This window comes from Bufo bufo, chromosome 2, assembly GCF_905171765.1.
Source record: "Bufo bufo chromosome 2, aBufBuf1.1, whole genome shotgun sequence".
NCBI lineage: Eukaryota > Metazoa > Chordata > Amphibia > Anura > Bufonidae > Bufo > Bufo bufo.
The window spans coordinates 40,445,341-40,708,402 of NC_053390.1; the positions used below are offsets into that span (position 1 = coordinate 40,445,341).

The 263,062-nt window shown below is 44.7% G+C and overlaps 3 protein-coding genes and 1 long non-coding RNA gene across 10 annotated transcripts; 2 read left to right on the forward strand and 2 right to left on the reverse strand.

The window, feature by feature from the left end:
• The first annotated feature begins 19,046 nt into the window (after positions 1-19,046).
• On the forward strand, positions 19,047-68,320 carry UGT3A1 (UDP glycosyltransferase family 3 member A1). The gene is made up of 7 exons (XM_040420973.1): positions 19,047-19,190; positions 46,223-46,324; positions 48,134-48,248; positions 59,101-59,635; positions 63,895-64,126; positions 65,777-65,996; positions 67,957-68,320. The coding sequence occupies exons 1-7, from the start codon at positions 19,097-19,099 to the stop codon at positions 68,231-68,233; spliced, it is 1,575 nt and encodes a 524-aa protein (XP_040276907.1). The 5' UTR covers positions 19,047-19,096; the 3' UTR covers positions 68,234-68,320.
• A 33,679-nt stretch (positions 68,321-101,999) lies between these two features.
• CAPSL (calcyphosine like) lies at positions 102,000-128,371 on the forward strand. 4 transcript variants are annotated; one of them, XM_040420976.1, is made up of 7 exons: positions 102,054-102,097; positions 103,368-103,421; positions 112,759-112,895; positions 113,974-114,151; positions 118,626-118,835; positions 122,948-123,051; positions 127,427-128,371. In XM_040420976.1, exons 3-6 carry the CDS (start codon positions 112,759-112,761, stop codon positions 123,047-123,049), a joined length of 627 nt encoding a protein of 208 aa, XP_040276910.1. In that variant the 5' UTR covers positions 102,054-102,097; positions 103,368-103,421; the 3' UTR covers positions 123,050-123,051; positions 127,427-128,371. The 4 variants fall into 4 exon arrangements, with proteins under 4 accessions (XP_040276908.1, XP_040276909.1, XP_040276910.1 ...); XM_040420974.1 differs by lacking the exon at positions 103,368-103,421 and having other exon boundaries at positions 102,000-102,097; XM_040420977.1 differs by lacking the exon at positions 103,368-103,421 and having other exon boundaries at positions 102,057-102,193.
• Positions 128,372-135,952: 7,581 nt separating this feature from the next.
• IL7R (interleukin 7 receptor) lies at positions 135,953-215,139 on the reverse strand. 4 transcript variants are annotated; one of them, XM_040420980.1, is made up of 9 exons: positions 215,041-215,139; positions 196,409-196,535; positions 194,695-194,819; positions 176,894-177,051; positions 170,163-170,204; positions 158,339-158,501; positions 142,970-143,066; positions 139,143-139,218; positions 135,953-136,595 (listed from the first exon to the last, which is right to left on the reverse strand). In XM_040420980.1, the coding sequence occupies exons 1-9, from the start codon at positions 215,123-215,125 to the stop codon at positions 136,143-136,145; spliced, it is 1,326 nt and encodes a 441-aa protein (XP_040276914.1). In that variant the 5' UTR covers positions 215,126-215,139; the 3' UTR covers positions 135,953-136,142. The 4 variants fall into 4 exon arrangements, with proteins under 4 accessions (XP_040276914.1, XP_040276912.1, XP_040276913.1 ...); XM_040420978.1 differs by having other exon boundaries at positions 142,970-143,129; XM_040420979.1 differs by lacking the exon at positions 170,163-170,204 and having other exon boundaries at positions 142,970-143,129.
• Positions 215,140-252,969: 37,830 nt separating this feature from the next.
• On the reverse strand, positions 252,970-254,320 carry LOC120991301. Its single transcript, XR_005776618.1, has 4 exons — positions 253,567-254,320; positions 253,357-253,484; positions 253,146-253,273; positions 252,970-253,062 (listed from the first exon to the last, which is right to left on the reverse strand). It is a non-coding gene; the product is annotated as an uncharacterized LOC120991301 (long non-coding RNA).
• Positions 254,321-263,062: the final 8,742 nt, after the last annotated feature.

The window sequence follows — 263,062 nt, forward strand, 5'->3', positions numbered from 1 at the left end:
TATAAGGTACTACGGTATGCTGCGCTCTGCGTTACCCCATGTTATAGAGGAGTACTCGCGTTGTTTCCTATTACAGAGCGGCCCATTCCTGTGGAGTACAGTGATCTCCACTGGATCTTCTACCTTGTTGGGGCTCGTAGCTGGTGAGCATCGGCCGCTGCAGCAGTTTTCGGTCATCGCTGGATGTCCTCCGCCACACAGAATCCTTCTGGGGTCAACGGCATTTATCGTCGTTGGACGTCCTCCCTGACGGGTCAGGGACAGGACCACTGAGCGCCACACCCCTGCCTGGTAGGTGAATTTTCAGCTGATTTGCTCTGGCATCGGACAGGGTCCCGTAGTTCCTTCTGGGTCCGTGTGCTCTCGGTATTCCCTTATATTCTCTGCTTAGTTGTACTACATGACAGAGGGGCAGTCCCCTTGGACCTTGCCGTCATCTGCACCTGTCAGGTACTTTCTCCCCCCTGGGAGTTTTCAGTATGCCGGTCGCAGCTGGTTTCTACATTTCTGTGTAGTCTCACCTGGCTTTTTCATGGCGACTTCTGCATTCCTTATGCATATGGATGTCTGTCAATTTAGTGGTACATCCCGAACTGCTGTACTTGCCCTCTCTGGGACAATGTATACAGTTTGCTAGTCACTATTCTTGGAATGGCTAGTTGTCCATGGCCAATGTCCCTTCCCCTATGGAAGTTTCATTTCGCCTTTCCTGGATATTCTGGCTTGTGTTGTCTTCTGGTGGTTCAGCTCCTGGTTCCTTGTGAGCCCATACAGGGTACTCCTTTCTGGAGTCCCTGTCCCCGTTCATTTGACCACTCAGGTTCTGCATGACAATCGTTTTTTTTTTTTTTTGTTTTTTTTTGGGGGGGGGGGGCCTCGGTTGATTGTTCCCTTTATGGGTTCTAAAAGCCTTGTGGTCCTCTTGGGATTCGGGTCTCTTTTCCCATCCTCCCACGTCAAGTACCTGGTATTGAGTGGTTTGGTGCTACGGTTTGCAATTCCGCCGTATGGTCTCCTTCGGGAAGGACCTCCTCCTGTTGTAGAACCTTTCCTCCTTAGGCTGTTGGGAGGTCTCTCCTTCTACTCCCATGTCTCTCAGTCCAGTGTGTCCCTGCTGAGATTTCCTGGGCCTGTATCTGGTTCCTTTTTCCCCTGATACTTCATATGCCCAGAGTTTCCTCTGGGCTTACGCTTCACAGTGATATCTTGTTTTCAGAGGCTCGAGCCTCGTCTCCTGTTTTTGGGAAGCAGGTCTTACCATTCTCTTTTCCTGGCCTTTACCTACAACCCCCTCCTTCTCCAAGGGTTGGCGGTTTCCTGTAGCAGCCTTGGGTTTTCACCTTTTCAATAGGGTGCTTAACTTCATCACCTGCCTTGCGGTGAGGGGAGACCTGCTCCCTTCACATGTGAGCCTTGCTATGGCTTCCCTCACTCGTTTGGCTTCCAGTGCTTCCCTGTTTCGTTTCTCCCCTGGCCTGTCAGGGGTTGGCCACAGGTTTTTTCGCTCTTTGGGTCTGAGACAATTTAGAGTGTTAGGTAGTTCCAACACGCGGTGCTGTCCTAATTTTTTCTCCAGCCCTTGGCTGAGCTCGGTGTTCCCTTTTGCCTTCTTGCATTTGGGATTTTCTTCCAGGCATTTGTCCTGGGGTGCTGGCAGTCTTCACTGCTTCTTCCTTATTATGGAACCTCTTGCCCATTCCGTGTTTTTTCCTGTTGGGTCACATGGTTCTCCTGCACCTGTATGCCCAACCGGTGGCATGGCTGTTCTTTTCCCACCCTCGGGGACTGCTTTGGGACATCCCATGGTGCTGTGTCCCCCAATGCCATGCACGAGAAAATTGGATTTTTTGTACTCACCGTGAAATCCTTTTCTCGTAGTAGGCATTGGGGGACACAGATCCCACCCTATGTTTTTACTTCCCCTTCTCCTGGATGGTCTCTTGATCTTTCCCGGTTCGGGAGTTGTTGGTTCCTTGCTTTTCTTCTCTCTCCCCTGCTTTTGGTACAAACTGAATAGCCTTGTGCCTGTGGAGAGGGTATAGCCCACCTGGGAGGAGCCAACACTTTTTGTGTCTAGTGCCTCCTAGTGGTAGTTGGACGTATACCCATGGTGCTGGGTCCCCCAATGCCTACTACGAGAAAAGGATTTTACGGTGAGTACAAAAAAAAACTAATTTTTCGCTTTAGTGTCTCCCGCCTTACCTACATCTAAGTGGTACCTAAGGCCTCAGACAACCTGCAGCCTCATCAATTCTCCAGGTCCCTGCTAGTGGCGGGCACAAGTGTAACTCACAGACCACCCCCCCCCCCCTTCCCCCCTTCCCCCCTTAGCGGACTAATGAAGAATAGAAGAGCACAATGGGCGTTCCCAGTTCTATGTGGTTAAGGAGAAACATGAGTGAAATTTAGAACGGATTTCTTGCAGGAGTTTTGCAATATATTTCCCCCACACTATAAGACATTCTAAATTAATGCTACACATTGTGCTATAGAAATGAAACACTGGGCACCTTCACAGTAACTGCACACTATTTATGACAATCGTTTTAGAGTCACAAAAATCTATGTCAACGATAAACTATAAAAAAAAAAATGTAACTAAGTTTTTGCAGTCAATGGGATTTTTAACTGATTGTTCTGTTCTAAATTAACTTCCAATGTTTTATCAGCTGTCAATCGACGCTCCAAGATTTCTCCTTTAACTCTGATTAGGGATGATAAAATCGACTACGGATGAAACATCCGAAGTCGATTTACTCATCCCTACCTGCTTCCTCTGCTGGCCCCTTCCTCACCTTCTTGGTTCCGGCAGTCTTCTCGCCTGCTTCCTCTGCTGGCTCCTTCCTTACCTTCTTGGTTCCGGCAGTGTTCTCGCCTGCTTCCTCTGCTGGCCCCTTCCTCACCTTCTTGGTTCCGGCAGTCTTCTCGCCTGCTTCCTCTGCTGGCTCCTTCCTCACCTTCTTGGTTCCGGCAGTCTTCTCGCCTGGCCCTGTCAATCATGATTGCTACCTGAAGTGAAATGTGTCTATCATTACATTCAGCTTTCTCCTAATTTACAGGCCTCTCTAGTTTTTAATCCTCTTGTTCGACCTGCCTAAGGAGAAGTGCAGCTTACAATGTGTCTTGTGCATGACTTTTCAACCCCCCCACCACCAAAAATTTTTCTAGCTAATATATATTTTTTGTCAACCTTATGAACATATCATGGTATATAGTCTGCTTCTGGCACACCACATAAAGTCACCCATCGCTAGTAGACTGGCTGCCAACTTGTGGTGACTGTAGAGCACACATGGCGGGTGTCGGCTGCATAAGACAGCAGGCCCCTGCCGGCAATGACTGGGATCGGAGATGACTCTGATTCCGCTCATTTAACCCCTCACATACTACTGTTGGGTTAGGGCTCATGCACACGGCCGTTGGTTGACTGTTCCGTGCATTGGGGACCACCATTTGTGGTCCTCCATGTACGGCAACATCTGTGCGGATTCTGCAGATGGATCCAGACGCATTCAACTTGAATGGGTCAGTGATCCGTCTTCAACACAAAAAAAAATAGAACATGTTCTATTTTTTTGCAGTGTGGAGGCACAGAAAGAAACCCCATAGAAGCACTCCGTAGTGCTCCCGTGGGGCCCTGTGCCGATCGCGGTAATTAAAGCTCTTAGATGCCGTGATCAAGTGAGATCACGGCATCTAAATGGTCAAAAACTGTGGACAGTGAGGATGCCGGTATAAATATAGTTGAAATCACCTCCCTTTCCGTATAATAAAAAAATTATCTAAATAATAAAAAATATAAACATCATGGGTATCACCGCAACCGAACACGCCTGTACTATTAAAATATTTTTACAATACAGCGAATGGCATAACTGAAAAAGGGTCAAAATGGCCAATTTGCCATTTTTCCATTGCTTCTCTTACCCCAAAAAATGTTAATTAAAAATGTGATAAAGTCACGCATACTACTAAATGGTATCAATAAAAACTACAGTCCTGTCCTGCAAAAAATAACCCCCACACAGCTCAGTAGATATAACTATAAAAAAAGTTATGGGGGGGGTCATTGGAGGCGTCTATGTCCCTTGCTGTACGACTTAATAGACGCCAGAGGGAAAGATCTAAGGTTCCTCAGTCTCAGTACGTAATATCGTATAAGGTGGCGGCCTCTTCTGACACTTTGAGGGGAGAGACCCTTGAGTTCATGCCCAGTGACGAGTCTATGCAGTTGCGGGGGAGCTATCCCTGGACCTGTGGATAAGAACTTAGGCATCAGAAGGGACTCTGCTTTTTCTGTGGGAAACGAGGACATTTTGTTAACGTATGTCCTTATGTTCAGTGTCAAGGTGAAAACAAAAAAAAAAAATGTGTTTAATTCTCATCTCACTCTGTGCTGGTGTGTGTGGGGAATCTGAGAATTTACTTTTGTCATTTAATGGTAGTACCCGATTTCTCCTGTCTGCCGAGGTGGCGCTAGACTCCAAAACTGTGGGAATTGAGGTGTTTATTGACAGTGGGGAAGGGGTTAACCTAGTTGATGGTCAGTTTGTTCGTATGCATGGTTTGACAGCAAGTGTATTAGACAAAAATATTTTGGTGTTTGCAATTGATTCTGTTCCACTCACTCAAAAATGTTTATCACAAATTGTGCAGGACATTCGTTTAAAAGTGGGTGATTTTCATCAAGAATCCATCTCGTGTTTTGTGCTAGAGGGTCTGCCTGCTCCATTGGTGTTATGTTTACCATGGTTAAGTACAGTGCCATCTTAAGAGCATTATAGGCCCCCGGGCAATACAGTGCACTGGGGCCCTGTCTACACAATCACGCACTAGAATAAAAATGCAAATTATCAATAAGGCGATATTTATTGGGCATTTCCTCTTGTGGATTTTCCCCAGCAGTAGGATCAGGTAATGATACCATTGGTATTTCTGCTGGAATTGGAGTGCATGTAGATGTGGATGCTACATCTGGAGGAGCAGAACTACTGGCTGACGTTGCACCTGGATTGAGCCAAGATGTTAGTTTTGGAAGTTTGCACATTTTCTCTTTCTCCTCTGCAGCCTTTTTCCTCTTCTGTGCTCCACTCAAAACATTACGTTTCATTTCTGCACTAAAGGTTATTTTCACCAACACGTAATAAACTTTATTTTTCCTCACCTTTTTTACACTTCCTCGAACGAGTGGCAACTCTAAGATTGCTATATAAGGGGGACACATAAGATATTACAGTCAAAACTTGAGGGGCACTAATAACTTAAAGTGGATGTAAACCCAAACATTTTTTTTTTTTGTGATGTCACAATGTAGAGTACCCAGGCAGTACACACGCCACTCCAACATTAATACCCACCAGCACCAGCAGTACCCACACCAGCATTACCCACCAGCACCAGAGTGTGTGTACATTTATATATATATCTATATTTATTTCGTTTTTTTAGTTGTATGATTAAAGTGGATGTAAACCCCCAAGTATGCAGTATAGCACCCTATAGTATACAGCACCACACAGTATGCAGTATAGCACCCTATAGTATACAGCACCACACAGTATGCAGTATAGCACCCTATAGTATACAGCACCACACAGTATGCAGTATAGCACCCTATAGTATACAGCACCACACAGTATGCAGTATAGCACCCTATAGTATACAGCACCACACAGTATGCAGTATAGCACCCTATAGTATACAGCACCACACAGTATGCAGTATAGCACCCTATAGTATACAGCACTACACAGTATGCAGTATAGCACCCTATAGTATACAGCACCACACAGTATGCAGTATAGCACCCTATAGTATACAGCACCACACAGTATGCAGTATAGCACCCTATAGTATACAGCACCACACAGTATGCAGTATAGCACCCTATAGTATACAGCACCACACACTTATGCAGTATAGCACCCTATAGTATACAGCACCACACAGTATGCAGTATAGCACCCTATAGTATACAGCACCACACAGTATGCAGTATAGCACCCTATAGTATACAGCACCACACAGTATGCAGTATAGCACCCTATAGTATACAGCACCACACAGTATGCAGTATAGCACCCTATAGTATACAGCACCACACAGTATGCAGTATAGCACCCTATAGTATACAGCACCACACAGTATGCAGTATAGCACCCTATAGTATACAGCACCACACAGTATGCAGTATAGCACCCTATAGTATACAGCACCACACAGTATGCAGTTTAGCACCCTATAGTATACAGCACCACACAGTATGCAGTATAGCACCCTATAGTATACAGCACCTCACAGTATGCAGTATAGCACCCTATAGTATACAGCACCACACAGTATGCAGTATAGCACCCTATAGTATACAGCACCACACAGTATGCAGTATAGCACCCTATAGTATACAGCACCACACAGTATGCAGTATAGCACCCTATAGTATACAGCACCACACAGTATGCAGTATAGCACCCTATAGTATACAGCACCACACACTTATGCAGTATAGCACCCTATAGTATACAGCACCACACAGTATGCAGTATAGCACCCTATAGTATACAGCACCACACAGTATGCAGTTTAGCACCCCACACTATACAGTACCCCACAGTATATAGTAGAGCAGTATAGACCCCCACACTATACAGCACCTCACTGTATACAGCACCCCAAACTATACACGATACAGCCCCCCACACTATACAGTACAGCACTCTACACTATACCGCACCCACAGTATACAGCCCCCCACACTATACAGTACAGCAGTATAGCACTCCCCCCACTATACAGCCCCCCCCCCCCACTATACAGGCCCCCCACACTATACAGGCCCCCCACACTATACAGCCCACCACACAGTATACAGGCCACCCCCCCCCCCCCCCACACAGTATACAGCCCACCACACAATATACAGCCCATTACACAATATATAGCCCACCACACAATATACAGCCCACCACACAGTATACAGGCCCCCACACAGTATACAGCCCCCCACACAGTACACAGCACCCCACTATACAGTAGTTTACAGTATATTAAAATAACAACCCCATGTCACCTTTTTCTGATGTAATCTTTACACAGAAAAGCTCCACAGTTAACTTCTGCAACACTCCTGATAGGACCTGTGATGACTTCATAGCCATGTGACCAGTAATTGCTAGGTTACTGGTCACATGGTAATGATGTCATTAAGGTCCTAGATCAAAACTCATTAAGGTCCTAGAATTAAGATCATTAACACAGTACGATCATGATGCCTGTGTAGCCGACAGCCTGACACCCGGGGCAGTAGCTAGCAGGGCTCAAGAGGCAGCTGCCTTGGGCCCCCCCAGGAGCAACTGGCTCCAGGGCAGCTGCCCCTTTTGCCCCTTGGTAAAGACGGCCCTGGCGGCAACGCTGCTAAATGACGGTTGGGAAGTTGGCTGGTGGGTTCACTGGGCAGGCGGGCCCCCAGGCAAGTGGGGCCCCCGGGCAACTGCCCAGCGTGCCCATTCGAAAAGACGGCCCTGGTTAAGTAAACATAATCCTACCATCGATTGGCAAGCGAGACAGATTCTTGATTGGAGTGTTTATTGCATAGACCACTGTCTTAGCACATCAATTTCTGTTGTAACCACTAAAGTTGTACCTTAGTTTATTTCTGATTTTGCTGATGTATTCTCTGAAAGTGGAGACCAGGAGTTACCCCCACATCGAGAGTATGATTGCCCTATCAACCTTATTCCTGGAGCTAAGTTGCCCAAATCTCGGTTATATAATCTTTCTGAACCCAAAAGAGCAGCAATGCGAAAGTATATCACCGAGAGCAGGGCCGGCGTCATAACCCGGCATCCCCGGGCAAGTGCCGGGGCCCAATGCTCCTGGGGGGGCCCACTGAGCTGCTATGAGCACTTCCATCAATACAGATGGGAGCTCTCACTGCTGTCATTTCACATACGCAGTACCCCTCTGGTGGGCCCTCTGAGCTGCAGAGACTCAGGACACGCCCCCTCTACACAGGACACGCCCCCTCTACACAGGACAGTGTACAGGTGCTGCCTGAGGAGACTGGAGAGAGACGGCACGGCTGGAGCTGGAGCAGAGAAGTGTGGAGACAGTCTGTAAGTGAGTCTGCACTGTGACTGTCTCTTCTCTGTGGGACAGAAGGAAAGGGGGGGGGGACACTGCTGCTTCATTCTATTTAGTTGTGTTACTGTTTTATTAAGCTGATTGTCTCCATGACACCTGCCCCCCCCCCCATATCCTGTCCTATCTCATCCTCATGGAGCCCCTGCTGTCTCCTTTCCTCCCTCATGTATCCAGGGCTCCTGTCCCACCCTCCTATCTCCTATTGCTGCCCTGCACAGACCTCCTGCCACTACTTGTATGAATCCCCCTCAGAGCCCCTTCAACCTACTTGCTGTGTCCACCCCTCCTGTCCATCCAGGGCCCCGGGCCCCTGTCTCACTCCTCTGCCTCTCATTATGGTGGCATCTGAACCGCATTCACCATAAGGACCTTCTAACGTCACAGGGTCATGTGACTGTGCCCCCCACCCCGTACTGTGCCCCCCACCCTGTGCAGTGCCCATAGTCATTCCCTGTACTGTGCCCTCTTATACCCTTTTATCCGGTCACTGTATGGTGGTTTTATCCTTGTATGGCGGTGTTATCACTATATGGCGGTGTTATCACTATATGGCGGTGGTATCCAATAACTGGATGGCCATAACTGTATCCCTTTCTGCCCACACCACTTTTTTTAGACCTGGCATGAGCGAGAAAAGATACAGATTGCGGTGTTAAGGACCTTTGCGCCACATCTGTGTCAGAAATACGCCTAATATAGACGTATTTCTATATAATAAATGACCCCCTAATCGTATGATTATTCGGGGGTGGGGCTAATATCTTTATATTATATAGATTCTAGTGTATTATACTGTGCCCTGTATTTTCCAGTAGAAAATGATCCTTGGGAAACACAGTCCTCATCCCTGACCACCAGGACCAGGTAGCGCTCTGTCAGTACATGGCGGCCTCCCCTCTCCGCCACGCTGCTCCGCTGTGTACTGGGGCTTATTCTGACACTAGGGCTGGGTTCACATCACATTTTTGCCATCCATTTAATGCATACTGAAAATGTATGCGTTAACAGATGCCTCAGACTGATGCCGTACAGTGGCGTCCGTTCACCATACAGTTCCATGGTAAAAAAACATATACGTTAACGTCTGCATTTTTTACTTGACTCTGCAGGATACAAAAACGTGGAGTGCTGCACATTTGTATACATCAAACCGATAGGAAAAACGTAATGTGAACACACATTGGGGGGGAGGGGGGCGTACTAAATTTTGCTGTGGGGCCCAGTCAGTTCTAGCTCCATCACTGCACATCTCCTTCTCTCCTCCAGGCCTGGCTCACTGCTGCAGCGGGCCGGAGGAGAGAAGGAGCGCAGGGAGCTGCGGTTAGTGAATGACAGGACCACCAGCTCCCCTGCAATGATAGGTATGTGAGGGGGCCACTGGGGGGTCATTCATCACATTGTGAGGGTCCCTTACACAGTATAATGACTCCCAGTGCCCCCCATTTAGTATAATGATCCCCATTGACCCTCCATTTAGCATAATGACCACCAGATCCCCCATTAAATATAATAACCCCTCGTGCCCCCTCCATACAGTATAACCCCCAGTGTGGGGGGCGACTGGGGGTCATTATTCTGAATGGAGGGTCACTGTGGGGTCATTATACTGTGAGGGCCCTTTACATAGTATAATGACCCCCAGTGTCCCCCATTTAGTATAATGATCACCAATGACCCTCCATTCAGTATAATGACCCCCAGAGCCCCCTCCATACAGTATTCCCCCCGTGTGGGGGCTACTGGGGGTCATTCAGGGCCGGCTCCAGGTTCATGTGGGGAGCTGGGAGCTGCGGTTAGTGAATGACAGGACCACCAGCTCCCCTGCAATGATAGGTATGTGAGGGGGCCACTGGGGGGTCATTCATCACACTGTGAGGGTCCCTTACACAGTATAATGACTCCCAGTGCCCCCCATTTAGTATAATGATCCCCATTGACCCTCCATTTAGCATAATGACCACCAGAGCCCCCATTAAATATAATAACCCCTCGTGCCCCCTCTATACAGTATAACCCCCAGTGTGGGGGCGACTGGGGGTCATTATTCTGAATGGAGGGTCACTGTGGGGTCATTATACTGTGAGGGCCCTTTACATAGTATAATGACCCCCAGTGTCCCCCATTTAGTAATGATCACCAATGACCCTCCATTCAGTATAAATACCCCCAGAGCCCCCTCCATACAGTATTCCCCCAGTGTGGGGGCTACTGGGGGTCATTATTCTAAATGGGGGCGACTGGGGGTTATTATTCTGAATGCAGGGCCACAGGTGGTCATTATACAGTGGGGGGGAATTGGGGGTTCATTATACTGTGTGAAGGGCCACTAGTAGTCATTATACTGTATAGGGGCCAATGTGGGTCATTATACCGTGTAGGAGCCACAGGGGGACATGTCAATGTAAAAAAAATGCCTCATGGGGGCCCACTGGGATTTATCGCCCAAGGGCCCACATGAACCTGGAGCCGGCCCTGACCGAGAGTTTGCCTAAGGAACATATTAGACCGTCCAAATCCCCAGTTGATGCAGGGTTTTTATTTGTTAAGAAAAAGGACGGAACTCGCCATGCCTGGATTTTCGTAAGCTTAATCATATCACTGTCCGTGACCCTTACCCCCTTCCTTTGGTCCCAGATTTGTTCAATCAGTTTGTCGGTGCCAAGGTTTTCTCCAAGATGGATTTGAGGGGGGCATATATTCTGGTAAGGATCAAGGAGGGGGACGAATGGAAGACTGCCTTTAATACCCCCGAGGGTCATTTTGAAAATATAGTCATGCCTTTTGGGTTAACCAATGCCCCTGCGGTTTTTCAACATTTCATTAATGACATCTTTCATCATCTGGTGGGCAGGTTTGTTGTGGTGTATCTGGATGACATTCTGATTTATTCTCCTGACATGGAGACGCATCAGGATCACGTGAGACAAGTGCTACAGATCCTAAGAGAGAATAAATTGTATGCTAAGATGGAGAAATGTGTATTTGCAGTTCCGGAAGTACAATTCCTGGGTTACCTACTCTCATCTTCAGGTTTTCGTATGGATCCTGAAAAGGTCGGTGCTGGACTGGGATAGACCTGAAAATCTAAAAGCGCTTATGCGATTTTTGGGGTTCACCAACTACTACCGTAAATTTATTTTAAACTACTCGACTGTAGTTAAACCTTTAACGGACATGACTAAGAAAGGTTCGGATGTCTCAGTTTGGTCTGATGCGGCATTACAAGGGGGAAGGGGGGTTTATTCGGAAGATCCTGGTCCTATCTTGTCTGAAGGGGTAGTATTTTCCACCCTATATCCCGACCTTGAGGCAGAGCTGTTGGAGGCCCAGGGAGATGCACCGGATTCTTGTCCTCCGGGGAAGTTGTTTGTTCCTTCTGAATTACGGCACAAGGTGTTTGAGGAACATCACTGTACAGTTCTTACAGGACACCCTGGGAGCAGATCCACGGTTGATCTCATCTCTCGTAGATTCTGGTGGCCGGGGTTGCGTAAATGTGTGGAGGGCTATGTGTCAGCCTGTAGTACTTGTTCAGTTGCTAAGGTGACACATACTCTGCCTTTTAGGATCTCTACTTCCGTTGTCCATCCCGTCCAGACCTTGGACTCATTTGTACATGGACTTTATCACAGATTTGCCGAATTCCTCAGGAAAAACTGTGATTCTGGTAGTTGTGAATCGATTCAGTAAGATGTCGCACTTTATCGCATTACCAGGGCTACCTAATGCTAGAACTCTCGCACAAGTGTTTGTTGACAACATCGTGAAGCTACATGGTATTCCCTCTGATGTGGTGTCTGATCGGGGGACTCAGTTTGTTTCCAGATTCTGGAAGGCGTTCTGCACTCGCTTGGGGGTACAATTGTCCTTCTCTTTGGCCTTTCACCCTCAGTCGAACGGACAGACTGAACGCACTAACCAGAATCTGGAGACGTATCTGAGATGTTTTGTCTCAGAGAATCAGGAGGAGTGGTCTTCTTTTTTGTCTTTGTCTGAGTTCGCCATAAATAACCGTAGGCAGGAAAGGAGTCCACTGATAAGTCAACGTTTTTTGGGCCTATGGGTTCCATCCACATTTTCTGCTTCTGAGACTTCTGGTATACCTGAAGAGGAAAGATTTTCCTCTTCTTTGACATCTATTTGGCGGAAAATTCAAGAAGTATAAACAAATGGCTGACAAGAGACGTGTGAGTGGTCCAGACCTGAGAGTGGGTGATTCTGTGTGGCTGTCCACAAGAAACATTAAGTTTAAGGTACCTTCTTGAAAGTTGGGCCCAAGGTTTATTGGTCCATATAAGATCTCTGCCATTATTAACCCGATAGCCTTTCGTCTTGACCTTCCGCAGGCTTTAAAGATTCATAATGTTTTCCACAAATCATTACTGAAGAGATATGTAAAACCTGCTGAACCGGAAGAGTTGGTGTGTGGACCTTTCCTGTGTTCCTGCTCATCCATTTTCTATAAGTTAAGTTGTACTGCTCCTTGTATTTGGTTGTTCCCTTCTGCTGGTTGTTACTAGGCCTCAGGGAGACGCTGGTTCATTCACCTGGGAAGGAACCAGTTGTCTCTTTCCCTGTCACTACCTTTTAGAGAATTTCAGGGCTCCTAGGGTTTAGGTTCTGGCGTATGTATATTACCACCTTCGGGGTCTATACATGCTGATAGGAATCAGGGCCATGTTTAGGGGTTTCCTAGGAGGTGACCGTTCCCCTCTCCCTAGCCTTGAGGCCTAGTTCTTTGTCTTTCCCCTTTCTGTTGTTATTCTGGTGTCCCTCCCCTTTATTCGTGACATCTTTACAATAGAATTCATATATTATTTAAAAACCTGTATTTCTTACATCCTGGACCTCGCTGGAGCCATTTCCACCAAATGATCGTGGTATCATGGCAAGGCAATGCGACTTGTGCCACCATGTAGCCAGGTCTGAAGGCACAGTCTGTACATTCATACAGTGGACCTTTTAGATTACAAATGTCCTCTGATGGCACAGTTTTATGTATGGGTAATTTGGCTATGGCTACGTCCACGTTAGGGGGGTACCAAACAGTCAATTCTTTCGAGTTCTATACCACAGGTCTCCTCTCTTGAGAGGGCAACATAAATGTCCTTTTGGACCTCGCTAGAGCCATTTCCACCAAATGATGATGGTATCATGGGACGACAATCTAACTTGTGCCACCATGTAGCCAGGTCTGAAGGCACAGTCTGGATGTCCATACTTTGGACCTTCTAGGTTAGAAACATCCTCTAAAGACACAGTTTTCTGTATGTATAACTTGGATATAGCTACTTCCAGTTTGAAGGGTACCAACCAGTAAAGTCTTTCGAGTTTGATATATTAATGTCCTCCTTGTAAGAAATTAAAACATCTTTTGATGGCACTTGGACATATCTACATTTACCTTGTTGGGTACCAACAAGTCGAGTCTTTCAAGCTCAATACCACAGGGCTTCTCTCTCTTGAGAGGGCTGCATCAATGTTCTCTTGGACCTTGCTGGAGCCATTTCCACAAAGCTACAGTGGTATCATTGCAGGACAATCCAACTTGTGCCACCAGGTAGCCAAGTCTGAAGGCACAGTCTGCACAGCCATACAGTGGACCTTTTAGATTACAAACGTCCATTGATGGCACATTTTACCAAATAAGTAACTTGGATATAGCTACTTACACTTTGAGGGATCTCAACCAGTCAAGTTTTTTGAGCTTGATACCACAGGGCTCCTCTCTTGAGAGGGCTGTCCTCTTGGACCTCACTGGAGCCATTTCCACCAGACAACAGTAGTATCATGGGAAGGCAACTTATGCCACCATCTAGCCAGGCCTGAAAGCACAGTTTGCACATCTATACATTGGACCATGGGCGTAACTACCATAGCGGCAGACCATTCGACTGCCATGGGGCCCAAGGCAAGAGGGGGCCCAGTCTTAGTTGGGATTATCTCCTCTTCTACCGGAGGCGAAAGGTTTGCGGCCCCGTCCTCCTGGACAGAAACACAACTGATCGTTTGATCAGATGTGTTTCTGCCCGCAGCACAGCACGATGGAGCATTACAGCTCCTGCTCCCGCACTGTAGCAGGAGCAGGACGGGTGCCCCGCTGTCAGTGACAGCGGGGGAGCCGGGGAGAAGGCAGAAGCAGTGCATCAGCGCTTCTGCCTTCTCCTCAGATAGTACAAGAAAATTTAGACTAGCACATTCACGGTCACAGGTGCATATCCATAAAGCAAGCATACACAGAACTAATAAAAGCATGGCTGCACAACATTTTTTACATGCAAACAATGGAACTGAGAAATGGGGATCATTCTAAATAAAATTAAAGTGGTATTATACCTACTATGAATGAAAAAATAGAAGCTCTTTGCGCACATTTTTGATCAAACGTGTGTCGAGCTACCAGGCGTCAAGGTGGCCTCCGCAGATGGGTACCTAACACTAACAGAACTGCCTCTCTTGGACTTACCTAAGCCTACAATATTCATGGCAGTGTAGGAACCAACTACATTTATACTCTGCTCAGAAGCCTCAGGCAGATGGGCGTTGCTTAGTCTAAACGAGGCCGCTACCCTCAATATATACTATAAGAAAATTTAGCACATTCATGATCACCTTGATGCCTGGTAGATGGGCCCGACACACGTTTGATCAAAAATGTGTGCAAAGAGCTATTTTTTCATTTATAGTAAGTATAATACCACTTTAATTTTATTTCGAATGATCCCCATTTCTCAGTTCTATTGTTTGCATGTGAAATGTTGCGCAGCCATGCTTTTATTAGTTCTCCTCAGATAGGTGAGCGGCGCGCTGAGCAGGATGGACCCAGCTTGGGGGCAGAGGAGTGCACTCCTCTGCCCCCAAGCTGGGTCCATCCTGCTCAGCGCAGGGTCAGGAGACATGTCAGGAGGTACATTTAACACTAAGACACACTGGGAATATATAGGCCAGAGAGGAGGGGAATCAATTATTTAACTATCACAATGACCTGTGTTGGGGGAGGTTCTGGCGCAGTCTCGTCCATGATGTGTGGATGCCTCCTTCAGCGCCTCCCCGTCGCCTAAACCAAGGGACGTCATTGGAGCACGTCCGGACGGCAGCCACATAGCGCATGCGTCAGCCGCGTCACCTCCAACCATGTGATCACAAGCTAATCACCTGCTCTTGACATAACCATCACATGATCTCAAAGGTCCTTCAGTCACTGTTCTAAATATCCTCAAATGAGTCATCTTAGGACCTTGTGCAATCCTAATATAGTGAGACCGTGTGATCACCGGCTAGTCAGATAATCATGGCATTGACGTCACGTGATCATTTCAAAGGTCCTTCAGTCCCAATTCTCAAAGCCCTAAGGTAAATCATCCTTTGACCTTATACAATCTTCAATAAAGTATCGCCAGACATGCCCCATAGATCAAAACATCACATAACTAAAAAGAAAAATTCATAATAAAAATAATGAAAAAATATTTTGAAAAAAGTGCATACAAAAGCTTCTATCTCTTTAACCCTTTACTCTTACTCCCCCTTTGTTCTTATCTTTCTCTTTTTCTTCTCTCTTTTATTTACTCTTTTTTATTTGAAGACCCTCATAATACAAAGGACAAAGTGCATACGTGCATGGAGTATAAAAACCACAATTCATCAACCATTTTGAAAAAAATTGTGCCCACCTCAATCATAATTGAAAGTGGCATCAATGTGAAACAAAATATTTAACTAATTCAAGTAACCCCGCCCGCCAGTGACCGGCGGCAGAGATACCGACCGCCGTAAAAACACAGGCGATGCAAGCGGCGCTACACAGTAAAACAAAATTACCTAAAAATAAGAGGATCCGCTGTCCATGCAACCAGCAAAGTGGGGAACCACTACACAATTCCCCAGTCCGCCGGCGCAGGGACAGACAGACCCTACATCATTATGTGATTAAGTGTTACCTTGGGATAATGTAATGAGGTGGCATGCAGTAATGCATTCACAGACGTGGGCTTCCTGTGTACGTCCGTCATGATCATACCCCCTCTATCCTTCTTGATCATTATATTCAAAAAGTCCACCTCCAATGGACTGTACTTCCAGGTTAATTTGATGTTACGATCATTGGAATGGAGGCCCACTAAAAAGTCATCAAACTGCGACGTGGAGCCCTGATGAAAAACACGTCGTCGATATACCTCGACCAGAGCAGAGCAGCGTCAAAACCCACCGAATTCTGGACGACCTCTCCCTCCCACAGCCCCAGGAACAAATTAGCATATGAGGGCGCACACGGAGCCCCCATAGCAGTTCCCCGGAGCTGTAGGAAGAAGCGATCCTTAAAAAGAAAATAGTTATGGGTTAACAAAAATTCTAATAGTACCAGGATCAGTTCAATAAGCTCGTCGTCCAGATTCGTCATGGAAAGGAAAAATCTCGACGCTCTCAAACCCTGGTCGTGGCATATCGACGTATACAGGGACTCCACGTCGCAGGTGACCAAAAGCATGTCATTCTCCAAGTGTAATCCATTCAATCGCCTTAGCATATCTGACGTATCTTGACCAAATGATGGCAGAGTCTCCACACAGCCCTTTAAATAAAAGTCAATGAACTTACCAATATTGGCACACAATCCACCAATCCCCGAGACGATGGGTCGTCCCGAAGGATTGGCAGAATTTTTGTGTACCTTTGGCAACAAATACAGTGTAGGGCTGACCGGAGACTCCACCATCAATCCCTCCATCATTTTGGGGCTAATAATGTTTTTTTCCACTGCCTCATGCAGCAGTATTTGTAGTTCTACCTTGAACTTGGCCGAAGGGTTCCCATCCAGACGCCTATAACAAGATCTGTCCTTAAGTGGCCTGAACGCCTCCTGCTCATATAACTGCACCGGCCAGATCACCACGTTACCCCCCTTATCCGCTTGCTTTATTACCACATTTTTGAGAGATTTTAATTCCCTCAATGCTTTTCTTTGTGATGAAGTCAAGTTATCTCTGTTTTTACTCGATATAATTTTCTTAAAATCTTGCTTCACCAATTTAGTAAAAATGTCCACCACTGGACATAGGGACCTAGGGGGGAACGTCTGTGATCTCCCGTCGTCATCTGAGAATGACCCTCCTGCTCATCTAAAAGGGACATCAGATCTTGCATCGCTTGTTTTTCAGTTAGTCATAAATACTGATTTATCCTCACTCCTGCTGAAGTGTTTCTTCAAGATCAACTTACGTGAAAAAAGCTCAAGATCCTTGACTGCCTCAAAAAAAATCAAATTTCCCAGTAGGGGAAAAGGACAAACCCTTTTTGTAAAACCTGTCTTTGGGGAACACTCAAGGTAATATCAGAAATATTTATTACCTTCAATTCTTGGATCTCTTGTCCATGTCGTTGATGCTCCCATTTGTTCTCTTCTGAGATGGGGTGCGCAGATAGTACTTGTCTCTGTCTATATCTGGTCCTCGCCCAGATTTTTGGCGCTCCCCTAAAAAAGGTTGTCCACATTCTTCTTCAGAAGTGATAGAGTTGCTTGATCTAGATCGTCTTCTATCCCAAGTTCTCTGCCACCTGAAAACTTTATTCTGTTGGTAATCTCTCAGATCCCGCTGAAATTTAGTGGCCTTAATTGTTTGGATCTCTTTCTCACACTTCACCAGATCCTGCTCTACCACCTTATCAGATGCCTCCAACTCTTCCTTGGTCAATGCTTGTTGAATCTTATCTTTCAAGCAATCAATCTCTTTCTCAATAATTTCAAGAGATTTGATGTGATATATTACTATTATTGCTATCCATTATTAACTTGATTGTCACCCGACTCTTCATCATTTTGTGAACCGCGGCTGCTCAAGGTGCGATTTTCCTCCAATGCGATTCTCCGCATTGTTGAGCCCATTTTTTTTTAGAGGCTCGTTTTTCTATATCCGATCCCTTTTGACTACAAGTGATATTTATTGTTTGATGTGATTCAATAAAATTATAAATTTTTATATAAACAGTATCCTCATTTCTGGTGTTTGCTTTATGTTTTTTTTTCTGAGGATTGATGTATTGCAAAATGTTTGTTGGAGGTGACAGGTTCCCTAATACACTGCAAGATATTCAGGTCAATTACTGGGAACAAGTCTTCATAGGGACGCTTATTCCTGATATCTGGCCGGTATAACCGTGCCGCACATCTCTCGGTGTAATCAGGGATGTGCTACTGATATTCAACGTAACTAAATGAAGGAGGAATGACTGTGATAGCGATCATTCCTCCCCAGTTACTTCACATTGGCCTGTGTAATAGGCCGATGCAAATGGGCGGCGATCAACATTTTTTTTTTTTTTTGCGGCCCCTTTGAAATGGAGCGAAGTGACGATGCGGCCCTCAGATGAAAAAAAGTTGTGCACCCCTGATCTAAAGGAAGAACTTTTAGCAAATGAAGCAGTGGAAAAATGGCCTGGTTTGATCCTTACTATGGGGCCCTTACTTCTCCATGTACACCACTGCATTGGACCTTCTAGATTGGAAACTTCTTCTGATGGCACGGTATTCCTGTGAGTAATTTTGGGAGGTACCAACCAACCAAGTCTTTCGAGCTTGATACATGGGTCAAGCAGGCACCGGAGTTGGGAGAGCGTTGTCATTTTTTCGGTACAAAAGGGAAGTGAGGGTATTTTTAACCCAATCCTGCACCATGACAAATTAGGAAATCAAGTAGCTGGCCCGAACCCCAGCTGGAGGACACCCATGATCCACAGCTGCTCCCCGGCTCTAACTCGTTCTGTGAGATGTCTAACTTTCGGCTTCTCAGCCAGATTTCACTAGTTTTAGCTGCTTTTGCCTATGATAATGTCTTGGGCTCAGCACTGAGTGTATGGCATACTGTCAGAAGGGGCGTGGCTAAGCCCTGGACACTCCCACACAAAGCCTGACTTTGGCCTCTCTCCCTGACTCTGCAGCTCGCAGATCATTTCAAGAATGGCTGGGGGTAAGGGGCAGGCAATTTTCCTGTTGTTTTTCTTACAATTTCCACTCCTGCAGACGGCCAAGATCTTGACAGTATGCTTAATCGGTAAGTCACGGCTGCGCCTTAAAGATCTGCTACATGTCTGTGAATTGTTAAAGTTTTTCATAGTCACTGCTTACATTTGAGGACAACCAAGATAATGCAAAGTCCACCTCACAGGTAACTTCACTGGCAGTGGAGCAGATTGTAGACAGAACTGTGCTAGTTTGTTACAATGTATCAGTCTGGAGTCCGGGCTGTTTAGCTCACAGAGCATTGTCTAGACTGGATACAACTGTGCTAGTTTGTTACAATGTATCAGTCTGGGGTCCAGGCTGTTTAGCTCACAGAGCATTGTCTAGACTGGATACAACTGTGCTAGTTTGTTACAATGTATCAGTCTGGAGTCCGGGCTGTTTAGCTCACAGAGCATTGTCTAGACCGGATGCAACTGTGCTAGTTTGTTACAATGTATCAGTCTGGAGTCCGGGCTGTTTAGCTCACAGAGCATTGTCTAGACTGGATACAACTGTGCTAGTTTGTTACAATGTATCAGTCTGGAGTCCGGGCTGTTTAGCTCACAGAGAATTGTCTAGTCTGGATACAACTGTGCTAGTTTGTTACAATGTATCAGTCTGGAGTCCGGGCTGTTTAGCTCACAGAGCATTGTCTAGTCTGGATACAATTGTATACACTGAGAGCAGGACTAGCTATGGACAGGTTTACTGTCTCTGAATAAAAACAAAAGTTGTATTCACTGTCAGCAAGCAGAGACTTTGAAAGAAAAGTCTTTTAGAAAGTTGTATAACTTTTCATTATACAGCGATTAAGCCTCATTTACACATGTCTGGAAAATCCCATTAATAACACAGCCACTTATAGGATTTGCAGTTGTCAGGGTTGTCAGCAGCTTCCACATCTCAACGCTGCCACTATATGCTTACAACTTACTAAAGTCCAAATAAAACAACCCTGTGTCACGCACATAGAGGTTTTCATCTGCAGTCACGCATCTCGGACGGGGTGTGAATGATACCGCCACCTCCCCACTGCACAGTCCTCCTACTAGTCCAGTGTCACTGACTTACAGGAGTAGTATTGGACAGCAGTCATTATAGCAGTAGTACGGAACAGTAGTATTTCCAGGAGTAGTAGGGGGCAGTAGTATTTACAAGAGTAGTAGGGGGAAGTAGTATTTACAAGAGTAGTAGGGGGAAGTAGTATTTTTAGGAGTACATTGAAACTGCGAATGGCTCATTAAATCTGTTATACTTAAATTCAGATACTATAGGTAGTTCAGTATTAAGGGAGGATGAGGGTAGAGAGTAGCATGCTTCAGTAGTATTTACAGGAGTGGCATGCTTCAGTAGTATTTACAGGAGTAGCATGCTTCAGTAGTATTTACAGGAGTAGCATGCTTCAGTAGTATTTACAGGAGTAGCATGCTTCAGTAGTATTTACAGGGGTAGCATGCTTCAGTAGTCTTTACAGGAGTAGCATGCTTCAGTAGTATACACAGGAGTAGCATGCTTCAGTAGTATTTACAGGAGTAGTATGCTTCAGTAGTATGTACAGGAGTAGCATGCTTCAGTAGTATTTACAGGAGTAGTATGCTTCAGTAGTATTTACAGGAGTAGCATGCTTCAGTAGTCTTTACAGGAGTAGCATGCTTCAGTAGTATGTACAGGAATAGTATGCTTCAGTAGTAGTTACAGGAGTAGCATGCTTCAGTAGTAGTTACAGGAGTAGCATGCTTCAGTAGTATTTACTGGAGTAGCATGCTTTGGTAGTATTTACAGGAGTAGCATGCTTCGGTAGTATTTACAGGAGTAGTATGCTTCAGTAGTATGTACAGGAGTAGCATGCTTCAGTAGTATTTACAGGAGTAGTATGCTTCAGTAGTATTTACAGGAGTAGCATGCTTCAGTAGTATGTACAGGAGTAGCATGCTTCAGTAGTATGTACAGGAGTAGTATGCTTCAGTAGTATTTACAGGAGTAGCATGCTTCAGTAGTATGTACAGGAGTAGCATGCTTCAGTAGTATGTACAGGAGTAGCATGCTTCAGTAGTATTTACAGGAGTAGCATGCTTCAGTAGTATTTACAGGGGTAGGAGGGGCAGTAGTATTTACAGGAGTAGCATGCTTCAGTAGTATTTACAGGAGTAGTATGCTTCAGTAGTATTTACAGGAGTAGTATGCTTCAGTAGTATTTACAGGAGTAGCATGCTTCAGTAGTATGTACAGGAGTAGCATGCTTCAGTAGTATTTACAGGGGTAGTAGGGGCAGTAGTATTTACAGGAGTAGCATGCTTCAGTAGTATTTACAGGAGTAGTATGCTTCAGTAGTATTTACAGGAGTAGTATGCTTCAGTAGTATTTACAGGAGTAGTATTCTTCAGTAGTATTTATAGGAGTAGTATGCTTCAGTAGTATTTATAGGAGTAGCAAGCTTCAGTAGTATTTACAAGAGTAGCATGCTTCAATAGTATTTACAGGAGTAGTATGCTTCAGTAGTATTTACAGGAGTAGCATGCTTCAGTAGTATGTACAGGAGTAGCATGCTTCGGTAGTATGTACAGGAGTAGTATGCTTCAGTAGTATTTACAGGAGTAGCATGCTTCAGAAGTATTTACAGGGGTAGTAGGGGCAGTAGTATTTACAGGAGTAGCATGCTTCAGTAGTATTTACAGGAGTAGTATGCTTCAGTAGTATTTACAGGAGTAGTATGCTTCAGTAGTATTTACAGGGGTAGTAGGGGCAGTAGTATTTACAGGAGTAGCATGCTTCAGTAGTATTTACAGGAGTAGCATGCTTCAGTAGTATTTACAGGAGTAGCATGCTTCAGTAGTATTTACAGGAGTAGCATGCTTCAGTAATATTTACAGGGGTAGTAGGGCAGTAGTATTTACAGGAGTAGCATGCTTCAGTAGTATTTACAGGAGTAGCATGCTTCAGTAGTATTTACAGGAGTAGCATGCTTCAGTAGTATTTACAGGAGTAGTATGATTCAGTAGTATTTACAGGAGTAGTATGCTTCAGTAGTATTTACAGGAGTAGCATGCTTCAGTAGTATTTACAGGAGTAGTATGCTTCAGTAGTATTTACAGGAGTAGTATGCTTCAGTAGTATTTACAGGAGTAGCATGCTTCAGTAGTATTTACAGGGGTAGTAGGGGCAGTAGTATTTACAGGAGTAGTATGCTTCAGTAGTATTTACAGGAGTAGTATGCTTCAGTAGTATTTACAGGAGTAGCATGCTTCAGTAGTATTTACAGGAGTAGTATGATTCAGTAGTATTTACAGGAGTAGCATGGTTCAGTAGTATTTACAGGAGTAGCATGCTTCAGTAGTATTTACAGGAGTAGCATGCTTCAGTAGTATTTACAGGAGTAGTATGCTTCAGTAGTATTTACAGGAGTAGTATGCTTCAGTAGTATTTACAGGAGTAGTATGCTTCAGTAGTATGTACAGGAGTAGCATGCTTCAGTAGTATTTACAGGAGTAGTATGCTTCAGTAGTATTTACAGGAGTAGCATGCTTCAGTAGTATTTACAGGAGTAGCATGCTTCGGTAGTATGTATAGGAGTAGTATGCTTCAGTAGTATTTACAGGAGTAGCATGCTTCAGTAGTATTTACAGGGGTAGTAGGGGCAGTAGTATTTACAGGAGTAGCATGCTTCAGTAGTATTTACAGGAGTAGTATGCTTCAGTAGTATTTACAGGAGTAGTATGCTTCAGTAGTATTTACAGGGGTAGTAGGGGCAGTAGTATTTACAGGAGTAGCATGCTTCAGTAGTATTTACAGGAGTAGCATGCTTCAGTAGTATTTACAGGAGTAGCATGCTTCAGTAATATTTACAGGGGTAGTAGGGCAGTAGTATTTACAGGAGTAGCATGCTTCAGTAGTATTTACAGGAGTAGCATGCTTCAGTAGTATTTACAGGAGTAGCATGCTTCAGTAGTATTTACAGGAGTAGTATGATTCAGTAGTATTTACAGGAGTAGTATGCTTCAGTAGTATTTACAGGAGTAGCATGCTTCAGTAGTATTTACAGGAGTAGTATGCTTCAGTAGTATTTACAGGAGTAGTATGCTTCAGTAGTATTTACAGGAGTAGCATGCTTCAGTAGTATTTACAGGGGTAGTAGGGGCAGTAGTATTTACAGGAGTAGTATGATTCAGTAGTATTTACAGGAGTAGCATGCTTCAGTAGTATTTACAGGAGTAGCATGCTTCAGTAGTATTTACAGGAGTAGCATGCTTCAGTAGTATTTACAGGAGTGGCATGCTTCAGTAGTATTTACAGGAGTAGCATGCTTCAGTAGTATTTACAGGAGTAGCATGCTTCAGTAGTATTTACAGGAGTAGTATGCTTCAGTAGTATTTACAGGGGTAGCATTCTTCAGTAGTATTTACAGGAGTAGCATGCTTCAGTAGTATTTACAGGGGTAGTAGGGGCAGTAGTATTTACAGGAGTAGCATGCTTCAGTAGTATTTACAGGAGTAGCATGCTTCAGTAGTATTTACAGGAGTAGCATGCTTCAGTAGTATTTACAGGAGTGGCATGCTTCAGTAGTATTTACAGGAGTAGCATGCTTCAGTAGTATTTAAAGGAGTGGTGTGCTTCAGTAGTATTTACAGGAGTGGCGTGCTTCAGTAGTATTTACAGGAGTAGCATGCTTCAGTAGTATTTACAGGAGTAGTATGCTTCAGTAGTATTTACAGGGGTAGCATTCTTCAGTAGTATTTACAGGAGTAGTATGCTTCAGTAGTATTTACAGGGGTAGTAGCGGCAGTAGTATTTACAGGAGTAGCATGCTTCAGTAGTATTTACAGGAGTAGCATGCTTCAGTAGTATTTACAGGAGCAGTATGCTTCAGTAGTATTTGCAGGGGTAGCATTCTTCAGTAGTATTTACAGGAGTAGTATGCTTCAGTAGTATTTACATGGGTAGTAGGGGCAGTAGTATTTACAGGAGTAGCATGCTTCAGTAGTATTTACAGGAGTAGCATGCTTCAGTAGTATTTACAGGAGTAGCATGCTTCAGTAGTATTTACAGGGGTAGTAGGGGCAGTAGTATTTACAGGAGTAGCATGCTTCAGTAGTATTTACAGGAGTAGCATGCTTCAGTAGTATTTACAGGAGTAGCATGCTTCAGTAGTATTTACAGGAGTAGCATGCTTCAGTAGTATTTACAGGAGTAGCATGCTTCAGTAGTATTTACAGGAGTAGCATGCTTCAGTAGTATTTACAGGAGTGGCATGCTTCAGTAGTATTTACAGGAGTAGCATGCTTCAGTAGTATTTACAGGAGTGGCGTGCTTCAGTAGTATTTACAGGAGTAGCATGCTTCAGTAGTATTTACAGGAGTAGTATGCTTCAGTAGTATTTACAGGAGTAGTATGCTTCAGTAGTATTTACAGGAGTAGTATGCTTCAGTAGTATTTACAGGGGTAGCATTCTTCAGTAGTATTTACAGTAGTATGCTTCAGTAGTATTTACAGGGGTAGTAGGGGCAGTAGTATTTACAGGAGTAGCATGCTTCAGTGGTATTTACAGGAGCAGTATGCTTCAGTAGTATTTACAGGGGTAGCATTCTTCAGTAGTATTTACAGGAGTAGTATGCTTCAGTAGTATTTACAGGGGTAGTAGGGGCAGTAGTATTTACAGGAGTAGCATGCTTCAGTAGTATTTACAGGAGAAGCATGCTTCAGTAGTATTTACAGGAGTAGCATGCTTCAGTAGTATTTACAGGAGTAGTATGCTTCAGTATTATTTACAGGGGTAGCATTCTTCAGTAGTATTTACAGGAGTAGCATGCTTCAGTAGTATTTACAGGAGTAGCATGCTTCAGTAGTATTTACAGGAGTAGCATGCTTCAGTAGTATTTACAAGGGTAGTAGGGGCAGTAGTATTTACAGGAGTAGCATGCTTCAGTAGTATTTACAGGAGTAGTATGCTTCAGTAGTATTTACAGGAGTAGCATGCTTCAGTAGTATTTACAGGAGTAGCATGCTTCAGTAGTATTTACAGGAGTAGCATGCTTCAGTAGTATTTACAGGAGTAGTATGCTTCAGTAGTATTTACAGGAGTAGCATGCTTCAGTAGTATTTACAGGAGTAGTATGCTTCAGTAGTATTTACAGGAGTAGTATGCTTTAGTAGTATTTACAGGAGTAGTATGCTTCAGTAGTATTTACAGGAGTAGGATGCTTCAGTAGTATTTACAGGAGTAGCATGCTTCAGTAGTATTTACAGGGGTAGTAGGGGCAGTAGTATTTACAGGAGTAGCATGCTTCAGTAGTATTTACAGGAGTAGCATGCTTCAGTAGTATTTACAGGAGTAGCATGCTTCAGTAGAATTTACAGGAGTAGCATGCTTCAGTAGTATTTACAGGAGTAGCATGCTTCAGTAGTATTTACAGGAGTAGCATGCTTCAGTAGTATTTACAGGAGTAGCATGCTTCAGTAGTATTTACAGGAGTAGCATGCTTCAGTAGTATTTACAGGAGTAGCATGCTTCAGTAGTATTTACAGGAGTAGCATGCTTCAGTAGTATTTACAGGAGTAGCATGCTTCAGTAGTATTTACAGGGGTAGTAGGGGCAGTAGTATTTACAGGAGTAGCATGCTTCAGTAGTATTTACAGGAGAAGCATGCTTCAGTAGTATTTACAGGAGTAGCATGCTTCAGTAGTATTTACAGGAGTAGTATGCTTCAGTAGTATTTACAGGGGTAGCATTCTTCAGTAGTATTTACAGGAGTAGCATGCTTCAGTAGTATTTACAGGGGTAGTAGGGGCAGTAGTATTTACAGGAGTAGCATGCTTCAGTAGTATTTACAGGAGTAGCATGCTTCAGTAGTATTTACAGGAGTAGCATGCTTCAGTAGTATTTACAGGAGTAGTATGCTTCAGTAGTATTTACAGGAGTAGCATGCTTCAGTAGTATTTACAGGAGTAGTATGCTTCAGTAGTATTTACAGGAGTAGTATGCTTCAGTAGTATTTACAGGAGTAGTATGCTTCAGTAGTATTTACAGGAGTAGTATGCTTCAGTAGTATTTACAGGAGTAGCATGCTTCAGTAGTATTTACAGGAGTAGCATGCTTCAGTAGTATTTACAGGGGTAGTAGGGGCAGTAGTATTTACAGGAGTAGCATGCTTCAGTAGTATTTACAGGAGTAGCATGCTTCAGTAGTATTTACAGGAGTAGCATGCTTCAGTAGTATTTACAGGAGTAGCATGCTTCAGTAGAATTTACAGGAGTAGCATGCTTCAGTAGTATTTACAGGAGTAGCATGCTTCAGTAGTATTTACAGGAGTAGCATGCTTCAGTAGTATTTACAGGAGTAGCATGCTTCAGTAGTATTTACAGGAGTAGCATGCTTCAGTAGTATTTACAGGAGTAGTATGCTCCAGTAGTATTTACAGGAGTAGCATGCTTCAGTAGTATTTACAGGAGTAGTATGCTTCAGTAGTATTTACAGGAGTAGTATGCTTCAGTAGTATTTACAGGAGTAGTATGCTTCAGTAGTATTTACAGGAGTAGCATGCTTCAGTAGTATTTACAGGAGTGGTATGCTTCAGTAGTATTTACAGGAGTGGCATGCTTCAGTAGTATTTACAGGAGTGGCATGCTTCAGTAGTATTTACAGGAGTGGCATGCTTCAGTAGTATTTACAGGAGTAGCATGCTTCAGTAGTATTTACAGGAGTAGTATGCTTCAGTAGTATTTACAGGAGTAGTATGCTTCAGTAGTATTTACAGGGGTAGTAGGGGCAGTAGTATTTACAGGAGTAGCATGCTTCAGTAGTATTTACAGGAGCAGTATGCTTCAGTAGTATTTACAGGAGTAGTATGCTTCAGTAGTATTTACAGGAGTAGTATGCTTCAGTAGTATTTACAGGGGTAGTAGGGGCAGTAGTATTTACAGGAGTAGCATGCTTCAGTAGTATTTACAGGAGCAGTATGCTTCAGTAGTATTTACAGGGGTAGCATTCTTTAGTAGTATTTACAGGAGTAGCATGCTTCAGTAGTATTTACAGGGGTAGTAGGGGCAGTAGTATTTACAGGAGTAGCATGCTTCAGTAGTATTTACAGGAGTAGCATGGTTCAGTAGTATTTACAGGAGTAGCATGCTTCAGTAGTATTTACAGGAGTGGCATGCTTCAGTAGTATTTACAGGAGTAGCATGCTTCAGTAGTATTTACAGGAGTAGCATGCTTCAGTAGTATTTACAGGAGTAGCATGCTTCAGTAGTATTTACAGGAGCAGTATGCTTCAGTAGTATTTATAGGGGTAGCATTCTTTAGTAGTATTTACAGGAGTAGCATGCTTCAGTAGTATTTACAGGGGTAGTAGGGGCAGTAGTATTTACAGGAGTAGCATGCTTCAGTAGTATTTACAGGAGTAGCATGGTTCAGTAGTATTTACAGGAGTAGCATGCTTCAGTAGTATTTACAGGAGTGGCATGCTTCAGTAGTATTTACAGGAGTAGCATGCTTCAGTAGTATTTACAGGAGTAGCATGCTTCAGTAGTATTTACAGGAGTAGCATGCTTCAGTAGTATTTACAGGAGTGGCATGCTTCAGTAGTATTTACAGGAGTAGCATGCTTCAGTAGTATTTACAGGAGTAGCATGCTTCAGTAGTATTTACAGGAGTAGTATGCTTCAGTAGTATTTATAGGGGTAGCATTCTTTAGTAGTATTTACAGGAGTAGCATGCTTCAGTAGTATTTACAGGGGTAGTAGGGGCAGTAGTATTTACAGGAGTAGCATGCTTCAGTAGTATTTACAGGAGTAGCATGGTTCAGTAGTATTTACAGGAGTAGCATGCTTCAGTAGTATTTACAGGAGTGGCATGCTTCAGTAGTATTTACAGGAGTAGCATGCTTCAGTAGTATTTACAGGGGTAGCATTCTTCAGTAGTATTTACAGGAGTAGCATGCTTCAGTAGTATTTACAGGGGTAGTAGGGGCAGTAGTATTTACAGGAGTAGCATGCTTCAGTAGTATTTACAGGAGTAGCATGCTTCAGTAGTATTTACAGGAGTAGCATGCTTCAGTAGTATTTACAGGAGTGGCATGCTTCAGTAGTATTTACAGGAGTAGCATGCTTCAGTAGTATTTACAGGAGTGGCGTGCTTCAGTAGTATTTACAGGAGTGGCATGCTTCAGTAGTATTTACAGTAGTATGCTTCAGTAGTATTTACAGGGGTAGCATTCTTCAGTAGTATTTACTGGAGTAGTATGCTTCAGTAGTATTTACAGGGGTAGTAGGGGCAGTAGTATTTACAGGAGTGGCATGCTTCAGTAGTATTTACAGGAGTAGCGTGCTTCAGTAGTATTTACAGGAGTGGTGTGCTTCAGTAGTATTTACAGGAGTAGTATGCTTCAGTAGTATTTACAGGAGTAGTATGCTTCAGTAGTATTTACAGGGGTAGCATTCTTCAGTAGTATTTACAGGAGTAGTATGCTTCAGTAGTATTTACAGGGGTAGTAGGGGCAGTAGTATTTACAGGAGTAGCATGCTTCAGTAGTATTTACAGGAGCAGTATGCTTCAGTAGTATTTACAGGGGTAGCATTCTTCAGTAGTATTTACAGGAGTAGTATGCTTCAGTAGTATTTACAGGGGTAGTAGGGGCAGTAGTATTTACAGGAGTAGCATGCTTTTAGTAGTATTTACAGGAGTAGCATGCTTCAGTAGTATTTACCGGGGTAGTCGGGGCAGTAGTATTTACAGGAGTAGTATGCTTCAGTAGTATTTACAGGAGCAGTATGCTTCAGTAGTATTTACAGGGGTAGCATTCTTCAGTAGTATTTACAGGAGTAGTATGCTTCAGTAGTATTTACAGGGGTAGTAGGGGCAGTAGTATTTACAGGAGTAGCATGCTTCAGTAGTATTTACAGGAGTAGCATGCTTCAGTAGTATTTACAGGAGTAGCATGCTTCAGTAGTATTTACAGGAGTAGCATGCTTCAGTAGTATTTACAGGAGTAGCATGCTTCAGTAGTATTTACAGGAGTAGCATGCTTCAGTAGTATTTACAGGGGTAGTAGGGGCAGTAGTATTTACAGGAGTAGCATGCTTCAGTAGTATTTACAGGAGTAGTATGCTTCAGTAGTATTTACAGGAGTAGCATGCTTCAGTAGTATTTACAGGAGTAGCATGCTTCAGTAGTATTTACAGGAGTAGCATGCTTCAGTAGTATTTACAGGAGTGGTATGCTTCAGTAGTATTTACAGGAGTGGCATGCTTCAGTAGTATTTACAGGAGTGGCATGCTTCAGTAGTATTTACAGGAGTAGCATGCTTCAGTAGTATTTACAGGGGTAGCATGCTTCAGTAGTATTTACAGGAGTGGCATGCTTCAGTAGTATTTACAGGAGTGGCATGCTTCAGTAGTATTTACAGGAGTAGCATGCTTCAGTAGTATTTACAGGGGTAGCATGCTTCAGTAGTATTTACAGGGGTAGCATTCTTCAGTAGTATTTACAGGAGTAGTATGCTTCAGTAGTATTTACAGGGGTAGTAGGGGCAGTAGTATTTACAGGAGTAGCATGCTTCAGTAGTATTTACAGGAGTAGCATGCTTCAGTAGTATTTACAGGAGTAGCATGCTTCAGTAGTATTTACAGGAGTAGCATGCTTCAGTAGTATTTACAGGAGTAGCATGCTTCAGTAGTATTTACAGGAGTAGCATGCTTCAGTAGTATTTACAGGAGTAGTATGCTTCAGTAGTATTTACAGGAGTAGCATGCTTCAGTAGTATTTACAGGAGTAGCATGCTTCAGTAGTATTTACAGGAGTAGCATGCTTCAGTAGTATTTACAGGAGTAGCATGCTTCAGTAGTATTTACAGGAGTGGTATGCTTCAGTAGTATTTACAGGAGTGGCATGCTTCAGTAGTATTTACAGGAGTAGCATGCTTCAGTAGTATTTACAGGAGTGGTATGCTTCAGTAGTATTTACAGGAGTGGCATGCTTCAGTAGTATTTACAGGAGTGGCATGCTTCAGTAGTATTTACAGGAGTAGCATGCTTCAGTAGTATTTACAGGGGTAGCATGCTTCAGTAGTATTTACAGGGGTAGCATTCTTCAGTAGTATTTACAGGAGTAGTATGCTTCAGTAGTATTTACAGGGGTAGTAGGGGCAGTAGTATTTACAGGAGTAGCATGCTTCAGTAGTATTTACAGGAGTAGCATGCTTCAGTAGTATTAACAGGAGTAGCATGCTTCAGTAGTATTTACAGGAGTAGCATGCTTCAGTAGTATTTACAGGAGTAGTATGCTTCAGTAGTATTTACAGGAGTAGCATGCTTCAGTAGTATTTACAGGAGTAGCATGCTTCAGTAGTATTTACAGGAGTAGCATGCTTCAGTAGTATTTACAGGGGTAGTAGGGGCAGTAGTATTTACAGGAGTAGCATGCTTCAGTAGTATTTACAGGAGTAGCATGCTTCAGTAGTATTTACAGGAGTAGCATGCTTCAGTAGTATTTACAGGAGTAGTATGCTTCAGTAGTATTTACAGGAGTAGTATGCTTCAGTAGTATTTACAGGAGTAGTATGCTTCAGTAGTATTTACAGGAGTAGCATGCTTCAGTAGTATTTACAGGAGTAGCATGCTTCAGTAGTATTTACAGGGGTAGTAGGGGCAGTAGTATTTACAGGAGTAGCATGCTTCAGTAGTATTTACAGGAGTAGCATGCTTCAGTAGTATTTACAGGAGTAGCATGCTTCAGTAGTATTTACAGGAGTAGCATGCTTCAGTAGAATTTACAGGAGTAGCATGCTTCAGTAGTATTTACAGGAGTAGCATGCTTCAGTAGTATTTACAGGAGTAGCATGCTTCAGTAGTATTTACAGGAGTAGCATGCTTCAGTAGTATTTACAGGAGTAGCATGCTTCAGTAGTATTTACAGGAGTAGTATGCTCCAGTAGTATTTACAGGAGTAGCATGCTTCAGTAGTATTTACAGGAGTAGTATGCTTCAGTAGTATTTACAGGAGTAGTATGCTTCAGTAGTATTTACAGGAGTAGCATGCTTCAGTAGTATTTACAGGAGTGGTATGCTTCAGTAGTATTTACAGGAGTGGCATGCTTCAGTAGTATTTACAGGAGTGGCATGCTTCAGTAGTATTTACAGGAGTAGCATGCTTCAGTAGTATTTACAGGAGTAGTATGCTTCAGTAGTATTTACAGGAGTAGTATGCTTCAGTAGTATTTACAGGGGTAGCATTCTTCAGTAGTATTTACAGGAGTAGTATGCTTCAGTAGTATTTACAGGGGTAGTAGGGGCAGTAGTATTTACAGGAGTAGCATGCTTCAGTAGTATTTACAGGAGCAGTATGCTTCAGTAGTATTTACAGGAGTAGTATGCTTCAGTAGTATTTACAGGAGTAGTATGCTTCAGTAGTATTTACAGGGGTAGTAGGGGCAGTAGTATTTACAGGAGTAGCATGCTTCAGTAGTATTTACAGGAGCAGTATGCTTCAGTAGTATTTACAGGAGCAGTATGCTTCAGTAGTATTTACAGGGGTAGCATTCTTCAGTAGTATTTACAGGAGTAGTATGCTTCAGTAGTATTTACAGGGGTAGTAGGGGCAGTAGTATTTACAGGAGTAGCATGCTTCAGTAGTATTTACAGGAGCAGTATGCTTCAGTAGTATTTACAGGAGCAGTATGCTTCAGTAGTATTTACAGGGGTAGCATTCTTCAGTAGTATTTACAGGAGTAGTATGCTTCAGTAGTATTTACAGGGGTAGTAGGGGCAGTAGTATTTACAGGAGTAGCATGCTTCAGTAGTATTTACAGGAGTAGCATGCTTCAGTAGTATTTACAGGAGTAGCATGCTTCAGTAGTATTTACAGGAGTAGTATGCTTCAGTAGTATTTATAGGGGTAGCATTCTTTAGTAGTATTTACAGGAGTAGCATGCTTCAGTAGTATTTACAGGGGTAGTAGGGGCAGTAGTATTTACAGGAGTAGCATGCTTCAGTAGTATTTACAGGAGTAGCATGGTTCAGTAGTATTTACAGGAGTAGCATGCTTCAGTAGTATTTACAGGAGTGGCATGCTTCAGTAGTATTTACAGGAGTAGCATGCTTCAGTAGTATTTACAGGAGTAGCATGCTTCAGTAGTATTTACAGGAGTAGTATGCTTCAGTAGTATTTATAGGGGTAGCATTCTTTAGTAGAATTTACAGGAGTAGCATGCTTCAGTAGTATTTACAGGGGTAGTAGGGGCAGTAGTATTTACAGGAGTAGCATGCTTCAGTAGTATTTACAGGAGTAGCATGGTTCAGTAGTATTTACAGGAGTAGCATGCTTCAGTAGTATTTACAGGAGTGGCATGCTTCAGTAGTATTTACAGGAGTAGCATGCTTCAGTAGTATTTACAGGAGTAGCATGCTTCAGTAGTATTTACAGGAGTAGCATGCTTCAGTAGTATTTACAGGGGTAGCATTCTTCAGTAGTATTTACAGGAGTAGCATGCTTCAGTAGTATTTACAGGGGTAGCATTCTTCAATAGTATTTACAGGAGTAGCATGCTTCAGTAGTATTTACAGGAGTAGCATGCTTCAGTAGTATTTACAGGAGTAGCATGCTTCAGTAGTATTTACAGGAGTGGCATGCTTCAGTAGTATTTACAGGAGTAGCATGCTTCAGTAGTATTTACAGGAGTGGCGTGCTTCAGTAGTATTTACAGGAGTGGCATGCTTCAGTAGTATTTACAGTAGTATGCTTCAGTAGTATTTACAGGGGTAGCATTCTTCAGTAGTATTTACAGGAGTAGTATGCTTCAGTAGTATTTACAGGGGTAGTAGGGGCAGTAGTATTTACAGGAGTGGCATGCTTCAGTAGTATTTACAGGAGTAGCGTGCTTCAGTAGTATTTACAGGAGTGGTGTGCTTCAGTAGTATTTACAGGAGTAGTATGCTTCAGTAGTATTTACAGGAGTAGTATGCTTCAGTAGTATTTACAGGGGTAGCATTCTTCAGTAGTATTTACAGGAGTAGTATGCTTCAGTAGTATTTACAGGGGTAGTAGGGGCAGTAGTATTTACAGGAGTAGCATGCTTCAGTAGTATTTACAGGAGCAGTATGCTTCAGTAGTATTTACAGGGGTAGCATTCTTCAGTAGTATTTACAGGAGTAGTATGCTTCAGTAGTATTTACAGGGGTAGTAGGGGCAGTAGTATTTACAGGAGTAGCATGCTTTTAGTAGTATTTACAGGAGTAGCATGCTTCAGTAGTATTTACCGGGGTAGTCGGGGCAGTAGTATTTACAGGAGTAGTATGCTTCAGTAGTATTTACAGGAGCAGTATGCTTCAGTAGTATTTACAGGGGTAGCATTCTTCAGTAGTATTTACAGGAGTAGTATGCTTCAGTAGTATTTACAGGGGTAGTAGGGGCAGTAGTATTTACAGGAGTAGCATGCTTCAGTAGTATTTACAGGAGTAGCATGCTTCAGTAGTATTTACAGGAGTAGCATGCTTCAGTAGTATTTACAGGAGTAGCATGCTTCAGTAGTATTTACAGGAGTAGCATGCTTCAGTAGTATTTACAGGAGTAGCATGCTTCAGTAGTATTTACAGGGGTAGTAGGGGCAGTAGTATTTACAGGAGTAGCATGCTTCAGTAGTATTTACAGGAGTAGTATGCTTCAGTAGTATTTACAGGAGTAGCATGCTTCAGTAGTATTTACAGGAGTAGCATGCTTCAGTAGTATTTACAGGAGTAGCATGCTTCAGTAGTATTTACAGGAGTGGTATGCTTCAGTAGTATTTACAGGAGTGGCATGCTTCAGTAGTATTTACAGGAGTGGCATGCTTCAGTAGTATTTACAGGAGTAGCATGCTTCAGTAGTATTTACAGGGGTAGCATGCTTCAGTAGTATTTACAGGAGTGGCATGCTTCAGTAGTATTTACAGGAGTGGCATGCTTCAGTAGTATTTACAGGAGTAGCATGCTTCAGTAGTATTTACAGGGGTAGCATGCTTCAGTAGTATTTACAGGGGTAGCATTCTTCAGTAGTATTTACAGGAGTAGTATGCTTCAGTAGTATTTACAGGGGTAGTAGGGGCAGTAGTATTTACAGGAGTAGCATGCTTCAGTAGTATTTACAGGAGTAGCATGCTTCAGTAGTATTTACAGGAGTAGCATGCTTCAGTAGTATTTACAGGAGTAGCATGCTTCAGTAGTATTTACAGGGGTAGTAGGGGCAGTAGTATTTACAGGAGTAGCATGCTTCAGTAGTATTTACAGGAGTAGTATGCTTCAGTAGTATTTACAGGAGTAGCATGCTTCAGTAGTATTTACAGGAGTAGCATGCTTCAGTAGTATTTACAGGAGTAGCATGCTTCAGTAGTATTTACAGGAGTAGCATGCTTCAGTAGTATTTACAGGAGTGGTATGCTTCAGTAGTATTTACAGGAGTGGCATGCTTCAGTAGTATTTACAGGAGTGGTATGCTTCAGTAGTATTTACAGGAGTGGCATGCTTCAGTAGTATTTACAGGAGTGGCATGCTTCAGTAGTATTTACAGGAGTAGCATGCTTCAGTAGTATTTACAGGGGTAGCATGCTTCAGTAGTATTTACAGGGGTAGCATTCTTCAGTAGTATTTACAGGAGTAGTATGCTTCAGTAGTATTTACAGGGGTAGTAGGGGCAGTAGTATTTACAGGAGTAGCATGCTTCAGTAGTATTTACAGGAGTAGCATGCTTCAGTAGTATTTACAGGAGTAGCATGCTTCAGTAGTATTTACAGGAGTAGCATGCTTCAGTAGTATTTACAGGAGTAGCATGCTTCAGTAGTATTTACAGGAGTAGTATGCTTCAGTAGTATTTACAGGAGTAGCATGCTTCAGTAGTATTTACAGGAGTAGCATGCTTCAGTAGTATTTACAGGAGTAGCATGCTTCAGTAGTATTTACAGGAGTGGTATGCTTCAGTAGTATTTACAGGAGTGGCATGCTTCAGTAGTATTTACAGGGGTAGTAGGGGCAGTAGTATTTACAGGAGTAGCATGCTTCAGTAGTATTTACAGGAGTAGCATGCTTCAGTAGTATTTACAGGAGTGGCATGCTTCAGTAGTATTTACAGGAGTGGCATGCTTCAGTAGTATTTACAGGAGTAGCATGATTCAGTAGTATTTACAGGAGTAGCATGCTTCAGTAGTATTTTTTTTAAACTCGTTTTATTGAATGAATCATCAGAAAAGTTCAAAGAACATCAGCTTACATGAAGTTCAATAAGACATTCAAATACATAAACAGTACCATAGACATAGCGATGTCAGCAAAGGTGAAGAGACAATTCACATATGTAAAACATGTACAGAGCAATCAGATTTGACAGGACACATATTTGTAATGAGTACATAATCATCTATCTTAATATTGCGTAAAGATTATCCGAAAATCTAGGGGCTGAATACATAGTTTGCATAGATGAACACCAGGGTCCCCATACTTTTATTAAACTTCTGAGCACAACCCCGATTCTTGAATACAATATTCTCATAGGATACTACATTGTTCACAAGTACTTTCCATTGGTTAAGGGAAGGTCGTCTATCACCCATCCAGCGAATCGCAATAGCTTTCCGTGCTAGAAACAATGTTTCTCTCACGAGTATTCCAACATGATGAGGGTATACCTCTTTATCAAGTATACCAAACAGGCACACTTGTGGTGCTAATGCTATCGAAGGTTGTACAAGTATAGAAAGAAAGCTTGTGACGTCAGACCAAAAGGTTTGTATATACGGGCATTCCCATATAAGGTGCCAGAAAGTTGCCCCCTCCGGGTCGCATCTATGACATCTAGAATGTGTCATTTTGCCTATTTTTTGCAGCCGGACGGGTGATAGATAACATATACATATAATACATAGCTGTATGAATTTATTATTGATAGATGGGGAAACCAATACCGGAGATTCCAATAGATCATTAATTTCTTCATTTGTGATACCGGGTATTAGAGTCTCCCATTTGGATAGTACCAGGAGAGGGGCCTTATGCATTTTGGTACTCAGCAAGTGAGTGTAGAGGGTAGAGATAAATCCCTTGGGGCCCTGGGAGCGTATGACACCGATCAGTGGGTAGTCAGAGATTGATATTGTGATATCCCTAAGGCCTCATGCACACGACCGTTGTGTGCATCCGTGGCCGTTGTTCCGTTTTCCGTGATTTTCTGCGGACCCATTGACTTTCAGAAAATGCACCGTTGTTCATCCGCGGCCGTGATCCGTGTTTCCTGTCCGTCCAAAAAATATAAACTGTCCTATTTTTTTTGACGGACAACGGTTCACGGACCCATTCAAGTCAATGGGTCCGTGAAAAAACACGGATGCAACAAGATTGGCATCCGCGTCCGTGATCCGTGGCCATAGCTTTTTCAGAGCTGAGTTTTCACATTGTAAAAACTCAAATCCGACAGCATATTCTAACACAGAGGCGTTCCCATGGTGATGGGGACGCTTCAAGTTAGAATATACTAAGAACTTTGTACATGACTGCCCCCTGCTGCCTGGCAGCACCCGATCTCTTACAGGGGGCTGTGATCCGCACAATTAACCCCTCAGGTGCCGCACCTCAGAGGTTAATTGTGCGTATCATAGCCCCCTGTAAGAGATCAGGTGCTGCCAGGCAGGAGGTGGCACCCCCCCTCCCTCCCCAGTTTTAAATTCATTGGTGGCCAGTGTGCCCCCCCTCCCTCCCCTGTATTACTGTACATTCATTGGTGGCCAGTGCGGACTCCCCTCCCTCCCTCCACTGTATTTAACTCATTGGTTGCCAGTGCGGCCCCCCTCCCTCCCTCCCCAGTATTATATTCATTGGTGGCCAGTGCGACCTACCCTCTCCCCCCCACCTAATTAAAATCATCTTCCCCCATCATTGGTGGCCAGTGCGGGCTCCCCTCTTCCCCCCCTCACTAATTAAAATCACCCCCCCCCATCATTAGTGGCCAGTGCGGCCTCCCCTCTCCCCCCTCTCCCCCCCTCCCTAATTAAAATCACCCCCCCATCATTGTTGGCCAATGCAGCCTCCCCTCTCCCCCCCCTAATTAAAATCACCTTCCCCCATCATTGGTGGCAGCGGAGAATTCCGATCGGAGTCCCAGTTTAATCGCTGGGGCTCCGATCGATAACCATGGCAACCAGGACGCTACTGCAGTCCTGGTTGCCATGGTTACTTAGCAATTTTTAGAAGCATTATACTTACCTGCGATGTCTGTGACCCACCGGGCGCTCCTCCTACTGGTAAGTGACAGGTCTGAGCTATAGGCAATGCGCCGCACAGACCTTTCACTTACCAGTAGGAGGAGCGCCCGGCCGGTCACAGACAGCGAAGGTAAGTATAATGCTTCTAAAATTGCTAAGTAACCATGGCAACCAGGACTGCAGTAGCATCCTGGTTGCCATGGTTACCGATCGGAGCCCCACTGGGACTCCGATCGGAACTCTCCGCTGACACCAATGATGTTGGAAGGTGATTTTAATTAGTGGGGGGGGAGAGGGGAGGCCGCACTGGCCACCAATGAATATAATACTGGGTAGGGAGGAAGGGGGGCCGCACTGGCCACCAATGAGTTAAATACTGGGTAGGGAGGGAGGGGGGCCGCACTGGCCACCAATGAGTTAAATACAGGGGAGGGAGGGAGGGGGGCCACACTGGCCACCAATGAGTTAAATACAGGGGAGGGAGGGGGGCCGCACTGGCCACCAATGAGTTAAATACAGGGGAGGAAGGGGGGCCGCACTGGCCACCAATGAGTTAAATACAGGGGAGGGAGGGAGGGGCTGCCCCTTCCTGCCTGGCAGCACCTGATCTCTTACAGGGGGCTATGTTACGCACAATTAACCCCTCAGGTGCGGCACCTGAGGGGTTAATTGTGCTGATCACAGCCCCCTGTAGGAGATCGGGTAGTCAGGCAGCAGGGGGCAGTCATGTACACATTCTTAGTATATTCTAACTTGAAGCGTCCCCATCACTATGGGAACGCCTCTGTGTTAGAATATACTGTCGGATATGAGTTTCACGATCTAACTCAAATCCGATGGTATATTCTAACATAGAGGCGTTCCCATGGTGATGGGGACGCTTCAAGTTAAAATATACCATCGTATTGGAGAAAACTCCGATCCTATCGTATATTAACTCCTGACTTTACATTGAAAGTCAATGGGAGACGGATCCGTTTGCAATTGCACCATATTGTGTCAACGTCAAACGGATCTGTCCCCATTGACTTGCATTGTAAGTCAGGACGGATCCGTTTGGCTCCGCATGGCCAGGCAGACACCAAAACAACTTTTTCTTCATGTCCGTGGATCCTCCAAAAATCAAGGAAGACATTCGGAAGAAAAAACGGACACGGATCACTGAAAAATTGAACCCGTTTTTGTGGACCGCAAAAAAAAACGGTCGTGTGCATGAGGCCTAAAATGAATGCTCATAGCATGTCGTAATTAAAGATACTTAAAAAATGTGGTTCTAGGTAGGTTATGACGTTCTTTCAATTGTTCAAAAGTGTTGAATACATTGCTGGAATATAGGTCGCCCAGGACAACAATCCCATGATCCCTCCAGAACTGTTTGTCAATCCCAGTATGAAGAGAGGGGAACATAGGGTTTTCCCATAAAGGTATATTAGGGGCCAATTCCATATAAGAATGCATCTTCTTGCCAGTTTCCCACACCTGATTGGCTAATTTGTGTACGGGCAAGAGTGCTCGGCTAAAGAGTTTTGGTTGTTCCAGCACTGGCCACAACGATGAGATATCCAAGAATGCAGCCAGCGGCCTTTCTGCTCTAACTAAAACATTCCCCGAGGAGATCCATGACCGTAGGTGTCTCAACTGTCCCGACAAATAATATAAATATAAGTCAGGCAAGGACATACCTCCATTCCCTCTAGGGCGGCACAATACGTCAATGGATAACTTAGGCCTATTATTGCCCCATATAAAAGGAGACATTAGTGACTTATAACGCTGGAATATCTTTTTGGGAACAATGAAGGGTGCATGCTCTAACACATATAACCATTTAGGTAGAATGATTAACTTAATCAAGTTTATTTGACCCGGGACGGATAATGGGAGACCACCCCACACCCTAAATTTGTCTGCACTATAGTTCAGGAGAGGCCGTATGTTGAGAGTGTGGAAAGAAGCCGCGTCTTTGGTGATATGGATCCCCAAATACTTAAATTCAGATACTATAGGTAGTTCAGTATTAAGGGAGGATGAGGGTAGAGAGTATAACGGAAATAGAACAGATTGAGACCAATTTATCCTAAGACCGGAAAATTGACTAAACGTTTCAATAAGATAAGTAGCGCGAGGCAGTGTAGACTCCACCTCTGACATAAACAGTACCATGTCGTCCGCGTATAGTCCCACTCTATCCTCTTGATCACCTATAAATATCCCTTTGAATTGGTCATCAGATCTAATACGAATAGCTAAAGGTTCAATCGCTAAAGCAAATAATAGTGGCGACAACGGGCATCCCTGCCTGGTACCGTGGCCCAGATCAAAGTTCGCTGAGCACATACCATTCACCAGAATACCAGCCGAAGGTTGTTTATATAAAATTGATATCCAGCTAATAAATGCAGGACCTATTCCAAAGCATTCCAGGGCGGCCAGTAAGTATGGCCATTCCACTGAGTCAAAGGCCTTGGCTGTATCTAGGGATGCCAGGGCCCACTGACTCTTCCACTGAAGGCCTATTTGGGTGACAACCTGCACTCTACGAATATTATCTGTTGTGGACCTACCAGGCAAGAATCCAGATTGATCCGGGTGAATAAGATTCAAAATAACCCCATTCAACCACCGTGCCAATATCTTAGCTAAAATCTTGTAGTCTAGATTTAATAGTGATATGGGCCTATATGACCCACAATCAACTGGATCCTTGCCTGGTTTGAGGAGTATTACAATGGTAGCTTCGTATAATGAAGGCAGTAGGGTACCTTTCGAAAAGGAGTCATGATACATTTGCAATAAGGGAGGAGCCAATAGATCAGCATATCTAGAATATACTTCTAGGGGTAGCCTATCCGGGCCAGGGGATTTCCCATTTGCCAAGGATTTAATAGCCTCTAATATCTCCTGATCCGTTATTGGGCTCTCCAGAGATTGAGCCATCTCTTGCGATAGCTTGGGGTATTCCATCTCCAGCAGGTAATTATTAAATGCCTCCCTACTCGGGCCTCATACAGGTCTTGATAAAACTCCCGGAACCGGTGAGCTATGGCCTCCGGTTCCACTACTATGATGCCCTCTCCGTTTCGAATACGCAGGATGGCGGGAGAGGCCTGATTCTGGTGAACGATATGTGCCAGCAACTTACCAGACTGGTTGCCTAGTTCAAAGTAAGATTGTTTGGTAAAAAAACATTTTGCGCTGGGCTTTTTCCTGTAATAAAGTGAGGTATCGTCTCCCAATTTGTAACCACCTCTCCCTATTCTGGGATGATGGATCCGCAACATACAGCCTCGCCATCGCAGCACATTCCTCTGCTAGGTCTTTTTCTTGTTTAGCAGAATTGCGCTTAATAAAGGAAATAGAAGATCTCAAGCATCCTCTCAGATAGGCCTTCAGCATCTCCCACACCACAGACCCATCATCATAAGCAGCGTGGTCAGACAAAAACACAGATAATTGGTCCGGGATACGGTCCGAAGGCGGGAACAGTGTAAGCCAGAAGGGGTGTACCCTCATGGAACGCCCCGTGCCCCTTACATTCGTCAATAGGGATAGTAGGATAGGGTTATGGTCCGACACCCCCCTGGTACCAAACTCCACCTGATAAGAGAGTGAACACACTGTGGATCCACCAAAGATATAGTCAATGCGGGATAAGGAGTTATGGCTAGCTGACTGACCTGAGGAAGCCCGTTCATCAGGGTGTTTATGGCGCCATAAGTCCACCCAACCCACTTCCGTCATCAATATGGACAATGGTGATTCCACTGAAGCACTTCCTTGTGGTTGCTCCTCACCATGAAACCTATCCAGTAGGGGATGTAGGGTCATGTTAAAATTTCCCATACATATAACCCGCACTGAGGGGAAAGTGGCCGCGAAACATATCGCCTGTTGTATTACCTGGAGGGAGGAAGGAGGAGGGACATAAATCCCCAGTATAACATATAGTATGCAATTAATATATGCTGCCACAAAAATATAACTTCCCGCATTGTCTATCTGTAGCTTCTCCACCTCCCATCTTAGGGACTTGTGAACCATAAGAGAAACTCCCCTGGCCAGGTTAGAGTAGCATGAGTGGCGAGTCCATTGGACCCAAGGCTTGCATAACCTCCTAGTCTTGTCAGGAAGTAAGTGGGTCTCTTGTAGGCACAAGATATGAGGGTTGAACTGACCGATCACTGAGAACACCATGCAGACAAAAAAAGGGGGGTCAGTCAGCACATCCCAAAGCGCAGGGGCACGTTGCTATGGCCGAGAACAAGGCTGTTAAACAAAACAAGCAATGCAACAGCTCACTGCAAACCAAATAAAGTACAAAATTGCATCATAATAGCAAATGCTGAACTAATAAGTTAGAGATGCTTGGCAAATCGTTTTGTACAAAATTATTTGAGCCCGTCTGCCGCACGTCAAGGCAATCTCTAGTTAGACGGGTTCCTAACACTAAATATACCTGTTATGTGCCATAGAGGCTATCATATCATTCAGAAAGTGCAGGTCCCACTTACATGCTGGATCCGCCTGAATTTCTGTCATTTTGGGTGCCAAAATGGCCTCCATTATCCAGGGAAAGCAGTTACCAGTATGCACGCCGGGCCCACTCCACACCACCCCCGGCGCCACATGGTCACCAGGGACTGCAATGAGAGTCCACACACTATCTCTCTCCTGGTGCCAGATGGCCTCAGTGAGTGAGGGGGAGCGGGCCAAGCTATAGACTAACACTAATTAAAATCAACCTGTGGGACCCGTCTAACTAGAGATCGCCTTGACGTGCGGCAGACGGGCTCAAATAATTTTGTACAAAACGATTTGCCAAGTATCTCTAACTTATTAGTTCAGTATTTGCTATTCTGATGGAATTTTGTATTTTATTTGGTTTGCAGTGAGCTGTTGCATTGCTTGTTTTGTTTAACAACTGAGGACACCATGGTACGCTTCCTAATACTCCCAAGGCCCCTGACATTCCAGGACATTAACCTTATGTCTGCCATTTTGTAACGTCATGAAATATGCATATCGCTCCCTACACTCTGTTACATACGGCCCCCTCCGATCATACATCCTTGTACCTTTTACATAATATGATAGTACATAGGTAGGCATGCAATGGTATTTAAGAACTAAGAAAAACCAAACATTTAACGGTGGTTCATTAAAGGTCATTGAAAGAACAGATCTAGCACCGGGTATCCGGGGCATCACATTTATGCAACGGGATACCCAGCAGTAGGTCATGCGTGGCACATAAGAGTACGGGGTGTGCTCATGGTTAACTTGACTCTTCGCACTGAAACTGACTTAAGTAGCCCACTGAAAACTCGTGGCCTAACTTTGTGGTATGTAAATACACCTATCTGAGGGAAAAACCCTTTCACCCTTATACCGGCAATTACATTTCTGCCCTTTCATAGCAGTAAGTCTGCGGATTGCCATCGGTTGCTCTTATCATAGATGGTGCTCGACATCAACTAATGCGGGGTAACAACATTATGCGACAATGCAGTTCTATGAGGTGCATACCATGTACCAAGCGAGGAAGATCAGATGGTAAAGGACAAAACATGGGTGGCATCACACTGTGAGGTAGGTAAGGCCCACATTTGGCATAACATATTTCAGTCCCTTGCGAACAACGGGGCGAAAAAAGGAGAAAAAGAGGGGGGGCCCCCTTGACAGGTGAGGCTTGCAGTAGATACTCATCTCGGGGGTCTCGCTGGACGCGGCTTACCCTCCAGCCAGGCCGCAGCTTCTGCAGGAGTGTTGAAGAACTTAATGGACTCTCCGTCCACTACCCATAGCCTGGCTGGGTAGGCCATGGAGTATGGAAGGTTCAAGTCCCGGAGACGTCTCTTAATCACTGTGAATGTCGCTCTGCGCTTTTGAAGCTCAGCGGAGAAATCCAGAAAAGAGCATGATATTCGCATTTTCAAAGCGTAGCTCTTGCTTGCGACGAGCCAGCTGTAGAATAAGGTCTCGATCTGCAGACGTTAGTAGTCACGCCAATAATGGCCGCGGTGGTGCTCCAGGAGGCAACGGTTTGGCCGGTACCCGGTGCGCCCTCTCAATAATAAAGGCAGAGGAGAATGTGGCATCAGGGAAGGTGGCTCGTAGCCATGTTGACACAAAATCACACGGGTTATTACCCTCTGCACGTTCAGGCAGTCCCACTGTACGCAGGTTGTTGCGGCGTGTGCGATTTTCGTAATCGTCGCACTTCTGCTGCCAATAATCCACATTCTTTTCCAGATCAACCAAGCGAGCTGGTAGTGGGTTCAACTGGTCTTCCACCGTAGACACACGGTTTTCCACCTCCGTAATGCGGTCACGCATGTTTTGCATGTCGTGTCTCAGGAGACCGATATCAATCTTCACCTCCTCCATCTTCCCTGGAAGAGAGGAGCGGCAGGTAGCTATTGCCTGAAGTAGCTGGTCGGTCACTTGTTTAAGGGAGGGCTCGGTGTCTGGTGTGTTATCCTCGCTAGGAGCAGGAGAGATACTCCTGGAGGTCGCGGCATGCACACGCGGCCCAGAACCAGCGCCATCTTGGGAGTCAGATCGGGCAAACTCTCTGAGTTTCTCAGCCGCCGACAGCGCCTTGTTACGTGTCATCCCGGTTCTGCGGGAACGTCCCGGTCTTCTCTCCTCCGTGGATGGTATGATTGCGGTGGGTACGTTCAGGATAACTGCAAAGTTAGGGCTACAGTGACGGAGCTCGGTTAAACACGACCGTCCATCTTGCGCTCAGGCCACGCCCCCCCCTTCAGTAGTATTTACAGGAGTAGCATGCTTCAGTAGTATTAACAGGGGTAGCATGCTTTAGTAGTATTTACAGGAGTAGCATGCTTCAGTAGTATTTACAGGAGTAGCATGCTTCAGTAGTAGTTACAGGAGTAGCATGCTTCAGTAGTATTTACAGGAGGAGCATGCTTCAGTAGTATTTACAGGAGTAGTATGCTTCAGTAGTATTTACAGGGGTGGCATGCTTCAGTAGTATTTACAGGAGTAGCATGCTTCAGTAGTATTTACAGGAGTAGCATGCTTCAGTAGTATTTACAGGAGTAGCATGCTTCAGTAGTATTTACAGGGGTAGCATGCTTCAGTAGTATTTACAGGAGTAGCATGCTTCAGTAGTATTTACAGGAGTAGCATGCTTCAGTAGTATATACAGGAGTAGCATGCTTCAGTAGTATTTACAGGAGTAGCATGCTTCAGTAGTATTTACAGGAGTAGCATGCTTCAGTAGTTTTAACAGGAGTAGCATGCTTCAGTAGTATTTACAGGAGCAGTATGCTTCAGTAGTATTTACAGGAGTAGCATGCTTCAGTAGTATTTACAGGAGTAGCATGCTTCAGTAGTATTTACAGAAGTAGCATGCTTCAGTAGTATTTACAGGAGTAGCATGCTTCAGTAGTATTTACAGGAGTAGCATGCTTCAGTAGTATTTACAGGAGTAGCATGCTTAAGTAGTATTTACAGGAGTAGCATGCTTCAGTAGTATTTACAGGGGTAGCATGCTTCAGTAGTATTTACAGGGGTAGCATGCTTCAGTAGTATTTACAGGAGTAGCATGCTTCAGTAGTATTTACAGGAGCAGTATGCTTCAGTAGTATTTACAGGAGTAGCATGCTTCAGTAGTATTTACAGGAGTAGCATGCTTCAGTAGTATTTACAGGAGTAGCATGCTTCAGTAGTTTCAACAGGAGTAGCATGCTTCAGTAGTATTTACAGGGGTGGCATGCTTCAGTAGTATTTACAGGAGTAGCATGCTTCAGTAGTATTTACAGGGGTAGCATGCTTCAGTAGTATTTACAGGGGTAGCATGCTTCAGTAGTATTTACAGGAGTAGCATGCTTCAGTAGTATTTACAGGAGTAGCATGCTTCAGTAGTATTTACAGGAGTAGCATGCTTCAGTAGTATTTACAGGAGTAGCATGATTCAGTAGTATTTACAGGAGTAGCATGCTTCAGTAGTATTTACAGGGGTAGCATGCTTCAGTAGTATTTACAGGGGTAGCATGCTTCAGTAGTATTTACAGGGGTAGCATGCTTCAGTAGTATTTACAGGAGTAGCATGCTTCAGTAGTATTTACAGGAGTAGCCTGCTTCAGTAGTATTTACAGGAGTAGCATGCTTCAGTAGTATTTACAGGGGTAGTAGGGGCAGTAGTATTTACAGGAGTAGCATGCTTCAGTAGTATTTACAGGGGTAGCATGCTTCAGTAGTATTTACAGGGGTAGTAGGGGCAGTAGTATTTACAGGAGTAGTATAGGACAGCTTCTGGTGTATATAGACCAGTCCACGAGCTTTCCCTGTAATATCACATCTCTTAGTTTTGTCTGTTTCTGGAAAAGCTGAGTGGCAAGCAGTATGGCTGCCATTATAAGTCCTACTAGGAGGTCGTCCAGCCACCCCAGACTCCAAAATATCAAATCTGCAGTGAATTCATCTGCTACATCACTAGGGGTGAAAGAGAGTGACGACAACCCTGTAGCCGCTGTAAATGATGGCCACATTGGTTGTCATGTGTGTCCCTGAAATTCAGCATCATAGCTTCAACAGGTATCAGCCCTGGTTCACCCAGTAACATGCATGCTCGGCCTCCTGCATGCATGTGTGGGCTCCCTATAGGTGAACCCGTTATCTGACACATATGTCCTGTATGATTTTGGCTGGGGCAGCACCTCGGCTTCTTACAGTGCTTGAATGATGGCTGCAGTGCAAAAGACTGACCCAAGGCGGTGTACTGCCTCATACCGCATCATACTGCAGCTCTTACATCAACTAAAAGTGCCACAAATAATGACGTGCAGCCCCAGTATTATACATATTATAGATATTACAGAGGGCTTATTTTATTTTAATTTAGGTGGAAGTCATTATCTGCTGATGGATAAGATCTCTCATATACTGCACAACAACGGCCATGACGTCAGAATGCTACTACAAGTTGGAGATGGCATGCTCCCAGGTCAGATTATCCATCTATCTCATCTATTATATTTATCTATCTATCTACACTGAGCAAAAATATGAACGCAACACTTTCGGTTTTGCTCCCATTTTGCATGAGCTGAACTCAAAGATCTGAAACATTTTCTACGTACACAAAAGACCCATTACTCTCAAATATTGTTCACAAATCTGTCTAAATCTGTTAGACTGCCCACAATAAAAGGCCACTCTGAAATGTGCACAGTTTTGCCTTACTGGGGGGAGGTCAGAAAGCCAGTCAGTATCTGGTGTGGCCACCATTTGCCTCACGCAGTGCAACACATCTCCGTGGCATAGAGTTGATCAGGTTGTTGATTGTGGCCTGTGGGATGTTGGTCCACTCGTCTTCCTCTGTGCGAAGTTGCAGAATATTGGCAGGAACTGGAACACGCTGTCGTATACGCCGATCCAGAGCATCCCAAACATGCTCAATGGGTGACATGTCCGGTGAGTATGCTGGCCATGAAAGAACTGGGATGTTTTCAGCTTTCAGGAATTGTGTACAGATCCTTGGGGCCGTGCATTATCATGCTGCAACATGAGGTGATGGTCGAGGATGAATGGCACAACAATGGGCCTCAGGATCTCGTCACAGTATCTCTGCGCATTCAAAATGCCATCAATATTGTCTATAACATACGCATGCCCATACTGTAACCCCACCGCCACCATGGGCCACTCGATCCACAACATTACCGGCAGCAAACCGCTCACCCACACGATGCCACACACACTGTCTGCCATCTGCCCTGAACAGTGAAAACTGGGACTCATCCGTGAACAGAACGCCTCTCCAACGTGCCAGACGCCATCGAATGTGAGCATTTGCCCACTCAAGTCGGTTACGACGACGAACTGCAGTCAGGTCCAGACCCCGATGAGGACGAGGAGCATGAAGATGAGCTTCCCTGAGACGGTTTCTGACAGTTTGTGCAGTAATTCTTTGGTTATGCAAACCGACTGTTGCTGCAGCTGTCCGGGTGGCTGGTCTCAGACGATCATGGAGGTGAACATGCTGGATGTGGAGGTCCTGGGCTGGTGTGGTTACACGTGGTCTGTGGTTGTGAGGCCGTTTGGATGTACTGCCAAATTCTCTGGAACTCCTTTGGAGACGGCTTATGGTAGAAAAATGAACATTCATTGCACGGGCAACAGCTCTGGTAGACATTCCTGTAGTCAGCATGCCAACTGCACGCTCCCTCAAACACTGCGACATCTGTGGCATTGTGCTGTGTGATCAAACTGCACATTTCAGAGTGGCCTGTTATTGTGGGCAGTCTAAGGCACACCTGTACAATATTCATGCTGCGGTGGGATGGATTATCTTGGCAAAGGAGAAGTGTTCACTAACAGATTCAGACAGATTTGTGAACAATATTTGAGAGTAATGGGTCTTTTGTGTATGTAGAAAATGGTTCAGATCTTTGTGTTCAGCTCATGCAAAATGGGAGCAAAACCAAAAGTGTTGTGTTTATATATTTGCTCAGTCTATCTATCTCCTATCTATCTATCTATCTATCTATGCTAAATGCTACCATTTGTGCCCGGAAGTTTCCCGGCATTGTCTGCCGGAGTGTAGTGCTGCAGGTGTGAATGCAGCCTTACACAGGACAGGATGGGTCCTCCACTATGTTGCCGCTCTCCACTCTGGACAAAATGCTGATCGTTAACAGTGGACCCGCTTTTTCGTATTGCTTGAGGGATCTATTCACGTGCGGGGTCCTTTATGACATTGTGAATTATTTTATATTTGATGTTTTTAGATCACAATATATTCACATTTCAGATGACCAGCTCCAACTCAGCTCCTACCCTGTCTCTACGTACTCGCTGGACGAGGAGTATCGACAGCACTATAAAGACCTTTTCAAAGAAAATCAGAAGGAATTTCTTATGGGCCGGTGAGTCTGTAGTAAGGATGTGTCTGTGATGAAGATCCGGTTTATTTCCTATGACCTGATCACTTCTTTAAGGGGCCGTCCAGTTTAGAAAACCCATTGTCGTACAGAGTACTCTATTAGTAGGAGAATATATAACCCGTAGAGGACCCGCGCCGTGCATGTACGGCGCGGTAATCGGGCGGGTGCAGGAGATGCGCCTGCCCGACCCGCAGCAGGGGTTCGGCAGTCACTGTTAGCCGGACCCCTGCTGCATGTGTCGGCATCGGCGCATTAACTCTTCATGTGCCGCTGACCGCGGGACACATGCTATGTCCTCACGGGAATCGGCGCTGCCATCAGGTCCCCGTGCTGCTGTGACGGGGACCCGATGGCATGGAAGGCAGCCCCATGCCTTCCTTAGGCATCGGAGCTGCCTTCCGGGGGAGAGCCTGTGAGATCCAGCCCCCTGGATCTCACAGACAGGAAGCTGTATGAGTAATACACACTGTATTACACTTACAGCCAATGCATTCCAATACAGAAGTATTGAAATGCATTGAAAAGGGGATAATGCACTGTAAAGGGGATCAGACCCCCAAAAGTTGAAGTCCCAAAGTGGGACAAAAAATTAACTGAAAAAAAAGTTGAAAAAATAAAGTTTTCCCCCCCAAAAATTAAAAGTTTCAAGTAAAAAAAAAAATACGTAAAAAAAATTGTAAAAAATAGGGAAAAAAAGAAAAGTAGACATATTAGGTATCACCGCGTCTGTATCGACCGGCTCTATCAACATATCACATGACCTAACCCCTCAGATGAACACTGTCAAAAAAATTAAATAAAAACTGTGCTAAATAAACCGTTTTTTTGTCACTTTACATCACTAAAAGTACACCAAATTTCTTTTTTAAAAATAGGGAAAAAGTAGACATATTATGTGATGCCGCGTCTGTAATAACCTGCTCTATAAATATCACATGACCTAATAGCAAGCGATCAAAAAGTCATATGCACCCTATAATAGTACCAATCAAACCGTCATCTAATCCCGAAAAAAATTAGCCCCTACACAAGACAGTCGCCCAAAAAATAAATAAAACTACGGCTTTCAGAATGTGGAGACACTAAATTATTTTTTTTTTAAATGCTTTGTTATGTAAAACTGAAATAAACAACCCAAAAAAGTTGTCATATTTGGTATTGTCGCATCTGTAACAACCTGCTCTATAAAAATACCACATGATCTAACCTGTCAGATGAATGTTGTAAATAACAAAAAATAAAAACGGTGCCAAAATAGCTATTTCTTGTTACCTTGCCTCACAAAAAGTGTAATATAGAGCAACCAAAAATCATATGTACCCTAATATAGTACCAACAAAACTGCCACCTTATCCCGTAGTTTCTAAAATGGGGTAACTTTTTGGGAGTTTCTACTCTAGGGGTGCATCAGGGGGGCTTCAAATGTGACATGGCAGCCTAAAATTATCCCAGTGAAATCTGCTTTCCAAAAACCATATGGCGTTTCTTTCCTTCTGCGCAATGCCATGTGCCCGTACAGCAGTTTATGACCACATATGGGGTGTTTCTGTAAACTACAGAATCAGGGCCATAAATATTGAGTTTTGTTTGGCTGTTAACCCTTGCTTTGTAACTGGAAAAAATTGAAATTTTGAAATGTTATCTCTATTTTCCATTAATTCTTAGGGTTAACAAAGTTTGTAAAATCAGTTTTGAATACCTTGAGGGGCGTAGTTTCTAAAATGGGGTAATTTTTAGGTGGTTTCTATTATGTAAGTCTCACAAAGTGACTTCAGACCTGAACTGGTCCTTAAAAAGTGGGTTTTGGAAATTTTCTGAAAAATTTCAAGATTTGCTTCTAAACTTCTAAGCCTTATAACGTCCCCAAAAAATAAAATGGCATTCACAAAATGATCCAAACATAAAGTAGACATATGGGGAATGTAAAGTAGTAACTATTTTTAGAGGTATTACTATCTATTATAAAAGTAGAGAAATTGAAATTTGCAAATTTTTCCAAATTTTTGGTAAATTTGGCATTTTTTTTATAAAAAAAAAAAATTTCACTCAATTTTACCACGGTCATGAAGTACAATATGTGACGAGAAAACAATCTCAGAATGGCCTGGATAAGTAAAAGCGTTTTAAAGTTATCACCACATAAAGTGACACTGGTCAGATTTGCAAAAAATGGCCTGGTCCTGAAGGTGAAAAATGGCAGGGTCCTGAAGGGGTTAAAGGGATTATCCCATGAGTAATGTAAAAAATTAAAATCATACCTAATCTAGTACATGACAATCAGGGTACAGCCCTGTACCTCACATGGATCCAGAGATCTCCCTGTTCATTGCTGCAATTGATCTGCTAGATTTATTTCAAGCTGGCAGCTCGAGGGGGGCCCTGTCCTTTTTCAGGGGGCATGTCCTGCTGCAGCTAGGGGCAGTTAAAGGATGGAACTGAGCATGTGCTTACCTCTCAATGAGCAGGACAGAGAAATTAGAAAAAGAGCAAACAGGAGGTGGCGCTATACAGAAAGATTTTAGTGAATAACTTAGTAGCTATAATACATTTTTAATTACACGCAATTACAAAAATATTCAGATCCAGGTGCTGGTTTGAAAACTGTAGAATATTTATGGGACAACCCATTTAAAAGCTCCTGCTGCCCCATGCTTGGATTTAGACAATAGAGGCGATTTATGGTAACTTTTGTGACTATATATATTTTTTAAATAGCATTCACCGCTTTTGCGAGACAAAACATTTTCTGGAATGTTGGAATGTGTCCAAAAAAGAGGAAATGACCTTCCTGTTGTATGCAGATTTACAATACATTCTCCACGTCTTCTCCTAGAAGAGAGGAGGTGTGATGCCGGGGGAGTCTTGGTGCTTGGTGTATCACAGAATCTGTATCTATATATGTTTGTCATGCGTTGCCCCGACAAAAAGTAATCATTACAAACAGTAATCTATATATAATAGTATTGCTCTACTTAATACAGGAGTATTACATAGAGTGACTACAGAATAAAACCACCATAGAGTGACTACAGAATAATACCACCATAGAGTGATTACAAAATAATACCACCATAGAGTGACTACGGAATAATACCTCCATAGAGTGACTACGGAATAATACCACCATAGAGTGACTACAGAATAAAACCACCATAGAGTGACTACAGAATAAAACCACCATAGTGATTACAAAATAATACCACCATAGAGTGACTACAGAATAATACCACCATAGAGTGATTACAAAATAATACCACCATAGAGTGACTACGGAATAATACCACCATAGAGTGACTACAGAATAAAACCACCATAGAGTGACTACAGAATAAAACTACCATACTGTGATTACAAAATAATACCACTATAGAAGGACTATGGAATAAAACCACCATAGAGTGACTACAGAATAATACCACCATACAGTGAATACAGAATAATACCACCATACCATACAGTGATTATAAAATAATACCACCATAGTAACTACAGAAAAATACCACCATACAGTGATTACAGAATAATACCACCATACCATACAGTGATTATAAAATAATACCACCATAGTAACTACAGAATAATACCACCATACAGTAATTACAAAAGGCTAGTTTCATGCTAAATTCTACTGGCAGGCTGTTCCCGCTGGAAGACATTGGGCCAGATTTATCATTAGCTCAAGTCAGAATAATGGAGTGAAAAAGTCGCAAATTTTTGCGCAATTGCTAAAACTGCGCAAAAATGTGCGACTTTTTTCTGCTCTGCTCTATGCTCTCCAGTTTTCTGAAAGTGGGCGTGTTTTTTTATGTAAACGAATCTCTAGACAGATTTACTATCGCGACTATTTAAAAAGTCTTTTGTAAAGCTGCTTACTGACGGATGAACTGCTACCGTCAAACCACATTTATTACAGTCTTAAAGGGCCGATCATAAATCTGACTTTAGCCATATGTGAAAGTGGAGTAAGCTGTCAGAGTAATGATAAATCTGGCCCATTGTATCCGACAAAGCTGGATACTACCTGAATCTGCCAGAGCCCATTGACTATAATGGAACTCGTCGGGGATCTGGCCTGTTTCAGGCATTTGTGCCTCAATTATTCTGAACAAAAATTGCTGCTTACAGCTGTATTTGTCCGGCTGAATCCCAGAACTAATGCCAGATCCGTACCGAGTCCCATTCTAGTCAATGAGGCCTGGCGGTGCTCCTGTCTTTTCTGGCTGTGCCGGATACAATGGGCCAGATTTATCATTACCCCGACAGCTCACTCCACTTTCACATATGGCTAAAGTCAGTTTTAGCCAAGTCAGATTTATGATTGGCCCTTTAAGACTGTAATAAATGTGGTTTGACGGTAGCAGTTTATCCGTCAGTAAGCAGCTTTACAAAAGTCGCACATCTTTACGAAAAAGTCGCACGTTTTATGAAAAAGTCGCATGTTCTATTAAAAAGTCTCATAAGATAAGCATGGTCCTCACTGGAGTGAAATTGCGCATTTTTTTGCGACTTTTTTGCGACTTTTTAAATAGTCCCAATAGTAATCTGTCTAGAGATTAATTTACATAAGTAAACACGCCCACTTTCTGAAAACTGGCGAGCATAGTGCAGAGCAGTAAAAAGTCGCCGCTAGTGTGAAAGTAGCTTAATACTACCATACAGTGACTACAGAAGAATATCCAATCATACTATTATACAGTGACTGGTTAATACACTGACAAATAAATACCATATCACCACCAAAAATACTAACAAGCAGTAATACTCCCATACAGGGGCTAAGGCCAAATATTAGCGCCACTTAGTGAATGATTAACTACCATATAGTGAAATATTACTACCACCATACCGTGACTGATTAATACCAGCATACACTGACAAATAAGTAATAATATCATATTTATAACCAGTAGTACTACCAAACAGTAATATTTTCATACAGTAACTAATGCTAATATTAAAAATGATACATATTAGCACTCACAAACAATATTCTACGGTTTTCAAATCAACACCTGGACCTGAATTATTTTGTAATTGCATGTAATAAAAAATTTAGTGTAGACACTGATTTCAATACAGTGCATCTGTATAGCGCCACCTGCATTTTTTTTTTTCTTATTTCTTTGACCGGCTCATTAAGAAGGCCGCACATGCTCAGTTTTATCTTTCAACTGCCTCCTGAGCTATGAGCATGGATACACCTCCTGAGCTGTGATAGGGAGAGCATGGACACACCTCCTGAGCTGCAGCAGAAAGGACACTCCCCCTGAGCTGCAGTTTGATATTAATCTAGCAGAGCAATGAATGGGGAGATCTCTGGATCCATGTGAGGTACAGGGCTGGTTCTAGCTTTATTAGAAAGACTAGCAGAAGGATAAAAAACAGCCCTGGAAAAAGTTGCACACCAGCCCCACAGCATTGCATCATTATTTACTTGTTTATAATAGGAGAAAACATTCATTTTAAAACACGTGTGTAAACACGAATATGAACTTTGCCCCACGATAGCTCTTTTGTAGAACCCCCATTGTTCATATTATCACAGTGTTTTCCCAACCATGATGCCTCCAACTGTTGCAAAACTACAACTCTCAGCATGCTCAGACAGTGTTTTACCACGCCCTTTGACCCGCCCCTTTTTTGTTGGCCACCTATTTAATGATTGCTGCATGCAACATTTTACTTGACCAGCTATTTTAGATATTCTACGGCAGTCCTGTTACAATCCCCCCTCCCCCCAATGAGCCTTTCGACCAAATAATAAAAATATTTATAAAATCTCACCCATATGTTGCAAAAAATAAATAAAAATCTGCAATGTAAAATCGATAATAATGATCAACTACAAACAAACATATTTCACATGAGAACTTACAATTACTTGGCTTGGCCCTTGGGGATCTCGGACGCCACTTCCACACTTTGGCCGGGGGCTCGGCGGAGCTGATGTGTTTTATCCTAATGAGAAAGATTTCATAATAAGGATTTGGAGAAGGAGCAGAGGGATAGCAGAGCAGGGAGAGGCTGGTGCTGCTACTAGGGGGTCATGCCGTGGGGGAGTAATAAAGCCCACTATAATGCCCCCCCCAGTAGTAATAATTCTCCTTAGGCCTCATGCACACAACCGTTGTGTGCATCCGTGGCCGTTTGCCGTTTGCCGTTTTTTTTTGTGGACCCATTGACTTTCAATGGGTCCGTGGAAAAATTGGAAAATGCACCGTTTTGCAGCCGCATCCGTGATCCGTGTTTCCTGTCCGTCAAAAAAATATGACCTGTCCTATTTTTTTGACGGACAACGGTTCACGGACCCATTCAAGTCAATGGGTCCGTGAAAGAACACGGATGCACACAAGATTGGCATCCGCGATCCGTGGCTGTAGGTGAATTTCATACAGACGGATCCGAAGATCCGTCTGCATAAAAGCTTTACGATACAGATGTCTATGCTACGGCAGGGGAGGGAGAGGTGTGTCCCCTCCTGTTCCTCTGATAGGCTGCCAGCACTAGGCCGGTGCAGACGGCGCAATGACATCATCGCGCCGCCTGAACCGTATAGCGAGGGACACAGGCCGGAAGAGGCCTGCATCGCATCGCTGGAGGTAAGTATAAGTGTTTTTTTTTTTATATAAGTAAAAGTGCCCCGTCCCTTAAAATTGTGAAAACTCATATCCGACAGTATATTCTAACACAGAGGCGTTCCCATAGTGATGGGGACGCTTCTAGTTAGAATATACTACGAACTGTGTACATGACTGCCCCCTGCTGCCTGGCAGCACCCGATCTCTTACAGGGGGCTGTGATCCGCACAATTAACCCCTCAGGTGCTGCACCTGAGGGGTTAATTGTGCATATCATAGCCCCTATAAGAGATCAGGGGCTGCCAGGCAGCAGGGGGCAGACCCCCCTCCCTCCCCAGTTTTAATTTCATTGGTGGCCAGTGCAGCCCCCCCCCGGCCCCCCCTCCCTCCCTCTATTGTATTATTTTCATTGGTGGCACAGTGTGCGGCCCCCCCCGGCCCCCACTCCCTCTATTGTATTATTTTCATTGGTGGCCAGTGTGCGGCCCGCCCCCGGCCCCCCTCCCTCTCTCTATTGTATTATTTTCATTGGTGGCACAGTGTGCGGCCCCCCCGGCCCCCCCCCCCTCCATCCCTCTATTGTATTATTTTCATTGGTGGCACAGTGTGCGGCCTCCCCTTACTTAGCAATATTAGAAGCATCATACTTACCTGCTGCGCTGTCTGTGACCGGCCGGGAGCTCCTCCTACTGGTAAGTGACAGATCATTAAGCAATGCGCCGCACAGACCTGTCACTTACCAGTAGGAGGAGCTCCCGGCCGGTCACAGACAGCGCAGCAGGTAAGTATGATGCTTCTAATATTGCTAAGTAACCATGGCAACCACGACTGCAGTAGCGTCCTGGTTGCCATGGTTACCGATCGGAGCCCCAGCGATTAAACTGGGACTCCGATCGGAACTCTCCGCTGCCACCAATGATCGGGGGAGAGGGGAGGCCGCACACTGTGCCACCAATGAAAATAATACAATAGAGGGAGGGAGGGGGGCCGGGGGGCCGCACACTGTGCCACCAATGAAAATAATACAATAGAGGGAGGGAGGGGGGCCGGGGGGGGGGCCGCACACTGTGCCACCAATGAAATTAATACAATAGAGGGAGGGAGGGAGGGAGGGAGGGGGGGCCGAGGGGGGTCTGCCCCCTGCTGCCTGGCAGCCCCTGATCTCTTACAGGGGACTATGATATGCACAATTAACCCCCCTCAGGTGCAGCACCTGAGGGGTTAATTGTGCGGATCACAGCCCCCTGTAAGAGATCGGGTGCTGCCAGGCAGCAGGGGGCAGTCATGTACATAGTTCTTAGTATATTCTAACTTGAAGCGTCCCCATCACCATAGGAACGCCTCTGTGTTAGAATATACTGTCGGATCTGAGTTTCACGATCTAACTCATATCCAACAGTATGTTCTAACATAGAGGCTTTCCCATGGTGATGGGGACGCTTCAAGTTAAAATATACCATCGGATTGGAGAAAACTCAGATCCGATGGTATATTAACTCCTGACTTTACATTGAAAGTCAATGGGGGACGGATCCGTTTGCAATTGCACCATATTGTGTCAATGTCAAACGGATCCGTCCACATTGACTTGCATTGTAAGTCAGGACGGATCCGTTTGCCTCCGCACGGCCAGGTGGACACCAAAATGACTTTTTCATGTCCGTGGATCCTCCAAAAATCAAGGAAGACCCACGGCCAAAAAAACGGTTGCGGACCGTGAAAAAATACTGTTGTGTGCATTAGGCCTTATAATGTGCAAAACATACCCCTTTGTAATGCCCCCAGTTGAGCTAATGTTCCCATAATGTGCCAATATAAAATACCCCTTCTAAGTGCCCCCGTAGATGACCCCATAGTGCCCCCCCATTCCACATAGTAGCCACCATAATGTGTCCCAGTATAAAATGCCCCTATACAGAGCCCCCTATATAAAATACCCCTTCTTTTTAGCCTCAGTAGATGCCCCTATAGTGCCACCCAATAATCTGCCAGTAATAAGTGCCCCAATAGATGCCTCCCAATCATGTGCCAGTAAGATGTGCCCCCATAGATGCCCCCCAATCATGTGCCAGTAATAAGAGCCCCCCACCATCATGTGCCAGCAGCCAGAGCCCCCCCATATCATGTGCTAGTAGCCAGAGTCCCCCCCTATCATGTGCCAGTAGTCCCCATTATGTGCCAGTAGTCCCCCTTATGTGCCAGTAGTCCCCCTTATGTGCCAGTAGCCCCCTTATGGGCCAGTAGCCGCCCCTTATCATGTGCCAGTAGCCGCCCCTTATCATGTGCCAGTAGCCCTCTTATCATGTGCCAGTAGCCCCCTTATGTGCCAGTAGCCCCCTTATCATGTGCCAGTAGCCCCCCATGTGCCAGTAGCCCCCCTTATGTGCCAGTAGCCCCCCTTATCATGTGCCAGTAGCCCCCCCTTATGTGCCAGTAGCCGTCCTTATGTGCCAGTAGTGGTCCTTATGTGCCAGTAGCCCCCACTTATCATGTTCCAGTAGCCCCCCCATTATGATTATGGGGATGAACGCTTCCACAATGGAAGCGCTCATCTCCTGCTGTGCCCTGCCGCCGTCCGCCCCCACTTGTCACCAGGGCCGCAGCCTTGCGGCACTCAGGCCTGCCGGCCTCCAGCGGGGGTCAGTGTTAAGGGGTGGAGGTCACAGTTTTGGGGGCAGGGTGCTGTAGATGTCACTGTTAAAGTGGATAGTGTTGATATCTTTTAACGACACACACAAACATTAAGTGAAATTGATTAAATATACCCGAGCGAAGCCGTATCCTTCTGCCAGGGCCAAACTGGCCTGCCGGGATACCGGGAAATTTCCCGTTAGGCCGGCAGGCCTGAGTGCCGCAAGACTGCGGCCCTGGTGACAAGTGGGGGCGGACAGCGGCAGGGCACAGCAGGAGATGAGCGCTTCCATTGTGGAAGCGTTCATCCCCATAGTCATCTGTATCGCCGTCCTCAGGACGGCGATACAGATGTCTATGCTACGGCAGGGGAGGGAGAGGTGTGTCCCCTCCTGTTCCTCTGATAGGCTGCCAGCACTAGGCCGGTGCAGACGGCGCAATGACATCATCGCGCCGCCTGAACCGTATAGCGAGGGACACAGGCCGGAAGAGGCCTGCATCGCATCGCTGGAGGTAAGTATAAGTGTTTTTTTTTTATATAGGTAAAAGTGCCCCGTCCCTTAAAATTGGACCTCCACAGCAGCCCACCCCCTTAACTTTGACCTTTACAGCAGCCTTCCCCTTTAACAGTGACTTTCACAGCATATCACCCCCTTGACAGCAGTGGCGTTGCCGGGGGGGCCAGAGGGGGCCATGGCCCCCCCCCTACATCACGCTGTGCCCCCCCAACTGAGCGGCTGCAGCCGGGCACATCAGGGAGATGAGCGCTTCCATTGCGCTCATCTCCATAGACATCTGCCTGTGCTGCGGCAGGGGAGGGAGAGGCGTGTCCCTTCCCCTTCCTCTGATAGGCTGCCGGCCTAGTGCCTGCAGCCTATCAGAGGCCGGCGCAGGCGGTGCGATGACGTCATCGCGCCGCCTGAGCCATACAGCGCGGGACACAGGCCGGAAGAGGCCTGCATCGCATTGCTGACATGGAGGTAAGTATAAGTGTTTTTTTTTTTTTTTTTTAAATTGTTTTACAGGCACATTAGGGGGGCTCTTGTTACTGGCACATTGGGGGGGCTTATTACTGGCACATGATGGGGGGGCTTATTACTGGCACATGATGGGGGGCTTATTACTGGCACATGATGGGGGGCTTATTACAGGCACATTAGGGGGGCTCTTGTTACTGGCACATTGGGGGGGCTCTTGTTACTGGCACATGATGGGGGGGCTTATTACTGGCACATGATGGGGGGGCTTATTACTGGCACATGATGGGGGGGCTTATTACTGGCACATGAGACCTGTCCCTAGGTTGTATATGATATTGTGGTTCAGTACAATTCATGCCAATGGAGCTGAGCTGCAATATCAGACACAACCTACGGACACCTTTGAAGGGCCTGTTCAAAACGAAAAGAACATGGATGCTTTCTTCCAGAAACAGCGTCGCAGCTGTCCAAAGGGCATGTGTGGTATTGCATCTAAGCTAATACAGAATTGAATGTGACTGAGCTGCTGTACCACACACAACCAGTCGATAGGTGTGGCGCCGTTTTTGGAAGAAAGCAGCCATCTTTGTTACTCCGGGCCACCTGAATACTGCATCTCATACGGTCTTGTTTCTCTGTCTACAGAAGCAATCTACACATCTTCTTGAAATTCCTCAATGAGCTCTCCTATCAGTGTAATATAACTCTGCATCAATCTGATATACTCAACTTCTTAAAGGAGGAAAAGTATGACCTAGCAGTCGTCGAAGGCTTCAACCCTTGTTCTTTCCTGGCCATGGAGAAGCTGGGAGTTCCTTACATCGCTTTCTTCCCTGGGATCTTCATGAATGCCGGCAAGGTCGGGATAGAAGGTCCTCTGTCCTACGTACCATTATTTAACTCCCACCTCACTGACCGCATGGATTTCTTTGGACGTTTGAAGAACACCTTCATGTACCTGGGATCATACGTAGTAGAGAGGCAAATGGATGCGTTGTTTGAGAAGGTCATTGATGAGCACTTTCCTGTGGGCTCCAGACCATCCATTGCTGACCTGCATAAAAAGGCTGAGCTCTGGATCTACAACATAGACTTCAGCATTGAGTTCCCTCGACCACTTTTACCAAATATTCAGTACATTGGAGGACTATTGGCCAGGCCTGCAAAGCCGGTAACTCAAGTGAGTATAATGTCCATATTTCTTTATAGCGGTCGGAGATCAGTTTTTTCTGATTCCGAGCTCCCACTCGAGGGGGCTTACTAATGTGATATGAAGTTGTGTCTGATACTGTATAAGGGGAATAGGGTCTGATACGATATAATGGGGGAGAGGGTCTGATACTGTATAAGTGGGATAGGGTCTGATACTGTATAAGTGGGATAGGGTCTGATACTGTATAAGGGGTATAGGGTCTGATACTTTGTAAGCGGTATATGGTCTGATACTGTATAAGCGGTATATGGTCTGATACTGTATAAGCGGTATATGGTCTGATACTGTATAAGCGGTATATGGTCTGATACTGTATAAGGGGAATAGGGCCTGATACTGTATAAGCGGTATAAAGCCTGATACTGTATAAGGAGTATAGGGTCTGATACTGTATAAGGGGTATAGGGTCTGATACTGTATAATGGGTATAGGGTCTGATACTGTATAAGGGGTATAGGGCCTGATACTGTATAATGGGTATAGGGTCTGATACTGTATAAGCGCTATAGGGTCTGATACTGTATAAGGAGAATAGGGTCTGATACTGTATAAGCGGTATAGGGTATGATACTGTATAAGCGGTATAAAGTCTGATACTGTATAAGGGGAATAGGGTCTGATACTGTATAAGCAGTATAGGGTCTGATACTGTATAAGCGGTATAAAGCCTGATACTGTATAAGGAGTATAGGGCGTGATACTGTATAAGGGGTATAGGGTCTGATACTGTATAATGGGTATATGGTCTGATACTGTATAAGCGCTATAGGGTCTGATTCTGTATAAGGAGAATAGGGTCTGATACTGTATAAGGAGAATAGGGTCTGATACTGTATAAGCAGTATAGGGTCTGATACTGTATAAGCGGTTTAAAGCCTGATACTGTATAAGGAGTATAGGGCCTGATACTGTATAAGGGGTATAGGGCCTGATACTGTATAATGGGTATAGGGTCTGATACTGTATAAGCGCTATAGGGTCTGATACTGTATAAGGAGAATAGGGTCTGATGCTGTATAAGTAGAATAGGGTCTAATACTGTATAAGCGGTATAGGGTATGATACTGTATAAGTGGTATAAAGCCTGATACTGTATAAGGCGTATAGGGTCTGATACTGTATAAGGCGTATAGGGTATGATGCTTCATAAGTGGTATAAAGACTGTCAGTGTATAAAGGGTATAGAGTCTGATTGTCACATTCGGGTGTGGGAGGGAAACACCACACTGAACATAGGAGGGAAAGGGGTGAGGGAATAAGACCTGGAAACTAGGGAAAGGAGATGGACACCTCCTAGTAAAACCCTAATCAAAGTCCTGACTGACTACCAGTATTAACAGACCCCAGAGGTAGCTGAGTTCATACACAGGAATACCTAATGTCCTAACTCACCCTATAGGACCCTGGTACTAATGTCAGGACTGAGACAACCTGTTCCTTCAAAAGGAAGGATGAACAGGAGTCTCCCTCAGGCCTTAATACAAATGACAGGGAAATGCAACACGCAAAATAACCCAAACAAAATACAAAAGGGAAAGAAAAAAACTTAACTTCAAGTGGCTATGGCAGCACCAGGAACTCAGCCGAGATCCACACACCAGCTATCCACAACTCAAACAGAAGCTATAGACCGCATAGCATAGTGGGAGAAACAACAATAAATAGAGAAGGTTAAATTATCATAATAGCCACACTGTCACGGCTGAGAGTGGGGGAAACCCTCAACCGTACGATGTTATAGGAATAAGGAAGCTGCTAGGCCAGGACAACAGAATCAGGGAGCAGGTCACCTCCTAAAGCGTCCCTAACTCTGACCCTGACTCCTAACCGTATGAGCCAACCCAGATGGTAGGAGGGCTCATACTCAGGAACCTCAGGTCCCTACTAGCCCTCAGGAAATCCCTGGATTAGGAGCAGGGTAAGACGACCTGTTCCTCCTAGACACGGATGAACAGGAGTCTAAACTGGCCAAGCTGCAAGGAAAGGGAAACATATACAACATATGGATATGGCAGATGAGTGAAACCACTTCCACACCTACCTGCCACAGACACACTGACTGGAACCCGTGCTCAAATGCTGATGTCCACACCAAACACAAAGGGAGACAGCACACACACATCTAAACACACAGGAACCAGATCCATAGCTTCAATAAGGTGAGACTCCACACAAACATAAGCATAACATCAATACATTAGTTTTTGTCTGACCACAAGGGTGGCCCTCACTGGATAGATGGCATCAGGATACCAGGAGGATGACTCCAGCATAACATGCCTGGAGTACCCCTCAGCTACAGGCTTCCAGCAGAGGCTAAATAGCCCAAGTAGCCACACCCACACAGACATACTAGGAAAGGAATTAACCCTTCCAACACCAAAGAAGGTAATTGTCACTTAAAGGGGAAATGCACACATAATTTAAATCTCGTGCACACCAAACATACAAAGTGCACACCTACCAAGATAGGTTGCCAGGTGCAACCGCATGCACTTGACAGCAAGCTGCCTAGGAACCAGCTCAGGCTGCTATACTGCCAAATAACATCATATTGCCAGCGGCAACCACACGTGAGGCATCATACTAACAGCCCTCACCTGTGATTGACCACAAGACTAGACCGCGGGCAACTGCATGCGTGGAAAGAAGGTGTGGCAAGGCAAGGACCAGAAACAACACAGATGTCATTTGATCCAAACAGAAAACATGTCAGATCAAATCACGTGTTGCCAGTCTCACCGATCTCCTGCCACCTGTCGCGGGTGATACTGTATAAGGGGTATAGGGTCTGATACTGTATATGGAATATAGGGTCTGATATTTTATAAGCGGTATAGGGTATGATGCTGCATAAGTGGTATAGAGACTGTCATTGTATAAGCGGTATAGGGCTGATACTGTATAAGGGGAATAGGGTCTGATACTGTATAATGAGTGCAGGGTCTTATACTGTATAAGGGGTATAGGGTTTTATACTGTACAAGGGGTATAGGGTCTTATACTGTATAAGGGGTATAGGGTCTGATACTGTATAATGAGTGCAGGGTCTTATACTGTATAAGGGGTATAGGGTCTGATACTGTATAATGAGTGTAGGGTCTTATACTGTATAAGGTGTATAGGGTCTTATACTGTATAAGGTGTATAGGGTCTTATACTGTATAAGGGGTATAGGGTCTTATACTGTATAAGGGGTATAGGGTCTGATACTGTATAAGGGGTATAGGGTCTTATACTGTATAAGGGGTATAGGGTCTGATACTGTATAAGGGGTACAAGGGCTGATACTGTATAAGGCGTATAGGGTCTGACACTATAAGGGGTATAGGGTCTGATACTGTATAAGCGGTATAGGGTCTTATACTGTATAAGGGGTATAGGGATTGATACTGCATAAGGGGTATAGGGTCTGATACTGCATAAGGGGTATAGGGTCTGATACTGTATAAGGGGAATAGGGTATGATGCTGTATAAGTGGGATAGTGTCTGATACTGTATAAGTGGGATAGGGTCTGATACTGTATAAGGCGTATAGGGCCTGACACTGTATAAAGGGGTATAGGGTCTGATGCTATATAAGGGATATAGGTACTAACTGAATAAGGGGGATATGGTCTCATACTGTATACATGGAATTGGGTCTGACACTGTATAAGGGGTACAGGGCCTGATACTGTATAAAGGGGATAGGGTCTGATACTGTATTCGGATATACGGTCTGGCACTATATAGAAAGTGTATAAGTGGTACTACTGCTTACAATATATACTGTACAGGGCATTGGGTCTCACACTGTATACAGGGCTACTATATGAGTTGTGGCTGACACTTTATAAGGGGCAGTCTGGCCACCACTATACAGGAGGCACTATGACTGGCACTGTATGTGGGGTCTCTGTGGTGGGGAGAGTAACACACATCTCAGCTCATTTTGAAAATGAAGACATAATTTATCCTGTTGAGACAAAGGTCCATCATGCCTAACCTACAATCCTAAAATGTGGATCTAGAAGATGGCAAAACACCCCATACTAGGCGGATCCCAATTGCCTCATATTAGGGGGAAAATTCCTTCCCAATTCCAACTACGGCAATCAGAATTCACTCCATGATGCATCCCATTATTTTACTTGCCTTGGCAGCAGCTACCTGGCATTGGTCACTCACTAATAAGTTTACTGTCTAATATGCTGTTATTATTTTACTGTTTTGTACTCTGCAGGAACTAGAAGACTTTATAGCAGAATCGGGAGAGTCTGGCTTTATAGTGGTGACACTGGGGTCAATGATTTCTTCACTGCCTCTAGTGGAATTTCTGAAGGCGATGAATGATGGATTTGCTAAGATCCCTCAGAAAGTCATTTGGAGATATGACAAGTCACGCTGGCCGAAAGAACTGAACCTCTCCCATAATGTCAGGATCATGGACTGGTTGTCCCAGAACGATTTGTTGGGTAAGAACCGTTCAGATCTGAAATATAAAGTGATCTGCTGCAGATAGTTGTCATTGTGTGGCGGAATATACGCTTTACAGCGTTTCCGATCTACACTTATGGGTAAGGATCAGTGTGTATAGATCCGAAACACATAGACACTTTGCTGTCCTGTTTTTCCGTTTTTATTATGCTTTCATAAAGATCTCTGTTTATTGGATGCTATATTTCCATTTAGTCCATTATTGGCATTGTATAGCAGTATTATTTGAGTACTGTATTGAGGTGTTAGTTGAATACCACATAGTGGGTGGACATGTAATGGACGCTGTGACACCAGATTTTCTTCTGCTAAGTGCCTGGAAATGGACCGGGCAGAGATAGGAATTTGTAATGAAGAGGCCCCCTGTGTGTGGATGGTGGACAACAAAATTCTCGGAGCTGCTTGTGCTTCTCAGTGGATCAAACGATCCTCACTAAGGGTGGTCTGTCTGGACTGTCAGGAGCCTGTACATCATGTGTGCATATCGTCAAGTACCCACTGCATTTTGCCACCTACAGTATGTACGTGAGAAAAATCTCTGATAAGTGTGAGTGGCAATCTTTTGTACAAGCAATGGAAGATTGAACTCGCTATAATCATTCCCCTAGTGACACCAGTTGCATGTAGAATTCCAGTGGAAGAGATGCAATGGCTATGCCTTTAGGTAATTTATTGAATTTACTTCGAGAAATAATTAGTGTTGAGCGAATCTGGTGAGGATTGCTGTATCCGAAAAAAGATTCCTTTGAAAACTTTCTTAGCAATACAGCCTCCGTCCTACCTTAAAATGTATGGACTCCGAGGAGGTCTTTGCATACTTGCGGCAAATATTGCGAGACTTGCTTTGTTTCACGTCTATGACGTGCCACTTAGTTTATTCGCATAAATGAAGCAGAGAGCCGAGTTCAGCTTCCTCTCTCCAGCTGTGTAATGCATGTCTGACAAACAGGAAAAGACTGAAGGACATAGGATGTGAACTCACAAAGGAGGACAAGTTACAGGGTTAGGGTTAATAACATGGAAATTACAGCATAGATAACTTCATAAACCAAATATAACATTGACCACTAGAAGGCAGCAAAGTACACTAAGTAGATACTAGATATAACACTACAATTAATATGAATTAGTTGAAGTACACACCGACAGCACACCGCTTCCAACACCTAACAGCTAGGTCAAAAAGTACTAGATGGTGGGCAGTTTTGGCCTTCAACAACTATTTCCAAAAATTATATTTCTTTTGTAACTATTTTGCTTGTTTTGTGCTGATTTTCAGTGATGTTTTCTTCTCATTCATGTCTAAAACTAAATCCAGAGCTCGTTGGTTTTCCGTGACCAGAGGGCAGTGCATTGTGGGAGCCCAGATTACACAGTTATAGCTAAACTATTATCTATAACAGTCTGACAACGAGATGGAGCTAAACCGCTGTCTGTTACCAGGGGCAACCAGTAGAATTTTGAAAGCAGTAAGCACTGCACAGAAATGGAGGAGACGACATGAAATAACTGGAAATTCAAGTTTTCTTATCTCCAATTTGCAAAATGTTGAAAGAAACCTAAATACTGTATAACTGAGTTTTTCATGGCATCAAATATTAATGTCTGTTACGTATTTTTCATTGTAGGCCACCCCAAAGCGCGCCTTCTGGTGACACATGGAGGAATGAATAGTCTGATGGAAGCCGTGTACCACGGAGTTCCCGTGGTGGGGATCCCACTTTTTGGAGACCAATATGAAAATATGGTCCGCATTAAAGCAAAGGACATGGGAACATTTATTCCACCAGATCTAATGGAGGCCGAGAACTTTGCAAACACCATGCGAGAAATAATAGAGAATAGCCGGTAGGTTGGATTATTGCTTTAACCCCTTACAGACCCCTGTTGTAACTGTATGGTGCAGACGGGAGTCATCAGAAGGCAACGCTATTGCCCTGCTCTCATCACATGGGCATCGCTACTGGGGTATTCCCATGTCAGAATTTTCGGCAAATTAATAGTAGGCCCTAAGGAAAAGGGGAGGGGCTTTTTGGCACACAAGAGAAAAAAAGACTAGGTAGGTGCGCATGTTACCGGTAGTTTATGGAATATATGGCAGCCGCACAGTAGCCTCTCACAACAGTGCTGTTCTTACAGTGTCCCACCCCTCACAACAGTGCCAGTCTCACACCTCAGCCACACAGTGCCCCCTCACAACACTGCCAGTCACATAGTACCCCTCACAACAGTGCCATCCACACAGTGCCCTTCACAACAGTGCCAGCCACATAGTGCCGCTCACAACAGTGCCATCCACACAGTGCCCCTCACAACTGTTTCATCCACACAGTGCCCCTCACAACAGTGCCAGCCACACAGTGCCCCATACCCTAGTGCCAGTCCCATAGTACCCTATGCAACAGTGCCAGCCACACAGTGCCCCTCACAACAGTGCCGTTCACAGCTTCCCTCCCACAACTGTGCCAGTCACACAGTGCCCCTCACAACAGTGCCAGTCACATAGTACCAGACACAACAGTGCCAGCCACACAGTGCACCTTACAACAGTTGTAGCCACACAGTGCCCGCTGACAACAGTGCTAGTCACACAGTGCCGCTCACTACAGTGCTGGTCACACAGTGCCCCTCACAACAGTGCCAGCCACACAGTGCAAACCACAACAGTGCCAGCCACACAGTGCACCCCAGAACAGTGCCAGCCAGTGCACCATTACAACAGTGCCAGCCACACAGTGCACCCCGCAACAGTGCCAGCCACACAGTGCCCACTCACAGCAGTGCCGGCCACACAGTGCCCCCTCACAACATTGCCCCCTCACAACAGTGCCAGTCACATAGTACCCCACACAACAGTGCCAGCCACACAGTGCCCCCTCACAACAGTGCCGACCATACAGTGCTCCCTCACAACAGTGCCAGACATACAGTGCCCCCTCACAACAGTGCTAGTCACAGAGTACCCCACACAATAGTGCCAGCCACACAGTGCCCCCTCACAATAGTGCCAGTCACACATACCCTCTCACAACAGGGTCAGTCACACAGGCTCCCTCACAATGGTGCCAGCCACATAGTGCCCCCTCACAGCAGTGCCAATCATACAGGCTCCCTCACAACAGTGCCAGCCACATAGTGTCCCCTCACAGTTGTGCCAGATACAGAGTGGACCATCACAACACTGCCATCCACATATTGCGCTTCCCACAGCTGTGCTGGCCACACAGTGCCCCCACAACAGCACTAGCCATACAGTGGTCCCCTTTAACAGTACCAGTCAAACAGTCCTCTCACAGCAATGCTAGCCAGACAGTGTCCACGACAACAGTGCCAGCCATACAGTGTCCCCACAACAGTGCCAGCCAAACAGTGACCTCTCCAACAAAGCTCACCACACAATGCCCCCACAACAGTGCTAGCCATACAGTGGGCTTCTGTAACAGTACCAGTCATAGAGTGAACCCATAACAGCGGCAGCCACACAATGGGCTTCTATAACAGTACCAGTCATACAGTGCCCCCACAACAATGCTAGTCACACAAGACAGGAAAGTTAGAAGTGAGCAGCCACTAGAGGGCGCTGTCATGTAGCCCTGCACTGATCTATGGTGGTGGGCCTCTGCAAGTGGTCCCTGTGCTACAGGTTGTGCACCTCTGCCCCAAAGGAAAGAAAATTGCATCTGCAAAAAATCATGGCAGTTGCATACGATTCCCGGTAAAGCTTCGTTTTGACCAAATGTCGCAGAGGAGCCTTAATGTTAGAGGGGTGACATTATTTTGGACAAATAACTTTCTTTTTTTCATACAGCTACAAGACGTCAGCAGCGAAGCAGAGCACCATCCTGCGCTCACGTCCATTCCCCCCCGACCAGCAGTTAGTACGATGGGTGGAGCACATCATCCAGTCCGGCGGAGGCGGCCATCTTAGGCCCTATTCTTACCAACAGCCCTGGTATCAGCAGCACCTCCTGGACGTCATCGTATTTATCTCAGCCTGTGTCGCTGCGATCATCTACCTCATCGTGAAGGTCATCAGAGTCCTCATCTCCTGCATATCTCCTAACAGAAAGCAAAAGCAAAACTGATATTTTATAAAAATAGAATTTTTGCATATTTTGTGTAATTTCTTTTAATTGGTTTTATTTTTTCTTAATAAAAATTAGTCACAAAAACTGTAATTTCCCTTTTGTAAATGGCCCGGTTGGATGAAATCCAGCTTTGACTATTTGGGTCAATGTTCTACGAAAAAAAGAAGGAGAATTTTGAGTGAAGTTTTCGTTGCCATTTACCGTCACGTACATTTCCTGCCGCAGTTGTTCCCATCTCACTAAACCATTGTCTCCGCCTCAGTCACTGCTTCACAGGATGATAACTGCGAACAATAACGAGGAGTAAAGTATGTCACCGGGTATTTATTCCGTCCCCCGCTGTTCCGGGGTGCGACACTCATTATAAAACTCTAATTAGAGTTAATCAGAGCAGCGGGCACCATCTCGTTTGGATTTCCATGGCATGAGCATGAATAATGAAGATAAAAGCTGGAAAAATTCTCAGACAATGAACCCCACACAACCTTCTAGACAAAAAAAAAACCATACAGAATGCAAAAAACATGGATGATACAAAGTGTAACGTGCGGTTTGATGTGCGGAATGAATCACAGCGGAATAATTCGGCTTTACATACGGAGTGGTATTTACTGCCGGACTGATTTTTATGTTTTGTTGTGCTTTTTGTATGTTTTTTAAACTGTAATACCACATGTGACCTCCAGGTGGTGCTGACACAACGGTTATAAAAACTAGACCGTTTTAGCCTAGTGAACCCTAAGGCCCTATTTACACGACCGCATGGCCGCCGTGCCCGTGTTGCAGACTGCTAGTTGCGGGTCAGAAAAACATGAGCATCGGCCATGTGAACTCCTCATCGCAGTCCGGACCCACTGACTTGAACGAGTCCGTGATCCACAACATACGGCAAAAGACAGGACTTGTTCTATCTTTTGCGGTGCGGAGGGACGGGGATGGAAGCCCACAGAAACACATGTCCGCACCGTAAAAGATAGAACATGTCCTATATTTTACTGTCCAACTTGTTGTAAAGACTTGGATAGCGCAGTAACTACTGACTGCGGCATCTGACCTAAGTGTTCTGATGAAAGTGGCAGGGCACCCTCTGTAAGCCCTATGGCACTCTGGGTCAAATACAATGGTAGAACTTAAAAAAATCTAATTTAAATAAAGTTTATAGAAAAAAAAAACTGCTTCACACATGAAAACTGGTTTAGCTGCCCATAACAACCAATCAGATTCCACCTTTCATTTTTCAGAGCTCATATGGAAAATGAAAGGTGGTATCTGATTGGTTGCTATGGGCAACTAAGTCAGTTTTGTTTTGCAGCAGTTCTAAATATTCCAAACATAGGTTTTTTTTCGGGGGGGGGGGGCAACACTACCTGCTGTAATTTAGCAGGGAATTAGGAGATGCAGTTTTGGTGTGGTTTGGGGGTCCAGTGGCTTTTTTTTTTTAAACGCAGCAGGCTCTAGGTACGGCCTGTAGATTTCTCAAAAATGTCTGGAAAAAAACATGAAAAATATGTAAATACACAGCGCCCTATGTAAGTTAATTCCAGATAAAGATGTACAATGGCACACATCACATTAAAAAGAAAAAATACACAACAAAAATATTAACCCCTTCAGGACCCTGCCATTTTTCACCTTAAGGACATAGAAACATAGAATGTGTCGGCAGATAAGAACCATTTGGCCCATCTAGTCTGCCCAATATACTGAATACTATGGATAGCCCCTGGCCCTATCTTATATGAAGGATGGCCTTATGCCTATCCCATATATGCTTAAACTCCTTCACTGTATTTGCAGCTACCACTTCTGCAGGAAGGCTATTCCATGCATCCACTACTCTCTCAGTAAAGTAATACTTCCTGCTATTACTTTTAAACCTTTGCCCCTCTAATTTAAAGCTATGTCCTCTTGTAGCAGTTTTTCTTCTTTTAAATATTCTCTCCTCTTTTACCTTGTTGATTCCCTTTATGTATTTAGCAGTTTCTCTCATCTCCCCTCTGTCTCGTCTTTCTTCCAAGCTATACATGTTAACCCCTTCAGGACACAGCCTTATTTCACCTTAAGGACCAGGCCATTTTTTGCAAATCTGACCAGTGTCACTTTATGTGGTGATAACTTTAAGACGCTTTTACTTAGCCAGGCCATTCTGAGATTGTTTTTTCGTCACATATTGTACTTCATGACACTGGTAAAATTGAGTAAAAAAAATCATTTTTATTTATAAAAAAAATACCAAATTTACCAAAATTTTGGAAAAATGTGCAAATTTCTAACTTTCAATTTCTCTACTTCTACAATACATAGTAATAACTCCCAAAATAGTTATTAATTGACATACCCCATATGTCTACTTCATGTTTGGATCATTTTGTGAATACCATTTTATTTTTGGGGGACGTTAGAAGGCTTAGAAGTTTACAAGCAAATCTTGAAATGTTTTAGAAAATTTCTAAAACCCACTTTTTCAGGACCAGTTCAGGTCCGAAGTCACTTTGTGAGGCTTACATAATAGAAACCACCCAAAAATGACCCCATTCTATAAACTACACCCCTCAAGGTATTCAAAACTGATTTTACAAACTTTGTTAACCCTTTAGGTGTTCCACAGGAATTAATGGAAAATAGAGATACAATTTCAAAATTTAACTTTTTTGGCAGATTTTCCATTTTAATAATTTTCTTCCAGTTACAAAGCAAGGGTTAACAGCCAAACAAAACTCAATATTTATGGCCCTGATTCTGTAGTTTACAGAAACACCCCATATGTGGTCGTAAACCGCTGTACGGGCACACGGCAGGGTTGCAGAAGGAAAGGAATGCCATATGGTTTTTGGAAGGCAGGTTTTGCTGGACTGGATTTTTTGACACCATGTCCCATTTGAAGCCCCCCGATGCACCCCTAGAGTAGAAACTCCAAAAAAGTGACCCCATCTAAGAAACTACACCCCTCAAGGTATTCAAAACTGATTTTACAAACTTTGTTAACCCTTAAGGTGTTCCACAAGAATTAATGGAAAATAGAGATACAATTTCAAAATTGCACTTTTTTGGCAGATTTTCCATTTTAATATTTTTTCTTTTACAAAGCAAGGGTTAACAGCCAAACAAAACTCAATATTTATGGCCCTGATTCTGTAGTTTACAGAAACACCCCATATGTGGTCGTAAACTACTGTACGGGCACACGGCAGGGTGCAGAAGGAAAGGAATGCCATACTGTTTTTGGAAGGCAGATTTTGCTGGACTGTTTTTTTTGACACCATGTCCCATTTGAAGCCCCCCTGATGCACCCCTAGAGTAGAAACTCCATAGAAGTGACCCCATCTAAGAAACTACACCCCTCAAGGTATTCAAAACAGATTTTACAAACGTTGTTAGTAGGGGTGCACCGAAATTCCGGCAGCCGAAAATATCGGCCGAAAATGCACCTAATCCACTTCGGCCGATATTGTTACATATCGGCCGAAAATATGGGGTGTGGGATTTGTCACCCACCATCTGCGGGCGGGCGCCGGGCGGGCGGTTTACTTTGTCACTGCATCTTTATTTTACCTTACAATCGTGAGGCTCCAGTAACTAACAACTCTGCAGGCAGAGCGGAGGCCGGCGTAACGTCACTTACTCACGTGACGCGCCTGCTCCGCCTCCTTCATTCATAAAGTGGGCGGAGCAGGTGCGTCACGTGAGTAAGTGACGTTACGCCGCCCTCCGCTCTGCCTGCAGAGTTGTTACTGGAGCGTCACGATTGTAAGGTAAAATAAAGATGCAGTGAGTGATGCTGTGAGCAGCAGGGCCGGGGCTGTTATGGGTAGGGGGATCGGTCTATGGCACTGCTATGGGGAGGGGGGATCTGTGCACTGTTATGGGGAAAGGGATCTGTGCACTGTTATGGGGAAAGGGATCTGTGCACTGTTATGCCCATAACAGTGCACATATCCCCTTTCCATAACAGTGCACAGATCCCCCTCTCCATAACAGCGCCACCCACAGATCCCCCTCTCCATAACAGCGCCACCCACAGATCCCCCTCTCCATAACAGCGCCACCCACAGATCCCCCTCTCCATAACAGCGCCACCCACAGATCCCCCTCTCCATAACAGCGCCACCCACAGATCCCCCTCTCCATAACAGCGCCACCCACAGATCCCCCTCTCCATAACAGCGCCACCCACAGATCCCCCTCTCCATAACAGCGCCACCCAAAGATCCCCCTCTCCATAACAGCGCCACCCACAGATCCCCCTCTCCATAACAGCGCCACCCACAGATGAATTTCATTCATGAAAAAGAATTATTAATAAAATCATTAAAAAAAAAGTATTTTAAAAGTATTTGGACAAAAAGGCAGTTTCGGTTTCGGTTTTCGGTCAAGGGCATCCTGAATTTTCAGTTTCGGTTTCGGACCAGAATTTTCATTTCGGTGCACCCCTAGTTGTTAGCCCTTTAGGTGTTCCACAAGAGTTATTGGCAAATGGAGATGAAATTTCAGAATTTAAATTTTTTGGCAAATTTTCCATTTTAATCAATTTTTCCCAGTAACAAAGCAAGGGTTAACAGCCAAACAAAACTCAATATTTATGGCCCTGATTCTGTATTTTACAGAAACCCCCCATATGTGGTCGTAAACTGCTGTACGGGCACACGGCAGGGCGCAGAAGGAAAGAAATGCCATATGGTTTTTGGAAGGAAGATTTTGCTGGACTTTTTTTTTTGACACCATGTCCCATTTGAAGCCCCCCTGATGCACCCCTAGAGTAGAAACTCCAAAAAAGTGACCCCATTTTAGAAACTACGGGATAAGGTGGCAGTATTGTTGGTACTAGATTAGGGTACATACAGTACAGACCAAAAGTTTGGACACACCTTCTCATTCAAAGAGTTTTCTTTATTTTCATGACTATGAAGGCATCAAAACTATGAATTAACACATGTGGAATTATATACATAACAAACAAGTGTGAAACAACTGAAAATATGTCATATTCTAGGTTCTTTAAAGTAGCCACCCTTTGCTTTGATTACTGCTTTACACACTCTTGGCAGGTAGTCCCCTGAAATGGTCTTCCAACAGTCTTGAAGGAGTTCCCAGAGATGCTTAGCATTTGTTGGCCCTTTTGCCTTCACTCTGCGGTCCAGCTCACCCCAAACCATCTCGATTGGGTTCAGGTCCGGTGACTGTGGAGGCCAGGTCATCTGGCGCAGCACCCCATCACTCTCCTTCATGGTCAAATAGCCCTTACTTTCAAAGTTTTCCCAATTTTTTGGCTGACTGACTGACCTTCATTTCTTAAAGTAATGATGGCCACTAGTTTTTCTTTACTTAGCTGCTTTTTTCTTGCCATAATACAAATTCTAACAGTCTATTCAGTAGGACTATCAGCTGTGTATCCACCTGATTTCTCCTCAACGCAACTGATGGTCCCAACCCCATTTATAAGGCAAGAAATCCCACTTATTAAACCTGACAGGGCACACCTGTGAAGTGAAAACCATTTCAGGGGACTACCTCTTGGAGCTCATCAAGAGAATGCCAAGAGTGTGCAAAGCAGTAATCAAAGCAAAAGGTGGCTACTTTGAAGAACCTAGAATATGACATATTTTCAGTTGTTTCACACTTGTTTGTTATGTATATAATTCCACATGTGTTAATTCATAGTTTTGATGCCTTCAGTATGAATCTACAATTTTCATAGTCATGAAAATAAAGAAAACTCTTTGAATGAGAAGGTGTGTCCAAACTTTTGGTCTGTACTGTATGATTTTTTGTTGCTCTATATTACACTTTTTGTGAGGCAAGGTAACAAGAAATAGCTGTTTTGGCACCGTTTTTATTTTTTGTTATTTACAACATTCGTCTGACAGGTTAGATCATGTGATATTTTTATAGACCAGGTTGTCACGGATGCGGTGATACCTAATCTGTATACTTTTTATTTTATTTATGTAAGTTTTACACAATGATTTCTTTTTTTAAACAAAAAAAATCATGTTTTAGTGTTTCCATAGTCTGAGAGCCATAATTTTTCAGTTTTTGGGCAATTACCTTGGGTAGGGTATGATTTTTGCGGGATGAGATGATGGTTTTATTGGCACTATTTTGGGGTGGGTGTGACTTTTTGATCGCTTGATATTACACTTTTTGTGATGTAAGGTGACAAAAAATGGTTTATTTAGCACCGTTTTTATTTAAAAAATTTTATGGTGTTCATCTGAGGGGTTAGATCATGTAATATTTTTATAGAGCCGGTCGATACGGACGCGGCGATACCTAATATGTATACTTTTTATTTATTTATGTAAGTTTTAGACAATAATATCATTTTTGAAACAAAAAAAAAATCATGTTTTAGTGTCTCCTTATTCTGAGAGCCATAGTTTTTTCAGTTTTTGGGTGATTATCTTAGGTAGGGTCTAAACTTTTGCAGGATGAGGTTACGGTTAGATTGGTACTATTTTGGTGGGCAAATGCCTTTTTGATCGCTTGCTGTTGTACTTTTTGTGATGTAAGGTGACAAAAAAATGGTTTATTTAGCACAGTTTTTATTTTTTATTGTGTTCATCTGAGGGGTTAGGTTATGTGATATGTTTATAGAGCCAGTCAATACGGACGCGGCGATACCTTATATGTATATATATTTTTTTCCTATATTTTACAAAAATTTTTTAACTTTATTTGGGGAAAATGAAGTTTTTTGTTTTTTTTTACTTGAAACTTTTATTTTTGGGGGGGAAAACTTTATTTTTTAACCGTTTTTTTTCACTTTATTTTTTGTCCCACTTTTGGACTTGAACTTTTGGGGGTCTAATCCTTTACAATGCATTCCAATACTTCTGTATTGGAATGCATTAGCTGTATGAGTAATACTGTGTGTATTACTCATACAGCTTCCGGCCTGTGAGATCCAAGGGGCTGGATCTCACAGGCTCGTCACCGGAAGGCAGCGCGATGCCTTCCTTAGGCATCGCGCTGCCTTCCATGCCATCGGGTCCCCCCTACAGCCGCATGGGGACCCGATGGCACCGCCACGCCAGCAGCCGCAAACCGCAGGTAAAGCCGCAAACCGCAGGTCTGAATTGACCTGCGGTTTGCAGCGATCGCCGACACGGGGGGATCACGGGACCCCCCCGTGCATTTAGCCAAGGTGCCTGCTCAATGATTTGAGCAGGCACCGGCTTCCGATCACCGCCCGCCGGGCGGCGGTGATCGGAAATACACAGGACGTACCCGTACGCCCTGTGTCCTGAACAGGTTAATCTTTCCTGGTAAGTTTTGTCCTGCAATCCATGTACCAGTTTAGTAGCTCTTCTCTGAACTCTCTCCAAAGTATCTACAGTGGGATGCGAAAGTTTGGGCAACCTTGTTAATCGTCATGATTTTCCTGTATAAATCGTTGGTTGTTACGATAAAAAATGTCAGTTAAATATATCATATAGGAGACACACACAGTGATATCTGAGAAGTAAAATGAAGTTTATTGGATTTACAGAAAGTGTGCTATAATTGTTTAAACAAAATTAGGCAGGTGCATAAATTTGGGCACTGTTGTCATTTTATTGATTCCAAAACTTTTAGAACTAATTATTGGAACTCAAATTGGCTTGGTAAGCTCAGTGACCCCTGACCTACATACACAGGTGAATCCAATTAGGAGAAAGAGTATTTAAGGGAGTCAATTGTAAGTTTCCCTCCTCTTTAAATTTTCTCTGAAGAGTAGCAACATGGGGGTCTCAAAACAACTCTCAAATGACCTGAAGACAAAGATTGTTCCCCATCATGGTTTAGGGGAAGGATACAGAAAGCTGTCTCAGAGATTTCCGCTTCTGTTTCCACAGTTAGGAACATATTGAGGAAATGGAAGACCACAGGCTCAGTTCAAGTTAAGGCTCGAAGTGGCAGACCAAGAAAAATCTCGGATAGACAGAAGCGACGAATGGTGAGAACAGTCAGAGTCAACCCACAGACCAGCACCAAAGACCTACAACATCATCTTGCTGCAGATGGAGTCACTGTGCATTGTTCAACCATTCGGCGCACTTTACACAAGGAGATGCTGGATGCGAGAGTGATGCAGAGGAAGCCTTTTCTCCACTTGAGGTGGGCTAAAGCACATTTGGACAAGCCAGCTTCATTTTGGAATAAGGTGCTGTGGACTGATGAAACTAAACTGGAGTTATTTGGCCATAACAAGGGGCGTTATGCATGGAGGGAAAAGAACACAGCATTCCAAGAAAAACACCTGCTACCTACAGTACAATATGGTGGTGGTTCCATCATGCTGTGGGGCTGTGTGGCCAGTGCAGGGACTGGGAATCTTATCAAAGTTGAGGGACGCATGGATTCCACTCAGTATCAGCAGATTCTGGAGACCAATGTCCAGGAATCAGTGACAAAGCTGAAGCTGCGCCGGGGCTGGATCTTTCAACAAGACAATGACCCTAAACATTGCTCAAAATCCACTAAGGCATTTATGCAGAGGAACAAGTACAACGTTCTGGAATGGCCATCTCAGTCCCCAGACCTGAATATAATTGAAAATCTGTGGTGTGACTTAAAGAGAGCTGTCCATGCTCGGAAGCCATCAAACCTGAATGAACTAAAGATGTTTTGTAAAGAGGAATGGTCCAAAATACCTTCAACCAGAATCCAGACTTTCATTGGAACCTACAGGAAGCGTTTAGAGGCTGAAATTTCTGCAAAAGGAGGATCTACTAAATATTGATTTCATTTCTTTTTTGTGGTGCCCAAATTTATGCACCTGCCTAATTTTGTTTAAACAAGTATAGCACACTTTCTGTAAATCCAATAAACTTCATTTCACTTCTCAGATATCACTGTGTGTGTCTCCTATATGATATATTTAACTGACATTTGTTATCGTAACAACCAACGATTTATACAGGAAAATCATGACAATTTACAAGGTTGCCCAAACTTTCGCATCCCACTGTATATCCTTCTGGAGATATGGGGCCAGATTTATCATTAGCTCAAGTCAGAATAATGGAGTGAAAAAGTCGCAAAAAAAGTGAGCAAACGCTAAAACTGCGCACAAATTTGCGACTTTTTTCTGCTCTGCACTATGCTCGCCAGTTTTCTGAAAGTGGGCGTGTTTTCTTATGTAAATGAATCTCTAGACAGATTTACTATTGGGACTATTTAAAATGTCGCAAAAAAAAGTGCAATTTCACTCCAGTGAGGACCATGCTTATCTTATGAGACTTTTTAATAAAACATGCGACTTTTTTGTAAAGACGTGCGACTTCTGTAAAGCTGCTTACTGACGGATAAACTACTACCATCAAACCACATTTATTACCGTCTTAAAGGGCCGATCATAAATCTTACTTGGCTAAAACTGACTTTAGCCATATGTGAAAGTGGAGTGAGCTGTCAGAGTCATGATAAATGTGGCCCATGGTCTCCAGTACTGACCAGGCCATTTTTTGCAAATCTGAAGTGTCACTTTATGTGGTGATAACTTTAAAACGCTTTTACTTATCCAGGCCATTCTGAGATTGTTTTTTCGTCACGTATTGTACTTCATGACAGTGGTAAAATTTAGTTTAAAAAAAGTATTTTTATTTATAAAAAAATTCCAAATTTACAAAAAATTTGGAAAAATTATCAAATTTTCTAATTTCAATTTCTCTACTTTTATAATAGATAGTAATATCTCCAAAAATAGTTATTACTTTACATTCCCATTATGTCTACTTCATGTTTGGATCATTTTGTGAATACCATTTTATTTTTGGGGGATGTTAGATGGCTTAGAGCAGTGGTTCTCAACCTTTCTAAAGCCGTGACCCCTTAATACAGTTCCTCATGTTGTGGTGACCCCCAACCATTACATTTTTTTCCTTGCTACGTCATAACTAATTTTGCTACTGTTATGATGACCCACCAAAAACACGCACAGACACCAATACACCAAATGTTAATTCAAATACACAAGTATTCATTCATAACCACAGAACTTTAGCATAAATACAAAATATTTGTAAACCAAATAAATAACTTAAAAATAAATAATAAACAACAAATACCCCCTAAAAAATAAATCTGTGGTGCGCACAGTACCCCTCAAATAAATAACTCAGTGGTGCTCACAGTACCCCCCCCAAAAAATAAAATAAATCAGTGGTGCTCAGGGTACCCCTCAAATAAATAAATCAGTGGTGCTTCAAGCCCCCCCCCCCAAATAAATAAATCAGAAGTGCTCAGGGTCCCCCAAATAAATAAATCAGCGGGGCTTCAGGTCTCCCCCAAATAAATAAATCAGCGGTGCTCAGGGTCCCCCAAATAAATAAATCAGCGGTGCTTCAGGTCCCCCCCCAAATAAATAAATCAATGGTGCTCAGGGTCCCCCAAATAAATAAATCAGCGGTGCTTCATGTCCCCCCAAATAAATTAAGCCTTGCTCAGCCAAATAATTAAAATAAAATTAGCCAGGCTCAGCCAGGCTCAATTAAATCATTGGTGGCAGTGGTGCTCAGCGGCGGTGTCATTAACGAAAAAACTCGGACCTCAGCAGACAGGCGGCCCGACTTACCCGTCCAGACGTCAGGCTCCTTCAAGCACAGGCAGTGATAGGACATCACTTCCTGTGCGCGAGGATAAGGGGCCGCTGCCGTTGTGCGGGGGCGACCCACAATAGGAAGCCTCAGGCGACCCCCCGGAAAGGGCCGATCGACCCCCAAAGGGGTCGCGACCCCTAGGTTGAGAACCGCTGGCTTAGAGGTTTAGAAGCAAATCTTGAAATTTTTCCGAAAATTTCTAAAACCTACTTTTTCAGGACCAGTTCAGGTCCGAAGTCACTTTGTGAGGCTTACATAATAGAAACCATGCAAAAATGACCCCATTTTACAAACTACACCCCTCAAGGTATTCAAAACTGATTTTACAAACGTTGTTAACCCTTTAGGTGTTCCACAAGAATTAATGGAAAATAGAGATGAAATTTAAGAATTGCACTTTTTTGGCAGATTTTCCGTTTGAATCCATTTTTTCCAGTTACAAAGCAAGGGTTAACAGCCAAACAAAACTCAATATTTATGGCCCTGATTCTGTAGTTTACAGAAACACCCCATATGTGGTCGTAAACCGCTGTACGGGCACACTGCATTGCGCAGAAGGAAAGGAACGCCATACGGTTTTTGGAAGGCAGATTTTGCTGGACTGGTTTTTTGACACCATGTCCCATTTGAAGCCCTCCTGATGCACCCCTAGAGTAGAAACTCTAAAAAAGTGACCCCATTTTGGAAACTACGGAATAAGATGGCAGTTTTGTTGGTGCTGTTTTGGCACTGTTTTTATTTTTTGTTATTTACAACATTCATCTGACAGGTTAGATCATGTGGTATATTTATAGAGCAGGTTGTTACGGACGCGACAATGCAAAATATGACTACTTTTTTTGGTTGTTGGTTTCAGTTTTACATAACCGAGCATTTTTGAAAAAAAATTATTTTTTAGTGTCTCCACATTCTGAAAGCCGTAGTTTTATTTATTTTTTGGGCGACTGTCTTGTGTAGGGGCTAATTTTTTTTGGGATGAGGTGATGGTTTGATTGGTGCTATTATAGGGTGCACTTTTTGTGATGTAAGGTGACAATAAAATGGCTTTTTTCACACCGTTTTTTTTTTTTTTTTTATGGTATTCACCTGAGGGGTTAGGTCATGTGATAATTTTTTAGAGCAGGTTATTATAGACGCAGTGATACCTAATATGTCAACTTTTTTTTATTTATGTAAGTTTTACACAATGATTTCATTTTTGAAACCCAAAAAATCATGTTTTAGGGTCTCCATAGTCTGAGAGCCATAGTTTTTTCAGTTTTTGGGCGATTATCTTAGGTAGGGTATGATTTTTGCGGGATGAGATGATGGTTTTATTGGCACTATTTTGGGGTGGGTGTGACTTTTTGATCGCTTGATATTACACTTTTTGTGATGTAAGGTGACAAAAAATGGTTTATTTAGCACCGTTTTTATTTAAAAAATTTTATGGTGTTCATCTGAGGAGTTAGATCATGTAATATTTTTATAGAGCCGGTCGATACGGACGCGGCGATACCTAATATGTATACTTTTTATTTATTTATGTAAGTTTTAGACAATAATATCATTTTTGAAACAAAAAAAAAATCATGTTTTAGTGTCTCCTTATTCTGAGAGCCATAGTTTTTTCAGTTTTTGGGCGATTATCTTAGGTAGGGTCTAAACTTTTGCAGGATGAGGTTACGGTTAGATTGGTACTATTTTGGTGGGCAAATGCCTTTTTGATCGCTTGCTGTTGTACTTTTTGTGATGTAAGGTGACAAAAAAATGGTTTATTTAGCACAGTTTTTATTTTTTATTGTGTTCATCTGAGGGGTTAGGTTATGTGATATGTTTATAGAGCCAGTCAATACGGACGCGGCGATACCTTATATGTATATATATTTTTTTCCTATATTTTACAAATTTTTTTTAACTTTATTTGGGGAAAATGAAGTTTTTTGTTTTTTTTACTTGAAACTTTTATTTTTTGGGGGGAAAACTTTATTTTTTAACCGTTTTTTTTCACTTTATTTTTTGTCCCACTTTTGGACTTGAACTTTTGGGGGTCTAATCCTTTACAATGCATTCCAATACTTCTGTATTGGAATGCATTAGCTGTATGAGTAATACTGTGTGTATTACTCATACAGCTTCCGGCCTGTGAGATCCAAGGGGCTGGATCTCACAGGCTCGTCACCGGAAGGCAGCGCGATGCCTTCCTTAGGCATCGCGCTGCCTTCCATGCCATCGGGTCCCCCCTACAGCCGCATGGGGACCCGATGGCACCGCCACGCCAGCAGCCGCAAACCGCAGGTAAAGCCGCAAACCGCAGGTCTGAATTGACCTGCAGTTTGCAGCGATCGCCGACACGGGGGGATCACGGGACCCCCCCGTGCATTTAGCCAAGGTGCCTGCTCAATGATTTGAGCAGGCACCGGCTTCCGATCACCGCCCGCCGGGCGGCGGTGATCGGAAATACACAGGACGTACCCGTACGCCCTGTGTCCTGAACAGGTTAATCTTTCCTGGTAAGTTTTGTCCTGCAATCCATGTACCAGTTTAGTAGCTCTTCTCTGAACTCTCTCCAAAGTATCTACAGTGGGATGCGAAAGTTTGGGCAACCTTGTTAATCGTCATGATTTTCCTGTATAAATCGTTGGTTGTTACGATAAAAAATGTCAGTTAAATATATCATATAGGAGACACACACAGTGATATCTGAGAAGTGAAATGAAGTTTATTGGATTTACAGAAAGTGTGCTATAATTGTTTAAACAAAATTAGGCAGGTGCATAAATTTGGGCACTGTTGTCATTTTATTGATTCCAAAACTTTTAGAACTAATTATTGGAACTCAAATTGGCTTGGTAAGCTCAGTGACCCTTGACCTACATACACAGGTGAATCCAATTAGGAGAAAGAGTATTTAAGGGGGTCAATTGTAAGTTTCCCTCCTCTTTAAATTTTCTCTGAAGAGTAGCAACATGGGGGTCTCAAAACAACTCTCAAATGACCTGAAGACAAAGATTGTTCCCCATCATGGTTTAGGGGAAGGATACAGAAAGCTGTCTCAGAGATTTCCGCTTCTGTTTCCACAGTTAGGAACATATTGAGGAAATGGAAGACCACAGGCTCAGTACAAGTTAAGGCTCGAAGTGGCAGACCAAGAAAAATCTCGGATAGACAGAAGCGACGAATGGTGAGAACAGTCAGAGTCAACCCACAGACCAGCACCAAAGACCTACAACATCATCTTGCTGCAGATGGAGTCACTGTGCATCGTTCAACCATTCGGCGCACTTTACACAAGGAGATGCTGGATGCGAGAGTGATGCAGAGGAAGCCTTTTCTCCACTTGAGGTGGGCTAAAGCACATTTGGACAAGCCAGCTTCATTTTGGAATAAGGTGCTGTGGACTGATGAAACTAAACTGGAGTTATTTGGCCATAACAAGGGGCGTTATGCATGGAGGGAAAAGAACACAGCATTCCAAGAAAAACACCTGCTACCTACAGTACAATATGGTGGTGGTTCCATCATGCTGTGGGGCTGTGTGGCCAGTGCAGGGACTGGGAATCTTATCAAAGTTGAGGGACGCATGGATTCCACTCAGTATCAGCAGATTCTGGAGACCAATGTCCAGGAATCAGTGACAAAGCTGAAGCTGCGCCGGGGCTGGATCTTTCAACAAGACAATGACCCTAAACATTGCTCAAAATCCACTAAGGCATTTATGCAGAGGAACAAGTACAACGTTCTGGAATGGCCATCTCAGTCCCCAGACCTGAATATAATTGAAAATCTGTGGTGTGACTTAACCACCTCAGCCCCCAGTGCTTAAACACCCTGAAAGACCAGGCCACTTTTTACACTTCTGACCTACACTACTTTCACCATTTATTGCTCGGTCATGCAACTTACCACCCAAATGAATTTTACCTCCTTTTCTTCTCACTAATAGAGCTTTCATTTGGTGGTATTTCATTGCTGCTGACATTTTTACTTTTTTTGTTATTAATCGAAATTTAACGATTTTTTTGCAAAAAAATGACATTTTTCACTTTCAGTTGTAAAATTTTGCAAAATAAATGACATCCATATATAAATTTTGCTCTAAATTTATTGTTCTACATGTCTTTGATAAAAAAAAAATGTTTGGGTAAAAAAAAAATGGTTTGGGTAAAAGTTATAGCGTTTACAAACTATGGTACAAAAATGTGAATTTCCGCTTTTTGAAGCAGCTCTGACTTTCTGAGCACCTGTCATGTTTCCTGAGGTTCTACAATGCCCAGACAGTACAAACACCCCACAAATGACCCCATTTCGGAAAGTACACACCCTAAGGTATTCGCTGATGGGCATAGTGAGTTCATAGAACTTTTTATTTTTTGTCACAAGTTAGCGGAAAATGATGATTTTTTATTTTTATTTTTTTTTTCTTACAAAGTCTCATATTCCACTAACTTGTGACAAAAAATAAAAACTTCCATGAACTCACTATGCCCATCACGAAATACCTTGGGGTCTCTTCTTTCCAAAATGGGGTCACTTGTGGGGTAGTTATACTGCCCTGGCATTCTAGGGGCCCAAATGTGTGGTAAGGAGTTTGAAATCAAATTCTGTAAAAACTGACCAGTGAAATCCGAAAGGTGCTCTTTGGAATGTGGGCCCCTTTGCCCACCTAGGCTGCAAAAAAGTGTCACACATCTGGTATCTCCGTATTCAGTAGAAGTTGGGGAATGTGTTTTGGGGTGTCATTTTACATATACCCATGCTGGGTGAGATAAATATCTTGGTCAAATGCCAACTTTGTATAAAAAAATGGGAAAAGTTGTCTTTTGCCAAGATATTTCTCTCACCCAGCATGGGTATATGTAAAATGACACCCCAAAACACATTCCCCAACTTCTCCTGAATACGGAGATACCAGATGTGTGACACTTTTTTGCAGCCTAGGTGGGCAAAGGGGCCCATATTCCAAAGAGCACCTTTCGGATTTCACTCGTCATTTTTTACAGAATTTGATTTCAAACTCCTTACCACACATTTGGGCCCCTAGAATGCCAGGGCAGTATAACTACCCCACAAGTGACCCCATTTTGGAAAGAAGAGACCCCAAGGTATTCGCTGATGGGCATAGTGAGTTCATGGAAGTTTTTATTTTTTGTCACAAGTTAGTGGAATATGAGACTTTGTATGAAAAAAAAAAAAAAAAAAAAAAATCATCATTTTCCACTAACTTGTGACAAAAAATAAAAAATTCTAGGAACTCGCCATGCCCCTCACGGAATACCTTGGGGTGTCTTCTTTCCAAAATGGGGTCACTTGTGGGGTAGTTATACTGCCCTGGCATTTTCCAGGGGCCCTAATGTGTGGTAAGTAGGTAAATGACCAGTGAAATCCGAAAGGTGCTCTTTGGAATATGGGCCCCTTTGCCCACCTAGGCTGCAAAAAAGTGTCACACATCTGGTATCTCCGTACTCGGGAGAAGTTGGGGAATGTGTTTTGGGGTGTCTTTTTACATATACCCATGCTGGGTGAGAGAAATATCTTGGCAAAAGACAACTTTTCCCATTTTTTTATACAAAGTTGGCATTTGACCAAGATATTTCTCTCACCCAGCATGGGTATATGTAAAATGACACCCCAAAACACATTCCCCACCTTCTCCTGAGTACGGAGATACCAGATGTGTGACACTTTTTTGCAGCCTAGGTGGGCAAAGGGGCCCATATTCCAAAGAGCACCTTTCGGATTTCACTCGTCATTTTTTACAGAATTTGATTTCAAACTCCTTACCACACATTTGGGCCCCTAAAATACCAGGGCATTATACCTACCCCACAAGTGACCCCATTTTGGAAAGAATAGACCCCAAGGTATTCGCTGATGGGCATAGTGAGTTCATGGAAGTTTTTATTTTTTGTCACAAGTTAGTGGATTATGAGACTTTGTATGAAAAAAAAAAAAAAAAAAAAATCATCATTTTCCACTAACTTGTGACAAAAAATAAAAAATTCTAGGAACTCGCCATGCCCCTCACGGAATACCTTGGGGTGTCTTCTTTCCAAAATGGGGTCACTTGTGGGGTAGTTATACTGCCCTGGCATTTTCCAGGGGCCCTAATGTGTGGTAAGTAGGTAAATGACCAGTGAAATCAGAAAGGTGCTCTTTGGAATATGGGCCCCTTTGCCCACCTAGGCTGCAAAAAAGTGTCACACATGTGGTATCTCCGTACTCGGGAGAAGTTGGGGAATGTGTTTTGGGGTGTCTTTTTACATATACCCATGCTGGGTGAGAGAAATATCTTGGCAAAAGACAACTTTTCCCATTTTTTTATACAAAGTTGGCATTTGACCAAGATATTTATCTCACCCAGCATGGGTATATGTAAAATGACACCCCAAAACACATTCCCCAACTTCTCCTGAGTACGGCGATACCAGATGTGTGACACTTTTTTGCAGCCTAGATGCGCAAAGGGGCCCAAATTCCTTTTAGGAGGGCATTTTTAGACATTTGGATACCAGACTTCTTCTCACGCTTTGGGGCCCCTAGAATGCCAGGGCAGTATAAATACCCCACATGTGACCCCATTTTGGAAAGAAGACACCCCAAGGTATTTAATGAGGGGCATGGCGAGTTCATAGAAATTTTTTTTTTTTGGCACAAGTTAGCGGAAATTGATATTTTTTATTTTTTTCTCACAAAGTCTCCCGTTCCGCTAACTTGGGACAAAAATTTCAATCTTTCATGGACTCAATATGCCCCTCACTGAATACCTGGGGGTGTCTTCTTTCCGAAATGGGGTCACATGTGGGGTATTTATACTGCCCTGGCATTCTAGGGGCCCTAAAGCGTGAGAAGAAGTCTGGAATATAAATGTCTAAAAAATTTTACGCATTTGGATTCCGTGAGGGGTATGGTGAGTTCATGTCAAATTTTATTTTTTGTCACAAGTTAGTGGAATATGAGACTTTGTAAGAAAAAAAAATAATAATTCCGCTAACTTGGGCCAAAAAAATGTCTGAATGGAGCCTTACAGGGGGGTGATCAATGACAGGGGGGTGATCAATGACAGGGGGGGTGATCAATGACAGGGGGGGTGATCAATGACAGGGGGGGTGATCAATGACAGGGGGGGTGATCAATGACAGGGGTGGTGATCAATGACAGGGGGGTGATCAGGGAGTCTATATGGGGTGATAACCACAGTCATTGATCACGCCCGTGTAAGGCTTCATTCAGACGTCCGGATGCGTTTTGCGGATCCGATCCATCTATCAGTGGATCCGTAAAAATCATGCGGACGTCTGAATGGAGCTTTACAGGGGGGTGATCAATGACAGGGGGGTAATCAATGACAGGGGGGTGATCAGGGAGTCTATATGGGGTGATCACCACAGTCATTGATCATGCCCCTGTAAGGCTTCATTCAGACGTCCGGATGCGTTTTGCGGATCCGATCCATCTATCAGTGGATCCGTAAAAATCATGCGGACATCTGAATGGAGCTTTACAGGGGGGTGATCAATGACAGGGGGGTAATCAATGACAGGGGGGTGATCAGGGAGTCTATATGGGGTGATCACCACAGTCATTGATCATGCCCCTGTAAGGCTTCATTCAGACGTCCGGATGCGTTTTGCGGATCCGATCCATCTATCAGTGGATCCGTAAAAATCATGCGGACGTCTGAATGGAGCTTTACAGGGGGGTAATCAATGACAGGGGGGTGATCAATGACAGGGGGGTGATCAGGGAGTCTATATGGGGTGATAACCACAGTCATTGATCATGCCCCTGTAAGGCTTCATTCAGACGTCCGGATGCGTTTTGCGGATCCGATCCATCTATCAGTGGATCCGTAAAAATCATGCGGACATCTGAATGGAGCTTTACAGGGGGGTGATCAGGGAGTCTATATGGGGTGATCACCACAGTCATTGATCATGCCCCTGTAAGGCTTCATTCAGACGTCCGGATGCGTTTTGCGGATCCGATCCATCTATCAGTGGATCCGTAAAAATCATGCGGACGTCTGAATGGAGCTTTACAGGGGGGTAATCAATGACAGGGGGGTGATCAATGACAGGGGGGTGATCAGGGAGTCTATATGGGGTGATAACCACAGTCATTGATCATGCCCCTGTAAGGCTTCATTCAGACGTCCGGATGCGTTTTGCGGATCCGATCCATCTATCAGTGGATCCGTAAAAATCATGCGGACATCTGAATGGAGCTTTACAGGGGGGTGATCAGGGAGTCTATATGGGGTGATCACCACAGTCATTGATCATGCCCCTGTAAGGCTTCATTCAGACGTCCGGATGCGTTTTGCGGATCCGATCCATCTATCAGTGGATCCGTAAAAATCATGCGGACGTCTGAATGGAGCTTTACAGGGGGGTAATCAATGACAGGGGGGTGATCAATGACAGGGGGGTGATCAGGGAGTCTATATGGGGTGATCACCACAGTCATTGATCATGCCCCTGTAAGGCTTCATTCAGACGTCCGGATGCGTTTTGCGGATCCGATCCATCTATCAGTGGATCCGTAAAAATCATGCGGACATCTGAATGGAGCTTTACAGGGGGTTGATCAATGACAGGGGGGTAATCAATGACAGGGGGGTGATCAGGGAGTCTATATGGGGTGATCAGGGGTGATCAGGGGCTAATAAGGGGTTAATAAGTGACGGGGGGGGGGTGTAGTGTAGTGTAGTGGTGCTTGGTGGGACTTTACTGAGCTACCTGTGTCCTCTGGTGGTCGATCCAAACAAATGGGACCACCAGAGGACCAGGTAGCAGGTATATTAGACGCTGTTATCAAAACAGCGTCTAATATACCTGTTAGGGGTTAAAAAAAACACATCTCCAGCCTGCCAGCGAACGATCGCCGCTGGCAGGCTGGAGATCAACTCTCTTACCTTCCGTTCCTGTGAGCGCGCGCGCCTGTGTGCGCGCGTTCACAGGAAATCTCGCGTCTCGCGAGAGGACGCGTATATGCGTCCAGGAGGAATGAATCAACCACCTCCAGGACGCGTCTGTGCGTACAGCGGTCCGGAGGTGGTTAAAGAGAGCTGTCCATGCTCGGAAGCCATCAAACCTGAATGAACTAAAGATGTTTTGTAAAGAGGAATGGTCCAAAATACCTTCAACCAGAATCCAGACTTTCATTGGAACCTACAGGAAGCGTTTAGAGGCTGAAATTTCTGCAAAAGGAGGATCTACTAAATATTGATTTCATTTCTTTTTTGTGGTGCCCAAATTTATGCACCTGACTAATTTTGTTTAAACAAGTATAGCACACTTTCTGTAAATCCAATAAACTTCATTTCACTTCTCAGATATCACTGTGTGTGTCTCCTATATGATATATTTAACTGACATTTGTTATCGTAACAACCAACGATTTATACAGGAAAATCATGACAATTTACAAGGTTGCCCAAACTTTCGCATCCCACTGTATATCCTTCTGGAGATATGGGGCCAGATTTATCATTAGCTCAAGTCAGAATAATGGAGTGAAAAAGTCGCAAAAAAAGTGAGCAAACGCTAAAACTGCGCACAAATTTGCGACTTTTTTCTGCTCTGCACTATGCTCGCCAGTTTTCTGAAAGTGGGCGTGTTTTCTTATGTAAATGAATCTCTAGACAGATTTACTATTGGGACTATTTAAAATGTCGCAAAAAAAAGTGCAATTTCACTCCAGTGAGGACCATGCTTATCTTATGAGACTTTTTAATAAAACATGCGACTTTTTTGTAAAGACGTGCGACTTCTGTAAAGCTGCTTACTGACGGATAAACTACTACCATCAAACCACATTTATTACCGTCTTAAAGGGCCGATCATAAATCTTACTTGGCTAAAACTGACTTTAGCCATATGTGAAAGTGGAGTGAGCTGTCAGAGTCATGATAAATGTGGCCCATGGTCTCCAGTACTGACCAGGCCATTTTTTGCAAATCTGAAGTGTCACTTTATGTGGTGATAACTTTAAAACGCTTTTACTTATCCAGGCCATTCTGAGATTGTTTTTTCGTCACGTATTGTACTTCATGACAGTGGTAAAATTTAGTTTAAAAAAAGTATTTTTATTTATAAAAAAATTCCAAATTTACAAAAAATTTGGAAAAATTATCAAATTTTCTAATTTCAATTTCTCTACTTTTATAATAGATAGTAATATCTCCAAAAATAGTTATTACTTTACATTCCCATTATGTCTACTTCATGTTTGGATCATTTTGTGAATACCATTTTATTTTTGGGGGATGTTAGATGGCTTAGAGCAGTGGTTCTCAACCTTTCTAAAGCCGTGACCCCTTAATACAGTTCCTCATGTTGTGGTGACCCCCAACCATTACATTTTTTTCCTTGCTACGTCATAACTAATTTTGCTACTGTTATGATGACCCACCAAAAACACGCACAGACACCAATACACCAAATGTTAATTCAAATACACAAGTATTCATTCATAACCACAGAACTTTAGCATAAATACAAAATATTTGTAAACCAAATAAATAACTTAAAAATAAATAATAAACAACAAATACCCCCTAAAAAATAAATCTGTGGTGCGCACAGTACCCCTCAAATAAATAACTCAGTGGTGCTCACAGTACCCCCCCCAAAAAATAAAATAAATCAGTGGTGCTCAGGGTACCCCTCAAATAAATAAATCAGTGGTGCTTCAAGTCCCCCCCCCCAAATAAATAAATCAGAAGTGCTCAGGGTCCCCCAAATAAATAAATCAGCGGGGCTTCAGGTCTCCCCCAAATAAATAAATCAGCGGTGCTCAGGGTCCCCCAAATAAATAAATCAGCGGTGCTTCAGGTCCCCCCCCAAATAAATAAATCAATGGTGCTCAGGGTCCCCCAAATAAATAAATCAGCGGTGCTTCATGTCCCCCCAAATAAATTAAGCCTTGCTCAGCCAAATAATTAAAATAAAATTAGCCAGGCTCAGCCAGGCTCAATTAAATCATTGGTGGCAGTGGTGCTCAGCGGCGGTGTCATTAACGAAAAAACTCGGACCTCAGCAGACAGGCGGCCCGACTTACCCGTCCAGACGTCAGGCTCCTTCAAGCACAGGCAGTGATAGGACATCACTTCCTGTGCGCGAGGATAAGGGGCCGCTGCCGTTGTGCGGGGGCGACCCACAATAGGAAGCCTCAGGCGACCCCCCGGAAAGGGCCGATCGACCCCCAAAGGGGTCGCGACCCCTAGGTTGAGAACCGCTGGCTTAGAGGTTTAGAAGCAAATCTTGAAATTTTTCCGAAAATTTCTAAAACCTACTTTTTCAGGACCAGTTCAGGTCCGAAGTCACTTTGTGAGGCTTACATAATAGAAACCATGCAAAAATGACCCCATTTTACAAACTACACCCCTCAAGGTATTCAAAACTGATTTTACAAACGTTGTTAACCCTTTAGGTGTTCCACAAGAATTAATGGAAAATAGAGATGAAATTTAAGAATTGCACTTTTTTGGCAGATTTTCCGTTTGAATCCATTTTTTCCAGTTACAAAGCAAGGGTTAACAGCCAAACAAAACTCAATATTTATGGCCCTGATTCTGTAGTTTACAGAAACACCCCATATGTGGTCGTAAACCGCTGTACGGGCACACTGCATTGCGCAGAAGGAAAGGAACGCCATACGGTTTTTGGAAGGCAGATTTTGCTGGACTGGTTTTTTGACACCATGTCCCATTTGAAGCCCTCCTGATGCACCCCTAGAGTAGAAACTCTAAAAAAGTGACCCCATTTTGGAAACTACGGAATAAGATGGCAGTTTTGTTGGTGCTGTTTTGGCACTGTTTTTATTTTTTGTTATTTACAACATTCATCTGACAGGTTAGATCATGTGGTATATTTATAGAGCAGGTTGTTACGGACGCGACAATGCAAAATATGACTACTTTTTTTGGTTGTTGGTTTCAGTTTTACATAACCGAGCATTTTTGAAAAAAAATTATTTTTTAGTGTCTCCACATTCTGAAAGCCGTAGTTTTATTTATTTTTTGGGCGACTGTCTTGTGTAGGGGCTAATTTTTTTTGGGATGAGGTGATGGTTTGATTGGTGCTATTATAGGGTGCACTTTTTGTGATGTAAGGTGACAATAAAATGGCTTTTTTCACACCGTTTTTTTTATTTTTTTTTTATGGTATTCACCTGAGGGGTTAGGTCATGTGATAATTTTTTAGAGCAGGTTATTATAGACGCAGTGATACCTAATATGTCAACTTTTTTTTATTTATGTAAGTTTTACACAATGATTTCATTTTTGAAACCCAAAAAATCATGTTTTAGGGTCTCCATAGTCTGAGAGCCATAGTTTTTTCAGTTTTTGGGCGATTATCTTAGGTAGGGTATGATTTTTGCGGGATGAGATGACGGTTTGATTGGCACTATTTTGGGGTGCGTATGACTTTTTGATCACTTGCTATTACACTTTTTGTCATGTAAGGTGACAAAAAATTGTTTTTTTTACACAGTTTTTATAAAAAAAAACATAAAATGGCATATAGCGGCTCACCCCTATCACGTTTGGATAGGGGCTCACCCTCTAGTCCTACCCTCAGGACCACAAAGAATGCAAAACGTATAGAAAGAGCGAGGGGGCACACACACCAGGGAGACACTAGATGGATGAATAATTGATATTTAATACTCTAAAAACAAACCCCTAAAATCACATAAAACGTACATCAAGTAACTACTAATAGCAGCCTATATTGCATGTACATATAATGCCACTAATACAATATAGATAGTATTAACAACTGTGCAGCTAGTGCAGTGATCAGTACACTACTGTGGGTACGATGTATTAAAGTTCGATGTGTTGAAGTTCATCCGAACAGTGTCCCAAATCATACGGTGCTGCACAGAGTGAACCAAGTAGTGGTAGTAGTATAAGAAATCCCGAAGATAGCCCCAACAGGTATATCGGATGAGGCAATGATAATGACTGTATGTCAATGTCCGGTATTCAAAAGTAAGTACAGAGATGCGTACGAGTAAAGCGCACAGGCACTGGCCTCCAGATTACTTACAGTGTCCAGCCGCTTCAGGTCTCCCGGTCTCACCCCTCCTTGCTGCCTGGCCGCAGCACGATTTCCCAGGTGGCCGAACACGGCCGTCTGTGGCGTCCCACGTGACCTGGTGATCTGGGGTTCCGGGCGGACGCTTAGATGACGTCAATGCTTTGCGGCGGTAATTTCAAATCTGGATATGGATCTCTTGCGCTTACAATTTAAAGTCCAGTTTCTTTGTTCTTTTCTTTATCTTTTCCTTGAATCCACGCTCACTCTGTATGCCAGACGCGCTTCAGGGTCTTACGCCCCTTCCTCAGTGGCCACCGAGTGAGTGGATTCTCACTCCTTATATATGGTATTGGCCCACCCACAATTGTACTTTGTTCAGCTTGTTCCAATATGCGGGATGGATTTAATTACTGCTGCATTTCTACTAACAATTAAAATGTCACATTCAAGTTAAAAACATGATACATAATAAATATTACTCCCCTTTAATAGATACAATGTTAAAACCATCTTAAAAATGTTCTTGGTCTAGGACTGCAATGTCTGAGCTGCATTATGAGGAAAACCGCATTGAAAACGCTTCAAAAACGCAACAGTGTGAATTGCGTCTTCATTGCGGTTTTTGTGTTTCTATGTTCTATGGAGTCAAGTGACCCCACCTAAAAGGATTGGACCAGGATTCTCAGCATAGCCTTCACATAAAAAGATAATCTTCATCAGGAATCATATATTGCAAGGGTGATTCATAGTTATATAGTTGTATATGTAGGGAGTCGGCACATGAAGGGTTAATGCACATGAAGGTTTAATAATGCACATGAAGGGTTAATAATTTCACCGATTTCACCGATGCCAGCGCATGCAGCAGGGATCCGGCTATCAGTGACTGCCGGACCCCTGCTGCGGATCGGGTGGGCGCAGCTCCTGCACCCGCCCGATCCCGGAAAGAAATGACGTAAATGTCCGTGGAAATATTCAGTATAAAATAAAGTTTTTAGTTGTACGTTACAAACCTCAGTACATCTATCTGCTCTCCCCACCAAGGTAACAACCCAAAGGATACATATGAAAAATCCACTTTCTTCTGTGTCTGTCCCACAAAAAAAACTTATACAAACTTCTTACCAATGTATATGTTACCCCCAGCGAAAGAAAAATCTGCCAGTGTCCGTCTCGTACAACCTGGTCAGCGTAAAAAAATAAAAAATAAAATCCAAACAATACATAGCTGCCACGATGCAGAGGTAAAAACAAAAAACGTAGGGGGTCATTAATGACTGGCATAGAAAATGATGAATGAGAAGGGCAAGCCGGCCCCTCCCCTTCCAGATATTACAGTCGTGGACAAAAGTTTTGAGAATGACACAAATATTAGTTTTCACAAAGTTTGCTGCTAAACTGCTTTTAGATCTTTGTTTCAGTTGTTTCTGTGATGTAGTGAAATATAATTACACGCACTTCATACGTTTCAAAGGCTTTTATCGACAATTACATGACATTTAAGAGAGTCAGTATTTGCAGTGTTGGCCCTTCTTTTTCAGGACCTCTGCAATTCGACTGGGCATGCTCTCAATCAACTTCTGGGCCAATTCCTGACTGATAGCAACCCATTCTTTCATAATCACTTCTTGGAGTTTGTCAGAATTAGTGGGTTTTTGTTTGTCCACCCGCCTCTTGAGGATTGACCACAAGTTCTCAATGGGATTAAGATCTGGGGAGTTTCCAGGCCATGGACCCAAAATGTCAACGTTTTGGTCCCCGAGCCACTTAGTTATCACTTTTGCCTTATGGCACGGTGCTCCATCGTGCTGGAAAATGCATTGTTCTTCACCAAACTGTTGTTGGATTGTTGGAAGAAGTTGCTGTTGGAGGGTGTTTTGGTACCATTCTTTATTCATGGCTGTGTTTTGGGGCAAAATTGTGAGTGAGCCCACTCCCTTGGATGAGAAGCAACCCCACACATGAATGGTCTCAGGATGCTTTACTGTTGGCATGACACAGGACTGATGGTAGCGCTCACCTTCTTCTCCGGACAAGCCTTTTTCCAGATGCCCCAAACAATCGGAAAGAGGCTTCATCAGAGAATCTCACTTTTCCCCAGTCCTCAGCAGTCCATTCACCATACTTTCTGCAGAAGATCAATCTGTCCCTGGTGTTTTTTTTGGAGAGAAGTGGCTTCTTTGCTGCCCTTCTTGACACCAGGCCATCTTCCAAAAGTCTTCGCCTCACTGTGCGTGCAGATGCGCTCACACCTGCCTGCTGCCATTCCTGAGCAAGCTCTGCACTGGTGGCACTCCGATCCCGCAGCTGAATCCTCTTTAGGAGACGATCCTGGCACTTGCTGGACTTTCTTGGACGCCCTGAAGCCTTCTTAACAAGAATTGAACCTCTTTCCTTGAAGTACTTGATGATCCTATAAATTGTTGATTGAGGTGCAATCTTAGTAGCCACAATATCCTTGCCTGTGAAGCCATTTTTATGCAACGCAATGATGGCTGCACGCGTTTCTTTGCAGGTCACCATGGTTAACAATGGAAGAACAATGATTTCAAGCATCACCCTCCTTTTAACATGTGAAATCTGCCATTTTAACCCAATCAGCCTGACATAATGATCTCCAGCCTTGTGCTCGTCAACATTCTCACCTGAGTTAACAAGACGATTACTGAAATGATCTCAGCAGGTCCTTTAATGACAGCAATGAAATGCAGTGGAAAGGTTTTTTTGGGGATTAAGTTAATTTTCATGGCAAAGAAGGACCATACAATTCATCTGATCACTCTTCATAACATTCTGGAGTATATGCAAATTGCTATTATAAAAACTTAAGCAGCAACTTTTCCAATTTCCAATATTTATGTAATTCTCAAAACTTTTGACCACGACTGTACACCACGCCCACTTTTTTAGACCTGGAGTGAGCGGGGAGAAGTCACAGATTCCTGCGCAAATAACCTTTGCGCTGCACTCTGCGCCAGAAATACTCCTAATATAGGCATATTTCTGATGAATGACCCCCCGGAGTGCAGACCTCCCAAGTGTCCCTATAGTGTCCCTATTTTTGACCCAAGTCCCTGCCTCCCTCTTTGCTCTTTAAATATCCCTCTTTTTTATCTAAGGTATAGATTTCCAATAATGCATTTACAATATTGATCCAGAAATAGTGATGGCCTTACTGTTCGCCCGGCGGTCAGTTCGCGGTGCACTTTGCGCATTCGCGATCCGCCGAACATGCGAGCTTATGGCGATCTCCGCGCACGCCATATTCTTTTACATTGTGCTGAACTCTGACCCATGACACATCCATCAGGTGGGACAGGACAGCCAATTGAGACGTTTCAGCACATGGACACACCCCCAACCTATAACAGAACCCGATCTGGCAGCCATTTTACATTATGTGTTTTGCCAGTGTAGGGAGAGGTTGCATTTTGGAGCAGGGACAGGTTGTTAGGAACTTAGGGACACCCAATGGTCTGACAATAGTGCCCAGATCAGCCCAAGGAGGTTGGTCCCCGCTGTTGCTGCCTACTCCGAGATCTCTATGGTCAGTGGTGGTGAAGGTGACGATGATGACGTGTCGATGGACGTCACGTGGGTGCCCACAACAGAGGAAGAGGAGGGGAGTTCAGAGGAAGAGACGGAGCAGCAGATAGGAAGGAGAAGGAGGAGAAGCAGGCAGAACTCGCAGTGCACAGGAGGCAAAAAGCAGACTGCAAATTTATCTGGAGCGAGCCATCCACCATGCACGGTCACATCTTGCTCTCCCAGGACGCCGGAACATGGCTCCGCAGTGTGAGCTTTTTTTTAACGTGTCCGCTGCTGACAATAGTGTTGCCATCTGCAGCCTGTGCTGTCAACGCATAAGTCGCGGTAAGCCCAACACTCGCCTAGGGACGACCGCCTTAATAAGGCACCTGGCCTCCCATCACCGAGCCCAGTGGGAGCAACGCCGTCAGAAACCACAAAGCCACACTCCCGGCGCTCCACGTCCTGCCTCTTCTCCTTCTCCTCTCATTTGTCCTCCACTCCACCTTCCACTGTGCCGTCGTCGCGTTCATCTGGCACAAGGCAGGCATCCGTGGCACAAATGTTCGAGCGTAATAAAATGATGACGACGGAAAATTGCTGACCGCTGGCAGGTCGGAACTGCTAGCCCGCCAACTACTGCCATATATACTGGTGGACTCGGAGACCTTTCGAAAATTTGTGGCCATTGGCACACAGCAATGGAAGGTCCCAGGAAGGAAATATTTCTCCCAGAAGGGCATCCCAGAGCTATATGGCCACATTCAGAGGCAAGTGAATATATCTCTGGCACACAGTGTCAGTGCCAAGATACATCTGACCACAGACACGTAGTCTAGCAAACACGGGCAAGGAAGGTACATAACTTTTACTGCCCACTGGGTGAACCTTCTGATGGCCATCAAGCATTTAACCCGTGGCACCCGTGTGGATTTGGTGTTACCGCCACGGATTGCATGCAGGCCGGCCTCCTCTTCTCCTCCTCCTACTCCATACTCCGTCTCCTCCTCAGCTGACTCCTCCTTTTCCACTGCTACCGCCTCTACCGCTGCGCCCCCCAAGCTCCCCAGAACCTATTCGACATGCCAGGTGAGACGTTCCCATGCTGTGCTGAGGCTGTTGTGCCTGGAAGTCAAGAGCCACACCGGTCCTGCACTGCTTTCAGCTCTGCAGTCACAGGCCGATCAGTGGCTACTCCCGCTCAATTTGACAGTTGGTAAAGTGGTGTGCGACAACGATGCCAATCTGCTGAGCGCGCTGAAACAGGGCAAAATGACACACGTGCCGTACATGGCACACGTCCTGAACTTAGTGGTGCAGCGATTCGTTGCCAAATCCCCCGGGGTCCAGAATATCTTGCGGCAGGACAGGAAAATCTCTGGCCATTTTAGCTCTTACACGGCCATGGCTCGCCTTGCTGACGTTCAGCGGCGACACCACTTGCCCGTCAGACATCTGATTTTTGACTGCCCGACTACACCTTGTATATGCTTGATAGGCTGCTCCAGCAGAAACATGCCATTAACGACTACCTGTACGAACTCTGCGGCAGGACAGGTTCTGGGGAGCTTGGTTTTTTTCACCGCGCCAGTGGCTGCTCATGCACGACGCATGCAGACTTCTGCGGCCATTTGATGAGATCACCAAACTGGTCAGTCGCAGCCAGGGTGCCATCAGTGACATCGTACCTCACACCTTCTTTCTGGAGCGTGCATTGTGTTGTGTCATTGATAAAGCCATCGAGGAGCAGGAGCTGGAAGATGAGGAAGTCGCAAAGCTTAATGAATTCCCAGGGTGGGCTACTCCATCTGAGACAAGTCAAAAACAGGAGTCTGAAGAGGAGTCAGAGGAGGATGGTGGCTGGGGGGAGGAGGTGGAGGAGGAGCAAAAAGAGCTGGCTTTAAACTTTTCGGGGATCCCTGGTGTTGTCCGTGGCTGGGGGGAGGATGACATTCTCCTAGGCGATGAGCAGGAGCCAGGGCGCTCCACCGCTTCCAAATAGTGCAAATGGGGGCCTTCATGCTCCAGTGTTTGAAGAGGGACCCCCGTATAAAAAGCATAAAGGTCAAGGACCTGTACTGGGTGGCAACGTACTTAGACCCCCGGTACAAACACAAAATGGCAGACATGTTACCAGCATCACAGAGGGCTGTCAGAATGCAGCATTTCCAGGCCTTGCTGCGAGAGATGCTGCCTTCTGCTGTTACGGGCACTGGCAGAGGAATTTCCACCCACAGCGAAACAGGTGCGGGTACCAATTCTACCTCGCCTGCAATAAGAGGGCGGTTTGAAGATGTGTTGGTCACTTCGGATATGAGATCATTCTTGCAGCCAACCCATCGACAGCCACGCTCCGGATTCAGCCTCAGGGAACGCCTAGACCGACAGGTGTCTGACTACATCGGGTTAACGGCCGATGTGGATGCTCTGAGAAGCGAGGAACCCTTGGACTACTGGATGTGCAGGTTTGACCTGTGGCCAGAGCTGGCACAATTTGCCATGGAACTCTTGGCTTGCCCCTCGTCGAGTGTCCTGTCCGAAAGGACGTTCAGCGCAGCAGGGGGGATCGTGACCGATAAGCGCACTCGCCTGGCTCACAATAGTGTGGACTACCTCATATTTTTTAAAATGAATGAGGCATGGATCTCGGAGGAATTCAACACCTGTGATGACCACGTGTAATTGAATTTCCTCATGCCAGCCCACACATATCCGCCACCACACAGAACAAAGAATGGTCCTTGCCTTATGTATATACAGTGGCATAAAAGGCCTTTTATGTCAGGTGAATGCCTATTGCCTAATTTTTGGGGCCTGTACTGGCCGACAGTTACATATTTATTCTGTCTCACTCCTCTGCCTCTCATTATGGGGGCGTATGAACCGCATTCACCATAAGGACCTTCTAATGTCACAGGGTCATGTGACTGTGCCACCCACCTCTTACTGTGCCCTCTTATACACTTTTATCCGGTCACGGTATGGCGGTGTTATCTGGTCACTGTACAGAGATGTTATCCGGTCAATGTATGGCGGTGGTATCCAATAACTGGATGGCCATAACTGTATCCCTTTCCCTGCCCACGCCATCCTTTTTTAGACCTGGCATGAGTGGGGAAAAATATGCAGATTGCGGTCCTAAGGACCTTTGCGCCACAATCTGTGTCAGAAATACGCCTAACATAGAACTATTTCTATATAATAAATGATCACCTAATTGTATTATTATTATTATTAGTATTATTCGGGGGTAGGGCAAATATTTTTATATTATATAGATTCTAGTGTATTATACTGTGCCCTGTATTTCCCAGTAGAAAATGATCCTTGGGAGACACAGTCCTCATCCCTGACCACCAGGACCAGGTAGCGCTCTGTCAGTACATGGCGGCCTCCCCTCTCCGCTCCGCTGTGTACTGGTGCTTATTCTGACGCTAGGGCTGGGTTCACATCACATTTTTGCCATCCATTTATTGCATACCAAAAACGTATGCGTTAACAGATGCCTCAGACTGATGCCGTACAATGGCGTCCGTTCACCATACAGTTCCATGGTAGAAAAAAAAAATTATGTTAACGTATGCATTTTTTTTATGGACTCTACAGGATACAAAAACGTGGAGTGCTGCACATTTGTATGCATCAAACCGATAGGAAATAAAAATTTTCTAGGCTCCAGCAGGGCACATTTTTGAGAGTTTCCTTTTAAGATGTATAAAAATGGCCCCCGATTAAAATGCATATTTTTTGTGGGAATTTTTGCCAATGATCCCCCTCTGGTATATCACTGTCCATGTTGTGGGACTATTTGTGCACTTCTAGTAAGTGTTTGCTGGCTGCAAATATGACCTAAATGTTTTTCAGGTTCGCCTGCCATTAAAGTGAATGGGGCCTGCCGCGAACGCTCGGTTCGCGAACATTTGATCGCCCGGCCAATGTTCGTCCATCACTATCCAGAAAGTGTTTGTCTGGTTCCGATCCATATGTTAAACCTTGACTTGTATATTATCTTATTATTTGGTGCAATTTTCATTTTAGAAATGTTTGCGTTATTTTGCACTAAGAAAACTATTAAAATGTATAAATATGCAGGAAAAAAAGGATCTTTCACACAATGAGCCATAAATGTCCCTCTTTGACCGTCCAAAAAGTTGGGAGGTATGATGTAGTGCGTTATTAAAGAGGTTTTCTGAGCGCAGGATAGCCATGGTGCTAGTGCGGCATACAGGGAGATCTAGACTCATATGGGAGGCGCGCAGGCAGTGTGATGATATCACTGCATTGTGTTGCCTTCTCAGGGGCACCAACTGTTCATGAATGACCCCTACATGTCGGGGGATCAAGGTAGGGCGTGGGCAAGTTTTTTTTGTGTGGATATTATCTGGTGGGGCATTAATATTTATTCAGGGGCAATGGGGCACCATTCCTTTTTAGGGGGCAATCAGGGGACCGTGTTATTATTTGGTGGGACTTAAAGGGGTTCTCCCATGACTGGTGTGTCCATGATCTCCCTATCACAGCTCAGGAGGCGTGTCCATGCTCTCCCTATCACAGCTCAGGAGGCGTGTCCATGCTCTCCCTATCACAGCTCAGGAGGTGTGTCCATGATCTCCCTATCACAGCTCAGAAGGCGTGTCCATGCTCTCCCTATCACAGCTCAGGAGGCGTGTCCATGCTCTCCCTATCACAGCTCAGGAGGTGTGTCTATGATCTCCCTATCACAGCTCAGAAGGCGTGTCCATGCTCTCCCTATCACAGCTCAGGGGGCAGTTGTAGGATGGAACTGAGCATGTGTGACCATCTCAGTGATGTGGACAAAGAAATAAGAGCAAACAGCAGGTGGCGCTATACATATACAAAAGTATTCAGATCCAGATGCTGGTTTGAAAACGACAACATATTTTGGGGGACAACCCCTTTAAAGGGCATTATTATTTTTTAGGGGCACTCATGGCACATTTCATACATTAGGCATTATTACTGTCTATGATTAAAAAGGGGGCAATTAGTTAATGAATGAATTAATTTATAGGAAACTCACAGTTTTAATTCTTATGTTCTAGGTGGTACAAGAAGATCATTATTATTGTCTAGAAGGCATATGGATGGTATAGATAATATGTACGTGGAACGGCAGTGCGCATATATTTTTGGCACTGTTACTGTGTGGTGCAATCTAGCTGTCTGAGGCACCATAATGGGCACTTTCATTGGGGGTCACTTTTTTTGTCTAGGCAGCACTATTTTGGGGTGCAATTATAGCTATGACACCATTATATGTGGGGGCACTGTGCCAATAAGGGCAGATGGGGCAGCAACAGGCACAGAATTGGGTATATCAGAAGGATGGGGAAAGGTGGGTCGGATGCTGGAAAAGTGAGGAGCCAAAAATGTCTTTGTTACAAACTCTGCAGACACAAGCCATGGATGGAAGAAGTCTTCATGGTGGTCTGGGCCAGATGGAGGAACAATTCCAGTTAGAGACGCCAGCTGTAAGTCATTGGATATAACTGCACTGTAATCGCTTATATATCCCGCTGAGCGCCTCTGTAACACTAATATCTACCACTGTACGCTTACTGTATGGCGGTAATATTTTGTCACTGTTTAGCGGTATTACCCGCTCAGGCGATGGGTTTGTTTTTTGACCCCTAAACTCCTGGATACTCCTCTGGTGCAGAGTATTGCAGCATTGTCCGTTCTCTTAGGATGCAGATGTGGTGCAGGTAGGTGACCCGTGTCACCTGACCGAGCACCCCGGCGCCTCCAGCGGATCGGTGGAGGTAAACCCTTTTTAACCCCTTCTGGCGATGGTGCACTGTTAACCTTTTCAGTGCACTGTACAAGTGGGTGGTGGCCAGGGGCGTAGCTAACGGCTCATGGGCCCTGGTGCAAGAGTTCAGCTTGGGCCCCCTCCCCTCAGTGCGTTGTGTGTCTTCTTATGTGGCACAAGGGTCTTTGGGCCCCCTCAGGCTCCTGGGCCCGGTAGCGACTGCTACCTCTGCACCCCCTATAGCTACGCCCATGGTGGTGGCGGATATGGCAGAATAGTTTTTTTAAATTTTTTTAATATATGGATATATATATGTACCGCAAAAAGACAATATTCCATATTGCTGCATACTATTTGCAGCACAAAAAAATAAAAATAAAGTTATTTTAATGCAGAGATAAGAAATAATTAAAAAGGGTAGGAGGCCCTAACGCTTCAAAAATGTCCTGGTCATGAAGAGGTTAAGGGGGAGTTTGTAGCTGACTACCCTGTAATACTTTCAGGGGTATTTTGCAGCACTCTTGGCCGGGCACCTCCTTTGGTAATAATACTATGGGAGTAATATGATTATCTTCAGTCATTCTTCTGGTAAGTTCCTGACAATTCAAGGCGCTATAGTAAAGGAAGGGTTAACGCTATGTTGACAGTTCTCCGGGGGCGTGGCCGAAGCGCTGTTCTGTATGCGAACGTCTGAAGCCGTCTCCATAGCAACCCTACTATGTGTAACTAACCCCGAGCGACCAGCCCGGACGCGGGGGGCGGGGAAGAGGTGACAGGCAGACACTTCCACCAATCACTGAGGAGGGTTCTGTCCAGTCAGCCAATCAGAAAGCCAGGCTTCGGAGTAAAGGGGCGGTTCCAGCGTACCTGCTGAATGAGAGCCGCTTCCATAGTTTCAGGTGGAAGCTCCGGGTCGCTGCAGGAAGGATCCGCATCCCGAGACTTGAAGGTGACGTTCGAGGAATCTATAAGTGCCCTTTATGTCTCATCTTCTTCTTCTTCTGCTACTTTAGAAACTTCTGCATATGATCCATAGAACTTAGGCGTGAGTTTTGTAAGGTGGGGTCTGCCATGTTAAAGGGGTCTTCTGACATTGGATAGTGGCCCTCTATGTACAGATTTAGGCGGTATCGAGCTGATATGGATTGGCTCAGAATCCAGTCTTACGGGAAGGCATGCCGAAGCCCAAAATAGGGTGAAAGTGGGTTCCTGGCAGGGACATATAGGTCAGCGACTGTATACGGACACAACGGTATTCGCCGTCCCTAGGGGCCAGTTATAAAATAATGTATACTGCCCGGTACGTGTTTTGCAGAGGCCCTCGGTATAGGAAATGGCGGTCCTGTGCGGTAAAGAAGTATGCTGACATGATGTACTGGGCCGACGGAGGACAAAAGTCCCCCCTCTCATCCGTCTGATTATTATATGCTTAAAATATATGGCGGGAGGTTTGTCTCCAGCGAATGCACTGCGTAAAGGGCACAGGACGCAGTGTGCACAGGGTTTCAGGGCGAGTCATGATTCCAGAAGTAAATCCGCACTGAAATCTGCATTCAAACCCATGTATTTCCAGCAGGTTTCATTGCGGATGCCTCTCTTTGCATGATTGAAATCCGCAGTGAAAATCCATGGGGGCGTGTCCTCAGCAGATGGGGCGTGAATACCCCAGGGTACTGCAGATTTCTCAACCTTAGGCCCCTTTCACACAAGCGAGGGTGCAATGCGTGATGCGAACACATTGCGCCCCCGCACGGAATCCGGACCCATTCATTTAAATGGGTCTGTGTACATGAGCGGTGGTTTTCACGCACCACTTTTGCGTTGCGTGAAAATCGTAGCATGTTCTATATTCTGCGATTTTCACGCAACGCAGGCCCCATAGAAGGGAAGAGGGGTGCTTGAAAAAATCGCATCGCCTCCGCAAGCGGTGTGATTTTTACGCATGGATGCTAAGGAGACGAGGGATGTATGACCCGGGACCCCATTTACTTTATTATTTTCCATTATAACATGGTTCTTTAATACAGAATGCTAAGTCTAATGTCTATTGAGGGTTCATCCACGCAGGGATCGCACAGCCGGGATCCTCTTCTTTGTTCTTCTTGAAGGACCTGCAAAAGGACCTTCGCTGATGTCATCTGAAGGACCTTCTATCTTCATTCAGCAGGACCTGCGCTGGCGTCACCGCGCTCACCACGTCAGCGAAGGTCCTTTTGCAGGTCCTTCAAGAAGAAAAAAGAAGAGGATCCCGGCTGCGCGATCGAGTGGATGAGGTGAGTTATGTTTTTATTATTTTTTAACCCTCAATTGACATTAGACTTAGCATTCTGTATTAAAGAACCATGTTATAAGGGAAAATAATAAAATCTACAGAACACCTAACCCAAACCCGAACTTCAGTGAAGAAGTCCGGGTTCGGGTCTGGGTACCACATTCAGTTTTTCTCAGCGCGTGCAAAACGCATTGCACTTGCGCGGAAAAAAATGAACAATGGAACGCAATCGCAGTCAAAACTGACTGAAATTGCGTGCCTACTCGCACGATTTTCCCTGAACGCACTTGCATCGCATCCGGCCCTCACCCGCGACGTCCGTGTGAAGGGGGCCTTAGAGTGGCAATGAGGGGGGTCCTGCCCCGTACACCGCACGGCGGGTGGGTCTGGAAGTTTGTAATCAGTATGAGAATAACTGGTGGGTGATCATCGAATTTTAGAAGGAAGGGACCTGAAGCCTGAGGGCGGGTTTACAGGTTACTGTTTTGTCGCTTTCTGAAAATGCATCACACATAAAAAAGCGGTTGGACTCCCAGTGATCTAATAGGATAGGGGGTAACACTTAACAGCCGGAATACCCCTTTATGTTTCACCTGCAAAAAAACTAAATCAAGGAAGCAATGCATGTTTTTCTGATTTTCAGGGGATTAAAGGGGTTGTCTAACTTGATATTTTTTTTTTAAATACCCCCCCCCCCCTTCTCACCTGGCAGGACCTGTCGAGTGAAGCATACCTACCTGCTCCCTGCCGCCCGGTTCTAGCTCCGTAGGTTCACCGTGGGCACCTCGCCCCGTCTATGCAGGAAGTTTACATGAACCCACGGAACCAGAACCGGGGGCGTCAGGGAGCAGGTAGGTATGCTTCCCTCGACAGTTTACGCTGGGTAGCTGGTAGGGCAATATTTAAAAAAACTATATGAAGTTGAACAACCTCTTTAATGGAGGTTGAACCTCAAGGATTGAGGGGCCCCAAAAACACCAGTATTATAAATGGCACGTGGCAGGTCGGGATCCTGTTATAGACTTAGCATTAAAGGGGTTTTACCAAACTTGAAACTTTCCACTGGGTAGGGGATAAGTGTATGTTTCTGAATGGGTGGGGGTCCCCAAATGATCATGAGAATGGGAGTCCTGTGCCCCCCGTGTGAAGCAGCAGGTTGTGCATGTTTATGTTCACTGCCCGTACATGGGACTGCCGACAAGAAGCAGAACACAGCTATTTCCAGCATCTCTTAGAGAATGAATGCAGCAGACATGTGCAGCCTGTTACTGAGGGTGCCAATGTGGATCCCAGTGGTGGACCGTGTTCAGTGGGTGTCCACGTGGTGGACCGTGATCAGTGGGTGTCCAAGTGGTGGACCGTGATCAGTGGGTGTCCAAGTGGTGGGCTGTGATCAATGTGCATCCCAATGGTGAACCGTGATTAGTTGGAGTTTCAGTGGAGGTCCCAGTGGTGAACCGCGATTAATGAAGGTCCTAGTGGTTGACCGTGATTAGTGGGGGTCCCAGTGGGGGACTGTTATCAATGGGGGTCGTAGGACTGGATCATGATTAATGGGGATCCAGCGGTGGACTGTGATCAGTGAGGGTCCCAGTATTGGACCATGATTAATGGAGGTCCCAGTGTTGGACCATGATCAGTTGGGAAACCGCGCTGCTTGATACACCTCCTCCCTTCTTGATACGGGTTACAAAAGGCACGGGGAAAGATCTGCAAGGGGTATACCCGAGGGTCCCTCCTCTCTCCAACAAAGGTCGCAACAATAGTGAAGCCCAGACTGCCACCGTCACCTGCAAAGATTTATTGTACTTACAACAGTATCTCTGATAAAACGAATTATACAATGGTATGCACACTTCGGTATCGCCCGACCGGGTTTCGCTGTCACGCTTCGTCCTGGGTCGGGCGATACCGAAGTGTGCATACCATTGTATAATTCGTTTTATCAGAGATACTGTTGTAAGTACAATAAATCTTTGCAGGTGACGGTGGCAGTCTGGGCTTCACTATTGTTGCGACCAGTGGTGGACCGTGATCAGTGGGGGTCCCAGTGGTGGACCATGGTCAGTGGGGGTCCAAGGACTGGACCATGATTAATGGGGCTTCCAGCAGTGGACTGTAATCAGTGGAGGTCCCAGTGGTGTACCATGATCAGTGGAGGTCCCAGTGGGGGACCGCGATTAATGGAGGTCCCAATGGTGGACCATGGTAAGTGAAGGTCCAAATGGTGGACCGTGATCAGTGGGGGTCCCAGTGGTGGACCATGATCAATGGAGACCCCAGTGGTGGACCATGATCAGTTGGGGTTTCAGTGGTGGACTTTAATCAGTCGGGGTCCCAATGGTGGACTGTGATCAGTCGGGGTCCCAATGGTGGACCTCTACCCAACCACTTCACAAACTGCATTGAGATTTAGAATAGTACAGGTCGCTATCTTTGCACCACCTTTGGGTGCACTGTGGACCCCTGAGCTGGGATTACTCCTCTGTAACCCCCTTTAGCTAAACCGGCGTCAATTTCAGCGTTGCTGATGGAGCTGCTTATGACTGACATCTCTGTAAATCTACGCTGTGATCATTCTATGTCATTAGCAGACTGAAACGCTATATATTTCTCCACACCTCGAGACTGGAGGGCCCCAGGCCCTTGATCTAGTTCCTCCGTATAAGGTTCATGGTGACCATCAGAAAGCAGGATAGAGCGGTGGTACACTTCATCATCATGGCTTCTATGTTCTGTCCATGAGTTGTGTCCGGTTTTGCAGCTCCATAGCAGTGAGAGAGGCTGAGCTGCAGTACCACATTCATCCTGAGAACAGGTGTGGCGCTGTTTGGAGAAGAGAGCAGATGTGTTTTTCTAATCCTGACAGTTCCCTTAAAGACACTTTCCTGCCGCCCACCGCCCTGTTATGCTGGAGAAGAAAGAATCTGGTGACGTAGTAATATTTAACCAGGCCTATCAATCAATAACAGAGATTGGGCACAACCTTGGGGATCGGGTGTAAGGTGAGATCAAATCTCTGAATAATCAGAACAAAGACTCTTCTGTGGAGCCGTCCCTGCCGTCCGGTGCCGAGAGAGCAGAAACTGAGTAATATGACGGCGCAGGGGTGCTCCCCACCATTGGTAGCGCTGTCAGCCATTCGGTCACACTGCTCCATCAGCTGTTTTTTTATTTTATTTTTTAATCCATAAATTCCACCCCCCCCCCTTTCCCGGTAGAGCCCTAGGCAGCTGCCTACTCTGCCTTCTTCCATGTGTATTAACTGCTCCCTGCCAATGAATGGCATCCAAACGGCAACTGGGTGCAATGGATGGCATGGGCACAGGAGCTGAGCGGCACCATCATCATCAGTGGGTATAATACAGCTAACATACAGCGCTAATCCCAGCCTTTTAGCCCCTTAGATGCTGCAGCATGAAATGATTTTGGCAGAGGGGTCTCAGCCCAGTGGAGCAAGGTGGTCACGGGGTCCCTATGGGTTTTTCAGGCCGCCAGACTCTCATAAAGACTCCCAGGTCTGCTGGCGGTTTAGCTAAACCATGAGCAAGTCCGTGGCATTCACACCGAAAAAAAACGCAGCAGAAACTGGTGGGGTTTCAGCCGCTGAACATGCAGTGTGTTTTGCCTTTTAATGGGCTGGATTCACGCTTGTTTTTTTTTTTTCTTGACTTTTGTTTTGTTTTCTTAGATTTTTTTATTATTATTTTTTTTCATGTGTTTCTTTGGTTCATTTTTATTTTTTTTTCATGCGGGAAAAATGTCAGCTGAAAGTCTTTGGGAAATTTAAAATTCAGGCCACACGTGGATTTTTCTTTTTGCTAGTGGTGTTTTTTTTTTTTAATGCAGCATATTGAAGGAGTGTAGATATTTTTTCAGGCGTTTTTCCAAAAATGGTACTAAAAAGAAAAATGCTATAAAAAATGGCTGCCACACGCAAGTAAACGAGCTGCGGTTTTTATAGCAATTTTTGTTTAGGCTCAATTCACACCTGAGCGTTCTGAAAGGAGCGCTCTGTATGCGCGATTGTACGGACGTTTACAAGCGCGCATACAGAGACAAGTGTGCACACAGTGTCGCGCGTTCCCGAAAGTCTATGTACGGGAACGCGCGACAAGCGCCCAAAAAAACGCTCCTGTACTTGTGTGAGCGTCGGGCGTTTTACAGCGCGATCGTACGCGCTGTAAAACGCCCAGGTGAGAACCATTCCCATAGGGAAGCATTGGTTTTTCCTTGTTGAGCGTTTTACAGCGCGTAGGAACGCGCTGTAAAACGCTCAGGTGTGAATTGAGCCTAAGGGGGAGAAAGTGCCAAGCAAATGCAGGAGTTGTAATAAGATTTTTATTTTATTTAAAATAGTAAAAAAATATAAAAAATGTGTGTGTGTGTGTGTGTGTATATATATATATAAAAACGACCACCCAAAAAAAAGTGGAAAAAAATAATACAAGTAAAAATATATACATACCCCCACTGCCTATTTTACTGGTCACATCACCTGTGATGTCATCACAGGTCCTTTAGCTCTTCCAGTGTATTAGATTCAATTGTATTGCCTTCCAGAGGACGGCAATACAGTAGTATCTAGCTAGCAGGCAGGACGTTTGGGGCCTGGGACAAAACATCAGGGGCCGAGACCCCAAATGTTTTAACCTAGCAACGCCCCTGCAGGCCGCACAGTGAACTGTCACTTTTTCCCACACAGTGTGACGACACAATGCTCTGTACACAGATAAGTACACAGGGGAAGATTTATCAAAACTAGTGCAAAGGAAAACTGGCTTAGTTGCCCATAGCAACCAATCAGATTCCTCCTTTCATTTTTCAATGAAGCTGTGAAAAATGAAAGGTGGAATCTGTTTGGTTGCTATGGGCAACTAAGCCAGTTCTACTTTACACCAGTTTGATAAATGACTATATATATAGATGTGTAAAGATGTAAAAATGTCCGCATTCTCAAACACGTTATTCACCCCTGTGGTCGCAATGTTTCAGCTCATTCACAGAGTCTCTTTTCAAACTAGTGCGACTAGTGTTGAGTGAAGTTGTGCTTCAAGTTCGACGTTCAAATTATCTAAGAATTTCGTTATGGATTCCGCTACCACGGACCATAAGGGTCCATTTACACGTCCGCAACTGTTTTGTGTTCCACATAGTGCGTATCCGCAAAACACGGACAGCGGCCATGTGCGTTCCGCATTTTGCATACCGCACATGGCCGGCACTATGACAGAAATGCCTATTTTTTTTAGCGGGGCAGCACCATGTGCTGTCCGCATCTTTTGCGGCCCCATTGAAAATGAATAGGTCCGCACCTCTTCCGCAAAATTGCGGAACGGATGCGGATGTGTGAATGGACCCTTAGTTATGGCCCGTGCTAGCAGAATCCATAACGGAATTCTTACATAACCCGAACCTGAACCTTGTACACAAGTTCGCTCATCCCTAGTTGCGACCACAGGGTGAATAAAGTGTTTTTCTTTTCACTCATTTTTTGTGAGAGTGCTGCCATTTTTTTAAAATTCTTATATTGTCCTGGATTTGTTGCCGGACCCATTAGCCTGCACCTCCATATTTATATTTGGCCTGCTGTGCTGCCATTGTTATATATATATATATATATATATATATATATAACGGTTACTCCTGCAGTATATAAATCTTTTGCTAGAGGTAGTTGTGCATTGTGTGTGTGTGTGTGTGTGTATATATATTTTTGTGAGGCAAGGTAGCCAAAAACTGGGTGTTCTGGCACAGTTTTTATTTTTTTGTATTTTAAAATGTTCACCTGACAGAGTAGATAATGTGATATTTTTATAGAGCATGTCCAAACGACGCGGCAATAACCTAATACGTCTATTTTAAATTTTATTTTGGATTTACACAATAAAATTTTTTTTTTTAAAAATCATGTTTTAGTGTTTCTATTCTCTGAAAGCCATATTTTTTTAAATTTTTTGGGCGATTGTCTTAGGTAGGGGCTAATTTTTAGCGGGAATGAGATGATGGTTTGATTGGTACCATTTTAGGACACATATGAATTTTTGATCGCTTGGTATTACACTTTTTGTGATGTAAAGAGATAAAAAATAGCTTTTTTGGCACGGTTTTTATTTTATTTCTTTTACGGTGTTCACCAGACAGGTTAGCGCATGTGATATTTTTATAGAGCAGGTTGTTACGGACGCAGCGATACCTAATATGTCTGTTTTTTTATTTTATTTATTTTGGTTTTACACAATAAGAGCATTTTTGAAACAAAAAAATCATGTTTTAGTGTCTCCATTTTCTGAAAGCCATATCTTTATTTTTTGGACAATTATCTTAGGTAGGGGCTCATTTTTTGCGGGATGAGATGACTGTTTGATTGGTACTATTTTGGGGTACATATGACTCTTTTGATCACTTTATACTATTTTGTGGGAAGTGCGGTGGGCAAAATTGCAATTTCATCATAGTTTTTCTTTTTTTTTATGGCGTTCACTGTGCGGTAAAAGTACATGATCCTTTTATAGATCAGGTCGTTACGGACGCGGCGATACCGAACATGTTTAGTGTTTTTTATTGTTTACAAATTTTAACCAATTATATGTGCGGATATAGGAAGAAGTTAGAATTTAGTTTTCCTTTTTTTTTTTTTTTACACTTTTTTTACTCAGACCCACTTGGCCCTTAAAGATCCAGTGGGTCTGATGCCTCTACAGTACACTGCAGTACACTGTATAGTGTACTGCAGTGTATTGTCATTCACAGTAAGCCTGATCAGTAAGGGTACTTTCACACTAGCGTTTCTCTTTTCCGGCATAGCGTTCCATCACAGGGGCTCTATACCGGAAAATAACTGATCAGGCATATCCCCATGTATTATGAATGGAGAGTAATCCGTTCAGGATGCATCAGGATGTCTTTAGTTCAGTCGTTTTGACTGATCAGGCAAAAGATAAAACCGTAGCATGCTACGGTTTTATCTCCGGCGAAAAAAACTGAAGACTTGCCTGAATGCCGGATCCCCATGCGCAGACCGGTAAAAATGTGAAAAAAAATACAAGACGGATCCGTCTGTCCGCATGACAAGCGGAGAGACGGATCCGTTCTTGCAATGCATTTGTGAGACGGATCCGCATCCTGATGCGTCTCACAAATGCTTTCAGTCACTTCCAAATCGGCGGATCCAGCGGGCAGTCCCGACGACGGAACTGCCCGCCGGATCACACTGCCGCAAGTGTGAAAGTAGCCTAAGCCTGATCAGGCTCCTGCCTTTAGCAGGAAGCTCCCTCCCTCAGTTTTCAAGCATCGGGCCGATGGTTATCGCCTCCAGCAGAGCAGCGGCCCGATGGTTATCTGTCACGGGGTAGAGTCGCGGGTATAAAGATAGAGCGGAGGTGCACCCCCTGAGCTGCCACCCGGTCCCCTGTCCCTGCCTACTTGCACCACCCACCCTAGGTGACGAGGCGCAACTGGGCGACAGTCCCTGACCTGAGTAAGTGCAAGCAGAGAGATAGAGACAGCAGGGAAGCGGACAGCCAATGAGAGGTAGCACTCGAGCGGACAGAGAGGTGGAACAAGCAAGGTACCACCAAAAACAGAAGGGCGAGGCGGGTCAACTAGCCGGGGTCAGTCCAGGAGGTCACGTCAGTACAAGAGAAGAGGCAAAGACAAAATCCAAAAGCAAACCGAGGTCAAAATCCGAGAGGTAGCGTCAGGGTTCAGGGAGCAGGCAGAAGAGGTGTCAGGAAGCAGATCAAGGGTCAAATCCAAAGGTAAGCTAAATAACAATAATAATACACAGCCTAAGGCAGTGTTTCCCAACCAGTGTGCCTCCAGCTGTTGCAAAACTACAACTCCCAGCATGCCCGCACAGCCAAAGGCTGTGGCATGAAAGAGCTTATGTCTGCAGTTTAAAGCAGACTGTCAGCTGTATGTTACAGCTGACAGTCTGCACTGCTCTGCCATCCTGGGGGGGGGGGGGGGGCGGGGGGGGGGGCAGGGGGAGACAGTGTGCATAAAGAAGGAGTTACAGAAAATCTGTCAGATGACGGATTCTCTGTAAACTCACTGAGAGCAGATCTGTGCATAGGAAGCACAGCAGGCTGTAGAACAAAAACAAAAAGATAGATAATTTTTTTTTAAAAAGGTGTCCATATCTTTTAATGATTGGACAGAACGCTCCTAAGTTGCCCTGCCTTATCATAGAGAGAACTGCGCAGCCATACAGTTACATCTCTCATCTCTAGGATTAGTGTAGCCAGGATAAAGAAAGTTACAGTGAGGACAATGCTGGAGCCTGGAGAGGTGAGTAAACAATGCTCTAGACCACCAGGGATCCTTACGTTAAAGGGCCACTAAGTTTTGGTAAATTTTTTTGATTTGCCACATAACAACTGGGAAAATAGTATTCAACAGCATTCAGGACTAGCTCAATGAAGATTATTGTCTTTACCCCTGGTGGTCTAGAGCATAGAAGGGGTTGAAAGGTCACTGAGGTTTGGTGAAACTTTTGATATGTCATAGAGACATATAAAAAGTTTTGATCGGTGGGGGTCTGAGTGCTCAGACCCCCAGTGATCACTAAAACAAGGAGAGAGAAGTGCACGTGTATCACGCTCTCTCTCCTCACTGCAGAGGACTTCTGTAGAGCCCATCTCCTGCATTGAAGAGATAGAGTGCTATGCAGGGACTTCTGTCTCCTCGTTCTAGCGATCGGTGGGGATCTCAGCACTCAAACCCCCTCTGATCAAACCATTTGCTATGCCTCTATGACATAGGGGCCTTAAGCCCCTTCCCTGCCCTAGACCACCAGGGATGTGGATGATAACTTTCACTGCACTAGGTCTGGATGCTGTTTAATACAATTTTTTTTCCGGATGTTACGTGGCCCTGTGTATCCAGTTGCATTTCAGTATTTCCCGGCTTAGGCTCCATTCACACGACCGCACGATGCCGGCACTAATAGAATATGCCTGTTCTTGTCTGCAATTGCGGACAAGAATAGGACATGTTCTATTTTTTTCGGCAACGAAAATGCGGACCCGGAAGTGCAGGTCCGCAATTCCGTGTCCGGGCAGCACATCGTGCTGCCCCATAGAAGTGAATGGGTCCGCAATTTTGCAGAACGAAATTGCGGACGTGTGAATGGACCCTTAGTGGGAATAGTGCCCATGTCCTAAAGTGCCCCGCTCGCTAACTACAAAAGCTTAGATGGAACATGAAGCAGGGGCTTATACTGTAGATAAGATTTCCATTGTCAATTTGGTATGTGTCTGGTGATCCACATGGTTGAGCCACCAGAGATCCACAATATCTTTTAACATCTTCCCTGTTTTCTCTGTATCCTGTAGATGGCCGGCACGGCTAGGCACGACCGCGAGATGGCGATGCAGGCAAAGAAAAACCTGACCACCTGCACAGACCCATTAGAGAAGCTTCGTCTGCAATGTCTCTCACGGGGCTCTGCGGGAATTAAAGGCCTGGGAAGGTGAGCAATGAAGGTTGTGTCCGCCCCCCCCCCCCCCTTCCCTTTATCCGAAGACAAAATCTCTGGATCCCTTTGCTCCAGATATTTAAAGGGACCACCTCCTGTATGTAATTGTTGTGTCAGTAATTAGTTGTCAGTCTGTAAAAGAGAAATAATGTGTTTTTTTTTTGTGTGTAGTAGCTATTTACTTTACATTTTTAAAACCTTCCCTGGTGACGGCCATATTGAAGACATGCCTGTCCTGTGTTATCTGTCTAGACAGTGCCACAAAGTGTGTACAATTTATGGCAGCTGCAATGAATGGGAGCGCATTGACGGAGAAATGGCCTCCCCCAGAAACCATGATGTGACAGGGGAGCTGCATACAGAGCCTTATCTGTGCATGTAGTATATAGTATTACTTTCAGAGCAATTTTTTATGATTGCATTTTACTCATTTTTGGGTAAAAATAATTTTTTCAATTGGTCTTTATTAAACATTTTCAGCAGTTTTTGTGATACATTTGGTTAAAAATCTGTCTATTTGCAGAATGTCCACCTCCTGAGTTCCTTCGGTTGATGTAGCTCTTTTCTCTGATCTCCTGAACTTATAAACACTCATTATAGCTAAACTCATATCAAACTGATAAGAACGTGGCTTAAATGAGAGGCTATGAGCTCAGGAGATAAGGCTTCACATGAGCTGTCAGCTGATGGAACTCAGGAGGGACAGTCTGGAAATAGACTGATTTTTAACCACATGTATCACAAAAACTGCTGAAAATGTTTAATAAAGACCAATTGAAAAAATGATTTTTAGCCCAATATGAGTAAAATGCAATCATAAAAAATTGCTCCGAATGTAATATTGTATTGCATGTATCACAAAAACTGCTGAAACTCTTTTTTAAATAAAGACCAGTTGAAATAATCTTTTTAAATCCAAAATTAGTAAAATGCAATCATAAAAAAATTGCCCTGAAAGTTTCCATAGCTCTCCTGCCCTTTAAAGGTAATGAGATGACTCTGCTCATTCTGTCCCAGTCTATACAGTAAAGTTTTCATAGTAAGAGTGATCATGGCTCTTGTCTTTCCACAGAGTATTTAAGATCATGGATGATGATAACAGCAGGTCACTGGATTTTAAGGAGTTCTTAAAAGGACTGAATGACTATGGCGTGATGATAGACAAAAATGAGGCTCAGCAGCTTTTCTCCCTATTCGACAAAGACGGAAGCGGAACGATAGACTTTGATGAATTCTTGGTCACATTGCGGGTGAGTGACTGTGATAAAAAGTGAGTCCCATTCTCCTGATAGGTAGAGCACACACTTATAAGAAATTTATGGCATATCCTGTGGACAAGGCAAAAATGCTTAAAGAACATCTATAAGCAGGATCAACCCCATTAAACCAGACATGGTTTAAATGGTGTGGAGACATCAAATACATTTTAAAGGAGTATTACCAACTGAATGTCACCTATTAGCAGAATTAACCCAATTAAACCAGGCATGCTGCCTGAAAGTTGATCCTGCTGATTCAAATAATAGCTGAAAACTGGGTGAAGCGCGAATGTATGAATGTAATTTATACAAACACGTTTATTATACAGTTATTTAATGGCAGCCGCTGTTATACTCCAGGGTCACAATTGTGCTGCATGGTACTGGAATTTGTAAAAAATGTGCTGACAAACGCACCCCTAACACGTGAGCTCAGTGTCTGTAATGTAGTGTCTGGTGGAAAGCGTATTCCTCCCAGACTGTAAAACAGTGTGCTTCCTATAGACCCTGAACCAGCAGGGGTTTCTGAAAATATGATCCATGTTTCAGCTAAAGTCTGTTCTAATACAGACTGTAGGTCAGGATTAGTACAGGATAAGTAATGTAATGTATGTATGCAGTGACTGCACCGGCAGAATAGTGAGTGCAGCTCTGGAGTATAATACAGGATGTAACTCAGGATCAGTACAGGATAAGTAATGTAATGTATGTACACAGTGACTGCACCAGCAGAATAGTGAGTGCAGCTCTGGAGTATAATACTGGATGTAACTCAGGATCAGTACAGGATAAGTAATGTAATGTATGTACACAGTGACTACACCAGCAGAATAGTGAGTGCAGCTCTGGAGTATAATACAGGATGTAACTCAGGATCAGTACAGGAGAAGTAATGTAATGTATGTACACAGCGACTCCACCAGCAGAATAGTGAGTGCAGCTCTGGAGTATTTCAATCATCAACTGTTGCTCCACCTGTAGTATACCACGACTTGATTCAGAACCTCACTCAGGCTCCACAGTTATATCCACATAATCCACTCTTATTCAAAAGGTTATTCGTGAGGTATAAATAATACTCACTCTTTTGAAGCTTTGCTTATATTTTTCAGTCCTTTTATTTTTCATTAAAAAAAATCGCTATAAGGCCTCATGTACACGACCGTTTTTTTTACGGTCCGCAAAAACGGGGTCCGTTGGTCCGTGATCCGTGACCGTTTTTTCGTCCGTGGGTCTTCCTTGATTTTTGGAGGATCCACGGACATGAAAAAACTGTCGTTTTGGTGTCTGCCTGGCCGTGCGGAGCCAAACGGATCCGTCCTGAATTACAATGCAAGTCAATGGGGACGGATCCGTTTGACGTTGACACAATATTAGTGCAATTTCAAACGGATCCGTCCCCCATTGACTTTCAATGTAAAGTCAGGAGTTAATATACCATAGGATCAGAGTTTTCTCCAATCCGATGGTATATTTTAACTTGAAGCGTCCCCATCACCATGGGAACAACTCTATGTTAGAATATACTGTCGGATATGAGGTTACATCGTGAAACTCATATCCGACAGTATATTCTAACACAGAGGTGTTCCCATAGTGATGGGGACGCTTCTAGTTAGAATATACTACAAACTGTGTACATGACTGCCCCCTGCTGCCTGGCAGCACCCGATCTCTTACAGGGTGCCGCACCTGAAGGGGTTAATTGTGCGTATCATAGCCCCCTGTAAGAGATCAGGGGCTGCCAGGCAGCAGGGGGCAGACCCCCCACCCTCCCCAGTTTAAATATCATTGGTGGCCAGTGTGCGCCCCCCCCCTCCCTCCCTCTATTGTAATATCATTGGTGGCCAGTGTGCGGCCTCCCCTCTCCCCCCCCCCTGCCCGATCATTGGTGGCAGCGGAGATTCCGATCGGAGTCCCAGTTTAATCGCTCTGGGGCTCCGATCGGTAACCATGGCAACCAGGACGCTACTGCAGGCCTGGTTGCCATGGTTACTTAGCAATATTACAATATTAGAAGCATCATACTTACCTGCTGGCTGCTGCGATCTCTGTCTCCGGCGCCGCACAGACCTGTCACTTACCAGTAGGAGGAGCTCCCGGCCGGAGACAGAGATCGCAGCAGCCAGCAGGTAAGTATGATGCTTCTAATATTGTAATATTGCTAAGTAACCATGGCAACCAGGCCTGCAGTAGCGTCCTGGTTGCCATGGTTACCGATCGGAGCCCCAGAGCGATTAAACTGGGACTCCGATCGGAATCTCCGCTGCCACCAATGATCGGGCAGGGGGGGGGGGAGAGGGGAGGCCGCACACTGGCCACCAATGAAATTACAATAGAGGGGGGAGGGGAGGCCGCACACTGGCCACCAATGATATTGATACAATAGAGGGGAGGGTGCACACTGGCCACCAATGATATTACAATAGAGGGGGGGGGGGAAGGGGAGGCCGCACACTGGCCACCAATGATATTACAATAGAGGGGGGGGAGGGGAGGCCGCACACTGGCCACCAATGATATTAATACAATAGAGGGGGGGAGGCCCCACACTGGCCACCAATGATATTCTAACTGGGGAGGGAGGGGGGTCTGCCCCCTGCTGCCTGGCAGCCCCTGATCTCTTATAGGGGGCTATGATATGCACAATTTACCCCTTCAGGTGCAGCACCTGAGGGGTTAATTGTGCGGATCACAGCCCCCTGTAAGAGATCGGGTGCTGCCAGGCAGCACGGGGCAGTCATGTACACAGTTCTCAGTATATTCTAACTAGAAGCGTCCCCATCACTATGGGAACGCCTCTGTGTTAGAATATACTGTCGGATTTGAGTTTTCACGAAGTGAAAACTCATCTCTGAAAAAGCTTTTATGCAGACGGATCTTCGGATCCGTCTGTATAAAAAGTAACCTACGGCCACGGATCACAGACGCGGATGCCAATCTTATGTGCATCCATGTTCTTTCACGGACCCATTGACTTGAATGGGTCCGTGAACCGTTGTCCGTCAAAAAAATAGGACAGGTCATATTTTTTTGACGGACAGGAAACACGGATCACGGATGCGGCTGCAAAACTGTGCATTTTCCGATTTTTTCCACGGACCCATTGAAAGTCAATGGGTCCGCGAAAAAAAAAACGGAAAAACGGCACAACGGCCACGGATGCACACAACGGTCGTGTGCATGAGGCCTTATACATAGTAATCCTGAGAGCGCTGCGCAGAAATCAGTTCAGTGCTCTCAGGATTACTATGCATTATAGCGATTTATTTATATGAAAAATAAAAGAACTAAAAAATATAGTGAGTATTATTTATACCTCACGAATAACCTTTTGAATAAGAGTGGATTATGTGGATATAACTGTGCAGCTCTGGATTATAACATTGCATTTGATGTCAGGTAGTCAGTGCTCTGTGAGCTAAACATCCTGGACTCCAGACTGATACATTGTAACAAACTAGCAGAGAGATTTGTGCAGCTGCCACAGAGCATTGTCTAGACTGGATACAACTGTGCTAATTTGTTACAATGTATCAGTCTGGAGTCCGGGCTGTTTAGCTCCCAGAGCATTGTCTAGACTGGATACAACTGTACTAGTTTGTTACAATGTATCAGTCTGGAGTCCGGGCTGTTTAGCTCACAGAGCATTGTCTAGACTGGATACAACTGTACTAGTTTGTTACAATGTATCAGTCTGGAGTCCGGGCTGTTTAGCTCACAGAGCATTGTCTAGACTGGATACAACTGTGCTAGTTTGTTACAATGTATCAGTCTGGAGTCCGGGCTGTTTAGCTCACAGAGCATTGTCTAGACTGGATACAACTGTGGTAGTTTGTTACAATGTATCAGTCTGGAGTCCGGGCTGTTTAGCTCACAGAGCATTGTATAGACTGGATACAACTGTGCTAGTTTGTTACAATGTATCAGTCTGGAGTCCGGGCTGTTTAGCTCACAGAGCATTGTCTAGACTGGATACAACTGTGGTACTTTTGTTACAATGTATCAGTCTGGAGTCTGGGCTGTTTAGCTCACAGAGCATTGTCTAGACTGGATACAACTGTGGTAGTTTGTTACAATGTATCAGTCTAGAGTCCAGGCTGTTTAGCTCACAGAGCATTGTCTAGACTGGATACAACTGTGCTAGTTTGTTACAATGTATCAGTCTGGAGTCCGGGCTGTTTAGCTCACAGAGCATTGTCTAGACTGGACACAATTGTATCCACTTCTCAGCGGAGAGCAGGACCCACTGTGGATAGGATTACTGCCTTTGAATGGAAACAAACAAAAGCTGAGAACTTGAATATGTTGAGGAATTGAAACACAAAGTCTAATAGAATGTTGTAGAATGTTACATTTATACAGTAAGGTTACACCTAAAACCCATTTTATAAACCCCATGGGCTCCAGAGAGTCTTTCTGCTCCTTAAGCTTTGTCTGTAGACTGTTTTTCGTCTTCTTCCAGCCGGCTATGTCGAATGCAAGGAAGGAAATAATCATGCAGGCCTTTAGAAAGCTGGATAAAACTGGGGACGGGGTTGTCACCATCGAAGATTTGCGAGGTGTCTATAATGCAAAATACCATCCAAAGTATCAAAACGGAGAGTGGACAGAAGATCAAGTTTTTAGGAGTTTTCTAGACAACTTTGACTCTCCGTATGACAAAGACGGACAGGTAAGTGACACCATCTGATCTGTGCCTTTATATGCATAAAGTCGGCAAAACCATCAAAGCAGGCGTTAATATCTGATATACACGATAGATATCGATTCATACATGTACAGTACAGACCAAAAGTTTGGACACACCTTCTCATTCAAAGAGTTTTCTTTATTTTCATGACTATGAAGGCATCAAAACTATGAATTAACACATGTGGAATTATATACATAACAAACAAGTGTGAAACAACTGAAAATATGTCATATTCTAGGTTCTTCAAAGTAGCCACCTTTTGCTTTGATTACTGCTTTGCACACTCTTGGCATTTTCTTGATGAGCTTCAAGAGGTAGTCCCCTGAAATGGTCTTCCAACAGTCTTGAAGGAGTTCCCAGAGATGCTTAGCACTTGTTGGCCCTTTTGCCTTCACTCTGCGGTCCAGCTCACCCCAAACCATCTCGATTGGGTTCAGGTCCGGTGACTGTGGAGGCCAGGTCATCTGGCGCAGCACCCCATCACTCTCCTTCATGGTCAAATAGCCCTTACTTTCAAAGTTTTCCCAATTTTTCGGCTGACTGACTGACCTTCATTTCTTAAATGATGGCCACTCGTTTTTCTTTACTTAGCTGCTTTTTTCTTGCCATAATACAAATTCTAACAGTCTATTCAGTAGGACTATCAGCTGTGTATCCACCTGACTTCTCCTCAATGCAACTGATGGTCCCAACCCCATTTATATGGCAAGAAATCCCACTTATTAAACCTGACAGGGCACACCTGTGAAGTGAAAACCATTTCAGGGGACTACCTCTTGAAGCTCATCAAGAGAATGCCAAGAGTGTGCAAAGCAGTAATCAAAGCAAAAGGTGGCTACTTTGAAGAACCTAGAATATGACATATTTTCAGTTGTTTCACACTTGTTTGTTATGTATATAATTCCACATGTGTTAATTCATAGTTTTGATGCCTTCAGTGTGAATCTACAATTTTTATAGTCATGAAAATAAAGAAAACTCTTTGAATGAGAAGGTGTGTCCAAACTTTTGGTCTGTACTGTATATGTGGTTTTCTCACCGAGCACTGAAGGTCCTGGTCTTTGTGTCCCCCTCCATGTCAATTTCATGGCTCTTGAATCTAACAATCCCCTTCCCCCATAGTTCCTCTAGAGAAGGGAGTCCTGCACAGTATTAAAGAAGATGGGACCAACCAGACCTGGGTTGGGTTATGCACTTTGTATCCAGTTCCCTCCCAGTCACTGGTACCACAGCCTCCCTTCCTTGTCACTGGTACCACAGCCTCCCTTCCTTGTCACTGGTACCACAGCGTCCCTTCCTTGTCACTGGTACCACAGCGTCCCTTCCTTGTCACTGGTACCACAGCGTCCCTTCCTTGTCACTGGTACCACAGCGTCCCTTTTTTGTCACTGGTACCACAGCGTCCCTTCCTTGTTGTCACTGGTACCACAGCGTCCCTTCCTTGTCACTGGTACCACAGCGTCCCTTCCTTGTTGTCACTGGTACCACAGCGTCCCTTCCTTGTCACTGGTACCACAGCGTCCCTTCCTTGTTACTGGTACCACAGCCTCCCTTCCTTGTCACTGGTACCACAGCGTCCCTTCCTTGTCACTGGTACCACAGCGTCCCTTCCTTGTCACTGGTACCTCTCCAGTGTGCAGACCCCATATATATATCAGAAACGTATGTCTCCTCTTGGTATGAGGATGTTGCAGTCCAGATTGTAAATCCCCCCCCCCCCTTTAGACATTTGTGCTGAGAGATTTTTTTGAGAGATTTTTAGGTTTTTCCTATTTCTGTCCAAATTTATTTTGATAAAAATCTGATTACTAGTGCTGCATGGGATGGTTAAGTGAACGCAGCCAAGCCGTCTTTCATCTTCTGTGTCCTCAGCTCATGGTCTTCAGCTGGAGACTTGAGGCGGACAGGTTGCTGTTTCCAGTGTTAGCTTCTCCCTAGGAATAAAGGTCCCTTTACACAGGACGATAGAGCAGCTTGTTGTCGGGAAGGAAGAGTCCTTTCCCGACAATCGCTTGCTCGTTAGAGGTGGAGACCACTTCAGCGATCGCCTCCACAGTATGGGGAGAAGCGATCTCCAATGCCATCGCTCGTCTCCAGACAGACTCATTATTTGCCGTCAGCAGATTGTGTTTACACAGCACGATCTGCAACCGGCAAGCAATCATTTTTGTGTCCGCACAAACGACCGGATTACTCCATGAACGAGCGTTTTGATTGTTCATTGGGTAATGGCGGTTCATTTATACCGCCAGATAATCACTAACGAGCATTCCTATGAACGCTCGTTAGCTATTATCTTGTGTAAAGGGCCCTTTAGTCTGTCCTAAAGGTATTATATCAAAAATCTGATTACTAGTGCAAGAGGGGATAATTTAGTCTGTAGCATTAGCTAGTTCTCTGTCCTCGGCTCATGATCTTCGGTTTGGAGACTTGAGCCAGACTGGTTGCAAGGTTGTCAGTGTTAGGGCCCATACACACAAACGTATGTATTTTGCAGTCTGCAAAAAATATGCATTCCGTATTTTGCGGAACGGAACAGCCGGCCCCTAATAGAAAAGTACTATCCTTGTCCGTGATGCAGACAATAATAGGACATGTTCTATTTTTTGCGGAACGGAAATAGGGACATACGGAAACGGAATGCACAAAGAATACCTTCTGTTTTTTTTTTTTGCTGACCCATTAAAATGAATGGTTCCGCATGCGGTCCGCCAAAAAAACCCAGAACGGACACGGAAATAAAATACGTTTGTGTGCATGAGCCCTTATGCAGTCTCCTGCTAATTAAAATCACCTGGGCGGAATGGGGAGGAGTGCTGGTACTAGAGTGAGGAAAAAAGGAACAGATTCTCCAAAAATATATCCAAAAATAAGAGTGAATCTGGATCGCACCTCCTCATACTATGCCTTGATCTAATAACTGCTTCTCAGCATAATTAATATCACTTCTCAGTGCAATTGATAATATGCCGCATGCTATACATGAGGCATTAGTATACATTTTGATCAAAAAGCATAGGCCCACCCACCACGACAAGGTTGCCTCCTCAAATGGTAACCTACTCTAAATTTGACGCAGCGCTGCGCGGCAAACATTGTTGCTTTGGTGCTGTGCTGGTGAGTTGGTGGGGCCTAGTGCCAGGGTGGCTTTGCCAGGCAGCAGGGGCCCTGTTTGGTTGCTTGCTGTGGCGCCAGTGGTCGCCGTGCAGCGCTGCGCCAAATTTAGAGCAGGTTCCCACTCGAGGAGGCAACCTTGTTGTGGTGGGTGGGCCTATGCTTTTTGATCAAAATGTATACTAATGCCTCATGCAACATAGGGGGCGGCATACTATCAATTGCGCTGAGAAGTGATGTTAATTATGCTGAGAAGCAGTTATTAGATCAAAGCATAGTATGAGGAGGCGCGATGCAGATTCACTCTGATTTTTGGCCTCACTAACAAAGAGTCGTTTTCCCTTTGACCTACCTGGTCCATTCTTGTATTACGGGGTTGGCCATTCGATGAACTAGTTGGCTTGTAATACAACAGGGGTCCGCAATCTTTGGTACTCCAGCTTTTCTTAAACTACAACTCCCAGAGTCCTCCTTTCACTTGTATGGGAGTTGCAACAACAGGTGAGCAAGTGTGCATGTTGAGAGTTGTAGTTTTACGGCAAGCTGGAGTGCTGAAGGTTGCTGAGCCCTCTGATACAACATGTAATCTATGGAAAGAGGCCTCCATTGGCTTTATCAGCAATTCGTCTCAGAAGCCAAACCATAGCAAAAAATGGACCAGATTTAGTTTAGTTGATGAGACAGAACCTTTATATGCTGGCTGTTCAGCACTAACCTGGTACTGTGCTGACAGTGGATTGAGGGAAAAAGCAGCTTGGCAGCAATGACACTATTATACCACTCTGCATTTTTAATCAGATTTTTCTAAAAATAAAAGTAGACCTCTAACCTCTTTAAATAACCTTGTTCACCTGCCATAGCAGGACATGACGCTCAACCCATGTTTTCTCCAGGCTCCTTAGGATTTCTGCAAGAAAACAAAAAGTTTGCATAGGAAAAAAAAAGTTGTATAATTCTTATCTTCTAACCCGTACCAGGTCACTCCGGACGAATTCACAAACTACTACGCTGGCGTCAGTGCTTCCATCGATACGGACGTTTACTTCATCACCATGATGAAGAACGCCTGGCGGCTCTAAGTGTAATTACACGGACTGTGTGCCAGCTTTGTCACTAACCTATAACACGCTGGTGGTGGCGCTCGCACCATTGTGTCAGGAACGCTAACGAATTGTACTAACCTTCACGAAATCGCTTTCTTAATCATTGCATTTGACTCACTTTTTATTTTTTTTACATTTTTTAAATTTTTTTAGTCGATTCGCATAAAACTTTGTTTCATCCAAAGACGATTCGCTCATCCCTAATCATCAACATCAGATTGTTGGGAGCCCGCCACCCAGCATCCCCACTGATCACCTGTTTTCCGGTGGCAGAAACTATACGGTGCGCAGAATTTTCCAATGCTGTCATTCGCTTGAATAGGAGCTGAGCTGCAGTACCCGGCACGGCCACTACACAACGAATGGAGCCTTCTGCTTCCACCTCACTGCTGGCGCTTGTTTTTCCTGTGACTGGGTCTGACATATTACCCCTAGTTAAAGGAGATACAGCATCCTGCCATGCACTGCACAGCTACTCTGGGTTTGCTAAGACCCAGCAGCTACTGCAGTTACCTGGGATCACATGATTGCGAGGACTAGAGCAGGAAGTGCCATGGCCGCTCCCTGATCTGTATATGCAGCACTCTTTGAGCAGGGATGGATTGTGTCTACAGCTCCTATGCAGATCGATGAGGCCTAAAGTGTAGTAAAATAAGAATGGGCATAAAGATTAACACCATAATGACTTCCGTCTGTGTAATTAGCAGAACGTTTGTCTCCTAACCATTAATAGCAATCATATGTATAATGTATTGTTATTAACCCTTTATCTTAAGCTTTTCCAGTCTGTGTGATACTCTTCGATTCTCTTGGTGCTGGGTCTGATAAATTTTCCTTTTATTTACTTCATCTTGTGGATCACTTGCAGCATGTAGGAAGAACCTCGTCTACGAATCTCACTGTATCTGATGTATGTTAATGTAACTTGAGTGGGACAAGCTGCAGTACCAGGCATGGCCGCTAGTATGGATGAGCCATGCGGCCCCTTCAATGCACTGCACAGCAGGGGTCCTCGAGGTTGGATCCCCACCTATCAAATATTGATTTCCTATGTTTAGAATAGGCTATCAATGCTTTAGTCCTGGAGAATTCCTTTTAATACGGTGAATCTCCACCTTTTATCATCATGATGTCCTTAGGTCGATTATACTATGCAAAAAAATGTCTTAATTTATCTTTATAGCTATCAGAGCTGCATTTTTCTTATACAGCACTTCAAATCCCCTGGATAGACATAGAATTACATGATAAATGACTACCACCTGCAATTACTACTAGGGGATATTAATCAGTATGCAGTAATCTCCTGAGCTCCCTCTAGTGGTGGCTGTATATAACTGTGTGCAGTAATATCCTGAGCTCCCTCTAGTGGTGGCTGTATATACCTGTATGCAGTAATCCTCAGAGCTCCCTCTAGTAGTGGCTGCTTATATCTGTATGCAGTAAGCTCTTCAGCTGCCTCTAGTGATGGCTTTATATATCTGTATGTAGTAATCTCCTGAGCGCCCTCTAGTGGACGCTGTATATATCTGTATCTAGTAATCTCCTGAGCTCCCTCTAGTGGTGGCTGTATATATCTGTATGTAGTAATCTCCTGAGCGCCCTCTAGTGGTGGCTGTATATATCTGTATGCAGTAATCTCCTGAGCGCCCTCTAGTGGTGGCTGTATATATCTGTATGCAGTAATCTCCTGAGCTCCCTCTAGTGGAGGCTGTATATATCTGTATCTAGTAATCTCCTGAGCTCCCTCTAGTGGTGGCTGTATATATCTGTATGTAGTAATCTCCTGAGCGCCCTCTACGGGTGGCTGTATATATCTGTTTGCATTAAGCTGCTGAGTTCCTTCTAGTCGTGTCTACATAATTCTATACGCAGTAATCTCCTGAGCTCCCTCTAGTGTTGGCTGTATATATATCTTTATGCAGTAAGCTCCTGAGCTCCCTCTAGTGGTAGCTGTATATATCTGTATGCGGTAATATCCTGAGCTGCCTCTAGTGGTGGCTGTATATATCTGTATGTAGTAATCTCCTGAGCTCCCTCTAGTGGTGTCTGTATATATCTGTATGCAGTAATCTCCTGAGCTCCCTCTAGTGGTGGCTGTATATATCTGTATGCAGTAATCTACTGAGCTTCCTCTAGTGGTGGCTGTATATATCTGTATGCAGTAATCTCCTGAGCTCCCTCTAGTGGTGGCTGTATATATCTGTATGCAGTAATCTACTGAGCTTCCTCTAGTGGTGGCTGTATATATCTGTATGCAGTAATCTCCTGAGCTCCCTCTAGTGGTGGCTGTATATATCTCTATGTGGTAATTTCTTGAGCTCCATCAAGTGGTGGCTGTATATAGATTTATGAAGTAGGCTCCTGAGCTCCCTCTAGTGGTAAATGCAGGCAGCCACTACTTTATCATTCAGTTCTATATCCATGCAGGGGATTTGGAGCTTGGTGTCAGAAAAATGCAGCTCTTTACAGCTATAAAGATACAGTATATTAAAGTGAGCCAGTATGAAGGAACCAGGTGAAGGGAGAGGAATGGAATTGGGTGAAAGGTGGAGATATTCCCAGGATTACAGTTATCCCCTATCCACAGGATAGGAAAACTATCTAAAAGAAAAACTGCCTTTGTTATCCGTAGACAACCAATCACAGTGAAGCTCTCATTTTTCAAGAGCAGCATACAGAATGAAAGCTGCGCTGTGATTGGTTGCCATGGATAACAAAGGCAGTTTTTCTTTTAGACAGTTTCATAAATCTCCCCCATAAGGACCCGTTCACATGGCAGAATTTGCTGTCAGAATTTTGACGTCGATGCCACGCCAAAATTCCGGCGGCAGCCGTATGGTGTCTGCCTCATACTATTCTCAATGGGAGGTCCAGCGGGCGCCTCCCTCCAGGGCCCTTTAAAAAAGTACTTGTTTTCGTAACGCCAGTTGCAGTGAAGCAACAAGGGCTCAGGGCCCCTTTTAGTGATGTAGTAGATGGTACCCAGGTGTAGGGATGCCAGAGTGGTGTAGGGTAGCCTATACTGTCCCTTAATGTTGGTGCACGTGTCACGGTGCTCCTACCTGGATACGCTGGACCCCAGGCGTTGGCTCTGAAGCAATGAAAAGGGGGGTTGTTGATGAAGGGGATGAAGAAATAAGTCCAGACCTTGCGATATAGTTGATAACAGCTTTACTTTCATTAAACGTTTCTCCAAACAGTCTCAGACTTTGTCTTAGTTTCCAGCAGGCTTTAGCATGTAAACTGTGGCAGGCAAACTCCTCTCTGCTACATCTGTCGCTCACTGGCTCTGCAGTGCTGACAAGCTTAAATAGAATCTCTGCTTCTGCAGGATGCTGCAACTTCTCTCTTCTAGTCTGGCTCTAGGTTAGTCCAGGAAACTATACTTCCTGGCTTCAAAGGCTGCAAGCTTCTGCCTCCATGTCCAGCTGAGCTGAAGGTGCTCCAGCTGGCCTATACAGGGCTCGTTCAACAGGGACATGCACCTGCTGCACACCCTTCCCCTCCTAGGGAAGACCTAAACTTGAACTCACCGGTCCCCACCCTTCCTGCCCACCACACCACAGAGGGGGATGTTAGAATGGAATGGAACGGTTCCACTCTATGTAACTATAGCTCTGCCATTTATGCTGCCACCTACTGGTGAACCAGGCATATTACATGTGAACATAAACAGTTGCAAAATAGGAAATGCACATTATATAGGACTTGGAAATAAATACACAGGATGACACCAGGTTAACCACAGGAGATAGTAGTGAGGTGCAGAAGTGGTAATGCCACTCTGAAGCGTTACAGAGGCAGCGCTGCAGTTCACGTGCCAACGGTTTAACGCTGCCGCTTGGAGTGTGGGTGTCCTCTCATTCAGTAGAGCCAAGTCGGCGGCGGGTCAGCAGCATCCAAAGTGAACAACTGCAGCAGAAGCCATAACAGTTTCTGCCACGGTATACATGGCGCCGTGGGAACGTACCCTAGGAGTCTGAATGGTGCAGGTCCAACCGCTGGGGCCCCTGGAGGGGTTAAATAAGCAAATGGAAGTAGAAAAACTTGGAAGACTCAAAAACGTATCTATAGGTGATCTTTCGATTGCATGTTACCTGTAAGTGCTACAATGGGACGTGCCACCAGGGGGTGCAGCTGTAATGGGCGCAGAGGTAGCAGTCACACCCAGGCCCTGATACCACAAGGCCTCTGCTATATGAGAAGACCCCAGTATTATAGATGGTAGGTGGGGCCCGGCTAGAGGGGCCCAGGATCTGACTGCTACCCTGTGCACAGGTGCAACCCCTTGTAATCTTATCACTTGAAGATAATTCTTTTTTTTTTTTTCCTCCCCACTTTTTATTCCAGGTGACAAAAACTGAATTCTTGAACTATTACTCGGGAGTGAGCGCCTCGATCGACAGTGATGTTTACTTTGTGCTGATGATGACGAACGCCTGGAAGTTGTGATATATGGAAATATATATTTTTTTAACTATTGCGTTTTTTTCAGTTTTGTTGGCAACATTATTTAAAATGTTCTTGCACCCTCCTGTAAGAAGTGTGGGTAGAAACTGTAATGACTTTTTACACTTCACATCCGTGGTCTGGACTAAAAAAAAAAAAAGCCATATAAATTGGGTGAAGAATTGGACTCCGCTCACTTGGGCGTTTGAAATCTCATCATGACAAAATTATTAAAATCCCGCATTTATCAAAACTGTCTTAAAGGGCCCCGCAAACTCTCCTTAGCTACTCGTATCTTGCTTCTACTAGAATTTTTGTAATATGCTTACCGTTCAGAAAGTTGTGTGGATCGGCCACTCTGGAACCCGGTCACATCAGGCTCCTCTCCTGAAAATCCTGCTTCCTCCGATGTCATGTCCTTTAACAGGTTTTCCGGCCTGGGCTATGGACAGGATATCACTTCTGTTGTGGATGGAACCAGAACTGTTCCTGTCCCTTGCGCTTGCGCAGATGAGGACAATGTCATGTCCTTTACCAGGTTTTCCGGCCTGGGCTTTGGACAGGACATCACTTCTGTTGTGGATGGAACCAGAACTGTTCCTGTCCCTTGCGCTTGCGCAGATGAGGACAATGTCATGTCCTTTACCAGGTTTTCCGGCCTGGGCTTTGGACAGGACGTCACATTTGCAGTGGATGGAACCAGAACTGTTCCTCTCCCTGGTGCATGCGCAGATTAGATGGATTCAGAAGTTTGCGCATGCTCCATGCATTCTGGCCCTGTCCACAACAGAAGTGACACCCCGTCCACAGCCCAGCCAGGAAACCTGGTAAAGGAAGTGGCCTGGGCGCAAGCAGGATTTTTGTTTTTGTTTTTTAGAAGAGGAGCATCCTATAATCAGGTTCCCAAGTGGGCGATCCACACGACTTTTATACGGAGACGGTAAGTATATTGTAATCTTTCTATGAGTAATTAAGGAGGGTCATGGAAAACCCGTTTAAAGGGGTTGTCTTAGATTTTGACATGGATGGCCTGTCCTCACAATAGGTCATCTATATCTGATCGGTGGGTTCATACTCCTGGCATCCCCACGGTCAGCTGTTTGAAGAGGCTGCAGCCTCTTCCTAGGCCAGTGACACTCATTCCAGTGACTGGGACTGAGCTGCAATACCAAGCACAGCCACTATGCAGTGTACAGCGCTGTGCTTGGTGAGCTGCAGCTAATCGGCGGGGTGCGGTGTGTCAGACATCCACCGATCAGGTATTGATGTCATGTCCTCAGTCTTCAGGACCAGGCCCAGTTTAGCTGATTTTACTGCTGCATGTTATGCATGACTTTTTAATTTTTTGAATGATTTTTCCAGCTTTATTGTGGCCATTTTTAGTCTTATTTTTAAATAATTTTTGCAAATTTTTAGAATGGTTAGGCTTATAGTAGGAAATAAATGACTCTTTTCTAATTTCAAGCATTTTTTTTTTTAATTAATCCTATGGCATCACACTAAAACACATTGTCTATTTGTATTCACCATCTTATGTAAGGTAAGGTGACTGGGCCGGGGCCGGTGGGACGGAAGTGATTGGTGAGTGCCCACGGATCATGTGATACCAATGGAGGCGCTGCTACTGGCAGTGGTCAGTCGTTTTTTGAAAGACTGGCATCTGACATTCATCTGCTAGTCGGCCTACGTGTGCCGTGGCTTGGGTTTAAAGACTAGGTCCACCCACCTGAAGGGGTTAAAGCAGGCCCAAAGCTTGGCTCTGATTGGTTGCTGTGGACAACAAGGCCGGTTATTCGCTGAGACAGTTTTGATAAATGAGGTCCATAGATTTCTGGCTGGCCTTTGATAAGATGATATGGCGGCTCGGGATCGGCATGTCCACGTGGCAAGCTTCAGCGGTCCCCTCGAGACCATGTGTTGAAGTACATTAAAGACAATTGCAGATAATTTATTAAAATTTTTGTGCTGCCTTCCATGAAAATGGCGTAAATTGTCATAAGTGGTTTATATATATTGGTGTACAGAACTGTGCAAAAGTCAGAGACCAACCTTCTCGTCAGTTTAAAGGGGTTTTCCTAGCTTTGCCCTCCTTCTAAAACTTTGGCTGGGGGAAGCCACTCATTTTACTTGTACTTGCCGCTTTGTGTTTTTACATGGCTCCAATACAAATAAAATGGCGACCATTTATATAATATATGAGTCCTACAGAGCGTCTCTATCCACTTGGCCTACTAGAGGGAGCCTCCAGAGAACCTCTGCCCTCTATGACCTATATACACTATGCTATAAGGCGGCTTATGGACAAGATTTGCCTAATTGGGGAAGCCTCTTTAAGCCTTGCCTAAAAATGACTTTCCTCTTGACTTTACTACCCCATGTGCTTGTGGGTAATTGTATCTCTGATCTCAGAAATATCTGCACTTTAGATGCAGGGCTGCCATACTCAGTGGGTAGTAGTTTGTGTGAGAGTTACCGTTACCTTTTTTACAGGTCAATGAAAAGAGTTAAAGTGGCAGTAGGGTGCACAAGTGAGGAAGAATGGTCCCTGACTTTTGTACAGAGCATTGCACTAAATACTGGAAGGATGGAAGTGTTCAAGTGACAGTAGGGTGGACAAGTAAGGCTGGTCTCTCATTTTTGCACAGTACTGTACGACCAGAAAAAGATAATTAATTAGATACCTGACATAGAGCGTTGACGTAAAGATTGGAAGGATGGACATGTTAAAGTGGCAGTAGGGTGGACAGATAAGGAAGACTGGTCTCTGTTTTTTGCAAAGTACTGCACACCACGACATAGGACATTGACGTAAAGATTGGAAGGATGGAAGTGTTAAAGTGACAGTAGGGTGCACAAGTAAGGAATGGTGGTCTCTGACCTTTGCACTTCACAGGACGTAGAGCATTGCAGTAAAGATTCGAAGGATGGAAGAGTTAAAGTGGCAGTAGGGTATAAAAGTAAAGAAGGATGGTCTATGACGTTTTCACAGTGCTGGACACTCACCAAAGGACATTCATTGGGGTGCATGACATTGGAAATTGAAGTAAAGATTTGAAGGGTGGAAGAATTAAAGTTGCAGTTAGGTGCGCAAGTAAGGAACGATGGTTTCTGACCTTTGCACACCATTGACTGAAAGATTGGACGGACAAATTAGTTAAAGTGACAGTTGGGTGCACAGGAAAGGAAGGGTGGTATTTGTAGCTTACTGTACAACCACCAGAAATCATTAGTTGGGGTAAAGGACTTAAGAGCAGTGCAGTAAAGATCAGAAGGGTGGAAGAGTTAAAGTGGCAGTAGGGTGCACAAGTAAAGAAGGCTGGTCTATGACTTTTGCACAGTACTGCAGAGTGTGCACACCCATTAAAAAACTGGGCACTGCCTCGTCCTGCAGACTGGTGGAAGTACCAGGGTCAGACCTAAGGATAGGTCATCGGTAGATGTAAATTTACAGGCGGTATCCAAGAAGTGTGGGATGGAAGCGGCAGAAGGTAAACTACCTCATCCTTCACTGGAAATCTCTGGCCATAAACATTAGATGTACAGTACAGACCAAAAGTTTGGACACACCTTCTTATTCAAAGAGTTTTCTTTATTTTCATGACTATGAAGGCATCAAAACTATGAATTAACACATGTGGAATTATATACATAACAAACAAGTGTGAAACAACTGAAAATATGTCATATTCTAGGTTCTTCAAAGTAGCCACCTTTTGCTTTGATTACTGCTTTGCACACTCTTGGCATTCTCTTGATGAGCTTCAAGAGGTAGTCCCCTGAAATGGTCCTCCAACAGTCTTGAAGGAGTTCCCAGAGATGCTTAGCACGTGTTGGCCCTTTTGTCTTCACTCTGCGGTCCAGCTCACCCCAAACCATCTCGATTGGGTTCAGGTCCGGTAACTGTGGAGGCCGGGTCATCTGGCGCAGCACCCCATCACTCTCCTTCATGGTCAAATAGCCCTTACTTTCAAAGTTTTCCCAATTTTTCGGCTGACTGACTGACCTTAATTTCTTAAAGTAATGATGGCCACTCGTTTTTCTTTACTTAGCTGCTTTTTTCTTGCCATAATACAAATTCTAACAGTCTATTCAGTAGGACTATCAGCTGTGTATCTACCTGACTTCTCCTCAACGCAACTGATGGTCCCAACCCCATTTATAAGGCAAGAAATCCCACTTATTAAACCTGACAGGGCACACCTGTGAAGTGAAAACCATTTCAGGGGACTACCTCTTGAAGCTCATCAAGAGAATGCCAAGAGTGTGCAAAGCAGTAATCAAAGCAAAAGGTGGCTACTTTGAAGAACCTAGAATATGACATATTTTCAGTTGTTTCACACTTGTTTGTTATGTATATAATTCCACATGTGTTAATTCATAGTATTGATGCCTTCATAGTCCGATGAAAATAAGGAAAACTCTTTGAATGAGAAGGTGTGTCCAAACTTTTGGTCTGTACTGTATATCAGCTGAACCTGACGTTGTTGGTGGGACCGGCTGACGATCTATGTGTATGAGGGCCCCTTCATGTCAGCAGAGGCCCTCTCAGGGGAGATAAGCTGCCTGTCAGGTAAGTCCGGGGTATAGAGGTGTTTGGCAGCGATTCTTTCCCCACTGAGAACACGTCACATATCGAAGAATTTCACTTTTGTGTTTTACCCTAGACTGACCAGGTTATTATGGAGTTTTTGTAAATTTTTGATTATTTTTAACATTATTATCCATTTATAACTTTTATATAGAGGATTTCCTGTTTAACCTTTTGTGGCAGCCTGGTTGTACTGTCCAAACCCTTAATCTACAAGAAACCCACCACACAAGATCCGTTCCGTCAGTGTATTTACTGGAGTACAATCACATTTACACAGATACATAAAGTTCTGATTAGTCACAAGACATTCATAATATACTGCGACCAATATAATATCATCCAGTAGAGCAGGAATACATTCAGCAGGAAGAGGTATACTGTAACATAATGCCGCCTATAGTGAGCGGAGCAAGGCTGATATAGAAGAGGATCCTGTATGTATCCTCGGAGCAGCAGACTTCTCACAGCAGCAGTCTCCAACTGATGGCTCCCAAATATAACTCCCAGCATGTGGCTGTCAGGACATTGCTGGGAGTTGTGCTTCTGAAACACACGGGGAACTACCAAATCACTGCCTTAACGTGTCTGTTCACCTTTAAACATCACAATTCTGTGGATGTTAACTCTTGAATACATCTTTATAGCTGTTGGTGCCCATTTTATGACACAGAGTTCTAAATCCCCTGCATAGACATAAGAGATACATGATAACAAGTTGTCTGCCAGCAGCCAGCACTAGGGGGAGCTCAGGAGCTTACTGCAGACAGTGTATATATACTAATTTCAATAGTAATACAGTATAGAATAATGAATGTATAGATCTGTATGCAGTAATCTCCTGAGCTCCCTCTAGTGTTGGCTGTATATATCTGTATGCAGTAAGCTCCTGAGCTCCCTCTAGTGGTGACTGTATATATCTGTATGCAGTAATCTCCTGAGCTCCCTCTAGTGTTGGCTGTATATATCTGTATGCAGTAAGCTCCTGAGCTCCCTCTAGTGGTGGCTGTATATATCTGTATGTAGTAATCTCCTGAGCTCCCCCTAGTGGTGGCTGTATATATCTGTATGTAGTAATCTCCTGAGCTCCCCCTAGTGGTGGCTGTATGTATCTGTATGTAGTAATCTCCTGAGCTTCCTCTAGTGGTGACTGTATATATCTGTATGCAGTAGTCTCCTGAGCTCCCTCTAGTGGTGACTGTATATATCTGTATTCAGTAATCTTCTGAGCTTCCTCTAGTGGTGGCTGTATATATCTGTATGTAGTAATCTCCTGAGCTCCCTCTAGTGGTGGCTGTATATATCTGTATGCAGTAATCTCCTGAGCTCCCTCTAGTGGTGGCTGTATATATCTGTATGCAGTAATCTCCTGAGCTCCCTCTAGTGGTTGCTGTATATATCTGTATGCAGTAATCTCCTGAGCTCCCTCTAGTGTTGGCTGTATATATCTGTATGCAGTAATCTCCTGAGCTCCCTCTAGTGGTGGCTGTATATATCTGTATGCAGTAATCTCCTGAGCTCCCTCTAGTGGAGGCTGTATATATCTGTATGCAGTAGTCTCCTGAGCTCCCTCTAGTGGTGGCTGTATATATCTGTATGTAGTAATCTCCTGAGGTGGCTGCAGGCAGCTGAATTATACCAGGTAATACTACGTCTACCCAGAAGATTTGGATCTCTGTAGCAGAAGAAAAAAGCTTTGACCGCTATAAAGATATGTTAAGAAAGTAATCAGCTGGAGTAATCGGACTTAAAAATAACTTGAAGATACAGTGTGGAGATTCACTTAAAGGGTTAGTCTGGTGTGAACAACATCTTCTTACATTATGGCTCTACAGCCAGCATTGGAAACCCAGGGGAAGTGTGGGGCACCCTAGCTGCCTGGAGCCTCCATGATCAGCTGTTACCAGCAGGGGGAGCAGCAGTAAAAAAGATTTAGGAAAGAGCCAGTGAAATCAATGGATAGCAGCTGGGGATCTCTAGTGACAAGGGCCAAGCTAGAATCTGTTCAGCTTGGGGAAGAATGTTAAGATGGACGCCCCTTTGTAGAAGATGTTGTCTGAGCAGATAAACCATATATAATATCAATAAACATTTTTTCTATTTAGCAGCTTTAGTTATGGAAGAAATGTCTATGCATAGCATCTTATATAAGCAAGTAAATTTATATATACACAACCCCCAAATATTTTACCATTGCCTTTTGGGATACCTAGTAAGGATCACATAAGCCTACTACCAGTATGGCAGTGGGGTCCCCCATTGTTGTTTATCTGCACCTTTCTTTGTTACAGATCAGGTGATTACATCTGTTGCAAAACTACAACTCCCAGCATGCAGGGTAACTGCAACCTCAAACTTTCTATGGCTTAGTAAAGTTACACTTCAAACTTTTTCCACTATTTTGTCACGACTCATTGGTAACACCAAGTTGCTGTGGAGCTTTTTGTTATAAAATTACAGATGTCACAACATTCATGATATAAACTGCAGATAAAATTCATACCTACAGTCAACACTAGAGGCAGCTTAGGAGATTACTGCATACAGATATATACAGCCACCACTAGAGGGAGCTCAGGAGATTACTGCATACAGATATATACAGCCACCACTAGAGGGAGCTCAGAAGATTGCTGCATACAGATATATACAGCCACCACTAGAGGGAGCTCAGGAGATTGCTGCATACAGATATATACAGCCACCACTAGAGGGAGCTCAGGAGATTACTGCATACAGATATACACAGCCACCACTAGAGGGAGCTCAGGAGATTGCTGCATACAGATATATACAGCCACCACTAGAGGGAGCTCAGGAGATTACTGCATACAGATATATACAGCCACCACTAGGGGGAGCTCAGGAGATTACTGCATACAGATATATACAGCCACCACTAGAGGGAGTTCAGGAGATTACTGCATACAGATATATACAGCCACCACTAGAGGGAGCTCAGGAGATTACTGCATACAGATATACACAGCCACCACTAGAGGGAGCTCAGGAGATTGCTGCATACAGATATATACATGTATATATATATATCTGTATGAAGTAAGCTCCTGATCTCCATCTAGTGGTGGCTGTGTATATCTGTATGCAGTGCGCTCATGAGCTCCCTCTAGTGGTGACTGTATATATCTGCACTAAGCTCCTGAGCCCCGCTAGTAGTGGCTGAAGGTAGCTCGTTTGCAATAAGATTCTAAGCTCTTTATACTATGACTATACCAGGGTTTTGGTTCCTCTGGGCAAGCTCCTCCTTTTACCTTTCAACCACTTCTGATAAAGCTTTCTCAATAAGGGAAATTATCAGAATTATTATAAGTAATAAATGGAGCAACTGCTCTACCAAATACAGGTAGCAAATGCAATACATGGCCAAAAATATGTGGACATCCAAACGTCCCACCCATGAGGAGCTGGTCCTGTCTGTGCTGTACTCATTTCCTTTGGTGGGCCCAGTCCGGCACTGCTTTCTGATGCTTGTCTATAGAGATTGCATAGCTGTATGGAATAATGGAAGCTGAAATTTCTGATGCCACCGAGGAGGTGCACATACTTTTAGCCATGCAGGAAATATATATATATATATATATATATATATATATATATATATATATATATCATATATATTATATTATATATTTTATGCATCCACAAATAAAAGATGGGTCAGTTACCCTTACACAGATCATTAGCAGCTAATATCTAACATTCATTGAGCATAAAGTAGTGGAGTGGTGGTCCGATGATCTATGGATACGAGCACAGTGCACACTTTTTGGATGGAGATTATAATCCATTTACATGTCTACCTTTTTTTTACCCCAGTAGGATGTGTAACTGGAAACGCCATGTATCATGGCTGGATACAGTGTCGGTCTATAGGCCATGCATTGCTATACATTGTATAATTGATGGAAATTGCCACAAATAGCTCCCCCTTGTGGTACTATGGAGTAGTACTTCACCAAGCATGAGTACTACAGTTCATATACTATACTGTGGTCCCTTTTTGAAGCATTAGAAAGCATTTTTAGGGACTTGCTTTACGGCATTGCTGGGCGTCTTGAAGGCAGACATAGCTATATAAATATCTTCCCAGCATAGACCTGTTAATCCATTTCCTGAATGTTTTGCGGACCCCGACATGATCCCATTGCTGCCGTTTGATGGGTTGCATTTCTCAAAGACGCCTTCGCCAGGTAGCAGTGTGACAAATCCGGAATTAGGAGGATCTAGTGAAGCATTTTCACCAGGATTCGTACATTGACCAGTGTTATTAGTAGAAGGTCCTCTGCTGCCCTCTGCAGGAGGCAAAAGGGTATTACCAGTATGGACAGACAGTTTCTCCATGCTGCTGGTTCTGGTGCCAATCTCATGAAAATCTTCTGGAATCTCTTTTGCCTTGATATAATCTATTTTATGTATGGGAATGTTCTCATAGTAGTCAGGATTGAAGCTTATGTGCAAGTTCTGTAGGACAAATCGTAAGTAAATACCTAAGTATCAGTATTATCAATCGGCATTTATATACATTTATATAAAATAGCACTAACTAAGTTACGGTACATTGTTTCCTGGTACCAGTCAGACATACTGGGCACAATAAGTGAATTTGCTTCGTCCAACTTTTCTTTTTCCTTCGTTAAAACTCTACCATATTTTATACACAATTTGTTGGCAGACCTGTGTGTTTCCATGGTCATAGGACTAGGACAAGGACTATAAGGGGTGGAGAAGCAAGACTCACATTCTTTCAAGAAAAGTAGGAACACACAGGCTTTCTCTGACAATGTAAAAGGGAAGCAGGACCCACAGGCTTTCTCTATCAGTGTGTGGGGTACGCAGGACCCACAGGCTTTCTCTATGAGTGGTTGTGGGAAGCAGGACTCACAGGCTTTCTCTATGAGTGGTTGTGGGAAGCAGGACTCACAGGCTTTCTCTATGAGTGGTTGTGGGAAGCAGGACCCACAGTCTTTCTCTATAAGTTGGTGGGAGAAACAGGACTCACAGGCTTTCTCTATGAGTGGTTGTGGGAAACATGACTCACAGGCTTTCTCTATGAGTGGTTGTGGGAAACATGACTCACAGGCTTTCTCTATGAGTGGGAAGGGAAGCAGGACTCAGTCTTTATCAGTGGGTGTGGGAAGCAGGACTCACAGGCTTTCTCTATAAGTTGGTGGGAGAAACAGTACTCACAGGCGTTTTCTATGTGTAGGCAGCAGAAGCAGGACTCACAGGCTTTTTCTATGTGTAAGCAGCGGAAGCAGGACTCACAGGCTTTCTCTATAAGTTGATAGTGGAAGCAGGAATCACAGGCTTTTTCTATGTGTAGGCAGGGGAAGCAGGACTCACAGGCTTTTTCTATGTGTAGGCAGGGGAAGCAGGACTCACAGGCTTTTTCTATGTGTAGGCAGGGGAAGCAGGACTCACAGGCTTTCTCTATAAGTTGATGGGGGAAGCAGGACTCACAGGCTTTCTCTATAAGTTGATGGGGGAAGCAGGACTCACAGGCTTTTTCTATGTGTAGACAGGGGAAGCAGGACTCACAGGCTTTCTCTATAAATTGATGGGGGAAGCAGGACTTACAGGCTTTTTCTTTGTGTAGGCAGGGGAAGCTGGATGCATGGGCTTTCTCTGAGTGGATGGTGGAACATTTTCTAAAATTTAGCAACGGTGAAGCAGTAGTGACTGGCTTTCTGTATGAGTAGGTGAATGGATGTTTGAAGCAGGACTTACAGGCTTCCTCTTTGAGTGGAATGGGGAAGGAGGACTCGCAGGTTTTTTCTAGGAGTTTGTGGGTAAGCAGAAATTCACAGACTTTCACTATCGGTGGGTGGGGGAAGCAGGACAAACGAGCTTTATCTATGAGTTGGCAGGGGAAGCAGGATGAATGGGCTTGTCTATGAGTGGGCAATGAAGGCAGGACTCTCAGGCTTTCTCTATGAGTGGGTGGGGAAGCAGGACTCACAGGCTTTCTCTATGAGTGGGTGGGGAAGCAGGACTCACAGGCTCTCTCTATGAGTGGGTGGTGAAAGCAGGACTCACAGGCTCTCTCTATGAGTAGGTGGTGAAAGCAGGACTCACAGGCTCTCTCTATGAGTGGGTGGTGAAAGCAGGACTCACACACTTTATTAGTGGAAGGAGGTAGCAGGACTTACAGGCTTTCTCTATGAATGGGTGAAGGGAGCAGGACTGTTTTTTTCTATGAGTGGGTGAGGGAAGCAGGACACACAAGTTTTATCTATGAATCGGCAAGGGAAGCCGGATGTATTAGCTTCTCTATGAGTGGGCAATTGAGGCAGGACTCTCAAGCTTTCTCTATGAGTTGGTGGGGAAGAAGGACTCACAGGCTCTCTATATGAGTTTTTCCAAGGAAATACAAAGAAATGTATTGCGTGTATTGTTAACCCCTTCCTCTCATCCACCCTTCATTTATTTTGCAGTTATGGTGCAAGCTCAAGACTTGAAGAAGCCCCCAGGTCTACCATTTATGTACACCTATTAAGCCCTGCTAGAGGCACAACTCAGAAGTATTGCAATGTATTATCTTAGCGATGAGGAGATCAGATGCTTAAAGGTTATGTACACTTTTTTATGATTGCATAGAATTGAGCTATAATGAGTGTTTATAAGGTCAGAGATCAGAGATAAGAAGCCGTCAATTGAGCTGCCTGATGGAACAGAGTGACATTTCTGATCCTGTTACTGGAGAAACTCAAGGCTGCATTGAGACAGTGGTTCAACATTTTTAATAAAGGCCAATTGAAAAAAAATGATTTTTAGCTCAAAATGAGTACAATGCAATAGTAAAAAAAAATTCCCCCAAAGGTGTACATAGTCTTTAAGTCTCCAAGTGATATCGCACGGTGTTCTAGCCTGATCAGTATTACTGCTTGTGTGATTGTTGGAGTTGAAACATTGCATGATATCACCTAAAATGTAAATGTACTAGGTCACGAGAACATAACGCATGTACATTCAGTGGACAAATGCCATGTCGATCACAGTCGTCCATACCTGTTTTGGCTTGTTACAAAACTTCTCCAGCGTTTTTTTATGATTTGGAATTTCTGGCCAAATGAAAGGTTTAATTCTGCAAATGTAAAGTTACAGATGGTAATTTCTTCAAGGTAAAATATAATTGTTCAATCAGCATGTACCAAAAATCAGGAACGACCACACAAATCCAGTTTTATCTTAGTGCCAGGCCTGAGGAGGCGAAGCACGACATCGACAACACCAATAAGAGAATATCTCTATAATGCTTCGACCCCTCAGCCCCTTGCTTTACCTAGAAAATTGCTTCAGCAATTAAAGCTCACTCATTATACAATTTTACAGTATAGTATACAGTTCTTTCTCTATCAATTCCTCATGACGTTTAAAAATTTGGCTTGCTGTCATTTTATAAGAACTCTGATTGGAGTGGATAAAAAAACTTGTCCTTACCATGTAACGGACACACAGTTGTCCAGCTCTTCACTGTGACACCTGTGTGTACACCACATGGCCACAAGGGGGGGGGGGTTTGGTTCACTGCTGACCGATTTTATTGTTGAGTTCAATAAGAGTGCCCTCTAGTGGTGGCTACAGGCAGGCAGAATTATAACCCTCACACGACCGTTTTTTTTTACGGTCCGCAAAAACGGGGTCCGTAGGTCCGTGATCCGTGACCGTTTTTTCGTCCGTGGGTCTTCCTTGATTTTTGGAGGATCCACGGACATGAAAAAACAGTCGTTTTGGTGTCCGCCTGGCCGTGCGGAGCCAAACGGATCCGTCCTGAATTACAATGCAAGTCAATGGGGACGGATCCGTTTGACGTTGACACAATATGGTGCAATTGCAAACGGATCCGTCCCCCATTGACTTTCAATGTAAAGTCAGGAGTCCCTTTTATACCATCGGATCGGAGTTTTCTCCAATCCGATGGTATATTTTAACTTGAAGCGTTCCCATCACCATGGGAATGCCTCTATGTTAGAATATACTGTCGGTTATGAGTTAGATCGTGAAACTCAAATCCGACAGTATATTCTAACACAGAGGCGTTCCCATGGTGATGGGGACGCTTCAGGTTAGAATATACTAAAAGAACTGTGTACATGACTGCCCCCTGCTGCCTGGCAGTTGCTGCCAGGCAGCAGGGCGCAGACCCCCCCCCCCCCCTGTTTTTAACTCATTGGTGGCCAGTGCGGCCGGCCCCCCCTCCCCCCTGTAGTTAACTCTTTGTTGTCCAGTGCGGCCGGCCCCCTTCCCTCCCCTGTAGTTAACTCATTGGTGGCCAGTGGGCCCCCCTCCCTCCCCTGTAGTTAACTCATTGGTGGCCAGTGGGCCCCCCTCCCTCCCCTGTAGTTAACTCGTTGGTGGCCAATGGGTCCCCCCTCCCTCCCCTGTAGTTAACTCGTTGGTGGCCAGTGGGCCCCCCCTCCCTCCCCTGTAGTTAACTTGTTGGTGGCCAGTGGGCCCCCCCTCCCTCCCCTGTAGTTAACTCATTGGTGGCCAGTGGGCCCCCCTCCCTCCCCTGTAGTTAACTCGTTGGTGGCCAGTGGGCCCCCCCTCCCTCCCCTGTAGTTAACTCGTTGGTGGCCAGTGGGCCCCCCTCCCTCCCCTGTAGTTAACTCATTGGTGGCCAGTGGGCCTTCTCCCCTCCCTCCCCCTCCTAATTAAAATCTCCCTCCCTATCATTGGTGGCAGCGGAGAGTACCGATCGGAGTCCCAGTTTATTGCTGGGGCTCCAATCAGTAACCATGGCAACCAGGATGCTACTGCAGTCCCGGTTGCCATGGTTACTTAGCAATTTGTAGAAGCATTATACTTACCTGCGAGGCTGCGATGTCTGTGTCCGGCCAGGAGCTCCTCCTACTGGTAAGTGACAGATCATTAAGCAATGCGCCGCACAGACCTGTCACTTACCAGTAGGAGGAGCTCCCGGCCGGACACAGACATCGCAGCCTCGCAGGTAAGTATAATGCTTCTACAAATTGCTAAATAACCATGGCAACCGGGACTGCAGTAGCATCCTGGTTGCCATGGTTACCGATCGGAGCCCCAGCGATTAAACTGGGACTCCGATCGGTACTCTCCGCTGCCACCAATGATAGGGGGGAGATTTTAATTAGGAGGGGGAGGGAGGGGGGAGGGCCCACTGGCCACCAACGAGTTAACTACAGGGGAGGGAGGGGGGGCCCACTGGCCACCAACAAGTTAACTACAGGGGAGGGAGGGGGGGCCCACTGGCCACCAACGAGTTAACTACAGGGGAGGGAGGGGGGCCCACTGGCCACCAATGAGTTAACTACAGGGGAGGGAGGGGGGGCCCACTGGCCACCAATGAGTTAGCTACAGGGGAGGGAGGGGGGGGCGGCCGCACTGGCCACCAATGTGTTAACTACAGGGGGGGGGGGCCTGCCCCTTGCTGCCTGGCAGCACCTGCCAGGCAGCAGGGGGCAGTCATGTACACAGTTCTCAGTATATTCTAACTAGAAGCGTCCCCATCACTATGGGAACGCCTCTGTGTTAGAATATACTGTCAGATTTGAGTTTTCACGAAGTGAAAACTCATCTCTGAAAAAGCTTTTATGCAGACGGATCTTCAGATCCGTCTGTATAAAAAGTAACCTACGGCCACGGATCACGGACGCGGATGCCAATCTTGTGTGCATCCGTGTTCTTTCACGGACCCATTGACTTGAATGGGTCCGTGAACCGTTGTCCGTCAAAAAAATAGGACAGGTCATATTTTTTTGACAGACAGGAAACACGGATGCGGCTGCAAAACGGTGCATTTTCCGATTTTTCCACGGACCCATTGAAAGTCAATGGGTCCGCGAAAAAAAATGGAAAATGGCACAACGGCCACGGATGCACACAACGGTCGTGTGCATGAGGCCTAAGTGTGAAGAGAAGCTGTGGATTTAGGGCTCTCTATTAGAAAAAACAGAGCTCAGAATTTTGGACCTATTTAGATTAAGTACCGTAGAATAACTTCTGCACCATCCCAAGCCAGAAATATTAGGCATTAATAATACACCTAAAAGAGGCCATAAAGCAAACCTTCCAACCATCCACTTTTCTGCAGGAATATCCTGTGAGATGAACTTCAAACCAGTGGGGCTTAAAGGGAACCTGTCACCGTGATTTTGTGTATAGAGCTGAGGACATGGGTTGCTAGATGGCCGCTAGCACATCCGCAATACCCAGTCCCCATAGCTCTGTGTGCTTTTATTGTGTAAAAAAAAATAGATTTGATACATATGCAAATTACCCTGAGATGTGTCCTGTCCCTGAGATGTGTCCAGTGTGAAGGAGCCCAGCACTGCCCCGCATCCTCAGAATCTCCTCCATGCTCTCCGACGTCAGAAAGCCAGAGCGCCGTAATCTCGCGATGCGTCAGCTAGCGCATGCGCAGTATTTCTTCCCTGTGCTGGCATTAGCCTCAGGGAACGAACTGCACATGCGCTAGCTCGCGCATCTCAAGATTACGGTGCTCTGGCTTTCTGACGTCGGGGAGCAAGCAGGAGATTCTGAGGATGCGGGGCAGTGCTGGGCTCCTTCACACTGGACACATCTCAGGGACAGGACACATCTCAGGGTAATTTGCATATGTATCAAATAGTTTTTTTTTTACACAATAAAAGCACACAGAGCTATGGGGACTGGGTATTGCGGATGTGCTAGCGGCCATCTAGCAACCCATGTCCTCAGCTCTATACACAAAATCCCGGTGACAGGTTCCCTTTAAGCGGATATGTCCCAAAGTGGACATTTCTGGGAGAGCATACTATTTAAATACAACTCATAGAACATAAAATATATTATAATACATAGGTCTTTTATTTACTTACCTGCTTTTCCAAAAAACGGCAATTAATATAACTTTAATAAGCAAGAAAAAAGGGATGCTTATACTTAAAGCCATTTGTATAGTAGAAGTCTGATCCCCTTTAGTAGAAGTCTGATCCCCTTTAGTAGAAGTCTGATCCCCTTTAGTAGAAGTCTGATCCCCTTTGGAGAAAAAAATAGACAAAATGCAAATAAGTAACAGATGTCTTTGTCTACACTGCGTGCAGAATTATTAGGCAAATGAGTATTTTGACCACATCATCCTCTTTATGCATGTTGTCTTACTCCAAGCTGTATAGGCTCGAAAGCCTACTACCAATTAAGCATATTAGGTGATGTGCATCTCTGTAATGAGAAGGGGTGTGGTCTAATGACATCAACACCCTATATCAGGTGTGCATAATTATTAGGCAACTTCCTTTCTTTTGGCAAAATGGGTCAAAAGAAGGACTTGACAGGCTCAGAAAAGTCAAAAATAGTGAGATATCTTGCAGAGGGATGCAGCACTCTTAAAATTGCAAAGCTTCTGAAGCGTGATCATCGAACAATCAAGCGTTTCATTCAAAATAGTCAACAGGGTCACAAGAAGCGTGTGGAAAAACCAAGGCGCAAAATAACTGCCCATAAACTGAGAAAAGTCAAGCGTGCAGCTGCCAAGATGCCACTTGCCACCAGTTTGGCCATATTTCAGAGCTGCAACATCACTGGAGTGCCCAAAAGCACAAGGTGTGCAATACTCAGAGACATGGCCAAGGTAAGAAAGGCTGAAAGACGACCACCACTGAACAAGACACACAAGCTGAAACGTCAAGACTGGGCCAAGAAATATCTCAAGACTGATTTTTCTAAGGTTTTATGGACTGATGAAATGAGAGTGAGTCTTGATGGGCCAGATGGATGGGCCCGTGGCTGGATTGGTAAAGGGCAGAGAGCTCCAGTCCGACTCAGACGCCAGCAAGGTGGAGGTGGAGTACTGGTTTGGGCTGGTATCATCAAAGATGAGCTTGTGGGGCCTTTTCGGGTTGAGGATAGAGTCAAGCTCAACTCCCAGTCCTACTGCCAGTTTCTGGAAGACACCTTCTTCAAGCAGTGGTACAGGAAGAAGTCTGCATCCTTCAAGAAAAACATGATTTTCATGCAGGACAATGCTCCATCACACGCGTCCAAGTACTCCACAGCGTGGCTGGCAAGAAAGGGTATAAAAGAAGAAAATCTAATGACATGGCCTCCTTGTTCACCTGATCTGAACCCCATTGAAAACCTGTGGTCCATCATCAAATGTGAGATTTACAAGGAGGGAAAACAGTACACCTCTCTGAACAGTGTCTGGGAGGCTGTGGTTGCTGCTGCACGCAATGTTGATGGTGAACAGATCAAAACACTGACAGAATCCATGGATGGCAGGCTTTTGAGTGTCCTTGCAAAGAAAGGTGGCTATATTGGTCACTGATTTGTCTTTGTTTTGTTTTTGAATGTCAGAAATGTATATTTGTGAATGTTGAGATGTTATATTGGTTTCACTGGTAAAAATAAATAATTGAAATGGGTATATATTTGTTTTTTGTTAAGTTGCCTAATAATTATGCACAGTAATAGTCACCTGCACACACAGATATCCCCCTAAAATAGCTAAAACTAAAAACAAACTAAAAACTACTTCCAAAAATATTCAGCTTTGATATTAATGAGTTTTTTGGGTTCACTGAGAACATGGTTGTTGTTCAATAATAAAATTAATCCTCAAAAATACAACTTGCCTAATAATTCTGCACTCCCTGTATTTGTAATATTTCAAGGGTAGGTCCACCTTTTAGCACAGTTTTACATTTTACACACACATGTACAGCGCGCATTCAGAAAGTCTTCAGACCTTTTCACTTTTCTCACATTTTCTCATGTTAAAAAAGTTCACATTTTCAGCATCATTCTGCACTCAGTACCCCATAATGAGAAAGCGAGAACAAAATGTTAGAAATCTTTTCAAATTTTGTAAAAAAGGAAAAATTATAACCTTGCATAAGTATTCACACCCTTTACTCAGGATTTAGTTGAGGCCTCTTTGGCAGTGATTACAGCCTCCAGTCTTCTTGGATTTGGGGATTTTCTGCCATTCTTCCCTGCAGATCTTCTCAAACTCTTTCAGGTTGGATTGGGACCGTCGGAGGACAGCAATTTTCAGGTCTCTCAGAGATGTTCCACTGGGTTCAGGTCAGGGCTCTGGCAGGGACACTGAAGGACAGTCACAGAGTTATCCCTAAGCCGCTCCTGTGTTGTCTTGGCTGTGTGCTTAGGGCCATTGTCTTGTTGGAGGGTGACCTTTGTCCAGTCTGAGGTCCAGAGCTCTGGATTAGGTTTTCATTAAGAATATCTCTGTATTTTGCTCCATCCAGCTTTCCCTCCACCCTGACCAGTCTCCCTGTCCTCCCAGCATGATGCTGCTACCACCATGCTTCACTGTAGGGATGGTATTGGGCAGGTGATGAGCAGTGCCTGGTTTCCTCCAGGCACGATGCTTAGAATTGAGGCCAAAAAGTTCAATCTTGGTTTCATCAGATCAGAGAATCTTGCAGTCTGAGAGTCCTTTAGGTTGTTTTTTGCAAAGTCCAGGCGGCTTTCATGTGTCTTTTACTAAGAAGAGGCCTCTTTTTGGCGCCTCTGCCATAACGCCCAGATTGGCGGAGGCTGCAGTGATGGTCTGCGCACCGGATCTTCGGAGCTCAGCCAGAGTGACCATTGGGTTCTTGCTCACCTCTCTTACCAAGGCCCTTCTCCACCAATTACTTAGTTTGGTGGGGTGGCCAGCTCTAGGAAGAACCCTGGTTGTTACAAATTTCTTCAATTTAAGAATTATGGAGACCACTGTGCACTTGGGAATTTTCAGTGCAGCCGACATTCTCTAGATGCCTTCACACAATCCTGTCTATGAGCTCTACAGGAAGTTCTTTCTTCTTCATGACTTGGTTTTTGCTCTGATATGCATTTGCAGCTGTGAGACCTTATAGACAGGTCCGTGTCTTTCCAAGTCATGTCCAATACACTGAATTTACCACAGGTGACTCTGCAATGAGCAGGACCGTGGTAGGATTACACGGACGCCAATTATGCAGTGGGTCAGGATATGTGTATAATAGTCTATGTTTTTTGTTCGTGACGCCAATTGCAGCGTGCGCAGGGTACTAATACAGGGCTCTTTAAGATGTTGTAGCTCACGTACCAGGTTAGGAATGCCAGAGTGGTGTAATGTCTCTGTGTGAAAGTGGCAATAGTGTCAACGGTGTCTCCTACCTGGGTACGGCTGGACTCCTGGATCCTGGCTCACTTGCAATAAAATTAGTGTTGCTAGTAGTAGGAGTAATTGAGGAACTTGGTAGCAATGAATGAGATCCAGACTTGGAATATAATTCAACTTGTCTTTACTGGAGGCAGCATTAATCCATACAAGATACAGCATTAGTCTTTTAGGTCCCAGCAGGTTTTGGCAATGTATGGCAGGGATCAATATCTCTTCTGCTTCTATCATATGCCTGGAGAATATGGAAGGAATCTATCTTCTGCTCTGTCTATCTTCTGCTGTGTTGGGGACTGACTAGCTGAGGAGGAATTTGGCTTCTCCTGGTCTCTGGATGGTACTCACAGTTATGCTCCCAGGGAATGGTTCTTCCTGGAGTTCTGGAGGTGGCTGCTTGCTTGTCACCAGCTGAGGCTGAAGGGCTCAGACCGGGAATGGTGATCTTTGGTCTCAGCCGAGACACGATTCTGGGTTGGGATCCCTAGAACTGGGAGCTCCTACCAGCACAGCCTTCCCCTAGCCGGGGTGGCTGCCACACTAACTGAACTTCCTTCCCTCCCCATGAGGCAGGATGTGGAAACATTCTACACCTCCTCAAAGAAGGGGGGCTAGACTGGAATGAACTATTCCAGTCTAGATATGCTAAACTGTTACTAAGGCCCTGGTGACACATTGCTGCCACCTGCTGGTGTACATGGAAATTACAGCAAAGTACATTCAAACAAGGCTTTCAATGCACATCTGTGAGGAATATTAAATAAAATCACATTAGATGACAAGGCACATGTTACCAACAAATAGTAGCGGGGAAAAAGAGTTTAGTAACATAACTCTGGGATGTTACAACTCCAATCAAGGTGTAGAAACACCTCAAAGATGATCAAGAGAAATGTCAAGTGTCATAGCAAAGGGGCTGAATACTTATGTCCATGCATAATTTTAGTTTTTCCTTTTAATATATTTGCAAACATTTCTAAAACTGTGTTTTGATAAAAAAATATTTTTTTACTAAGAGGGATTTAGTGTAGAATGATGGTTCCCCAAAAAAAAAAATTCTTTGAATTCTTTTGATTTTAGCACAAGGAGCAACATAACAAAATGAGAAAAAATTCAAGTGACCGAAGACTTTCCAAATGCACTGCATAAAATAAGTCACTATGTACCCACATTACATTACTTTCCTCTACTGATCTTAAGTTCCATCCTATATTACACTCCAGAGCTGCACTCACTATTCTGCTGGTGGAGTCACTGTGTACATACATTACATTATTTATCCTGTACTGATCCGGAGTTACATCCTGTATTACACTCCAGAGCTGCACTCATTATTCTGCTGGTGAATTCACTGAGTACATACATAACATTACTTATCCTGTACTGATCCTGAGTTACATCCTGTATTATACTCAAGAGCTGCACTCACTATTCTACTGGTGGAGTCACTGTGTACATACATTACATTATTTATCCTGTACTGATCCGGAGTTACATCCTGTATTACACTCCAGAGCTGCACTCACTATTCTGCTGGTGGAGTCACTGTGTACATACATAACATTACTTATCCTGTACTGATCCTGAGTTACATCCTGTATTATACTCAAGAGCTACACTCACTATTCTGCTGGTGGAGTCACTGTGTACATACATTACATTATTTATCCTGTACTGATCCGGAGTTACATCCTGTATTACACTCCAGAGCTGCACTCACTATTCTGCTGGTGCAGTCACTGTGTATATACATTACTTATCCTGTACTGATCCTGAGTTGCATCCTGTATTATACTCCAGAGCTGCACTCATTATTCTGCTGGTGAATTCACTGAGTACATATATAACATTACTTATCCTGTACTGATCCTGTGTTACATTGTGTATTACACTCCAGAGCTGCACTCACTATTCTGCTGGTGCAGTCACTGTGTACATACCAGTACAGACCAAAAGTTTGGACACACCTTCTCATTCAAAGAGTTTTCTTTATTTTCATGACTATGAAGGCATCAAAACTATGAATTAACACATGTGGAATTATATACATAACAAACAAGTGTGAAACAACTGAAAATATGTCATATTCTAGGTTCTTCAAAGTAGCCACCTTTTGCTTTGATTACTGCTTTGCACACTCTTGGCATTCTCTTGATGAGCTTCAAGAGGTAGTCCCCTGAAATGGTCTTCCAACAGTCTTAAAGGAATTCCCAGAGATGCTTAGCACTTGTTGGCCCTTTTGCCTTCACTCTGCGGTCCAGCTCACCCCAAACTATCTCGATTGGGTTCAGGTCCAGTGACTGTGGAGGCCAGGTCATCTGGCGCAGCACCCCATCACTCTCCTTCATGGTCAAATAGCCCTTACTTTCAAAGTTTTCCCAATTTTTCGGCTGACTGACTGACCTTAATTTCTTAAAGTAATGATGGCCACTCGTTTTTCTATACTTAGCTGCTTTTTTCTTGCCATAATACAAATTCTAACAGTCTATTCAGTAGGACTATCAGCTGTGTATCCACCTGACTTCTCCTCAACGCAACTGATGGTCCCAACCCCATTTATAAGGCAAGAAATCCCACTTATTAAACCTGACAGGGCACACCTGTGAAGTGAAAACCATTTCAGGGGACTACCTCTTGAAGCTCATCAAGAGAATGCCAAGAGTGTGCAAAGCAGTAATCAAAGTGTCACGGGGTTCCGAAGGTGCACTCGGTCCCCCATCGCCCGCAGACCTGTTGCTTAGCTTTGGGAATGAGGATTTGTGCTTGACCTCATTCCCAGGGCGGCTTTGCTGACTGGGTGGCTCCCTGCTCCTAGTCTGCCTTGAGTGCCGAGCTGATTGGTTGGCCTGTCGGTCATGTGACGCTGGCCACGTCACATGACCCTCACTCCCCACTATAAATACAGGCAGCCTGCTGGCCACAGGTTGCCTGTTAATTTCTAGGATCCTGGCTATTTGTTGGACTACTGAATATTTACCTGATCCTGTTCCCTGACGATCCTCTGCCTGCTCCTCCTGTACTGCGCATACATCCTGGTATTGTGACCTCGGCTCCCACCTGACTACTCTCTTAGGACTCCTCTTGTACTTCGCTACTCTCCTGGTATTTGACCCCGGCTTCTCCTGACCATTCTTTGCTTAATCCGTTGTACTGCGTAGCTCTCTTGGTTCTGACCCGGTCCGTTCATGTTCCGTATTTTGTCTTGTCTGTCTTCCCTGCACATATCCTAAGTTAGGGACTGCCGTCCAGTTGTCCCCTGTCATCAGGACTCGTGAGGCAAGTAGGCAGGGCCAGGGGTGAGGGTGGAGCGCAGTGGTCACTACCCTTCTCCCTGTGTGTGTGTTGTACGTGACCGTTACAGATTAACAGGCCCAATAACCACTGTATCATGAATCCTCTTACTACCCTGACTGACCATGTCTCTAACTTGACACAGAGGGTGCAGGAGCTAGGAGAGAAACTCCGTTCTTGTGAGTTAGGGCAAGGTTCTTCCACTCCTCTGTCCTCCAGTCCATATTTTGAACCCCAGATCAAGCTCCCAGAACCCTTTTCTGGAGACCGGAAGAGGTTTCTCTCCTTTAAGGAGAATTGCAAACTCTACTTCCGTTTGCGCCCCGTGTCCTCCGGTCCCGAGAGCCAACGCGTGGGGATTATCATTTCTCTACTACAGGGTGATCCCCAGGACTGGGCATTTTCGTTACCTCTTGGGGCCAGTTGTCTAACTTCTGTGGAGGGTTTTTTTCAGGCCCTGGGTACCCTCTATGACGAACCAGACAGGGCCCTGGTAGCCGAGACAGCTCTTAGGGCACTGGTTCAGGGCCATCTCCCTGCGGAGGAGTATTGCACCCAATTCAGACGGTGGTGTGTCCCCTCAGGATGGAATGAACCAGCCCTGAAGAGTCAGTTTAGGTCAGGTCTATCTGATAATTTAAAAGATCTATTGGTCAATTACCAAATTCCTGAGACCTTAGAGGAGATGATGACCCTAGTTGTCCGACTTGACAGACGAGTTAGAGAGAGACGACAAGAACGACAGTTCTGTTCTCAGATGGTGGTCCAGCCAGAGGCCTTTTCCAGGGACAACACTGAGGTCTCCACCGAGGAACCCATGCAGGTTGGTATGACCCGGGGTAATCTTCGTCGCAGACGCGGAGAGTGCTTCTACTGTGGAGATCCTGGCCATTGGATCAACAAGTGTCCTAAGAGGGACCTCTCTGACAAGTCTTCTAAGGCAAGACAACCTAAAGACCAGGTACACCCTGATTTTTCTAAAGGTAAGCTTTTGGTACCCATAACAATTTCTCTGGGGGTTAATAAGTGGCCGGGTAAGGCCTTTATTGACTCCGGTTCAGCGGCCAGCTTTATTGACTTTGAGTTTGCTTGTAAATTGGGTATTCCAATGTTTGCGTTACCTACACCTATCCATGTCATGGCTATTGATGCTACTCCCCTGATTGGTGGTACGGTGAGGTCATGTACCTCTGAAATTTCTCTGTCCGTGGGTGTGTGCCACTCTGAGAGATGTTCTCTTCTAGTCCTGGAGAACCTACCGGTTGAGGTGGTACTAGGGTTGCCTTGGCTCCGTTTACATAACCCCACAATTGATTGGTCCAAAGGAGAGTTGGTGAAATGGGGACCTAAGTGTGACTCATGCTTGTCCGTGGTCCAGGCTGGGGTTTCAGTAAGGTCTAATACATTACCCTCTGTTATTAAGGAATATTCTGATGTGTTCTCATCCCTTACTCCAGAGGTTCTACCCCCCCCATAGACCTTATGATTGCGCCATAGAGCTAATTGAGGGTGCCGAATTTCCTAAAGGTCGAATTTATAATCTTTCAGGGCCCGAACGCAAGGCTATGGAAGATTATATTAAGGAGAGCCTTGCTAAAGGGCATATTAGACCTTCAGTCTCTCCTATGGGAGCAGGGTTTTTCTTTGTTAAAAAGAAGGATGGTGGTCTTAGGCCTTGTATTGATTACCGGAGATTAAATAAAATCACTGTCCAAAATAGATACTCTCTCCCATTGATTCCGGATTTATTTAACCAGGTTTTGGGGGCAACCTGGTTTTCCAAGATTGACCTGAAAGGGGCATACAATCTAATCCGAATCAAGGAGGGAGACGAATGGAAGACAGCGTTCAATACTCCGATAGGACACTTTGAATATCAGGTGATGCCTTTTGGACTCAGCAATGCCCCAGCTGTGTTCCAAAACTTAATGAACGATATTCTTAGGGAGTTCTTAGGTAAATTTATTATTGTCTATCTTGACGACATTTTGATATTCTCTCCTGATTTCAAATCTCATGTGTCCCATGTCAAACAAGTATTAGAGGTGTTGAGGGAGAACCAGCTATCTGCTAAGCAAGAGAAATGTGTCTTTGGTGTACAGGAGATACTGTTTCTAGGGCATGTTTTGACTCCTCACGCCTTTAAGATGGATCCTGGTAAGGTTTTAGCAATTAAGGAATGGGTAAGGCCTTCATCCTTAAAGGCTTTACAACGGTTTTTGGGTTTCGCTAATTACTACCGTAAATTTATCATGAATTTTTCTGTAATTGCTAAGCCATTGACCGACCTTACTAAGAAAGGAGCGGATTTGGAGAATTGGTCTACCAAGGCCATTTCTTCATTTGAAACATTAAAAAAGGCATTTAGTAGCGCTCCCATTCTGATCCAGCCTGATCAGGAGAGACCCTTTATTGTGGAGGTGGATGCGTCCGAGGACGGCGCAGAAGCAGTCCTTTCACAAGGTCCTGCTAGCCTCACTAACCTGAGACCGTGTGCCTTCTTCTCTAGGAAATTCTCTCCCACGGAGAGAAACTACGACATAGGGAATAGGGAGCTGTTGGCCATTAAATGGGCATTTGAGGAGTGAAGACATTTTTTGGAGGGGGCAAGGCATCGAGTAACTGTTGTCACTGACCATAAAAACCTAATGTTTCTCGAGTCCGCTAAGAGGTTGAATCCCCGACAAGACCGATGGGCTCTGTTTTTTACCCGTTTTGATTTCTCCATTACGTTCAGGCCGGGAAGTAAAAATGTTAAGGCAGACGCATTATCTCGGAGCTACCATGCTTTTCAACCCACTGAGACGCCGCCTGAATCCATCCTACCAGCAAACATCTTCTTAGCGGCTCTAACCCAGGATATCTCGGCTCGCATTAAGGCTGAACAACATCTGGCACCGGCATCCACCCCAACAGATAAGTTGTTTGTTCCCGTACAATTTCGTCTCCAGCTGTTGGGTGAGTGTCACGATTCTGCCTTTTGTGGACATCCGGGTATTGAGGGCACTAAGGATCTGGTTTCTAGATCTTATTGGTGGCCCACTCTGACCAGGGATGTCAAGTCTTACGTGTCAGCCTGTGAGGTTTGTGCCAGGTCTAAGACACCTAGGACTCGCCCTGCTTGTAACCTACGACCCCTACCCATTCCCAGTAGACCCTGGTCCCATATCTCGATGGACTTTATAACTGACCTACCGCTGGCGGAGGGTAAGACTGGGGTTTGGGTAGTGGTCGATAGGGTTAGAAAGATGGTTCATTTCATTCCCCTGTCTAAACTTCCGAATGCTAAAACCCTGGCGTCTATCTTTGTGAGAGAGATTGTTTGTTTACATGGCATCCCGGAAAATATTGTTTCGGACAGGGGTGTGCAGTTTGTGTCCAAATTCTGGAGGGCCTTCTGTCAAAGATGTAAAATTTCGTTGTCTTTTTCTTCCGCCTACCATCCTGAGAGTAATGGGCAGACTGAACGCCTTAATCAGTCTGTGGAACAATTCCTGAGGTTGTATGTTGCTGATGACCAGCAATTATGGGTCAAATTCCTTCCGTTGGCTGAATTTGCTCTGAATAACCGTGTCAATTCTTCTGCTGGGGCAGGGGCGGGCTGGGCCGGGGGGCAGGGAGGCAATTGCCCCCCAGGCCGCCCTAAATAAACGGCCGCTGGGCCGCCCGTCTTAAAATTTTTTTTTTTTTATTATTATTTTTTTTTTTATTCTTCAGGGCCGCACCGCCGATCATCACCACAGGCGGCGCGGCCCTGTTTGTCATTGCGGCCGTGCTGTGTGCTGTGGGGCAGGGGAGGGAGAGGCGTGTCCCTCCCCTGTTCTTCTGATAGGCCGCAGGCACTAATGCCTGCAGCCTATCAGAGGCCGGCTCAGGCAGTGCGATGACGTCATTATCATCGCGACGCCTGAGCCCGGCAGCACACAGCAGGGACACAGGCCAGAAGAGGCTTGCATCGCTGCTGATGGAGGTAAGTATTATTGTGTTGTTTTTTTTTTCTTCTTTGCAGGGGGCTGGCACTATGGGGGGGGATCTGGCACTATGGGGGGATCTTGCACTATAGGGGGGCTTGCACTATAGGGGGGTCTGGCACTATGGGGGGGATCTGGCACTATGGGGGAGCTAGCACTATGGGGGGGGGGCACTATAGGGGGAGCTGGCACTATGGGGGGGGAGCTGGCACTATGGGGGGGATCTGGCACTATGGGGGGGATCTGGCACTATGGGGGGGGATCTGGCACTATGGGGGGGGCTTGCACTATAGGCGGGGCTGGCACTATGGGGGGGATCTGGCATTATAGGGGGGATCTGGCACTATAGGGGGGGCTGGCACTATAGGGGGGATTTGGCACTATAGGGGGGATTTGGCACTATGGGGGGGATCTGGCACTTTGGGGGAGCTAGCACTATGCGGGGGCACTATAGGGGGATCTGGCACTATGGGGGGGATCTGGCACTATGGGGGGGGGCTTGCACTATAGGGGGGGATCTGGCACTATGGGGGGATCTGGCACTATGGGGGGGAGCTGGCACTATAGGGGGAGCTGGCACTATGGGGGGGCTGGCACTATGGGGGGCTGGCACTATGGGGGGATGGCACTATGGGGGGGGATCTGGCACTATGGGGGGGGGGGGGATCTGGCACTATGGGAGGGGATCTGGCACTATGGGGGGGGGATCTGGCACTATGGGGGGGCTGGCACTATGGGGGAGGAGCTGGCACTATGGGGGAGGAGCTGGCACTATGGGGGGGCTTGCACTATTGGGGGGGCTGGCACTATGGGGGGATCTGGCACTATGAGGGGGATTTGGCACTATGGGTGGGATCTGGCACTTTGGGGGAGCTAGCACTATGGGGGGGCACTATAGGCGGAGCTGGCACTATGGGGGGAGCTGGCACTATGGGGGGGCTTGCACTATAGGAGGGTGGCACTATGGGGGAGCTGGCACTATAAGGGGGCTGGCACTATGGGGGAACTGGCACTATGGGGGGGGGCTGGCACTATGGGGGGGCTGGCACTATGGGGGGCTGGCACTATAAGAGGGCTGGCACTATAAGAGGGCTGGCACTATAAGGGGGATGGCACTATAAGGGGGATGGCACTATGGGGGGGAGCTGGCACTATGGGGGCATTTCTTGCTGGCACATTATGGGGGGCACCATGGGGGAGAGGAGCACTATGGGGATATCTGGGGGCTCTAAAGGGGCTTTTTTTTTTAATTATTATTGGCACATTCTGGGGGGCACTATAGGGGAGAGCAGCACTATGGGGCATTATTTGGGGGCACTATGGGGAAGTGGGGGCTCTAAAGGGGCCTTTTGTATTGGAACATTATGGGGGGCACTATGTAATTTGGTAGCACTAAGCGGGCATTTTTTACTGGCACATTATGGCAGGCACTATAGGGGAGAGCGGCACTATGGGGCATTATTTGGGGGCACTATGGGGGAGTGGAGCACTATTGGGGCATATGGTGGCACTAAGAAGGGGAATTTTTTTACTGGCACATTGTGGGGGAGAGGAGCACTATATGGGCATCTGCTGGGGATACTAAGGGGTATTTTTTTACTGGCATATTATGGGGGACACTATGGGGGAGAGGAGCAGTATGAGTGCATTTACTGGGGCACTATATAGGGGTATTTTATACTGGCATACATTATGGGGACATTAGCTCAACTGCGGGCACTAAGCGAAGGGTATTTCATGTACTGTCATATTATAGGGAAAATTAGTACTACTAGGGGGTATTATGGGGAGCTTTACTACTACTGGGGGTCTATGAGGAACATGATTACTAGGGCACTATAGGGGGCATTATTACTACTAAGTGTGCTCTGGCAGAGAATTATTTCTATTGGTGGGATTTTGGGGGGCACTGTTACTTTGGGGGCACCCTGGCATAGTATCAGCTTAGCAGAATTATTTTTGGGGGACGTTATGTTTATACTATTAGTGTCTGAGCGCAGTTATTTTTTAGAGCACTGTGCGCCAATAATTGTTTAAGGGGGCACTATCTGTGTGGTAGTAGTATTCCCAGGGGTACTGTTTCTGCAGTATAGTATTGGGGGCACAGCGGGTACAGTATTGGGGGCACTATCTGTGTGGTAGTAGTATTCCCAGGGGGCTGTTTCTGCAGTATAGTATTGGGGGTGGCAGGAAACTAATGTCTGTTTCTCAATCTCTGCAGAGACGGGAGATGGCAGAAAAATCATCATGGCGGTCTGGTCAGAATGGAGAAGATGAGGAAAGAGAACGTCTACAACAAAGGTGACATCACTGGATGGAAGAGGTAGGGGGCGCTATGTAGGAGAGGAGATGCTCCGGCTCCTCCCCCTGCCATTTTCAGAAGGAGGATTCAGAGCTGGGTGAGGACGGCAAAGGGGGCAGCAGGCCACGGGCGGGTGACAGATGGTGGGGGGGAACCACAAGCCTTGAGCAGGATCAGGGGAGGGAGGAGAGCGGAGGAGCTTCCTGGCTGTAGCTTGTTGTATAAGCAGGCAGTGCAGCCAGGACAGACCCTCCCCTCCGTATGATGTGTGGACAGGCCTCAACTATAGAATGTCAGCTGTACAGTGTGTGTTGGGAGTGGCCTATTAAATGTAGGAGGGGCTTTTAATAATGGGCGGGGCTAAAAATTGGCCACTTGACTGGATTTGCCCCCCAGGACTAAGGCTGCCAGCCCTCCCCTGTGCTGGGGTCTCCCCTTTCTTTTGTAACCATGGTTTTCATCCCCGTTTTCATTCTGGGTCGTCCGTCTCCTCCTCTAACCCTGAAGCTGATAAACTCTCCTCCGAACTGTGCACAGTTTGGGCCCGGGTTCAATCGAACCTAGAAAAGGCTCAAAGTTCTCAAAAACTCAAGGCCGATAGGAGACGTTCAAGGGGGGTAAACTTTCAGGTTGGGGATAAAGTATGGTTGTCCTCCAAGAATCTATCTCTCAAGGTAGCTTCTAGTAAATTTGCTCCTCGTTTTATTGGACCATATAAGATCACGGAGGTGATTAACCCGGTATCTTTTAGGTTGGAGCTGCCCGAGTCATTCCACATTCATAATGTGTTCCATAAATCTCTGCTTAAAAAATATTTTGAACCGGTAGTACCATCAAAAGCCTCGCCTCCGCCGGTTCTTGTTAGTGATGCTGTCGAGTATGTGGTGTCTAAAATAGTGGATGTCAGGAAGGTGCGTAATGCCTTGCAGTACCTGATTCACTGGAAGGGGTATGGACCTGAAGAGAGATCTTGGGTACCTGCTAGGGAGGTTCATGCTCCTAGACTTGTTCGTAAATTTCATTTAGAACACCCTGAAAAGCCATCGCCTGAAGTCTTGGGCCCGGTGGCCCCTCGTAAAAGGGGGGGTACTGTCACGGGGTTCCGAAGGTGCACTCAGTCCCCTATCGCCCGCAGACCTGTTGCTTAGCTTTGGGAATGAGGATTTGTGCTTGACCTCATTCCCAGGGCGGCTTTGCTGACTGGGTGGCTCCCTGCTCCTAGTCTGCCTTGAGTGCCGAGCTGATCACTCGGTGCTCGACTGGTTGGCCTGTCACATGACCCTCACTCCCCACTATAAATACAGGCAGCCTGCTGGACACAGGTTGCCTGTTAATTTCTAGGATCCTGGCTATTTGTTGGACTACTGAATATTTACCTGATCCTGTTCCCTGACGATCCTCTGCCTGCTCCTCCTGTACTGCGCATACATCCTGGTATTGTGACCTCGGCTCCCACCTGACTACTCTCTTAGGACTCCTCTTGTACTTCGCTACTCTCCTGGTATTTGACCCCGGCTTCTCCTGACCATTCTTTGCTTAATCCGTTGTACTGCGTAGCTCTCTTGGTTCTGACCCGGTCCGTTCATGTTCCGTATTTTGTCTTGTCTGTCTTCCCTGCACATATCCTAAGTTAGGGACTGCCGTCCAGTTGTCCCCTGTCATCAGGATTTGTGAGGCAAGTAGGCAGGGCCAGGGGTGAAGGTGGAGCGCAGTGGTCACTACCCTTCTCCCTGTGTGTGTGTGGACGTGACCGTTACACAAAGCAAAAGGTGGCTACTTTGAAGAACCTAGAATATTACATATTTTCAGTTGTTTCACACTTGTTTGTTATGAATATAATTCCATGTGTGTTAATTCATAGTTTTGATGCCTTCAGTGTGAATCTACAATTTCCATAGTCATGAAAATAAAGAAAACTTTGAATGAGAAGGTGTGTCCAAACTTTTGGTCTGTACTGTACATTACATTACTTATCCTGTACTGATCCTGAGTTATATCCAGATCCAATATTCCCATCTGGGACATTTATGACATATCTCTAGGATGTTCCTTAGGTTCTCTGGGACCCACTGTTATCTAAAGAACGAAGCCTTGGACTGAATGAAGATCACACTGCGCATTCACAGTGTCTTGCCCATTCACTGATATTGGACTGAAATAGGCAGGCGAGCATGCTCAACTATTTTCAGAGGTTCCATAGTAGTAAATAGAGGATGGTGGAAAATGTGCAGCTTGCTCTCCCTTCACTTTGGGAGTCCTGTTATGGAGATAGAAGGTGAGACCCACACCGATCAGTTTCTATGGCATATCCTCATGATATGCCATAAATGTCCCAGATAGAAATACTACCAGATATCACCAAGGAGGAGGACATTACACAAGACTATTAAAAAAATCACATAATTAGATGTTAGCCTAGACCACCAGTAAATCAAACATGAACCCCCTTTTACCCTAGACCACCGCCATCTGGTGATCAGATATCCTACTGACATAGTAAGCGGAAACCGTTTTCTCTCACCCTTGTCCATCTCTGTTTGGAACGTGGTCACTTCACTCCACGGGCTCCAGAAGCCATCAAAGAAATCCCCTGTAGGGATCGATCTCACTCTTGCCTCATACGTTGTCGAATATTCAAGATTTCTCCTCGAAACGTAGAACAAGTCGTCTGTTGTTTTAAAACACTAAGAGAAAAGAATGCGAAGAGGCAAAAATACGTCAGTTTTACGTTGCAAGATTTTTCATTTCTTAAAACTATCTGGTTTTGCCGGGAGATGAAAGGGTTATTGCTGGAGCATGGATGGAATTTAGGCGGTCATTAGGGGCTAAGTAATTACATTGAAATTAAATAATTATTTTATTTTATTTTTTTGGACTTTAATTTTACTTTGTCTATTGAGTTATTACTGGAAACAGTTAGCAATCTGCTGTTGATGGATCCATTGTTCCTACACCTATGGAGAATGGAGGTTGCACTTCCACCTTGTGAAGTGACGCATGTCCGAGCATCTAGGAGGAGAATGAATGGAGAGGTGGCGGTGGGTCTCTTCATTCTGTTCTATGGGAGTAATGCCATACCAGAATGTGGTGGTCTGCATAAGAGCAGTGGCTGATTTGACCACCATGGGGCTCCACACAATTGCATGGGACCCCCGCGGATACAGTTGAATACAGTGGCCAAGCAGGATGCGGTCACCTTCTAGTCCCACCATTCACTTTGCTACCGGTGGCATGGTGCCAGCAGGGAGGATGAAGTGACGTCACCGCTCCTGCTGTACCTAGCTGCCACACAGAACTGAGCCGATCTGCAGCGCTCGTGGGAATATGGACTATTTTTTTGGAGATGCTAAAGGGGCACCATATTGTTTTGGGGACATGTGAGAGGCATCATATTGTGTTAAGGGCACATAAAGAGCACCATATTGTGTTGGGGATACATTGTGGGCACCATATTGCGTTGAAGGCACATAAGGGATGCCATCTTGTGTTGCGGGCTTATAAGGGGCACCATGTTTTCAGGGGGCACATACAGTGCACTATATTGTGTTGGAGGCACATAGGGGGCACCATATTGTGTAGTGGGCACATAAGGGGAAACCATATTGTGTTGGGGGATAAAAAGTGCACCCTATTGTATTAAGGGTACTGTACATAAGGGATTCCATTTTGTGTTTGGGGCACATAAGGGGCACTATACTGTGTTGGGGACACATTACAGGCATCAATGTATTTTTTGGGCAAATAATGGGGCACCATATTGTGCTGCGGGAATATAAGAGGATACCATATTGTGCGAGGGTAATATAAGGGGGCACCATGTTGTGTGAGGGTAATATAAGGGGGCACCATATTGTGCAAGAGTAATATAAGGGGGCACCATATTGTGCTGGGGGAATATAAGAGGGCACCATATTGTGCTGGGGGAATATAAGGGGGCACCATGTTGTGCTGGAGTAATATAAGGGGGCACCATATTGTGCTGGGGTAATATAAGGGGGCACATATTGTGCTGGGGTAATATAAGGGGGCACTATATTGTGCTGGGGTAATATAAGGGGGCACATATTGTCCTGGGGTAATATAAGGGGGCACCATATTGTGCTGGGGTAATATAAGGGGGCACATATTGTCCTGGGGTAATATAAGGGGGCACCATATTGTGCTGGGGTAATATAAGGGGGCACCATATTGTGCTAGGGTAATATAAGGGGGCACATATTGTCCTGGGGTAATATAAGGGGGCACATATTGTCCTGGGGTAATATAAGGGGGCACCATATTTGTGCAAACACCCATAACAATCCCTATTTTACATGTACGTTTGCAATGGATTCTGCTGCATAATTTGCGTAATTTTGAATCTGCCATCCATGTGTATTGTACTGTAAACTGATTCACAGAAAATCTGCAACAAATCCACCATGTCTGAACGTAGACCAAGATAAAGACAAATCCAGCCAGCGCTAGCTACTGCGAGTCAGCGTTGCTGCGGGGAGGAGTGAAACTCCACGAGGACAAAAGTGAAAGTAAATCCCGGCAACTGCTTAGATATGCTGAATCTTCTTCTTTTATTGCTTATTATGTAAGAAGTAACAATACATAACGCGTTTCGGCACACTGCCTTTCTCAACAAGTACATTCCACATGTGTTACACAGATATATATAGGCAGATCAATTACAGGTACAAGTGACGTCATCCACCCACTAATAGGCGGGTATTCACTACCCACCAATCGATCACCTACTTTCTATTCATCAAGAGGAGCACCAGAGAGTATAGGAGCACCAGAGAGTATAGGAGCACCAGATAGTATAGGAGCACCAGAGAGTATAGGATAACCAGAGAGTATAGGATAACCAGAGAGTATAGGAGCACCAGAGAGTATAGGGGCACCAGAGAGTATAGGAGCACCAGAGAGTATAGGATAACCTGAGAGTATAGGAGCACCAGAGAGTATAGGAGCACCAGAGAGTATAGGATAACCAGAGAGTACAGGAGCACCAGAGAGTATAAGATACCCAGAGAGTATAGGAGCACCAGAGAGTATAGGAGCACCAGAGAGTATAGGATAACCAGAGAGTATAGGATAACCAGAGAGTATAGGAGCACCAGAGAGTATAGGATAACCAAAGAGTATAGGAGCACCAGAGAGTATAGGAGCACCAGAGAGTATAGGATAACCAGAGAGTATAGGAGCACCAGAGAGTATAGGAGCATCAGAGAGTATAGGGGCACCAGAGAGTATAGGAGCATCAGAGAGTATAGGAGCACCAGAGAGTATAGGGGCACCAGAGAGTATAGGAGCACCAGAGAGTATAGGATAACCAGAGAGTATAGGAGCACCAGAGAGTATAGGAGCACCAGAGAGTACAGGCACATCAGAGAGTATAGGAGCACCAGAGAGTATAGGGGCACCAGAGAGTATAGGAGCACCAGAGAGTATAGGATAACCAGAGAGTATAGGAGCACCAGAGAGTATAGGAGCACCAGAGAGTATAGGAGCATCAGAGAGTATAGGGGCACCAGAGAGTATAGGGGCACCAGAGAGTACAGGAGCACCAGAGAGTATAGGATAACCAGAGAGTATAGGAGCACCAGAGAGTATAGGAGCACCAGAGAGTATAGGAGCACCAGAGAGTATAGGAGCATCAGAGAGTATAGGAGCACCAGAGAGTATAGGAGCACCAGAGAGTACAGGCGCATCAGAGAGTATAGGAGCACCAGAGAGTATAGGAGCACCAGAGAGTATAGGATAACCAAAGAGTATAGGAGCACCAGAGAGTATAGGAGCACCAGAGAGTATAGGATAACCAGAGAGTATAGGAGCACCAGAGAGTATAGGAGCATCAGAGAGTATAGGGGCACCAGAGAGTATAGGAGCATCAGAGAGTATAGGAGCACCAGAGAGTATAGGGGCACCAGAGAGTATAGGAGCACCAGAGAGTATAGGATAACCAGAGAGTATAGGAGCACCAGAGAGTATAGGAGCACCAGAGAGTACAGGCACATCAGAGAGTATAGGAGCACCAGAGAGTATAGGGGCACCAGAGAGTATAGGAGCACCAGAGAGTATAGGATAACCAGAGAGTATAGGAGCACCAGAGAGTATAGGAGCATCAGAGAGTATAGGGGCACCAGAGAGTATAGGGGCACCAGAGAGTACAGGAGCACCAGAGAGTATAGGATAACCAGAGAGTATAGGAGCACCAGAGAGTATAGGAGCACCAGAGAGTATAGGAGCACCAGAGAGTATAGGAGCATCAGAGAGTATAGGAGCACCAGAGAGTATAGGAGCACCAGAGAGTACAGGCGCATCAGAGAGTATAGGAGCACCAGAGAGTATAGGAGCACCAGAGAGTATAGGATATCCAGTGCCAGAGACAGCGGATCTGCTGTGTCTAATAGGAAAGGAGAAAAAGAAAGAAAGAAAGAAACATATCATTAATAATACCATAAATTACAGTCTAGCAACTTCATAATCACGGTTTAAACCTTTTGGATACAATGGGCCAGATTTATCATTACCCCGACAGCTCACTCCACTTTCACATATGGCTAAAGTCAGTTTTAGCCAAGTAAGATTTATGATCGGCCCTTTAAGACTGTAATAAATGTGGTTTGACGGTAGCAGTTTATCCGTCAGTAAGCAGCTTCACAAAAGTCGCACATCTTTACGAAAAAGTTGCACGTTTTATTAAAAAGTCTCATAAGATAAGCATGGTCCTTACTGGAGTAAAATTGCACATTTTTTTGCGACTTCTTAGGCTACTTTCACACTAGCGTTCGGAGCGGATCCGTCTGATGTTTCATCAGACGGATCCGCTCCGATAATGCAGACGCATCCGTTCAGAACGGATGCGTCTGCATTAAAACTTAGAAAATTTTCTAAGTGTGAAAGTTGTCTGAGCGGATCCGTTCAGACTTTCCATTGAAAGTCAATGGGGAACGGATCCGCTTGAAGATTGAGCCATATTGTGTCATCTTCAAGCAGATCCGTCCCCATTGACTTACATTGTAAGTCTGGACGGATCCGCTCGCCTCCGCACGGCCAGGCGGACACCCAAACGCTGCAAGCAGCGTTCAGGTGTCCGCTCACTGAGCGGAGCGGAGGCTGAGCGCTGGCAGGCGGATGCATTCTCAGTGGATCCGCCTCCACTGAGAATGCATTGGGGCCAGACGGATGCGTTCGGGGCCGCTTGTGAGCCCCTTCAAACGGTGCGCACGAGCGGACACCCGAACGCTAGTGTGAAAGTAGCCTTAAATAGTCTCGATAGTAAATCTGTCTAGAGATTCATTTACATAAGTAAACACGCCCACTTTCAGAAAACTGGCGAGCATAGTGCAGAGCAGAAAATTTGTGCGCAGTTTTAGCGTTTGCGCATTTTTTTGCGACTTTTTCGCTCCATTATTCTGACTTGAGCTAATGATAAATCTGGCCCCATGTCTCCAACATATGTATCCAATAGGCTTCACGGCGGAGGAGGAGTTTTTTGATATCCCCTCCTCTCCTTGGTCTCGTCACTTGTTCCAGGACCTGGAATCTTAACTGCGAGATTCTATGTCTGCACTTATCAAAATGATAGCGCAGTGGTAATAGGAGATTTTTGGTCCTAATGGTGGACTTGTGTTTACAAATCCTGTCCCTCGCTGTCTGCATTGTCTCTCCCACATATCCCAGGCCACACGGACACTTAATCAAGTAAATCACATTTTTTGATTCACAGGTAAAAAAAAAATTCAATTTAAACGCTTGACCTGTGCGTGGGTGATGGAATTCAGGACCTTTGATAATATGGGAACACTGCAAACAGTGAAGGCACGGAAACGTTCCGTTTTTCACAGTTCTCAATCTCAACACATTTTGTCTAGGGGTCTCCCTACCACTGCCTAGGTCCGCATGCACCAATTTGTCCCTCAAGTTTAGATTTTTCTTATTACAAATCAGAGGTGGACATTTAAATTCATCAATATTCGGATAGGCTTTAGTTAGAATATGCCAGTACTTCCTCACCACATTATCTAGATGTGCATTATATGGATGGAATTTATGTATACATGCCACTCTCTGTTGTTTAATCCTAGGAGGGTTTTGAGAGGAAAGATCTAATCGCGACCTATCAAGTATAGACCTAGGATAGATTTGAGAAAAGAGGCTATCAGTCATCTCATCTAGCCTCAGCTCCTGTGTCTCTGAATCAGAGACTATACGCTTAATCCTCTGAAATTGAGCTCGTGGGATTGCCTTTTTAAGCGAGGGTGGATGAGCGCTAGAGAAATGCAGAATACTGTTTTTATCTGTTTCTTTCCTAAATAGATCAGTGGAAAGATAGCCCTGATCATCCTTCACCACCACCATATCAAGAAAGCTCACTCTCTTCCTATCACAAGTCATAGTGAATTTCAAACCTTGACAGACCATGTTCAGATGGACACGACACATTTTTTGAAGATGATTGCCGACCTTCGTCTGATCCCGGCTGAGAGCTGGCTGGTAACAATAGATGTTGTAGGCCTTTACACGTCTATTGGTCATGAGGAAGGCATTGAGGCTGTTGCAAAATTCTTGAGAACTAGTGATTACTCAGAGATACAACAGGAATTTTTCTTGCAGATGTTGCGTTTGGTCCTATGTGAGATTTATTTCTTATTTGAAGATGTCTATTATTTACAGCGACGGGGAACCGCGATGGGATTGAATGTGGCCCCGCCCTACGCAAATGCGTTTATGTCCACTTTAGAAGATCGTTTTGTCTATAACAGTAATTTTTCCAAGAGAACATCATTATATGGAAGAGATTTATAGACAATATTTTTTGCGTGTGGGCGGGGCCACATGAGATCCTATCCGGTTTCTTTGACCATCTGAACATGGTCTGTCAAGGTTTGAAATTCACTATGACTTGTGATAGGAAGAGAGTGAGCTTTCTTGATATGGTGGTGGTGAAGGATGATCAGGGCTATCTTTCCACTGATCTATTTAGGAAAGAAACAGATAAAAACAGTATTCTGCATTTCTCTAGCGCTCATCCACCCTTAATTTCAGAGGATTAAGCGTATAGTCTCTGATTCAGAGACACAGGAGCTGAGGCTAGATGAGATGACTGATAGATTTGAGAAAAGAGGCTATCCTAGGTCTATACTTGATAGGACGAGATTAGATCTTTCCTCTCAAAACCCTCCTAGGATTAAACAACAGAGAGTGGCATGTATACATAAATTCCATCCGTATAATGCACATCTAGATAATGTGGTCAGGAAGTTCTGGCATATTCTAACTAAAGCCTATCCGAATGTTGATAAATTTAAATGTCCACCTCTGATTTGTAATGAGAAAAATCTAAATTTGAGGGACAAATTGGTGCATGCGGACCTAGGCAGTGGTAGGGAGACCCCTAGACAAAATGTGTTGAGAACTGTGAAAAACGGAACGTTTCCGTGCCTTCACTGTTTGCAGTGTTCCCATATTATCAAAGGTCCTGAATTCCATCACCCACGCACAGGTCAAGAGTTTAAAGGGAACCTGTCACCAGGATTTTGTGCATAGAGCTGGGGACATGGGCCGCTAGATGGCCGCTAGCGCATCTGCAATACCCAGGTCCCATAGCTCTCCGCGCTTTTATAGCGTTAAAAAACCTTTTTGATCAATATGCAAATGAACCTGATATGAGTCCTGTGTCCGGAGATGAGTCAAGCGGAAAGGAGCCCAGCACCGCGTCCTCCGAATCTCCTCCTTGCTGGCTGACGTCACAGAGCTGGAGCGCCAAAATCTTGCGATGCGCGAGCTAGCGCATGCGCAGTGTCGGCATCATGTTCATTCCCTGTGCTGGCATCAGCACAGGGAACGAACTACGCATGCGCTAGCTCGCGCATCGTGAGATTTCGGCGCTCCAGCTCTGTGATGTCAGCCAGCAAGGAGGAGATTCGGAGGACGCGGGGCGGTGCTGGGCTCCTTTCCGCTTGACTCATCTCCGGACACAGGACTCATATCAGGTCATTTGCATATTGATCAAAAAGGTTTTTTAACGCAATAAAAGCACACAGAGCTATGGGGACTGGGTATTGCAGATGTGCTAGCGGCCATCTAGCAGCCCATGTCCCCAGCTCTATGCACAAAATCCTGGTGACAGGTTCTCTTTAAAGTGAAAGTTTTTTTTACCTGTGAATCAAAAAATGTGATTTACCTGATTAAGTGTCCGTGTGGTCTGGGATATGTGGGAGAGACAATGCAGACAGCGAGGGACAGGATTTGTAAACACAAGTCCACCATTAGGACCAAAAATCTCCTATTACCACTGCCCTATCATTTTGATAAGTGCAGACATAGAATCTCGCAGTTAAGATTCCAGGTCCTGGAACAAGTGACGAGACCAAGGAGAGGAGGGGATATCAAAAAACTCCTCCTCCACCGTGAAGCCTATTGGATACATATGTTGGATACATTGTATCCAAAAGGTTTAAACCGTGATTATGAAGTTGCTAGACTGTAATTTATGGTATTATTAATGATATGTTTCTTTCTTGCTTTCTTTTTCTCCTTTCCTATTTAGACACAGCAGATCCGCTGATCTCTATTCTCTGGCAGTGGATATACTATACTCTCTGGTGCTCCTATACTCTCTGGTGCTCCTATACTCTCTGGTGCTCCTATACTCTCTGGTGCCCCTATACTCTCTGGTGCCCCTATACTCTCTGGTGCCCCTATACTCTCTGGTGCTCCTATACTCTCTGGTGCCCCTATACTCTCTGGTGCTCCTATACTCTCTGGTGCTCCTGTACTCTCTGGTGCTCCTATACTCTCTGGTGCTCCTATACTCTCTGGTTATACTATACTCTCTGGTTATCCTATACTCTCTGGTGCTCCTATACTCTCTGGTGCTCCTGTACTCTCTGGTGCTCCTATACTCTCTGGTGCTCCTATACTCTCTGATGCTCCTATACTCTCTGATGCTCCTATACTCTCTGGTGTTCTTATACTCTCTGGTGCTCCTATACTCTCTGGTGCTCCTATACTCTCTGGTGCTCCTATACTCTCTGGTGCTCCTATACTCTCTGGTTATCCTATACTCTCTGGTGCTCCTGTACTCTCTGGTTCTCCTATACTCTCTGGTTCTCCTGTACTCTCTGGTGCTCCTATACTCTCTGGTGCTCCTCTTGATAATTAGAAAGTAGGTGATCGATTGGTGGGTAGTGAATACTCGCCTATTAGTGGATGGATGACGTCACTTGTACCTGTAATTGATCTGCCTATATATATCTGTGTAACACATGTGGAATGTACTTGTTGAGAAAGGCAGTGTGCCGAAACGCGTTATATATTGTTACTTCTTACATAATAAGCAATAAAAGAAGAAGATTCAGCATATCTAAGCAGTTGCCGGGATTTACTTTCACTGAACGTAGACCAAGTCCTGCCTTTACTCTTTTTCTGCTTTTTAGATCCTTTCCTGGCAGCAAGATGCACCAAAAACTGCATGTGTGAATCCAGTCTTATGGCATCCGCGTTGCCTAGGGCCCAGGATCCATTGACCATGTGTGTCTGACGTATGACAACTCTCAGATTGTAAGGGACGGCTCACCCAGCCTTGTAATCACCCTCTCCACATCACCAGGTGCCGGAGCAAATGCAGGGCCAGCCACCTGCTAAAGTCCAGAAAATGAAGTGCAGAGTTCCAGGGGTTGTCCGGGATTTGGGACCTTTGTCCTATAGTACTCATGTCCTACCTGATGAACTTACTTCTAATGCCCCTTTTGTGCCCCCAGTTCCCTTTATAAAATAAAAAGCCCCCTCATATGTGCCCCCAGTTCCCATGACATTTGCAAGGAGGAGTTTATGGGGGAGGAATATGAGGCTGGAGGATGAATATGTAAGAGGGGGGCGGATCTATGGGGGGAGGAGTGAATAATGTGCAGGAGGCTGAATATATATGAGGGGGGCGGATCTATGGGGGGAGGAGTGAATAATGTGCAGGAGGCTGAATATGTATGAGGGGGGCGGATCTATGGGGGAGGAATATGAGGCTGGAGGATGAATATGTATGAGGGGGGCGGATGCAGGGAGGGGATCTTACACTGCAGAAACCGCCTGCTGCTCAGCTGCACTGGGGCCCACAATGCTTTGCAGCAGGAAGTGATGTCATACATAAACAGATATGTAAACAGTCTGTTGGGGACTGTAGGAGCAATGCAGCAGTGTAAAAGCTACCTAAAAACATCTTGGGAACATAAACTTGGCTACTAATAGTGAGTAAGCTACTTTAAAAAAAAAATTGTTCTACCCCGGACAACCCCTTTAAATCATGGAAGAGGAAAAACAATGATAAACAACCTACGCGTTTCGAATGGACTCTTAATCATGGCATAAAATATTCAGCTGACCTGCCCCACTTTTTGCAACAAAGACCTTAATTATTTTTTATTAATTACATACAGTCAGGTCCATAAATATTGGGACACCGACACAATTCTAACATTTTTGGCTCTATACACCACCACAATGAATTTGAAATGAAACAAACAAGATGTGCTTTACCTGCAGACTGTCAGCTTTAATTTGAGGGTATTTACATCCAAATCAGGTGAACGGTGCAGGAATTACAACAGTTTGCATATGTGCCTCCCACTTGTTAAGGGACCAAAAGTAATGGGACAATTGGCTTCTCAGCTGTTCCATGGCCCGGTGTGTGTTATTCCCTCATTATCCCAATTACAATGAGCAGATAAAAGGTCCAGAGTTCATTTCAAGTGTGCTATTGGCATTTGGAATCTGTTGCTGTCAACTCTCAAGATGAGATCCAAAGAGCTGTCATTATCAGTGAAGCAAGCCATCATTAGGCTGAAAAAACACAACAAACCCATCAGAGAGATAGCAAAAACATTAGGTGCGGCCAAAAAAACTGTTTGGAACATTCTTAAAAAGAAGGAACGCATCGGTGAGCTCAGCAACACCAAAAGACCCAGAAGACCACGGAAAACAACTGTGGTGGATGATCGAAGAATTCTTTCCCTGGTGAAGAAAACACCCTTCACAACAGTTGGCCAGATCAAGAACACTCTCCAGGAGGTAGGTGTATGTGTGTCAAAGTCAACAAACAAGAGAAGTCTTCACCAGAGTGAATACAGAGGGTTCACCACAAGATGTAAACCATTGGTGAGCCTCAAAAACAGGAAGGCCAGATTAGAGTTTGCCAAACAACATCTAAAAAAGCCTTCACAGTTCTGGAACAACATCCTATGGACAGATGAGACCAAGATCAACTTGTACCAGAGTGATGGGAAGAGAAGAGTATGGAGAAGGAAAGGAACTGCTCATGATCCTAAGCATACCACCTCATCAGTGAAGCATGGTGGTGGTAGTGTCATGGCGTGGGCATGTATGGCTGCCAATGGAACTAGTTCTCTTGTATTTATTGATGATGTGACTGCTGACAAAAGCAGCAGGATGAATTCTGAAGTGTTTCGGGCAATATTATCTGCTCATATTCAGCCAAATGCTTCAGAACTCTTTGGACGGCGCTTCAAAGTGCAGATGGACAATGACCCAAAGCATACTGCAAAAGCAACCAAAGAAGTTTTTAAGGGAAAGAAGTGGAATGTTATGCAATGGCCAAGTCAATCACCGGACCTGGATCCGATTGAGCATGCATTTCACTTGCTGAAGACAAAACTGAAGGGAAAATGCCCCAAGAACAAGCAGGAACTGAAGACAGTTGCAGTAGAGGCCTGGCAGAGCATCACCAGGGATGAAACCCAGTGTCTGGTGATGTCTATGCGTTCCAGACTTCAGGCTGTAATTGACTGCAAAGGATTTGCAACCAAGTATTAAAAAGTGAAAGTTTGATTTATGATTATTATTCTGTCCCATTACTTTTGGTCCCTTAACAAGTAGGAGGCACATATGCAAATGTAATTCCTGCACCGTTCACCTGATTTGGACGTAAATATCCTCAAATTAAAGCTGACAGTCTGCAGGTAAAGCACATCTTGTTCGTTTCATTTCAAATCCATTGTGGTGGTGTATAGAGCCAAAAATGTTGGACCTGACTGTAAATAGTCCAGATACTGTTTGCAATCATTTACTTTGCTGTTGTATAAATGATGTTTGTTATGTGCTTATCTTTTTAGCCACGCCTCCTTCTGCTTGCCAGGCTTTGATATGCTTGCCATATAAAAGTGGGGTATGTTGGCATGATTAACAGTGGGGTGTCCACTCGAAACGCGTAGGTATTGTTTATGATTTAACTTTTTTCACCTTCCATGACTTAATAAAGGATGTTTTAAGCTGAACTGGTGCTGGAACCCTGCACTTTGTTACATAACAACTCTTAGCAGGACTTCTATACGTACCACCTTGTAGTGTTTAACGTCGTATGGTTTATCCTTACAGTCCTGCAACATAAAAACTGACATGAAGGTGACAGCTCTCAGTTATCAGCAATAGTCACAGTTACATAGAAGTACCCACATGTAGGACCCCATACAGCGACGGCAGCATATCTGTGCTCATACAATACTGCCATATGCCATCTATAATAGTACCAGCTATATTGCCCATTAATACTGTGAGCTTGTATTCCTTTTTTAGCTATACAGGCCATAAATGGTGCCAGTCCAAAAACAAGGGTCTGAAGTGGGGTCACCTCCTCCTGTATGATTGCCAGTGGTCCAAATAGAGCATAGGACAAGGGTTGTGTGATGTCAGGGCCCATGGTCATCTGGTAAAACATGCTCTAGGTTTAGTGTGGAGTAGACCTGGAGCCCACTGTGTTTTCACAGGACCCAAATACAGAACACACAGAATCAGCCCTATAGGCACGGCAGCTGCTATGGAGGCCAGAAACTAAGGGGCCCATCTCTACACAGAAGTCAAATGCTTGTTATGGCAGTGGTCACCCTTTATTGTGCCTATTATCCCTGTACTGTGACATCACTGTGTTTATTATCCTGTACTGTGACATCACTGTGTTTATTATCTCTGTACTGTGACATCACTGTGTTTATTATCCCTGTACTGTGACATCACAGTGTTTATTATCCCCATACTGTGACATCACTGTGTTTAATATCCCCATACTGTGACATCACTGTGTTTATTATCCCTGTACTGTGACATCACTGTGTTTATTATCTCTGTACTGTGACATCACTGTATTTATTATCCCTGTACTGTGACATCACTGTGTTTATTATCCCTGTACTGTGACATCACTGTGTTTATTATCTCTGTACTGTGACATCACTGTGTGTATTATCCCTGCACTGTGACATCACTGTGTTTATTATCCCTGTACAGTGACATCACTGTGTTTATTATCTCTGTACTGTGACATCACTGTGTTTATTATCCCCGTACTGTGACATCACTGTGTTTATTATCCCTGCACTGTGACATCACTGTGTTTATTATCTCTGTACTGTGACATCACTGTGTTTATTATCCCTGTACTGTGACATCACTGTGTTTATTATCTCTGTACTGTGACATCACTGTGTTTATTATCCTGTACTGTGACATCACTGTGTTTATTATCTCTGTACTGTGACATCACTGTGTTTATTATCCCTGTACTGTGACATCACAGTGTTTATTATCCCCATACTGTGACATCACTGTGTTTAATATCCCCATACTGTGACATCACTGTGTTTATTATCCCTGTACTGTGACATCACTGTGTTTATTATCTCTGTACTGTGACATCACTGTATTTATTATCCCTGTACTGTGACATCACTGTGTTTATTATCCCTGTACTGTGACATCACTGTGTTTATTATCTCTGTACTGTGACATCACTGTGTTTATTATCCCTGCACTGTGACATCACTGTGTTTATTATCCCTGTACAGTGACATCACTGTGTTTATTATCTCTGTACTGTGACATCACTGTGTTTATTATCCCCGTACTGTGACATCACTGTGTTTATTATCCCTGCACTGTGACATCACTGTGTTTATTATCTCTGTACTGTGACATCACTGTGTTTATTATCCCTGTACTGTGACATCACTGTGTTTATTATCCCTGCACTGTGACATCACTGTGTTTATTATCCCTGTACAGTGACATCAATGTGTTTATTATCCCTGTACAGTGACATCACTGTGTTTATTATCTCTGTACTGTGACATCACTGTGTTTATTATCCCTGTACTGTGACATCACTGTGTGTATTATCCCTGTACTGTGACATCACTGTGTTTATTATCCCTGTACTGTGACATCACTGTGTTTATTATTTCTGTACAGTGACATCACTGTGTTTATTATCTCTGTACTGTGACATCAATGTGTTTATTATCCCTGTACTGTGACATCACTGTGTTTATTATCCCTGTACTGTGACATCAATGTGTTTATTATCCCTGTACAGTGACATCACTGTGTTTATTATCTCTGTACTGTGACATCACTGTGTTTATTATCCCTGTACTGTGACATCACTGTGTTTATTATCCCTGTACTGTGACATCACTGTGTTTATTATCCCTGTACTGTGACATCACTGTGTTTATTATTTCTGTACTGTGACATCACTGTGTTTATTATCCTGTACTGTGACATCACTGTGTTTATTATCCTGTACTGTGACATCACTGTGTTTATTATCCCTGTACTGTGACATCACTGCGTTTATTATCCCTGTACTGTGACATCACTGCGTTTATTATCCCTGTACTGTGACATCACTGTGTTTATTATCCTGTACTGTGACATCACTGTGTTTATTATCCCTGTACTGTGACATCACTGCGTTTATTATCCCTGTACTGTGACATCACTTTGTTTATTATCTCTGTACTGTGACATCACTGCGTTTATTATCCCTGTACTGTGACATCACTGTGTTTATTATCTCTGTACTGTGACATCACTGTGTTTATTATCCCTGTACTGTGACATCACTGCGTTTATTATCTCTGTACTTGACATCACTGTGTTTATAATCCTGTACTGTGACATCACTGCGTTTATTATCCCTGTACTGTGACATCACTGTGTTTATTATCCTGTACTGTGACATCACTGTGTTTATTATCCCTGTACTGTGACATCACTGTGTTTATTATCCCTGTACTGTGACATCACTGTGTTTATTATCCCTGTACTGTGACATCACTGTGTTTATTATCCCTGTACTGTGACATCACTTTGTTTATTATCTCTGTACTGTGACATCACTGTGTTTATTATCCCTGTACTGTGACATCACTGTGTTTATTATCTCTGTACTGTGACATCACTGTGTTTATTATCCCTGTACTGTGACATCACTGCGTTTATTATCTCTGTACTGTGACATCACTGTGTTTATTGTCCCTGTACTGTGACATCACTGTGTTTATTGTTCCTGTACTGTGACATCACTCTGTTTATTATCTCTGTACTGTGACATCACTGCGTTTATTATCCCTGTACTGTGACATCACTGTGTTTATAATCCTGTACTGTGACATCATTGTGTTTATAATCAATCCTGTACTGTGACATCACTGTGTTTATTATCCTGTACTGTGACATCACTGTGTTTATTATCCCTGTACTCTGACATCACTGTGTTTATTATCCCTGTACTGTGACATCACTGCGTTTATTATCCCTGTACTGTGACATCACTGCGTTTATTATCCCTGTACTGTGACATCACTGTGTTTATAATCCTGTGACATCATTGTGTTTATAATCCTGTACTGTGACATCACTGTGTTTATTATCCTGTACTGTGACATCACTGTGTTTATTATCCCTGTACTGTGACATCACTGTGTTTATTATCCCTGTACTGTGACATCACTGCGTTTATTATCCCTGTACTGTGACATCACTGCGTTTATTATCCCTGTACTGTGACATCACTGTGTTTATAATCCTGTACTGTGACATCACTGTGTTTATTATCCCTGTACTGTGACATCACTGTGTTTATTATCCCTGTACTGTGACATCACTGTGTTTATTATCCCTGTACTGTGACATCACTGTGTTTATTATCCCTGTACTGTGACATCACTGTGTTTATTATCCCTGTACTGTGACATCACTGTGTTTATTATCCCTGTACTTGACATCACTGTGTTTATTATCCCTGTATTGTGACATCACTGTGTTTATTATCCCTGTACTGTGACATCACTGTGTTTATAATCCTGTACTGTGACATCATTGTGTTTATAATCCTGTACTGTGACATCACTGTGTTTATTATCCTGTACTGTGACATCACTGTGTTTATTATCCCTGTACTGTGACATCACTGTGTTTATTATCCCTGTACTGTGACATCACTGTGTTTATTATCTCTGTACTGTGACATCACTGCGTTTATTATCCCTGTACTGTGACATCACTGCGTTTATTATCCCTGTACTGTGACATCACTGTGTTTATAATCCTGTGACATCATTGTGTTTATAATCCTGTACTGTGACATCACTGTGTTTATTATCCTGTACTGTGACATCACTGTGTTTATTATCCCTGTACTGTGACATCACTGTGTTTATTATCCCTGTACTGTGACATCACTGCGTTTATTATCCCTGTACTGTGACATCACTGCGTTTATTATCCCTGTACTGTGACATCACTGCGTTTATTATCCCTGTACTGTGACATCACTGTGTTTATAATCCTGTACTGTGACATCACTGTGTTTATTATCCCTGTACTGTGACATCACTGTGTTTATTATCCCTGTACTGTGACATCACTGTGTTTATTATCCCTGTACTGTGACATCACTGTGTTTATTATCCCTGTACTGTGACATCACTGCGTTTATTTTCCCTGTACTGTGACATCACTGTGTTTATAATCCTGTGACATCATTGTGTTTATAATCCTGTACTGTGACATCACTGTGTTTATTATCCTGTATTGTGACATCACTGTGTTTATTATCCCTGTACTGTGACATCACTGTGTTTATTATCCCTGTACTGTGACATCACTGCGTTTATTATCCCTGTACTGTGACATCACTGCGTTTATTATCCCTGTACTGTGACATCACTGCGTTTATTATCCCTGTACTGTGACATCACTGTGTTTATAATCCTGTACTGTGACATCACTGTGTTTATTATCCCTGTACTGTGACATCACTGTGTTTATTATCCCTGTACTGTGACATCACTGTGTTTATTATCCCTGTACTGTGACATCACTGTGTTTATTATCCCTGTATTGTGACATCACTGTGTTTATTATCCCTGTACTGTGACATCACTGTGTTTATTATCCCTGTACTGTGACATCACTGCGTTTATTATCCCTGTACTGTGACATCACTGTGTTTATAATCCTGTGACATCATTGTGTTTATAATCCTGTACTGTGACATCACTGTGTTTATAATCCTGTACTGTGACATCACTGTGTTTATTATCCCTGTACTGTGACATCACTGTGTTTATTATCCCTGTACTGTGACATCACTGCGTTTATTATCCCTGTACTGTGACATCACTTTGTTTATTATCTCTGTACTGTGACATCACTGTGTTTATTATCCCTGTACTGTGACATCACTGTGTTTATTATCTCTGTACTGTGACATCACTGTGTTTATTATCTCTGCACTGTGACATCACTGTGTTTATTATCCCTGTACTGTGACATCACTGTGTTTATTATCCTGTACTGTGACATCACTGCGTTTATTATCTCTGTACTGTGACATCACTGTGTTTATTGTCCCTGTACTGTGACATCACTGTGTTTATTATCCCTGTACTGTGACATCACTGTGTTTATTATCCCTGTACTGTGACATCACTGTGTTTATTATCTCTGTACTGTGACATCACTGTGTTTATTATCTCTGTACTGTGACATCACTGTGTTTATTATCCCTGTACTGTGACATCATTGTGTTTATTATCCCTGTACTGTGACATCACTGTGTTTATTATCCCTATACTGTGACATTACTGTGTTTATTATCCCTGTACTGTGACATCACTGTGTTTATTATCTCTGTACTGGGACATCACTCTGTTTATTATCTCTGTACTGTGACATCACTGTGTGTATTATCTCTGTACTGTGACATCACTGTGTTTATTATCCCTGTACTGTGACATCACTGTGTTTATTATCCCTGTACTGTGACATCACTCTGTTTATTATCTCTGTACTGTGACATCACTGTGTTTATTATCCCTGTACTGTGACATCACTGTGTTTATTATCCCTGTACTGTGACATCACTCTGTTTATTATCTCTGTACTGTGACATCACTGTGTGTATTATCTCTGTACTGTGACATCACTGTGTTTATTATCCCTGTACTGTGACATCACTGTGTTTATTATCCCTGTACTGTGACATCACTGCGTTTATTATCTCTGTACTGTGACATCACTGTGTTTATTGTCCCTGTACTGTGACATCACTGCGTTTATTATCCCTGTACTGTGACATCACTGTGTTTATTATCCCTGTACTGTGACATCACTGTGTTTATTATCCCTGTACTGTGACATCACTGTGTTTATTATCTCTGTACTGTGACATCACTGTGTTTATTATCTCTGTACTGTGACATCACTGTGTTTATTATCCCTGTACTGTGACATCACTGTGTTTATTATCCCTGTACTGTGACATCACTGTGTTTATTATCCCTATACTGTGACATTACTGTGTTTATTATCCCTGTACTGTGACATCACTGTGTTTATTATCTCTGTACTGTGACATCACTCTGTTTATTATCTCTGTACTGTGACATCACTGTGTTTATTATCCCTGTACTGTGACATCACTGTGTTTATTATCCCTGTACTGTGACATCACTGTGTTTATTATCCCTGTACTGTGACATCACTGTGTTTATTATCCCTGTACTGTGACATCATTGTGTTTATTATCCTGTGTTGTGGCACCACCTTTTGCATTATCCCTGGGAATTTGTGAAACCAAAATGATTATAAGCTTTTCATATTCTGAACTTACTACTTAAGGTGATAATGGCAGATTTATTTCCCATTTGTAATCTTTCAGTGGGGTCTCATGTGTACTTGGTACATTCCCCCCAAGCCCCTCTACACCCATTGGGACTCCACTTACTGGCCATGGCGTGCCTTCCTTGCGCAGAACAATCTCATGGTACATTGTGTTTTTGACAAGATATTCCAAACGACCATATCTCAAAGCTATTTGAAACAGGAATTCTTCTGATGTTTTATCATAGCTAATAGTTACATTGAATGGACTGTCAGGAATTGCTGTGAAATGAGAAGAAATGAAGTCAGCTTTACGTCCTGTCCACTTAACATGGAATACATCAAACACAGAGACCATGACAAATGACACGGACGATTCTTAAAGGGGTCCTCTCACTTCAGCAAGTGGCATTTATCATGTAGAGAAAGTTAATGCAAGCCACCTAGTGATGTATTGTGATTCTCCATATTGCTTCCTTTGCTGGCTTGATTCATTTTTCCATCCCATTATACACTGCTCATATCCAGAGGGTTATGACCACCCTACAATCCAGCAGCGGTGGTCGTGCTTGCACGCTATAGGAAAAAGCACTCTCCTCTCTGGTGGCTGGAACGAGGGAGTGAGAGCATAGACCGGCACTATTTCCTATAGTGTGCAAGCACGACCACCGCTGATGGATTGCAGGGTGGTCGTAACCCCTGGATACAAACAGTGTATAATGTGATGGAAAAATGAATCCAGCCAGCAAAGGACGCAATTGGGAAAATCACAAAACATTAGTAAGTGCCTTGTATTAACTTTCTGTACATGATAAATGCCATCTGCTGAAGTGAGACGACCCGTTTTAGATCTGCACCTGTGGCACCTGGAAAATGTCCTCTGTCATTCTAGTCGGCTACAATGTATGAATGAAGCTCAAATGTATCAACTAGATGTCCAGGTTGTTTGGCTCCTGAAGAATGAATACAAACAATTGTAGCAAACTCTCATCCGTTAGATGTAGGAAAGCCACCAGATCTGGAGGTAAATAAGAATGTCCAATTCACTGACAGCAAGTAGAGATGGCGAGAAATGTATTAAAAGTATTTTATGGATTTACTGTAGGCAAGTACTGATTCATTTCTGTAAATGGGATGGCATTGACTTTGCCTTTTAAGCCAGAATTGTGGCGTTGACAAGTTTCAAATTTCGTTGCATGCCGTATTTTCGGCAAAATTTATGACTTTTCTGCCATCACAGCACTTTTCAGAAGTGGCATGAAAACAAAGGAGCGTGCCAGTAGGGCATCCACATCTGTCTTTATGCCATTTTTCTGGAGTAAATAAGGATAGAAAGCTATGGTAGCTAGGAGGCTTCTGTAGATTTAAAGGGAACCTGTCGCCAGTTTTATGGTGTCCTAACTAAGGGCAACATAAATAAGTGACTGATTCTCTTAGCACAATGTTGGGTCACTTTCTTTAATTGACCCAGTCAATCTGCCAACATCTTGTATTGAAAAGCTCCAGCTGATAATGATGAGTCCTGAATATTCATGAGCTCCTGACTCTCCCCGCCCACCTGCTGCTGATTGACAGTTTGTTTCCATATGAATCAGCAGCAGGTGGGCAGGGGAGTGGCCATAGCTCTGAATGAAAAAAAAACGCTGGACTCACTGACATCACGCTGGACTCAAATCAGCTCATTAGCATGCGGCATGTGGCATATTTGTGTGTATATTATGAGGTAACCATCTGTCACACCAGTAAGTGAATACATCTAAGGTACTTTTTAACCAGTTGACTGCCAGAGTAGGCAATGGCTTGACAAGGATTAGGAGATGGGAATTGGCCTGGTCGGTCTCTAATATCACCTGCTCTACCACAAAGAAAGTCATAATTCAGAGGACGTGTCCTTTCTGCTGCTCTCTCCCAGTAACTGTATCACAGCTTCTAACAGTAGATAGGGCTGGTGGCAGTTGATGGATGTAACCAAGCATGAGTGACCACCTCAGCCATGTTACTGAGGTGGACAGAGAAAGGCACCCACTCCACCACCAAGAGAGGTGTCGGTCACTTTATTAAATAAATTTAAAAGGCAGGTTTCCATATAATTAGAGGGTTTGGGGCCTTCTATCATTTCTGGTTGTACCCACAATGGAATTTCCCAATCTATTCTCAAGATCAGAAGTAGCCGAGTTACGTCTGCGAGTATCTCACATGCAGGAAGCTGATCTTCAAGGTCTCCAATTCTATCACAGCCTCACTATGTCTTCTATGGCTGACATGCAAGGGAACTTCTTGGTCTAATCACAAAATTTTCAAGCCTCTTTATTACCTCACTTCGTGAAAATGGTTAAAAAAAACCTTTTAGCGGATCCTGGAGATGGCAAATACAAATTTACTTTGTTAAGGGGCAGGAACGAGCATTTTTATATGATCAGAAGGATGATTTCATATTGCTAGTGGCTTTTCACATATCTGGCCAGACCTTACCATTTTCAACATATGTGCTTGCTGTCAATGATTAAGAAGACCATTGTTTCCATTCAGAGGCAGTAATCCTGCCCATAGCCAGTCCTGCTCTCAGCTGAGAAGTGGAGACAATTGTATCCAGTCTAGACAATGCTCTGTGAGCTAAACAGCCCGGACTCCAGACTGATACATTGTAACAAACTAGCACAGTTGTATCCAGTCTAGACAATGCTCTGTGAGCTAAACAGCCCGGACTCCAGACTGGTACATTGTAACAAACTAGTACTGTTGTATCCAGTCTAGACAATGCTCTGTGAGCTAAACAGCCTGGACCCCAGACTGATACATTGTAACAAACTAGTACAGTTGTATCCTGTCTAGACAATGCTCTGTGAGCTAAACAGCCCGGACTCCAGACTGATACATTGTAACAAACTAGTACAGTTGTATCCAGTCTAGACAATGCTCTGTGAGCTAAACAGCCTGGACCCCAGACTGATACATTGTAACAAACTAGTACAGTTGTATCCTGTCTAGACAATGCTCTGTGAGCTAAACAGCCCGGACTCCAGACTGATACATTGTAACAAACTAGTACAGTTGTATCCAGTCTAGACAATGCTCTGTGAGCTAAACAGTCCGGATACAGACTGATACATTGTAACAAACTAGCAGAGTTGTATCCAGTCTAGACAATGCTCTGTGAGCTAAACAGCCAGGACTTCAGACTGATACATTGTAACAAACTAGTACAGTTGTATCCAGTGTAGACAATGCTCTGTGAGCTAAACAGCCCGGACTCCAGACTGATACATTGTAACAAACTAGTAGAGTTGTATCCAGTCTAGACAATGCTCTGTGAGCTAAACAGCCCGGACTCCAGACTGATACATTGTAACAAACTAGCACAGTTGTATCCAGTCTAGACAAGGCTCTGTGAGCTAAACAGCCCGGACTCCAGACTGATACATTGTAACAAACTAGTACAGTTGTATCGAGTCTAGACAATGCTCTGTGAGCTAAACAGCCCGGACTCCAGACTGATACATTGTAACAAACTAGTACAGTTGTATCCAGTCTAGACAATGCTCTGTGAGCTAAACAGCCCGGACTCCAGACTGATACATTGTAACAAACTAGCACAGTTGTATCCAGTCTAGACAATACTCTGTGAGCTAAACCCATTAGTAGCACCTACACAAATCTCTCTGTTCGTTTGCTACAATGCATCAGTTTGGAGTCCAGACTATTGTCTTCATATACAAGTTGAGATGTATAGAAGCATACAAGGGCTCAAAAAAGATCAATAGCCAAGGGGTATGTGGATTCTGTTTTTGGCCTTACAGTATATAATATAAATAGGGATGAGCGAACCTGAACTGTATAGTTCGGGTTCGTACCGAATTTTGGGGTGTCCGTGACACGGACCCGAAACCCGAACATTTTCGTAAAAGTCCGGGTTCGGTGTTCCGCGCTTTCTTGGCGCTTTTTGAAAGGCTGCAAAGCAGCTGATGTAGGGGTGATCGGCGGCCATTTTGTGACTTGTGGTGCGCCAGCACAAGCTATCACCAAGTGTATTTAACCATCGATAGTGTGGTTATTTTGTGCTATATCCTACATCAGCTGCAGGCTGAGCCTGTGTCACCGAAGTGCATTTAACCATCAACAGTCTGGTGATTTTTTGGCCATATACTACATCAGCTGCAGGCTGAGCCTGTGTCACCCAAGTGCATTTAACCATCAACAGTCTGATTATTTTTTGGCCATATACTACATCAGGTGCAGGCTGAGCCTGTGTCACCCAAGTGCATTTAACCATCAACAGTGTGGTTATTTTTTGGCCATATATTACATCAGGGGCAAGTTGAGCCTGTCACCCAGCGCCTAAAAAATAGACCTGACATTTCTATTCAACCAAATCTGCACTGTTTTAGCTGGTCAAGTTATTTGTAGTGACCGTAAAAGCACACTTTTTTTTCTGGGTTGAAAAACCATTCCCAAATTTGCCATTCTCAAAATAACTAGTTTCTGGTATTTGAGGCCTACTTGAAATCTATCCCAAAAAGAATATCTTACATTGAAGCTAGTGATAGTGTCATTCAGAAAAACCTAAGACACACGCTAGCGTGCAGATAGAAGTCTGATTCTGAGATTAAACCTATACCTGTCACACAGCGCAAAAAAAAAACAGGCCTCACATCTCTATTCAACCAAATCTGCACTGTTTTAGCTGGTCAAGTTATTTGTAGTGACCGTAAAAGCACACTTTTTTTTCTGGGTTGAAAAACTATTCCCAAATTTGCCATTCTCAAAATTGTGGTGAACGGGAACAATGAGGAAAACATCTAATAAGGGACACGGACGCGGACGTGGACATGGTCGTGGTGGTGTTAGTGGACCCTCTGGTGCTGGGAGAGGACGTGGCCGTTCTGCCACAGCCACACGTCCTAGTGTACCAACTACCTCAGGTCCCAGTAGCCGCCAGAATTTACAGGGATATTTGGTGGGGCCCAATGCCGTTCTAAGGATGGTAAGGCCTGAGCAGGTACAGGCATTAGTCAATTGGGTGGCCGACAGTGGATCCAGCACGTTCACATTATCTCCCACCCAGTCTTCTGCTGTCACAAGCAGACAGCTGAGAAGCTCTGACAGGAGCCGTTCAGATCCTCCCCCTTGAGTTTCTTTGTTTTGGTTTCTGTTCCTCACCTCGTTAGGCTATCTCAGCTGTCATGCAGTCAGACTCATTACCTCCCTTTATATTCTCCCCCATGAGGTAGTTGGGTGTGGCTGATACAACTTCCTGGATTGAGTGTGCATGCTGTCTTTAGCTCCCAGCTCCCAGCTCCCAGTTCGCAGTTCACAGTCATATGCAGATAAGTGCTGTTTTAGTATTTATGATTTTCTGTTGTCTGGATCCAGGTGACCCTGACTCCCTCCGTGTCTGTGTAGGGAGCCGGTGGTCGTGTCCCCTCACTATTGTAGGGCCTTCAGGTTCAGATAGCCGAGGTACGTGGATATGCGCCCATTCACCTTTAGAGTGGTCGCATAGGCTGAGCATTAAGGGAGAGCGGCAGGTCGATTGCAGGGGTCTCCCTTTATGTTCCTTAGTTGTGGATCCAGTTAGTCATCGTTTGTTATTAGTATCATATTGTTTCCTGTACACCTTCCGTGACATTATCAGCCACCAAAACCGTCTCAAGCATGGATCCGGTTTCACTTTTGGCTGAACGCTTTCAGGGTCTTTCATTGGAGGTAGCTGATCTCCGTAAGACTTTTTCTCAGTTTCAAGTGACCGGTTCAGCTTGCGTTCATGGAGTTTGTGCTGAGCCTAAGATTTCGCTCCCGGATACGTTTTCCGGGGGTAGTGAGAATTTCGTACGTTTTAGAGAGGCTTGCAAACTCCATTTTCGCCTTCTTCCCCATTCTTCCGGTGATGAAGAACGAAGGGTGGGCATCATTATATCGCTGCTCAGGGGTAATGCTCAGTCCTGGGCCTTTTCGCTGCCGGAGGGGGCACGGCCCCTTCGTTCAGTGGATGAATTCTTTTTAGCCCTGGGTCAGATATATGATGATCCGGATCGTATTGCTCTGGCTGAGTCTAGACTACGTCTGTTATGCCAGGGTAAACAATCCGCAGAGATATACTGCTCAGAATTTCGGAGATGGGCAGCTGATACTGGTTGGAATGATGCTGCACTCCGAAGTCAATTTTGCTATGGTCTTTCTGAGGGATTGAAAGATGCATTTTCCTTTCATGAAAGACCTACCTCCTTGAATTCTGCTATGTCTCAGGCTGTTCGTATTGACAGGCGTCTTAGAGAAAGAGGAGAGATTTCTCCTTCTTGTCATGCTCAGTCCCGGGACAGTGCAGCGGTCTCATTCTGTGCACAGGGGTCTCAGTCGCTGTCAGCCCCTTCTGAGCAGGAGTCCATGCAGCTGTGGTTGATTGCCTCTGACAATAGAAGATTCAGCCCGCATGGGAGGGTTTGCTTTTGTTGTGGAGGTATAAATCATCTGGCAAATGTTTGTCCCTCTAGGAGATTCAGGCAGTTTTCTGGGAGTAATAAAGAGACAAAAAGGAAGAAATCTTTTAAGAATATTCCGTCTGTTACTATTGGCAGGGTTGAGGCGGAAATTGAAGAATTGTCTTTTGCTTGTAGTTCCCGTTTTGTCCTGCCTGCTAGGGTGGCGCTAGAGAGCAAGAGCATTTTTTGTGAGATTTTTGTGGATAGTGGAGCAGCTGTTAACCTCATTGATAACCAATTTGCAATAACTCATGGTTTCCAGGTATGCACTTTGCGAAAAAATATTCCTGTTTTTTCTATTGATTCAGCTAAACTTTCTCAGAAATCATTAAAGGGCATAGTTCACAATATCCGTTTAATTGTGAATGATACTCATGTTGAGGATGTGTCATGTTTCGTCCTTACCGGTTTGCCTACTCCTCTAGTGTTGGGGCTACCCTGGCTCTCTAAACATAACCCCACCATTGATTGGCCAGCGAGGCAAATAAATGGTTGGAGTGACTTTTGCAGAGAGAATTGCCTCATAACATCTATTTCTGAGGTTTCTACTAAAACTGTACCACCTTTCCTCTCTGAATTTTTGGATGTTTTCTCTGAGAGTGGAGTTCAGGATTTGCCTCCGCACAGGGAGTATGATTGCCCTATTGATCTCATCCCAGGTGCCAAGCTGCCTAAATCTCGTTTATACAATCTTTCCCAACCTGAGAGGGTCGCTATGCGGGCTTATATCTCTGAGAGTCTGAGAAAAGGACACATACGACCCTCGAAGTCACCTGTTGCCGCTGGTTTTTTCTTTGTTAAGAAAAAAGATGGTTCTTTAAGACCTTGTCTGGATTTCAGGGAGCTGAACAGTATCACTATTCGTGATCCGTATCAGCTTCCTTTAATCCCAGATTTGTTTAACCAGGTTGTTGGGGCGAAAGTCTTTTCCAAATTAGACCTAAGAGGGGCATACAACCTGGTTAGGGTCAGAGAAGGAGACGAATGGAAGACGGCTTTCAATACCCCTGAGGGCCATTTTGAGAATTTGGTTATGCCTTTTGGTTTGATGAATGCCCCAGCCGTTTTTCAGCATTTCGTCAACAGCATTTTTTATCATTTAATGGGAAAATTTGTATTAGTGTATTTAGATGACATTTTGATTTTTTCTCCTGATTTCAAAACTCATAAGGAACACTTATGTCAGGTCTTACTCATCCTGCGGGAGAATAAATTATACGCGAAACTGGAAAAATGTGTGTTTGCGGTTCCAGAGATCCAATTTCTGGGGTTTCTTGTCTCCGCTTCTGGTTTTCGCATGGACCCCGAGAAGGTCCGCGCTGTGCTTGAGTGGGAGCTTCCTGAGAATCAGAAGGCGCTGATGCGTTTTTTGGGCTTTGCTAATTATTACAGGAAATTTATTTTGAATTATTCCTCTGTTGTTAAACCACTCACGGATATGACCAGAAAGGGGGTAGATTTTTCTTCCTGGTCGGTAGAGGCGCGTAAGGCCTTTTCTGATATCAAGGAGAGTTTTGCTTCCGCTCCCATCCTAGTACAACCTGATGTTTCCTTACCCTTCATAGTTGAGGTTGATGCTTCTGAGGTAGGGGTGGGGGCGGTCTTGTCTCAGGGTTCCTCTCCTGCCAAATGGCAACCGTGTGCCTTTTTCTCAAAGAAGCTCTCCTCCGCAGAGAGAAATTATGATGTGGGAGATAGGGAATTGTTGGCCATCAAGTTGGCTTTTGAGGAATGGCGCCATTGGCTAGAGGGAGCCAGACACCCTATTACCGTGTTTACTGACCATAAAAATCTGGCCTACTTGGAGTCAGCCAAGCGTCTGAACCCGAGACAGGCCAGATGGTCTTTGTTCTTTTCAAGGTTTAATTTTGTTGTTACGTTCCGCCCTGGGGTTAAGAATGTGAAGGCAGATGCCCTGTCACGTTGTTTCCCGGGAGGTGGGAATTTTGAAGACCCGGGTCCCATTTTAGCTGAAGGTGTGGTGGTCTCTGCTCTTTTTCCTGAATTGGAGGCAGAGGTGCAGGCAGCCCAGTCAGAAGCTCCTGATCTTTGTCCTCCTGGGAGGTTGTTTGTGCCTCTCGCTTTGAGACACAAGATTTTTAAAGAACACCATGATACGGTCCTTGCTGGGCACCCGGGGACAAGAGCCACACTGGATCTCATTGCTCGGAGATTCTGGTGGCCTGCGCTTTGTAAGTCGGTTGAGGGTTTTGTGGCAGCTTGCGAGACTTGCGCTCGTGCCAAGGTCCCTCACTCACGGCCATCAGGTCCTCTCCTTCCTTTGCCCATTCCTTCCCGTCCTTGGACACATCTGTCCATGGACTTCATAACGGACTTGCCTCGTTCCTCGGGGAAGTCTGTGATTCTGGTGGTGGTGGACCGTTTTAGCAAAATGGTGCACTTTATCCCTTTTCCCGGTTTGCCCAATGCTAAGACGCTGGCGCAGGCATTTGTTGACCACATTGTCAAATTGCATGGGATTCCTTCTGACATAGTCTCTGATAGGGGCACGCAGTTTGTTTCCAGATTCTGGAAGGCTTTCTGTTCTCGCTTGGGGGTTCGCTTGTCATTCTCTTCTGCTTTCCATCCGCAGTCGAATGGCCAGACGGAGCGTGTCAATCAGAATCTGGAGACATATCTGCGCTGTTTTGTGGCGGAGAATCAGGAGGATTGGTGTTCGTTTTTGTCCCTTGCTGAGTTTGCTTTAAATAACCGTCGTCAGGAGTCCTCTGATAAGTCACCATTTTTTGGTGCATATGGGTTTCATCCGCAGTTTGGGACTTTCTCTGGAGAGGGCTCTTCTGGTTTGCCTGATGAGGACAGATTCTCCTCGTCTTTGTCATCTATTTGGCAAAATATTCAGGATAATCTAAAGAATATGAGTGAGAGATATAAGCGTGTGGCGGATAAGAGACGTATGCCTGGTCCGGACCTGAATGTTGGTGATTTGGTGTGGCTGTCTACCAAGAATATCAAATTGAAGGTTCCCTCCTGGAAGTTGGGTCCTAGGTTTATTGGGCCTTACAAGATCCTGTCTGTCATCAATCCTGTTGCCTACCGTCTTGATCTTCCTCAGACTTGGAAGATCCATAATGTTTTCCATAAGTCCTTATTGAAACCTTATGTTCAACCCATTGTACCCTCACCTTTGCCTCCTCCTCCGATTATGGTTGATGGGAATCTTGAATTTCAGGTCTCTAGGATTGTGGATTCTCGTCTTGTCCGCGGTTCCCTCCAGTACCTCGTTCATTGGGAGGGTTATGGTCCTGAGGAGAGGATGTGGCTCCCAGTGACGGACATTAAGGCCTCTCGCCTCATCAGGGCTTTCCATAGGTCCCATCCTGAGAAGGTGGGCCCTGAGTGTCCGGAGTCCACTCCTAGAGGGAGGGGTACTGTCACAAGCAGACAGCTGAGAAGCTCTGACAGGAGCCGTTCAGATCCTCCCCCTTGAGTTTCTTTGTTTTGGTTTCTGTTCCTCACCTCGTTAGGCTATCTCAGCTGTCATGCAGTCAGACTCATTACCTCCCTTTATATTCTCCCCCATGAGGTAGTTGGGTGTGGCTGATACAACTTCCTGGATTGAGTGTGCATGCTGTCTTTAGCTCCCAGCTCCCAGCTACCAGTTCGCAGTTCACAGTCGTATGCAGATAAGTGCTGTTTTAGTATTTATGATTTTCTGTTGTCTGGATCCAGGTGACCCTGACTCCCTCCGTGTCTGTGTAGGGAGCCGGTGGTCGTGTCCCCTCACTATTGTAGGGCCTTCAGGTTAAGATAGCCGAGGTACGTGGATATGCGCCCATTCACCTTTAGAGTGGTCGCATAGGCTGAGCATTAAGGGAGAGCGGCAGGTCGATTGCAGGGGTCTCCCTTTATGTTCCTTAGTTGTGGATCCAGTTAGTCATCGTTTGTTATTAGTATCATATTGTTTCCTGTACACCTTCCGTGACATCTGCAGAAAGCGCACAGATGGCGCATGAAAACCAAGCCCATCAGTCTGTCACATCACCCCCATGCATATCAGGGAAACTGTCTGAGCCTCAAGTTATGCAGCAGTCTCTTATGCTGTTTGAAGACTCTGCTGCCAGGGTTTCCCAAGGGCATCCACCTAGCTCTTCACCAGGGGTGGAAGAGATAGAATGCACTAACGCACAACCACTTATGTTTCCTGATGATGAGGACATGGGAATACCACCTCAGCACGTCTCTGATGATGACGAAACACAGGTGCCAACTGCTGCGTCTTTCTGCAGTGTGCAGACTGAACAGGAGGTCAGGGGTCAAGACTGGGTGGAAGACGATGCAGGGGACGATGAGGTCCTAGACCCCACATGGAATGAAGGTCGTGCCACTGACTTTCACAGTTCGGAGGAAGAGGCAGTGGTGAGACCGAGCCAACAGCGTAGCAAAAGAGGGAGCAGTGGGCAAAATCAGAACACCCGCCGCCAAGAGACTCCGCCTGCTACTGACCGCCGCCATCTGGGACCGAGCACCCCAAAGGCAGCTTCAAGGAGTTCCCTGGCATGGCACTTCATCAAACAATGTGCTGACGACAAGACCCGAGTGGTTTGCACGCTGTGCCATCAGAGCCTGAAGCGAGGCATTAACGTTCTGAACCTTAGCACAACCTGCATGACCAGGCACCTGCATGCAAAGCATGAACTGCAGTGGAGTAAACACCTTAAAAACAAAGAAGTCACTCAGGCTCCCCCTGCTACCTCTTCTGCTGCTGCTGCCTCGGCCTCTTCTGCTGCTGCCGCCGCCTCGGCCTCTTCCTCCGCCTCTGGAGGAACGTTGGCACCTGCCGCCCAGCAAACATGGGATGTACCACCAACACCACCACCTGCGTCACCAAGCATCTCAACCATGTCACACGGCAGCGTTCAGCTCTCCATCTCACAAACATTTGAGAGAAAGCGTAAATTCCCACCTAGCCACCCTCGATCCCTGGCCCTGAATGCCAGCATTTCTAAACTACTGGCCTATGAAATGCTGTCATTTAGGCTGGTGGACACAGACAGCTTCAAACAGCTCATGTCACTTGCTGTCCCACAGTATGTTGTTCCCAGCCGGCACTACTTCTCCAAGAGAGCCGTGCCTTCCCTGCACAACCAAGTATCCGATAAAATCAAGTGTGCACTGCGCAACGCCATCTGTGGCAAGGTCCACCTAACCACAGATACGTGGACCAGTAAGCACGGCCAGGGACGCTATATCTCCCTAACTGCACACTGGGTAAATGTAGTGGCGGCTGGGCCCCAGGCGGAGAGCTGTTTGGCGCACGTCCTTCTGCCGCCAAGGATCGCAGGGCAACATTCTTTGCCTCCTGTCTCCTCCTCCTCCTACTCAGCTTCCTCCTCCTCTTCTTCCACCTGCTCATCCAGTCAGCCACACACCTTCACCACCAACTTCAGCACAGCACGGGGTAAACGTCAGCGGTATAGAACAACAGACCGACGAGTGGTTGCTGCCGGTGAGCCTCAAGCCCGGCCTGGTGGTGTGCGATAATGGGCGAAATATCGTTGCAGCTCTGGGACTAGCCGGTTTGACGCACATCCCTTGCCTGGCGCATGTGCTGAATTTGGTGGTGCAGAAGTTCATTCGCAACTACCCCGACATGTCAGAGCTGCTGCATAAAGTGCGGGCCGTCTGTTCGCGCTTCTGGCGTTCACATCCTGCTGCTGCTCGCCTGTCTGCGCTACAGCGTAACTTCGGCCTTCCCGCTCACCGCCTCATATGCGACGTACCCACCAGGTGGAACTCCACCTTGCATATGCTGGACAGACTGTGCGAGCAGCAGCAGGCCATAGTGGAGTTTCAGCTGCAGCACGCACGGGTCAGTCGCACTGCGGATCAGACCCACTTCACCACCAATGACTGGGCCTCCATGCGAGACCTGTGTGCCCTGTTGCGCTGTTTCGAGTACTCCACCAACATGGCCAGTGGCGATGACGCCGTTATCAGCGTTACAATACCACTTCTATGTCTCCTTGAGAAAACACTTAGGGCGATGATGGAAGTGGAGGTGGCCCAGGAGGAAGAGGAGGAAGAGGGGTCATTTTTAGCACTTTCAGGCCAGTCTCTTCAAAGTGACTCAGAGGGAGGTTTTTTGCAACACCAGAGGCCAGGTACAAATGTGGCCAGACAGGGCCCACTACTGGAGGACGAGGAGGACGAGGATGAGGAGGAGGTGGAGGAGGATGAGGATGAAGCATGTTCACAGCGGGGTGGCACCCAAAGCAGCTCGGGCCCATCACTGGTGCGTGGCTGGGGGGAAACACAGGACGATGACGATACGCCTCCCACAGAGGACAGCTTGTCCTTACCTCTGGGCAGCCTGGCACACATGAGCAACTACATGCTGCAGTGCCTGCGCAACGACAGCAGAGTTGCCCACATTTTAACGTGTGAGGACTACTGGGTTGCCACCCTGCTGGATCCCCGGTACAAAGACAATGTGCCCACCTTACTTCGTTGGTAGACGCGCTACTGAGAGCATTCCCAAATGTCACAGGGGAACCAGTGGAAGCCCAAGGCGAAGGCAGAGGAGGAGCAAGAGGTCGCCAACGCAGCTGTGTCACGGCCATATCCTCTGAGGGCAGGGTTAGCATGGCAGAGATGTGGAAAAGTTTTGTCACCACGCCACAGCTAACTGCACCACCACCTGATACGGAACGTGTTAGCAGGAGGCAACATTTCACTAACATGGTGGAACAGTACCTGTGCACACCCCTCCACGTACTGACTGATGGTTCGGCCCCATTCAACTTCTGGGTCTCCAAATTGTCCACGTGGCCAGAGCTAGCCTTTTATGCCTTGGAGGTGCTGGCCTGCCCGGCGGCCAGCGTTTTGTCTGAACGTGTATTCAGCACGGCAGGGGGCGTCATTACAGACAAACGCAGCCGCCTGTCTACAGCCAATGTGGACAAGCTGACGTTCATAAAAATGAACCAGGCATGGATCCCACAGGACCTGTCCATCCCTTGTGCAGATTAGATATTAACTACCTCCCCTTAACAATATATTATTCTACTCCAGGGCACTTCCTCATTCAATACTATTTTTAATTTCATTTTACCATTATATTGCGGGGCAACCCAAAGTTGAATTAACCTCTCCTCTGTCTGGGTGCCGGGGCCTAAATGTGTGACAGTGGCCTGTTCCAGTGGTGGGTGACGTGAAGCCTGATTCTCTGCTATGACATGAAGACTTATTCTGTGCTGACATGAAGCCAGATTCTCTGTTACGCGACCTCTCTCGTCTGCCTGGGCCTAAATATGTGACAGTGGCCTGTTCCAGTGGTGGGTGACGTGAAGCCTGATTCTCTGCTATGACATGAATACAGATTCTGCGCTGACATAAGGCCAGATTCTCTGTTACGGGACCTCTCTCCTCTGCCTGGGTGCCTGGGCCTAAATGTGTGACAGTGGCCTGTTCCAGTGGTGGGTGACGTGAAGCCTGATTCTCTGCTATGACACGAAGACTGATTCTGTGCTGACATAAGGCCAGATTCTCTGTTACGGGACCTCTCTCCTCTGCCTGGGTGCCTGGGCCTAAATATGTGACAGTGGCCTGTTCCAGTGGTGGGTGACGTGAAGCCTGATTCTCTGCTATGACATGAAGACAGATTCTGCGCTGACATAAGGCCAGATTCTCTGTTACGGGACCGCTCTCCTCTGTCTGGGTGCCGGGGCCTAAATGTGTGACAGTGGCCTGTTCCAGTGGTGGGTGACGTGAAGCCTGATTCTCTGCTATGACATGAAGACAGATTCTGCGCTGACATAAGGCCAGATTCTCTGTTACAGGACCTCTCTCCTCTGCCTGGGCCTAAATGTGTGACAGTGGCCTGTTCCAGTGGTGGGTGACGTGAAGCCTGATTCTCTGCTATGACATGAAGACAGATTCTGCGCTGACATAAGGCCAGATGCTCTGTTACGGGACCTCTCTCCTCTGCCTGGGTGCCTGGGCCTAAATGTGTGACAGTGGCCTGTTCCAGTGGTGGGTGACGTGAAGCCTGATTCTCTGCTATGACATGAAGACAGATTCTGCGCTGACATAAGGCCAGATTCTCTGTTACGGGACCTCTCTCCTCTGCCTGGGTGCCTGGGCCTAAATGTGTGACAGTGGCCTGTTCCAGTGGTGGGTGACGTGAAGCCTGATTCTCTGCTATGACATGAAGACAGATTCTGCGCTGACATAAGGCCAGATTCTCTGTTACGGGACTGCTCTCCTCTGTCTGGGTGCCGGGGCCTAAATATGTGACAGTGGCCTCTTCCAGTGGTGGGTGACGTGAAGCCTGATTCTCTGCTATGACATGAAGACAGATTCTGTGCTGACATCAGGACAGATTCTCTGTTTCGGGACCTTTCTCCTCTGCCTTGGTGCCGGGGCCTAAATGTGTGACAGTGGCCTGTTCCAGTGGTGGGTGACGTGAAGCCTGATTCTCTGCTATGACATGAAGACAGATTCTGCGCTGACATAAGGCCAGATTCTCTGTTACGGGACCTCTCTCCTCTGCCTGGGTGCCTGGGCCTAAATGTGTGACAGTGGCCTGTTCCAGTGGTGGGTGACGTGAAGCCTGATTCTCTGCTATGACATGAAGACAGATTCTGCGCTGACATAAGGCCAGATTCTCTGTTACGGGACCGCTCTCCTCTGTCTGGGTGCCGGGGCCTAAATGTGCGACAGTGGCCTGTTCCAGTGGTGGGTGACGTGAAGCCTGATTCTCTGCTATGACATGAAGACTGATTCTGCGCTGACATAAGGCCAGATTCTCTGTTACGGGACCTCTCTCCTCTGCCTGGGTGCCTGGGCCTAAATGTGTGACAGTGGCCTGTTCCAGTGGTGGGTGACGTGAAGCCTGATTCTCTGCTATGACATGAAGACTGATTCTGCGCTGACATGAAGCCAGATTCTCTGCTATGGCATGAAGAGACTGATTCTCTGCTGACATGAAGCCAGATTCTCTGCTATGGCATGAAGAGACTGATTCTCTGCTGACGTGAAGCCAGATTCTCTGCTATGGGACCTCTGTCCAATTGATATTGGGTCATTTTAATTTTTTTAATTTTTATTTTAATTCATTTCCCTATCCACATTTGTTTGCAGGGGATTTACCTACATGTTGCTGCCTTTTGCAGCCCTCTAGCTCTTTCCTGGGCTGTTTAACAGCCTTTTTAGTGCCCAAAAGTTTGGGTCCCCATTGACTTCAATGGGGTTCGGGACGAAGTTCGGATCGGGTTCGGATCCCGAACCCGAACATTTCCGGGAAGTTCGGCCGAACTTCTCGAACCCGAACATCCAGGTGTTCGCTCAACTCTAAATATAAACAATACTCTTTATTATTCCTTTAAAAAAAAAGCCCTTTGTGAGGTTATAAAAGACAAAAAGCATTTGGTTAGATAGAAGGTTATCAATATGTCTTTTTCTTTTTATTAGCAAGTGCACAAAATGCAATCTGTATACAGGGGAGTATTTACATTCATACTTCCCATATGAGTGCTAAATAGAGAGATTGTATCTCTTTGCTTATGTTGTAGCAATAGATTCAGGGAGCTCAGGAGCTTACTGCATACAGATATATACAGTCACCACTAGAAGGAACCAAGGAGCTTAGTGTATCCAGATATATACAGCCACCACCACTGGAGGGAGCTCAGGCGATTGCTGCATACAGATATATACAGCCACCACTAGAGGGAGCTCAGGAGATTACTACATACAGATATATACAGCCACCACTAGAGGGAGCTCAGTAGATTACTGCATACAGATATATGCTGCCACCACTAGAGGGAGCTCAGGAGATTACTACATACAGATATGTATAGCCACCACTAGAGGGAGCTCAGGAGCTTACTACATACAGATATGTATAGCCACCACTAGAGGGAGCTCAGGAGCTTACTGCATACAGATATATACAGGCACCACTAGGAGGAACCAAGGAGCTTAGTGTATCCAAATATATACAGCCACCACCACTAGAGGGAGCTCAGGCGATTGCTGCATACAGATATATACAGCCACCACTAGAGGGAGCTCAGGAGATTACTACATACAGATATATACAGCCACCACTAGAGGGAGCTCAGGAGATTACTACATACAGATATATACAGCCACCACTAGAGGGAGCTCAGTAGATTACTGCATACAGATATATACAGCCACCACTAGAGGGAGCTCAGGAGATTACTACATACAGATATATACAGCCACCACTAGAGGGAACTCAGTAGATTACTGCATACAGATATATGCTGCCACCACTAGAGGGAGCTCAGGAGATTACTACATACAGATATGTATAGCCACCACTAGAGGGAGCTCAGGAGATGACTGCATACAGATATATACAGCCACCACTAGAGGGAGCTCAGACGCTTGCTGCATGTGGATATATACAGCCACCACTAGAGGGAGCTCAGGAGATTACTACATACAGATATATATAGCAACCACTAGAGGGAGCTCAGGAGATTACTACATACAGATATATACAGACACCACTAGAGGGAGCGCAGGAGATTACTGCATACAGATATATACAGCCACCACTAGAGGGAGCTCAGGAGATTACTGCAGACTGTATGTACAGGCAGGGGAGATAAGCTAATAGTATACAGATATATACAACCACAAATAGGGGGAGCTCAGGAGATTACTATATACAGTAAAGACCTCCTGTTTTTTACTGTATAACTGCTTCCTAAATACAAAATTAAGCAACTTTTTAAATAGTCTTCATTGCTTCTGCAGAGTGTTTACAAGTCCTTCACCTGGCTTATGGTGCTGATAAACATGACATATTGGTCACAGCTCTGCTCTTGTTTCTGATGATTCTTTCTGCTCCTTTCTTCATTCTCTCAGTGTTAGAGATAGCAGCAGGGAAGGTGCATATGGCAGATCAGACTGTGGAGAGGGGGGATAGGATTCAAGGAAAGCATTTCACAGAGACTGTAGATAGAGAGGAGAGCACACACAAGGCAGTCTGCGATAGACTGTAGATGGGGGGGGGCAGCACACACAAGGCAGTCTGCAGGGGGAGGGAGGGGGAATCACAGACTGTAGATAGGAAGCAGGGGAAGGCAGTAGCATCCTGGACATACAAATCCAGCATTTATTACTGGGAGTTAATTAGCAGCAGGTTTCAAACTGATTATGGGGAGGGGGGAAACTGAAAATGAATGAAATGGATTTTGCAGCCTGAAATGTAATGAAACTTTTGTACTCTAGTAAACCACCATTAAGTGAAATCATTGTGTCATGTCATAGGTGTCCATGGCCTATAACTCTATGCAGCTCTATTACAGGAGAAAGCTCTGACCTCTATAAAAGATATATTATGAAATTCACCTAAAAGTCACATGACGATAATCAATGGAGATTCACGTGAAAGCTCATTACACAATAATCACAAATATGAGTTTAGGGGAAATAAGCTTCTTACCTATTTTCGGCATGTAGATATTTTTACAATGCGGCTTCTCCCAGACCATGCACACCTTATATTCTTTCAAATGCAAAAGACTAAACTCAACATGTTTGTTTTCACTCCAGGTTTTGGATTTACCTCTAGAAAACATGACTAAAAATGAATGTAACATCTGGAAATGCAGAGAAGGAAAGTCACATTGTGTACCAGAAGATTCACTATTCCCATTTTTTGTTATGTCCGGTCCAGCATTGCCACATAGTTTATATTAACTGCGTCTAGGGTGGTGCCACTTCTTACATACCATGCATCATGACATCATCATAGAACCAACCAACTGAGGAGCCATGTGGTCCACTGGCCAAGAGAAGCCATCCAGAAGAAAAGAGTGGCAGTGGTGGAGAAGAAGAATGCAGAGATTTAGGGGTGGCATGGTCAAGCCTGAAGATGTCAGGAGAAGCTGGGGATGCTAATTTCTTGGTCAAGCCAAGAAGACCATCAGGGCCTGATATCATGATCAGGTTAATGATTTGGATTCATTTAGCTAAAAATAATCCTGTTGGCTCAGTGGGGATTGAGGACACCATAATAAGTAAAGACACCATTCCTAAAAGGGACAATGGTCTTTTTGGAGGACTGGGTGTGAGGACTTTCAGGCACATTCTAGGAGAGTTAACTTTACCTTTACTCCTGCTTCATCCTGAGATTTGTAGTGCTAGACAACCAGCTTTTTAAACAAAACTTGAAAATAGCCAAGTAAGCATGCTTTGTAATTTTTCAAATTCCTTTAGACGTGAAGAGACCCTTATTCATGAGATAGGAGCAGGTCCCAGAGATGTATATGCCATAAATGTCCAGATGGAACAACCCCTTTAACCACTAATGGTCCATTCTTAGAATAGGCTATTAACAGTGGCATTTCTAGCACTTGACATAGAGGCCATGTGAGCTGGATCTTTTGCCTGGTACTTCAGGTCTCTGGCCACCAGCTTTTACCATATTCAGCCATATCAGTATTTTCCCCCTGGAACATTTCCCCATAGTGCCCCAGGGATGGCATGACTGGCCCACCAGAGTACCAGAAGATCCTCAGGTGGGGCTAGACTATAATACCATAGTGGTTCCCGTAGGTTCTGGAGTAAAAAACATATTTGGCTGCCTTTGCCATTCATTTGCCACTAGGGTCTATTACTTTAATTCAAGGCCTATTAGCTTTTGGATGGTATAGGGGTTAATAGAGATTGGTACCCAAGAATATTATCCTCTGCTGGGCCCAAGAAACCCCAGCCGGACACTGTCCCCAGGTATCATACCAATACCCTTTGCCATCAATGTGGCCACCAATGTTTGAGGGTTGGAGGTCTAAACTCCAAGAAGATTGCCAAGAATGGGAAACTTGAGGAGCTTGTACCCTAAAGGTAATATCATTATGGCCCAGAATACTTATATGGCTGATGAGGACTGAGGTTGCCCGTTAATGTTGTCTTCTGCCAAGTTGACATAAATTCTATTCACCCATTACATTATGTCCGGTGAACTTGGGTAACAACCAATATGGCCGCCACTAAATCTCCCATAGGGATTTTCATACCGTTTTCCAGTTTTCATCTTTAGGCGGGATTGGTGCTGAAGAGTGAAAGCTTGTGGACAACCTGCAGTTTAGCTTGGGTCAGTATACTAGGCGATGGCGATATACGGTACTGTACAATAATGGTCAATTTCAACTTACCCAACTTCAAAAGTAATATTCTGTGCTGTCAGAGGTAACTTTGTAACATTACATAAAAGCCTGACATTCGACATAAGAATCTTAGAAAAACAGGCAAAGTCTGCTTCAAGTTCATGATCTTCATAATCTGTAATGAAAAGGTAAAGATAATTTATCTAATTAAAAATTTTAGTCACTGAACTTATCCTGTACTGATCGTAAATTACATTCTGTATTATACTTCAGAGCTGCACTCACTATTCTGCTGGTGAAGCCACTGTGTACATACATTACTTATACTGTACTGATCCTGAGTTACACCCTGTATTATACTCCAGAGCTGCACTCACTATTCTGCTGGTGGAGTCACTGTGTACATACATTACATTACTTATCCTGTACTGATCCTGAGTTACATCCTGTATTATACTCCAGAGCTGCACTCACTATTCTGCTAGTGCAGTCACTTTGTACATACATTACATTACTTATCCTGTACTGATCCTGAGTTACATCCTGTATTATACTTCAGAGCTGCACTCACTATTCTGCTGGTGCAGTCACTGTGTACATACATTACTTATACTGTACTGATCGTAAATTTACATTCTGTATTATACTTAAAGGGGTTCTGCAGTTTTTTTAAACTGATGATCTATCCTCTGGATAAATCATCAGCATCTAATCAGCGGGGGTCCGACACACCGGGACCCCTGCCGATCAGCTGTTTAAGGAGGCAGCGGCGCTTCTCAAACAGCTGATCGGCAGGGGTCCTGGGTGTCGGACCCCCGCCGATCAGATGCTGATGATTTATCCAGAGGATAGATCATCAGTTTACAAAAAACTGCAGAACCCCTTTAAGTATAATACAGAATGTAAATTTACGATCAGTACAGTATAAGTAATGTATGTACACAGTGACTGCACCAGCAGAATAGTGAGTGCAGCTCTGAAGTATAATACAGGATTTAACTCAGGATCAGTACAAGATAAGTAATGTAATGTATGTACACAGTGACTGCACTAGCAGAATAGTGAGTGCAGCTCTGGGGTATAATACAGGATGTAACTCAGGATCAGTACAGTAAAAAAACTGCAGAACCCCTTTAAGAGCTACACTCACAATTCTGCTGGTGGAGTCACTGTGTGCATACATTACTTATCCGGTACTGATCCTGAGTTACATCCTGTATTATACTCCAGAGCTGCACTCACTATTCTGCTAGTGAAGTCACTGTGTACATACATTACATTACTTATCCTGTACTGATCCTGAGTTACATCCTGTATTATACTCCAGAGCTGCACTCACTATTCTGCTGGTGCAGTCACTCTGTACATACATTACTTATCCTGTACTGATCCTGAGTTACCCTAATACTGTGCAGTTGTCCTTTGAGTCCTCTGCTTCTGCACTCACTCACTTGGAACCCTGGCCGGTTAAACCAGCAGGTAGTTATCGGAAAAACTTCTGTGTGATGTCACATTGTTCTACGGATGCCTGTATGATCCACAAACCTTTCAACATGTTTCAGAATGCTACGGATTCCTTAGTCAGAGATGGGTTTGAGTATTGTCCTTGGATGTTAAATAGGCGTCCGGTTTTAATTGTTACTTGCCGCATTCTTTCATAAAAATCTGTCACACCTATATGGCTTTTGCCTAGACTGTGAACACAAGAGCTCAAATGTTTCTAAATTTAAGTTACACACAGTGGCCTGACCTGCCCATATTCAGTGTCCAGGGGTCATTATAAAAAAGGATTTAATCGCTCAAATGCCGCATAGTGTGTATAAGAACCTGCAGGTATTGTCTAAAAGATGAGTAATCCTTCTATACTCCATCTTCATCTTTCTTTGCAGTCATTTTATGTTTTTTTATTTTTATGTTTTTTATTTGTTATTGTTATTTTTTTTGTTTTTAGTCTATAATGATATTGCATCTTTTTGTTCCTTATCGTTAGTACTTTGATTTTTTACGGATCAGCTTTTATTATTTTCTATTGCTTATTATTGAATTGTATTTTTATTCTGCATATTTTTATCTCTTGTTTGTATTTTTTTTAAAACGAATAATTCACTTTCCCCCAGCTGGGGCTACGCACGCCTGTGTGCAGAAGACACGAAGGGACTGCTCTTCCACCAATTCCACCAATGGCAAGTAAATTATTGATGTACCAGCTGTTTATCACTTACACCCAGCACAGTCACTCACAACCCAGCACAGACACTCACTTCCCAGCACAGACACTCACTTCCCAGCACAGACACTCACTTCCCAGCACAGACACTCACAACCCAGCACAGTCACTCACAACCCAGCACAGACACTCACTTCCCAGCACAGACACTCACAGCCCAGCACAGACACTCACAGCCCAGCACAGACACTCACAGCCCAGCACAGACACTCACACCCCAGCACAGGCACTCACACCCCAGCACAGGCACTCACATGCCAGCACAGGCACTCAAATGCCAGCACAGGCACTCACATGCCAGCACAGACACTCACATTTCAGCATAGACACTCACATCTCAGCATAGACACTCACATCTCAGCATAGACACTCACATCTCAGCAAAGACACTCACATCTTAGCAAAGACACTCACACCCAAGTACAGAGACTCACACGCCAGCACAGACACTCACACTTGAGCACAGACACTCACATCCCAGCACTGGCACTCACACTTGAACACAGACACTCACATCTCAGCACAGACACTCAGATCCTAGCACAGACACTCACATCTCAGCACAGACACTCACATCTCAGCACAGACACTTACATCCCAGCACAGACACTCACATCCCAGCACAGACACTCACATCCCAGCACAGACACTCACATCTCAGCACAGAAACACTCACATCTTGAGCACAGACACTCACATTCTAGCACAGACACTCACATCTCAGCACAGACACTCACATCCCAGCACAGACACTCACATCCCAGCACAGACACTCACATCCCAGCACAGGCACTCACACTTGAGCACAGACACTCACATCCCAGCACAGGCACTCACACTTGAGCATAGACACTCACATCTCAGCACAGACACTCACATCCCAGCACAGACACTCACATCCCAGCACAGACACTCACATCCCAGCACAGACACTCACATCCCAGCACAGGCACTCACACTTGAGCACAGACACTCACATCCCAGCACAGGCACTCACACTTGAGCATAGACACTCACATCCCAGCACAGACACTCACATCCCAGCACAGACACTCACATCCCAGCACAGACACTCACATCCCAGCACAGACACTCACTTCCCAGCACAGACACTCACAACCCAGCACAGACACTCACATCCCAGCACAGACACTCACATCCCAGCACAGACACTCACTTCCCAGCACAGACACTCACATCCCAGCACAGACACTCACATCCCAGCACAGACACTCACATCCCAGCACAGACACTCACATCCCAGCACAGACACTCACATCTCAGCACAGACACTCACATCTCAGCACAGACACTCACATCCCAGCACAGACACTCACATCCCAGCACAGACACTCACATCTCAGCACAGACACTCACATCTCAGCACAGACACTCACATCCCAGCACAGACACTCACATCCCTCTAGATGCTGTTTACACCGTGTTATTTCCCTGTGTAGGCTATCACGTGCAGGTTTGTGATCTCGAGCTCGAGCTGTGGTTACCCACATAATAACATAGTTTGAAATGCGTAAATCTGGCAGATGATACAATGACATGATAGAGTATAAGCAAACACTATATAAACTGCTCCTAACGATGTATCAAATATATTCTGTGCATAATGAAGTTTATTTATTTACTGTATTCTGCAGCTCTTTACAGACAAGTTATACAATTTCCCAGTAAACATTCAATATAATTTCTTTCATTACAGTTTTCAAGATCTCTGCTTTCTGATATTTAACCTCTTAGGCGGCGCATCCTAATTTGGACTTTGAATGCAGCATTTTTTTATATTTCCATCTCCGTTTGTCCAAAGCCATACGAACTTCATATAATTTTCTAAAATGTTTTTCTATTTTTGACTTTAAAAACGTTTTATTTTTGAAAATCATTTGTTTTTGTGTTGCTGCAGTTAAAGAGGTTTTCAGAGTGTTGTATACTGATATATCCTCAGTATAGGTAATCAGCAAGGACATAACTACCATAGCGGCGACTGCTATGGGGCCCCAGGCAAGAGGGTGCCCAGTCTTAGGCCTCATGCACACGACCGTTGTGTGCATCCGCGTCCGTTCCGTCATTTTTAACAGTTTAGCGGAGGTCCCATTCATTTCTATGGAGCTGTGAAAAAAAACTGATAGTCCTCTGTTTTTTCTCCGCGTCAGTGATCCGTGATTCCAGTCCGTCAAAAAAATATAACCTGTCCTATTCTTGTCAGTGGAAAACGGAGGACGGACCCATTCAAGTCAATGGGTCCGTCAAAAAAAACGGATGCACAACTGGTATGTCATCCGTGTCCGCGTCCGCGTCCGTGTCCGTTTTTTTCTACAAGACCTTTGTTTTTCCGCGCGAGTGCAAAGCATTGTAATGCGTTTTGCACTCACGTGAGAAAAATCGGCATGTTTGGTTCACAGAAGTTCGGGCTTGGGATCGGTGTTCTGTAGATTGTATTATTTCCCCTTATAACATGGTTATAAGGGAAAATAATAGCATTCTGAATACAGAATGCATAGTACAATAGGGCTGGAGGGGTTAAAAAAAATATATATAATTTAACTCACCTTAATCCACTTGTTCGCGCAGCCCGGCTTCTCTTCTGTCTTCTTTCTTTGCTGTGTGCAGGAACAGGACCTGTGGTGACGTCACTCCGGTCATCACATGATCCATCACCATGGTAAAAGATCATGTGATGGATCATGTGATGACTGGAGTGACATCACCACAGGTCCTTTTCCTGCACACAGCAAAGAAAGAAGACAGAAGAGATGCCGGCTGCGCAATCAAGTGGATTAAGGTGAGTTAAATTATTATATATTTTTTTTTAACCCCTCCAGCGCTATTGTACTATGCATTCTGTATTCAGAATGCTATTATTTTCCCTTATAACCATGTTATAAGGGAAAATAATAATGATCGGGTCTCCATCCCGATCGTCTCCTAGCAACCGTGCATGAAAATCGCACCGCATCCGCACTTGCATTCATTTCTATGGGGCCTGCGTTACGTGAAAAACGCACAAAATAGAACATGCTGCGATTTTCACGCAACGCACAAGTGATGCGTGAAAATCACCGCTCATGTGAACAGCCCCATAGAAATGAATGGGTCGGGATTCAGTGCGGGTGCAATGCGTTCAACTCACGCATCGCATCCGCGCGGAAATCTCGCCCGTGTGAAAGGGGCCTAAAGGAACAAATTTTAGCAAATGAGGCAGTCGAAAAATCGCCCAAGGGTCATTGAAAAGGGTTTAGGCAGAAACCCTTCTGTCCTGTGTGGGGGCCTGGTTAGATCCTTGCTATTGGGCCCTTACTTCTCTATGTACGCCACCGGTCATCAGTATTTGATTGGCGGGGGTCTGACTCCCAGATCCCCTGCTAATCAGCTGAATGGCACTGAGCTGCGATACCAAGCACAGCCACTATACAATGGATGGCGCTGTGCTTGGTAAGCTGCAAGGAAGTCACAGCAGTCAGCAGAGCTTTCCGGCCTCTTCAAACATCTGATCGGCGGGGGTCCTGGGTGTCGGACCCCCACTGATCACATACTGATGACCTATCCAGAGGATAGCTCATCAGTGTAGAACACTGGGAAAACCCCTTTAAACATCTAGAACATTTTTATTTTTCTATCGACAGATCTGTGTGAGGGCTTGTATTTTTTTGCAGAACAAGTTGCAGTTTTCATTGGTCAATTTTTGCTACCTGACATCTTGATTTGTTTGTTTGAACAATGATCGACTATTCTAATTTATGTTTTTGCTTTTTTTAAGATGTTCACCGTAATGGACAAATAGTGCGATTATTTTATTCTACTGGTCATCACAGACGCAGTGATACCACTTATGTATAGGTTTTACTTTTCTTTTTTTTTAAACGAAAAATAAAGGTGGTTGAAAGGCATAAACGGTGATTTGGGGGGGGGGGGGTTCTATTTTATAATTTCTTTTTTTTTCATTTTCGAAACGCTTTTTTTCCTTTCTTAAATTTCCCAGTAGGGGACTTGAACCTGTGATCCTTTGATAACGCATATAACACACTGCTATACTTCTGTATTGCAGTGTTTTATGTGAGTCACAGTAAGGCCCCTTTCGCACGAGCGAGTTTTCCGAGCGGGTGCAATGCGTGAAGCGAAAGCATTGCGCCCGCACTGAATGCTGACCCATTTATCTCAATGGGTCTGTGCACATGAGCGTTGTTTTTCACGCATCACTTCTGCGTTGCGTGAAAATCACAGCATGTTCCATATTCTGCGTTTTTCACGCAACGCTGGCCCCAATAGAAGTGAATGGAGCTGCGTGAAAAACGCATCACATCCGCAAGCAAGTGCGGATGCGATGCATTTTTCACTCATGGCTGCTAAGAGATGTTGTTTGTAAACATTACGTTTTTTATCACGTGCGTTAAAAACGCATCAGTGCGCATTTCACCTGTGCGGAAAAAACTGAACCACTGAACGAAATCGCAGACAAAACTGACTGAAATTGCTTGCGAAATGGTGTGAGTTTTCGTGAGCGCATCCTGAACACATCCGGACCTAATCTGTCACGCCCGTGTGAAAGGGGCCTAAGGCCTCATGCACACGACCATATGTATTTTGTGGTCAGCAAAAAACGGATCCACAAAAAATACGGATGATGTCCATGTGCATTCCGTATTTTGCAGAACGGAACAGCTGGCCCCTAATAGAACAGTACTATCCGTAATGCGGACAATAATAGAACATTTTTTTGCGGAATGGAAATACAGACATACGGAAACGGAATGCACATTGTTTTGCGGACGCATTGAAATGAATGGTTCCGTATACAGTCCACAAAAAAACGGAACGAACACGGAAATAAAATACATTTGTGTGCATGAGGCCTAAGACAGACAGAATGCCGATTAGACCCTGCCAAAGTCCTCCATACCTGGCAGCCTTTGTTATGTCCCTGACTGCCATGACCTTGTGATGGCTATGGGATGCCTCCTCCCTTTCTAGATGCTGCAGCCAGCATTGACCTCGGCATCTAAGGGGGTTAAAATGCTGGGATCGTAGTTATTGCCGATTCTGGCAGTGAGTGCAAGGTGCTAGCTGCATAAAAGAGACTGTACCTGCAAGTCAGGGGGTGGGCACAGCTTCTAAGCCCATGCCATCACTGCACAATAATTGTACGATGTATGGATGGGAAAAGGTTAATAACTTTTCCAGTTTTTTTTTCCAGTAGATGGAGATTCTGCCCCCCTGTCTCTGTGTAACACACCCTCAGCAGCAGCATGGAGGAGATTATACGGCAGTACTGAGCTGTGTCACTGTGAAATTGGGAGATAATCCCTACTAGACGCTGCAGCAGCGTCTCTCTATCTCTCTGCCTCTGTCTCTCTCCATCAGCTCCTCCCTAATAGAGGAGACTAATAAGTGGAGAAAGAGGCTTTTTTTTTCCTTCTGATAAGATATTTTACAAAGTTTCTTCTATTTGCTTGTAATATTGATTATGGAAAAAAGATGAAACAACAGTTACTTTATTAAAATTTGTATTTTATTTTATTTTTTAGGGATCATTTTTGCAAAAGTGACAACAGGAAGAGTAACCATCTAGGTTGTTACAGAAAATTGTCTCTTGAACAGTTTGACAAAATTATAGTAGGTCATAAAACTTCTGAGAAAATTGACACCAGGAGGACCACATTTCCCATAGTCATTTATGCCAAAACAACAAAATGTCAATCACCCTAACATCTGATGTATTGAAGGGGTTTTCCCAAGATTCAGATATTGATGACTATGGATCAGCGAATCGACTTTGGATGAAACATCCTAAGTCGATTCGCATAAAACTTTGTTTCAATACTGTAATGAGCGAGCGCTCCGTACAGTATTAGAATGTATTGGCTCCGATGAGCCGAAGTTATTATTTCGCGAAGCATTTAGATAGGCAGTCATCTCATGTTGCTCTGTAGGCCACCTACACAGTGGCGTAGTGTGTGTGTGTGTGGGGGGGGGGGGGGGGGGGGCGGCATTGCCCCAGGCACCAAATTGCAGGGGGTGCCAGGCAGCAGGCAATAAAATGAGGGAGATAGAAGCCTATGGTTCCCTTTCCACTCTCTTATGCCTTATAGGCTACAAGCCACTAGTCGGTTCTCGCGAGATTACGTGGCGCAGGATGTGTTCGTGACCAGCTGCGCCGGGGCGCCCAAACACAGGCCACAAGCGGTGACGGAGTGAAGAAGAGAGGTGAGTATTTATTTATTTATTTTAATGTATGCATCCTACGGCAGGCAGCACTGGGGGCACCATGGGGGTGGGGAGGATGGAGGAGGATTACTATATATAGAGAGAGCGAGAGAGTGGGCCATAATGATAAAGAGGGGGCCAATACTTCTAATACAGAGGGGGTCAATACTTCTAATACAGAGGGGGTCAATACTTCATATACAGAGGGGGTCAATACTTATAATACAGAGGGGGTCAATACTTATAATACAGAGGGGGTCAATACTTCTAATACAGAGGGGGTCAATACTTCTAATACAGAGGGGGTCAATACTTCTAATACAGAGGGGGTCAATACTTCTAATACAGAGGGGGTCAATACTTCATATACAGAGGGGGCCAATACTTCATATACAGAGGGGGTCAATACTTCTAATACAGAGGGGGTCAATACTTCTAATACAGAGGGGGCCAATATACTACTAATACGGAGGGGGCCAATATACTATTAATACAGAGGGGTTCATTATAATATTAATACAGAAGGGGCCAATATACTATTAATACAGAGGGGGTAATTATATATAATAATACAGAGGGAGCACTGCAACGGGTCTTTATAAATACTGGGGCACTGTAGGAGGTATTATAACTACATGCAGACACTATAGGGGACTTTATTACTATTACAGGTTCTTATACGGGTAACCTTATAGAGGGGCCTTGTTACTGCTGGGGGCACTATAGGAGGCCTCATTTCTACTAGGAGCCCTATGGGGGCATTATTAATACTGGGGTGCTGAGGGGGTTTTATTATTGAGCACAATATGGAGGCCATTACTACTAATAGGGTTGCTATTGAGGGTGATGCAGGGAACACTATTACCATGGAGGACAGTTTGGGAGTGTATTATTATGGGGGACTATCTGTATGGTACTAGCACAGTATTGGGGGTAGCAGCAGGATGACAGTGTTGAGGCACCAGGAGGGGGAGGATGATAGTAAAGTGAGGAATCCAAAAATATTTTTCTGTGATAAACTCTGCAGAGACGAGACACGGCTGAAAGAAGGTGTCATGGCGGTCTTATCTTCGAATGAAGACGTTGAGGAAAGAGTGTACCTCAGAGGAGACGTGGCTGGATGTAAGAGGTATGGGGTGCTGTATTCTACTGTATTTTTTGTACCAATATATGTAATGTCCATCCACATACAAGCAATCCCTCCTCATATTCAAATCCTCACTCGCTGATGCAAAACAGGCCTACTTCTCATCTCTCATATCTTCCCTGTCCCACAGCCCTAAACAACTTTTTAGCACTTTTAACTCCCTTCTCCGTCCCCCAGCGCCCCCACCCTCTCCACTCTTCTCAGCTGAGGACTTTGCCAAATATTTCAAACAAAAGATAGTCAACATCAGAGAAAGCTTCACTACACAGTCCCCACAGACCCTCTACACAACTGCTCGGTCCTCTTCTCCGAAAACCCGCTTCTCCACCATTACAGAAGAAAAACTCTCCACTCTAATCTCCAAATCTCATCTGACCACCTGTGCACTTGACCCAATCCCATCCCACCTCATCCCTAACCTCACCACAGTGTTTATCCCAGCCCTAACTCATCTCTTCAACCTATCACTAACCTCTGGTGTCTCACCCTCGGGTTTTAAACATGCTACCATTACACCCATCCTCAAAAAGCCTTCACTTGACCCATCTTCTTTGTCCAGTTATCGCCCCATATCACTTCTTCCGTATGCCTCAAAGCTACTTGAACAACATGTCTATTCTGAACTGTCCTCTCACCTCTCCTCCCCGCCTACAATCTGGCTTCCGACCCCACCACTCGACTGAGACTGCCCTTACCAAAGTCACCAATGACCTACTGACAGCCAAAACCAAGAAACAATACTCTGTCATCCTTCTCCTTGACCTGTCCTCTGCCTTTGACACTGTTGACAACTCCCTTCTGTTGCAAACTCTCTCATCTCTTGGCATCACTGACCTGGCCCTCTCCTGGATCACATCATACCTCACAGACCGGACGTTTAGCGTCTCCCACTCCCGCACCACCTCCTCGTCTCATTCCCTCTCTGTTGGTGTCCCACAAGGCTCTGTCCATCGACCCTTTTGGCCTGGGACAGCTCATAGAGTCCCATGGCTTTCAGTATCACTCCTACGCTGACGACACACAAATCTACCTCTCTGGTCCAGACATCACCACATTACTATCAAGAATCCCACAATGTCTATCTTCTATATCATGCTTCTTCGCCTTTCGCTTTCTAAAACTTAACATGGATAAAACAGAATTCATCATCTTTCTCCCAACTTGCTCAACCTCCCCAACAGACCTATCTATCACAATCAATGGCTGTACACTCTCCCCGGTCAACCAAGCTCCTCTGCTTTGGAGTGACCTTGGATTCTGCCCTCTCCTTCCGACCACACATCCAAGCCCTTTCCACCACCTGCCGCCTCCACCTCAAAAACATCTCCCGCATCCGTGCTTTCCTTAACTTTGAATCTGCGAAAATGCTTGTACATGCCCTCATCATCTCCCGCCTAGACTACTGCAACACTCTCCTCTGTGGCCTTCCATCTAGCACTCCCGCACCCCTCCAATCTAACCTCCACTCTGCTGCCCAACTAATCCACCTCTCACCCTATTACTCCTCTGCCTCTCCCCTCTGCCATTCCCTTCACTGGCTCCCCATTGCCCAGCGAATTCACTTCAAAGTACTTACAAATACATACAAGGCCATCCATAACCTGTCCCCTCCCTACATCTCTGAGCTACTTTCCCGATACACCCCCACACGCACTCTCCGATCCTCACAAGACCTCCTTCTCTCCTCTCCTCTTATCGCCTCTTCCCACAATCGCCTCCAAGATTTTTCCGTGTATCCCCCATACTCTGGAACTCGCTACCCCAATATATCAGACTCTCACCTCTACAATAGAATCCTTCAAAAGAAACCTGAAAAACCACCTCTTTAGACAAGCCTACAACCAGTGACCCTGCTGCCTCTATACCGCCATGACCAACTTCACCCTCCCCTACTGTGTCCTTCTCCAATACCATGTAGATTGTAAGCCCTCGCGGGCAGGGCCCTCTCTCCTTCTGTACCAGTTTGTACCTCGTCTTGTTTATGATTAGTGCAGTTGTCTGTATTATGTATGTGCACCGCTTATCATATGTACAGGGGTATGGAATGAATGGCGCTTTAATAATAAATAATAATAATAATAATAATAATCTTGGGACGCACAGCATCCAGTTGGTCATAAAGGCTATGTACACCTTCAGGGGCATTCAACTGGAAAATTCCTTTAAAGGCTATGGACACCTTCGGGCAGTTTTTTTTTTTAATGATTTCACTTATTTTGGGCTAAAAATTTATTTTTCAATTGGTCTTCATTAAAAATGTTCCACTGTTTCTGAGTTACAAGGGTTCAAAATCAGTCTGCAAGCTGTCACAGTCTGTTTTCTTTACGGCGTAGGAAACGCTGTAAAAATGAAACCCGTAAAACTATGGCGCAATTGCGGTTTTATTCCAGTTCCACCCCATTTGGAATTTTTTTCCCAGGTTCTCAATCCATTGTATGCAATATTAAATGGTGACATTACATTACAGAAGTCGCCTATGAGCCACTAGATTTACTGAGGAGCGCTCACCTCTCCTGTCTGCTATAGTAAATCATTGCACTATATTACCCGATGATAGAACAATTCTGGAGCATCTTTATTTAGAACTTTGTACTGTGTCGTTCTTCTGTTATTCCTACTGGAAATGTATGACTAAGACATGGTTTATATGTAGCTGTTTTGCAGCCAACTGAACCCCTTGCTGCCATACAAAGCATGACACTGCATTGTATGATATCGTGTCACCTACGACTGTCACTCAATAGATAAAATCAACCAGTTGCTCTACAGGAAGGTCTCAGTGTAGCCCAGCCCTAATTGACAGCTGTGAGTAGTACAATTCCGCTTGTCAACAGGATGTGTCCCTGCACTGCCTGATACTGTCAGCAATGGTGGGACACAGCAGAATGGTAACACCCAGCTGTCAAATTATACATACATTTCCAGGAGGAATAACAGAGGAACCACGCAATGCAAAGTTTTTTTTGTCAGGAGAGGTGACAAGTCCTCTGATTGTTGTGTCTTCTGCCTCTGACCGCATCTGATCAGTGCTGTATTCTATTAGGCTAGGGCAGGGATGGCCAACCTGAGGCGCTCCAGCTGTTGCAAAACTACAACTCCCATCATGCCCGGACAGTCTACAGCTATCAGCCTACAGCAGGGCATGGTGGGAGTTGTAGTTTTACAACAGCTGGAGAGCCGCAGGTTGGCCATGCCTGGGCGACAAAATTTGTTGCGCGACATTTTGCCGCCCCAATGTCGCGCGACAATTTTTATAATGATAGGCTATGGTGTCGCACTGCGACATGCGACATGCTGCGACTGCGACACGACAGTCGCAAAAAACCCATCCAAAATGGAGTTTTCTGTGATTGTTGCGTCGCAGTCGCAGCATGTTGCATGTCGCAGTGCGACACCATAGCCTATCATTATAAAAATTGTTTCGCTACATTGGTGCGACATTAATGTTGCGCGACACATGTTGCAGTGTAGTTGTGCCCTATGTGTCGCGCGAATTATTGTCGCGTGACACATGTCGTTGTATAGCCCTAGCCTTACATAGCCTGCAGTGCAATAATATTCTGAAAAGTGCTTGAGTATACCTGGCATCTGACCACAACAGGGTCACTACATGGCGGTAATACATGGTATCGGTATATTGCTGGTATTAGAGTGATAGCATATACTTGTCCCTGAGGGAAGTATTAAGTGTGTGCCTCTGCTTAATCGTGTGCTGTGCAGAAAGGTGTTTGTAGGTTCTACTTTTATTTTCCTTCTTATGCTGATGGGGTGTTTGCATATAACGGAAAACTCACCACAGCACTGATCAAGCATTGATGATTATTTCTGTAAGGCCTCTTTCACACGGGCGTTTTTTGCGGATCCGTCATGGATCTGCAAAAACGCTTCCGTTACAACCGCATGCATCCGTCATGAACGGATCCGGTTGTATTATGTCTTCTATAGCCATGACAGATCCGTCCCCATTGACTTACATTGTGTGTCAGGACGGATCCGTCTTGCTCTGCACCACATCCCGGACAGAAAAACGCTGCTTGCAGTGTTATTCTGTCCGTGATGGGAGCGCAACCAAACGGAACGGAATGCATTTTGGTGCATTTTGTTTCGTTCAGTTTTGTCCCCATTGACAATGAATGGGGACAAAACTGAAGCATTTTCTTCCGCTATTGAGATCCTATGACGATATCAATAGCGGAAAGGGAAAACGCAGATGTGAAAGTAGCCTAATTTGGAGTGGTTGCTATTGTATGTGCGCTGGTCTGGCATGTGTGCCGGGGCTGGATTTTCTTCCTAGTCCAGCCCTGAAAGGTTCTACTAATGTTTGGTGTCAGTGACTGAGTACAATCTTATTTCCATTCACAGGCAGTAATCCTGTCCATAGCCAGTTCTGCTCTCAGCTGAGAAGTGGATACAATTGTATCCGGTCTAGACAATGCTCTGTGAGCTAAACAGCCCGGACCCCAGACTGATACATTGTAACAAACTAGCACAGTTGTATCCAGTCTAGACAATGCTCTGTGAGCTAAACAGCCCGGACTCCAGACTGATACATTGTAACAAACTAGCACAGTTGTATCCAGTCTAGACAATGCTCTGTGAGCTAAACAGCCCGGACTACAGACCGATACATTGTAACAAACAGGCTCGGACTGGCCCACCGGGGAGGCAGGGGATTCCTCGGTGGGCCCCCAGTCTCCTGCGCCCAAGATAAGATGAGGAGTAATTATTTCTCCTTTCTCAGGAGAGATAATTATTGTAGACACTAGGTGGCAGTATCGCACAGTGATGCAGCCTCCTACTGGTGTACATTGTACAGGAGGCCCCGCAGTATCCTCTAATCTTTCCGGGCTGCTGGCAGTGAAGGAGGAGAGAACATGTTTGGACATCCTCCTGCCCTCCCTGCTGTCAGAAAACTGTCTCCTGGAAAGAAGGACTCCTCTGTGGTGCTGGGCTGATTTCTCAGGTGTGTGACAGTAGTGAGCTGTAGGAGGCTGTAAGGGGGAAATAGGGGATTTGTTTATAGTAGACTCAGATCTGTGTATGTGTGCTGCTCTCTGCAGAGTTCAGAGTGGCATTGGGGGGACTCTGCTTTAGGTGCACCCCCATAAGTGCCCCTGCTCCAGATGCCCCCTAATGCCCCCCACTTTAATGCACCCCTAATATTGCATCTGTTCCAGTTTTTCCCCTAATACCTCTGCTGCAGGATCACCACTATTACCCTGCCTCAGGTGACCCTAATGCCTCTTCTTTAGGTGCACCCCCATTAGTGCCCCAGGTCCAGATGCCCCCACTCTAAATACACCGCTAATATTGCCTCTTCTCCAGTTACCCCTGCTCCAGGATCCCCACTATTACCCTGCCTCAGGTGACCCTAATGCCTCTGCTTCAGTTATGACCCTCCGTTTGTGCCCTTTGCTCACGTTGCTCCTCTAGCGCCTTTGCTTGGGCTTTGTTAAAGGTTGTCACCTGCAAAGGGGGTTGGACTTATGACTGAAAAATTCTGCCCAGTGCGTCACATTCTCCAGTATTGACACGTATGGTTTACATGGCGGCAGTGATGATATTCCGTATTTACAGGCATCACTGCTGCCATGTAAAGAGATACTGGTGGTGGTGGAGTGGTGGAGGATTTAAAGGGGTCGTCCAGGTTTTCAGGTTATCCTCTCCACACCATAGAGCACAACTATATGATTAGTGGGGTCCGATTCTGCGACCCCCACTGATCCCAGGAACGGGTCCTGTTCCCCCTTTTTGATGGTGTGACAGGCTACACATACGCCCTGCTGCTCCATTTATTCTCTTTGGGACCACTGGAAATAGCCAGCGCTGTACTCCGCCATCTCCAGCGACCCTATAGAGAATGGATGGAGAGGCCAAGCATATGCTCGATCAGTGGGGGCTCCAGCGTTCAGACCCCCACGGATCACTTACTTATCCCCAATTCTGTGGATAGAGGATAACAAGGAAAAGTGGGCACAGGCCCTTTAACAGGCGAGCATTTCTATTTTAGTTTGACACATATTTTGGGCCAGATTTATTATTTTTATTAAGTTTTTTTTTATTACACCCAAAGAAAACCTTTAAGGATAGGGAATGTGAAAAGGTCCAACAGCTATGACACGCCAGGTGATAAATTTCTGATTGGTGGGGATCTGACTGCTGGGACCCCCATGATCAAGGGAACGTGGTCTTAAAGGGGTTGTCTCACTTCAGTAAGTGGCATTTATCATGTAGAGAAAGTTAATACAAGCCACTTACTAATATATTGTTATTATCCATATTGCGTCCTTTGCTGGCTGGATTCATTTTTCTATCACATTATACACTGCTCGTTTCCATGGTTACAGACCACCCTGCAATCCATCTGCGGTGGTCGTGCTTGCACACTATAGGAAAACACGCTAGCCTATATATGCTCCCATGGTTCCGGCCACCAGAGAGGCTGACGCTTTTTCCTATAGTGTGCAAGCACGACCACCACTGATGGATTGCAGGGTGGTCGTAACCATGGAAACGAGCAGTGTATAATGTGTTGGAAAAATGAATCCAGCCAGGAAAGGAAGCAATATGGACAGTCACAATACATTAGTAAGTTGCTCGTATTAACTTTATCTACATTATAAATGCCACTTACAGAAGTGAGAGGACCCCTTTAAGACCCTTGTGCAGGGCCGGCTCCAGGTTAATTTGCCAGCTTGAGGCATTTTTTTTACATTTACATGTCCCTCTGTGGCTCCCACACGGTATAATGACCCCACAGTGGCCCTCTATTCAGAATAATGACCCCCAGTGACCCCCACACTGGGGGTTATACTGTATAGAGGGGACACTGGGGATCATTATATTGACTGGGGGTCATTATACTGTGTAAGGGGCCCTCACAGTGTAATGACCCTCCAGTGGCCCCCTCACATACCTATCATTGCTGGAGCGCAGGGGAGCTGGTGGTCCTGTCATTCACTAACCGCAGCTCCCTGCGCTCCTTCTCTCCTCCGCTGCAGCAGTGAGACACACGTCATGACGTCACCGCTGGACCAGGCCTGGAGGAGAGAAGGAGCTGAGCAGTGATGTAGCTAGAACTGACTGGGCCCCACAGCAAATTTCAGTACGTCCCGCTGGAAAATCCTGCCGGACCCTGCTACTGCAAGTGTGAAAGTCGCTTAAATTCTGCCACATGTATGTTTGTGCATTTTGCTGTGAGTGTCGGCCATCATACTTCATCTGTAATATTTCTGTTATCACTGTAAGGGCTCATCAACACGACCGTTGGATGTTTTGTAGTCGGCAAATTGCGGATCCACAAAACATGGATACCGGGTGTGTGCATTCCACAATATGCGGAGCAGAACAGCCGCCTCTAACAGAACAGTCCTATCCTTGTCTGCAATGTGGACAATAATAGGCCATGTTCTATCATTTTGCAGAACGGCCATGTGGACATACAGACACGGAATGCAGACAGGAATCATTTCAATATTTTGCAGCCCCCATAGAAGTGAATGGTTTCACATACAGGCCACACAAAAAAAATGGTAGGGACACAGAGGAAAAAAAAGTTTGTGTGCAGGAGCCCTAAGGTGGGCCCCCAAAATCAGTTACACTGGTGGAGCCTAAGTACCCCAGTCCGACACTGGTAACAAACTAGCACAGTTGTATCCAGTCTAGACAATGATCTGTGAGCTAAACAGCCCGGACTCCAGACTGATACATTGTAACAAACTAGCACAGTTGTATCCAGTCCAGACAATGCTCTGTGAGCTAAACAGCCCGGACTCCAGACTGATACATTGTAACAAACTAGCACAGTTGTATCCAGTCTAGACAATGCTCTGTGAGCTAAACAGCCCGGACTCCAGACTGATACATTGTAACAAACTAGCACAGTTGTATCCAGTCTAGACAATGCTCTGTGAGCTAAACAGCCCGGACTCCAGACTGATACATTGTAACAAACTAGCACAGTTGTATCCAGTCTAGACAATGCTCTGTGAGCTAAACAGCCCGGACTCCAGACTGATACATTGTAACAAACTAGCACAGTTGTATCCAGTCCAGACAATGCTCTGTGAGCTAAACAGCCCGGACTCCAGACTGATACATTGTAACAAACTAGCACAGTTGTATCCAGTCTAGACAATGCTCTGTGAGCTAAACAGCCCGGACTCCAGACTGATACATTGTAACAAACTAGCACAGTTGTATCCAGTCTAGACAATGCTCTGTGAGCTAAACAGCCCGGACTCCAGACTGATACATTGTAACAAACTAGAACAGTTGTATCCAGTCTAGACAATGCTCTGTGAGCTAAACAGCCTGGACTCCAGACTGATACATTGTAACAAACTAGTACAGTTGTATCCAGTCTAGACAATGCTCTGTGAGCTAAACAGCCCGGACTCCAGACTGATACATTGTAACAAACTAGCACAGTTGTATCTAGTCTAGACAATGCTCTGTGAGCTAAACTGCCCGGACTCCAGACTGATACATTGCAACAAACTAGTTCACAGAAGTGCATTGTCTAGATGGGAAACATCTCTGCTAGTTTGTTACAATGTATCAGTCTGGAGTCCGGGCTGTTCAGCTCACAGAGCATTGTCTAGACTGGATACAACTGTACTAGTTTGTTACAATGTATCAGTCTGGAGTCCGGGCTGTTCAGCTCACAGAGCATTGTCTAGACTGGATACAGTTGCATCCACTTCTCAGCAGAGAGCAGGACTGGCTATGGACAGGATTACTGCCTCTGAATGAAAACAGGAGTCTTCTCATTCACTGACAGCAAACATAGATCTCAAAAATAGTGATAAATTGAAACATATAAAGTAGGAGAGCTTTTCATTTAAAATTTACAACTTTTTATTTGTAAAAAAAAAATACATTATGCAGTAATACATAATCTTCAGGTTTTTATCCCCCTTCCCCCCCAAATAAAAACAAAAACAGTAATAACATAACAACAAGAAGACGAGCCGGGCGACCTGCCTTTTCCTGTTCTAATAACTGCAGAAACCATTTAGCTAATGGCAGAAAAATATAAAATGAATATTTCTACTAATCACTAACATATAAGAAGTGTGCCGTATCTACCTGCTTCCCCGGGGAAATCTCCACTTTGCTGCAGAGATGAATGGAGCAGGAGGAGACAGAGAAGTGCGAGAGACGAGGCGTGCATGATACCGAGCCGTCTGTCAGCATACCATCTCTGACTCCACCACAACATTGTATGTGTAGAAGCAACCACAGCCAGGAGGAAACGTCGATACACCAATGAGGGGCGAGAGAGGAAATTACCAAGAGAATTTTTTAAATATTCTGATATCTTGATAAAATATTGAGGTTGTGTTGTTAGAAGATACAAATTACTACTAAAATGATATATAGCGGGTGTATGTTACTCACCGCCATAGGTGGTATCTATCTGGTCACAGCCCCCTTATCATCAATCAAGGTGCAAATTTTTTTTAAAACTTATGTACCGTAACTATTTTATTTATTTAGGTATTTTGTATCCCATATTCTTCCTACGCCATTCTTTTCAGCTGGACTCATGACAATTGTTGGTATGATGAAGCCCTGGATATTGCTAAGCCCTGTGAAACTTTTTGAAAATTTTTGAATGAGCCACTCACAGTGGAAATAACATAACCTGCCTGCCGTACACCGAAAATACCACCAATATATTAAAATGTAGTAGGATGGGGACATCATTTCAGAAAGAACACTTCCTTAAAGGGGTTGTCCAAAATTAGAAAAACATGGCTACTTTCTTTCAAAAATGGCATCATACTGGTCCATGGGTTGCGCCCTATAGTGCAGCTAAAGTGGAGTTGTAATACCATACGCAGCCTGTGGACAGGCGTGGTGCCGTTTCTCGCAGAAAACAGCCATGTTTTTCTAATTCTGGACAAAGTCAAGAAAAGATGAACCTGTGACACATGGGTGGCAATATCTTTCGGTGGCCAACGTGTCATCATTAAAGGGTCATTGTCATAGAGACAGAATAGAAGTTGCTTTCGGTGCAGGTCCATTAGCTGAGACCTCAACTGATACGCTGCCGTGCTCTTCTGAACCCCATGCCCCTTTAAGACCAATCACTTTTCCTTGGCCCTCCTTGGACTACTGTATTTGCCATAGGCAGTGTATTACCTGCAGCAACAACTCATCCTCTATGGCCTCAGCTAAGGTGGTTATTTATGACCATCTTAAAGGGATCCGTCACTGGAGACTGGACATAGAGGTGATTCATGGAAGCAAAGTGGGAAATATCGCTATCCTCAGCTGGATTATAGGAAGGGCACAATGGGCACATGCCCTAGGACTTCCCTCCAGCTCCTCCAGAGATAAGCAGCTTTCTGACACTTCTGTTTCCGCCTATCTCCCAGATGAACAAAAAAATTTCAAATCCAACAAACCAATCCTTGTTTCCCCCAACACGGACACAGATCACCCTCCTACACATCAGATTGTCAATAGATCCTTTGACATTGGTTCATGTCCATCTTGGACTCATCTATTGGGAAGAGGCCACCACCATTGTCCAAGTGACCTCATTGTTAATTCAGCTCCAAGTGTCCGTCCAAGAGTAACATCAATGCTCATTTATCATTTGCAAGAAAAAAGATCTCCAAGACAGATGAGTCTTGGAACTTTTTGGCCAACACTGGTCCCATGATGTTGGTTGTAAAGCAAATACAGTATTTAACATCAAGAACATCATACTTCAGTAGAACCATAATATACACCCTAAAATTTGGCCGTATTAGTGCTGTGGGACGCCAGTCTAGCAGCAACACATGGTGTTGGTAAATTGATGGCATGAGGGTAACTTAAAGGGATCCTGTCACATTGAACATAGGGTCAGCGTGTTATAGAGCAGGAGGAGCTGAGCAGATTGATATATTGTTTTGTGGGAAAAGATTCAGTATAACCTGCTGCTCACAGATAGGACTGCATTTACAATGTGATAGGTACCCTTTAAGAGGGTGGGGACTTTTTCACATAGATGATACACACGTAGGTCTCTTTGAAAAATATTAGGTGGAAGCCTATAATAAAAAGGCTTAAGAGCTCAGAAAGATTGCATCAAAATGTATCAAAATTATATAATAAAGTATTAAAACCCATAGCACTGTTCTTATAATGCAATACATGTATTGGAGGGGAACCTATGACTTGCAAATAAATCCCTGCTGGTCTAGGTTGACTGGGGAAATAGTTAGAATGTCCCTGGGGGTCTAGGTTGGCTTGTGGTTTTGTTTTAATGTCCGTGGTGCCCTAGGCTGGCTTGGCGTTAGTTATAATGTTCCTGGAATCCAGGCTGGCTTAGTTATAATGTTTCTAGTGGATTAGGTTGATTTGGGGGCTTGGTTATAATGTTCTGGGTGGTCTAGGTCTTAGAGGTTAGCTATTATGTCCTTTGTGGTCTAGGATGTCTTAGGGGTTAGTTATGTCCCTAGTGGTCTAGGTTGTCTTAACACTCAGTTATTATACTCCTCGTGGCCTATGTTGGCTTGGGGGTTAACTATAAAGTCCTTGATGGTCTAGGTTGGCTGTGGGTGACATATTGTCCCTAGTGGTCTAGGTTGGTTCAGGGTTAGTTATAATTCTCTGGTTGTCAAAGGTGGCTTAGTGTTTAACCCCTTAAGTACAGGCCCATTTTTGGTGTTGCATTTTTTTTGTCTCCCCACGTTCCAATAGCCATAACTTTTTTAATTCCCTGTTTATATAGCCATATGAGGGCTTATTTTTTGTGGGATAAGTTGTATTTTTAAGGGCGCCATTTAATTCACCATGTCTGTTATTGGAAAACGGGAAAAAAATTATTTGTGGGGTTAGGTTGAAAAAAAAAAATCTATGTGCTTCTGTGTAATATTTGGTACCACTGGGAGGTACTTTGTGCTGCACTGTGGTATTTGGTGCTGCTAGGAAGGTATTCTGTGCTGTATTTGTAGTATTCATTTGATGCTGATGGGGAAGTATTTTGTGTTGATTTGTGACATTTGCTTGGCGCTGCTGGGGAGGTAGTTTGTGCTGCACCATGGTATTTGTTTAGTGCTGGTAGGGATGTGCTTTGTGCTGCACTGCTGTATTTGGTGCTGCCAGGGAGGTATTTTGTGCTGTATTTAAGTATTTGGTGCTGCAGGGGAGGTATTTTTTGCTGCATTATGGTATTTGTTTTCTACAGCTGGGGATGTGCTTTGTGCTGCACTGCTTTACTTGGTGCTGTGGGGGAGATGTTTTGTGCTGTATTGCGGTGCATGGTGCTGCCGCGGAGGTACTTTGTGGTGCACTGCTTTACTTGGTGCTGCGGGGAGGTATTTTGAGCTGTATTGTAGTATTTGGTGCTGTAGGTAGATGTTTTGTGCTGTATTGTAGTATTTGGTGCGGGGGAAGTATTTTGTGCTGTATTTGGTGTTGCGGGGAAGTATTTTGTGCTGTATTTGGTGCGGGGGAAGTATTTGGTGCTGTATTGTGTTATTTGATGCTGGCGGGACGTATTTTGTGCTGTATTGTAGTATTTGATGCTGCGGGGAGATGTTTTGTGCTTTATTGTAGTATTTGCTGCTGCATTGTGGTGGATGGTGCCATTGAGGAATGAATGTCTATTGGAAGTAATGTGTCACGGCCACGGTTCTGGCCGTGACTCCTTGGGAGCCGCATACAGTTGCCCGCGGTTTGGGTTGTTGTTTCAACCGCAGCTTGGGGCTTGATGTAGTTTGCCTCAAGTGCGGTTGCCGCGGACAACAGGTATGTGTGCGGTCCCTTTGGAGTTTGTGTGCGTGTATGTATGCACTTATGTATGTCTGTGTGCACTCTGTCTTATCTTTGGTGTGCACTGACATCTTCCCCTCACGGTGGTTGCCGCTGGCAACAGTATGTATGTGTGCACTTGGTTTTATGTTATTGTGTGCACTTCCCCTTTAAGTTGATGTCTTCCCTTCCCTGGTGTTGGAAGGGTTAACTTCCTTCCTAGTGTGTGTGTGTGCACTGGGTGTGTCCGATTGTGGGTGTGGCTGCATGGGCTATAAAGCCTCAGTTAAGACCTGATGTCTGAGGGGTACTCCAGCCTTGTTGTAAGCTGGAGGAACTCTCCTGGTCACATTTCCATCTGCCAGTGTGGGCCACCCTTGTGGTCATAAATTGTGATACACCATGTTATGTGATGTTCAGTAGATATTTTCCTGTTGTATATTGGTGCAGCTATGGATCTGGGTTCCTGTGTGTGATTATGTGTTTGCTGGGTTCATTGAATGTTGTGTGGACTTCAGCTTGCCTGCACAGGGATCCAGTCAGCAAGGCTGTGGCAGGTAAGTGGAACTAGTTCACATTACCTGCCATATCCATAGGACTGTTTGTGTTCCCCTTTTTCCCAGCAGCTTGGCCAGTGAGACTCCTCTTCCTTCGTGTCCAGAAGGAACAGGTCGTCTTACCCTGCTCCTAGGTGAGGGCCATCTTGTGGGCTAGCAGGGACTTCTAGGTTCCGGAGCATGAGCCCTCCTACCATCAAGGTTGGCTCATGTAGCTAGGAGTCAGGGTCAGGTTAGGGATGCGTTTAGGAGGTGACCTGCTCCCTAATCCTGTCGTCCTGGTCGAGCAGCGGCCATCATCTCTGTTCATCGCACGGCTGAGGGTTTTCCCCATCCTCAGCCGTGACATAATGATTGTTTCCCCTTCTATTTCCTTCTTGAGCGGATGATGAGGATCGCAGTGGAGACCACTGGTCTCGGCAATGTTTGGACGCGGTATGATATCTTCTTGGTGCAGCTCTGCGCGGCCGCAGGATGTTGTCCCCCGTCGTCTGATGCATTTGTTATTGTGCGGCTCTGCCACCACAAGACAATATTTTCTTGCATCTACAAAATAAAGTAGCAAAATCGACACTAAAGGAAACCGCAGACTTCATCAAAGCGATCTGCTACAGGACGCGTCCCAGGAAACGGGGCCTGAAGGTTTGCTGAGAGTTTTCAGTTTTTTCCTCCAGATTAAACCGCATCAAACAAATCTGCAAACAAGTTATTTACAAAGTAGAGATCAGGAATGTGCGGCGACTTCCTACCCCCCCAAAAAACACATTACAATGTTACATGTCAATATCAGCCCGTCTAATGGATGCCACATTTACAGTGTAGCATGAAGAAAAGGGGTGATAACGGTCAGGTCTCCGCCATAAAGAAACCTTCACCGCCTGATCCCTACTTTAAGGCAAGGTGCATTATATGGAAGTGCCATCAGTTTACTGCATGTTACTGTATAGTGTAGACTCCATGTAGCTGTATTATTACACAGGTGCTGTGATGGCTGCACATTTCTTTACTGCTAAATGGTGCTCAGTGGCGTAGCTAGAAATGACTGGGCCCCACAGCAAATTTTTTAATGGGGCCCCCCTCCCCCAGTAATTTTTTTGCAACCCCTTCCTTTCACGCCGCCCCCATTCCTGTGGTTAGTAAAGATCGCTCTCTCAGACCAGGCCCGGCAGCTGTTCTTACACTGTCTATACTGTCGCTGTATATAATGTCATTGTGTAATACTGTTGAGGGGGCCCTGACAAAATCTTGTAGTCCTCCTCCTCCTGGATGGGCCCCTTCTGGGTCAGGGCCCCAAACCAGTCGCTTCCCCTACTTCCCCTATAGCTACGCCCCCGATGGTGCTATTATTGAGGCAAAGCAATATACAGGTGAAACTCGAAAAATTTGAATATCGGGCAAAAGTCCATTTATTTCGGTAATGCTAATGAAAAGGAATTGCATTAATGCAGCTTAAAATTAGAATATTGTGAAAAGGTTCAATATTCTAGGCCCAAAGTGTCAGACTCTAGTCAGCTAATTAATCCATACCCCCTGAGCAAAGGGGACCTCAAAAGTGTGACTTTGGGGTTTCATAAGCTGTAAGCCATAGTCATCCAAATTATAACAAATAAAGGCTTGAAATATCTCGCTCTGCATGTAATGAGTCTCATATGTTAGTTTCACCTTTTAAGTTGCATTACTGAAATAAATGAACTTCTGCACAATATTCAAATTTTTCGAGTTTCACCTGTACTATTCACCTGTTCTCCTGTGGACCAGTCTGGATAGGGAGATATGAAATAGATAGATAGGAGATAGACATGAGATTAGATATATAGATAGATGCAGGCCTTTTTTTCTGGCGGAACGCCCCGGAACGGCGTTCCGCCACCTATTTTCTGCCGACTTGCCCCGCCCCCCTTTAGTTACTGCAGCGCCGTTTCTTAGGGGGCGGGCCGGGCAGCCGCCCGGGGCGCTGTCAGAAGGGGGGCGCCGGCAGGGCACAGCAGCAGATGAGCGCTGCGCTTCCATTGTGGAAGCGCTCACTCATCTCCAAAGTCATCTCATCTGTATCGCCGTCCTCAGGACGGCAATACAAATGTCTGTAATGCGGCAGGGCAGGGAGAGGTGTGTCCCCTCCCTGTTCCTCTGATAGGCTGCCGGCCTAGTGCTGGCAGCCTATCAGAGGCCGGTGCAGGCGGCGCGATGACGTCATCGCGTCGCTTGAGCCAGCGAGGGACACAGGCCGGAAGAGGCCTGCATCGCATCCTGGAGGAGGTAAGTATAAGTTTATTTTTTATATGTAAAAATGACAATCCTGGCACATAAGGGGGGCTGCTGGGCTGGCACAGACATAAGGGGGGCTGCTGGGCTGGCATAGACATAAGGGGGGCTGCTACAGACATAAGGGGGGCTGCTGGCACATAAGGGGGATACTGGCTACTGGCACATAAGGGGGGCTGCTGGCACATAAGGGGGGCTACTGGCACATAAGGGGGGCTGCTGGCACAGATATAAGGGGGGCTGCTGGCACAGACATAAGGGGGGCTGCTGGCACATAAGGGGGGCTACTGGCACATAAGGGGGGCTGCTGGCACAGACATAAGGGGGGCTGCTGGGCTGGAACAGACATAAGGGGGGCTGCTGGCACATAAGGGGGGCTACTGGCACATAAGGGGGGCTACTGGCACATAAGGGATAAGGGGGGCTTCTGGCACATAAGGGGGGCTACTGGCACATAAGGGGGGCTACTGGCACATAAGGGGGGCTACTGGCACATGATAGGAGGCTACTGGCACTTGATAGGGGGGCACTCAGGCTACTGGCACATGATGGTGTGGGGCTCTTATTACTGGCACATGATTGGGGGGCATCTATGGGGGCACATCTTACTGGCACATTATATGGGGGCACATCTTACTGGTACATGATTGGGGGGCATCTATTGGGGCACTTATTACTGGCACATTATTGGGTGGCACTATAGGGACATCTACAGAGGCTAAAAAGAAGGGGTATTTTATATGGGGGCTCTGTATAGGGGCATTTTATACTGGGAGGGAAGGAAGGGGCCAGGCCAGGCTGCGCTGCCCATGTGTGGACTAGGGCGGCGGCGGCCGCAGGCACTGGCAGCCTGTCTGTCACGACCGTCACTGGCACTTTTATTTGCATCCCTGTTCTCTAAAGGGGCGGTTTAGGGGGCGGTCCTAGGGGTGGGTAGGGGCGTGGCCAAGGGAGGGGGGGGTGAGTTCCACCACCTTTTCTCTGAGAAAAAAAGCCCTGGATAGATGATAGATAGATATTAGATAGATATTAGATAGATAGATAACTACTGTGGGGATTCGCTCTGGTAGACAGGGTGTGCGGACGCAGTACAGAGGCAAATTACCAGTTCTTAAATCAAACTTCCGTGTTTATTCACACATAAAGCAAAAACAAAACGTCACTTTGCAGTCTTGGTGTTAGTTCACACACAATGGAAAGTCCACATAGCAAAAATCACCTTGTTGGCAGTTCTGCCTCCAGCAGTCTATAGCAGGCTTTTAGGGGGCCTGTTTCCCCTACACACGGTCTCAGGCCTCCAGCACGGTACAAGCCTCAGATCCCAGTACACACACATCTTGCTGCTGAGCCCAGCTGCCTATTTAAGGACAGCCAGGTGCTGCTAAAACCCAGACCGGCCCTTAAAATCCAGTCCGGTGTTTGACCCCACCTGGCTGCAAATCAGCCCAGCAGCACACGCTGGGAGGAACATACCTGTTTTCCCAGACCATACCCTTCACTGTGTCACAATAGATAGATATGAGATGAGATTAGATGGATAGATAGATAGATTTGGCACTGTACAGTATATTATTTTTGCAGTGTATGACGACAGCACTGTATTGCCTTATTATTTAGACACGTGTATGGAAGTGTTAGGCAATGTAATGTGGGCATCATACCTTATGGCACTTATATTTAGGCCGGTTTGGTATCGTTATTTGTGCACTTTATGACTGTACACATCCTGGATGTCGCTGGGGGTACTAAGAATCATAGTTTAGTTCATAAGGCTGAAAAAAGACATCTGTCCATCTAGTTCATCCTTTTACATAGCCCAATGTGGGGCCATAAAGAGAACTAGGTGGTGATATTTAAAAGGTCGATAGGTGCTTGTTTAAAGGGCCTTTTGAATGTAAGTTCCAAACTGCATTGGGGATGAATGATCATTAATACAATCATTCATCCCCAGCACCACACCGTCTATTTACATGGAGTGATGTTGTTAAGTTCCTTCCTGATCATCGCCCCTCATAAAAGGCCCTTAAAGGTGGAGGCCCTTAGGCAGTTTCCCCTTTTGCCCTCCCGTTTGTCTCTCCCCAGTGAGACAGACACATGTCTTAGAAATCTTTCGTAATAAACAGAACTAGGTCACTTATATGGGACACATACGTGCTGCTCGGTGGCTCCTCTTCGCCGCTGACGTGACTCTGCCTTGTGTACACGCCGCCACTGTCATTATGTGTTCTGTATTTCTATAGGATCTTATATTTTTTTTCCATATTATCTAAAAGCAGGAAGTGGTTTCATGGTATTTGCTGATGGAAACTGTTTTCTTCTTTGTTTATTTTCCGATACATATTTCTTATGAAACATCCATCGAGGAGGACGTTATATGTGGGAAGTGCAAAAGTAATAAAAATACATGAGAAAATCAATATTAAGCATCCAGCTGTCACGACCGCTATCCCAGCAGCAGTCGTGTCGCACCAGACGGAGGGGAAGGGTGACCCTTATCTACGGATGGTAAATAGAATGGCCACCCCTGACTAACCCTAAGCTGGCACCTGTCTGCCCTGATATCCTAGACGGGGTGTGAACCCGTGCGGCGAGCAGGATGCCTAAACCCTCAGTCGCCCTAACGACTGGACTGGGGAAAGGCCGATGGGAGTGCTAGTCACCATCACTCACGTCTAGGAAAACAACAGGGGAAGAAAGCAACAAACAAACTATAGCAAAGATAGACTTATCCAGTCACGAGCAGAGAAGGCGATCCCAAACATGACAGTCCACGCCGGACAAGAGCTCCACAGCAACACCATTAAACGATCTCCTTCCAAGGTCAGAGTAGCACTGGAAGTAAGGACTATATATGGCAATGACTGCAAGTGAAAGTGAAACGAATATAGTAGCTTGGGAGTGGCAGACAGGACTCACCTGAGGAGGATGCCTACAAACTCCCAGTCAGGACAAAAAGGTTCACAAGGCAAAACCCAGATGACATACCCTGAACCACGGAGCAAACTCACAAGCTATCTCGAGTAGCAAGTCGCTGCGACCTTCTCCTCCCAGACCTGTCTGGATCAGTCACAGTCGTGACAGTACCCCCCTTTCTACGAGGGGCCCCTGGACCCTCAAGACCAGGCCTCTCCGGATGGGAGCTATGAAAAGCCCGAATGAGTCTGTCCGCTTTTATCTCTGATGCTGGAACCCACATTGTCTCTTCGGAACCATAACCTTTCCAGTGCACCAGGTACTGAAGAGAGCGGCGAAAATATCGTGAATCAACAATCTTTTCTACCTGAAACTCAAGACTGCCATCAACAACCACCGGTGGAGTCGGTAGTGGCAATGGTTCAGGAGTTTCTACAGTACATATCTCTTAAGCAGAGATCTGTGGAAGACATTATGGATCCTTAGAGTCTGAGGTAGCTCCAGACGAAAAGCCACCGGGTTAATGATCTTAATTACCCTATAAGGACCAATAAATCTCGGACCTAATTTCCACGAGGGAACCTTCAACTTGATATTTCTGGTAGACAACCACACCAAGTTATTCACCCCAAGGTCCGGACCTTCAGAGCGCTTCCTATCAGCCGCACGTTTGTATCTACCACCAATTCTCTTCAAACTTTCTTGCACACTCTGCCACACTGAAGAAAGTGAAGACGCAAATCGTTCCTCCTCGGGAATCCCAGACGGCCCCCCCTCACTAAACGTACAAAACTGAGGATGGAAACCATACGCACCAAAAAATGGTGACTTATCTGTGGATTCTTGACGACGATTATTAATGGCAAACTCGGCTAACGGTAAATAAGATGACCATTCCTCCTGATTTTCGGAAACAAAGCATCTCAAATATGTCTCTAGGTTTTGATTGGTACGTTCAGTCTGACCGTTGGACTGTGGATGGAAAGATGAAGAAAACGACAGATGAACCCCTAAACGAGAACAAAAAGCTTTCCAAAATTTAGAAACGAATTGGGTACCACGATCCGAAACAATATCGGAAGGGACCCCGTGAAGCTTCACGATGTGGTCAATAAAAACCTGAGCCAGTGTGTTAGCATTAGGCAATGCGGCAAGAGCAATAAAGTGCACCATTTTGCTGAATCTGTCAACAACTACAAGAATAACAGTCTTCCCTGCTGATACTGGTAGATCCGTAATGAAATCCATTGACAGGTGCCTCCAAGGCCTGTTGGGGATGGCGAGAGGTAAAAGACGCCCTGCCAGACGAGTATGATCTACCTTAGAACGAGCACAGGTAGCACATGCAGACACAAAATTCAACACCTCCTGGCGCCATTTAGGCCACCAGAACCGACGAGACACTAACTCAGAGGTTGCCCTACTACCTGGGTGTCCTGCCAGTGTGGAGTTATGGTGTTCTTTTAGTATCTCCAGTCGTAAATTTTCTGACACAAACAGTTTACCCGAGGGGCAGGAGGCCGGGGCGTCCCCCTGAGCTTCCAACACCCTACCCTCCAAACCTGAGTGTAATGCAGAGACCACCACCCCCTTTTGCAAAATGGGCTCTGGTACCTCAACATCACCCCCTCCAGGAAAACTTCGAGACAATGCATCCGCCTTAGTATTTTTTGCCCCCGGGCGATAGGTTATTACAAAATTAAACCTAGTAAAAAATAACGACCACCGAGCCTGTCTAGGGGTGAGACGTTTAGCAGACTCCAGATATAATACGTTTTTGTGATCAGTAATCACCGTGACGGGATGAACCGCCCCCTCCAAAAAATGACGCCACTCCTCAAAAGCCAACTTAATAGCCAAAAGTTCCCTGTTGCCAATATCATAGTTCCTTTCTGCAGTAGACAATTTCTTCGAAAAGAAAGCACACGGACGCCATTCACCAGGGGACGGGCCCTGAGATAGTACCGCTCCCACCCCCACCTCTGATGTGTCAACCTCTACAATAAAAGGAAGCGAGACATCTGGCTGTACGAGAATAGGGGCCGAGGTGAATCTCTCCTTCAGAGATGCAAAGGCAGTTTTGGCTGCATGTGACCATTTGGAAAAATCGGATCCCTTTCGGGTCATGTCCGTCAGTGGTTTTACCACCAAGGAATAGTTCTTTATAAACTTTCTATAAAAATTGGCAAACCCCAGGAAGCGTTGCAATGCCTTCAGGTTCTCAGACAGATCCCAGTCTATAATCGCCCGGACTTTTTCTGGATCCATGCGGAAACCTGAATCTGACAACACATACCCCATCCCCAGAAATGGCAGTTCTCTTACGGCGAACACACATTTTTCTAACTTAGCAAACAATTTGTTGGCCCTTAATATCTGCAGCACTTGTCTCACATGGATCTTATGTGTATCCAGATCCGGGGAATAGACCAGGATGTCATAAAGATATATCACAACAAATCTCCCGATAAGGTGACTAAAAATATCGTTGACAAAATGTTGGAATACCGCAGGCGCATTAGTAAGACCAAATGGCATGACCAGATTTTCATAATGCCCTTCCGGAGTATTAAAAGCCGTCTTCCACTCATCCCCCTCTTTGATGTGAACCAGGTTATAAGCTCCTCTGAGATCCATTTTGGAGAACCATTTAGCACCAGCAACCTGATTAAAGAGGTCGGGAATGAGAGGAAGAGGATAGGGATCTCGGATAGTTATCCGGTTTAATTCCCGGAAATCCAGGCAAGGACGTAGGCCCCCATTTTTCTTTTTAACGAAAAAGAACCCTGCAGCCACAGGTGAAGAAGAGGGTCTGATGTGTCCCTTAGCCAAACTCTCCGAAATATAATCTTTCATAGCCTTCCTCTCCGGGCCGGAAAGCTTGTATAACCGGGTTTGAGGTAGTTTTGCCCCAGGTAATAGATTAATCGGGCAATCATATGGACGATGAGGTGGTAACCCCTGACAACCCTTCTCAGAGAACACATCCATAAAATCTGACAGAAAGGCAGGTAAAGATGTTACAGAGAGTGTAGAGCACCTACTACTCAAGCAGTTGTCCTTACAATGTTCACTCCACTCCACAATCTCCCCGGCCTGCCAATCCACCACCGAATTGTGAGTCACCAGCCAGGGAAGCCCCAATACCATAGGAGCCGGAAGACCGTCCAGGACATAACAAGAGATATGCTCTTTATGGAGGTCCCCTACCTGCAGATGGATATTATGGATGATCTGAGTTAACTCTCTCTGAGTAAGAGGGGAGGAGTCGATGGCAAACACAGGAATAGTTCTGCATACCGGTTCCGGAGTTAAACCCAGAGCCTGTGCAAACCGTGAATCCACCAAGTTGACCCCTGCCCCACTGTCCAAAAAGACGGAACAGATCTCAGTCTTATTGCCCGCCTCAACGGTAGCGGACAACAAAAACTGAGACATGCGTATGGAGGAAACGAATACGCCCAGACTGTTCTCCTCCACACAATCTGGGGACTCTAGTTTTCCGGCGGCTCCTTAGTTTGTGGTCTCTTAGGTTCTGAGGGACAAACCTTTACAAAATGACCCCTCCCCCCACAACGAAAACAAACCTCTGACCTACGGCGGAACTTAGGAGGATTCACCCGTCTAGTGGCGCCCCCTATTTGCATTGGTTCGACTGGACCATAACAGACCGATCCCTGCCCTATAGAGGCCTCCGTAAAATTTAATAGTCTCTCCCTGAGTCGTCTGTCGATTCTTATGGACAGAGACATAGCAGCCTCAAGAGACCCAGGGACCTCGTATACCGCCAGCGCGTCTTTTAATTTTTCAGACAACCCCTGGCAGAACTGACTCCTAAGGGCCGAGTCGTTTCATAACGTATCAGTAGCCCACCTACGGAATTCGGAACAATATAGTTCAGCAGACCGGTTCTCTTGCCGAAGTCTACGTAGCTTAGACTCAGCCAGTGAGACCCTGTCCGGGTCATCATATACGAGACCCAGGGCTTCAAAAAACTCCTCCACTGATCGTAAGGCCGGAGAGTCTGATGGTAGGGAGAAAGCCCAAGCCTGCGGATCTCCTTGCAGGAGAGAAATCACAATGCCCACCCGTTGTTCCTCACCGCCGGAGGATCTAGGGCGTAACCTGAAGAACAATTTGCAAGCTTCTCTGAAGGTTACAAATTGGTCTCTCCCTCCTGAGAACCTATCAGGTAAAGCCACTTTTGGCTCAGGAGTACCTTGGTTTCCTGTAGCAACGGTGGAACCCAAGGATTGCTGCTGCAGCACTGTTGCTTTTAATCCTGCCACTTCAAGGGATAACCCCTGTAATTGTTTCGCCAAAACCGAAACCGGATCCATAGTGGAACAGACAAAATACAAAGCAAAACAGCAAGCAAAAAAAAAATGTCTTTTTTTTTCTTTTTTTTTTTAAAAGGCCAGATATACTGTCACGACCGCTATCCCAGCAGCAGTCGTGTCGCACCAGACGGAGGGGAAGGGGGACCCTTATCTACGGATGGGAAATAGAATGGCCACCCCTGACTAACCCTAAGCTGGCACCTGTCTGCCCTGATACCCTAGACGGGGTGTGAACCCGTGCGGCGAGCAGGATGCCTAAACCCTCAGTCGCCCTAACGACTGGACTGGGGAAAGGCCGATGGGAGCGCTAGTCACCATCACTCACGTCTAGGAAAACAACAGGGGAAGACAGCAACAAACAAACTATAGCAAAGATAGACTTATCCAGTCACGAGCAGAGAAGGCGATCCCAAACACGACAGTCCACGCCGGACAAGAGCTCCACAGCAACACCATTAAACGATCTCCTTCCAAGGTCAGAGTAGCACTGGAAGTAAGGACTATATCTGGCAATGACTGCAAGTGAAAGTGAAACTAATATAGTAGCTGGGAGTGGCAGACAGGACTCACCTGAGGAGGATGCCTACAAACTCCCAGTCAGGACAAAAAGGTTCACAAGGCAAAACCCAGATGACATACCCTGAACCACGGAGCAAACTCACAAGCTATCGCGAGTAGCAAGTCGCTGCGACCTTCTCCTCCCAGACCTGTCTGGATCAGTCACAGTCGTGACACCAGCGTGGGTAATACTGAAAATACAATGAACAGGTTCCATGAAAAAAAACATTGTAATATTGCAGAAGAGGCCGACATTTCCTGTTCTCTGCAACTCATTTGTCAGCTTTGCTGTGTAGATTAGAACAGAATGAGCAGAGCCGTCTCATTATCTTTACAGGGCAGGGGGGTAGTGCCAACTCTATTGTACTGTTGGATAAGGCAGGATAGTACTAACCCTACACACAGAAGTATGCAGCTCCCCTGTCACTCATTTACTCCATCACATTCTGGATGACACCTTACAGACCAATATTTCCCATTGATTGTAACTTATCAGGATGACCTTTAATAGGAGACAAGGGCATCATGGACAGGGACCGAATATACCACCACACAAACCAAATGCAAGTACTAGGGAGTGGACATACAGTTTGAACCAGAAGTTTACATACACTACACTGCGTGCAGAATTATTAGGCAAATGAGTATTTTGACCACATCATCCTCTTTATGCATGTTGTCTTACTCCAAGCTGTATAGGCTCGAAAGCCCACTACCAATTAAGCATATTAGGTGATGTGTATCTCTGTAATGAGAAGGGGTGTGGTCTAATGACATCAACACCCTATATCAGGTGTGCATAATTATTAGGCAACTTCCTTTCCTTTGGCAAAATGGGTCAAAAGAAGGACTTGACAGGCTCAGAAAAGTCAAAAATAGTGAGATATCTTGCAGAGGGATGCAGCACTCTTAAAATTGCAAAGCTTCTGAAGCGTGATCATCGAACAATCAAGCGTTTCATTCAAAATAGTCAACAGGTGGCAAGAAGCGTGTGGAAAAACCAAGGCGCAAAATAACTGCCCATGAACTGAGAAAAGTCAAGCGTGCAGCTGCCAAGATGCCACTTGCCACCAGTTTGGCCATATTTCAGAGCTGCAACATCACTGGAGTGCCCAAAAGCACAAGGTGTGCAATACTCAGAGACATGGCCAAGGTAAGAAAGGCTAAAAGACGACCACCACTGAACAAGACACACAAGCTGAAACGTCAAGACTGGGCCTAGAAATATCTCAAGACTGATTTTTCTAAGGTTTTATGGACTGATGAAATGAGAGTGAGTTTTGATGGGCCAGATGGATGGGCCCGTGGCTGGATTGGTAAAGGGCAGAGAGCTCGAGTCCGACTCAGACGCCAGCAAGGTGGAGGTGGAGTACTGGTTTGGGCTGGTATCATCAAAGATGAGCTTGTGGAGCCTTTTCGGGTTGAGGATGGAGTCAAGCTCAACTCCCAGTCCTACTGCCAGTTTCTGGAAGACACCTTCTTCAAGCAGTGGTACAGGAAGAAGTCTGCATCCTTCAAGAAAAACATGATTTTCATGCAGGACAATGCTCCATCACACGCGTCCAAGTACTCCACAGCGTGGCTGACAAGAAAGGGTATAAAAGAAGAAAATCTAATGACATGGCCTCCTTGTTCACCTGATCTGAACCCCATTGAGAACCTGTGGTCCATCATCAAATGTGAGATTTACAAGGAGGGAAAACAGTACACCTCTCTGAACAGTGTCTGGGAGGCTGTGGTTGCTGCTGCACTCAATGTTGATGGTGAACAGATTAAAACACTGACAGAATCCATGGATGGCAGGCTTTTGAGTGTCCTTGCAAAGAAAGATGGCTATATTGGTCACTGATTTGTTTTTGTTTTGTTTTTGAATGTCAGAAATGTATATTTGTGAATGTTGAGATGTTATATTGGTTTCACTGGTAAAAATAAATAATTGAAATGGGTATATATTTGTTTTTTGTTAAGTTGCCTAATAATTATGCACAGTAATAGTCACCTGCACACACAGATATCCCCCTAAAATAGCTAAAACTAAAAACAAACTAAAAACTACTTCCAAAAATATTCAGCTTTGATATTAATGAGTTTTTTGGGTTCATTGAGAACATGGTTGTTGTTCAATAATAAAATTAATCCTCAAAAATACAACTTGCCTAATAATTCTGCACTCCCTGTATATAAAAAGACACATATGCGTTTTTTTCTCAATATCTGACATGAAATCAGAAAAAAACTTTCCTGTTTTTGGTCAATTAGGATTACCATAATTATTATTATTAGCCAAATGCCAGAATAATGAGAGAGAGAGAGAAAATGTTTTAAGACATTTTTATTACTTTCTGCAATGTGAAAAGTTTACCTACACTAAGATTACTATGCCTTTAAACAATCCTGGACTGCCCATCTGATGATGTCATGTGTTTGGAGGCTTCTGTTAGGTTTGTTGATTAGAGACACCTGTGGATGTATATAAATGCACACCTGATACACACTGCTTCTTTGTGTAGCATCATGGGAAAGTCTAAAGAAATCAGCCAAGATATCAGGAGGAGAATTGTGGACTTGCACAAGTCTGGCTCAACCTTGGGTGCAATTTCAAGATACCTGAAGGTGCCTCGTTCATCTGTACAAACAATTATACGCAAGTACAAGCAAGATTGGAATGTCCAGCCATCATACCACTCAGGAAGGAGACGGGTTCTGTGTCCCAGAGATGAACGTGCTTTGGTCCGACACGTGCATATCAACCCAAGAACAAAAGCAAAAGACCTTGTGAAGATGATGGCGGAAGCTGGTAAGATTGTGTCAATATCCACAGTGAAACGAGGACTGTATCAGCATGGGCTGAAAGGCCGCTCTGCCAGGAAGAAGCCATTACTCCAAAAGACACATAAAAAAAGGCAGATTAATGTTTGCAAATGCACACAGGAACAAAGACCTACATTTTTGGAGACATGTCCTGTGGTCTGACGAAACTAAAATTTAACTTTTTGGCCATAATGACCATCGTTACGTTTGGAGGAAAAAGGGAGAAGCTTGGAAGCCTAAGAACACCATCCCAACTGTGAGACACGGGGTGGCAGCATCATGTTTTGCTGCAGGATGGACTGGTGGACTTCACAAAATAGATGGCATCATGAAGAAAGAAGATTATGAGGAAATACTGAAGCAACATCTCAAGACATCAGCCAGGAAGTTAAAGCTTGGGCGGAAATGGGTCTTCCAAATGGACAATGACCTGAAGCAAACTGCCAAACTGGTTACAAAGTGGCTTAAGGATAACAAAGTCAATGTTTCGGAGCGGCCGTCACAAAGCCCTGATCTCAATCCTATTGAAAATGTATGGGCAAAGCTGAAAAGGCAGGCGCGAGCAAGGCGACCAACAAACATGGCTCAGTCACACCAGTTTTGTCAGGAGGAATGGGCCTAAATTCCAACCAACTATTGTGAGACGCTTGTGGAAGGATATCCAAAACGTTTGACCCAAGACATACAGTTTAAGGGCAATGGTACCAAAAATTAATGAAATGTATGTAAACTTTTGACTTTTCAGAAAATAATAAAAATGCCTTAAAACATTCTCTCTCTCTCATTTTTCTTGCATTTGGCAAATAATAATAATGATGGTAATCCTAATTGACCGAAAACAGGAAAGGTTTATTCTGATTTCATGTCAGATATTGAGAAAAACATGCATATGTGTCTCTTTATATAGTGCATGTAAACTTCTGGTTTCAACTGTACTACCTATGCAGCTGGTCCAGTTGTAAAGGTGCCCATGGGAAAGGAGACCCTACCCAGCTGCAGAGCAGTCTCAGTAGTGCCCAGGCTGCACTGCTAAGCTGAGAATGGGGCCTACTGGTGCGATACTGGAGCTAACTTTGGGGTCCCAGAAACACCAAATCCATCCAGGATCATGGACTCCAAGGACAGTCCATGTCATTTCACTGCACATGCGTCACAAGGCACATGCGCATATAAAGCTGAGGTCAGTCCACCCAGCTTCAATGTGCTTGTGCCCGATTTCGCTGGGGAGTCCTGAGTCATGGACTGAATGTTTGCCTATAGCATTATATTCAGCATTATATTCAGTTAGAGTAACCCCACATAGGAAAACCAAATTAAGTCCATATGAGATATTATTTGGAACAGCACCAAAGACAGGCCTGTATTTTCCACAGCAGCTTCAGGCACTTCATTCAGATACGACTCAATATGTGGGAGCTTTGTGTAGGAGGTTACAGCAAACTCATGACCGTGTTTTTAGTTCCATTCCAGATCCATCTTCATTGGAGGGAACGCATGCACTAACTCCTGGAGATTGGGTCACAGTAAAAAGACATATAAGAAAGGCCTTAGACCCTCGATCTGATGGGCCATTCCAAGTCCAGTTGACTACACCAACTTCTGTGAAATTAGACGGAAAACCTACCAATGATGGATGGAAAACCAGACCTGCCAGCATATTGGAAGTAGGAGAGATTCCTATTGAGGAAATTAAGATAAGTTTCGCTGGAGAAGATGTTAAAGTTAATGAACAAACTAAGAAACTTCGGTATCATCTGAATAGAGAAATTCATGATATCAAATGGAATTATACAGGCTATTTTGTACTAGGGAAAAAGGGTGAGTGTGCTATGTTAGATGCTCATGAGCCCAACTATGGTGAAACAGAAGAAGATCTAGAAGGTTATAAAGGTGATAGAAGTGAATCAATGAGCATAGACCCTAAAAGATCACGAACCCCAAGTAAACGTTGTGGTCCCTTTATGTATTATTTTACAGTCACTTTAGAAGATTATCCAAACTCTTGGTGTATATTTGAAAAAAAACTACTATGATGGTTTCTATAGTTGATGCAATGATTCGAAAACATCAATTTTGGTTAAAAGACAATATATATATATATAGTGTGTGGAAACCGAGCACTTAAATGGCTCCCACGAGGTGTACTCTAGCTAGGCTTGAACATGCAACTTGGGTATGGGAAACAAATGATCTCCCAGGCATATTCCCAGGCATATGTTGGCAAAACGAGATCTTGAAACTATGGTATTACCGACTATCCCTGCCAGACCTTCTTATTTCAACCATCCTAATAAATTGATTCATGCAGAACCTTCTACTTGGGAAAAGATGGGAATGTATCTTCCATATTTGAGCACATATTATATGTCTACTGGAGTTCTAAATAATGGCAAGCAGATTGAGGATATTGGAGAATTGTTTGATAACGTGACCAGTTATCTGTTTGATGCTATTGAAATAAATTCTATATATCTGAGACAAGTAATCATTGTTGAAAATCAGCATGCAAGTTGTCCTAGATTATCTTACTGCAGCGCAAGGAGGATGATGTCAAGTAGTGGGACCATCCTGTTGCCATTACATAGATCCAAAAGGAATGTTTCAAGTAACACATGATTTGCAACAGGCAAGTAAATTAAAGGAAGGATTCCGGGAGGCGCATCAAACCCCTCCTGATGTTGGATGGCCTGAATGGTTATCATGGCTTAGCCCACTTAATTGGTTTCAAGGAATAGGGGGATGGTTTTCAGGTATATTTCATATGTTGATACAAGGATGTTTCCTTATTTTAATTATCTTTATAGTAATAAAAAATTTCTTGTTGATTTGTAAAAAGATATTAAAGTCCAAGGGCCAGATTTATCATGACTCTGACAGCTCACTCCACTTTCACATATGGCTAAAGTCAGTTTTAGCCAAGTCAGATTTATGATCGGCCCTTTAAGACTGTAATAAATGTGGTTTGACGGTAGCAGTTTATCCGTCAGTAAGCAGCTTTACAAAAGTCGCACGTTTTTATGAAAAAGTCGCATGTTCTATTAAAAAGTCTCATAAGATAAGCATGGTCCTCACTGGAGTGAAATTGGGACTTTTTTGCGACTTTTTTGCGACTTTTTTAAATTGTCCCGATAGTAAATCTGTCTAGAGATTCATTTACATAAGAAAACACGCCCACTTTCAGAAAACTGGCGAGCATAGTGCAGAGCAGAAAAAAGTCGCAAATTTGTGCGCAGTTTTAGCGTTTGGGACTTTTTTGGGACTTTTTCACTCCATTATTCTGACCTGAGCTAATGATAAATCTGGCCCCAAATGTTTTTCAGGAAAAACTATGACAACAACTGTGATACAACCTAAAGATAATCCCTCACAAGTTATGGTTATGATGTCACCAGTATCAACATCTAAGGAAGGAGAGACTATCATTGTCACGCTAAGTCCAAGTTCGGAAGTGCCTGCAGATCATTGTACTTACTGCAATCAAAAGATTGTTATAAATATAACTGATTGCATATATTGTGGAAATTCCACAATCGAACAACCCTAATCTGTGCATAATTCATTATTCCATTGATTATGTATTGAGAATGTCGTGAGAAGGGGCCATGTAAGAAAATCTTCTGGATGGATGCAGGACATCCCACAATTTGCAAAAATTAGCATTCTTGCACTTTGTGAAGGAAGGATGATTTTCCGGCCTATATTCTCTTTGTGTTACTTAGGGAGTCAGGACTCAGCATAAGCAGTGGAATAGTGATAAAAAGAGGGGAATTGTGAGAGTAATTGCAATACAATGCTTAATATATATCCATAAATATATATATTAACTGTATGTATCTTTCTATAAACTGGCCTATGCAATATAAGAATAGTGTAACCTTTATCATACAGTACAGACCAAAAGTTTGGACACACCTTCTCATTTAAAGAGTTTTCTTTATTTTCATGACCATGAAAATTGTAGATTCACACTGAAGGCATCAGAACTATGAATTAACACATGTGGAATTATATACATAACAAACAAGTGTGAAACAACTGAAAATATGTCATATTCTAGGTTCTTCAAAGTAGCCACCTTTTGCTTTGATTACTGCTTTGCACACTCTTGGCATTCTCTTGATGAGCTTCAAGAGGTAGTCCCCTGAAATGGTTTTCACTTCATAGGTGTGCCCTGTCAGGTTTAATAAGTGGGATTTCTTGCCTTATAAATGGGGTTGGGACCATCAGTTGCGTTGAGAAGTCAGGTGGATACACAGCTGATAGTCCTACTGAATAGACTGTTAGAATTTGTATTATGGCAAGAAAAAAGCAGCTAAGTAAAGAAAAACGAGTGGCCATCATTACTTTAAGAAATGAAGGTCAGTCAGTCAGCCGAAAAATTGGGAAAACTTTGAAAGTAAGGGCTATTTGACCATGAAGGAGAGTGATGGGGTGCTGCGCCAGATGACCTGGCCTCCACAGTCACCAGACCTGAACCCAATCGAGATGGTTTGGGGTGAGCTGGACCGCAGAGTGAAGGCAAAAGGGCCAACAAGTGCTAAGCATCTCTGGGAACTGTTTCAAGACTGTTGGAAGACCATTTCAGGGGACTACCTCTTGAAGCTCATCAAGAGAATGCCAAGAGTGTGCAAAGCAGTAATCAAAGCAAAAGGTGGCTACTTTGAAGAACCTAGAATATGACATATTTTCAGTTGTTTCACACTTCTTTGTTATGTATATACTTCCACATGTGTTAATTCATAGTTTTGATGCCTTCATAGTCATGAAAATAAAGAAAACTCTTTGAATGAGAAGATGTGTCCAAACTTTTGGTCTGTACTGTATATTCCACTGAACACTTTTGCTAAGGCTAATCTGAAAATAACCAGAGACAGCAGTCTACAAGAAGAAGGGGGAGGATAACCTATCTAAATAGCAGAAGGAAAAAGGAGTTTTAGGGGAATTTGTCTTTCATTGTGCAATTTGTTTGTTGGAAAACTATCAAATAACCCTTGTGACAATGTACTGGATATTCCGAGAACTGTGGATATTGATGAGCCAACATGAACAGGCGTCCAGGCTGAATATGGATATGTGGCCTTCTTATTGTTGAATCTTGTCACTTTGAAATATTACCCTATTATGTAAGGCTCTCCATTGCCAATATGTATCACGTGTGATTATATAACCTGTATTGACCAATCATAGTACTGTAAACATCTTAATTATCTTGTAACTATATGTATAAAATAAAGTCCTTAGGGGCGGTCTAACCAGATCTCCTCAGACATATCTTTCTGCATCTGTCTGTGAATTTCTCGGCCGAAATAATTGATCAATCTCTACCTTCATAGAACCACTCTGACACTACCTTTGTACCCCATGAAACTACACCTCTGCCCATGGCAGCCATTAGTGCAGTCAATTTGATGCTGTTGTCAGAGGTCCTGGGAACTAATGGTCCCCAACCAACCCACTACCCACCAGTCCTTGAATGCAAACTTGGTTCTCAACACGATGTCCTTCATTTCACATAAGCGTTACCCTCATGTGGTCCGAATATTTCTTATGGTGGCCTATGAGAACGTTGGGGGGTGACAAGTCGGAAACCATTGGTCTGAAGGGAAGAACATGAGATTTCTAGATCCGCAGTGCAATAGACCTCTGCATTGCATCATGCTGGGTCCAAACATCGAGAACCGGAGGGAACAGACCATACGTAGGCGCTCTTGATAATTTGGTATTCTGTGCCGCTTCCCGTCTAGAGCTGGATAACGCCTTAGACGGTTTTTCTTCGACTGGTTGGCCAATACGTGGGCTCCATCGTGAGGGTCCTGCAGGGAGAATAGTAAAACATGATCAGCATGGTAGAAAAAGGAATGGAAGGGCAGGTCCTGTCTCCTCTAACTGAAGCTGTAATAAGATGTCTGCCACTTTTTAAAAAATTCACGTTTTCAATTCTTCACTAGTTTCATGATCTCTGTTTGCTGTCACTGAATGGGAAAAATATTTACCATATTCTACGCAGATCTAATGCTTTTCACTGTTAAAAATCCGGGCAATCCTATGCTGTCCTAACTCTAGAGCAGGGGTCAGCAACCTTCGGCACTCCAGTTGTTGTTAAACTACAATTCCCAGCATGCTCCATTCAGTTCTATGTGAGTTCTTAGAAGAGCAGAGCAAGTGTGGATGCTGGGAGTTGTAGTTTCACAACAGCTGGAGTGTCGGAGGTTGGATACCCCTGCTCTAGAGTGACCCATTTTATCTGCACTGATACATTGTATGTAATCAGGACAGGAGATAGACTGCTACTGCTGCTGTGTTTAGCTCCTCAGCCTGTCTGAAAGAAATGAAATAGTCACCCAGCGCCTCCTTATATTAAAGGGGCTGTCCAGAATTTTGATATTGACGGCCTATCCGATCAACTGTTTGAATAGACAGTTGCACTCCAATGAATGTTACGTCCTTTTCCTAGGCCAATGATGTCACGCTCATCGGTCACATGCCCTTTCTGCAGCTCAGTCCCATTCAAGTAAATGCTATTGAGCTGCAATACCACACACAGCCACTATACAATGTACGGCGCTGTGCTTGGGATAGCATAAAGAGTCTGCTGAGGCTTCTTCAAACAGCTGATCATGTCTGATCCGATATTGATGACCCTTCCTTAGTATATTTTATAAATATCAAAGTCCCAGAAAACCCCTTTAAGGACTGAGCCAATTTTTGGCAACATTTTTGATTTTCCTCTCCATCTTCCAAAAGATATCACATTTTTACTTTTCTAGCGTATGAGGACTTATATCTGCGGGAAGAGTTGTATTTTAAAGGCATTATTTAACGTTCCATATGAAGTATTGCAAAATTGTAAAAAATATTGTGGTGTAAAATGGGGGAAAATGCAATTCCGTAATTTTTGGGGGTTTTGTTTTTAGAGCATTAACTTTATAGTAAAAAATGACATGATAACCTTATTCTACAGGTCAGTACAATTCCGGCAATACCAAATTTGTTGATGGAGCTATGTGAGGGCTTTTTTTGTTGTTGTAGTTTTTATGTACCATATTTACCATTTTGTCGTACACATGACTTTCTTTCTGAATTTTTTTTATATTCTAGTTTTTCGGGGGAGGCAGGGTGGGCAAAAAACAGCAATTTTGGCATTGTGTAATTTTGTATTTTTTAATGCCATTCATTATGAAGGATTAGTGTAATATTTCAGACTTTTTGTACACAGAGACTCCAAAAGTTGTTTTTTTTAAGAATAAACTTGAAGTTTTTATTTTTGTCATTTTTTATATAACTTTAAAAACATAACCCCTTTTTCTTAAAGCAGTGGCCGTGTGGCGTGGGTGGGGAATAAGGCGAATAGGCCCATCTCATTTAGCATTTTCTATGCCAGTTTGTAGCAAGGGAGCTGGCGTAGATTTAAGGCTGTTAGACGCTGGCGGTGCATGCGTATAAGTTATGTAGAGGCCGGCACCTCTACATAACTTAGGTGCATCAAGCGCCAGTTCAGGGGTCTTAATAAATGACCCCATTTATTTTTATTATTATATATTTACATGTATTTTGGGATCAAAAACATTTTTCTAATAAGTCTTTATTAAATATTTTGCATGGTTTGGCTTTTGTAGCTTCTGTGTTTCACAGTACACAGCAGCTGCAGAAAGCCATTGCATAATAAATCTGTCTGAGACCTCACCCCATGACTCTGTCTTCAGTCCCTCTCTGACCTCTCCTGAACGATTTTCTAAGCTGATTTATGATTTCTAAAGTTCAACATTGATTTGGTCAGCTTATAAGTTGTTTCAGGAGAGGTAAAAGAGAGCAGGAGAAAGAGCAGTCAAAGTGCTTTCTGAAGGATTTATCCCAGAACACTTTCCTCACCTGCCATGTATGTGTTCAAAATAATAGCAGTCAGACATCACTAACGTGATCAATCACTGTTTTTGGTAGAAATTATATTTCTACATGGCAAATAATTTACTAGCAGGTGTAGTAGAGTAATAGAAATCCAACGGACCCAACAGTCATGACATGAATGCTGCTGATTCTGTGTAATTGAATACCTAATTGAAAGGGGCATGTTCAAAATAATAGCAGTGTGGAGTTCAATGGGTGAGGTCATTTATTCTTTGAAAAAAGGGTGGCAATTATTGCCCTTATTTAGGGAAGGAAGGCAGCAAATGTTGTACACGCCGGTTACAGTGCATTTCTCTCTGAAATTCTGAGAAAAATGGGTCATTCCAGACATTGTTCAGAAGAACAGCGTTCCTTGATTAAAAAGTTGATTGGAGAGGGGAAAACATATAGAGAAGTGCAGAAAATGATAGGCTGCTCAGCGAAAATGACCGCAATTGCTTTAAAATAGCAACCAAAACCTGAAAGACGTGGAAGAAAGCGAAAAACTACCATTCGAATGGATAGAAGAATAGCCAACATCACAAGGACTCAGCCAACAATCAGCTCCAGGAAGATCAAAGAAGGTCTAAAGTTACCTGTGAGTCCTGTTACAATTAGAAGACACCTATGTGAAGCCGAGCGATCTGCAAGAAGCCCCCGCAAAGTCCCACTGCTGAAAAAAAGACATGTGCTGAAGAGGTTACAATTTGCCAAAGAGCACATTGACGGCCTAAAGAGACATTTTGTGGACTGATGAAAGTAAGATTGTTCTTTTTGGGTCTAGTGGCCGGAGACAGTTTGTCAGACGACCCCAAAACACTGAATTCAACCCACAGTACATTGTGAAGACAGTGAAGCATGGTGGACAAGCATCATGATATGGGGATGTTTCTCATGCTACGGTGTTGGGCCTATTTATCGCATTCCAGGGATCATGGATCAGTTTGAATACATCAGAATACTTGAAGAGGTCATGCTGCTTTATGCTGAAGAGTAAATGCCCTTGAAATGGGTGTTCCAACAAGACAACAACCCCAAACACACCAGTAAATGTGCAACATCTTGGTTCCAGACCAACAAGATTGACGTTATGGAGCGGTCAGCCCAATCCCCGGATCTTAATCCAATAGAAAACTTGTGGGGTGACATAAAAAATGCAGTTTCTTAAGCAAAATCAAGAAATAGAGAAGAACTGTGGAATGTAGTCCGATCATCCTGGACTGGAATACCTGTTCACAGTGGCCAGAAGTCGGTTGACTCCGAGCAACACAGACGTCCAGCAGTTCTCAGAAACAGCGGTTATACAACTAAATATTAGTGAAATGATTCAAAGGAAAGCAGAATCTTCAAACATTTTTCAGTTTATATAGTGAATGTTTGAGTTTGTAAAGAAGAATACAAACGCTGCTATTTTTTTTTGAACAGTCTAATATTCACTTTTCTTCAATTATTTTAGAGGAACAACACAAATTTGATTTTTTTTCTTCATGTTTTGATTTGGAATAGAATGTGTAGTGTTCCCAATGCATTTGTGTGTATGGAAATAAAAGCTATTAGAAGGATTTTGAGCTCTATTCACTTTTTTTTTTAAAACACACTGCTATTATTTTGAACACAACTGTATTATGAAACATGAAGCTTCAGAATCTAGACAGTGTTTAGGCTGAGGTATATGGGTAGAAGATAACCTCCTAACCCTCACATCCTGGTAACAGCTATGGCCCTTGTATCAGACAGGCCTGCGACCACTGTGACCTACTGTAGACAAGCCAGTCTGCGGCCTGTAAGCTATACTATATGTCATGTAGAAGTGCATACCGCATCGGAGAGGAGGTAATGCACAGTGTATGCTGTGGTTGTGAGAGATACCAATATCTGGGAGTGCCTGTGAGAGACTGTCTAAATTGTGCAAGTTTAAAAACGTAGAAGAAAAAAATCTCCTAAACTACAAAAAAAATAGAGTCTTAGGCTGTTGCCTGCAATGTTTTAAAAGATGTGGCAATAGATATTGGAGTTTTATGGAGAGCTTTTTCTTTTAATTTTTCAAACTACGGTTGTTCCTGTACTGATCCGGGATATTTCTTCTCCCTGCACCGTAATCTCATGTGTGGAAGGTCGTAGACTGGTGAGCTGACTTAATTCTGTTGTTTTTGTGATACACTGTGTGAGACAGCACCACGTGGTGGAGATACTGTGGCGCCAAATGCAATTGCTCACCATGCTTACCCATCCAGTCAGAGTGTGTATGCCCAGGGAGGTTTGGTGCAACACAAGTCAAGAGTGAGAGTGTAAGCTGTTGTTACTTAGAGAGACAGTACTGCTTTTACACTTGTTGCCTCTGACCGAGACTGTGCCCTCATTGACAGATGGTAACCATACGATAGTCACATGTGAACGGTAAAAGCCATTGTTTCTGATAGCCCGGTGTCCACCTGTTTCCTTCTGTTGCCTTAGAGTCAGGAGAGATGTATGCCACTCACAAAAGAAAATATCCTTTCTGTGGGGACTGACCCCTTTATACACACTGTATGGCACTATGTCTGCAAGCACTATATGACTACCACTATTCCTATGGCACAGTATGGCACTGTTCTGTGGGAACTCTGTATGCACCGTTTCTGTAACAGTCTTTGTATTGCACTGCTTTAGTGGTCAGTCTTTGTGTAGCATTGCTCCTGTGGGTAGACTTTATATAGCACTGTTCCTGTGGGCTGTCTTTGTGTAGCACTGCTCTGGTGGGTAGTCTTTGTGTAGCACTGTTCCTGTGGGAAGTCTTTGTGTAGCACTGTTCCTGTGGGCAGTCTTTGTGTAGCACTGTTCCTGTGGGCAGTCTTTGTGTAGCACTGTTTCTGTGGGCAGTCTTTGTGTAGCACTGCACCTGTGGGTAGTCTTTGTGTAGCACTATTCCTGTGGATAGTCTTTGTGTAGCACTGTTCTTGTGGGTAGTCTTTGTGTAGCACTCTTCCGGTGGGGAGTCTTTGTGTAGTACTGCTCTGGTGGGCAGTCTTTGTGTAGCACTGTTACTGTGGGTAGTCTTTGTGTAGCACTGATCTAGTGGACAGTCTTTGTGTAGCACTGCTCCTGTGGGCAGTCTTTGTGTAGCACTGCTCTTGTGGGCACTCTTTGTGTAGCACTGCTCTGGTGGGCAGTCTTTGTCTAGCACTGCTCTAGTGGGCAGTCTTTGTGTAGCACTGGGGGGCAGTATTTGTGTAGTACTGCTCTGGTGGGTAGTCTTTGTGTAGCACTGTCACGGATGGTGTACAGGAAACAAGATGATACAAATAACAAATGATGACTCACTGGATCCACAACTAAGGAACATAAAGGGAGACCCCTGCAATCGACCTGCCGCTCTCCCTTAATGCTCAGCCTATGCGACCACTCTAAAGGTGAATGGGCGCATATCCACGTACCTCGGCTATCTTAACCTGAAGGCCCTACAATAGTGAGGGGACACGACCACCGGCTCCCTACACAGACACGGAGGGAGTCAGGGTCCCCTGGATCCAGACAACAGAAAATCATAAATACAAAACAGCACTTATCTGAAGACGACTGAGGGCTGGGAGCTGAAGTCAGCATGCACACTCATTCCAGGAAGTAGTATCAGCCACACCCAACTACCTTATGGGGGAGAATATAAAGGGAGGTAATGAGTCTGACTGCATGACAGCTGAGATAGCCTAACGAGGTGAGGAACAGAAACCAAAACAAAGAAACTCAAGGGGGAGGATCTGAACGGCTCCTGTCAGAGCCTCTCAGCTGTCTGCTTGTGACAGTACCCCTCCCTCTAGGAGTGGACTCCGGACACTCAGGGCCCACCTTCTCAGGATGGGACCTATGGAAAGCCCTGATGAGGCGAGAGGCCTTAATGTCCGTCACTGGGAGCCACATCCTCTCCTCAGGACCATAACCCTCCCAATGAACGAGGTACTGGAGGGAACCGCGGACAAGACGAGAATCCACAATCCTAGAGACCTGAAATTCAAGATTCCCATCAACCATAATCGGAGGAGGAGGCAAAGGAGAAGGTACAATAGGTTGAACATAAGGTTTCAATAAGGACTTATGGAAAACATTATGGATCTTCCAAGTCTGAGGAAGATCAAGACGGTAGGCAACAGGATTGATGACAGACAGGATCTTGTAAGGCCCAATAAACCTAGGACCCAACTTCCAGGAGGGAACCTTCAATTTGATATTCTTGGTAGACAGCCACACCAAATCACCAACATTCAGGTCCGGACCAGGCATACGTCTCTTATCCGCCACACGCTTATATCTCTCACTCATATTCTTTAGATTATCCTGAATATTTTGCCAAATAGATGACAAAGACGAGGATAATCTGTCCTCATCAGGCAAACCAGAAGAGCCCTCTCCAGAGAAAGTCCCAAACTGCGGATGAAACCCATATGCACCAAAAAATGGTGACTTATCAGAGGACTCCTGACGACGGTTATTTAAAGCAAACTCAGCAAGGGACAAAAACGAACACCAATCCTCCTGATTCTCCGCCACAAAACAGCGCAGATATGTCTCCAGATTCTGATTGACACGCTCTGTCTGGCCATTCGACTGCGGATGGAAAGCAGAAGAGAATGACAAGCGAACCCCCAAGCGAGAACAGAAAGCCTTCCAGAATCTGGAAACAAACTGCGTCCACCTATCAGAGACTATGTCAGAAGGAATCCCATGCAATTTGACAATGTGGTCAACAAATGCCTGCGCCAGCGTCTTAGCATTGGGCAAACCGGGAAAAGGGATAAAGTGCACCATTTTGCTAAAACGGTCCACCACCACCAGAATCACAGACTTCCCCGAGGAACGAGGCAAGTCCGTTATGAAGTCCATGGACAGATGTGTCCAAGGACGGGAAGGAATGGGCAAAGGAAGGAGAGGACCTGATGGCCGTGAGTGAGGGACCTTGGCACGAGCGCAAGTCTCGCAAGCTGCCACAAAACCTTTAACTGACTTACGAAGCGCAGGCCACCAGAATCTCCGAGCAATGAGATCCAGTGTGGCTCTTGTCCCCGGGTGCCCAGCAAGGACCGTATCATGGTGTTCTTTAAAAATCTTGTGTCTCAAAGCGAGAGGCACAAACAACCTCCCAGGAGGACAAAGATCAGGAGCTTCTGACTGGGCTGCCTGCACCTCTGCCTCCAAATCAGGAAAAAGAGCAGAGACCACCACACCTTCAGCTAAAATGGGACCCGGGTCTTCAAAATTCCCACCTCCCGGGAAACAACGTGACAGGGCATCTGCCTTCACATTCTTAACCCCAGGGCGGAACGTAACAACAAAATTAAACCTTGAAAAGAACAAAGACCATCTGGCCTGTCTCGGGTTCAGACGCTTGGCTGACTCCAAGTAGGCCAGATTTTTATGGTCAGTAAACACGGTAATAGGGTGTCTGGCTCCCTCTAGCCAATGGCGCCATTCCTCAAAAGCCAACTTGATGGCCAACAATTCCCTATCTCCCACATCATAATTTCTCTCTGCGGAGGAGAGCTTCTTTGAGAAAAAGGCACACGGTTGCCATTTGGCAGGAGAGGAACCCTGAGACAAGACCGCCCCCACCCCCACCTCAGAAGCATCAACCTCAACTATGAAGGGTAAGGAAACATCAGGTTGTACTAGGATGGGAGCGGAAGCAAAACTCTTCTTGATATCAGAAAAGGCCTTACGCGCCTCTACCGACCAGGAAGAAAAATCTACCCCCTTTCTGGTCATATCCGTGAGTGGTTTAACAACAGAGGAATAATTCAAAATAAATTTCCTGTAATAATTAGCAAAGCCCAAAAAACGCATCAGCGCCTTCTGATTCTCAGGAAGCTCCCACTCAAGCACAGCGCGGACCTTCTCGGGGTCCATGCGAAAACCAGAAGCGGAGACAAGAAACCCCAGAAATTGGATCTCTGGAACCGCAAACACACATTTTTCCAGTTTCGCGTATAATTTATTCTCCCGCAGGATGAGTAAGACCTGACATAAGTGTTCCTTATGAGTTTTGAAATCAGGAGAAAAAATCAAAATGTCATCCAAATACACTAATACAAATTTTCCCATTAAATGATAAAAAATGCTGTTGACGAAATGCTGAAAAACGGCTGGGGCATTCATCAAACCAAAAGGCATAACTAAATTCTCAAAATGGCCCTCAGGGGTATTGAAAGCCGTCTTCCATTCGTCTCCTTCTCTGACCCTAACCAGGTTGTATGCCCCTCTTAGGTCTAATTTGGAAAAGACTTTCGCCCCAACAACCTGGTTAAACAAATCTGGGATTAAAGGAAGCGGATACGGATCACGAATAGTGATACTGTTCAGCTCCCTGAAATCCAGACAAGGTCTTAAAGAACCATCTTTTTTCTTAACAAAGAAAAAACCAGCGGCAACAGGTGACTTTGAGGGTCGTATGTGTCCTTTTCTCAGACTCTCAGAGATATAAGCACGCATCGCGACCCTCTCAGGTTGGGAAAGATTGTATAAACGAGATTTAGGCAGCTTGGCACCTGGGATGAGATCAATAGGGCAATCATACTCCCTGTGCGGAGGCAAATCCTGAACTCCACTCTCAGAGAAAACATCCAAAAATTCAGAGAGGAAAGGTGGTACAGTCTTAGTAGAAACCTCAGAAACAGATGTCATGAGGCAATTCTCTCTGCAAAAGTCACTCCAACCATTTATTTGCCTCGCTGGCCAATCAATGGTGGGGTTATGTTTAGAGAGCCAGGGTAGCCCCAACACTAGAGGAGTAGGCAAACCGCTAAGGACGAAACATGACACATCCTCAACATGAGTATCATTCACAATTAAACGGATATTGTGAACTATGCCCTTTAATGATTTCTGAGAAAGTGGAGCTGAATCAATAGAAAAAACAGGAATATTTTTTCGCAAAGTGCAAACCTGGAAACCATGAGTTATTGCAAATTGGTTATCAATGAGGTTGACAGCTGCTCCACTATCCACAAAAATCTCACAAAAAATGCTCTTGCTCTCTAGCGCCACCCTAGCAGGCAGGACAAAACGGGAACTACAAGCAAAAGACAATTCTTCAATCTCCGCCTCAACCCTGCCAATAGTAACAGACGGAATATTCTTAAAAGATTTCCTCCTTTTTGTCTCTTTATTACTCCCAGAAAACTGCCTGAATCTCCTAGAGGGACAAACATTTGCCAGATGATTTATACCTCCACAACAAAAGCAAACACTCCCCTGCGGGCTGAATCCTCTATTGTCAGAGGCAATCAACCCCAACTGCATGGGCTCCTGCTCAGAAGGGGCTGACAGCGACTGAGACCCCTGTGCACAGAATGACACCGGTGCACTGTCCCGGGACTGAGCATGACAAGAAGGAGAAATCTCTCCTCTTTCTCTAAGACGCCTGTCAATACGAACAGCCTGAGACATAGCAGAATTCAAGGAGGTAGGTCTTTCATGAAAGGCAAATGCATCTTTTAATCCCTCAGAAAGACCATAGCAAAATTGACTTCGGAGTGCAGCATCATTCCAACCCGTATCTGCTGCCCATCTCCGAAATTCTGAGCAGTATATCTCTGCGGATTGTTTACCCTGGCATAACAGACGTAGTCTAGACTCAGCCAGAGCAATACGATCCGGATCATCATATATCTGACCCAGGGCTAAAAAGAATTTATCCACTGAACGGAGGGGTTGTGCCCCCTCCGGCAGGGAAAAGGCCCAGGACTGAGCATTACCCCTGAGCAGCGATATAATGATCCCCACCCTCCGTTCTTCATCACCGGAAGAATGGGGAAGAAGGCGAAAATGGAGTTTGCAAGCCTCTCTAAAACGTACAAAATTCTCACTACCCCCGGAAAACGTATCCGGGAGCGAAATCTTAGGCTCAGCACAAACTCCATGAACGCAAGCTGAACCGGTCACTTGAAACTGAGAAAAAGTCTTACGGAGATCAGCTACCTCCAATGAAAGACCCTGGAAGCGTTCAGCCAAAAGTGAAACCGGATCCATGCTTGAGACGGTTTTGGTGGCTGATAATGTCATGGATGGTGTACAGGAAACAAGATGATACAAATAACAAATGATGACTCACTGGATCCACAACTAAGGAACATAAAGGGAGACCCCTGCAATCGACCTGCCGCTCTCCCTTAATGCTCAGCCTATGCGACCACTCTAAAGGTGAATGGGCGCATATCCACGTACCTCGGCTATCTTAACCTGAAGGCCCTACAATAGTGAGGGGACACGACCACCGGCTCCCTACACAGACACGGAGGGAGTCAGGGTCCCCTGGATCCAGACAACAGAAAATCATAAATACAAAACAGCACTTATCTGAAGACGACTGAGAGCTGGGAGCTGAAGTCAGCATGCACACTCATTCCAGGAAGTAGTATCAGCCACACCCAACTACCTTATGGGGGAGAATATAAAGGGAGGTAATGAGTCTGACTGCATGACAGCTGAGATAGCCTAACGAGGTGAGGAACAGAAACCAAAACAAAGAAACTCAAGGGGGAGGATCTGAACGGCTCCTGTCAGAGCCTCTCAGCTGTCTGCTTGTGACAAGCACTGCTCCTGTAGTCAGTCTTTGTGTAGCACTGTTCCTGTGGGTAGCATTTGTGTAGCACTGCTCTGGTGGGCAGTCTTTGTGTAGCACTGTTCCTGTGGGTAGTCTTTGTGTAGCACTGCTCTAGTGGACAGTCTTTGTGTAGCACTGCTCCTGTGGGCAGTCTTTGTGTAGCACTGCTCCTGTGGAAGTATTTGTGTAGTACTGCTCTGGTGGGTAGTCTTTGTGTAGCACTGCTCCTGAGGTCAGTCTTTGTGTAGCACTGTTCCTGTGGGTAGTCTTTGTGTAGCACTGCTCTGGTGGGCAGTCTTTGTGTAGCACTGTTCCTGTGGGTAGTCTTTGTGTAGCACTGCTCCTGTGGGCAGTCTTTGTGTAGCACTGCTCTAGTGGGCAGTCTTTGTGTAGCACTGGGGGGCAGTATTTGTGTAGTACTGCTCTGGTGGGTAGTCTTTGTGTAGCACTGCTCCTGTGGTCAGTCTTTGTGTAGCACTGTTCCTGTGGGTAGTCTTTGTGTAGCACTGCTCTGGTGGGCAGTCTTTGTGTAGCACTGTTCCTGTGGGTAGTCTTTGTGTAGCACTGCTCTAGTGGACAGTCTTTGTGTAGCACTGCTCCTGTGGGCAGTTTTTGTGTAGCACTGTTCCTGTGGGTAGTCTTTGTGTAGCACTGTTCCTGTGGGTAGTCTTTGTGTAGCACTGCTCTGGTGGGCAGTCTTTGTGTAGCACTGCTCCTGTGGGCAGTCTTTGTGTAGCACTGCTCCTGTGGGCAGTCTTTGTGTAGCACTGCTCCTGTGGGCACTATTCGTGTTGGACTTTTTTAGATTTCTGTATATCCTCTTCTTGATTGGCATTTGTCTGTGGTCTCTTGTTTCCTCCCACACCAAGAACATACTTATAAAGGTAATTCGACCTGACGACCCCATACCTGGCAAGCGAGATGAGTGGAGCTTAAGGCCCCCTCTTACACATTGTGGACTTTTCAGCAAACAAAATATGCAGGTGCAAGTTTTGCAAAGTTGTTGTTTTTGTTATGGATTTTATTGCAGATTTTTCCAGTATTTTCTTTCTGACTATGTTGCGGATTTATGTGCGGATTACATCTCCATTGAGAGCTACATGAAATCTGCAACAAAACATTATTTGCATTCTATTCCACTGCGGAATTAATATTGGAAATATATGGGCCAAATTATAATATAAATATTCACCATAATTCATAAATAGACTGCAGTGTAATTATGCCTTTGAAAGCTAGCTAAGACCTGGTGGGTGCAAAACTTGCAGTAGCATTCAGACCTTCATACTTCAGGAAAGGCCCCTCTGCCACATACTAAGACCCCATTATTATAAATTAGTTTGTGTAGGGACCTAACAAAATATGTAAAAGGAGCTGGAAATATTAAAAAATGACTGTAGATATGCAAAATGATCTAATCAGTGAGGGGTCCTAGCAATCCTAAAAATGTCTTCTGTCCTCTGTTGGAAGATGGGCCAGCATTTTTCACTGAAGAATTGAAAAAAAAGCTGCCTTGTGCCCCCAATTAGTCTCCTAAGACAGGGCAAAAGTTGGAGCTCCACAGTGTTTATTGACACTGATGGAAACAGAGAAGAAAGAGCACCCAGCTGTTACCAGATCTCACCATGGGGGAATTTTTCTAGAAATCTGGTTAACAGCTGATGGCTGATAACAGAGAGCAATAGATGACATCCAGCTGTATAATACATTTTTCAAAATCTACCTACCAGAAACAAGCTGCCTCTGCAAATGACCTAGATTAGAAAAGAAGCCTGGGGAAGTCTTCTGATGTGGGTGGTACTGTCGTGACACCATCATGGAGTCACTACCAGCCAGGGCTGGGAACTGTCCATAACTAGGCTGGTCCTCCAGAGACTTCAGATGGTTCTTGAGTGGATAGCTTTGAAAACTCTCAATCTCACCCATCCGAAGCTTAGACTCAATTTCTTGTCTGGTCAACTGAGGATGTGAAGAAGACAGCAAGACAGACCTGTAGACCACCTGAGCCACCTCACTGAAGAGTTCAGGTGGGCATGCTGGAGATGGGCATGGAGACACTGGATCGCCACAGACCACACATCCTAAGGCTCGAAGCCTGGGAAAAGTCTCCATTTCTGGGAACAACACTGCAATCACATGAGGTTGGAATTACCAAGAGATGTCACGTAGTCTGCCGGGAATGTTTACAAGCTTCTAGTTGCTTAGCTACTTGGTATTTTGGCCATCACAGCCCTCTGTGAATCGCAACCTGGCAACAGATCTTCAATGGTTCCTTAGGTATTTGCAATCCCTTGTGTTGTTCTTAATTCTAGATCACTTTCAAGAGACAACTCTGACACACTGTACTGAGCCCTGCAGCTGCATTGTTTTTAGCCTCTGGATAAAAACTATATCTTAATTAAATTATACAAAAAATATAAGATATATAATAAAAAATATAAAATGATGGGATCTGTTCACCTAAAATGTAAAACCCTTTGGGTTGTCTGCTTTGGACACCTCTTTCTTGTTAGAAGAAGCCCCCAAAGATGAAGAGCTCACTGTGTGACCTGCTGTTTGATCCACTGCAATCTGATTTAATTCACAGTAAAGTATTCTTCTGCATTGCCCCTAGAGGGGAAATTATGTGTTACAGCTTCTCATTGAAATCAATTGGTTGTTCATGTAATGCTGAGACATGTTTGGTCCTCCAGGAGGGACTATAGCTGTTCTTCACACTCTGCCTTATGGACGAGGGTCCTGAATGGGCGATCCATCCCCTCTATTCACCCAGAATACAAGAAAATGGGGTTTCTACATTAGACAACACCAGAAGCAACAGTGGTCCACCTGTCCTGCTCACCTGTACTGTAACTATATATGGCCCCTAACACGTTCCTACCCTGGAATATTCAACACATTTCTTATTGGTCTTCACTCTAAAGATTCATTTCTAACATTAAAGAGCAATTTCCAGAAGACAGGTATCATTTTTATCATCAGGATCAACCCTACTGGACGGTATGCTTAATTCAGTACGTTTGATCTGGCTAACAGATCCTCTTGAATCACAATTTACTTAGCTCTTGAGAATTTATGACAGTGAAAGTCTAGTCCAGTCAACCTTCGAGGACCTCTTTTGGTTGCATCTGTCTTTCAGACCACATTAGTGCACAAATTTATTCTAACCTTCTTACGGCCCTTTATCGCTCCCACCTCACATATGTACATGAATGGGAGTCTGGCGGGTGATCTCAGCTGGATGATGCACAATCGATGCCCATTTGGACTCACGATGCTTAATTTCCACTGTACTTCTTAAAACCTCCTATAAAGTGCATATGGGTCGGTATCCAAGTTTCCACTTGAAGAACCCACTCAAGTTTTTGGGCTGTCTCCCCCCCTGGTTAATTTTTGCATGACTGTGTTCTACAGCACAACACTTCTTGATGCAACAATATCATACGATATGGGCAGAGACAGATAAGAAGCAATCCCTGGTAAGCAATGCTTTAGAGAACCATCAGAAACTCTCCTGAAACCTAACCAAAACCTATGATCCAGATTCGGACACCTTGGATGGAAACCACCCATCCAAAACACTGTTCCAATAGATAGCCCTTTCTCCTCTCTTCCAGTAGTCACACATTGACCAAAGGTAACTATATGTTTTGGGCTTGCATTGTTATTTTTGCCAGTCTTGGTTATTTATTGGCGGTATGATTGCTGGCACAGCAGAGGAACCTGCAGAAACATGAGCACACGGTGGTTAGCAGCACAATCTTGCTGCAATACGTGAAGTGAAAAGATTATGATATCTGATCATCAAGAACTGAGCAGCAAGTGACAAAGAAGGATGTTGTGGTCGCACTGCGGCTCACTGGGGTATAGTCGTATCCAGTGGCGTAACTAGAGTTCTATGGGCCCCAGGGCAAACTTTAAATTGGGGCCCCCCCGCCAAGACTCCACCCCCGCCAAGACTCCACCCCCGCCAAGACTCCACCCCCGCCAAGACTCCACCCCCGCCAAGACTCCACCCCCGCCAAGACTCCACCCCCGCCAAGACTCCACCCCCGCCAAGACTCCACCCCCTCCCGGTTTGAAAGTGTTGTAGTTGAATATTAAATAGAAGGAGATAGGGGTTTTAATTTTTTTTTTTTAATGTTACCATATAAAATATAGAAAAAAATGTTAAAAGCGTTCCAGAACAAAGATTCTCCACATAAGGCATAAAGCTTCTTGACCCATATCTTGGTAAATCACCTACAATTAAAAAATATAATAATCACAGAATATTGGCTGTCAGTTTGGTGCCTAATTAGATAAGAATTTCAAATATAATAAATTTTTTTACTTACTGAAATTTGATTGTGAATAAGTAAGAGTCGTGCTTCTTAACAAGAACAGAAATCCAAATAAAACATCAAAATTAACCAGCCAGGTCCAACGAGGAGGCATCAAGTAGAAAGGAACCAATTTGTTCTCACTGTAAGAAAGGAGATGGTAGCATTTATTAAGTGACATAATTAGATATGTTAAATATAAAATTATATACATTTTTTTACTTACCAAAATTTGAATGTGAAAAGGAACGAGTCATGCTTCTTAACCAGAACAGAAATCCAAATGAAACATCAAAATTAACCAGCCAGGTCCAACGAGGAGGCATCAAGTAGAAAGGAACCAATTTGTTCTCACTGTAAGAAAGGAGATGGTAGCATTTATTAAGTGACATAATTAGATATGTTAAATATAAAATTATATACATTTTTTTACTTACCAAAATTTGAATGTGAAAAGGAACGAGTCATGCTTCTTAACCAGAACAGAAATCCAAATGAAACATCAAAATTAACCAGCCAGGTCCAACGAGGAGGCATCAAGTAGAAAGGAACCAATTTGTTCTCACTGTAGGAAAGGAGATGGTAGCATTTATTAAGTTGCATAATTAGATATGTTAAATATAAAATTATATAAATTTTTTACTTACCAAAATTTGATTGTGAATAAGCACGAGTTGTGCTTCTCAACCAGAACAGAAATCCAAATGAAACATCAAAATTAACCAGCCAGGTCCAACGAGGAGGCATCAAGTAGAAAGGAACCAATTTGTTCTCACTGTAGGAAAGGAGATGGTAGCATTTAGTAATTATGTTAAGTATTTTTGATGTTGGTAACATCTGCCTTCTTTTTGATATTAAGCTTTTGTTGTGCAGAAACCAGTGCTGTATTCAAATAGTTCAAAGGCGGTCGTTGTGTTTTAGAGTCTAACAACATCAGAATTGTTTATTAATCTGCATCATTGTTACCAAAAAGAAGGCAGCTAAAATAGAACCAAACTAGTTAACTGTTTAGTACAACCAAAGTTGAATAAATTGAACTGGGTTAGTATGAACTTTGATAATATAACTCCCTGTACCCAACAAACTGCTCACTTACGCAAAATACATATTACTAGAAGTTGCGCCGTCTCGCTTTAGACTCAGCAAATTTGTCAACAATAGCTGGAATGTCCAGTTTTCTTGCTCTTTCATTCTCAATGCTTAGAAGGGCAAGGCCAGAAAGCCGTTGTTGTGACATGCTGTTTCTCAAGTAATTTTTAATCAGAGATAATTTGGAAAATGATCTTTCTGCAGATGCCACCGTCACTGGTAATGTGAGGAAAAGTATTAAAGCTGTACATACATCCGGTAGGGTAGATGACAAAGCAGCATTGTCAATTATAAGCAGGTGTGCCAAATCTTTAACTGTGTGGAGCTCAGAGATCTCATTTTGCAGTGCGCTCCGAAAACTAACCAATTGCCCTGCGAAATCGGAAGATATATCATCTTGGTAATAATGCTGAAATTGCAGTGCAGCTTGAAACAAGTTATCCTCTGATTCAGTCGCCAGCACACGTGGCTGAATGATCCGAAATCTTTCAACTACAGTGTTCATGCTACCAAATCTGCTTGATAACTGGGATGTTATTACATCTAAAGTAGCATAAAAAATAGTAGTTTTAAATCTCTTCTCTGGGTCTTGCAGTCTTTCGTCCAAACATAGCTCCCCACTATGGCGCTTTACTTTGGGCACTCTTTTAATTACAAACATTGCAGGAATTCCCCACTTCTCAGCAAGTTTGATAGCTGTTGTTTTAGCATCTTCAAATTGCTTCCTGTAGCTGCTAAGAGCTTCAATGGCATTATGAATTAAATGGGCTGCATTGCACAGATCCATATGTTCTGACTGCAGAACCTTTGATATTGCATTTATATGCTCCAGAACTTTACTCTGTAGAACAAGTAGGAAGACAAACTCAAAAGATTCAATTTTATTCCTAAGGACCCTGGCCTCTTCCCTCTCTTTACTTTTGGTCGAAGTCAATATTAATTTAGACAGTGCTTTAAGGACATCAACAAACCGAAAGCGTAGGGCAAGCAGCGAGTCATAACGGGATGACCATCGTGTTGGGCACAGTCTTTTTAGGGTCACAGAGGATTCAGTGGTTAGTGACTGAAGAACAGACCATCGGGTGATACTTTCTCCAAAAAAAACATACAAACTCTGTATCACCTCAAAAAATCTTGACACCTCAGGTACGTGGCTCACGGCATCTTGTAGAACTAAATTAAGGTTGTGGGCTGCACAGTGAATGTACAAGGCATTTCTTTCTTTCTTTTGAATGCGAGTTTGAACACCCGAGTATACTCCACTCATGGTGGCAGCACCATCATAACCCTGCCCCCGACATTTTGATAGCTGTAAACCTCTACTTTCTATACATTTTATAATGTCATTTTCAAGTCCTGCAGCACTAGGGTCTTCTACGACATGAAAACCTAAAAATGCTTCTTGTATAGCTATAGCAGTTGCCCTTTGGGTTTTGTCTCTGCTTACAGTCACATATCGGAATATTTGACTTAATTGGTCAACTTTAGAAACATCTTGTGTTGTGTCCATAATTATTGAATAAAAATTGGAGGCTTTAATTTCACTCACAATGCCTTCTTCTACTTTTTTTGAAAGGATATCTATTATTTCATTTTGTATTTTGGGGCTTAGGTATTTAGCTGTCCCCTGCGGTAACTGGAGTAGCTCCTTCAAAACATGGTCATATTCTGCGAGCAGCTCTACAATAGAGAGAAAGTTGCCATTATTACTCTCGCCTATTTTTTCGACATGACCACGGAAAGCTAGATTAGACATTGCCATGGTTAAGGTCACATTGGTTATTCGATGAAGGACTTGTCGCCAAAAGTTTTTCTCTTTTAAAATTTGTCTTTCAGTCTCTGCATCTATGTTTTTTTTTCTCCTCCATTGATCATACACAATACAAGCGTCCATGTGAGCTTGGGAAGCTTCATGAATCTGTATTTTTGCTGAGAGCCTTTGCCATTTTTTTATTCCTTTAGCCCATGCAGGTTCAAAGCCTAATCTTTTACGATCACCAAATAACCAGCATGGCTCGCAATAAGCAACGTTTAGCTTTGGAGAGTAGCATAACCACATGACAGGAATCTTATGGCCTGCTTTTGTAATTCTGTCATAGTACTTCTCAGAGAAACACCTGTTATCGTTATCTCTGGGAAATGGCCCGTTAGGTCTGCAGGGGCCATTAGAAAGAATAAATTTTTTTATGTTGGGGTCTTTTATTGTAATGGGAAAATGTCCCCTATCTGTAACATACTTTTCTCCAAGTAAAGTACGTTCTATACAGACAGTGCCAGCATCTTCACTTTCTAAACTTTCTTGTACTTCAGATATACTGGCACTTGTATGCGGCTCCACTTCTTCAATGCTAGGACTGAAGCTACATGTTTCACTGTGGATACTATCCTCCTCCATCAACGATTGAGAGCTTTCAATAACTGTACTAGTAGAAGGTCTCTCAGTCTCACTTATGTCCTCACACTGACCAGTTATGGTCTCAGTAGTTGCAGAACCACCAGAAGCACCAGCAGCCTGTGAAAAATAGCTGCTTATTTTTGGGAGTTTCTGAGTTTTTTTCTCATCTTCCCTTTTTCTTTTGCGTTTTTGTGAGCCACTCATATGATGGTAAGACGACATTATGGTGGATTAGGTTAGTTGCTGCGACACAAATTTATTTAATCTGCAAATTAAATATGAAAATTGCCTGAGTTTTAAAGACTTTGAGATTGAAAAAACGGCAACAATGGCATAAAACAGTTCTTTTCCAACTGAAATACAAAACTCACTAGTGAGGCACACCCCAATTGTTGGGGAGACACTACTCCATTATTGGTACAGAAGAACGAAAAGGACAGATTTGTTACAAACCTGAGCCGAACTGAGCCTACAGACCCGTCACATGCCGGAGACCTAAGCGCACCTTTGTGACATCAGGCATAAAGAAAACAGGCGAAATGGATCAAGGGCCAGGGAATTTTAATACAAGGTAACAGACGTACAAGACAATAACAGGAGTGCCTCAGTTACTGTTACAGATCAGCGGGTGTGGACCCACTGCGCCACTGACTGGCTATACTCTGGAGGGGCGTGACTAAGCAACTACCTGGTCTTCACTAGAGCCTCTGATGGTGAGGATAGGCTTGGCTGCAGGTAGTTGCCAGGTGCCACTCCAGAGCAGTCCCCGAGTCAGTGGCAGCATTCATACAGTATAACGTGTCTCCTTGTGGCCTCAAGTGTCAAAATACCCATTTCTTTTAACCACCTCAGCCCCCAGTGCTTAAACACCCTGAAAGACCAGGCCACTTTTTACACTTCTGACCTACACTACTTTCACCATTTATTGCTCGGTCATGCAACTTACCACCCAAATGAATTTTACCTCCTTTTCTTCTCACTAATAGAGCTTTCATTTGGTGGTATTTCATTGCTGCTGACATTTTTACTTTTTTTGTTATTAATCCAAATTTAACGATTTTTTTGCAAAAAAATGACATTTTTCACTTTCAGTTGTAAAATTTTGCAAAAAAAAACGAGATCCATATATAAATTTTGCTCTAAATTTATTGTTCTACATGTCTTTGATAAAAAAAAAATGTTTGGGTAAAAAAAAAATGGTTTGGGTAAAAGTTATAGCGTTTACAAACTATGGTACAAAAATGTGAATTTCCGCTTTTTGAAGCAGCTCTGACTTTCTGAGCACCTGTCATGTTTCCTGAGGTTCTACAATGCCCAGACAGTACAAACACCCCACAAATGACCCCATTTCGGAAAGTACACACCCTAAGGTATTCGCTGATGGGCATAGTGAGTTCATAGAACTTTTTATTTTTTGTCACAAGTTAGCGGAAAATGATTTTTTTTTTTGTTTTTTTTTTCTTACAAAGTCTCATATTCCACTAACTTGTGACAAAAAATAAAAACTTCCATGAACTCACTATGCCCATCACGAAATACCTTGGGGTCTCTTCTTTCCAAAATGGGGTCACTTGTGGGGTAGTTATACTGCCCTGGCATTTTCCAGGGGCCCTAATGTGTGGTGAGTAGGTAAATGACCAGTGAAATCCGAAAGGTGCTCTTTGGAATATGGGCCCCTTTGCCCACCTAGGCTGCAAAAAAGTGTCACACATCTGGTATCTCCGTACTCAGGAGAAGTTGGGGAATGTGTTTTGGGGTGTCTTTTTACATATACCCATGCTGGGTGAGAGAAATATCTTGGCAAAAGACAACTTTTCCCATTTTTTTATACAAAGTTGGCATTTGACCAAGATATTTATCTCACCCAGCATGGGTATATGTAAAATGACACCCCAAAACACATTCCCCAACTTCTCCTGAAAACGGAGATACCAGATGTGTGACACTTTTTTGCAGCCTAGATGCGCAAAGGGGCCCAAATTCCTTTTAGGAGGGCATTTTTAGACATTTGGATACCAGACTTCTTCTCACGCTTTGGGGCCCCTAGAATGCCAGGGCAGTATAAATACCCCACATGTGACCCCATTTTGGAAAGAAGACACCCCAAGGTATTCAATGAGGGGCATGGCGAGTTCATAGAAATTTATTTTTTTTTGGCACAAGTTAGCGGAAATTGATATTTTTTATTTTTTTCTCACAAAGTCTCCCGTTCCGCTAACTTGGGACAAAAATTTCAATCTTTCATGGACTCAATATGCCCCTCACGGAATACCTGGGGGTGTCTTCTTTCCGAAATGGGGTCACATGTGGGGTATTTATACTGCCCTGGCATTCTAGGGGCCCTAAAGCGTGAGAAGAAGTCTGGAATATAAATGTCTAAAAAATTTTACGCATTTGGATTCCGTGAGGGGTATGGGGAGTTCATGTGAGATTTTATTTTTTGTCACAAGTTAGTGGAATATGAGACTTTGTAAGAAAAAAAAAAAAAAAAATCCGCTAACTTGGGCCAAAAAAATGTCTGAATGGAGCCTTACAGAGGGTGATCAATGACAGGGGGGTGATCAATGACAGGGGGGTGATCAATGACAGGGGGGTGATCAATGACAGGTGGGGGGGTGATCAATGACAGGTGGGGGGGTGATCAATGACAGGGGGGGGGGTGATCAATGACAGGGGGGGTGATCAATGACAGGGGGGTGATCAGGGAGTCTATATGGGTTGATCACCACAGTCATTGATCATGCCCCTGTAAGGCTTCATTCAGACGTCCGGATGCGTTTTGCGGATCCGATCCATCTATCAGTGGATCCGTAAAAATCATGCGGACATCTGAATGGAGCTTTACAGGGGGGTGATCAGGGAGTCTATATGGGGTGATAACCACAGTCATTGATCACGCCCCTGTAAGGCTTCATTCAGACGTCCGGATGCGTTTTGCGGATCCGATCCATCTATCAGTGCATCCGTAAAAATCATGCGGACATCTGAATGGAGCTTTACAGGGGGGTGATCAGGGAGTCTATATGGGGTGATAACCACAGTCATTGATCACGCCCCTGTAAGGCTTCATTCAGACGTCCGGATGCGTTTTGCGGATCAGATCCATCTATCAGTGCATCCGTAAAAATCATGTGGACATCTGAATGGAGCTTTACAGGGGGGTAATCAATGACAGGGGGGTAATCAATGACAGGGGGGTGATCAGGGAGTCTATATGGGGTGATCACCACAGTCATTGATCATGCCCCTGTAAGGCTTCATTCAGACGTCCGGATGCGTTTTGCGGATCCGATCCATCTATCAGTGGATCCGTAAAAATCATGCGGACGTCTGAATGGAGCTTTACAGGGGGGTAATCAATGACAGGGGGGTGATCAGGGAGTCTATATGGGGTGATAACCACAGTCATTGATCATGCCCCTGTAAGGCTTCATTCAGACGTCCGGATGCGTTTTGCGGATCCGATCCATCTATCAGTGCATCCGTAAAAATCATGCGGACATCTGAATGGAGCTTTACAGGGGGGTAATCAATGACAGGGGGGTAATCAATGACAGGGGGGTGATCAGGGAGTCTATATGGGGTGATCACCACAGTCATTGATCATGCCCCTGTAAGGCTTCATTCAGACGTCCGGATGCGTTTTGCGGATCCGATCCATCTATCAGTGGATCCGTAAAAATCATGCGGACATCTGAATGGAGCTTTACAGGGGGGTAATCAATGACAGGGGGGTAATCAATGACAGGGGGGTGATCAGGGAGTCTATATGGGGTGATCACCACAGTCATTGATCATGCCCCTGTAAGTCTTCATTCAGACGTCCGGATGCGTTTTGCGGATCCGATCCATCTATCAGTGCATCCGTAAAAATCATGCGGACATCTGAATGGAGCTTTACAGGGGGGTAATCAATGACAGGGGGGTAATCAATGACAGGGGGGTGATCAGGGAGTCTATATGGGGTGATCACCACAGTCATTGATCATGCCCCTGTAAGGCTTCATTCAGACGTCCGGATGCGTTTTGCGGATCCGATCCATCTATCAGTGGATCCGTAAAAATCATGCGGACGTCTGAATGGAGCTTTACAGGGGGGTAATCAATGACAGGGGGGTGATCAGGGAGTCTATATGGGGTGATAACCACAGTCATTGATCATGCCCCTGTAAGGCTTCATTCAGACGTCCGGATGCGTTTTGCGGATCCGATCCATCTATCAGTGCATCCGTAAAAATCATGCGGACATCTGAATGGAGCTTTACAGGGGGGTAATCAATGACAGGGGGGTAATCAATGACAGGGGGGTAATCAGGGAGTCTATATGGGGTGATCACCACAGTCATTGATCATGCCCCTGTAAGGCTTCATTCAGACGTCCGGATGCGTTTTGCGGATCCGATCCATCTATCAGTGGATCCGTAAAAATCATGCGGACGTCTGAATGGAGCTTTACAGGGGGGTAATCAATGACAGGGGGGTGATCAGGGAGTCTATATGGGGTGATAACCACAGTCATTGATCATGCCCCTGTAAGGCTTCATTCAGACGTCCGGATGCGTTTTGCGGATCCGATCCATCTATCAGTGGATCCGTAAAAATCATGCGGACATCTGAATGGAGCTTTACAGGGGGGTGATCAATGACAAGGGGGGGTGATCAGGGAGTCTATATGGGGTGATCAGGGGTGATCAGGGGCTAATAAGGGGTTAATAAGTGACGGGGGGGGTGTAGTGTAGTGTAGTGGTGCTTGGTGCTACTTATTACTGAGCTACCTGTGTCCTCTGGTGGTCGATCCAAACAAAGGGGACCACCAGAGGACCAGGTAGCAGGTATATTAGACGCTGTTATCAAAACAGCGTCTAATATACCTGTTAGGGGTTAAAAAAAACACATCTCCAGCCTGCCAGCGAACGATCGCCGCTGGCAGGCTGGAGATCAACTCTCTTACCTTCCGTTCCTGTGAGCGCGCGCGCCTGTGTGCGCGCGTTCACAGGAAATCTCGCGTCTCGCGAGATGACGCGTATATGCGTCCACTCGGAATGAATCAACCACCTCCAGGACGCGTCTGTGCGTACAGCGGTCCGGAGGTGGTTAAATGGGTATTTTTCATGATATACAGTGGGTACGGTACGGATAATTATTACCGTCCACTGATGATCCATCCATCGGCCCCACTCCAGCCCTGATTTCAGACGATAATAATGTCTGAATTCAGGGGGTGTGTGGCGGATGGATGGATGATCAGGGGACAACATGGATGAATCATTGCATTACTAATACTACCTACCAGTCTATAGACCAGTCCAGCAGGCAGTGAGGCAGGAGAAGATGGTCCTGGAGTGCAGTACTTCTGCTGCAATGCCCAGCGCTCGCCCTTGGTGTCTGTCTGTCGGTCGGTTGGTCGGTCGGTCCTCTTCTTTCTTCCTCGGAGAATCGCGCCCTGAGCCCTCTAATCTGTGCTGGCACAGGCACACACTGCTGGGGGGCGGGGCTCTGCCTCTTTTAAATCTGTTCTGGCGGGCTTTTGCGGCGCCTGTGCGCCTAGAGTCTACTCTCCTGAGTCCTCCTGACGTCAGACGGTCAGAGACTCTCATCTCGCGTGAGCGGAGGGACGGGTCACGCGGCCGTGGTCATGTGGGTGTATTGTGGGCGTATTGTGGGCGTGTGTAGCTTGAGGGAGGGCCCGGCAGAGGAGCGGCAGCAGCTGAGTGAGGGAGAACGGTGCACACAGGCAGCGCAGGTGAATCAAGCACAGTCGCACAGATCAGTTTCGCAGGGCCCGCCTGCCGCCGCAAGCACTCTGCAGCGGGCGGCGGGCCCCCCCTCCCGCCGGGCCCGGTCGCAGTCGCACTCTCTGCGACCGCGATCGTTACGCCCCTGGTCGTATCTTAGCTGCCCCCATTCAAGGCTTTGTTCTTCAAGTTCTCTGTGTGGTTAGAACAAGATGTCTGGAGAACACGTATGATGCCATGCAAGAGTCTGTGGTGAAGAAAGAACAGAAACACCTTATTATGGTCATCAACCTGTGAACTTCCACATCCACACTATTCCAGTCTCTACGGTTTTAACCCAGTTTGTATATCACTGGTGCAAAAATAGCAGAAGATATTTGGCCGTCCTTAAGATCACATGGAGAAGTATGAAGATGACCTACTTAGACAATTACTTTCTAGAAAGAGTCACCAAAAATTAGCTAATCACAGGGTGTTGTGCTGCTGAGACCTCCAGTGATCATCTGTAATCTAAAGGACAACCTGCCAGTAAGTGTTCAATTATACTGCAGCGCCGCCACTGGGGAAATGAAGTATTACATATTGCCCATTGAAATCAATGGGCTTTCTGCGTAATAAATGTACACTGCTCAAAAAAATAAAGGGAACACAAAAATAACACATCCTAGATCTGAGTTAATTAAATATTCTTCTGAAATACTTTGTTCTTTACATAGTTGAATGTGCTGACAACAAAATCACACAAAAATTTAAAATGGAAATCAAATTTTTCAACCCATGGAGGTCTGGATTTGGAGTCACACTCAAAATTAAAGTGGAAAAACACACTACAGGCTGATCCAACTTTGATGTAATGTCCTTAAAACAAGTCAAAATGAGGCTCAGTAGTGTGTGTGGCCTCTACGTGCCTGTATGACGTCCCTA

Bases quoted from the DNA above. Each gene is read 5' to 3' on its own strand.
- UGT3A1 (XM_040420973.1), top strand. From the start codon at position 19,097: ATGGCTGGGGGTAAGGGGCAGGCAATTTTCCTGTTGTTTTTCTTACAA. The intron at 59,636-63,894 runs GTGAGTATAATG...TGTACTCTGCAG, and splicing joins CTGCAAAGCCGGTAACTCAA to GAACTAGAAGACTTTATAGC. The intron at 65,997-67,956 runs GTAGGTTGGATT...TTTTTCATACAG, and splicing joins GAAATAATAGAGAATAGCCG to CTACAAGACGTCAGCAGCGA.
- CAPSL (XM_040420974.1), top strand. From the start codon at position 102,023: ATGAGAGCCGCTTCCATAGTTTCAGGTGGAAGCTCCGGGTCGCTGCAG. The intron at 112,896-113,973 runs GTGAGCAATGAA...GTCTTTCCACAG, and splicing joins GGAATTAAAGGCCTGGGAAG to AGTATTTAAGATCATGGATG. The intron at 118,836-122,947 runs GTAAGTGACACC...AACCCGTACCAG, and splicing joins CGTATGACAAAGACGGACAG to GTCACTCCGGACGAATTCAC.
- IL7R (XM_040420978.1), bottom strand. From the start codon at position 215,125: ATGCACGCCTCGTCTCTCGCACTTCTCTGTCTCCTCCTGCTCCATTCA. The intron at 194,820-196,408 runs GTAAGTTGAAAT...CATGTTTTCTAG, and splicing joins AATATTACTTTTGAAGTTGG to AGGTAAATCCAAAACCTGGA. The intron at 139,219-142,969 runs GTAAGTAAATAA...TTACATTTGCAG, and splicing joins GCCGTTTTTTGGAAAAGCAG to AATTAAACCTTTCATTTGGC.